Genomic DNA, 255,962 nt, shown 5'->3' on the forward strand with positions numbered 1-255,962 from the left:
GAACAGAGTCCTGCTCAGGCGTGTACAACATTCTTCTCACACACACACCTCCCCAATCTTCACATGCCATGAGAACTTCAAGTATGTTACTATTTCAGGGTTATCACTCCTCTGGTATCTGATTCTGGCACAATGCTGCTATCACCAGCTTCTGAAACAAGGGTGTCCAGGGGATGGCTAAGTCTGGCCTGGTATTAGTGTTGAAGAGTCTGTTGGCATCATAACAACCATTTTTAGAAGAAAACTCTTTTCTCCTTCTTTTTTACATCACCTCAGGCTGGCTCAAGACTTTGAAGGATACCTGTATCACTTGAAGGATACCAGTATCACTTCATCCTTGAAGAGCCAAAACTACTGTGTTACTGTAAGTTTTGTCATATTTTCTTCCCTTTTCTCAGCTCTTTGATGGGTATATTTAACACTGGGGGTTTGTTTGTTTGGTTGGTTGGTTGCTTGCTTGCTTTTTTTCTTAGGCCAAACCATAACAAACACTTCTTCTGCTACTATTTTTCCAGAGACCTTTGAAAGTCTACATGAGTATCAGCTGATTCTTCTTTATCCAGTACTGGTGAGTATTGCTTATGTGTGCAATGATCCCAACAGGTAAGATAGAATTTGCCAGAATTCAGTATAGCTCTTGGGATTTACTGAAACTACATGTAATATATTTTTTATCTCATTGTTTAATCAATGCAGGGCCATCTGTGTTTTTGTTCCATGCTTTACTTCAGCTTTGTTTTTAATGTCTTGTCTAATCATTCTGTTGTTTCATCTATGATGCTCAGATCTTGAGAGCAGATGAATGACACTTATGATGGTAAGATGAAACTGTTCCTCAAATATTAGATAACCAGATACTGAAGATCAAAATGATCCAGAGCACATCTGAGTTACTTTTAATACTAATAAGGGTCTATTCCACAGAGTGGCTCAGGTGAACTTTGTAATGTTGCAGGTCTTGCTCCCTTCTCTGTACATTATTAGCCCGTTTTATCCAAGATCATGGATCATCTCTCCTTCTATCCTGCTAATATAAGAGAAATGTGGCAGGTTCAAAAGGCTGTGTCTGGGACAAAGAGTTTAACCCTGCTCTTGCTGTCAGGGCAGTACCATACTCCTGGGGCAGTGCAGCTGTGTCTCCCCATCATGGAACTCCTTTGGGTTAAGGAGTGAAAAATGGCACCAGCACCACCAGTTAGACCAGTCAGAGCCACTAACTAAATGCTACAGACCCCTTATCTGCCCCAGGTAAAGCTGTACTTTCCTCAGCACTGTCCCAATCAATTGTCACTGGTCGGACAGTCCTATTTGGGCCAAGGGCTGTGCCTTCCTCCCCTGTGCCAATCCACAGGTACATCCACTAGACATTTTTGGTGGAGAAAGTAGAGAGGGAGGACAAGTCACAGCACCTTTTCCTTTTTTATCCTCCACCCTGGGCAGCCCACTCCTCACCTGCAAGGATGAGGCATAGACCTGCCTAGTTCCCAGATGAGAGGGGTTGTACTTTTCTAATCCTTTGAACTGCTACAGTTCCACAGTGTTCCTACTCTGTAACAGCATGGGTTACATCCTAGGTTTTAAACACTCTGCAACAAGAATGCTGCTTTGCTTGCTAAGTACCACTCACATGAGTAATTCTATGTAAACAATTCCCTCCCTTCCTTCAAAAGGAAAGAGAACTTGAGAATAACCACAAGCAGATACTCCTAGATACCCAATCCCAGTAGTGAATCTTGCTGAGCAGCTAATTCTGATCATAAGCAGACAGTTTAGACTGAAAATCTAGAGACTCCTAGAGATACTTCAGTATAAGTCTTTAAACAAGAGTCTTCTTCTCTTAGTTTATCCAGAACCAGGCCACCCACAGAAATATTTTAAATAATGTTGCTGCAGAAGATTGGAAGGATTAGTTTCAGGGTTTGGCATAATTGAGACAATATCTTGGCTTCTCCATCAAGTTGATCCCACAAATATCCTTCTGAACTGCCTGTTTCTGCAGTCCAAGACACAGTAAGGCCAGAGGCGCAACCGCTGCAGATTCAGGGCTCCAAACTCTGGAATCTGAGCATCAGATTTCCAGGATTCCTGCTGACTTTAAAAGCCACACTCCAGATTTCTCAAGTATACAAACCAAGGATGGCAATGTTTGCAATATTGACCTGTCTCAGAAAATACATATAAACAAATGCTTTATCTGCAGGACTGTGGTTTTAAAGGAAAGCTGATAATTCTTCACAATTTCTTCTTATAACTCTTGAACAGGGAAGCACATCAGTATTAAAAATATCTGAATTCTTGTCTAAAGCACTTCTTATTTTTTCCTAATTGTCTTGAACCACATCAGGATATTTCTCATCAATCACATTCATTCTATGAGAAATAGGCAAATGCTGGAGAACTGGAGTTAAGAACATACCAGTTATTTTTCTTAGTCATTTAGAAAGCATATAAACTGTTCAGTAGCAAATTTAGTAACAAAATGAAACACAAAAGAGAAAAGACAAGACTGTAGCTATCAATTATATATAATTCCAGAAGTTTATTCACAGTCAATTACATGAAGCACTGATAAAATAAAATTATTGAAGAAATTGGATAAATAAGGAAGTATTCAAATCTATTTTCAAAAGGTGGTGCTTAAACAAATACTTCCCAAGTCTGCAGGCCTCATTGAGATGTCTCAGTAGTGTCCTGCTCTATCTAAATATCATCACAGTGATAATACAGAAAAAAGTCTCTCCAAGCTTTCTCCTTCTCATCCCAGATCTCCTCAAATCTAAGCAACTCAACAGTACTTACACTGCATGCAGGGAGCTCATTAATTACCTAAATAATTTTCATCACTGCAACATTTTCTTTCCAGTAAAATCAATCTGCTAAAAGAAATTGTAAGTCACATATACACAGCCTAGCTCATTATTTATAAACCTATAGATTTCTCACATTGAATTTGATTTTCCTCTGTTTACTTTTTTAAATGCTTCATAATTACACTTCACTGTTCAAAGGATGCTCATCTTACCCGGAGAAAACTACTTTCAGAGAGTGCAGGTGACATACTGTAGGTGTGAATCACACTAGGTGTGAATCTTCCTGAATCATGAAATTCACTGTATTTTTCTTTCCTGGCCCATTTTCATGGCCATTGAAATCCTTGCAGCCCTCTGAACTGCATTGCTGTGTTCCTGCTTGATGTGACTGATTTGCTTCTGCTTATACATATAATAGAGAGACTGTTACTTTTGCATTTCTGAATCTTATTCCTGTGTTAGCTAGAAGCCATTGCATTCCTACTGCATGAAGAATCCTAGCCTGAGAGTAATCTCAAAGGTTTATTTTCTTCCTAAGTGCTTACAAATGTTATTTCCAACCCAATGAGGAAAAGGGAATTTCAGTCTCAATAGTGAATCTTGCTGAGCAGCTAATTCTGATCATAAGTAGACAGCTGAGGAGGAAAGTCTAGAGACAAATTACTCTCAATGTTAATAGCTTTTTATTTGGGTGGGAAAAAAGCCATTGCTGACACACTGTTTTTCATGAACAGCTGCTGTGCTAGATGTATGCATGACAGATCCTAGGTTTGGTTCCCTCCTGAAAAAGGGGATAAAAGTGTCCAATAACACTGCCGTGCGTACAAAATCTCTTCCATCTTAGGATGTGCAAATATTTACTCTGGACTAGCTGAGTAATTCTGTCTGCAAAAAACTGGAATAAAATCAGAAATAACCAGCAAATCACAGATTCAAAAACAATAGCATCTTGACATAATAGGAAAATTAAAGAGCATATATATCATCATTAGCATCAGAGGGTAACACCAACACAACAGCTAATCAGCCATCAAAGACCACTGTGCTATTAGACTTATTCATGAAGTGTACTTCCCTTAAGCTGACCCACTGGAAGTATTACAGGTATTAAATAACCAAAACAGTTCATACCAGAAAATGGCAGAATTCAGATCACTGAACCTAGAAATTTGAAACCCACTTAAATACTGAAAATAAAACTAACCTGCAACATAGATGTACTAGAACAGCACAAAAACTTCAGGGAATTAAGAGAACCTTGGCCCAGCCCATTTGGTCTGGCATAGATTCTCATCTTTTCGAGAAATAGAAGAAAATTTTCATTTTGTGCAATCGTACTGCAAATGCTGGCATTTTCATGCCTGTTTTCAGGAAGGAGTTTCATATTGGTTTTACTTTCGAATGTGCACAGTGCAACCTGCTGGGCCAGGAAAGCTCCTGGGTCCTCGCAGCCAGCGGAAACCCGACCAGGAGCAGCAGCAGTATTAACGTGTGCTCCCTCCTCCGGGCTATTTCCAGCTCTCTAACTCCCTCTGCATGACAGCAGCCCGAATAACAAGGACGTTAGCTTCTGGCACATGCAAATGGAGCGTACATTGAATAAAAAAAAAAAAAAAAAAAAAAAAAAAAAAAAAAAAAAAAAAAAAAAAAAAACTAAAAAATTTTCTAAAGTGGTAAATACAGAAAGAATTATTAGGCATTGAATTTAACTGGGAGTTGTGGCATAAATAAATGCTGCAGAACCAGGTCCACAGTACTACTCAGATGAAAGAAAGGTCATACTGTGTTACTACAGTAAAAACAGCATTATGACCCCTCCTATTCTCCCTTTACAGGCCCAGATTTCAAAAATCATACTACTTTCTCTGATTTTAATTTTCAGTAATTTCTTGGCAGATCTAAGAGGTTTTTTTGTAAACCACTGTGCATTTTATCTACCTGCCCATAAGCCTTTCTTCAGTATAACCTCCCTCTCTTTCTTTTCTGAAACAAGATGCATCCTTTGGAATTCCAACAGAACAATAGGGGGGAAAATGTTTAACAGGATGCTACACACAAGCTAGTATAATCCAAATATTTGACAGGCTCAACACAGCTCAGATAGTGAATTTATGAGTAAACAAGTTTAATTATATGAAAAGACTGTATTAAAACAGCAGAATGTATTTAATTAGAAGACTTTTTGGCAATTTCTTGTCTTCCACCTTTTTGTGAAAGCCTTTAAAAAGTCCATCTGGATACTTGTCAATCCTATAAATACATATTACAATGCACAGCTATGCAGTGGAGTTCCTTGACAAGCATCCTTCACAATTCTGCCACCTTCCTAGTATGCCTGTGTCACAGAAGAGGGAGCTGAGAAAACTTTTGGAGGAGAACTGGTTTTTAATTCTTATGTATCAACACAGGTCACTAGGAAAAGACTCTTCAGCCAGAGGGTGGTCTGTCATTGGACCGAGCTCCCAGGGAAATTATCATGGCACCAGATCTGCCTGAGTTCAAGGAGCATCTGGATGACATTCTTGGCCATTTGGTTTAGCTTTAGGTAGTCCTGCAAGGAGCAGGGAATTAGAATCTTTGGTTCTTATGGTTCACTTCCATCCTGAGATAGTCTAAGGTTCTATGATAAATATACTTACAAGAAGCATATACTACATATCTATTTGAGAAAAATTAATGCATGAAAATTAAAACCACAGGTGAAAAACTGGACCATTAAAAAGGGCGCCCTAGATCTCATCCAAAAGCAAAACATAGCAAACTGCTGGAACACTTCAGAACCCTAAAGAGGTAGGACCAAAATGGGTTTTACAATCCATCTACTACTTTCACCACTTGTGGGCAGGAAAAAGTAAATCTGTTCCCTAAAGGTATTTGTTTATCCTGTTTTTAAAAATGGATGGCCATTACAGATGGTCAACAACCTCCTAGCCTAGATGTCAGTGTTTAACTTACACTGTCTTTGGAAAGCTTGATTTTTAGCCTACTATTATATGTCCTATGCATAAGTGCAAACAGAACTTTATTCCCTTGACCTTTACAGCAATGTCCCATGTTTCTTAAGATTTATAACCTAGAGAAAATAGAGTGGAGGTGTAAATCCAGTTCCTTTCTTTTTTGTCTCAAGTGTCTCAGTCAAAAGTTCTTCACCTCTGTTTACCTCCACATATTCTCCAAGTAGTCTACAGCTTCCTTGAAGTGTAATGCCAAACTTGGACACATCAACTTAGCTTTCATCTCATCATTGCCAAGGAAAGTCTCCTATGTAACCACTCTGTTTATACATTGCAGCATTATGTTTGAAGCTGCTTCCTCTTCACTCTAAGAAGGGCACACTTGACTTGCCTGGGAGATCTAAAGTTTTGCTTACAACATACAACATGAAATGAATTCAGTTTATGTTTTGGCATTCCATTCAACTTCTATCATAATTCTGTGGTAAACACACAAGGAAAAAGCTGGTATTCCTGGCCCCCATGACTGTATTCAGGCTTCAAAATTGAACAGTTGTAACACAATTGACACAATTGTAACCCCAAAAAAAAAGCACTGGTGCAGCTAAAGTCAGGGCTGGGCAGTCCAAACTAAAGCAAGAAACACCAGCTAAATTAAAAGTTGCTAAGGAGAATAAAGAGCAGAAAGTTCTTCAGCTGTATATATAAGAAGGAACCAAGAGAAAAGAAATTATGCCACTATGTGGAGTTCAGATAAAAATAACACAGATAATGGCTGTAAAACTAGTGACCAGGCATTTGGGATAAGATTAATCTGACCTGTTTCAGCTGTTCCTTCAGAGTAACGCTTTCAGAAATGCTTGTTTCTCCCTTCTCCTCTCATCTAAGACAGACTTTGGCACTCACATGGAAGCCCATGGAGACTTTCAGGTAAGCACCAGAGCCACAACCCAAGCAACTTGCAGAAGCTTCAACAGGCCCCAGCAGGGGACACAGTAGAGTCACTTCAGGCAAGCAGAAAAGTGCTTCATCAAAAATAAGAGTGCTTGTTTTATTATCATCATTTCCTTGGCTTTTTTTCCTGCTATAAAATCATAATGTGTTTGTACAATATTCTTATTCTGGGAATGTATTTCAGTCCACATAAACATCTGCACTTAGTTACGTTAGCCAGTATCCAAATCCCAGCAAGATCCTGCCCTGATTATTTAGCTCTGAGTGTTTTTGCCAGCTTCTATTCCCAGAACACACTGGATTTATAGCTATGTCCAGGCTCCAGCTTTGCTAGTTAGAAGACTGTAACACACATGCTTAAAGTGAACATCTTTTGTTATTACGACAAAGTCTTTCCAGCAGGCTCAAGTAACTAGCCATTAAATTGTGCTAGCATACATTAGCAATAGGCAAGTGAGCTATTGTTGGATGCAGTTTGTTGGTCTGTATTATTAATCACAGTTTGACCTACAACTTTTGTTTGCTTTCCTTGATACCTAACCATAAAATACAACCCTTGATTCAAATGCCAATAAAACCTGTTGTCGCAATTTTGCATAACTCAGTGCAAAAGAACCCAGACCTCAAGTAAATAACTCATAAGTCTTTTTTTTTGGGATCACTGCGTGTTTTTGTCTGCTGCCTTGCAGAGCTAAATCCAAGCCATGAATAAAAAAGAGATATATACAGTTTCATCTGAGAAGACAAACAAAAACATGCAGGATATAAATCAAAACAAGGATTTGCAAAAGAATAGAGTAAGCACTTACTAAGCCAAAAACATACTGTTCTTGTGAAGAAGCCTGCTCTGACGACTGTGCTTTCTCCAAATGTATGTTTATGGAGTTCTAGGCCAGAACATTTTTGGAGCATAAAGACATGAAGCATTTGATCCCAGCAAAATTCACTGTGATCTGCCTAATTCTCATGGAGCTGAACTTCACCACAGTTGTGCACAAGCTTACCTTCCCAATGCAGCTTCTAGATAATCATTCTCTGACAGATATTTCTTTGAAGACTTATTTTACATGACTGACAACTGCCTCAAACTGTGAATATGCCAATAGATAAATACATAACTCCTACCCTACCCCTCCCTCCCAAGATACAATCTGAAAATAAATTTTATGCCTTTCTTCAGGCAAGAAAACTGGTTTGGGATACACTGTCTTTGTATCTGGTTTGGATCTCTCAGCTGATGCTGGAATGCATCTACTTTGCTTTGGTGTGTGAAAACACACACATTACAGAAATAAAAGCTTCAGAAAGAAAAAGCAGAAAAGAATTATTAAAATGCATTTAAATCTTTTGAGTTGAAATACAAGTGATGTAACCAGTCAGCCAATGTAAGCTCACATATTATCCATTTCCTTTTTTTTCCCCTCTCAAATCCCAGCTCCTGGGTCTGAGCAAGACAGTTTTTTCAGCTCCTGGTCCCTCTCTCAAGCAGGCAGAGATCAGAAATGCCCAGTTGTCAGCAGGACTAGGTTCAACTGTTTCCCTTTCCCTCCAGCCATTCACCTCACAGAAGGGCAAACACAAATTTTTTTCTGGGACTGGACAGCCCCTGCCAGCACACACATTTTGAAGACTGACTATTCAGTGCTGCTATCGTTTAAAGACTGCCCCATCCAGTACTTGGTTGACAGACCCAAAGTTGCAGCCCTCCACCACAGCTTCTGCCCAAGAGGGGAACCAGAGCCCTGCTTCTCCAGCTCCAAAATAACACCCTCTCCCTAGGATTCTGTAATCGACAAAAATACCAGGTCAAGGTACAGAGAGAGCCAGAGAGATTTATGTACCCTATCCCTACCAGGATCAGTGATTCCACTATCCAGAAATGCATAAAACTATCTCAGAAAATCTATCTGCACCATGAAAAAATACCATGCTTTGAATTTTGTCTAAGCAGCTTTAAGCATACAGAAGCACTAGCACAAGTCATTCTGGAAAAGCAAGCTCTAAATATCTCCTTGGCAGCCAGGGAAATAGGACACCAAAGATCGCATACTATTTTAAGTGTAAAAAAAGTATAAAATTTTATTTGACAAGTTACCAAATAATAACATTTCATTAGTCCATTAAAACACTTTATTACAAGGAAGAATAGTTGAGTTACAGCTACACTACATGAAAGTTAATTCTAAGGTGAACAAACTGACCTACTGGAGAGTAGGCAGTGTAGAATGTACAAGTCTACTGTATCCAGTTTATTTTTAAGAGGTATTTTGTACAACTAAAAATTTACTAGATGTCAGACAACTTCAAAAACTTCTAACATAACAAACTTCAGAACTATTCTTCTCAGATGACATAATCTTTTTTCAGACATAGCTGAAGTTTCCTCACAGCTTTTAGCAGCTGAAGAGAACTTCTGCTCTTCTGCCCAGGAAAAGGTTTAGACATACTTTCCTTTACAGTGACTGCAATCTCCTTTGCTTCCTTTTGTTCACCACACTTTAGTTTGGCATGAGTTGCCCCTTGCTTCAATTTCTGAGTTTTTCTCTTTAATTTCTGCACCTAGGGAAAAAAACCCAACTAATTAGCATGTTACATACTCCATACTGAACTCCAAACTACAGACTAAGAGAATAACTACATGACTAAGAGACTAATTTAAAAAAAAAGAGAAAAGTTTAAAGTTACTAACCCTGCACAGTTGTCTCACTGTAACAGAAAGCTGACCTTGCACATAAAGAAACCACCAGAGAAAACTGACCTCATCCACACTCAATTGGTTGTTGAATCCCATTGCCAACTAGCATAAAAATGCTTGCTTGAGACAGCTGGAATATCATCTCTTAATAATCTATACTTACAACAGTTTCTTTTAATTTCAGATTGTACTACCCTAACCAAACAACCAATAAACCTCTAAAATGTATACTGTTAATTATCAGTTACTGGATCTAAGCAGCTTATTTCGAAGCCTCCTTAACAAAAGTGGAAAACAGAATAAATAGGGTTAATTGCTAAAGAATGTTTTTTAAAATGTCAAATAATGAGTCTTGACTTGCACTTGGCATGAAAGGTCACTTCCCAAAGATAAAATAAGGCTGGAAGCATTCCAAATGCCAATTTAGGCTTTAAGTCCATTTCTAAAAATAATTAACTTTAATTGCATACTAGAACATATTATTAACTGTGAAACAGAGATTAGCATGGCACTTTTAGTATGTCAGGTTCTAGAAAAAGAAATATGCATTAGAAATATTAAGATTGGTCTATACAAAATACAAATGGAAATGTCTGTGTTCAAAAGCACTAGGAAAAAAAATACAGGCCAAGGAATTAGAGGAATGGTCTGTATTGATAACCAGGGCATGATGGACAGTAATCATAGAGACACTACTATTTACAGCAGGACCCCAAGGGGTGTGCTCTGACCAGGCTATACCAGAGCACAGAGGACCTGCCAGAAGATCTGCACACTGGTAAGAGGCAAAGATGACAACAAGGTTGCACCACATTGTATGTGCTACTCTTCATCATCCCAAAACAAAGGCAAACTGTGGGCATAAAGATATGCAAAAGAAAGAAACCAAGGTGCAGTTGTTGCTCAGTGTTTTACATTCCTGAGGATGAAGACAGCAAGATTTTGAGGCAAGGAGTAACACCGTAATTGTTGGGTCTTCAAGAATATAAGAGTTTTATAAAAAAAATCAGCTGACATTGCCAAGAGAGGCAGTGAGGACTCAGCAGTCAATGCCAAATGTCCCTACTGCTAACATGCAAGTCTGACACATCTGCTATGACATAAAGCACCTCTATGCTTGCAATTACATGGACAATAAAAAGTTTAAGTGAGAAAAACCCATCAAAAATGAATATGAATAAAACTGGTCAGATTCAAATCAACTGTATTCTCCTCTTTTCATAAGGGCTCATGCTGAGTTTTGTTTTGTTCCTGTATAAGCAAAGTTCTCAGGTGAGTATTTATCTTGAAACATAAGATGAAAAAAACACAAACAATCAGACAGAACTATGGATTGAATGTTTAATCATATGCCCAAACCAAATTGCTACAAAAGAGTTAGGCTGTTTAACTACAGAAGAGGGATTTTATATGGGCATGTATGAAAAGTTGCTATCTATGGCTCTAAACTAAAAAATGACTGAATGAAGGCAGTTTAAAGGTTAAACAAAACTGAAAGACTTGCCCAGCTATGATTTTGGAGAAGATCTGGTCAACAGACTAGTTAACAAGAAAGCTTCAATGTTTCAGTAATAGAAAAGACATTTAATCTAGTCTGTACAGGAATTACAGCTTCTATTTTCTCATTCCCCTGAGGGACAGGATATAAAGAAATGAAATTTCAACAGTTTGTCTCAACACAGTGAGCAGAAGTGACAGACAGTGCAACCCAGCTCTGTACTGCAGAACTGCCACAGTGCAGGAAGCTTTCCCACCAGCATACATTCCTAACTGCCAGTTGTAAGCACTTTTCTTGATCCAATGAAGAACTTGGAGGTTCAAAAATATGAGCCAGCAGTCTAATTATAATCACCCATACTGGAACATCTTGGCTTAAAACATTCCAGTGACATTCTAGCTGATGACAACAGGAGGCAGAGTTGTGGCAGCCTTTCAACAAAAATGTTAGTAGCCAGAGAGTTTACATTTCATTCTTACAGTAGCCTGATGCTTTTTCAGCTTGGATATTTGTCTTCCTTTCATCTCCATTTGTTTTATGAGGCAATCTAGCTCCTGTTCCAGGTCTTCACGAGCTTGGGAGTCTTGAGTCTCCTGTATCTGCTTCAGAAGTTCCTGATGCTCACTATTAAAGACAAGAATGGCAATCTAATGATACAGTCTCTAGGATTTCTTCCTGCAGGAGTTCCTAGCCATTTTGTGCAGAGTACAGAAATTTAGCATTATTTCCACTCTCACACAATACACATTAATCTGGAATATATTAACATGAGAAAGGGAAAAGGTTTCCTGTGAGTCTGATTTTCTCATTCCAAATTTTTAGCTGATGTCCATCTTACTTTTCCTTCTTCCCACAGGCATAACAACTACATGTGTAATAGTGTGCAAAATGAGATTTTTGAAAGTGAACAGCAGCTATGCAGTACAACATTTTCACTTCCTGCCAATTTGGTGCAGACTTTGAAGGCTTAGTGTAATACATGAAAGTACTTTTTAAACTAGTACACTCAAGTTACAATTTTTCTGACAAATTATTCAAATTAAAATATTATACTCAGAAAGATTTACAGCAAAGTGGGCTACTTAATTAAAATAACCAGATTAAGTAAAAGAAATTGTGTAGATCTTGATACCCAGATACCTGAACAGGTTGAAGCAAGAGACCCCCCTCTTAGATAAATAATCCCTTTACAAAGGTCAGAGCTTCTATTCTGACTTCTAACTGCTTCTCCTTGACAGTTTAATTGAAGCAACTGGTTGTTGCTATTTAAAAAAAAAGCCTGTCCTTAACTGCCATGAGTAAGCTAGACATTGCTTTTTGAACATTAGATTGCTTGCCAGTTAAAATTTTACCACATCAAGGATTTCAAATCAGCGTCAACATCCTAACTGGTTTAATCAGCACATCCTCCTCCCCTGTTCAAACCACAACTCATCATGTTGACATGTCTGCTATGACCAGCTACAGAGCTTTGGCCCACAGTCCCACAAGCCTGCATTAATGGGAAGATGCCTAAGAACACAACAGGCTGTAATCCACATTTACTTGCATGGCTAGAAAGATATATACACTCCCATTTGAAGTGTTAGCTTCTTCCACACCCTGCCCATTTTCTGGCAGGTGACCATTCCTCTTTCACAACCCCCTTACAGGACCAGCAAGTTCTCCTGCTATCAACAAGCAAAGGGCACGAGCACCAGACTGACTCAGCACAAGGACCCGGCAGGTACACGGGGAAGGAAAGAACACGCAGTGAGTACAAAGGAACAGGAGAGATGTTGTGACAGGACTGTTCATGCCAGAGCTGTACTAACCCATTCCACCACCCAGACTGACTGCATCCTGCAGGCCTACTATCAGCACCACCTTTGCAGCCTTATCCAGCAGAAAAATTTTGGTTTACTCTGTATATCCCAGAACATGTTTAAAATGTCTAAAAAGCACAGGTTTGAAAGGCTTTTCATTTGCTGCTTTTTTTAAATACAGGATGTGGAAGCAGAAAAACAAGACCAGTGAAACACACAGGACAGAAAGAATTTTTTGAATGAGAAAAATCCTACTAGTCAAGCCTGCTCAGGTCATTCTGTCAACAAGCAGTCCTATAGCTAAAACAGGCTAGGCTCAATTACAGCACCCTGTCGCTTCTCAGGGCTGCTGCTGAAGTCACGTTTACTCACAACACCAGAGACGGGTACTCACGAGCTCATTTGGCCCAGCTCGTCTTGAAAGGCCAACAGAAGGTCTGAAAAGCTCCTGGTGGCAGTGGGTGATGTGGAACAAGAGGATACAGATTTTGAAAGTGCACTGTGCCCTGAAATCCCAGCTGTGGCTCCTCCTTGTCCTTGTTGTGAGATACACGGATTGTGATGCTTCATAATGTGCAGCACGCTTTGTACATTTGCACTGACAGAATGGCTGGAGCTGGCAGACTAAAAGAAGAATGATCAGTGGCTTACAGAAGTAATTAACAACTACACAACCTTACTCAAACCAAAGATGTCACTTTAGTGACAGCAGTGGTTTTCACCTACCTTCCCAGCTACAAAAGGTAGTTCACCAGCCTTTACATGTAATTGTGAGAGCTGCATTTGCTTCATTGTAGGATTTCTCTGCCATAAGAAAATATAAGAGAAAAAATTCCAATCTGCTGACTCAAGAGTACAATCTTAAACTTTTTTTTTAGGAAGTAAAATTCAAGTAAATACGCAGTGAAATGCAGCACCTCAGTTTTCTTCTGGTTTAAAGAAATAAACTCTGTATGTGTAACAAATAAGACTTTCCAATAGCTGACACAAATAAATTTTATGCCATATGCATGTAGGAGATTGTTTAACAATTAGGCTAACATGAAAGTAATTGAACCTTGTTGACTTATGTTTTCAAAACCACAGTTGCAAAATTTTGACTGATCTGTAATGTGTTGCAAAATAAATTCTCTTGATTTCAGTAATCCCCCCAAAACACACCACTTTAAGATGCTGAGCTAAAACTCCTTTGGAAACTAATTTTGCCAGATAAACTGAAAGGAAGCTAAGACAGGACATGGGGGATGGCAGCAAGACTATAACAGAGGTAATTGTCAAGCTGATAAGGGAAGATTTGCAAGTGATGTCATATCACCCCAGTACCATTTTAATTAATGAAGGAAAGAAAAAAAGAGGGAAAAAAGAGTTATTTAGCACTGTTTGTCACTTTGGAAGTGGAGTAAAGTGCAGCAGATGAATCAAGTTCCTCTTACATCACCATTTTTCACAAATTCCAGTCTCTGTGCAAGTCAGATGCTATCAGCAACAGTACGTTAATAAAAATTTCCACGTTACCTTCCTAGGTTTTTTGTTCTTCCCATTTTCCTTTTCAGGTTCATGTTGAGATGTTACTGAAGACATCAAAATTCTGTTTATATCAAATCCTGTTTGAAGCTGTGGCAATAAGCAAAAAAAAAAAAAAGCAGCCATTTAATGTAATATTAGAAGTATGAAATAGAAAGGTTTAATTAATTCTCTCGTTCATGCATGGATAAGAACCAATTAAGGGCACTATTAACTGTCCTGCTTGGAAGGCATAAGCTACACTTAAAACCTGAACAGATTACTAGGAAGGCAGGGTATCGGGCAGATCTTGCAGCTCTATCTTAGTATTCCTCATTTTCATATTCAGCTGCAGCAGCAGCTGTATTTTTCCACTGTGACAACCAGCAACTGAGATAAGCTAATCCTGCCACATGCTGAGGATGTGATCATAAAATCCAAATTATATGAACATTTGGCTCCTACAATCTGGGGACAGAGAGAACTAAGCCTGTCTGTATTACATTGAGGTCAAACCTACTGGACAATCCTCATACTGCTTGGTGGTCCAAAGTTGCTATCAAGGCCCATGATAAACAGGATGATAATCATCCCCAATTAAAAACAGGACAAGGACTTTGCTTTGGCATGTGTTACAGCTGCAGCTAAACAATGCTGGAGGTCTGCCACTAAAGTGAGAATATTCTGGCTTTTCTGTCATCAAAAGGAAGTGAGGAAGTGAACCCTGTGCTTCCCAGCCCAGATCCAACAGACCTAAATCCATCCTGCAGTGTATGAAGATGGTACTAACATGACTTTAGGACTCAGTTTATGGCATCTAAGTAGTTTCTTGACCAAATGTTTAGACTATCTGCTCTGGGAGAGTCATTCTTACCATGTTTCTCAGAAAATAAAATCTCTGCATGCAGTCTAAGCAAGAAACCAAAAAACCTACAAGTTTTCAACCATGTCATTCTGTTCGATTCTGGAGGTGGTCAGACATCTGGGCTACAAATTTGCATGTTATTTAAAGCTTCCTGGGTTGATGAAAACCCATCATCCTTGGATGAGGTATAAGAGCTGACAGCAGTGATGAATTAAATTAAGGCATCCGCTTTGCTTGCATTATTCCAATAGTACTCTTCAGCACTGCAGCCCTCACCTCACCCCAAGGGAATTCCCCCACAACTGGTCTCTCTTTCAAGCTGGCTGGTACTAATGCACAAAGTGAGGTTTGGAAAATTACTACCTTGCCCCTTTAACAAAAGGTTTCATCATTTTGCTCTCTTTGGCAAATACTCCTCTCTCAGATGGATGCTGGCCCAACAAACTGATTATGGCTTCACAGAATAATGAATTATACAAGATCTCATTTGATGAACAACATATCACTGATTAGGGTTTTTCCAAGTACAGCTCTATGTATTAGATTTCTACAGATCTTAAGAAAGGGAGGAAAACAAACATAATAACCAGACTCACTTGGTATATATGGTTTCATATACGATCACTTTTGAGTTACTGAAAATTAAGTTAACCTGATTCAGTTACAGATTTTCTAGAAATTAATTTTCTACCTGGGTCACTTAGAGCAGTGTTGAGGCTGATGAACTGTATCACTAATACAAAGCCAAGTAGAATCTTTCTTCATTGAGATATACAACACACCTGGCAAGCTTTCTAATATATAGCTTATAACTGATCTAGGTAGTATTTCAGGAGTTCTGCCTGGGTAATAAACACAAGGAGTTAAAATGAAATAAAACAAGAAGGGCATTTTGAACAGAGGGAATAGATTTCTTCAGTACTAAAAAAGAAGATAAAATAAAATCTTTTCAGTCTACCTGAGCAGTTTTATCTTGTATTAGCTTATGCTGATGCTCTTCTTTACACAGCATTTCTTCTAAGTGTTTGATCTTGTCCTGAATTTGAAGGCAAGAATGATTAGTCCCACTTCAATTTGAATGTTGAGTCAGAAGTCTGGAGGAGCTCACAACTGTAATGTGGGGATAAAACTTTAGGAATTTTTAAAGCCCAGACTGAAAAAGACTCATGCACATGAAGCCGAGGTGGCACTCAGTCAGGTATGCTTTAACAGAGACAACTTTTGCAAAACTTAGTACTATTAATAGTTAGTCATTAATAATATTAATAGTATGCCATAAAATGATAACAAATAACTTTCAGACTGTCATTTTATGCATGCTTACTTCAATAATTCTCTGAGTAGCAGTAAGTTTAAGACACTCTTTATCTAGCATTTCAAGCTTTTCAAGTTTTGCATGCAGTTCCAACCGGTTCTGATCTTCCTCTTTCTGAAGCTGAGCCTGGAAAAAATAAGCAAGAATGGAGTTGGCAACTGATTGAAATTGTTTCAGACAGCAAAAAAAACCACCAAACCACCCCACACTAGAATAAAGGTGTTTAATTACTTTAAATTCCATATATTTTAAATTGCAAAGTTATGAAAAATACCAGGCAGACAAAGACAACTGAAGCTTCCAGCAGCTTTTTTGTCTACCAAGTGTGCAAGTATTAGCATGGCTTTGCTCATTAGGAGTTCCACCCAGGGAGCTTTTCATACACTCCACTGAATGGTTGCCATCAGCCATACACTAAATTGCTTCTGTTTGCTAGCAGCCTGAGCAGAGCTGAGGAAAAACAATGACCACAAAAAACTTTGCGTCTTGCACATTTCTATACTTTTGAACTCTGTCATTACTTTGTTATTATGCTAAAAGGCTTCACCTGTTGTTCTAAAATCATCTTCTTTTCCAGTTCTGCACTGGAAACCATCTTTCTCATGTAATCCAGCTGTTTCTCCAGCAGGGAGCAGCGGGATTGTACTGCATTTGAATCTACAGAGAGAAACAAGACATTCAGTAGAGCAGAGGGAGCTACACATTTAGCCAGACTGTAATATCATTGAGGAATTCTCTGTCTTCAAATCAGGCAAGAACAGTTTTGTTAGCCTGAACAAGTAATGAGGTTAAAATGTATTTTATATATAAGACATGAGAATCAAAATGTTTTTTCAAAGCTAGTCTCTAATTTGAATTCCAAAGGCATGAGCACTGCAGTTACTTTGATTTGTATCAGCAGATACCTAACCAGAATCTGAGAGAGGAGAATTTTCTCTTCTCCTATCTTTTCTCAAGTTAGCAGTGTTATGTAAGCAGCTGCTTGCTTATTGTAGGAGTTAAACATACCACCTGAAACATGCTAAGTATTTAAAATTGCTTCATGGCTTATGCAATACTCGGTTGATATATGTCAAAAATATCTCAACTTTATCCACAATTATCAAGCTCCCGTCCCTCCTCAGTTCTGAAGCAAAAAACTAAAGGAGGCTGCACTAATTAGCAGTTTTTCAAAACAAAACATTCCCTGGATTATACAGTTTTAGGGTTGCTGTGGCTACACCTTATCACTCCAAAGAAATACCTTTCCTCTGTTGCATCAGCTCTTGATATGCTGCATCCTTCTCATAGGATTTGTGCTCTAAGACCTTCTTGTACTGAGCAGCTGCTCTGGAGAGGCTGCACAGTTTATCTTCAGCCTGTGACTTCTCCAGCTCTAGGCGGTGGATCTTTTCTTGCAGAGCTCTCAGGGCTGCCACTACAGCTAGCAAACAACACAACAGCTACACCTTAAGTAACAGTTCCTATTTTGATGATGATTATCATTATTAGAAAACACTTCACATTTCAATATACTACCTAAATTTTCTTATTAGTATCACTCCCAAAATTAACGATATTCCCCTGCTGTACACTAACATATGCAGAACACATATGAGAGAAAATGGATGTGTTTCCTGCATAACTGAGGTATGAAGCTCTGGCCCTATAAGCAAAACTATTTTCACTCCAAATGGCAGCAAGCACAAAGAAACAATGGCAAATAGAACATAATAAACCCTGGACCTTCTCTTTAAATAGAAGCAGAGAACACAGGTATCCAAGTGAGGTCATAAGTTTTGGTGTAAGGCAACTGGTCTGGACAGATTAAAAAGAGAAAACATGCTCAGAACAGAGGGAGAAATTAGATACAAAGGACAATTTAGCAAAGGATACATTGTTAAATACTTTATTGTTTCAAAAGGTAATGTTTCAACATCCAGTATCTTGTATTTGATGATTCTTCAAACCATGGAAACAAGTCTGCAAACCATGGAAACAAGTCTGGAAGATTTTGCTTTCAGACTCAAATCAGTATGTGTCAAATTATACCAAAAATAAAAGCTGCAATTTCAGCTACAAGAAAAAGTCTGCTAGCTCTCCATAAAGCAAGCACACCTGTGGAAGTTTAAGACATGTCCTGCAACAAGTCAAGCTGATTTTCTGACATTTTATAATTGACAGTTTCTCTATTCCAAACTCTCTCATCAAAAGAATACCATCAAATATTGCTACCTCCGTAACAACTTTCACCATATTATCACAGATCTATTAAAAACAAACAAACAAACAAAAACCAAACCAAACCACAAAACAGCAAAAACCAAGCAAACATAAAAAAAAAAAAAAAAAACTCAAACCAAAAAGAAAAAACCAGAAAACAGAAGGATGAAGTGGGACCACCCTTTCCGTCTTTCTATTGTCATGCCAAACATTTCCTTAACCACTTAGCTACATAGCACTAAACTGATCACTGTAATCCAAAAAAGCCCAAACTCTGTATGAAATAAGATTACTACAGGAATCACAGATTTTTCAGGTGAAGAACAATGATCATATGCACACTCATGGGTTATGTCTGTGCAAGGTAGCAAAGTTGTCCATGATAGTAAGTCCAAGTGTGGGTATCCTTAATATTCCCCAGGCTCTCCAGATATGTTAAGCCACTGAGCATTTCCCTTGTGAGCTCCAGAGAGCAGTCACCCATTAAGGCACATGACAACCGTATTTCATAGGGACTAACTTTCATGCTGCTAACTTTTTTGGGATCTGAATTGTTCAAAAGTTCTCCCAAGGAAATATACCATGCAAAAAACCCACCCAAAACAAACAAACAAACAAACAAACACAAAACAAAACAAAAACCAAACCAAAACAATTAAAAAAACAACCAAAAAAGCCCCCTTAGAAGTGATTTTAAGCTGTAAGGAGTCAAATAGCACCATGCAAATTCAGGTTACTCAGGTCACTGTACCATACTAATGATCTTTTTTTTACTGTATTTGAAGTCATGAACTACTTCTACTGAGTTTGAAGCATTCTCCTTTGCTTTCAGAGGAAGTCTGACAATTTTAAGTTAAACAAATTTCAAAGCCAAAGTTTACAAGGATGTTAGAAGATTTGCAGAGGTTTCCATTCTAGACGTATGACTTCAGGGAGACTACTCCCTCAGGACACATATACATCCTGTCTTAATGTCAGACTGATAACTGCAGCAAGTCATTGAACTCAGTCAAATAGGATGGGGAGTTTGCTCAAGAGATTTCACATGGAACAATTAAAAAGACTGTTTTAAGGACATATTTTGGCTATACCTTGGTTATTTGGGAGAGAAGGCCTGTCAGCAGCAGCAGTTGCCAACTTCTTTGATTCCATATAAACAAAGGCTGCAGGAAGCCTCCAATCTGGTGGCTGAAGAAAGCTTCCTATGAAACTGTTCTTTGATTCAGAATCCATAGCCTGTAGAAAGAGAGACATTTAATGATATTATTTCTTTAAAAGACTCTTTTTCAGAAGTATGTCACTGGGCTGTTCCTGGCTCTGTTTATATCAAACCAGATCATGTACACCAAAATAATAATAGTGGTAATAACAACAACAACAACAACAATAATTATACCCACACCCCACCAGAAGAATCCTGTCTTTTAATGCAATTCCAAAACAATGTCTTTCATAACATTAAAAAAACAGCTTCCTTTGACCAACCAAAATTTTCCAAGATTCTTCTAGGTGCTTTCTAATAACTTATGCTGAGTTTTGTCTTTTAAAAACCGAAGTATCAAGAGCATTTTCTACTAACTGTTTTACAGACTTCAATGTTTTGACTCTAAGTGCTCCCTGCAGAGCAAACATTCCAGGTTTTACAGCCTATTTCCATTTGCAGCCTCCTTCGTGCTCCTCTTCCCATCTTTTTGGATGTAAAACCAAATTACATATGGTAAATAATGTACCATTATTCCATAATAAAGACATAGTTCTCCACATTTAGTGTTGAGATAACAGGAGGATATTTAATATGCAATATCCCCAGTATTATCTCCATTATCAGGCGCATGTATTAAGTCCTGTTTCTTCACTCCCTTTCTGTTCCACCCTTTCACATTCTTTGTTTTATGAGAAGCACATTTGGAGACAGTTCACACCCTGTCAAACAGAAATTTTTCTTGATACTCAAGACATGGGACAGTGAAATGTGCAGAAAGTGCCTTAGGCTAATACAACCTCTAGGAAGTTAAAGCAAGTTTGAAACCATCCTACAGTGACCTATCAAAGTAGTACCAAGCATTTCACTTGACACAGTGTAAGAAGCAAAGAGTCTATACAGCTTCAGCTAATAGAAAAACAGCTTATTTCAAGGTTCAGTGATATAACAATTATGATTGTTGGATCACTTGTGTTTAAAATACAAGGCATGCAACTGGAACAGTCTTCCTGCTTGGGTAAGGCTATTTACAGATGTTAGTCCCAAGAAAATCACCCAAAGGAGATAGAAAGAGGAAAAAAGAGACCAAGACTAAGGCCTGATGATGAAGCACACCCCAGAAGCCATTCATACTGGGTGGCAAACAAGGGAAAATTTTTCAATTACAAAAAAAGTTTCTAGGAGCATTTACAGCTCTTACAGCTAAGATGAAAAATAATCTTCCAGCCACACTGCCTTTTCAAGGTATGCACTAAACTGAAGGCAAGCAGAAATCCTTCTTTCTTCCTCCAAACTGTCATTACAGAGATGTCCACATGAGCACCTCTTCACCAGGGCTTGCTTGACCTGACCATCACCACTTTTGTGTGCTAACACCCCTGAGGTCACACCATTCAGAGCAGCCCCCCTGGTCCCAAAGAGGGAGTCTATCTAGGCTACCCTCATGCCACAGGTCTTTTCCAAAGACTTCTCCATGGGGTCTTGCTGCCATCCTACTCAAGGCCAGGCCACAAGCTCTTGGCACTGGGTAGGCAGCAGCAAACAGCCAGGTATCCTACCATCACTTGGGAGAGGCCCTATCTGGTGACCCAACCACATATATGGCCACAAAAGCTGTTTACAGGCCTCCCTACCTCTGTCCTGAAGGGCTGGAAAAGACCATCCTGGGATACCTGAACTTAACAGCTGGCCAGGTCTATCAACTATGTCCAACAGCACAAGGGGCAATGGCAGTAAAAGGCACAAAGTAGGGAGCAGCAGAAACCTCAAAACGTGGATGAGAAAGTCCTGTGGCCACAGAGGTGGTCAGGGCCAAGACAAGAGAGGAGATGGCCCTGGCATGGCACAGTGCATCAGCATGGAGTTCCAGAAAATAAGAGATCAGCAAGACCTAAAAATTTTCCTGCTGCTATTCAACTCCTTTATATTGGTGATGAAAAAGACTAGCAAAAAAAAAAAGTCCAGAAGAATGAGCATATGGACAGGCAAGAAGTTCCCTACCACCACTATGAATAAAAGGCAACTTTGGAAACAGTAGAGGAAGAGGGTGGTTTTTGCTTCCACCATCCAACCTTCTGGCAGTCAGCATAAGTGGAGACTCGCTTTTCCAACATCCTCCAGTGGAACATGGCTCCCCTGCATGCCTGCACAGACACACATCAATTACTTTCCTTATTACTCTCACATAAACAAGTTCTGCTGTTTCCAAGGAGAAAACATGGGTCTGTGGACACTTGTAAGGAGGGCAGTGTTCCGAAGGAAATAATGAAAAAAGGAGGGAATAAAGAAGGAGAATATTTGAGAGTTTGTGGACAAGCTCAGTAATACAAAGGTGGGGGGGCATGGGGGAAACCTTTTTAGCAGAAGGGGAAATAAAACCCTTTTAGTTCTGCAAGTGAAACCAAAGGGAAGTGAAAGAGAAGAGGTCAGCTCACCTGCCTGGTGGTGGTGATTCAGCTAATCCGGTGTGGGCTTCAGCACAAAAACCCCACAAGTTTAATGTGAAAATAAACACCCTCCAGCTGGAGGGGGGAGCTCCCCAAGCTGCTCATAAGAGCACAGGCTCAGCAAAGGGTGTGAAAGAAAACACCACAGGACCGAGACACCTGTGTTTGCAGAAACTCTGCTGCAGACACAGTTAGGGGCGCCTTGCTTTACCACAGCTTCCTCAGATACTGAGGCTGTGTGCAGCAGCTGAGGGCATGGTTGCTATAGTGCTCTGAGGCTGTGTCAGCATAATTACTGTGGTAGAGGTGCTCTGGTGTAGGCAAGCCCTAATATCTCAGCAGGTAAATAGAGTTTATAGCAACCAAACTGCACAGGAGGAACGTGTACAACACTGCAGATCTCAGGCAAGGAGATGCATGCCAGGAAAAGGACCAGGTCACTCTACACCAGCAAGGCATCACTAAACATCCTGGCCACTTCCAGCCCACTGCAACAAGAAACATATCAGGAAATAACCAAGTAGTTTGACGTATGCTTGAACGTCAACTGTCCTACCACAACTTTTCCCCCCAAGTATTTAAGCTTCTATAAAATCATCACAACCAGGTTTGCTTTTTAAAAAGTCTTATACAACAAGCTTAAACCACTCTCTTATTCCATGGTGCCGCTGCCATGGACACCTGGTACACAGCCCTAGAGAGGTGCTTTAAAGCAGATATTGCTTCCCAAACAGCAATGTTTGTACTAATGTAACTCCACAAGGCTTAGGGGGATTTAGCACTTGAACAACACTCGTTAAAGCAGCCAGAATATCGTTGTTTAGACAAGCCCTTGGTTGAGGAAAGCAGTGCACTCCTTTGAGTTTGGGCAAGAGCCAAGAGAGAAGTATGCATATTAAACAGAGGCTGACAAAATACCCCAGTTACATGCAGAGGGGAGGGGAAGAAGGAAGAAATGCCTCACTCCCACCCCAGCAGCCTACACTGCTGCAGTGAGAGGGCAAAGCACTTGGGTTGTGCAGGTCATATCTGGAGTCAACACTGGCCCTGTGGGCTTTTTAACGGGAAATAGCACAGCCTGTGTTGGTGGATGCAGTAGTGATGCTCAGACACCCAGTGTTATTTTACCCAGAAAAATACAGAGTAACTGGTCCCAACACTGGCTGCATCAAGCATGGGGTAACTGTGTTGTCCCAGGAGTTTACCATGGGTCCCTTCCAACTTGGAATATTCTGTGATTAACTATCAGCCTGGGCAAGCCAGCTATGTTTTTCTCCAGGTCTGAGCTAGGAGACTCACAGAGTTCTGTGCCACACAGTTGCAACCCTATGCATGGTGCATGATGCCAGGCACAGCACATTAGCTCTGTGACAGCACTGCATTAATGCAAATACTCTGCCCACCTCCTGCCTTCCTGCAGCTGGAGTGCTCGGGCCTGGGGTTGTGAGCATGAGAAGGGCTGGTCCCTCCAGTGGGACCACTTCAGCCTCTTGGCTCAGCACCACATGCAGGCTGAGAGCAAGCTTGCACAAAGTATGCTGGGGAGCAATCCCACCATCAGGCCCATCCCTGTACATGTGACATTCATGCCTCAGAAAAGAGCAAGCAAACTGGAGTTTGGTACCTTAAGACAAATAGAGAACTTCCCGTTTCATCAGAGTAATACAAGTACTAATACCATTTACCTTTATCCCGTTTCTATTTACTTTTGCTGAATATGGCCTGCAGTAAATGCCAGAGTACTGGACTGGGTTGCTGTAAAAATCAATTGACATTTTAGTTACTGCTGTCTGGCCCAAGCAAGTATACTGACAGTGGAGAATTACTGAACACAACTGAAATCCCAAGTGTTACAGAAAGACCACTGATGACTTCTTCATCATCCTCCTCCCCTCCTCTATGTGTTTCCCCTCCAGTGCAACGCACTGCATTACAAAGTTTCAAAAAAATGTCTCCTCAAGTGAAAAGTCCAGAAACATTTTGCCACACATACAATTACGTCTCATGTTGTAAAGCAGCATATGGTAAAGCTTTTTCCACATGTAAACAACAGCAGACTCAGGGAATAATGCTGGCTTAACAGTCTCCCAAAAGACACACTAAATGAATAATGTGATAATGTAAGGGATACTTCCACTAAATTCTCTGATGTTCGCTATCTCACAGGGACACTGGTTCATTCAAATTGCTGTGAGGGCAACCTTTTAGAACCAAAGAAAGAAATGCTGTCAGAACACCTTCAAAGAGGAAAAAGAAAAAGCAAATCAAAGCATTTTTCAGAAAGAAATACAAAGATGTCTACCTTCTGCCCTGACCTAACAGGCATACACAATTTATAGTGGTTTTTTTGATAACTGAAAACAAAGTCTTAGATGAACCAAAGACTGATTCGGTGTTTATCTGACATAAGAGAAGTTCTAAAGAACTGCCCCAACACAGGCAATAACAAAAAGCTCCCAAAATTCTGGCTGCTGCCTTTTCTACTTGAGCCAAGTCTTGCTGGCTAATGATTATGTGAGAAGCCATTTTTGTGACACAATCCAAACTGGTGTATTTTTCCCCTTTCACTTTCCTTTGAGAACTCGGAGAAAAGCTTGGTCAGCTGTACTAGCTAGGCTGCAACACTCAGCCTTATTCCCAGCAGACAAAGAACAGCCCTTCTACAGAGGAAAAAAAAAGAAATAAATAATGTTGTGGGCAAACTGCATTGTTGTTTTGGGAACACCCAGTCTCTAGCATCCTGACACAACCACTTTAATCAGCCTGAAACACATGGCAATGCTCAGGACATATCTAAGCAGCTGATACTCCCATGCCTCTTCTAATATAAGTGAGTTAGACACGAAATGGTGGCAGGTGCAAAACTAATAAGAAGTGAAACCTCACCAAATCAATAAAGCACCTCAACATTTTTTTTAAGTTTTGTCAAGTTCCACTTTAAGCAAGTTCAGAGCAAATGGTAAAAATTTATTAGAGAAATCAAGGAACCTGGGAGTGTTTTGAAAAACTGACACAGCCAAATCCATGGGAGGCAGTTTGTTGTACAAACTGCAAGATACACACTGGCAGTCTCAGAACTGGATACATAAAGGTTAAATTTCCAGTCTCTTCTTTGATACTACTGTAGCAAAGCCCATCTGTTCCTGAATACCAAATGTTATGTAGGACTTTCATACAATCCTTGTTTTTCATTCTTGCAAGAAAAGGAAAAGAAATGGCATTCTCTCTTTTCTCATGACACCCTATGTACTGTCAAGTAGGATAAAACCTGGCATTTTAACAAAAATAAAACCCCAAACCACAAACAACCCCACAAATGCCCAAAACTCCTAAGACTTTTCACTGTGTCAGCATTTCACTTCTAAGCATTCACACTGATATTTCTCTAGTTCCTGTTTGCTACAGAGAAAAGAGAGAACAAAAAAACAAACAAAAAAAGAAAAAAAGAGGAAGAAGGAAAGTAGAATGAGTTACACGAGTACTTTGTGAGCAAGGCAAAGAAACAACCTAGTGGAGAAAAAACCTGTGACTTTTTAACAATTTTTGGGGGAATAGATTCTAACTTGGCAGTGTATCAAGCATGCAAACTTGGGTCAAAATATTATTAGAGTTTTGCTGTTTTCTTCAATGAGCACAGCAGACCAAGTTCCACATCCAACTGGGCCTTCATCCAAAAGCACATGATACACTCACAATCAACCCTTGGTGGGGAAATCAAGTTGGTGTAAATTGCTTTAACCTCCATGTACAGATGATAACTGAACTGTAGAGGAGCAAGACTGCAAATTCCTACCTAGAAATAATTGCTATTTACCCTGTAATACAGTACTATCAAAATAACTACATTTATATATTTTTAATCAGTCCAAAGTAATTGAACATAATCTTTTTGTAATAAGCATCAAACAAAACCCAAATACCATAAGTGATCACTAATGCACTTCCTCACTTCACTCACAGTTCTGTTCTGTTCCTCTTCTTTCATTTACCTTCTGTTACATTTGGGGCTTGTCCCTCATCTCCTCTCTCTTTATTGTATTTACATGATCCTTTGTTTACATGATAGCTTTGTTCCTTGCCCTTTGCCATTTGGTATTCCTTTTATCTTACTCCCTCTTCTAGCACAAAAAGCTAGGATTTTTTCAAAGTAAAAATACCCATCCCCCCCCCCCCCCCCCCCCCCCCCCAAGATTAACAATCAGGTTTATTCATTTTATACTTAAAATTCAGAGATGCTGCTTGCCCTTAGTATACTGACTGATGTGGAAATTGAAGGTGTTCTCCTCATACTCTACATGAAGAATGCAAAAAGCTACTTTTTCTGTCCTCTGTTATTTCCAGCTGATTCCATCACAGTCTTCCATATGTAGTTTCTTTTGTTTGGTGTGTCCTGACAGATTGGAAGGCAGGAAGAAATTACTGGATTTGGCTATATACCCTTGGGGGAAAAAAAAAAAAAAAAAAAAAAAAAAAAGGAAGGTTTGCTGTTGTGTAAAGGGAAGGTTTTCAAGGGTAACTGACTCCAGTATAAAAGACTGTATCTGTGTACAGGCAGAATAATTAGATATTAGAAAGGCAAATGCAAAAAGGAAAAGGCACATTAGCGTAGGGCAGGGCAAATATAAGGGTGGGTTGAAATGACAATCATAATGAAGAAATGTAAGAAGGTAGAGGATGATTATTGCAGGTGTTGACTCATTCACAGTAAACACTTTTACTGCATGATAATTTTCACCTTTTATGTCTCAAATATTTAATGGTACCACTGAAAGATGGTTTTGAACGTTGCAACTTGCCCTCTAGGCAGATGAAACACACAGATTGTGTCCCCACTGTTGCCTTGGAATTTATTTTTAAAGTAAACTTCTGTTTTTACCAATACTTTCTCAGGAAAAGTGTCAGTCTCTTCATCCACTATCCTCTAACCTAGCCTGAAGATGGAGTAGGAGGTAGATTTTAGACAGATAACCACAAAAGCTTGACATGGATGAGCAGAGAAACACAAAGAAGGCAATTATTCATAGGATTTGTCTCTTTTTACCAACTACCCCACCTACATTTTTTCTCATATATTCCTGTGCTGCCAATAGCTAGGCACCTGGCAAGGAATAAAAACTCCATTCTGCATTTGTACATCAGGCAGCCTAAGAAACAGAATGAGGGGAGAAAAAAAAGTTAGCAAGGAAAAGGGAAAGATAAGTTTCACTCCAGGCAAGAAATTATTCCCAAAATCATATTTTGTCTGAAATAGTTGCCTTTTAATATGCAGAAAAAATGTAAGCAACTCCTCGAGTAACTCTTCGATCTTATTTTGGAGACCTGTTTTGTTGAAGAATGGTTTTTAAAAATATCACCTGTTTACATGACCCAGAATAATCATAGCAATTCTAACATTCATGTTGCACATCCTGAACAGACACAATATTCTAGGTAATAATGCCAAATAGTTTGTATATCATATGGTATAATGAGTATTCAAAAGTCTAGGAATGGTTTTATCACTACTTCTGCCCTGAGGTGCCTGGGGAAACTTAAAACTGTCAAAGGCATTACTTGTTTCATATAATCTGTATAGTTAAACTTGCATGGCTTTGGAGATACAGAAAAACTAACTCTGAGTAAGATGCTACAAAATCCTGTGCAATGTCTCAGGCAGAAAACTAACTTCAATTGATTATAAAGTTTTAATAAGCATTTCTTCCCTATTAATTATATGCAGTTTCTGAATGCAAGGAAATTTAGTGGATCTCTAGGTTCTTGACTTCAATTCTTGTCATTCTGTGTGACCTTAATAAATCAGAGGGTTGGGACTAATAAGGGACTGATGTTTCAGGATACATGAGCCTTTCAGCCTCAGGGCTGAGTGTGGTAATGACAGGCTTACATTCCCTGCATGAAAAAGAAATGCAGGTATAGATCCAAAACAAGCAGCACACTCAGTGAGGAGCTAACAAGAGCTTTGTTTCAGGGTGAGGAAACTCTATGAACAGAGACGTGGGTGAAGTCCCACCCATGCTTGGCACCTTTATCTTCTTTGGACTCAGAATTTGGAGTCCTCTTCTGGCAGTGAGTGCCAAAACCTGTTCTTTAAAACAATGAATAAAGAGTCCCTGTAGCTTTTCTGGTCTGTGACTTCAGTTCATGTGGCTGCTGGTCACAGCATTTTTCTTTGTGTTACTGCTGGAAAACACCAAGGTCGGTGTTAAGAGCCTGCCAAAGGCACTAAAAGGGCCTTTTGGGCTGTCAGCAGATATGAAATTCCCAATGAGCAATGTTCCTTTTCTTTTAAAGTGCAGCTGGAGGAAACGGTGTCCACCTTCTCTGTGCTGCTACCCAGTGGTGAGAGCATTGGCCAGGAAGTGGGAGTTCCTGGGGAGCATTCATGCCTCATCCCTGACCACCATGCTAGACTGGGAGGAGGAAGAGCAGGAAGGAAACAGGGAGTCACCACCTTTTCGTTTGAAGTTATGACCCTGCTCCAAAAAGCATGTGAGGCTCGAACAAGGACAAGGCAGCTGAGGCCAAAGAGTAAAACCAGGAGGTGTCTCTCTCATCTACTTCAATCAGCAAAACAGGGTCCTGGGGTTAATTTATGTATTTCTGTAGTAAATAGTTCCTGGATAAAAAACCAGCACTGGCCTGGGAAAAGTTATCAGAAACCAGGAATAAGTGCTTATAGATCCCTGTGTCTCCTTCCTTCTAGCTCACACTGGTGCCACTTATTTGCCATCCTTTCCAGTAGGGCACAAATTCACCAAGTGAGGGGATGAATGCTTCCCTTCCATTTTGCAATCCTCCTGAGTACCTGGGACACTCTCCTGGTAGTTAGCAGGTGTTGATGTAAATGCCTTTGAGCTAAAAGGCAATTCTTCAATCCCTGGGTTACAGTACTGAAGGTGAGCACTCTACCAAATTCTGCCAGGCTCTGAAGCCATCTGTGCCTACAACAAAAGACCCTGACTTGTTGGGCTTGGAGAGGTTCCACCCAGCAGGACCTCTCTTAGAGCTGCTCCACCTACTTTCCAGACCACAAGTGGGAACAAAGAGGAGACAGCTTGCAAAGTGCCCAGTTTGGGGCAATTCCAAACACTTCTGCCCAGAAACAGATTAACAAAAGTTCAGGTGGCTGCTCAGAGGAGTTTTTCAGAACAGCACTTTTAGTTTACCCATACTGTTTTCCTTGTCCTCAGTGTTTCAGGTGACATTTATAGTTAAGTGGAGTACAGTCAGAGAGTTGGCAACATCCAGCAGGACTTTAAGTAGTTCTGGCCTAGTTCTAGTTCATAGCCCAGCTCTGCTCAAAGCAACCCACTCCCCAGCATAAACTATTCCACAGATTTTCTGCATGGAAGATTTGGTCTCCTAAGAAGAAGGTGCTGTCTAATTTACCCATCCCTGCTGTATTTGTGACCTCTAAGGAGGCAGGGTGGCAGGGTTTGGTGCAAATGTATGCCTGCAACACAGAATAGGGCAGAACACATTAGTTGTACAAACACATGTTCAGAAGCAAAAAAAGGTCACATCTCCTCCAAACAGAATGGTTTGGACTTGACACCAAACTTGAGCCTGGGTTCAAAGGCATGAGAGGAGTAGCCTCTGGCTTTTTGGTGTCTCTTTGCAGAACAGGAGTCACAGAACTTTGTTTCCTCAGAAAGTAGCTGTGAAGAAAAATGCATTTTAATCTGGAGTGCCATTTATTGTGGCAACATGCCAAAACACAGATCTAAAAAGGGAGGGTGAACTTTTTGAAGAGTCATCCCATCCTAGGTATTTAGCAATTGGAATGAAGTAAGACTTAAGAAAACCAGGTGTAAAGGAAAACAGTTGAAGGAATTTAATTTAAAAAAGCAGTTCCTTCTAGACTGCACAAGTTTTACTGTGTTATTATTAGTTCTCCAGTATTTGACAAAATGCATTCTCGAGTAAAGTGTTCTTTTGTGACATACAGAAACTGGAATGAACTTTTAAAAGCAAAGATAATATATTTTAGATCTTATATCTTAGAAAGAACATGAATACAATTACTAGATATTGTATTTTCAAAAATAATTCTGCTGTTGGATGTCATCTGCATATGGCTATAGAAGTCCTTATCTAGTTAAAAAAAAAAGGAAGTTGATAAATCATGAAGGAAGGAAATACTGAGGTTTAAAACAGCCACAAATTTGTTTTTCTTCAGCTTATCATTTTGAAAACTCAACTGCTGTAATTCTGGATGAGTTGCCAGATTGTTTCCTTCATAATTCTGCCTCTCTCTTATCCATTCTGTAGGGATCAAAAACAAGCATATTAACTGCAGTCTGTGAACACGCAAATCAAACAAACACTTTCCCCTAACTTTGGGCTCTGATTAAATCCACTGGTAGCCTTTGACCTTGATTTCCACAATGTCTTACAGTGCATAAAGAAGCCTGACCTGGTATCAGAAAACTGCAGAGATTTGGTTTGGAAAAAAAATAAAGCCATCCTCATGGCTATTCCCTAAGTACTACATTAAAATCTATAAAACAAAGGGCTGAAATCTGAAGTTTAGGCCTTGGAGCCAGTTTCACAATCTGTTTCCTGTAGCCAGAGTTCATTTGGAGCCAGTGGAAAAAACAGCTTCTAAAAGATAAAAGGCAGTGCTGTGACTTTCAATCAATCTTGGCATTCAGTGTGCGAATATAGCTGTACCAAAGTCTAAAACACCAAAGCTCCAGCTCTGATTCTGGTTCACTCTTCTGATCTTGGATATATGTTGTCATTGTCAGGGACACCCAACAACTCATAATGGGAAAAATAAGATCTAGCCAACTTCTGGAGATCAAGATCTAGATAGAAATAAAGCAAACAGATGTGACATGCCCATTCACGGGAAAATGGGAGACCATAACGAGTGACAACAGAATGGGATTGGAAGCTGAAGTGGTAGCTAATGTAAAAAACAGAAAAAACAAACAAAAAACCCTCCAACAACATAAAATGTACTGGCAGAACTATTTTCTTTGAACCCATCAGTTATGGTGGGTGGAAGCCTGGAGTGCTTAGAGAAGTCAAGACTCATATTTATTACAGGTAGTGCTGATTTCAGCAGACACATTGTTCACCAGGGTGCCAAGGGCCTGGAGGAAGCAGCTGCGTGAAGCAGCCCAGGCTTGTCCACCCTCCTGAACAATGGCAATGCAGCCTCCTTGCAGAAGGGATTTTATGGGCAAAAACAGACTGGTCTTCCTTCAAAGGTACAGGTAAATGCAAGTTTTAAAGAAACTGTTCCAGAAAACAAAGGGATGGCAGATGAAGAAATCAGATTCTTTGCAAAGAAGAGGTCTGACAATGGATGATGTTGGTGAGCCAGCCCAGCCTCTGTTCCTGGACTCAGAAGTGGTTTCTGTGTCTTTCTGTGGCATAAAAGTAGCTTGTTCTGCATTTACCTTCAGTTTTGACATCTGAATTTTAGAGTGGGAAATGTGTATGCGAAAAGCAAAAAATAATTATGCAAGACCCTATGGAGGCTCCATGTCCTGTTTCTAATTTACTCCCAGTCTTAGTATTCTTTTGCCTTTCTGTGTACTCAAAATTTTAGTTTCATGATTGCTTCAACGTGACAGCTACAAACAGTTCTGCCCTTGTTTTCTTCTCCTCTTCCCTGCCAAGAGGTGAACTGGATCAAGGAACTGATTTGTCTGAAAATTAAAAGGGAAGCTCCTGCGTTTCAGTTTGAGTCCCTTGCCTCTGATACTGACACTGGGCACCACCGAGACCACCCTGGCTCCATCCTCATTGCACCTTCCCTCTGGGCACATACAAACGTCCGGATCTATACGCGGGTAAGATTCCCCGCGAGCCTTCTCTTCTCCGGGTTCATCAGCCCCTGCACAACTGGGATTTTAAACAATCCCCTGGGATTAATTTGGATAAAAACACCGCGGAACTGTTGCTCAATGTGAATATTCCGGGGATTTCCCCGCCCTCCCCCCCATCCCTCCTTTATCCCAAGTGACGACGGGACTGTGTTTCCTTAGCACCGACAGATCTTCCGCTGACGCGCTTACTTAGGATACATCCCAGGACTGCTTCACCCCCGGGTGCCACCCGCCATGGGCGCTCCATAACCCGCTGCGACGGATGGGAAAATCCCCCCAGACTCCCATCAAAGAGTCTGATGGGAATACCGGACGGGAATACCGTGCGCGCATCCCTGCGGGCGCTCCCCCTTCCCCGGCAGGATCCGGGCCGCGCGCCGCGCTGCCTGCCGGGACACGTAGTCTTCCCGCGCAAGGGCCGCAGGGCCGCCCTTTGTCCGGACTACATATCCCAGCAGCCCCTCCCGGAAGTGCCGCTCCCCGCCGCGATTGGGCCCCCTGGGTGGGAGCGCTGAAAGACGATTGGCTGAGCGGCGGTCTGTCACGCGGGCTCCCCGTGCTGGGCGGGGCTATTTCCCCCCAACCCCGCGTGAGGGGACTGCCGGGGGTCGGTGGCGGCCCCGGCGGGGAGGGCTGAGGGGCCGCCCCGGGAGAGGCAGGGCCGGGGCCGCCCTTTCCCTCCATGCCCGGGGCAGGGAGGAGGAGCCGCCGGCGCCGCGGGGTGGTGGCCGCCCCTCTCCCCGCCGGGAAAGGCGAAGCCGCAGCGGCGCCGCTCGTTCGGCTGCCCCGGCGCGGGAGGGCGGCGGCAGCTCTCGGGGGCACGGGCCCGCGCTGCCCCCCATGCGGCGCGGGCAGCGGGCTCTGCGCTCGCCGCGGCCGCGCTCGTCGTCGTCTGTGTGGGCGGGCTGGCGGCTGCCGGGAGCCCGCCATGGGGCGGCCGCGCCGGGGCTGCTGAGGAGGAGGAGGCGGTGGCTGCGGCGGGGGAGCAGCGGCCGGGCGGCCCCATGGAGGAGCGGGAGGGCGAGGTGCGCTGGGACGGGCTGTGCAGCCGGGACGCCGCCGCCCGCGCCGCCACCCTGGACACCATCGGGCAAGCCGTGCTCCGCCGCGCAGAGAGCGTCGCCTCCGGGGCGGCCGCCGACGGGCTGCCGGTGCCCGCCGCCCGGGACGGGCTGGGCGAGGCGCTGGCCCGCCTGCTCATGCTGTCCAAGCGGTGCCCCTTCCCCGACGTGAGGGAGAAGAGCGAGGCAATCCTCGGCGGGGTGCAGGTGAGCGCGGCACTCCACCCCTTCGGCTTTGGGACCGGCCCGCGGGATCTCCCATGCAGGCCGGCTTTGGGGCCGGCCCCGTCCCACGCAGGGCGCCCTCGGGTTTCATCTGTGCCCCGAGGTGGGCGTCTGATCCACCCTGTCAGATTTATTCCTGCAATTAATACGTGCTAAGTACTCCCCACCCCTATGGCTCTCTCCCCGAATAAACACCTGGAAAAGCGTTATTGAAAGGCAGCGGGGGGAGGGAGGGAGAGGGAATATCTCACTGAAGACACTCAAAAAACACCTGGATACGTTCCTGTGTCACCAGCTCTAGGTGATCCTGCCTTGGCAGTGAGGTTGGACTGGGTGATCTCCAGAGGTCCCTTCCAACCCTAACTATTCTGTGAAAAAGCACGAAGTCTTTCAGTGGAATCCACCAGACAGGATTTGGCAATGAATGGCTGGAAAGTTGGGGCATCCCCAAGGAAGCACTAAAATGACAACTTTAACGCTCTAGTTTCAGTCTGTATGATCAGTGCTGTGGTATTACCCAGTTAACTTTAACAGAAAAGCAGGAAGGATTTGGGTATTGATATTCGTGTTGCCAATTGAAAATATAAATGGGTAGTCTTGGAGGTTTTAAAAGCCATGTGAGCTTGTTGTTAAGGCAGAGCCTGTCAGAATGCCCTTCTTGTTGTTTATTGGTAAATAGTTTTTCCACTGGCATCGATAGGATCCAAACTTTTTTTTTTTTTTCAAAGGCATCATAGGCACGCTAGCCAATAGAGGATTACATTTACTGACCTAATGCTAACAAAAATAAATGTTACTTTGTACTCTTCCACTCTTGCAGTCTAATTATAGTTACTTGCATTGCGATTGTCTTGCTCACCTCAAGTTTTTGCACAGGTCTCGGAATTCTTGTGTCAACGGGTCCAGCAGCACTGCTAAAGCTGCTGCTTTTAGCTGCAGAGTAGGAAAAGGAAATTCGGGTATTTCTTTTAATCTCAAGTGAATACAGAGAGCTGTGCTTGGAGATAGCTGCCTGATTTTCACTACTGTGCTTTTTCTCCCTGAACTTTACCAGGTTGAATATAGGGAAATCCAGGGAAACATAATAATAATATATGAAAGTACTATAGATAAAATGTTTTTTTATGTTATACATATTTATGCATATCATGTATAAATTATTCTATGTTATCATATATATAGAAATACATTCCGGGTTTGAGTTATTGGAGCTGAAAGGGTCTCTGTTTATTTTGTTTAACTTCTTAGTAGTGTGCAGTGTGATCAATACAGTGTAACTTATTTTACCCAGTTTAGGCTGTGTGTGGAGTTTTTCTGAAAGCTGATAGTTCCACATGGTCTAAGTGAAAAGCTTGACAGCTTTTCTTTAAAAACTGAAGCCAGTGAAACAAGCAACCACCCCAAACTTGAATATTGAGTTGAAAACTTCATCTGGCATCTTCCCTGTTAAAGGTTCATATGAGAAGTGAGTCTGTTACCAGTGGGAGTGATGAGTTACTGCAACAGACTGCTAAGGGAAGACTTGTTTTTGTCAGGTTCAAAATATCAGTCTATTCAAAGGCCAAACAGATGGTGATCTCTCACCTAAATTTTGGGGTGAGGTCAGAATACAGGACCAGATGATTCCCTTTTATGTTTTTATGTATTTGAAGTTATTGGTCTGTTCAACTTTTAGTGTGGTTTAGAAACTTTGTTACTAGTTGTTTTTTTTTTTAACTAGGCCAAAAAGTTCTGGCGGAAAATGTCCATCTTCATACAGCAAAAGCAACTTCAAATGCTGTGGTCCTTGCTGGTTTGATTAATAAACATAGGTGTCAAAGGCTTAATAGCTGTGAAACCAACTGTACACACAAGGTGCAGTAAAAGTTTACCAATAAGTTAAGCAGAATAAAGTCAAATACAACATTATTTTAAGAAAATTTTTAAAAGCTGCTTTTGTAAATTTTCCTTTTCAGGAGCACAGATCTAAGAGAGAAGTATTCTGTATTTTATCAATTTAGAGTGGCAAATCTTAGTTCTTGTGTCTGTACTTATAAATGAAAATTTTCATTGTAATCTTTGGATCCACATTTGTTGGAGAAATAATTCAGTGCAGGTGTTCTGTTTTGAGTGCTGAGGACCCCTGTCAGGCATGAAATGGTTTTCTGTTGATGAATCATCAAGAATTATATTGTTCAGTTCTCTGCAGTGAAGATGGCAGATAGAGCAAACTATTAAATTAACTATTATCACCCCATAGAACTTGTGGCTTTCAGCAGTGCTTCCAAAGGTTAGTTACTTAAAAATGTGAAATCCCATTCAGATCAGCATCAGCACTTGTATTACTTTATCTCCCTCTTTTAGGCTCTGAAACAATACTGAAGTCCACAATATGGACTTCAAGCAGTATGTACAATTATGCTGTCCAAAGTTATTAAATGGCATGGAGCCCAGGGCACGAGAGGCAACTTTGAACCCAGAAGTTCCCCTGTGAACTACGGCCCCCCTCGTTCTCTCTCCTGTGGAATGGTCCATCCCAGACTAGAACTCTGAGCCTGGACTTAGGTATTTCTTTTTGTTCCTTCCCACCCCGGCTGCCTCAATACGGAGAACTGCAAAATGTGCTTTATTCATCTTTCAGATTTGCTTCCAGCGTAAATCAGTGAGGACATCAAAGATTAGAATTTTCCATGTGGTCTGATTGCTATTTCTTTCTTTGAGTTAGTGCCCTCTTGCCTGTTGGGGCAGTCAGCAAATATTTAGGCATGAGCAACTGGTGCTCCTGGTGATTTTGCAGCTTTGTGTCTGGAGCAGGTTGGTAAAATGCATTGTATGGCTGGTGTAAGCTGCAGGCTTGGCAGCAGCCTGTGTCAGCATGGCATCCCTCTAAGCCTGCCTTTGTTATGTTTTGGGGTTTCTTTCCCCTGGATAAAAATTCCTGTGATATATGGTGGGCTGCTAAGTATGCAGGTTTCTTCTTTGCTATTCATAAATAGCATTAATAATGATATTATTAATAAATAATATTGCTTGTATCAGAATCTGTAGAATTAATTATTGCTTAACATAAATTCCTGTTGATTTGACTTATGTTCAGGATAATGAGTTTTCTCATTGTAGGCTCTATGTCTTTATATGTATAATAACATATACTTTTTTACCTGAGAGAATACATAGGTTTTCTATTTAGAATAAATGAGTTGTTTTTGTAAGAGTTATTATAAAGACAATGTCAGCAAATGAATTCCCTTTTTTCTAATTTTTGCTTTTATTAATAAAAGCAAGTTCCTAAAGCCACTTTGTCCTCAATGGATAATTTTAAAAATGGTTTAAACATATTTCAATTGCAATGCTTTAACCAAGTGAAAGCAGTTTCAATGTTTGCATTTATAAATGTTTGATGAATGGTTTTTGAGGTAAAACCCCCAAGATGTATCCTAGGTTCTTGGTAAATTCTTGCTGATGGGGTGTTCTGCATGTATTTATAGCATAGTGCCTATGACCTTGCAGAGTAGTGCGTCATTCCTCCCAGTGTGCTGGGTGTCCGCACACCAACACAAATATATTGGGAAAGAACAGCCGTGGAATGTCTAAACACATGCTCATGAACAGTCTTCTGCCAGCCTCTGTTGGATCAATCAGTAATGTAGGAGTGGGACACAAATTCAAGGTGTCTGTCCATAGCTGGAGAAGAATCACTGAAAGGATGAGATTTGATAATTAAAATCTCTTGTAACCATTCAGTGGAGAAAACTCAGCAGGACATATTGCTTTCCATGGGTGTGTAAATTCATTCTCTTCATAAACAAAGAGAATACATAGATGGAGGGCAGGTTCTGCTGGTGCAACAAGATTCTAGTCTACATAGGATAAAAGATGACAACAGCATAAAAACCAGTAAATGTCAAAAAGCAGAGAATATGGCACACAGAGCTTGATTGGGGGCAAATATAAGGAAGAAAAAAACAATTTCTACCTCTTTGAGAAGTAGTCTAATGATACCAAACACTTTCATTGAAGGGGAAAATTAGTAATGAAAAAATAACTCTGCTCTCTGTTGATCTTTTCATTGATGTAAACAAAGGAAACATATAGAAAGTACACAAAGACATATGAATAAAGCTAGGATGGTCAAAATCATGAGGAGGCATGGCTAAAATGAATATTGGAAGAAAGCAAGAAATAAAAGATCCACAGATTAGTGGATTAACAGATAATGCTGAGGTGATTGAAATGTTTTCTGAAACGGTTAATCCGGCCTGTGTAGTCAATAGCCATAAAAGCATAAATAGTACCTTCCTAGGCTGGAGGGAAAACCTGTAGGTTGCTTGGATAAGCAACAGATTTTAAATCTGGTAGGGCCTGGTGAAATTAATTCCAGGGTGCTTAAAAAAGCAACTAGCTGAAGTGATCTCATGTAGTGGATTGTAATTTCAAGATAGTGGAGGGAAGTAGCAGACTCAGATTAATTGGTGCATGCCTCTTCAGTGTGGGCTAAATGGGATGGGATGAAGAGGAAGCTGATGGATTTTAACTGTAGCTCAAAGAAAAAATACTGGACCAGTGTTGAAACACATTTTTAGTGCCTAGGAAAAGAAATTGAGCAACAGCCAAAGCAGACTTAGCCAGGATAAATTCTTTTAAATCCAGCATTGCTACTGCTTCTGTGATGGAGTAACAGGCCTTGTGGTGCAGAGATATTCTATTATATTAATAGATTGATATACTGGAGTCCTCAATGTTCACATGATAGCCTTATTAACAAGCTGGGGAATTGTGGTCTATAAACTGCACTTTAGTGAGTAAAATTAGCTGGAAAACCATCCCCAGAGGGCAAGTGAGGTCAGGTAACCAGTACTTGGTACAGCCTCCACAAGGTCCAGTCCAGCAAAGGCTTGATTAACAAATTTTTATGGTTTGTTGAATGGATTATGAGCTGGGAGGGAGAGTAAGAAAACTGGAGAGCAATGATATAATTTAAAATTACTTTAATATTTAATGTGAGTTTGTATAATATTTTCTAGTCCTTTGGAGTTTTTTTGTGAAGAAGGTTTGAAGCACTTACTGGTGGTGTGGTCAGCTAAAAGGAGGCTTAAGATAATATATTCAAAAAGAAATGTGATGAAAAGGGATGAAAATCCTGCTGCAAAAACAAAGAAAACATGAGCTAGAATGAATGAACAATGGATCTAAATTCCAGGAAGACTTGGATTGGACATTTGGGGAAAATTTCAGTATTAGGATAGATTTATCCAGTCATGTTCATCTTTAGATCTAAACTCAAACATCAGGCAGGAGCGAGGTGCTTATTTGATCTCTCCCTGGGAAAGGGAGAGCATTGCTAGCTGGATGATTTTTCCTTCCAGCTTCTTTTTCTGTGTTTTGTATTGGTAACTGCTTGGAGGGACTTCAAGAACCATCTAAGTCCTTTCCCTTTGATCTTCAGGAGTGTATTTACCTGACAAACAGTGCTCAAACCTGTGGTCTGAAACCTGTCTCATACATAAAAGCATCAGGTGGCTTGAAGGGGTGGTTTTGATTATCTCTTTGTTTTCTCAGGCCTGCTGCTTTAGTGGATAAATGTATCAGAATTCCAGAGTTTGCCAAGGGCTGTTAGGGCACAGAAGAGAGGGGTCATGCGAGCAGCCAAATAAATTTTCCTGTCTTAAAACCTTGAGGGACTGATTGGGATCTGGGCTTGCTTGGCAGAGGACATGGAAGGGAATATCCTTCCTTTCCAAATCCTGGCAAAATACTTGTATCATTTAAATTAAATGGGCATCCAGAAAGGATGGGAAGATTTCTGGTCATAGCCAAAGCAGACCTTGTGTTCTCTGCCACTGTAGTAGGACAAATAAAGCCTCTGCCCGGAGAGGAGGTAGTAATTCCCCTGTGTGCATCCATAAAGGATGAAATAGGAGTTACTTTTCTGTTTCATTGCTGTATTTGTTCTAGCAATGTGAATTCACAAAATAATTCACTCTTTGCTTTGTGTTTGAGCTCTATGGTGCACACTTGTTAAGAGTAATAAGGGTGAAAATTATGCTCATTGCTCCCAAATGGTTTATCCTGATCAGCGGTGTTATGGAAGACTGCCTAACTTTCCAAATCTTTAATCTTCTTGGGGGTAATCTTTGAAAAATGACTTTATAACTTTGTCTAAAGTCTTTTTTAGCCTTCCTGTACAACACTAGTAGTTTTCTTTGGTGAACATTGAGATCTCTAGCTAGGCAGATCTGTTAGGTTTAGGATTTTTGTCCAAGTTAATTTGACTGTGTCCTGCTGCATGATAGGGATGTTCCCCTGTGATTCTTACTGTTGGTCAGCCACCCTAGAAAGGTGTTGAAATTTATAGTCTATTCAAGCTTAAGAATTTAAATATGATATCCTCACTGTATCTGGTGAATCTGATCTGTCTGGAAGCTGACTAGTCTCTCTGCACAATGCCAATACCCAAATCAATTCCTGTTTCCCATAGTACTCTTATATACAGTGAATTAAAACATCTTTTTTTGTAAGTTCGCTTCATAGCAAAAGCATGTTCTGTCTCTTCCAGATATTGGATGAAATGGATTTAATTATTCATTGTACGGTGCTCCCTTCAAAATTCACATGGTGCTTTACCAGATCACTAGTTTAGAAAACATCTGTCTGTTATGGGCTTTTTGGTGGTATTTAATACTCTTGCTTTCCTCAAATTGAGAATACTGAAGTAATGACATGACGCTTTAAAATGATCAGTCTTATTTATGGCATCTGCTGCCTCTGCAGTATTATTGTAAACATGTTCTGATGATGGGTCTGTATCACATGTGTGGGGTCAGGCTGATGTTAATGGAGAAGAATTTATCTTGACATGTCAGGGAATATTCTGAGCAGGCATGTGAAAATATTTCTTAAAGACTTAGATGCTCAATAAAACTCAGATGGCCTTATCTGACTCTTCCCTCCTTCAGCCTACTTGCCTTCTTTCTTAAGGCTTTAGTCTGTTTAGAGAGATGAAGGAAAATTTTCTCTTGCTGAGCTTGTCAACTCCAGAATTGCCTGACCTTGGGAATGTCTTTGGTTGGAATAAGGAGTTGCTTGAAAACAGTGGAGGTTCTCAAAGTGATGCCAAGTAGGGCATCTGGGGCACTTCTAATACTGTTTCTGTGTTTGAGCCTTTCCATAATTTTCCATGCTAATGGTATGTGGCTCTTCATGAATGGAAATGAGCTTTGCTTAGTCAGCTTTTCCTTATAATTGTTGGAAATTACTTTATCTGTAAATTTATGAATTTATGTGATTTTGCTGCATTGATTTTCAGGACATCATAACTACAAATTTTATTTGCATGAAGCACACTTCTGGTAATATCTTGGTTGATATTTATTTTTTTACTGCATTGAAGTACTTTAAAACTGAAGAAATCAAACAGAAATGTTTCCTTATCTATTGCTGTTTAGTAATGAGGTAAGCAATGATAGGATGTACATTGGTGGCTTAGTTAAAAAATATTTGTTCCCTGTCTTTTTCTGTTTTTTTAAATAGGAGTTGATACCTAGAGATCTGTAGGAACCAGAAATGCTTCAGCTTGAATGCATTTTGTAAATAGCAGCATCTGTTCTCCTGATCTAGCAGTCACTAAGTCACATGAATGCTTTTTTAGATTTTTTTAAAACTTTCTTTTGATTCTGCTTCTCTTTCTAGAGGTAATTTTAGAAGTTGGCTGTTCATTTCAACTCATAACTGGATATGATCCTTTCCAGTCTACACTCATGTTCTCGTGTCCACTTAGGTCTCTATCTGAAATTGTTCTTCTTGCTCTGATTCTAATAGTGTATGGGTAGCAGTGATCCTTCCCCTCTCTGCATTGATTTTCCTAGAAGTTCTGCTCTAAGTTTCCAAAAAGCCAATTTATTTATATTTTTGGGGGGATTTTATAATATAATTTGTTTGTCCTGTTTATTAGTAAATAACTGTCCTCATTTGGGCTCTTGGCTGATTTTTGCTCACAAATGGGGAAATTTTATGTATCTTGAGGAGATGTTCAAGCAAAGGGAAAAGATCTAAGATTTTGCAATCTTTTGTAAATTAGCATACAATATTAAGTAAAAAAAAAGTATGGATTTCTAGGTTATGTAAAATACTGTATCTTCTGTTAGCCTGACCAAAGCATATTACTTTAAAGAAAATTACATTGTCTTACTGTGACAAGTGTAAAGTGAGCACTGAAGAAATACTTGCTGTTGTGTCATCTTACTCTTGACTTTTTCTTCAGGTCAGGGTTTCTCCTTTTAAAATAAACATAGTGGAAAAGTACTGAATATACCATTGTGGGCCAGAAAAAAAGGTTTTGAAAGCTTGATTATATTTTCCTGTGGATACCGAGTGTTTAAATTTCCAAAAATATGGTTTGCTGTCAGTATGGTTTTCTATTCCAGTAAATTGTTTACAGTTTAACGGGGATTGGAGGGTGGGAAAAGCTTAGGTTTCTCCCCAGAAATCAATGGAAACATGGAAATCTTCACTTGAAGCTACATAAATTAATTAAGCCCAAAAAGTTAAGTGTGGGCATTTTTTCTTGTTTACTGCCTTTCTGATGCTTTCAGTGACTTTGACTTTTTTCTTTCCCTTTGTCTTTTTTTTTTTTTTTTTGGAAAGCTTAGGTTAAATTACTGCCAAAAGTTGGTTTGGGAAGGTGAACTGGTTTAGTTCTATTTAAACCTAGTAAACAATTTACCATTTCTCTTACTTCAGCTTTATGTAGAAACAAAGTTTGTTCTTTCATGTAATTTTGGGTTAAAAGTATCACCCAGTGCTGTGTTCTAGTGCAAGAATATTACCCAAAAATATACTGGGCTGGTATTTTAAAAATAGAGGTGATGCTGCTTATGTAATCTGATAATGTGTCCCTTCTGTGCAACTGCAAGAACTTTCAATTCAGGCACTGTACTGTAGAAAAGCACTGAAAACTGCTTCTGAAAACAGGTGGTTTTTATTTTTTTCCCTGTAAATTAGTTAAAAATTGTAACTTTTTTTCACTGTTCTATGCCTTCTGGAGTCAGTAATAAAGATTTCTTATTTGTAGGTCTTTCCTGGCAAGTCTTTGTCTGCCTAAATAGCTGACTGGCTTTGTGGGCCTGAGCTTTGAGACTCAAGATGTAATCACCTCTTTACCACATTTCTCTCCCTGGGATATTTTTGTTTGTTATTGAATTGTTTTTAAACGGTTTTCTTCTGAGACAAATATTTTTGTCAAGGATTTCTTAGCTCCTAGAGAGTAAACATGGAATAATAAGACCATTTATTCAAAGGAGGAATAAACCTGAAAATGCAAACTTATTTAAAGTTCTAAAGCCTTTCCTGTGTGCATTTTTTTTTCTTTTGTTTTCTTTTTTTGCGGGGGGAGAGGGGATGGTGTTTCTTTCTGGGAGGAGGAGAACCACCTCTTTTCTGAAAGATTTTTTTCCATTGCAGCTTGTTGCTGAGCCTGTTGCTGGTGTTCTGGTGCTACAAAACTTTTAGCTTTAAATGCAGCCTGTTTGCCAACAGCACATTCCACGCAGATTAAACTGTTTGTTTGGATTTTCCATTTATTTAAATTTTAGTTCTAAACTAGTTTCATACTGATACCCATGTAGAAGAAAGACCAAAGAAAGGAAAAAGTTTAAGAAAAACTTTCTGTGAATTTCAAGTCAGTGCTGAGTGCAAGCTTATGTCCCTTTAACTAAATATTAGTACTATTATATAGTAATAATAGTACTAATATATATAATAATTAGTAGTAAATATTTGGCAACTGCTGTGCACAAAACGTTTTCTGGAGCTCACCATATTACAAGATAAGGCCTTACCAGGATATGCTTTTGATATTTGCTGTAACTTCCTTTGTGTCCATGCTGTCCTTCCTACTTGTGTTACAGAAAAGGTTTTGGAAACCTTATAACTTCACCTAGGTTACATTTTGTTTTTAAGAATTATGTTTGTAATGGTTGCTTATATTTACCTAGAAATTGATGTATAAATAGTGTTCTGTAAGAGAAGCTTAAATCTGACATTTTTATTGCTACTGTTCTGTTCCACGAGGCAGGAAAATAAGCCAAATGGAAAAGAAATGCTTTTGTCTGGCTTTTAGAAGGCATAGTGGTATCTTGGCTTGTAGTGTTCTGCTTTTCTTGCTGTTCAGAATATGGCAACTCTGCTTGGCTGATATTGTCTATAATCTGTCAGAAGAGTATGTGTAAATTGGAAATGTCAAATGTTGCTTCTTTTTCTTTCATTATTCAGTGTCAGGCCTTTTTGTTAAAGGATTCAAGGTTTTGAGTAAGGTTTCACTAGGAATGAAAGCTGTTTTTTAATGCAGAAGATACCATTTGTAATGTGCAATGTAAAAATCTTAATTTTAGATTCTAAAGGTAGTAGTTAACTCTTTGTAGCTTATACATTAAATGAATACCTGAGATTGAAGCATAGACTGTTCTGTGGTTTTTTGTAGAGTTTTTGGTATGTTTTTGTATAGTGATAGAAGACTTGGGAAAAGTGCTGGTTTTATACACTCTGAATTTAGTGTGCAGATCATTACTCCTAAGGGCAGTGGAAAATATGGCTGCTTCATGACTCAGAAATTAATTTTGTACTGGTAAGCTGTCGTGTGCTTCCCATATATGTGGCTTCCACCTATGTTCCTCCTCTCAGAGCCCCAGGTCTGCGGTGCAGTGTGTCACACATCCGCATGTTTTGGGGGGAGGTACAGTTCTTGGCTATCAGATCTCTGGGGTAGGGTAGCCACGTGGCTCAAAAGTCATTTCCACTGGCAATAAATCTTCATGCATGTGCATAGAAACATGCTAAGGCAATTGCAAAGTTCTGATGGGAATCTCACATGGAAGCGAAATGACTTGCTGACTGTTCCTTCAAAAAAACAGTTGCAAAAAAATACTTGGGAAGATGTCCTGAGGTCAAAAAAAGAATGCATTTTACAGAGAATAAAATCAGATTTTAATACTATCTTCTAAATCTCTTCTTGATTGTGTTGGGAAACTGAAAATTTCTCTAGTTGCACACTCACTCAGACTCACAAATTCCCTGTTTAATGATAACTTCATGAATAAGCATTTGCCTTTTGAGGAATAAAATGTCTTCGACGATATAATCTCAGAGTTTGTGTCAGGGATGCTGGCGTGGGAGGGCCAAAGCTTGAAGTTTTGTTGAAAGTCTATGGTTTTAGTGCAAACGTATCCCAGGTTATCCTTTGCTAATATAACCTATCTGTCCTGTGTGATGGTCTGGTGTGAAATTTTTCTTTTTGTATCTAGCTGTTTTAGACAGTTGTAAGGAGACACCTTCTTGATTCTGTAACAGAAACAAACATACATGTCTATCATCATGTGTTTTCCAAACTTCAGCAGAAAAACGAATACTAATCTTCTGAACATTTGCTCTGTGTACTTGTTGAGGGTGGAGTGACAAGTCCTGCTGCTGAACCACAAGGTGCTGAAAGGACCCCCTTGCTTTCTAAACTCCTTCTCACAGAGAGGTCCGGGTATGGCTGGATCCAATCTTAGCCCCAATATTCTTTCCTGTACAGTATAAAAGCTAGAACTGCTAGCAGTGTATGTATAGGATAGAACAGAGCACCATTGCAAAGCAATTATATTAAAGCTCACAGGAAGGAATAATTAAGTAAAGTGGATGTAACTCACCCTACCAATGCTTGTGGGCAGGTCTCTCTCCTAACCTTGAGGAGTGTCAAGAGGGAATATGCTAGAGAAACCTTACCTTATGAAAGTGGACTGGGCTTTGATAGTATAAAGTGACCGACTGCCAGTCCCATGTCTGCCAGGTCAGCATAGCAGCTTCTCTGCCAAATCTTTGCCTCACTATCAGGATACTGAATTGGGGTTTAGTGTAGTTCAACACCAAAACCAGCACATAGCCTGAGCTCAGCCCACCACTGATAACTGTGCAAACAGGACATTGTCCAAGTTGCTTGACCACTTTAGGGCTAGAGTATCCTGCTACAGTGCTACTTGAATTAATTTGTTTAAAAACAAGGGTGGCCAATCCAACTAGACAGGACATGTAAAAAGCATTGAGCTCCTTCGTTGTCTAAAACTGCTAAGAAATATAAGTGGAAATCAAACTGGAAAGAGTATGTGCTGTAGGTTTTTATTATGGATATACAATATAAGAGGCAATCTAACAAAGAACTAACTCTAAATTCTGAAGCCAAGCATAAATAATTTTGAAATAGAATGAAGTGTTTTCCTAGGGATAGTATCATGTGAAATATCTTCTCCTTCTGTATGTAATAGAAGCCAGGGATAATATAATTTAATAGCCTAATTTGAGACTAGATTCCTTTATCTGGTACAACGGTAGATTCTGATGCTCGTTGAAATCAAGCTCTCCATCTCCAACAGACTAAGTCAGTCTTCACGTGGATAATAAAGTCTGTAAACTACTTTCTTTTCAAAATAGTGTGATACCACTTACATAGTTTCTATTTCTGAATGAGCTCTCTGAGAAGTCTTGAACCCTGAGACTTCGAAATGGCAAGGGGAAGCTTCTTTGAAGTTGAGTTCTTAACAATTCTGAATGTTATAGAATGATAAGGAATTGAAGCAGCATGCTGTATAATATTCTGTCGCAACAATATTCTGCTGCTATAAGAAAATACAGAAGAGAAGCTGCTATTATGTCCTTGTGGCAGTTGCTTTTCTTCATGTAACTAGATGGGATCATGACTCTTCACAGAGTCAATTTGGAAATCTGGCATCATCTGCAGGAGAGCATCGTAAAGAGAATGCTCTCATTATTGATGCAAATTCTAAATTTCTAGAAGGCTCTTACAGCAATCTTTTTTATTTCTCTCTTGTAGTGGAGATGAAGTCCAGGAAATGTGTGGGGCAGATTATTTAATAAAAAATGGATTTTATTTTTTTACCCCCTTGCCTCTGTATTTGTATTGGGTTTGCATGGCAAGATATTGGTTTCATAGCAGCTACAGGGGTGACTCCTGTGAGAAGTTGCTGAAAATTTCCCAGATGTCCATTTGGCTCCAGTTTGGGCCTGTCACTGGCCAAGGCCAAGCCCATCAGTGACAGTGGTGGTACCTCTGGGATAATGTCTTTTAGGAAAGGGGAAAAAGCCCTGGGTAATAGCAACTGGAGTGAGAGAAGGGAGGGATATGTGAGAGAAACAGCTCTGCAGACATGGGCAGTGAAGAAGGAGGGGGAAGTGGTGTTTTAGGGACTGGAGATGAGATTCCATTGCAGCCCATGGTCCTGACCATGATGAGGCAGGATGTCCCAGTGGAGGTCTGTGGTGGAGCAGATCTCCACCTACAGGGTGTGGAGGATCCCACACCAGAGCAGGTAGATGCCTGAGGAAGTCTGTGCTGTAGCAGGCTTCTGGAAGCACCTGTGGCCCTGTGGAGAATGGAGCTGTAGAGGTTTTGCTGGCAGGATTTGTGACTCTGAGGGGGATCCATGCTGGAGCACTCCGTTCCTGAACGGTTCCACCCCACTGGAAGGGACCCAAGCTGGAGCAGTTCATGAAGAACTGCAGCCCTGAGGAAGGATGTACTTTGCAGAACTTCATGGAGAACTGCCTCCTGTGGGGAGAGACCCCTGGAGCAAGGGAGGAAGGAACAGCAGAGACAATGTATCTGACCACAACCCCATTCCCTGTTCCCCTGCATTGCTAGAGAAGAGGAAGTAGAAAAAATTGTGAGGGAAGTTAAGCCCAGGAAGAAAGTGGGGTTCGGCGGGGATAAGATGATTGAAATTTTGGGTTTATTTCTCATTATCTTACTCTGGTTTATTAATAATTTAAATTAATTTCCCCAGATCAAGTATGTTTTGCCTGTGATGGTAACTGCTGAGTGAGTGATCTCTCTCTGTCCTTACCTTGGCCTACAAGCTTCTTTTATTACATTCTGTCTCCCTGTCTAGCTGAAGAAGGGAGGGATAGAGCAGCTTTGGTGGAGACTTGACATGCAGCCAGCATCAACCCACCACAATACTGGAACTAGTTCTTCAGTGTGTTTTTTTGAGAGTAAAATTTAGAATTTGCTAGAATATCAGTGTTTATTTGGTTGTTACAAAGTTGATTGATGTCTCAAAAAAACCCCTCCTTTTTGTGAAAATGTGCTGCTTTAGACAAAGTGCTTGCAGGAAAAGGCTTCCTCAGTAATAACTGGAAGTCCCATGAAGAACAGCAAGAAAAATACCCTTAGAATAGCCAAAACCTATGAACATTAAGGTCTCAGATTCCAGTCTTTGGTTTGCCTCTCACAGGTAAGTGACTTGTGAACGCAGTTGAACAGACAAAGTAGATCTTCTCAAGCATTAGGAGTTTCATGTTTTCATTTAAACTTGTAAAAATCTTAGAGCATTTGTCTTAGATCTATGAGTATCTCATTCAAGCATGAGTGGGATCTGTACTGAACTGGAGTTTGAAACTTGCTCTGCCTCATCTCAAAACTTAATTTGGCCCTAAAGGTCGTTTTTATTGACAAGATGTCACATTGGGAAATAATTACCTGAGGTCTTAAAATTCCATCAAGTTAGGAAAAAACCACATTTTGTCCAGATGCTGTGAAAATTATTTATCTCAGTCCAAAAGTGCTTTATATTAAAGCCAAAGTAGTGAGAAAGCTTTGAAGGTCCTGTAAGGTGGGTGAAGGATTTAACCTGAGTAGTGGTAATCCAGTTAGATTAATGAGGTGAGTTGAACAAGAATTTTGGTGGATTGAAGAATTTTGATTGAAGAATTTTGGAAGACTGAAATATGCTAAAATAATTTCTCCAATCAAAATGTTAAGTATTTATCTTCTCTTTCTTTTTAGAACACTTCTAAATATGTTGCCTTCAGAAAACTAGGATTAAATACATGTTTGCATGGCTTTTTTAAAGTTCAGCTTCTGGGATCTTTTTTTGAAGAGGGGAAAGAGTGTGTTGTGCTACAGAAATACGACACAATTTGGTTTTGTACCACAAGAGGAAAGCATTTTTCTTTATTCAGGTTAAACTTACTATTATATTAAACACATCTGTTTAATTAGATTGTTGTGGTAGGATTTGTTTGGGTTTTTTTCCTTGATTTTCTTCTGAAGTATTTATTGTCTTAGCAGTCGTATTTTGGGCACTTACTGTCACATTTGGAGGGAACTGCTTTACTGAGGGAACTTATATTAATACCATCACATGATCTAAAAACTATAGATTAAAAATAAACCAGCAGGTACTTCATTAAAAGTGTAGTGTACCACAGACATTATCCTGAAAAAAGTCCCATCTGCCTGTTATTCCTGGGAGCAGCCCTAAATTGCCAGAATGGCTGCTCCTGTGTGGTAGGGTGAAGCATGTATGTGCTTGCAGGGTTGAGGCTCCTGTGCTGGTTGGTCGGTCCAGAAGCATCTTGAAATGTTGCTGCAGGATTCTGTTTCAAAACTCTCTTAGTACTTCCATTTGTTATGAACAATCATGTGTCTCCTCTTACAGGTGTCAGGTTTCCTGGAGTTCCAGTGGCCATAAGTGTGATCACTGTGCTAAGCTGACACTCACACTTGTCTCTTAATCTGAGAAGTCACACTGTGAGTAGAGAGATGCAGGAAGCAAATTTTGGATGGGCCATATGGAGCTTGGAAGCACAGTGTCTCTATTTATTTGTGTGGTGTACCTTTCAGCAGGGCCAGGGAGGTTAAATCTAATGTCATATGAATGCAGCTGCAGTATTTTCAGGACTAAATTGGCTCAGTGTGGGCTACCAGGTGTGCTGGTTACCACAGCAGTAAATAGACATTCCTCACTTGTACGTGTTTCACAGAATTCCACATGGAATGAGCTTAAGCTGGTGCACCTGCTCCAGGAAGATGTAATGAATTTGAAGGAACACTTGGGGGAGACTTCATGTCTCATGTTTTGTTGCCAGTTTTTGATTTGTTTGAAGTGATACCAATATAAATGGAGATGTATTACTCTAAAACTCTTGAAAAATGAAACTAAAATGTCCCTTTTATCTCATGCTATTTCTGTTTGCAGAATAGTAATATGAAAACTTCTTGAGATGGAGCATATTTTTAGGTATTTTTTTTGTTGGTGATGATATCTTGCTAGTTTTCTTACATGTAATTGTAACTGACTTAAAACAGTGATGATTGACACAGTCATAGGAAAGGGAGAAGAAAATTATTAATAAGAAATTTATGATAGTAGGTAAATCAGCACCTTATATATTAATTATGAATAATCACCGCTATATTCAAGTTTCATGCCTACTTCTATTTTAATTCATGATTGTCACTATTTCAGTTTTGTAAGGCATTTATCTCCTACTGAAACTTCCCTAATATTACCTTTGTATTGTTAATAAAGCCTTTCAAACAATACATCTTTCAAAACAACAAAACTGAAAGAAGGAAAAAGGCACTCACTGCACTAAGTCACCTTGTCTGAACAATCTGTGGGAGGCATGCACTCCCACAGATTAAAAAAAACCCAAAGCCAAAACAACAACAGAAAAAAATCCCCTACCTAACTACAGTGACGTTTTAATAAGTGAATGAGTTGGGATCAAAAAGCTGAGGTTTGTGAAGGAAATCAGTCCTGAGTATGTATGATGGTGTCTTCTGTTGCTGGCTGTGGCATTGACTTTCCTCAGCCTAACCAGAAAATACTAGCAGAGGTACTAAGTGAAAATAATAGCCATAATCAGTCTTTCTTTTCCTGAAGGATCTAGCAACAGATCTATATGAAGGACTTTAAGGGAAATGAAACTATTAGAAGACTTTGGTGAATAACTCTTTAATTTTGAGCTTATCTGAGAAGAATTTTAAACTAGCACATGGTAACTAACCAGTTTTTCTAAGAACAGATTCAACAAATGAGTAGATTCTAGTTGGGAAGAGAGGGCTGACATTTAAGGTTTTAGGACTTTGAAGTTCCTTTAACAGGAACTTTTTAGTTCCTGTTAAACAAAATTACCAATAAACATGTTTAAGCTATAATTTTTTTCTGCTGAACTGTATTATCTTAAGTAAAATAATGTGTTGGGTGGTAGTGTTGATATTTGTTTTTTTTTTTCTTTATTCCAAGCAGAGTAAAACTCCTGCATTGTCAAGGCTAAAATCTGTTTAATACTGTTAATTGTCCACTATTATAAAGAGAGACAGTGGAAAATGGAATTTTTTGGTAGTCCTCACTAGCAAGAAGAAATATATTCTTTCTCTGTGACTGTGGTACACAGGAGTTGCTGGTGTGTGCTCAGAGGGACCCTGCATGGTGAAACTTCCTAGCTGTGTTTTCACTTTTATCCTGCTGTATGGCAAGGCCTCATCCAGTGGGAAAGGTGCTTTACTTAATTCAGCCCTGGCTGTAGCAATGACCCAACAGACTGCTTGTGTCCCCAGAGATTTCCTACTTACTACTGTCTAATGTGTCAGAACATAGGTGGTATTTTCATGAAAGAAGGGTGCTGGAGCTTGTGGCCTCTTAGATGCAAATACTCTTCAAATTCTTTAAACTCCCTTACTATATGTATGCAACTGAAAGAGTTAGCTTGTATCTTGGAGGTATTTTCAGGTGCTATGCTCTACTGTTTCTTACACTTTGTTACTTACTGTTTCCTACAGCCTCCTGCAGGGGAATGGTAGTTCACCCACTTGGGATACATTTAGGGCATGATTGTGACAAAGCTTACTATGCAGTATTTTCATTGACAAGTTTGTTGCTGCTTTATCATTGATATATCATTCACAATAACAATGAAAGAGGTGAGGTTCTGCAACAGATGGCACTATAGGAAAAAATAACCCTAACAGGAAAATGTTCTCCCTACAGTAAAACAAAAACTTAAAAATTGAAAGTTGAAATAATGTAGGTAGACTCAACTTCTGGTAGTTGCTAGCATCAGAATGCTTTGCTTTTCAAACCTAATGTTTTTATAGTACTGCTGGTGGGGGTTTTTTTGTTTTGGTTTTTGGTTTTTTGGTTTTTTTGTTGTTGGTTTTTTTGTTTTGTTTTTTGTTTTTTGCTTGGTTGGGTTTTGGGGGTTTGTTTGTTTGTTTGTTTTAAATGGAATAAGGTAACTTCAGATTTCTGCACTTAGAGCCACCAACATGGGGGATCCTCTGTCCTGTGTTATAATTATTTGTAAAGACACAGGTTCTGGTTTTCACTACGTCGCTGAAAGACAATGACGTAGTCTAAAGACAGGAGCTGAGTTCAGGAAGCTTGTGTTTATGACCCAACTCAGAGCTTCAAAACTCAGGATCCTTCTAACCCTTTAGCCAAAGTCAGTGAGAATCTAGGCAGAACTTCATCAGATACTCAGCCATGCTTAAGGCTGTTTCAGGTCTAGAAGTGGGCAGTAGTTCCACACCTGTGCTCAAGTAATCTCACTGTGGATCCAGAGGTTAAATGTTTCCTTCTATCTTCTCTCAGGGCTTGCAGAACTTGGTGTTCTTGGAGCATGTTTACTGAAGACCTATCAGATGGGCTTTGCACAAAACAAACCAGAGCTACCCCTCCCACTCCTGAGAAATAGCTTAGTGGTTAGAGTATTTCCAAAGAGTAGGACTCTGGGTTCAGCACCTTTTCTCCCTGAGGTGGTTCAAAGTCATGCCCTTTACATGCCTGGGCTCCCAAGATGAGAGAACTGAAGTAGCTTTTGCTCTCATTTCCAGGCCTGTGAACAAGTTAAGAATTGCATGTAAAGCAGGACTAATGCAGTTGGAAGTGCTGGCTGTGTCGCCATCATTAAACAGCTTAACTTTATTTAGAGAGGAGGTGCAGTCACCTTGGGCCCATTAATGACTGGGACTTGGCCTCTGTCTTGTTTAAGTGATCTCACTGCTGAGGTGAGAGCACCAGTCTCTTGGCTTGAGGTTGTGGTCGTGAATAGATGCAGTTGCCTTTCTGTGGTGGGCAGAAAGCTCTAGCACAGTGAGAGATAAGGCACTCCTGTCTTTGGTGCTTCCTGTTGGTTAGTTTAGGTGACTTCCAACTTGACCTACAGGTTTTGTGAATGCTAATTAAGGTGCATTACCCTCCTTAATTTCTGTGTAACTGTAGAAAAGATAACTTTTGTGTTCCTGGGTAATAGAGTGAAGTGTGATCTTTGCTCTTCCACTAAGGTGGTACTTCCTTGACATACTATCTAGTGGCTTCTACACTAGATAACTAAACTGCCTTTATTATGTTTCTGTGTTGAGAATGCACATGAAACTTTCAGCTCACAAGCATCTGAAAAGGCAGTTGAAAGTGGAGATCTTTTGTCATTTGTTTCTTGCACATGTTTATAGTACCCAGTCTGTCCTAATGCATGAGGGCAATTATCCCCACGTGCTGGAAAGCATTGTTTTCTTCAGTGAGGGTCTTTCCTGAAGGCTTGAGAACTTTTCTCTCCCTTCTAGATCTCCACACTTCTAATTCATATCCCCTCACACGTGAGGGCACTGTAGGTTCATTATTTCTTTATAACTGACTGCCACCTCTTGGTGGAGGTTCAAACCAAAACTGGGTGTCTCTTGGTATTTTTTATGAGTTTTCTATTTATCTTTAGTTTCAGAGAAAAATGTTTGCATACAGAAGTTCCCGTAAAGGGAAAAGAAGAACAGTTCTTTAAAATATCAATGGGTGTATAAGACTTGATAGAACAGTTTGGCACCTAGAAAGAAAATAATTGGTCTCTAGTGGATTTGCAACTTGGTTTCAAAATCCAAGTGCAGTGAGATTTGAGTAACCTGCACTACTGCAGCTAAGTGGCTGAAACAGGGTCACAGAAGCAGCAGGACAGTCTGGGGGAAGAGCAAAACGGTGTCAACAAGTATTGTACACTAGATTGAGTTTAATAGAAGCTGAAGTTGAAATTCTTCTTGAAGAGAACTGTGTATTCTTGTTGCTATTTAAGTTTTCACATGTCAAGCTTTTTCATTTGACTGTATTATGCAGGAACTAGATCATTAGCATTAAAAGAACCTGAAGTTCTTCCAAGTTTATATTCAGGCCAAATGAAGTAAGCCTCAAGCAAACATGCAACTAGATGACATAATAGCATATATTAAATGTTCAGAGGCCTTTTTATTTCCCCATCTCCTAATTATATCAAACAACAGGAGATGAAATACATGTCTCTTTAGTGACACTGTGCTTCTACTCTGTTTAATAGACCTTTTTTCAAACATAGAAATGTGTGCAGTTGAATCTTGCGCAGAGTGGATGGCCATGGGCATTGTGAAATGCCAGAGGTTTCATGAACAGTACCATGAAAATCTGCACCCTGAAGAACCCCTGAGTGTTTCTCTGTGGCTGGAGTTACAAGATACATGCTAACACTTCACACTCAAGCCTTCTGATTTTAGGGTAACTTCCCATGATTGCATGAGAACTAAATTACTGTTAACTTAGGAGCAGCTCATCTCTAAAAACTTACTTGTCTGACTTGCTGCGTAAAACACATCAAATGGGGAGCATGCTGTCAGTTGCAGTGACTGAAGTGACAAGATTTAACTCACAAAATGGTGGTAAATTGATTGTTTGAAGTTGTGTGAACTTACTATGATAGCAGCTCTTATTAATGTTTACTTTTCTTTCTGTGTTAAAGCATGCCTGCATGCTAAAACATATATTCCAGCATCTTCAAAACTTCTTCTTAAAGGATTTTGGACAGGAAGGAAATGTAGCAAATGCCAAACATCAAGTGGTGCTGTAGACAATTATTGGTTTAATCTATTGGCAGTAGATTAAAGAAGGTGGCTGATGATGGCTGGTTCTTCCCTGTTTTCCCACAAGACTGGGCTAATAGTTTTCTCCCTACCTTCCCCAAGTGACATGAATTAGTTATGCGATACCTGGGGTGACTGTTTAGTGACCTCCTAGTTGTAAAAGCTTTCATGAACATCAGAAGCCTAGAGTTATAAATATGGAACTTCAAAATAGTCTGGGGTTTTTTTTTTTGTTTGGTTCGTTGTTGTTTCTGGAATAGCTAGCATAAAACCAAAGGCTGGCCCATTGTCAGTTTAGCAGACTTCCTTTTTGGCGATTCCATCCCTTTCTGTGAAGTTTTAATCTTCAAAATATCAAATAGAGAAACAAGCAACAAACCAAAGGAAAACAAAACCCCCCTAGTTTTCCTTTCAACATTAAGTTGTCAATGTCCTTGAAAAGATGGAGTCAGCTCTTCTATTGTAGATCATTATACTTTGGGTGTAGAACCAGGGAAAATAGCAGTTTGTGTAAAATGGAAGCTGGTAAGGCTTTGCTTGTGTAGTGGTCTGCATGGTTTCTCCCTGCTGGAAATCTGAGAATATCCCCAGCCTAAATGGTGGACATTTATTAATTTAATCTATTCCACAGTGATTTGCTTCTTGTGGACCCCTTATGCATTACTAGACCCAGCTGGTTTGGAAAGGGATGATTTATAGAGGTGTTAGTGAGTGTAGTTAGATCTGTACTTGGACCAGAGTTCAGGAATAGCATTGAGCACCTACAATTTACATTGTCCAAGTGCTGGTTTGTGAGTTTTACTTTTTTACGTTTTGGAGGAATCGCTCCATAAGCTGAAGGGGAAAACAAGTGCTGAACTCTAGCATTAGGCTTTTATGGAATGAGGACACAGTCCAAGCTCAAATACAACCATTTCTTCTAGTGATTTCTTTTCATCCGTCTTGGAGTAGAAGAATTTGAGATGTGGGTTTCAGCAGATGCTAGTCTAGCAGGTTGCATCTCTGGCTCAAGATATCAGCCTGTTGGGGGACAGAGGCTTTTGGACTTACTGCTTCAGGTGATTTTAGAGCCAGGCAGAGCTCTGTGCAGCAGTGCTCAGGGTTGAGCAGGGGTTGTAATGGGTGCTGCTTGCTTGCTTGCTTCTCTGGAGACAGAGCTGAAACTAGAGAGGAAGTCTAGTTACCATTTCTGGAGTGGGGAAGAGAGAAGTACAGGTTGGTGAGGGAGAGCAACACAGTAGCTTGTGAAGTTAGGAAGAATTTTCTGGCACCCATTCAGTGTTATCTCGCCTTCACTACTCTGTGAAAGGAAAATTCTGTGATCTATGAAGGTTGTGAGAACATAAAGCTTTGAGAATATTTTCAAAGTGAGCAGTATTTTTCAGTAAGAGATTTGTGTGAGTGTTTACATGGGGCAGTAGAGAGAGGTAGTAGGAGAAAGCGTAGCTAATAGTAACACAATAAATATTGCTTTGGAATTTATGCACCTCTGGCTGATTATTTAGTGTTCTTGTCCTTGAAAAGTGCCCTGTGAAATATGAAGATTTCTGTAGAAAAAAAGTTTTAGAAACCTTTTTGCCTGTTTTAACCTTTTAATAGTCTGATTATCAAATGCTAGGGAGATAAAAGTTCATTCAGCATTAGATTGTTGAGACAACCAAGTACTGAATCATAACCCTAATGCCTGTTTTGTGCCAACTGCCAAATAAAATCATGTTATTGGAATGAAGTGCCTATATCCTGCTAAGGCACAAGAATACTTGGCAGTTAGCAGCCAGTCACTTCACTAAGCTTTACAGCCAGGGATTGTAAGGAAAGAACGGAACTTGCAAATATTAGACTGGCAGAATTTAAAAATGAAAGCAACATGAATGGTAAAATCCATTCGATAAATGTCTTTAGTCCCAGGCTAATAAAGATTTTTGTCTTGTGTCTTTGTGCAAATTCTCTATGTTCATGTTAATTAAATGTGCAGGCTATTATTGTTCTAGCTTTTTTTGCACTTTTTTCTTTGAGGTAGACCATCTCTGGTCTCTGAATTTCAGATTCCATTTTCTGTCTCAACTGTCTGGGCATAGATCATATTCATGTCTGATGACTTGATGACTACCTTAGTTAATGTATCCTAAACTGAAGTCCTTTCAGCTTTTCCCTTCCCTGTTCTGTCATCTCATTTCTCTTGCTTCCTACTTTGCCATCATCTTACTATTTTCCTACAGCGTCACATGATGCCAACTTTCATGTTGCGTCATGAAATCAAAAATTTGTTTTTAAAGATCTATTCACTTTCCCTAATGCTTACTACATAAAGATATTGATTTCTGTATTGACTGTAGGGATAGGATCTGCCCAACTTTGTGTGCCCATCAGGCACATACCTTGCTGGGACTGTATCAATAGCAGCCCTTCCAGATTGCACATTCTTGCATCATGCAGCACGCGGGGCTGCAGGGACGCATCCCACTGACGCACGGGAGCATAACAGAAGAAAGTACTGCAGAGGCAGGACAAGGGGGTGGAGAGGTGAGGAAATAAAGCAAACGAAGTTTGAAATCCCAAATGAAAGAAAAACTGTCAGCCTGAGGGAGCTCACAATTTAGTGTTCCAGCTCCTTGACAGAGTGTGACAATTTTGGATTATCTGCATTAATCTAAGATACTGCTGAAAGCAGGTAAGTGAAGTAGAATCTTTTTGCTTTGTTTGAGGTTTTGTTTTCTTAGTTTGACCTGTTTTTTTCATGCTGGTTGTGCAGAAGCTTTTTGCACAACTTTTCCAGTCCTTACTGGTTACCCAAAAGAAAGCACCTTGGTAGCATGGCTTAACCATATATTGTGCTACCATTAGAATAATATTCAAAATGTCTACTTTAGGTCTGTCTGAATACAGAAAATTATAATTCCTTTCCTGAAATTCTCCTTAAAGGTGCTAAGTGTCTCTAATAGCCTTAAAACTTTTTAAAATATTAAAATCTTCTTTAAAATGAAACTTATGAAATAATAGAAACGATACAGACAGTTCTCAAATAATTTTGAGAAACTATACAGACAGTTCTCAAATAATTTTGATTTCTTTCTAAGAGATTAACACTGGGATTGTGCTTATTTTGTTGTTTGGTCATTGTATTTGCAAAGTTATACATTGAATGTATAAACATGTCAGCTTTAAATTCTGCTAATCAAAAGATACTGTAGTTAGCCTTTAAGATCAAATCTTAACTGAAGTCTTTGCCAACTTGGTGTCACATTCACATTCATGTGTCCTGCTGTTGAAAGGCACTTTCAACAAGTTGTCTTATTGCAAGGAGGGGACAGAAATATAATCAAGACTTTGATCTCTCAAGAACTTGGCACGAGTGTTCTTTCTGACTCCTTACTAAGAAATCTTCCTCTGGCATTTCTCCCCAAAATGTACCTTCTCCTGCTTCAGCAATATTGAATGGGCTTAACAGTTCTAGGAATGGCCTGAGAGATGAGTGCTATTCCTGGCCTTGCCACTCTCTGATTTGCTGTGTGATCTTGGACGAGTTATAGCCCCATTTCAGTTTGCTTATCTGTAAAATGTAAATAATGCTCATGGAACTTCACAGCAGTTTTGAGTTATGTGAAAAGCTGATAGGATGTATTTATAGAAGTATATTTAGTTGAAGTTGAAATATTTTCTGCTAACTTTTATATACCATTGTACTTTAGAAAACTTCTATAGCATGACATATTAATGTGAAGAAAATTATCCATAGATAAAGTATGGTGGAAACTATCTAAGAGTTGTTGTAATTTCTTGTGAGACTTTGAAAAGGCAACCTATAGTACTGCCATCTGCAATTTCATTTTATTGCCATTTCACTTCACTTTTCATTTACTTTAATTCAGAAGCGGCTAAACATATTCAAACTTTCAAAGAAACTGAATTTAAGGTGGGGGAGAGAAACAGTAATAGAAAAACAACCATGTTATAGTCTAGCACATGTAGATATACGTGCTAGCATTCTCCTTCCTTAGACTCCTAAAGCATTTCAGTTTGGGGGCAGGGTAGATATTCTTATCAAGGCACTAAAGTTTGTTTTGCTGGCATTTGAAATGTAGCTAGCTTTGAGAAGTGAGGAAGCTGTTTAGCAGAACACAGCAGTGCTGCACAGTATGTCAGGAGACAAAGAACAACACAGTCAAAGTGAAAGCAGCATTTGGCCACACTGGAATCTGACCAGTCAAGAATTGGTGTTTATAACCAAAGGAAAAAAAAAACCACCCAAACCCATGGCTTGTCTCAGTATGTTTACCAGTCTTTTTGGCTTAAAATTAGTAATGGGCTTTATTGAAAGCGTTCTTTTAAAATTGTGACCTTTGGAGCCAGGCTGGATTGGCATACCTTACATTAGTACAACCTCAGCACAGTTACAAGATAAGTAAGACTTACAGGTTAGGCTTTTGTATATTTGAGTTGCATATTTTAATAAACATACTCTGTTTGCATATTACTTCTGCCATTTTACAAATTGTATTGCAAAGTGGAGCTAGGCAGGAGGACAGAAGGTGGAGAACATCATCTTGAAACCAGCTATGGCTGCAAAGCAGACCTTGTAAAAGCTGTAAAATTGAGCTATGATTATGCCATATCTTTTCTGAAAGGCAGATACAAAATTATAGTGAATTTCTGCAGCTGTTTGCAGAAGTTGCAGTGTTCAGTTTGAGAAAGGTTTGTCCTCCCTAGGATATGTTTTCACTTACAGAAATGTTTTCTCTTATGAAATACGCATGTACTTAATGTAGGGTGCCAGGGTGATCACTGCAGCTGTTTAAAATAGAAAAGCAAATGGAACAAATGCGAAGATTTACCGCACAGCTTGATCTCTTCCCCTGAAGCAGCCATTCATCAGCAGCACGGCCGAGCCAAACTGCAAAACGAGCTTCCCCCTTCATGGCTGTGATTGGGCTGTGAGAGGTGGCAGAGCTGCACGACAGCCTCGGGATTGGCTGGGCGGGAACACACCTCTGGAATCTGTTTATTTCCCAAAAATAAGATACAATCTTTTACATTTCGCCTAGAGATCTTTTATCTTGCATTTAATATCTAAATAAACCAGAACAAACACAGTTAACCTCTTTGGAACAAATGTAGTACTTTAGATGGATGGAATGAATTCAAGTTTTTGGGGTTTTATTTGGTGGTGGTTTTTTTGTTTTTTCCTCATTTCCTCCTGAGAAAATTGTGCCTGTGCAAGTTGTCTAGATCTGTTATTTGCATTTTTCGGGTGACTATATATCATATTCAAGAACTTCCTTGCATCTTAGCTAGAACTGCAAGGTGTTTTCACATTTTATAATGTATTGACCTCAGCTTATACTAAAGCCAGTTATTCTTCTAAAGCTGTTTTTATGTCTGCCCAGTAAAATGTTTACAATTGCAGTACTGTCTTTCATTATTTTTGTAAATATCAAGTTGCTATTTCTGATCATGTTTTAGTGAGTTTCTTTTTTTATTATGTTAATCAATTTAAATATATCTGCAATTTTCTTGGAATTTCTTTTTTTTTTTTAAGTTAAGGACTTAAACTATTTTGATGGCCTATGTAAAATAACTCCAGACTGCAACTGAATGAGTGATTTGATCATCTGCAATGAATGTTCCAGCTGAGTAAGTATCTGGCATAACTGAATACATCAGAACTCATTAACCTACTTCCTCTCTCTCTCAAAAAAAAAGGTAGAAAATTATATGGAAAACACATATGACTTTTGTTGTGGTTCATATGGGATGCATACAGAAGCAGAGGGTTGTGATAGGCTAGTTTGTGAAGCAGGAACTTGTGGTTGTTATCAAGTAGTAAGGATTTGGACCAGCACCAAACAGGAATATTGACTGTAGGAGTAATTGCCTTCAGAAGAAGGCAAAGATACTGAGGAGAATGAGAATGGAAATAGATGAGAGAGAAGATTAAAGGCAAGAGAGGCTGACTACCAGAAAGCTCTTAAAACCCAAATTCAGTTTTTCCCCTCCTCCCTGAATAATTGGAATTGCTTCTGTTATATTTAAATATGGATAAAAGCAGTCGTCAGTAATATTTAAATTGCCAATCAGCTTTTGAAAATGCATTTATTTTCATGATCTGTACAGAATTAACTGTTGAGATTTTTAAAAGACCAGCTGTGATACCTTATTGGTGTTGCTGAATTTAAATTAAACATTCCCTTCTTAAATCTTTGCAGCCTCAGAGATGGTTTTGTAAGCTTTCACATTATCCTATTAAAATTCCTTGCTCTTTGGAGCAAAGTGAGGAGGAAATAACAAATGCACTTATGGAGGAATTACCAGCAAAAGATACTTTCAATTCACTAATACACAAATCTTTTTAATTGTTTGTTTAAAATCTTAACCCAGAAAAGTGACAGAGAAAAGCCTTCCTCAGAAACTTTAAAAAAAATATGGAATTCCATAGCTGCAAATGGAGGAGTGGTATGGTAATGGTATATTGTTGATTTCTAGGTTTTTTTTGTTAGTTATCAGCTAGATAACACGCAAAAGTAACGTTTCCTCTAAGGAAAACTTTCTTCCTGTTGGATAAGAATGGGAGAGCTAGCAGCCTCATTCCTTTTATGCTCACTTTCTAGCTGTTAATTTGAATATTTTCAAATTAGGGTAATTAAGGGAGCTGTGTGAAGGAGGGAATCTTGTTCAGTGCTGCAGAGACTTCTGAGGACTTGCTTTGAGAAAAGCTTTCTCTGGCTGCTTCCCTTTTGTAAGCTGTAGGAAGTCCTGAAAATAACCTTTTATATCTGTGCCTTAGGGCTGATACAACAATTTAGGGTTTCTTTGGCTTACCAGCATTGTTTGCATATCCTGAGACTTAGTGAGACTGAAGGATGAACCTGTGCTTTCAGATCTAAATTTGAAAGGGAGTTTCATTATTATATTATTGTAGTCTTGTATATTGCTTATGAAAATGTTGAATTGTGCTCTCCCCTTTACTTAAATGTTGCTGCTCTTTAGTCACGTTTGTGGAAAAAAAAGATGCATCTTTTCCCTTTCTCCATAGGCATAAAAGAGCTAGTGAAGCAATTTTTAGACTTCTTGTTTTGTTATCTTAATTGACAGTCTCTTAACCTCCTTAAAATATTTGGTGATACTAAGTTGGTTTGTAAAATGGGAAGCTGGTAGCAGAGAGCTTCAAAATGTGTGACATTTCAGACTGACAACTGCAAGATATGCATGTAAGGGGAAGCAAATTCCCATTTTACAGGCTGTGCTCTATGTGCTTGCTATTCAGAAAACAATGAAATGACAATAGAGCTGTTCATTCATATTAGAAAATTCTAATTCCTATTAGAGAATGGGAACGGTGTTTTGCTCTTTCCACCTTATATGAAAGAATAAAAGGCTTTCAAAATTTTTGTTGGGTGGTAGTTTGCAAGCAAAATGAGATTACTTCTTTTTTTATTATTTTTCTCGAATAAGGCGCAGCTAACCTTTGAAACCTTGTTTCTGTAGGCCGGTATGTCTCCTAGAAGCCTATGCTGGTTCATACAACTGCACAGAAACTGGGAGAGGTTTTTGGAAGGGTGTTAAAATGTGCTGCCCAACTCTGGCTCTCTCTGAGTGGCAGGTTGCTGGAGGTAGGCAGGGAGTGCCTTAACAAGGCAAGTGGGCTGTGAGACATCTACCTTACCCTGTTTTCTGGGCCTCTGGTACTGGTTGCTGTTGTTGTTAGCACTAACCAAGGGGATGACTGTGCCTTTGTCCCAAAAATAAGAGTATCCCTCCCTCAAAAACACAGTGAGCCATGGTGTTGGGAGAGGATTGCACTTGCAAGTAGAAAGAAGAAGGCCAAGTGCCAAAGATGTAAATGAGGAGGCAGAGAGTGAAGCACCTGTTCCACAGGCTGAAGGTGTCCCAAGGAGGGTTGTTAGTGGCTGCATGCTTTTTCTTAGTCTTCTGCTTAACATACATGAAATGAGAAGTGGGGAACAATAAGCAAATCCCGGAGTGGCTGGGATAGCTGTGGCTGTTCAGGAGAACTGTTTCCCTCAATGTTTTGAGTCCTCCTCATGTGTGGAGGATTATAAATAAAAAGAGGAAGGGTGAAGTAAAAAATGCCAAAATTATATTTTAAGGAATTGCTAGGAGATTTGGCTTCTGTTTGCCTCTCAAACTCAAAAAGTCTGGACCAGTATTTATCTGCAGAGGTGATTATGTTACTCAAATAACACTTTACAATTCTTGGACAAATCAGTAAAGTAAGAAGTTACTTTTAGCAATTTAGAAACAGTGGGTGATAGATATCTAGAGATACTGAGAGGAAAGAGTTTAGTGTTGGTGTGTTTATTCTTTATTCAGAGAGGCTGTCACCTCACAGTGACCTAAACTGTGTCACATCTCTGGTTCTAACAACTAAACTTTGTAATTTTGTTCTTTTCAATTTGTAGAGTAGTCTTGGATTTTGTCAGATCACCAGTTCTTTCCAATACTTAAAAGAAGCACAAGGCTTAGCATTGTTAAAGGAGTCCTTAGATGGCAAAAGTCTCAAACCCCAAGACTGTGACTGAAAATGTAGCGGGGACTTTGGAAGCATAGAGTTATTTATTTTGAAGGTGAGTGTTCCTAGATTATGAATTAAATGCCCATGGGGAAACAAGTATGTTCAAGGACATTCCCAACTGTTCTTTTCCCCTGTAAGTGTAAAAAGACCACATTGAGCTTGCTGCTTCTAATTTTAAAAATAAATAAATCAAAAGTTAGAAGAAAATATTACATGTAGTATTCCTCTTCCTGAAAAAAGGGTTAGAGAGGAATATGGATTCCTATTAACTAAATTTCGTGATACTTGGCATACTGCTGTAAGGCACCGATGTGCTGGTAATGGCAAAAGAGGATCCTACAGAAAACATAACTAAAAATCTGTGTAGAAATGGTTTAACATCATTGTGTGAGTCAGGTCAATATGGAATTAACTGTTGGCATGAGATTTGCAGTTCCAGTTGCTCATACACCATTCCAATAATAACAAAAAATTCCCAAGAAATACACTTTGGAGTTTGCTCATGTATGTTAGTTGCCAGGATATCAGAAATTATTTAGATTTATTTTACTGTAGTTTAAGAGAATTCTTTTAGGTCTTTTATTTTAATGTAGATTAATATGAAAAAATGGTGGCGTGGTTTGGTTTTGAAGCTGCTGAATCTGCAGTTGGGAAAATTCAGTTCCTCAGTCTGATCTGCTGATCCATTTCTGGCTCCTAGCAACTCCCAAAATAGTGAGACTTACAGAAATAGTCTGTAGGTTTTGTTTACTGCCCTCGGGCTCTTCAGCCTATAGGATTCATTATTTGTTTTATTTTTCATTTAAGATTCTTGCATTTACAGTTTTGTATAACCTGGACAACGCATATGTGACTAAAATGTGTCATGAAATGACAACTTTGGCTATTGTAGCATCTCATCACACTTACTTTATTAAATACAATGGAGATGGCCTATTGGGTAACACTGCACACAGGCAAAACCAAGTAAATGTTTAACAATAGCTACAGTGGCTTGTAGGAATGTGTTTGTGTGGCTTGTAGGAATGTGTTTGTGTTGCTTTCAAATAGCCTTCTTCCTAGTCTGCTTTAAAACAAGTGTGTGTGTATATATATATATCTATATGAGGTCTTGCTCTTGGCTTGTCTTTGCATTTTTCTTACTGTTTTTGTGTATGTTAATCTTGGAAAAACTAGCATGGAGAATACTGAGAATAAAATGAAATAAATTTCTCTTTTAAAGCAAAGGAGACGAGCTTTTGCTAGTGGTGTGTCTTGTTAGCACCTCAGGTTAGTGAAGGGGAAAGATGGAATGATAGAAAAGACAGAAGGCAACCTCATTGAGGAGAGCACCAATCTATTGTTCAGTGAAACTGAAAAGGAAGTTGGGATTGAGGTGGTAAACTAACTCAACAACAAGAACAACAGATGGGGGAAGGCAAGTGCAGATGTTTGGCTTGGGAAATGGAAAAGCTTAGAGAAGAACTGATTAGTTCCTTGTGCTGAGAGGATGCAGGAGTTTACAAATAATAAAGATAAATTTAAGAGGAAAAATTTCAAAATCCCCTTGTGTGCAAGTTTCTTCTTCTAAATATTAAAGGAAAAGTGAAGTTTTTTGTAAAAAAAAAGGATTTCTTTCAGTTGATAAAGGTCGAAATTTTATTATTGAATGCTGGAAATATTTAACTTCAATTATGCTCACTTGTCCAGGATCTATCGTGCAGCTCAGGGAATAGGCAGAGCACAAACATTTAATGAATTCTGGAATTTACTTGTATGTTTCCTGGAGGAAGTAGGAACGTCTCTCTTGTCTTGGCAAATAAAAAAAAATCAAGTCTTTAGTGACTTCAGACTTACTGTGAACTTTGTACCAATTTCAAAACTCAACCAAAGTAATAGCTCCATCAACTGGTGCTAATTGTTCCTCACAATGAAGAATGTTAATCTAGAAATGAAGGTTAAAGTGTTCATTTGTTCAGACTAGTTTTTGGAACAGCATGTGCACACCTCTGAGAAAGTGAGACCTGACAAAAGAAATGTTGTGTTTTAATAGCATGGTGCAGAGTGTTTGTACATGTGTGCATAGGAATGGGTTTGTGTGCATATACAGCTGGTAGTAATCGCTGGTGTTACATGCCAATTGTTCATAATACAGTGGACAGTCTAACTGGGGGCAATGAGCAGGGGGCAGTAATTCCTGAATAAATCAGCAGTCTGTGCAATGCTCTGACTCAACAGGGATTAACAGTGCTTGCTTTGGTAGGACAATCTTCAGCATTAGAAACCTGTCTTGGTGGCTATTAGAAATGCATTCCCTTTACTGTGGGGCATTGCACTTCTGTGATATCCTTTTTATCTTGTGTTTCTTGTTAAAATAAATTATAAACCTGCTGTGATAAATGACTGAGCAGGAAACACCTTGGTACCCTCAGTGCTTTAAAATAAGAGGTGAAAGAATTCTTTGCCAAAAGGAAGCTGATAAATAATTGCCTTCCACACAGAGGGATTGGCCTGAGTTATACCATTCTGCTTCAAGTGGAAACTACGACAAAAATATATAAACAGTTTTTTTCAATCATTGTAAAAGCTCCAGATATTATAGCTTAAACCCCCTCCTCTCTGTCTTTACTTCTGCAGACAGGTGTATGTAACCTCTCTGTATTGAACAACTGAAGGAAAAGAATGAAATGCCACAAAGTAAATGTATGTAAGAGTGACTGATCTAATGCTTGAGCTACTAAATCAGAGCTTGATGAGACACTGAATACGGTTTGGTTTGGGAGGAAGAAGTGCATGGGTCAATAGTTTTGGTTTGTTGGTTTATAGATCAAATAGTTTATGGAAATCATCCTATATCAAGATGCGTTTCAGTATTTTTGCTTATTTGCAGAATTTCAATGTTTCATTTTTTCTGTCTCATAATGGTACTACTCAGAAATATTTCTGTCAGTCTAAAATTTCCACACTATAAACTATTCTCTATTTTATCCACAGCTATAAACTGTAGCAATAGAAGTGATTTTGTCTTGTCATTACTATGACTTAATTTTAGAGTTTTATAGCCATACCCTACCCATATATCTTTCTAAACTAATGTTGGTTTGCATTACGGAGACATTACCTTGTGCAAAACCTGCACAGATATGCCCTGACATTTCCTTGGAAAGAATTGTTATGACCTTTTCTTTGAGAGAGTCTAATTTTTTTTTGAAGCAGGTCTTTTGATATTTGACAGGAGCACTTGAACTGCACAAGAGGAATTTTATTTTTTCCCATGGCTACACTCAGATTTGTCAAGCCTATAAGTGTTAAAAAGAAGGATTTACTTTTGTGCAGTTACAAGCCTCTAAAAACTTTGCAGCAGTTGCAGGCATTGCTTAGGAGTTGGAGGAAGCTGTCAGATCAGTAGTGAGAGTGGAGGTGTAAGGGTAAAACTGGGCTCTATCTTCAAATCTGCAGTCTAGTCATGTAGACATGGTAGGTTTTCCTTTTCCTTGGAGTTGTGGGGCAGGGGGGAAATATTACAGTTAGCCCATGGAAATAACTGTTACAGTTCACTGAAATTTCTGGAGTCTAAAAGTCTGCTAAGTGTAAAGAAACTTCTGCTTGTGGGTACGGTTATCCCTGTACTCTGGGGCACCAGCAGCATTATGCCACAGTGCCAAAGTTTGCAGGCTTGAAGCTTAGTGGGAGTTTATGCACGTGCTGTTTGTGTTCAAAATCATTCTTGCAACCTGAATTCTTCCTCTGAGTGTTGACACTCTTTTTAATTGCATAGACAATGCAATCCTCACCACAGTCACTGTCCAGTTAAATTCTGAGAATATAAACTCAAATTTCAGTCAAAGACAAATTTACCCCTTTCCCATGTCCAACTTTATATCATCTGAACTTTTTGATACAGGATATTCTGTGAATCAGGGACTACCAAGAGTTGAAAAAGGGAAGTTCCTGTGTTTGCACACATTGTCTCAGATCCCTGGTGGAGCTCTGTTTCATTGTTGTAGTCTATTTATGCTTTCCTCCACGTTCTGGAAGTGCTGAAACTGCAGAAAGCAAGAGTGTGGTTCTGAACAACTGCACAGCAAGTTCTATTTTAATCACTTTCATCAACTTTATCCTACAGTGAAAGCTCTGTACTGTATCTCTTCATCATGGGGGGAGGGGGGGAAATTTAATCTGTAATTAAGCCCTATTCTAATTTCTGATTTACATATGGAAATCATAAAGATGTTAAATGTTTCCTAGGACTTTCAGAGCCTTATGAATCAATAAATGGTTGACTGAATAGTTTTGTACTAGCAATTAAAACACAAACCTATTAGTACTGTTTCTTTGCCCATGGATTCAGGGCATGGAAAAAAAGATAATGTTAGTTTGCTTCCCAGAATAACAGCATCACATCATGAATTTGATGTTAAGTAGAAAATTCAAACCTGATTCTGGAGGACTGAGTATTTAATCTCCCAGGAATTTTTCTACTGGCTGGTTAAGGTAGTTTCACTAAGAAACAATTATACACTGTTGGTATGGGTAAAAAATAAACCTATACGCTGTGTGTTTTGCCAAGTTTAGAGTTGTTTTTTCTAGGTGGGTGCACATGTTCTTAGCTTTCATGTAGAAATTAAAAAGTATTGACCAAAACAGACAACTCCTGATTTCCTTGTTCAGCTGACAGATGCTTTCCTTTAATATATGTACAGCCTAGCTCAGTAAGGAGGTACTGCTGCTGATGTGTCCCCTGGGTAATAAATAAGAAAGAATTTCAGGTTTCATTTCTGGCTTAAAACCAAATAAAAATGTTTAGAACATTTAATTGGAGCTCAATAAATATGAACTAATGTTAAATATCTACATTAAATGCAGTTCTCCAAAATAGAGAATGCTTCTGTTTTAATGTAATGGGCTGTACCGTCATTTAGGCTTTTGCTTTAGTGATGCTGTATTGTTCTTCTGCATAGGAAGTACTGTTTATAAGACATATGAAGTTTAATTCTAGTGTTATGAACATTTAAAATCATATTTTAGATGTTTTGATAATCTTAGAAATTTTAAAAGATCATAATATTAAGTGGCCAGGTGTTAAAACAACTGTAAAGTACCCAACATTGCAAAGAGGAGCCAAACCTACCTTACAATGCTGAAAAAAAAAATACCCCGTCTCCTAAACAAACACTTTGTCTCAGTACACTTTGTGGAGCATTTTATCTCTCAGAATGTTTCCCGTGTTTGTTAGATGGCTCGGCTCCAAAAGAGCTTTAACATAGCCTGCCCTTTTCTTGTATGCTTTGCTGATGATGTTTTCCTGCTCTTCATTATTCAAGTCTGTAATGAGTGCTATATTGTAATTGCTTCTTCCCTGCATATCCCTGATACATGTATATTTCTTCCTATATCTCAATTCTCGCATGTTCTGTTGTTTCCATATCATGTAGAACAAGGTTTTATCTTTCTATCCCAGGAAATTTTATTCAGGCAGAAGTAGGACTTCAGGACTGAGCTGCTCTAGGACTGTTTTTTAAAGGGCACCTTTCCATATCACCCTCTATTCCATGGGTGCTGGACGTACTGTTCAGTCAACCATTCATTGATTCATTATGATCTGAAAGTCCTAGGAAATGTTTAATGTACTTATTTATCTAATATACTGAGCTGAGGATATAGAGTATGAGTGTATTCTGTATTTCTTTTAACTTAACATATTCTGTCATGTTTTCCAAAACAGCAAAAATGTCTTAAGGTTCTCCTGTTCTGAGTAAATATCTAGTTTGGGCTCCTTTGGAATCCTGTATGTGTTGGTACATAATAAATCTTTCTCATTATTAAATTTTAAAGAATCTTTTTACATTAGTGTCTTAATTAAAAAAAAAAAAAACAAAACACAAACACCTAATTATATTTAACTTAGGTTCTGTTTTCCAACCACTTTACAATTTACTCTGACATACAAAATTTCATTATTACTATTTATTTGGGATAACATTGCGATTGAAATATTGAAACTTTAAGCCTGGGAGTTGAAAGTGATAAACATGTCAAATATGCTATTTTACTGTCATAGAAAAGATGCTGCCTGAACTGGCAGTATTAAATTTTCTTAGCAGACGGGTAGCATGAATTAGTTACGTTGCTGAAGTCTTCTGCTGAGCATCCAGTAGCAGCCTTGACAGTATTTTGGAGTGAGACTTGATGCATTGCTGGCCAAAGGGAGAATTTGTTCTAGCAATGGTTGTTAGGATGGACTGGAGGTTAAATTGTTATGACAATTACCACACTTGGAAACATAATGTATTACTGGAATTTTTTTTTTTTTCCTGGTTGTTACTGTAGGGAAGGGAAAGATTCATTTGGAACAACTTGTACAGTAATAAAATGTAAACAAAGACTGTATGTAATGTACAGGGTAGGTTTAGACATGGATTAATCAGTACAGCAATAACAATAAAATGCTTGCTTTTTGTAATGTCCCTGACTTTGGAACTGCTTTGTCAGGCAAGTCTGAGCCTATAGAGGGACAGCAGAAAGCCTGAGTTACTATTAACTTGAAATATATCAGGCAGCCCAGGCTATGGGAGCAGATGAGTTTTATTTCTCTCACACATATTTCAAGCCCAGAGCCTTTTCAAGAGGCAGCTGACCATTTCTTCCCTGATGGATAGCTATCATAGACGATGATAGTTGTCTTCCTTCTGATATGTTGATTTTTCTCCTTGCGTCTTTCCTTTCCATAGAGTTCTTTGAGTTTTCCACTTGCCAAGTCTTAAAGCTCCTTTCTTACTCTGTGGAATCTAAGAAGTTATTTTTATATGACTGTTGCCTTTGAGGTATCTTTTTTCAGGTACCTCAATATTCTTCCTGTCTTTTCATCAGGGCACTTTTGTCTTGAGTCCCTCCTGCTGCAAAATGCACAGACTAGAAAGCATCTCAGAGAAGCTGAGAGGCCAGGTTAGAGAATTGTGATGCTCTGATTCACTCTTGTGTGTGTAGCTCAGAGTTTTGTTTATCTCCCAGAAGCTGAATATAAGTTAAGTTTCTGAAAGGTATCTAAATTTACTTTAAAATTGAAGCAATGGTGTCCATTTCCTGTAGTAAGAGCTTTCAGAGTAATCTTCTTGCTGCTAGAAAGTGGTACCTCTGTAAGACAAATTTACAGAGTCTTGTAAGTTTATTTGGCAAGCCCTTTCCATAGGGTTCTTTGAATTTTCTCAATTTCTATTCATTGTGGTTTTCTGTGAGTTAATTTATGAATTTGGGAAAAAATCTTAATTTTTTTTCCCCAATATTTTTTCCTTCTTAGACATCTTAATGAGTCTTAAAGGTATGTATATATGTAAAAATATATATGTGTATATGCAAAAATATCAAGTCATCTCTCAGCTTCCATTAATTTGCCTATAGTGAGGTTTTTAAGGTGTGTACTGAGAGGTTCCCCTTTTTTTACCAAATCAACAGGAGCCTCAAAAATCTTTCTAGTATTTTCAAGTAAATTCTGACACTGGGAAAATCATCATAAACAATCAGATTGCCATAGTGTTTGCAGGAAAGAGGGTTGGTTTTTTTTTTACTTGATATTTCTACTTTTATATATTTTAGCTTAAATTATCCTTCTTGACAGCTGAACCACAGTAAGAAATACACAGTGGAGCCCAAGCTGCAGTTCCCAATGTTCCTTCTGGAGACAGTGCTTTCCAAATTACTTTCCCAAGTGTGCATGTTGATTATTTTCTTTTTCCTTATGTGTGGGATAGCTAAATTAAAATGTGTTTTCACAGAACCACAGAACAGGGAAGGTGCTGAAGAGAGCTGTTAGGTCTGTTGAGATGCCCCAGGGGAGAAACAATTACTGTATCTAGTCTGTGTATGAGAAGTTTATCTGACTGTTTTAAAGACTACCAGCAGCATAGGCCTTCCCTTGTTCCAACCTATTATCTGTTGAGGAAGGCAAGCTAGAAAAGTTTCAGAATCTGTCCTCAACATGTGTGTTAAACTGAATTTTGCCTTTTACCCTATCACATATTGCCTAGGCACTTAGAAACGGCTTTGCCAATTCCCCCCCCCCCCTTTTTTTTTTTTTTTTTTTAGGAATTGAAATTCAGCTGGCTGAACTGGTTCCTTTTTTGTTTCCTTCTTTAAATGAAAGCATTGTTTCTTGTTTCTCTAGTTTTTGGTACTTTGCCCATCCTCCATAAAGTCTTGAAAACAACACTAGCCATTTCAGTCAATTCTGTATATATTTAAGGTGAAATATAAGTATTTTTTTTAGTTGGCTAAGCTTCTTCTGTCTAGACTGATTTTCTGTCTTCTGTGTTGATGTTGAGCTTTGAGGGTTAAAAAAGGAAATTCAGATGGTTTTGTTATGTTGCCTTTTTGTTATTTTCCATTCACTTATTATCTCATCCCTGAATTTCAAAAGTTTTGGTTTTAATAGATGCTGAAATTCTGAAGTTTTGACAATTTTTTTTCTTTCAGTGCTGTGAAAGTCTCTGTTCCATGATACAGCCATATGACCTTGTTTGCCTGTGCTGCAACACCCTATTAGGTCTTAATTGCATATGCTAGTGGAAATAGAAGCTGTACCAAATAATTCAAGGTATTTTTGACCATTAACAATATAGACAAAACACAATAAGCAAGTAAGGATAATATTGCTTCTAAGTGGAATATGGACAGAAGATCCAGACAAGGATTTCTAAGATATTATCAGATAACCTTTACCTTCATAGTTAAACTCTTTAATTGGATGTTAGATGGGTTTTCCTGGAGAAGTAAAAATGTCCACCCTTTTTTTATTTGCCTTGAAATATTATTTAGGAAAGAGCAGGAAATCAGCCATGGCTTTTGTAGCCAGGTCCGGTTTCCTTGTCAGGAAAATCTTTTTATTTAAAAAATTACATGTTTTATTCACACATGCTCACAGATTTCATTATGGTTAACACAAAAACTTAAAAAACAGATTTCTGAAATGCAGCCTTTTAGACACTTTTATGGAAGAAAGTCTTGCCAATTTATGACTAGCATTTTAATAGTGTAGTAGTCCCTGTATTTATCAAATAGCTTTGAACTGTTTACTAAAGCAATTTTACAATCAGATGAATTGCAGAAATCTTTCAAGATAATTAATGATTTAGATTTTATTTTTGTTTATGCAGGCACATTTAAGAAGGTGAATCTTGAAATTTTAGGTTTTGAAAATCAGCTTTTCTTGGTAATATATTTTGACAATTTTTGTCTGATTAAGTTGAAAATGAAGAGGAATGTTCAAAGTGAGTATAAATGTTCCCTTATAAAGGAATGATTGCATCATGTTAATTTAAACTATCAATAACACTGTAAATATATTTAAGTTTTTGAGATATCACTCTGTATTTTGCCTCTAATCTTTGCAATGTATTTCTGTTTATTAAGTAAAAAAGAACGTATCTTTTCTTAACAAAAGATCAGGGAAGCCTACCAGTGGTTTCTTCCTCACTCATTTTCTGGAAATCCCCTTCTCATCCAGAATTACATCCTTTTATAGCCAGTCTTTATTGTAATTCTCTCCTTTTGCTTGCCCAGATGACTTTATTGTCTAGTAGTGAAGTCCTGTGGCCTAGCACTGGACTAGAGGACCAAAGAGTCTCGAGGAAAGCGCTCAACAACAAGGCTGACACGTAAAATGGGGACACTTGTACTCACATGCCTTTGACACAGCTGGGCACATCAGGTCTTGGGAGGTGGGATCTGAGCAAAAACAAAAGCCTGGAATTCTACTTATCATTAGGCAAGTGTGCAAAAAATATGATATTCCTGGAAGCAGGCTGATGTGCAGGGCCTTTTAGATGTTAAAGCACAGTTGCAAAAGGAATGAGTCATGCCTGCTGGGCTGTATCCACTGTAATTTATGGCCAGAGCTGAACTTGCTGAAAATTGCAGTGTAGCTGTGCTAGTTCTCTAGAGTCTCGGGTAAACAAACCTAAATTTCTAAGCTTGTCAAATAAAACTTCCTTTACCTCTCCCATTTTTTGAAGGGGGAAGAGCAGCACATCACACAGGCTTTCTTGGCTCCTTTAAAGACTACTGCAGATCTATTTAAACTTTTGTGCTAGAGCACAATTGAGCAATGTCTCCATTGGTTGTTTTGAATTTATTGTCTCCAGCTGATGTTTTGAAAAAGTATATGCATTAAAATATTTTTATTAGATAAATATTTCTCATAGGAGGTATGTCCAAAGATTAATTACAGAGTATACCAAAATTTACTGGTTTGAGCTCTTATCACACAGACTATACAACAAGCAGGTTTCTTTGTTTTTGAGATTTACGATTTGTCAGTTCTATAATCTCCTCTTTGTACCTGAAGATACCTGAAGCAGAGAGAGCCATTTCCCCTTCATGCTTTGATTACACATCTCTCTGAAACCATTACTACAGTTCAGGTAAAAATTCTGGTTTAGAAGGTGCACTAGCATATTTGAGAAATAAAGGAGGCTGTTTCTTCAATATATAGCCTTTTTGGATGTCCAGAAATGGCTGAGTGATTCTTGGGAGAGGACAGAAAAGAAACTCATTTATATTCATTGTTTGAAATTAGCATTTCAACAATAAATTGACATCAGTAATCCAGCAGAATCTTTAGAGTCCACTTATACAGAACTGTATGCTAATTTTGAATTACAAGGAAACAACATGCAGATATTTGGATTATGCATATTTAAATTTGCTATTTAGGAAGCTAAGCTTTTCATAAATTTCTTTTCTGAAGCAAGAAGGGACAGTTTGAAGTCTTACTTGGCTCAGCAAGTATTGATAGACATCATCAAGTGCAACTACTTAAGCTTCATACCTGTAGTTTTCATGTTTAAAGCCCAGAATTACTTGCACCCATGTCATATGGGGCCTTTGTTACCCTAGTGCCTTTATGAGGATGAAGAATTGGAACTGACATTCTGTCTTCATTATAATACACTCCTACTGTGTCTCTTATCAGATCCTGAGGTGCTTACACTTTCACAAGGAAACCACAGCACTAGCTGTTCCCAAGCTGACTTGACAGTACTGCAAGAGCAATGTTTGCATAGTTTTGTCAGTAGTCTGTTTTGCAAATGCTGTTCCATACATAACCATCATTAAAGTTTAAGCTGGTTTGAGTCTTGATGTAAATAAATGTACACTGGGTTATAAAAGCTTCTTTTTAATTTGGTTTTATCTCTCGCTTGTTTAAGCCATTTGTAAACAGTGTTTAAAATGTATGGACATAGCTTGTGGCAGTTTAACCAAACCCATTTTAATAATCAGTAGCAGTTTACCTACAAATACTGCATATAGCTAAGGCCATGGAAAGACTTCCTTCTTAACAGATCTTGTCTCCTCTCACAGCATCGCTATCTGCTGAGCATATCTGCAGGAATGCTCACTGCTTTTGAATCCTGTTAGGTCATTGAACTCCCCAGTAGAGTAAGAATGAATTGTCCAGGATTGAGCAGCATCAGCAAAGCCATTTTAGCTGCTTGAAATCTGATACCGTTTCTAGTTTTGTATGGTCGTTAATGACATGAACAGAGTGAAATTACAGGTAAGCATCTGGGATATAACTTGACCTTCATTATGGTTGAATGTCTTCCAGGAAGTATTAGACCTGTTTCTCATTCTAAGAGGCAGAGTTTATTAGCTCTGAAATGCTGAAAACAGTGTCAGAGTTATATGGTTTCTGCACTGAAGCTGGCTTGTGTTCAGACACCTTCTTGCACTGACAGTCTGTAGAGGTGCACTTTAGACTTTTGGACCTGGAGGAATTTGCAAGCTCAGCTGTACAACTGTAGAAAACTGGTTTTAAAAAAGCTTTGTGGACTTAAGTACATTTCCTATAGAATCATTCAGATATAGTGCAAGAGCAAACAAATAATGCAGATGGAGCCCAACTACATTTTTAAGCAGAAGAGAGCTCTTTGAGATGTCAACTGTAGGAAAAGAATTGCCTCTCTTGATGGTAAGGTAAGCTTTCAGTTTCAGAAAGTACAGTGCTTGAGTAAATAAGATCAATTATTTAAAGATTACAATAATAAGTAATAAGTATAAGATATTTGTAGAGAGGGATTTCACATTGAATTTGATCACATATGTAGCCTCTTTTTCCTTCATGGATTGTTATACTAATTCATATTATAATTCAATAAACAGTGGGGTTTAGTCTTTTTCCCAGGTATTAATTTATTGTTATTATGTTGTGACAGTTCCCAGACATCGTAATCATTGACTGTTTCCACTGTGGTAATTGCTCCAGCATGATGTTTTCTTTTTGCTGCTTTCCAATAAGATTGGTTCTTTTTAAGTAGGAAAAAGTGTCTAAGACTTTTCATAGGAAATTGTTCCATACAGACTGAAGTGCCTGATCATTGCCTCAATAGTGAATAAGAAGCCAGTTTAACATAGAAGAAAACCTAGCACTGATTGACAAATAAAGGTGGAAATACGGCTTGTGTGCATGACTACAGGCAAAATGTTTTTCTTTAAGGAGTTCTTGAAAGGAGACAGGGAGTCCTAGGTTAAATGTAGGATAAAAGAAAAGGGACATGGAGTGTTAAGACACCTACAGTTTTCCAGCCATCCTCTTTCCCTGTCTTTACAGTGCCATTCTATGCACACATGCGCAAATGTTCACAAATTAGGGTAGCCCAAGGCTCCAGTGGAGAGAAAGGTCCTCCTGTCAGCTACACCACTGTCTTCTACAGCTGCACAGCATTGTTTCCTCCTTTTTTTCCTGTAGGATTGATTTTTGTAGTCACATACATTTAAAATGTCCTTGAGCCCTTTTACCTTCTACCCTGAATCTCCTTTGTAGTAGCGTTAGAAATATCCTTTCACATTGACCACGTAAAACGCCTGTAAAGACCTATTGTTATCCAGCCATTACCTCCATCTTACACTGGCCGGGGTCTTGGACTTCCATACTTCTGCTTCACCTCTACCTGTGAAAACTTGAAAAAGAGTTTCCATGCATTCCTTCTTTTTATGACCTGTGACTCATTTTAAAAACCTGACCATCATGCATTTGGGAGAAGCCTTGCACGGAGGCTCATTGGTCCTGCTTTTGTGTGAATTTTTGTAAGCATACTGAGGGTCCTCAACAAGACTTATTAAACAGATGTGTGGTTTTGTTTGCCTTTGTGTGTGCTTTGAGAGGCTTGCTGATAATCATCACTGTTCTTTGATGTGATGACATCTGTTGTGTGAGGAAAAAAAAATATATGGGCCTTCCAGGATGTAGGACAGGCTTGTTTTCTGTTGGCAGAGTTCGTGTGAGCAGGGAATGGGGATATAATTGTAGTAAATTATCACTGAAAGAAACAATAGAGGAGAGTGCAGGTGGAAAGTTCCAGCTGAACTTAAGCCACTGCTAAGGAAGCTCAGAGAGGAACCTCTCCCTGGGCCAGCCAGGCCAGGCAGGGGATTGTCCCACTTTACTCTGCTCTCATGCGGCCTCACCTCGAGTCCTGTATGCAGTTTTGGGCACCACAATGCAAGGAGGATATGAAGCTATTAGAGACCATCCAGAGGAGGGCCATGAGGATGGTGAGGGGTCTGCTGAGGAAGCCTTATGAGGAGCTGAGATCACTTGGCTTGTTCAGTCTGGAGGAGACAGCAGTACATCATCCACTACTTGTTTTCTTCAGTAACAAGGGTTGCACAGAACAAGTAGAACATTTTGTCCCCATCTTCTGAGGCAAAGATGAAGTAACAAACTTGCTGTCCAAGGTCATTACTTATCTGTCTCTGAAGAAGTATCTCTCCCTGACAGAGTAACTAATAGTGAGGCTGCTGAAGAAGGACAAGAAATTCTCAAAAGTCAGCAAGAGCTGGTGCAAAAGTAGGGTTGAATAGAGATGAGATCTAAGCCTTTTGAACCACCCTTTGCTAATGGTGTACTGCAGCCAGTTTTACAATGGAGTAGGAATAGACCTCTCTTAATCCTCTGCCAAGCATTGTTCTAAGGTGCAGTAAGATTGTGTACTGCTGTTCTTCCTAGGAGCTTCATTCCCCTTCTCTGAAAAGTTTATCACAAAACAGTTGTTCCTTAGCAATTTTAAATCACCCTATTCTTTATCCTTGTCCCTCTATTTCTCAGTCACAAATCCACTGAAGCTATAAAAGAATTGAGAACAAAGAACAACAATGCTGTGAGCTACGCTTAAGTTGAAATACCTGTTGTCACTTGCATTCTGTCATGCATTATATTTGATGCTCTTAGCTTCTGGACTTGAGTTTGTTTTGCTTTATATCTGGATGAAAAGACAATTGAGCAGCTGAGTCACACTGCAGGAACATAATAAAAGTCTTTCTTAGCAATATGTTCTTTGAGAACTGGTGGTGTGTTAAATTATTCAGCAGTAATAGAAGATTTTTTTTTTTTTATAACTGAAAAGTCATTCTATGTTCACAGATTCATTCAGATAATGGTACCAGGTAAAATATAGTTCTTAATAATAAGACTACTTAAGCACTCCTTTACTTAAGGACTCATGGCACTTCTGTCATGTTAGGCAAACATCTGTCAGGATGACAAAGCTGCAGTTGATTCTGCTGAAACAGGAGGTTGGTCTCAAGTAGGCTTTCAGGGGTCCCATCTGTCCTTTTTCTGCAGCTGGGATACTTTTGTAATTTCCTTTGACTATTTCTGAAATATTCTGCATGGTCTGCTGTACAAATTTTCAAATTTCAAGGTGTTTTTCTCTTTGTGATTATGAAGATTAAAACATTGAGGAATATGTAATAATTTTCTGTCATTTGTCCATCAGATTTTGCACCCATCAGGTAAGCCGGGCAGAGTTCAATAACTGTATATTGAAAATAAATACCTGCTCATTTTACGAAGTTGCAGTAAAAAAAACTTTGGCTGTTTAGCCAAAGCTTTTGGCTAAATCTCCTTATCATACCATTTTTCTTTGAAATCCTACTTAATGCAGAGTATATATCTCTAAAATAAATTGTCTGACCACTATTTCTTCTCCTGCTCTGGCATTTGTAGCAGTGGCACCTTCAAGGAAAGAATTATTTTCTGGTTTGATGGGGAGGGAAAAAACCAACTAAAAACATTTAGCAAACATTCTAAACTTGGTCTTTCTTTTTGAATAAAAATAGTGTTGTAGCTGTTATAGCAGCAAATCAGACTTGTAGGGAGAGGTGCTTGCTTTTCTTAGATGAGCTCATACAATTGATAAAAGTAGATAAGCTTCTAAGCCTGATCTGAAGTAGAGCTTGCCCCCTGTAGTTTTCCAACTGCTTTAGTTGATATAATGAAATACCTTATATAAAAATAAACTTTCTTTTCTTACAGGATTCCTTGGTAAATATTTTGCAAACCAGAAATTTCATATAGAGTGAACTTCATATTTACTCTGATGGAAATTCTGTTCTTTAACAATGCTGCATATGAAATAGAATTCTGTTTTTAAGTATTAATAATGGAAGATGTAGTATAGGGGAGATTAAATGGTGGTAAATAGGATTTACCCTCTTCTAATCTGGACAGAACTAGGGTTTAGCTGTTTCTTCATGAGACCATGAGACAGTTGAATCTACCCATTCTTGGTTTTTAATGGTAGACCTTGTGAATAACCAGAGTATTTTCCTACCAATCTGCCAACACGTAAGTAATATCTATTGACTTAAGCAAGAAGGTAACAGATATTTATAGCTTCTTTGAAAGGGTTTGGACTTTTTTATCTTTCAGAATTTAAATTCAGTTTCACTGTCGTGTCCAGGGTGCTTTAAAAAGTACTTTTCCAAATGCATTCATGGGGAAAAGTAGTCTTAATTCCAGCAGTGTGCATTTGTTCAAATAGGCCACTGGAAGTGCCATCAGTTCTTGGCTATAACAGCAGAATACTTCCTAATGGAAATAGGTGTTCAGAAAGGAAGATTGATGGATTTGGAAATGCTGTTTAGAAAAGTTAACCTGCAGAATATGGTATGCTAAATTACTACAATAGGAATTACTACAATAGGAATTCTTGTTCTAAATTTTCTTCATGAAAAATTGGAGGGGAACCCCCAAAAGCCCTATTTATGTGTTTCCAGGCAACAGAATAAATACTCTTCATGGAATAACCTTAAGCATGCTCAGAAGCTTGTCATATTTCTGTGGCTGAGCTGTGTTTACACAAGCTGCCTAGGTGAGATCACTTGCTTTGCCATGTTATTAGCAGCTCATCTGCACGGAGATCTGGCTATTCATAAATGCCCAAATAACATCATGAGGTTACAGCAAAGGAGACAAACTGCACGTTTTTAGACCATAGTCCTCTTAGGTACGTGCATTGAGGCAGGGGAACTGTGACTGATATTCTTGGTGTTTCAATGAGACAGCTGCCTGGCTACTTTCAGATGCAAGGTGTTTTTTCAGTTTTTAAGGTTCACCTCATCTTTCACAGCTCTCACAGAACGGCAATCCGTCCTTTTTAATGTCATAGTAAGATGGTGGGAACTCTAGCAAATAGGGAGACCTGGCTATCTTACCTATGCTGTCTTTGCAGCCTAAACAGAAAAAAGTACCAAGAAACCTCCTTTTTTTTTCAGTAGGAACTACATAAAAGGGTGATGAGCTTTTAGGAAGGATTGGTTTGCTAAGTTTATTTCTATATCGTCAATGAGGACTACCTGGGTTTGTCATCCAGAGTAAGGACTGGACCATAAAAACATTGCTGCAAAATTAATAATCACACATGTGTTTTGAGAGACATTATACTTCTTACTCTATAAGAATATAAGGATATCTAAGGATATAATATCTAAGGACATAAAAGCATACTTATTGAATGAAAAAATGTATTTCCTACAGGACTTTTATACAGCTTTATACAAACACAGCTGATTGAATATAAGTTCATTGAATGTCCCTAGGGCAATTGTATATTGATGTTCTTCATTTCCACCCCAGATTTGCACGGAGGCAATGTACTCATAAGTATCTGTGGCTTGTTTGTTTGTTTCTTAAATATTACTTCCCAGTGGAATAGCTTTCCCCTTCTGCAAGTAATATTCTGGTTATGTTTATGTAATGGTTTCTGCAATGCCTTGGAAAAAAACATAGGCTGATAAATGTCACAGATAAGTAATTGGAATATGTTTACATCATGTTTGTGGTGCAGTGTTGGACACACCTGAACTAGCTCTGACAGGCTGGCACAATGAGGTGAAGGACTGCCAGGAGATAACCTGGGTTCCAGAAGCTCCCCAGCTGTGCTGCCAAGCACTGCAGTCCTGCAAAGAGCTCTGCACTGAAAGGGCACTGCTGCTTCCAGAGCCAGCGTGTGGAGCAGCTCTCTTTGGTGCTGTGTCATGGCTAAACAGCCCTTGTTCAAACCAATGGCCCAGATTCTTACAGAGCTTTTTCATAAAGCTCTTATTGTATCCTGGGCAAGAGCAAAGGAAGCAAATCAGATGTTAGGCTATGTTACAGGGAAGGGAAACCAAGACAAGATGTGGCATTGTACATTTTCACCTTAAATGCTCTTTGGCTTTGGCCGTTTTACAAAAGGCACGTCAGAAATAGGCAACTTATGTTACCAGAATAGGCTGGATTTTGGATGGGATGAGAAGATGAGAAAGGATAGGGGAGGGATTAAGGACTGAAAAGAACTAGTTTTGTGTTCCTTTCTGTTGTCTTATTCTAAGAAGTGATGCATAAATTAAGAGCCATAATAAGTCTTGGGTAAAACAGAATATTACAGGATATTCTGAAGGCAAGAGGAAAAAAAAACCCTTAAAAACAAGTTCTCATCTCCCTCCTCCTTCTTCCAGAAATCCCCACTTGCCAGTCTCCATTGTCAATATTTACACTGGTTTATACTGAAAGTGTACAGTTATAAAAGTCTAACAGAGAATAGCAAGATCATCAATTACATAAAGGAAGGAAAAACCTAATCATTATAGCATGCCTGGAAAGACTTGCAATTTATGCGTCTCTTTGGTATCTGCTAAATGTAACTGGTGGGATGGCAAAAGATGATTTTTAGTATACACTTTAGAAAAACAGAGAGGGGGAGAGTGAAGGGACAGTAGAGCTCAAAGCACTGTACAAGCATTAAATAACCCCAATGCAAAGCCCACCTCACCAGCATAAGGCAGCCTGTTTTACCCCTGCTGAGTGTCAGGAGACAGAGATAAGGTTAATCACTATGTACAGAATTCAAGGGCACAGTTTCTTTTTGCTTTCTTATCTGTACAGACTTTTCAATTGACTTTTAATCCTTCTTACACAGGCTGTTTAAATCCCATCAACACTGTTTATAAATGGAGATTTCTTTAATAACTCGGCCTTACCAAAGCAGACGGTTTTCAAGTTGCTGCTGAATGCTATTGTATTCATTAAATCTCTTGCCAGCTGGCCACTATTTCCTGTCATCTGAAAGGCTTTGAATCCCTCTTTGCTCTGGGACTTGACTGGTTTTGTTAAATTGTGTTAAGAGGTACTCCTGCATCATTTGTCACTGGCCTGTAGTGTTAATTGGAAAGTCGATGATAATTTGATGTCTATGAAAATCTCTGATAATTAGATGCTCTGTGGAACTCTGATTCATTTGTTCTGAAGATGAAAAATAAAAGCATCTCAATTTTCTTTTTCAGATGCTATAGATTTAATAACATACAAGGTTGTTGCTAATGCTGCAGATTTTAGAAGGGAATTGTAATAAAGTCCATAGAGTAATATGAAGGCTAGTTTTTGTCTGTAACTACTGCTGTATAAACTGCTGATGTAACCAGCTGGAATTGTCCCAAGTTTCGGTGAGTGTTTGTCCAAAGAGAGAAAACAAATACAGTAGCCACAGTGGAAGGAATAGATAGGCTACCACTTTATTTTCACATCAGATTTGTGTGTTTCTGTTTGCTAGCAGCTGTGCTTAATAATAAAACTTGCAAGTTCAATTCTACAAATTGAATCCATTTAAACAGATTATACAGCAAAGCTCTCAGACCATTGGGAAGGATTTGGTTGCTTTTTGGTCACAGACTCAGGTAAACCCATGTTTTCCATGAAGTCCCTGCCCTATCTTAAACTTCCATTGTTTGAAACTTCAAAGAAGTTGAATCACACCAAATCTCACCCCCTAAAAGCTGATTTAGTCTGAGAGAGATGGTTTCCACTAGTTCCTGACAGACTTACACAGCAATTTACAAGGCTTCTGTCCCAGGTGAGTCCCCATACTAAGGGGGGCTGGCTGTCCCTAAGCCCAACAAGTACAGGGATGCCATTACCCAGGAGTCCTCGGTTCTGGATGCTCATTCTTGCTGTCCCTGCCTAAGCCTCTGGTTTGCCATCCTTCATGTCCACACACTGCCTTTTCTGGCTTTGCTCTCTCCCCTGTCCTTAATCATCAGTGGACTCAGCTGTCAGGCCCTGGGGAGGAGTGCAGGCTGTTTTCTTCTACTTTTACATGTGTACATGGAGAGTTTTCAACTTCTACCTTCCTAGTTCTTCCAAGGCAGAAGCAAGTTGTGGTGTAATACAACCACAGATAGCTGAGACAAAGCCTGTATTTATTGAACTTGTGCAAGTTTCAGCTTCATAACAAGCTCAAATTTAGATAAATTCTCCTGGACTTTGTTTTTCCTGAGGCAGACCAGATATTTTCCATCTTCAAGTGGCTTTGATAAAGAGACATCATCAAAGTAATAATGAGCTCTTGCAGAGCTAGATTTTAATTTTTTTTTAATAGCAGCAATCTATAGCAGAACAGAGATGAGTCTCTTCCATAATGTGGAAGAAAGTCTTTGCAGGTGGAAGTTTAGAGGAGCACTGGGGGGCGGTTTTGGGGCGTTGTCCTGAAACCTTAGTACATTGCTTTAGCTCCTAGTTCTCATGTCATTGAAAAGCTGAGCTAGTTTGGGAAGCAATAGGGTCAGGAAAGATTGAAAACAATAAAACAGCAGAAAACTAACTTTTGTGTTCTGAATTTTGAGCCCCATTTTGTTGAAGGGGCCTCCTATCAGGGAAGAATGTGATGTACAAAACTTATTGGCACATAAGAGAGCCACATAGGTCGATATCATCTCAATGTGAAGAGTTCTTATATCTACATTAAAATCATATTTAAACATATTTCCATTACATAAAATAGGTCATGAACCCAGGGTTCTTCTGAAATGTCTTTCACTGTGCACTCTTCTGAGTTGCCTAGCTGTGCTTGGCTGTGCTAGTCAGTTTGGAAAAATACTGGGCAAAGGAAACAGTTGGAAAACTATTTCACAGTATGGAACAGGCATGCCGATTCTTGGAAATGCCACTTGGAAGTTAATTGAAAACCTTTGAAGCTTTTTTTTTTCTGGGTTGTTCTCCACTTACTTTTCAAATAATTGCAATGCTGCTTTAATAAGTTTTCAAATTGGTTCAAGGGCATCTAAGATGGAACACTTTGCTCAATGTAAACTGTTGTTTGTAAGCAGCAAACCGTGGAGGTCAAGCATCCTTCTACCACAGGGACTGTAGGCTTTCCAGGGTGATGTACAAATACACTTATGTAATGGCTGAGGTTGTTACCAGACTAAAAATATGTGCTGTCTCTTCAAGCCCTTTGCTTAAAATCTTCAAATCAAATTTGTTGACTCTAGTTCCCTTCATGTTCCTTTCACAATGTTCTGTTAGTTACAAGCTTTCTGAGCAACTGCCCACTCCCTTTGCCCCCTGAGACTACTGGGAACATGGGCTAAAGGTTGTAGACAGTCTGATGAGGAAGTTCATATTGGAGTCAAATGCAGCTGGGGAGCTTCTCCAACAGTTGGTGGAAGTTTTATATGGTGAGAGGAAGAAAACATTTAGGAAGACACTGGTATAAAACATATGGGAAAAATGGGTGCAGCTGTATTCCTTCAAATCTGATGGTGACCAAAATAGCAGGATAAATGCCAATAACATTTAGTTGATACTTTGCTAGTTAACAGAAAAAACATGAAATAAATTTGCCTTTAGAGGCTTTATTTACTATAATGTAAGTGCTGTTGCTCTAGTCTGTCAACAAACTTCATGACAAAAACAGTTACTATATTCTTGTATGTTATAAAAAGGTTTTAACCATACTTAGTTAAGAATTTAATAGGATACTCAAATGCAAAATTCAATTCCTTTAAAATGGACAACTTCCATCAAGGAAGTTTGTCTAAAAAGGAGTGGAAAAGGCATTTACTTGCCAAGTCCAGACTTCTGTTTCTACTGCAGCTTTTTGATGTTCCTGACTTTTAATAGATTGCAGTCTTTCCCATGCTCTAGGTGCCTGGGATTGAATGTTTTTAGCTACTGTTGACTGAGAATTGTTAGCCAGTAACTCTCAATGTGAGGCTGATTGCTTTAAGACTGGCTTGGATACCTCTGTGTCCAATGTTCCTTAACATTGTACTTTTAGAAAAAAAGTTTTGCATAGTGACTTGTTTGTGGTTGTTCTCTCGTTTTTCAATAGCCACATAAATGTCAACAAGCTGGCATGCAAGGCAGCATAGCAGGGTTGTAGGATAACTGTGTCCAGTGCTTTTCTGTCAGTCTTGTACCCAGATACCTTCTTAACTTAAACTCTCTCTTGGCCAGTATTCTTGTGATTCCTCTATACTCAGGCCTGGATTTGTGCCATCTATCCCATACGTGCTGGTTACTTATTACCGGGCAGGCCTGTCAGTACCTGAGGATGTCCCTCTCTTGGGAAACTTGTGGCTGGTAAGGCTTTTTCAAAACAAAGGATCATTTGTTGATAGGCAGAGCAACAATTCAGAGACAAGTATACTGAGCCAAAAATCTAAATGTGTGTTTTGTTTTATGTGAACGTCTGTCTTGTTATGAGGCAAAGCAGGCAGTTGTGGGTTGGTTTTTTTCATCAGTGAGTACCCATGCAGAGAGCTAGTCTGTTTTTAGGACTTCATAAATAGAGCTGCCATTACCCACACACATTCCTGTCCCTTCCACCCCTGCCATCCCCTCCCCTCCTGGAAGATGGCATAGACAAGAGAAAAAAGGAATTTGGTCATTTGGGGCTTCTGATAGCTGATTACAGTCTGTAAAATGATGGCTGCATGCATACACACAGGTGTCTGATGTTTTTGGAGCAGGTTCAGACCTGTTAAACAAACTATAGTTGGGAGGTCACTGGCAGTACTCAGTAAACTAAAATGGTCCTGGATGCACTGCAGTTACATTTCATGTTCTTTCAAAATTTGTTCATTTAGCATCATCTATGCTGCCCACCTGGGCTGTGTCCACATTGCCATACAGAAACATTCTAACCCTGCCCTGTCATTTCTTTTATGGAGTTTCTCCCTGCAAACCAGCTCCCCAGCTTGCCTCTAGCTAATTTCTTCTTCCCTCTGCTTTCAGAGCAGCCTGTGTTTGAGGTTCAGAGCCGTTAGGAGAATTTGTCCAGTTGCTGTATAATGTGAAACTGGGCAAAGTCCTTCACTCCTAACATACTTGCTGTACAAGCTTATATGGGGGTTATCTTTCTTTCCTGTTCAGGTCAGCTTAGGCGTGGTCAGATGATTAATTTTGGTTTCTTGTACACGACCATTTCCCTCAGCCAGGGCAATGTGTTGCCAGAAACAACCTGAATTCTCAAGTGACTCCCATTTAAAACACTCCCTTCCATCAACGTCTTGATTGTATTTCAACAAAATAATTAGAGCAGGACAGTTATTAAGAAAGTGCCTGCCTGTGTGTGTAATGCTGCATTATTGTTCTTTAGCCCTGAGAAAGAATTCATTGTAGAAAATGTGGCCCTTGCATGTAGAAGAAAAAATATTGATGATATTGCAGTGTGAATTCAGGTACACAGGGTTTTATTTATTTATTCTTTCAGAGCAAAGAATCTTGTTGTTACAAGAGGGGACTCAGGGAGCCCTCTCATTTGCCACATTTGAACCTCCCTTTCTGGTTAGTATGAGTTCTACACTTCAGCTGCTGGCTGTGGATGTGCAAACACCTTGCCTTAGCAAAATAACTCCCACTAGGCTTAAGTTTAAGTCTAGAGAGATGATGCTAAGGAGTTCTCTCTCATTCCTTAGCCCAAAGCCTGAATTCTGCCCTGCTAGTCAGTGGTGGTTCAAATCCTAATGCCAGTCCTGACTCTGGTTTCTCTGTGAACCCCTGGTCTAGGCTCACCAAAATGATTTCTCTGGAACTTGTCTCAGTCTTGTATGTTTTAGCCATTGTGCAGTGATCTTTGATATCTCCAGACCTATGCTTTGCCAAGTAATTCCTTATTTGCTGCAGCTCTAAAGAGTTGGCCTCTGGCCCTTGTTTGCTACAATCCAAATTTGGTTTAGTCTCACCCTACCAGCTTCAGAGGAGTGTGATGGGACAGATGACTTTATTTCAAGTCATACTTCACATTAAGTTATAATTTGTTACTTGAACGAAATTTACATTTACAAAACTAATAGAATGATTTTTGTGGTAGTCTCTCTCAAGAGAAGGACAACTCAGGAAGATAACAAACACACCCTGATAAAGAGAAGTCATCATCTCTGCTGTTGTTAGTAATATAGGCAAATTAGCAAATGAACCAGAATTTTTTGCTAACATTTAGTTTACAGGCTTCAGTGATCATTCATCAGTAGTGAAAATGTGGTCCAGTTTTGCCTGAGTTTTCTGCTCTGTTTTGCTGGTTTGGAATCCCTGCTGAGTGTCCAGAGTACAGTTGTCATGCTGGTGAGGAGCAGAGGGTCAGGTATGGATTTATAGCTTCACTGACAAAATGAGAAGGTGTTTAAATGTTTATAGCTTCACATCCAGATTTATCAGATCTTATTTTAATCCTATCTTAGTAAAATTGTATATGTTTAGTATGGTATGTGTGCATTTCCATTTACTTACTTGTACTTTATTTACTTACTTTATATTTGAAAACTGCTATTAATCAGGCTTCAATGGTAGCTTGATTACAAGATACTTGATTACAAGATTCTTCTTTTGGTAAGGAAATCTGAGAACATTGTGTCTCCTACAGCACATCTGCTGTATGTATTTTGTGTGTGGTTTCAGCATGTGGGAATCTGAGGGGCTACATAATCAGTGCTGGCCTTTCCTAAGACTTTGACAGAATCTATCATGAGTTTAAAATGCTGTATAGAAAGTAGGCAAGTAGGCAGTGGTAGATGGCCTTTCATCTCTCACAACAGCAAGTAGTTGATTTAAAATTATGATTGTAACAAACAGTGGATTTAAGACTAAGTTCCAGTACTGTGGTTAACTTTAAAAAAACACCAAAAACCAAACAAACTTAACAGTATTTGAACAGAAAGTGTTAGAATTGCTTTCAAGCCTGTTTTGACTTAGTTGCTCTACAAAATATGCTCTTGAGAAGGTAGATGGGGGAAGGTATTAGCAGTTGCATGGTTTAGATGACAGTATTGCAGACAGCAATGTTACAAAGTCCAGAAGAGTATGTGGGTTTATTCAGATCCTGAGCAGCTCAGTTGCAGAAATCTCCTGTGACTTTAGAGTTGTCCTGCAGGGACCCAAGGCCTTTGTGGCCAGTGGAAAAGTGCCAAGGTGGCAGTGGCAGTAGGAGGCCCACAGGAGCTTGGTGCCAGGCCAGTTTGTCCCAGGGGCCTTGAGGGAGCTCTCCAAGCTCTGAAGCTCTCCAGGATTTAGGAGGATGCAGAAGTTGTGCTGTTAAACAGAGGCACGTGTACTGTGTCCTTGAAGCACGTGTTGGCAGAGGCACTGCAGTTTGCTGGGGCTCAGCAGAGCGGGTGTTGGCCGGCGCTGGTCACAGGGCAGGGGTTGCTCCTGATGGGCTGGGAGGCTTCTGCTCCCTGCTGTGCACCCCCAGCGAGTGTCAGTGACCTCTTCTTAACTCGCTGTGAGATAAAGGAATGACATATTGCTGCAAGTGGCAACATAGTAAGACCCACTGTGGGGAAATGGTAGGAAATGGTATCGATTCCTGAGTAGGAGACAGGCCAGATCTTTTAGGGTTTGTATCAGCAGGAAAGCAGTGCTTTTGTCAGTTCTTCTGATTTAGAAAGCAAAGGCCAAAAACTGATTTGTTTCAAAAATCTTAGCCATGTCCTCTGATAATGGGAATAATGAAGATCACGATCACAGTCCTGTCTGAATTTAAACAAAACACCAATAAAAATTGCCAAAAATGACAAAAAATATATTATTCATCTGGGTATTTTTATGATTCTCCTCATGCAGAGGTCTTAATGGGTTTGTCTCTGAGTGCAAAAGCAAAAAGAAACAGATCTGATATTATCTCCTTAACTTATAACAATCAGTTGTTGAGTAGTACCTAGAGAATGATCTGTTTTCTTAATGGCTATCATTAAATCAGTGATGTGGGTTTTGCTGTTCTATGATGATGCTGTTTACTTTTGTACTTAACTTTTTGCCAAGATACTGTTCTAAAGGAGTTGATAAATCTTATATGATAGTATTGTACTTGGCTCCACATATTAGGTAAATAAGGAGAGAGATTCAGTAAAGGAACTTGCAACCCTCCTGACAAGATAGGTCATTACAGACAGTGCAAAGGGAATATATGGTTATTTGGAATTTTTTTCCTAATAAAAAACTGTGATGTTTTTCCAGAATTCCCAGACTCAAAAAAAAGAGACATTATTTATTATTATAGACTGTGAAAACTGAAAATAAAAAAACTGATTTTTCTTTTTTTCTTCCTGGCTACTGCTCTTAGGCAGTCTGAGCATGGGCCTGAAAGTGGCAAGTGCCACAAGAAGCCACAGAACGGTTCCTCAAAGTACAGTTACTGACAGAAGGGTTCCTGAATCTCTAGCAGTAATTGACATTATTAGTTTAGTACTATTTCACTTCATTTATCTCATTGTAAAATCAAGCTACAGATAAATAGCTGAGTCTTGAGGTACACTAAATGGCATGGCATTTTGTCATATTCCATTCTTGTTACTTGTGGTTTTGTGGGGAAAACACTGAATTTATTAAAAAAAAAAACAAACCAAAACAACAAACACACAAAAAGGAAAACACACAAAAATATCTTTGTTTTTGAATGCAGTGTGAATATATATGAGATTAAGGGTTGAATTGGTTTCTTAACAAAGCATGTTATAAATTTCTAGTTTGTTTCTTAGTGAAGGCCCTGCAAAAGTAAGGTTTTTGTATGTTGTACCTGCAGAATCAAATCAGGCCTGAGCCTCAGGTTACAGTATGAAGCAATTTTCTAGAAACACACTCGAGCCCCTAGGAGTAAAGATGGCAAAAAGCTTCTAGTAGGGTGCACTTCTCGGTTGCATGTCTGTATGCTCCAGAATATGAGAGCAGGTTTTAGATGCAACTTCTTTACAGGACATTTGCACAGCATTTCCTGCACACTCACTGTCACCTCACAGCAGTGCAGCTCTGGGTCACTTGCTGTCATGGTCTCAGCCAATTCCAGTAAGCCAAGTGTAACACTCCAGTACTCCTAAATGCCTTTTCCTTCTCCCCATGTGCTTGCTGTTGTGTCTTATTTCTATCTGAAATGAGATGCATTTCACTGTTTTTTTCTTATATTTTCATATAAAGACTATTTCTGAGGTTAAATGCAGTTAAAAATAAAAACAACAAACAGAAGCCTTAAACTCATAGAGATGATTCAGCTGGCCTTCCCTTGCTTTGAAGACATATGTTTGCATTGTGTAGAAGGTTGGTTGGCAGTTGATTGCTCAGTGAGTGATAGGGACACTTCCATCCCTGCAGGACAGGCCTTCCAGGAGCATTTTCACATGACAGTGGTGAGGCAGGGTCACACACCATTCCAGGCAGCATAGCAAGTAAGGTACTGAATTGTCTCAATCAAATCATGAGGATTAGGAGTTGCAGGAAGTTCCTAAGGGTGAACTTTCACTGGACACATCATATTCATCACTTTTCAGTATTCATCCTGGGCAGAAGGGACATCAGTATAAGATGGTAGAATGTGTCCCAACTCCAAGGAGCTGTGAAATATGTCTGGCATTGGTGTGACCCAGCAATCTGCTACTAAAGGAAAGAGAGGTGACCTATTTAGGCCAAACCAGTTCTAGAGAGCTGTGAGCTAAGTTTTATTTTTCTTGTCTGAACTCCAAATACACTCTTTTATTAAGGTTAAACTAGTTTTGTTTAACCTTAATGCTTATTTAGTACTGAGAGACTGCAGAGTGACTGGCAGCCTACAGATGTTCCATTCCCTAGGGAGCGGTGACAATCTGCAGCTGGACAGCCAATCCCCTCTCTATACAGCCTCTAGCCATCAAAAGTTCTGAAGTTACCTCTGAGATACCAAGGTCAGCTTTGAAACTAGCTGACACAGACTTAGATTTTGGGAGAGTTGGATCTGAAAGGAATTGTTGACCTGAGTATTCTTACGTGGTGTGTCAGTCTGGGGCCACCTCAGAACAGCAGCAGCAGAACCCACAGCCAGCCAGACAAACAACTTCAATAGGTCAGCTGCTCCCTATTGGCCTAGGAAGGGCTGTGTACCCTCATAAAAAAGGGGAAGGATAATCTAGTAAAACACTCTTTCAGTCTTCTCAGCTTTAGATATGCATCTTTAATCTACCTATTTACAGTAGTCTTAGAAACCATACTTCTGTTTTTGTGTCCTTGCCAAAGCATGAATAATCTCAAGATCTAAACTTCTTATAGCTCCCTAAATTAAACTTTGTACTTCTGCTACCTAATAACTGCAGAACAGAATGTTAAATTTGGATAAGCCGTGCTGACATTAAAAACAAAACAACTTGTGGTTTAGAGGTGGGAGTGAGCTGTAGATATCTTAAAGGTAGAAATTACCAGAAGAAGGACTCTTTGGGGGCAGTAAGAGTCCTAAGGGATGAACCACATAGTTCAGGAAACAAATAAAACCACTGAAGTTCTTGCAGCTTGGTGAGTTCAAGTCAGTCAATTGTGATAACAGCTCAGGTGAAACAAAAGAGTCTCACAGCTTCTTGCAGCTCTGAGAGAAAAGATGGTCTCTTTGCTGGGAAATACAGTGGGCTAGGAATGAATGACCTGATTTATAATTGCTCACAAACGAGCATGATCACTTGCAAGTTGTTTGCCCATTAATGCTTAAGATGAGGCCATTAAGAAAACAGCATTTAAGCAGGGTCTAGAAATAGAAAAACAGCATTTTGAGGACTGATAAGGTTTGGAGAAAAGACAATACATCTAATGTATGGATAGAGTAAGATGTTAAGTCTTAGCCAACCTTACAATCCTAAAGACTACAAAAGGAAAGCTTCTGTATATTGATCTAAACTTATCTCCTGATGTGGCCAATTGCCAGCCCTCCATTCTAATAAACAACTTGTTTTTGTTATTGTTGTAAAAGCATCAGGTGTAGTGACATTCCTAAAGGGTTGATCCTTTTTGACACATACAGCAAGAATTTAGATTGTACAAAGAATACAGTTTAGTCTCCTTCCTAAAACTGTGTAACAATTCTAATAATAGAATGATTTTTTTTTTAATCAGACAAGGTTAAATCAAGAGGAATGCTTTCAAATACTGGCCATATTTTTTTTTACTTGCATGCTACAATGGTACGTTCTTCTATTTAATTTAAATTCTTTCATCACTGTAATGAATGGTTTGATTCCTGTGCCATATTGTTATCATGATAAAGATTTTTGATGTTTGAGAAATAACAATATATAATCAAGGGATAGAAGAGATTAATAGACACATATAAAATTAGTTATGAAAAGTGGCTGTGGACAGCAAGGAATGAGAGGAATCTACAGAGAAATGTTCATAGTGGCCAGTGTGGGGCTGCTTAGTCATTGCTGAAACACCTGGTGACTTCATTAAGGCACCATATTAGGTGGAGTTAAAACTAATACAAATCAGCTCAGAGCCCCAAAGCATTACCTGGTTTTACTTGTAAATGTTCCAGGGAAAGAATCATCTGATCATCCTCCAAGATACTAATTTGCTGTCCAGGGCATTGCAATAACAGGCATTTCAAGTGTTCCTGCCTGGATGGCTTTTCTGTGGAAAGAATTTAAGATCTGGGTTTGCCAGTTCTTTGGTGTCATATGTTTGTGCTGAACTTGACTCAAAAAGTTGCCCTATTGGGCTGAAACAGAACTGTTTCAACTTAAAGCAGCAAAGTGCAGACATTTTTGTTTGCAGTATTAGGCTTTTCACACTGTAGCTGGTTGGTCTCCTTTTAGCTTGCCCAGGGCTTTTCTTTAAATGTAGCAATAAGGAAAAATTGCATTTCTGATAACTTAGAGTGCATAGATGTTAAATGCCAATGTCTATGGATATGCTTGCTCTGAAGGAGTGTGCTTCCATGCTGTAGGTGGTGTTTGCTTTGAGTATATCTCATGCACACTTTCTGGGTGAAAGGAACTCGATATCTATCGATATTTTCATGTTAAACATCTGTTGTGTTTTCCCGTAGGAGCATTTCACTGGATCTGTTTACTTGCACTGATCCATGGTCAAACACACTGTTGTGTTTCCCCAGGGGAACACTCCAGTTATGCAAACCAAACCATGGATCTGTCCCCTTGTTCTCCAGCTGCGCTGTGGTTTGCACTCCTCAGTACCCAAGTGAGCTCTGTGCCATATTCTCTTATGAAATAGCTCATGTAGTTGGTCATACTAGCTCACAAACACAAATAATTTCAGTCTGCAATTGTGTACTGATTTATAGATGAGCAGGGGACTCAGGTTTGTGTGGGCTCTTCAGTTTGGAGGAGTTGCACTTTGGAAACACTTGTGTGAAGGGTGGGGTGGAGAAAGGGCTTGCAGCAAGCTGGGTGATGGGATTCTGCTAAGGCAGAGGCATACCTGGGGCCTGAGCAGGGCTTGTGTACTCTGGCCATATGGGAGAGCTTTTAAGTCCATTATTACTTGTTTGCTGTGGCTGTGCAACTTCTTCTTCCCCTTTGTACACAGTTTTTCTGACATGCTGTCACTGCCTCCATCTCTCCTGACAGAGAAAGCGGAGAACACGATACAATTTCCTACCTTCTGTTGTTGAGTTGGTTGTTTAAAGAGAGAGAATTTCCCTTGGACAATGCCAGAAAAGAATCTGTATCTGCCAAGGTTCTTTGTATAGGAACAACTGTTAATATAAACAGGCTTCCTCACAAATACCCAGGCAGTGGGACAAAACCACTTTGGAAGTGAGGGAGTTCTGCCCCTCCTCCCCCACCTCTTCTTCCAAGGGTATTAACAAATTCACTGAAGGAGATGACCATTTGTCTATCATCCAGGGAGGCTTCTTATGGTGAGGCATCTTCTCACATTTCAGCTTTCAGGTAATTTCTCTCCCTTTCAATCGTTTTTCTGAGTGCAAGCCAGTTTTCTGCCTGTGTTGGAAGAGGAGCCCATGCCACCTTTTTGTTATACTTTGGCCTGAAGTAAGGAAGTAAGCAGTAGGAATTAAACACTGTTCTTCATTAGTTTATTTTATTAGCTCACAAAGTGTAATCTTCTCTGCCAGTATTGCATTATTCTTTCTCCATGCTTCTCTTGAGCATTTTATAAAGTGCAAGTAGGTGAGGACACTCAGTTTCTTCTGGAGAAAATTAGCAGCTTCAAGCCAAGGCTCCAAATAAGGATGGAACTGTGGTAGCTTGGCATCTCTAGGTAATTTAACCTTATAACTGCTACTAAGTCTTCAGCAGTAGAATATCCTTTGGTTCTCCAGCATTGCACGACCCAGAGGTTTGGTGGTATTTGGAAACTGGAGAGGAAAGAAAGCCTTTAAGGCTCCAGAATTAGAGATGTGCAGAAATGCTGCCTTGCGTCATGTTGCCATGTTCCCCTGACAGCACTGTCCTCAGTGTTTTCTGCATTTAGCTGCTAGGTTTGATAACAGGAACAGCTTGTGTGCAATTTTGCAGTGTTCAGTTTTACATTTAACAGAAGTGTAAAGTTCAGTGTCATGGAATTTCCCTGCTTGGTTGTTAAGATAACTTGGTACAGCTCAAAACCACACAGCTTGAACTGTAGGCAGAAGCCTTCCTTCCCCCAGGTGGGTATGTTTAGGGGTTCAGAGCTGTCCTGGCGCTTCTCCCATGAAAACTGCAACAGAAGATCTCCTCTTGGGGTCTACCATATTTTATTTTAATTGGAATTATTTGAAGTAAAACCAACTAACAGCATGTAGCTTTATGGATCTTTTAATGTTGTGAAAGAAAAAAGAAATAAAAATCACATGGGCCAGCTCAGGGACTTGTTTCTTTTGAAATAACTGATGACATAAAATCCCAGACCAAAAGAGGTGGGAGATGCAAGGCATCTGGCAGAGTTTACAGTCCTGGGGGGTCGGCAGGCACAGCACAGCCTGCTGCAAACAAAGGCTGAGTGTTTTGCTGATACGATTGCAAAACATATGTTTGCCCAGGACTGTTATGATCTTGGGAATAGGCAGGAGGCCAGATTTCTGCAGCAGCAGCAGCGCACTTAGTCACACAAATATCTGCAAAATGTGAACCTCCTGCGATTTCTCGGTTTAAAAACCGTAATTATTTTGTTTCTTAAAGACAAGGCAGAAACACTTGTATCAGGAACAGGAGAGGGGGGCGGAAAGCATCGTCCGAGGAGCGTCTCTGGGCCGGGGAGGAGAGCGGAACGGAGCCGAGGGGGTCGGGGACGGGGCTGGACTGGACGGGGGCTGTCCTGCCGGGCCGGGGTGGACTGGCCGGGGGCTGCCGCCTCTTGTGCCCCCGCCCGGGGCATTTGGTGCCACTCCCGGGCACAGGGAGCAGCGGCGGGGTCGCGGCGAGCGCCGATCCCCGGCGGGCAGTGCCGCGGCCGCCGCTCCGCCCCTACGCCGGGCGGGCGGGCCGGGGCTGGCACCGCCCCGGCGGCGCTGGGGCAGAGCCCAGTAGGGCTGCGAGAGCGGCGAGCCCGGGCTAGCCCCGCAGCACCGGCCGGATGGTGGCCAGGCCGGGCCGGCAGCACCAGGTACTCGCGACTGGCCGGGGGGTCTCTCTGCCCGGGCGCATCCCCAGAGAAATCCCTGCTGGAAGGGGGGGCGGGGTCCGGGCAGCCCCCTGCGGATCAGCCGCGGGGCTGAGGAGGCAGCAGCGGCGTTTGCCTGCGGGCTCCTCGCTCGGAGGGTGTCGTTCGGGGGTCCGTAGGTCCTGTTCAGCCGAGGGATGAGCAGCTGCTGCCCGCGGTGACAGCGCAGATGCTGTCGCCACCCTCCGCGACGCCCCTGCTCCCAGGAGGAGCTGGGTTCCGCTGGGGTGTGCGGCAGCCGGGTACCTCTGAAGGGTTCTCGGGCTCGTCCAGGTGGCTTTTGCCTCGGAATTGCCCGGCGTTTACGTCGTTCTTGCATAGATTTGGATTATCCTTTTGAAACAGTAAGGCTGGTCTTGTATTTCTCATGGAGAAGAGCGGGCTGTAATTATAAACAAATGCAAGTCAAGAGCATTATTTAGAAAGGAATAAATCTGCTGATTTGGATCTCTCTTGTAAATTTCTTAGTCTCATCACGTTAAGATTCTTCTTTTAAAGGAAAATTTTAAATCCTCAGAAGTGGTGTAGGTTGCGGCAGAGCCTGTTTTGTATTTTTCTGATTTAGAGTAACCCAGTACTTCATGGATACATATGGATACATATATATGGAATATGCTTTGCTTTGGCATAATCCAGCAGTACAGTCTATGTAATGCAAAGGGTTACTGTCACATTTAGACTGTTTCCTTCTGTGCCACCAATTTATTGGTATTTAAATAGTATTTACAGCAGGGAAATTGCAAGCATTCATTCAAAATCCTTTGCCCTTTAATGCTTTCTGTTTCACCACAGAAGTGCCATATTAAAAAAGTAGGCACTAATCATTGAAACTCAGCGTCAGTTTCAGTGAGCTCATATCAAAAGTAAATTGGGTCGTGGACTCTAGGCAGTTGTGTCACAAAACCACTGCAGGAAGAGCTGCTAATGCTGAGTAAGAGTAGGTAGCACATAGGCAGGCACCTTGAGACTGCTGCAGCTGGACCTGCTTGTACCTCTCAGTCCTAGAAAATGACCAGAGAAGAGGTGCTAGAGATGGAGATAGTGGAGTCTGGGCTTTGCTTTCATTCCTGCCATTGTGAACAAGGTGTGTGATCTTGGACACACTCTCCCTTGCCTTGATTTCTCTCTTGAATCAAGTCACATAAACTAGATGGGGGTGTTTTTAAAATCAGGTATTTCAAAGGACTTTGAGACATTCAGAGAAATTATAATGAAATTAAATTAATGTAAGAATAACATACTCCATATGAAAGAGGAACAGTTCAGCATTTGCCATGCTCTAATTCCAGTGAAGAGTGGTAGGTCTGTGTAACAAAGTGCTTTGTAACAGAGGGGGAGTACTTGTTCCCAGTTCTTTAAATCCGTACAAGTGGAGACATGTCTGTTGCTTCAGCTGAATGACAGTCTGAAATACCCAGCAAATGGAACCAGTGTGAAAATTTAAAGTACATGAGCATTTCTAGGATAATTTTTTTTCTGTCATTTTAATGTGAATCATGGTTTGTTTGGGAAAGCCACAACAATTGCAGCTACTTCAGGATTAAGTAAAAAAGTAAAATAGGAAAAATGGCCAGCTCTGCATAGCCCCACATTTAGAAAAGGTGTAGGATTCCTCTCTGTGTAGGAAAAGAAATATATTTAATCACCACTCTTTGTTCTTAATTCTCCCCTTCCTAAAAGTTTTCTGACCAGTATGGAAACTACAGTAGCTACTGCATTTAGCAGAACTGAAAATACAGTTTTTAAGCTGAGTATGTATCAGCTTGGGGACAGCTTGTCCTGTGGGGCCAGTTGTGCCAGTCCTTGTTGTTAAGGTCCTAAACAAGGAAACTCTACTTGTAGCCTCAGTGTCACCAGCAGTGAGGCTTTGGTGTCAGTGGCCTTTAAAGGGGAAGTAGGAACCAGACAGTTCATGGTGAGCGCAGCAGCAGGAGCAGCATGAAGCCTCTTAGACTGGTAAGTGCCAAGTCTCCCTTGGAAATGCTGCACAACCTTCTTGGACACTTATATGCTTAGAGGCATTTCATCCTATAAGCTTATAAAGACCTAAATGGGTATTTTTAATGCCCATGCTTCAAATGCTCATCATATTATACTGAGCTGAATTTTCAGCACAGGCATGCTGGAGGAGTTAATTCCACCAGGAAATTGTGTTGAAGAGTTTTTAACTCACAGCTCATTGTGCCTTTCTTAACCCTAAGCTTGGGTAGGAAAGCACTTAGATTATGTAAAATGATGACTGGTTATCTAGAAAAAATGTTACCTCAAAAAATTCACCTCAATCTCATTTTCCTTCTCTGGTTCATTACATGAGATTGTTTTATATTGTATTATGGGTGTGATTTTCATATAATTTTGTTTGAATCTAGCAGCACTTAGTGTTTAATCAAGACATAGATGATTCAGATAAAGATGTTAATTCAAATGTAGTTTAGTGAAGTAAATTAATAATTGCAATTTTACTTCACCTGTGGCTTATCTATGATAAAATGTTCCCTGTTTCGAGGGAGAAGGCCTAAGTAAGTATGTAAATAATTCTTTCTGGTAGATATAAATCTGGTAGACTTGATAGTGGTACTGACTGTACTTGAGGGGAGCAAAATGACTCACTGTGCTAGCACCAGGGAAGCAGTCTCAGTGAGCATTGTGGATCATAGCTCATCAGTCCTGAATGACTGAAAATTAGCAGTTTGGTAACAGTCCCAGATTCATTGGATAAAACTACCATGGAGTTCTGGGAGAGGTTTTGTGATAAGGGGCAGAGCTCTAGCTGCAAGGAGCCAGTAGCGAGGGACCAACAAGGATCTGAAAAAGCATTTTAGGCATACAATGGAGGAAGAACTGTAGCTTAGGTTAGATAGCTGTTCCTGTTCCAGAGGCTCTGTGACCTGGCTTGTAGCTTAGTTCTGTTTTCAGTGTTTCTAGGTGAAATTTCTGATACTGTGTGTCTGCTTAGACTGTGACTTTTTTTTTACTTTTTTTTTCTTTTTTTTTTTTTTTTGTTTTAAGAGATTCAGAACCAAAGCAGATGATGTTCTCTTGCTAGCAGAGGTAATGTGTGTTATACTGTTAGTGTTTACAAACCTCTTCTACATTATTGCAGTTCAATTTTTTATCTCAGGATTTTACATAAATTTGACAGGAATGATGTTCCTGTCAAGAGGCTTAAAAAAGCTACCTAAAAACTGGGCTGGATCAACAGCTGTAAGATACAGAAGAGCTCTACATTGTGTGAATTTACACATTTGTGCTTTAGAGTGGACTTCCTTGAGCATGTATGTGCAGGCAGTATGGACTTCTTGGTCCAGTCGTCCTTGAGGAGTTGGATGTGCTAATTGAGCCAGACTGGTGAGAGTAAGTGGTGACTGGGAAGTATATAATTAAGCTTGCAGAGTTGTCTCATTAACTTTTCTGTCTCAGCTCTGCAGTGCTGTTTCTTGGTGTAAATTTGCATAAAGCATTTCCTGGCCGAGAATCTCTGAACAGGCACACAGTCTGATAGCTAGGCCATTAGCCTGTGACTTCAGAGATCTCAGCTCAAGCCACCAGTCTTCTGTAGCAGATTCTCTAAGATGTGTAGCTTTTCCATTTCTGAGGGATTTTTTTCTCCTAGATTTGAGATAATGTATTTGTCATACCTCACAGGAATCTTGCATTATCTAAATGAATGAGTTGTGATGCTGAGCTGATATGGCAATGGTGAGGGATGTGTAGATTGAGAAATGATGGGTACCTGGTGAGCTAAGTTCCCATGGAAATAATAATAGTGGCTGTACAGAAATACAAGTTACATTACATAAGGGGAAAGAGGAGGCTTTTCTGTGTTTTTCGTGGTTGTCTCTGTCCATGCAGCAATGCAGCACTTACATGGCTAAAGTCTTGTTTTTCTGTCAAGGTATGTCTGGAAGGTGAGCAGTGGAGTGGATTGCCATCCTGCAAGGCCCACCTCCTTCCATTACCTTGAGCTTCTGGGTGTTCCACCCTTGGTGCTCAGCTTTGCAGCCACCTGAGTTTTATGTTCTGGCTTTGAAGATGGAGTGCGTCTGATGCATCACCATCATCATTATTGTTATTATTGTTATTGTTATTATTTATTTGCACCTAAAGCCTCAGTTGTGGTTGGCTTTCTGCTGAGCTTTGAGCTGTATTCAGCTGCAGAGTTTCTAGACTGAATGAAAGTGGTGTGGTGTGGTGAGGTTGGCAAACAGGAGGAAAGGAGCCAGGAGAAGTTTGATGCAGAGAATGTGTCACTAAGTAGGGTTACTTTGGTGTGCAATTCCGTGGTCTGGAATCGCATGAAAGTTGTTTATACTTTTGGAATAACCAAAAGAAATGCAGGCTTTCTTCCAGCTGCTGCTTCTCCAAGACACAACTGCTTCACCAAGTGCTTGTTGGTGCTCCAGGTGAGATGGTGCTTTAAGAGAAATGTGCAGGAGAGAGATGTAGTGGTGTGTCTGCTCAGGATGCAGGTCTTGTCTTTGAGAGGGAGTGTTGCTCCCTGGCTTGAGTGTATTTGGAAGATGGAGGTTTAGTGAAGGGTATTGTGAAGCATAGAAACATGTTCAGGACAAAGGAGAAATTCACTAGGACTGTTTGGAGAATTATTTACTGTGTTATCAAGTATTTGAAATGCTGGGATGCTGGAAGCACACAGCTATTTCTGAAGTACTAGGAGAATTTGATTAAATGTTGCTTCCTAAAAAGAGAGGAAAATAGCTTTTGAAAGGTCTGCCATAGCTTGTAACTGAAGAACAAGTTTTCAAAAAGCTTCTAATGGGTCAGATTTTACACAGCTCTCGTGACTGTGCTAAGCGTGCACCTCATGGCAAGTTGCTTCTGTTCTCAGCACCCTCTGGAAGAAACCCCCGTTTTGCAGGTGGGAAACAGGTTCATCTTCACAGATCCTTTGTTACATCTCTGTCACAGCAGGGCCTTGACCCCAAGCTTCTCAAGTACTAGGCTGGTGCCATGATACCAGGGGGACGATGCCTCTCCTGATGGAAAACAAAGCAACTCATTTTATCATTAAAAAAAAAGCCTCTTAAGTCACTTTGCAGCCAGGGTTTGGATGGTTGAGTAATATAACCTGTTACTGCTGTGTAATTGTAAGCCTGACCTCTGTATGCTTTAATAAACAGAAATGTATTGATTGTGATGTATTTTAGATTGTGAAGCAAAAAACACTAGCAGTCTGCTGATCTCAGGTTCTTAAATCTGGGTTTGGGTTTTTTTTCCTTCCTCTAACTGTTCTGGGAAAAGGAAAAACTGAAAAACAGTTGTTCAAGAATTAAACTTCAAGGTATTTGTCTTGGAGGGCTTCTTGATCTGGCAAACTGCAGACATCTGCTAAATTTTTAAATCCTGTTTACAATTTAAATGATCTCTCTTTTTGCTTGCTGTTGTTTGGCTATGTTTCTTGAGTGTAGTTGTAGCCAAAATAAGAAGCTCTGCTGAAGTTTTAAAGAGAGATGTTGATAAATTCCATCCTACAAGTGGCATTGCTTGGCTGACAGGCAAAATTTCCTTGTGTGTGTTGGGACCCATAGCAGGAAAAAGTGGCACTGAGGGGAAAAAGTGAAAAGACTATTTGTAAGAGATGCCCTTTGATCTTATTTTATCCAAGTAAGACTTGAGAAATGAAGGTATCTGACTTTGGGATTTAAGGAGACTGTCAGAGTCTAAAGAGTTTGGCAGTTGCCACTTGTGCCTGCACTCATTGTTTCCAGCTCTCTGAGGTTGTTTTTTAATCTTAGGGGAAAGTTCAGGAAACAGTAACTGATTAATAAAATTGCTTCTTGTACAGTGAAACTCATGCAAATAGAAACCTCAGCTAAAGAGGAAAAAAGTGCAGCCAGTATTGCACATTTTAACAGCCTTTACCTATGTGGGGAAAATGTGTCAAAGTTAACAACTGCATTTGGCTGGCAGCTCTTGGGGCATCATCTGCTCAGAGGCCTGGACCAGCTGAAGGTGCCCCTCTGCTCTGTGTGGCCTGAACTGGCTCAGTGCTTGGTATTTATTCATCTAAACCTGCCTGAGAAGTTGGTATGGTCACAAAATGGGTGGGTTTGGCTATGGAACAGAGGCAATGCATGTGTTCTAAAAGATGATTGGGAAAGAGGGCACAGATAAGGAGCCCAAACCATTAGTTTATATAATGCCTGGTGTTTAGCACTGAGCTCCATCCTCAGCTTTAATCCCAGGTCTCCGTCTGTAAGAGTGCCATGCCATCAGCTGGCAGGGCTCCCATCTTTCCTGGGGAAGCCAAGCTGCTCAGTGGGGAGTAATCCCCTCAGGAGAGCTGGTTTGCAGAGTGCCACGCACATGGCAGAGGAGCCTCTGCAGAGATGGCATGGGAGGCATCTGTGGAAGTGTGAGGTGAGGCCATGTCCTGCTCTGGTACCTGGAACCTGCTGTGCCTTCTCAGGGGGCTGCTCTGTGCCACAGAGACTGCCCTGGAACACATGGCTCCCTCCCTTCCAAAGGGAACGGTGTTAATGGGCAGGACACAAATGCACCCAAGTCTTCCATGCGTTTGCTCCTTGGCTGCAGCAAAGGACCAGGGGGCCATAGGCCTGTAGAAAGCTGCATCTGGCTGAAGGAGAGGACAAGTAGTGAACTGCCAGGGTTATCCAGCCTCCACCTTCCCTGCAAGGCAACACATCCACACAAGCAGGTGGAAGGATGTGGTTGCTGCTGTTCTGATGGAGCAAATTCCCCTCCCTCCCTCCTTCCCTGCAAATGTGAATAGCTTTTTATCCTATCTTGAAAAGAAAGCAGATGCAAATGTAGATCAGGTACTTTGAGCAGTTTAAGTGCTCTTTGAGGTTGGGAAGAAGAAATCTGATTAGGGTTACAGCTGTTTCATTTCCTGACAGATGCACAGGGTGTTGTGTGCTGGCGAGCTGCGGATGTACACACACACAGCAGCCTCGTTTTGTATCAGTGGCATAACCACACAGCAGCCGGCATGTTCGGAACTCCTTGTCCTGGACACCCTGCCAAAATATGCTTTATGCAGAATTTTCTGTGAACCAGCCTGTAGTGTGTTTGTGTGTGTGTGTGTGTGCATGCATATAAATTTGTGTGTGTTTTCTTTGGTTGACAGGGCCTTTGTTGCTGAACTTTTTTTGCTGGAGTGGGGCAGTGTGCTGTAAACAAGCACAGCTAATTATAAAGCACTTGTATAAAAAATGATTTGCATTTGTACAAACAGTACTAGTAAAAGTGCCCGTGCAAGAGTACCACAAGTACCCAAATAAGCCCAGCTCTGAATGGAGAACTCTTTTCTTTCCTGCAACCACAGCTGAAAAGCTGTTTATAACTAAATGCTGAGGTGGTGTAATTTTCTTTTCTAGGAACTTGGAATAAGAATTCCTAGACCACTGGGACACGGACCAAGCAGATTCATCCCTGAGAAGGAGGTGTGGTAGTGTTTTCAAGTACATAGTGAACTTTATGCTTTTAAGGAACATCATTTTATAGTAGTAGCCCACAGTGGTTTCAGGACAGCTGCTGATCTGCAAAACATTTTCAGGAGTGGTATCACATTCAGTCCTGAGACTTTGGCCACAGTTCTAGTGTACAGAACAGTGAGAGCCTTGGGGAGCTTTGGAATAGTTATGACCCCTCCCATGCTGCTATCTAGTATGAGAGAAACCCAATACTGTTTCCTTGTGAACATCCGGATGTAATTTCCTACTGGTCCACAAGGTACCTGCCCCTCTGCTCTGGGATTGCTTTTTCTTGAGCTGCCTCTACCACTCTGAAGAATCTGAGAAGGTTCAGAGTGCTTTGGATGAGCATTTCTGCTGCTTATCTCCTGATTGTCTGGTAAGAGAATTTGGAGTAGAGGAAAAGTTAGTAATATGCCTGTGGTTTTCTAGGAGTTTTAGTCTTTTTCAATTTCCTGGTTTTTTCTCTCTTAGCCAGCTTTTCGCTTCTTTCCCTTTTTCCCATAGTAAAAGTGATGATTCGATTAGCTTTTAGTTATAATTAACTAAGATCAACCTGAGGTTTTCAAGAAAGTGAAGGTGAGACAGTTAAAAATGAGAAGTCAGCATTGTATTAGAGAGAGACTAAAGCCAAAAATCTCCTTTTGCTGGTATAACCACTTGTGATCTCCTAAATGAGAGGTATTAAAGGGATTTAATGTGCCTTATGTGCACTGATTTAATGTCATTAATAGATTTATAGTATAATTCCTTTCACTTGGGGCCTCTGGGTGCTGTGGTAATGTATTTATTTGCTATTTTATTGGTGGAACTTGGACAATATTGCTCACTGCTCCTTCTCTCCGATCAGACAATTCAGGTGGGGAAGGAGGACGCCACGATGCACACGCTGTTTGCAGAGTCTTTTGCCACGCTGGGCCGGCTGGACAACGTCACCTTGGTGATGGTTTTCCACCCACAGTATCTGGAAAGCTTTCTCAAAACTCAGCACTATCTGCTGCAGATGGATGGCCCGCTCCCGCTCCACTACCGGCACTACATCGGGATCATGGTACGCACCCAGCCCCAGCCCTGCCCCAGAGCAGCTGCTGCTGTGTTTTGCAGTTTCTAGCTGGAAAGCAGAGTAGGTTTGTTGGTGTCTGCTTTACAGATGGTTTCAGAAGATCGGCACTTTATGTTCATAGATTTGGTAGGACTCTGAGAAAAAGGGGAAAAGCATGCTGTAGAAATGAGATAATTGTTTGTTTTTGGCATCCTTAGTATCTCAGAAACCGTTTCTCAAGAAAGCTTGTTTTTGTATCTGTGTCCTGTCACATACACTTCTCCTAACTCAATTGTTGGTCCCATTGTGCATTTCTGAATATGTAAATTCTGAGTGAGTTTTCTGCAAAAAGTGGTTTTCTAATTTTTAATCTGCCAGTTCAATGACCTTTGCTTGCTGAAGTTGAATTAAGGTTCTGGGCTGTGTCTTTATCTGATATAGAAATTGTTGGAGTAAATGGTACTGGGCTTTTCTTTACTGAGAAGCTGCCTGTAGTTTCTCTTGCCATTTGCAATCTGAAACCTTTGATTGTTGCTGGTAAAGATGCAGCTAGAGACAGCTTCTTCCCCCTGGGGTGTAGGATGCAGTATGGATTACTTGCTTCAGGACATGCAATAAATCCATGCCTGTATTTCTCCCTGGGTATAGGCATGTTGCACCTGTAGCCAGCATAATGATGGTGTGTATAAACAAGGGATATTTCTGTTGTGAGAACAATCATCAAAACAAGCTGATGTGTTAATTTCAGAAAACTTCTTTTACTTGAGTCTTTGATCAGTGCAAGGCTTATTCTTGGATGTTTTGAGGAAATGATGCCTTATGGTATTTGTCGTAAAGTACGAACTTTCTCCAATTGTTTTCTGTATCACACTGTTTTCCTTTTTAGGCTGCAGCACGACATCAGTGCTCTTACCTTGTTAACCTCCATGTGAATGACTTCCTTCATGTTGGTGGAGACCCGAAATGGTTGAATGGTCTGGAAAATGCACCTCAAAAATTGCAAAATTTAGGAGAACTGAACAAAATGTTGGCTCACCGACCCTGGCTTATCACCAAGGAACATATCGAGGTAGGTCTTTCACAGAGTAATGTGAATGTCCCCTTTGTTCCGTAAAGCAATCCTAGATTCTTGGATTCAGAGCCAGACAGGGTGAAAGATGTTCTGTGGTAATGACTTTGATTTCAGTGCTACATCACTGCATGATCTAGTATCACTTGTGCCTTGTTATGTAAAACTAACAGGATCATAACTGCTCTTAAATGAGTAACAAATTTCATTTACAACACCCTGAAATTTCTCTGTCATGCTGGAATTCTGTTGGTGCAATGACAGTGTGCTCAGGTGTGCACCTCCCTCCTCAAGCTGTGTGCTTTCAGTAGCCAGAACCCCTGGGTGTTTCTGAGTTGCTGCCAGAGGTTAGACAGAACACCAGCCACCACATTTTGTCTGGCTTGCTGCTGCTGTGTTTTCAAGTGGGATGGAGAGAGCAGGCTGGCAGAGCTGCCCAGGGGGGTGGTGGTAGTACAGGACAGCCAGGACTGCAGCACCAACAAACCACCAAGGGGCTGCTTCTTCCACCCCTTCTGCTCTCCTCTGTGCCCTAAGCAAGGAGCATGTGGGTGCTGGGACTTCCTCTGTGCTGCCTGGCCTGGTGAGAGGTGGTGGCAGGTCCAGCTGGGGCAGGACGGGGAGGGCGCACGCTCTGCCAGAAGGCCCCAAACCTCCCACACTTTCCTGCCTGAAGGGGAAGTTGGGGTTTGAAGCTTCTTGTCAAATCTAGAGCATTCCACCCACAGGGACAAAATGGAGGGAGCCTGTGCCAGGTTTTTACACAGCCGATCTGCAAGGGGTTGCCTGGGTTTTCTGATGCTGTAAAGACCATTTGAACAAACATGCAACAGTTGTGGTTGCATCTTCATCAGAAGTGTGAAATTTCAGTGCAAGTCAGTATGGCCTCGACAGAAACCACTTGGTGCAAAAAAAGAAACCCCAACTTATTCAATTGCCCAGGGACAGAGGGGAGAGAAGTTGTGTCCTTTGTGGCATAACCATGCAGGTCTGTGTCTGGCAGGTCACTGAGCACACTAATGGCAGCAGAGTGAGGAAGCATGTTTGGATGTCACAAAAGTAATTTTACCTGACTAAGAAATGTGTTGATAAACTGCATTAAGGTGGGGTCAAATGAATGACTTTAATATTTTTGTCTTGCATTATTTTTAAAGCAACTTCTGAAGACAGAAGAGAACAGCTGGTCCCTGGCAGAGCTGATCCATGCAGTCGTTCTCCTTACACACTACCACTCCCTTGCTTCCTTCACGTTTGGCTGTGGGATCAGCCCAGAGATCGACTGTGAAGGGGGTCACACCTTCCGGCCCCCCTCTGTCAGTAACTATTGCATCTGTGATATAACAAATGGTTACCACGGGGTGGATGAAATCCATGCCAGCCCAGCTGCAAGTATTCCAGTAAGTGTCTGTCTGAACAAACAGTCTCTTCCAACAATAGTTATGTCTTTGTAAACTTAATACGTGGAGGGTGCCTGTCTCTTTTTATTCTTTTGAGAGTGGGATTGATGAGCCTAATCCAGATGTGGGTATTGAAAAAATGCATTTAGGAGGAGCTGAAATGATACTGGGAAGCTGGGGAAAGCTACCAAAGGGAAACAGACACAATCTCTGTTGTTTTCTTTTTCTGCCTGTCATTCATAAAGGTGAACTGAGATGAGTCCCAGCCTCAGCTAGTTCATGACACGTGTCCTGAGCAGCAGTGGCCGGGAATGCATTTTTCATCTGTGCAGTGGAAACTTGGCTCTTCCTTTGAGTCCAGGCTCTCAGACTTTTTTGCCTTGAGGTGTTTGTCATGCATCACACAAAGGATCATTTTTAACAGATCATTCACAACTTTGTGACTCTCTTTAAAACACTCTCTCCTGCCTGCAGCTGTTATGCTGATCTGGACTTGTTTTCCCTTGGTGAAAAGAATGATGTGAACTAAGTGTTGGTTTAAGAACAGCCATGAGGGTGTTCTCACTGCAAGATCCTTGCCTGTGATATTTTACTGCAGTGGTGTGGGTGGCATTTAAATTTGTTTGATGAAGCTTGCTGGCTCTCTGAAGGACCAAACTGCAAAAGGCAGGGAGGAAAGGGGCAGAACTGTATAAATTAAAGATAATTTTACTCTGGTGATGATGAATGTTTACAAGATCAATTACCGAATTCTTGAGGTGTTATAACAGCTGTTGTAAAAGACAATTATCTTGCCCTGGCTTTCTTTTGAGGCTTCGTTAAATCTGCATTTATACTCACCCTTCCTTTTTCCTTCAATGTTTCTTCTCTGTGAGCAGAGGAGGAGAAAAATACTGTTGGGTGGTAAATTGTGGCTACTTCCTCTATCAAAATTTCTGTTACAGCTCCTTGTTTTTCAGTTACTGAACATTTAGACTAAGAGAAACTAATTTTAGCATGAGAACAACTAGTTCCAAAATGCTGTGATTTTTAAATCATGCTAAAAATACCAGGGGTCTAATTGAGAAAAGATGATGACTAAATGTAAACCATTGTGTCAGTACAGGTTTCTTTCAAAAACTGTGTTCCTTGAAAAATCTTTATTTAAAGATGTAAAGGACTTCAGTTGTGTTTAAACTTTCTGGCTTGGCAATTACTGCCATCATTGTCAGTTCCTGTTGCATGAAAATGAAATGTCTTTCTCTTCTTTTTAGTCCACAGAGTCTGTCTGTGAAGTTGAAGCTCTTATGGAGAAGATGAAGCAGCTGCAGGAGTGCAGAGATGAAGAAGAAGCCAGCCAAGAAGAGATGGCCACACGTTTTGAAAGAGAGAAGAGAGAAAGCATGTTTGTGTGCTCTTCAGGTAGTGCAGATGTAGTCTGTATTTATTGTATGTATTTATTAAGACTTTTCCCAATTATTTGAAGAAATACTCCTGCAAAAAGGGAAAGAAATGCTATTAGATGTCACACAAACATTACCATTTCTTTGAAGGAATCAGTATTAGAGATGCCTTGTTTTCTTCCAGGAACACTTAAAAGCAAAGTAGTGCCAAGATTTGTGTCTGCTTGCAGACACACCATAACACTCTGACCAAAATTGTGTTTAATAGAAACCTCCAGAAGAAATGGAATCTCTCTCTTGAAAGTTTTAGAAATTGCACAGGAGATTTAAGCATCTTGCAAGATGTTCTAAAAACTAGACATTTGACATGCTTTGCTATTTAAGTGTATGTAATGCTACTTTTCAGATGACCGAGAGACAATACTTAATCTTTTACAAATTTAGGCTTGTAATGGGCTCTTCAATACAATTTCCTCTAAGACACACTTGACATGGGAGTCTCTCTTTTAATAAGCTCTCTGTTTCAAACCAGTTTTTCTGCTGATATTTTTACAGACTTTTGAGTTAGGGGGAAAACATCCCCTAGATTCAGGGGATAGGGTGAAGACTGCAGTACAAGAGAAGGGAGAAAAAATGTTTGTCTGTAAGAAAAAACCTGAGTGTTTTTCATGGAGTTACCTCTGAACACCATAGCTGCAGTCACAGAACTGTACCAGAGAATCTTAAAACCGCTAATCCAGTGAAAATGTGTTTGATTAAAAAGCACAGAGACCCATTCTTCTGCAGGAGTTTTGCTCATACACTTCCAATTTGTTCTATCCAAATTGTGTGCAATTCTGTTTGACATTAACAGAAGATGAAGAATCTGCAGCAACAAGAGATGTGTCTCGGCACTTTGAGGACACCAGCTATGGTTACAAAGACTTCTCCCGACACGGAATGCACGTGCCCACCTTTCGTGTTCAGGTAAGAGGCTGGGGGCTGCCATCAGGGGGCTCAGGGAACAACCTGTGCCAGATACCAAACCTGGAAATGGCTGTGTTCTCACTGCCCCGTGGGTGAGGCTTAAATCAAGCCAGCAAATGAATGACCCCTACCCCCAGTGGATTATCTGCCCTGGGATCTTTACTATACTAAAACTCTGGTTCTTCACAAGTTTATTTCTGAAATGCTTCATTCTGCATTTTTACTTATTCTAAGGATTATTCCTGGGAAGACCATGGTTATTCCTTGGTTAATCGTCTTTATCCAGATGTGGGACAACTACTTGATGAGAAGTTTCATATTGCTTATAATCTGACTTACAACACAATGGCCATGCACAAAGATGTGGATACCTCAATGCTAAGACGAGCTATTTGGAACTATATTCATTGTATGTTTGGAATAAGGTCAGTTTTACTCTTTTTATTCTAAACACATTGGCATTTCTTTCTCAGGTTGAACCAGAACTATTTATTAAGCAAACATGCATGTACTTCTAAACATATTTTTGCTTATGGGGGAGGGCCACTAGTGCTACATTTACCCAATAATTTGTTTTGCCATAGGAACTTAGAAACAATGCAAGTGAAATAACTGCTGCTTGAAAATGAAAGTGTTTTTCTTTCAATTCCAAACAGATACGATGATTATGACTATGGTGAAATTAATCAGTTGTTGGACCGCAGCTTTAAAGTTTATATCAAGACTGTGGTTTGCACTCCTGAAAAGACCACAAAAAGAATGTATGATAGCTTCTGGAGACAGTTTGAACACTCTGAGAAGGTACAGTTGGTGTGTGTGCTGAGGGACAGCCCCACATCAGTGTCTCCCTGACAGCCACAGCTTAAGCTTTAGCTGGTGCTCCTGGGGTTCTGCTCACAGTCAAGTCATTGGGAAGTGTTGTGTTCCTGGGCTGAAATAATCTCCCCTTTCCTCATGCCTGTGTGCTGGGTAACAGCTGACATAGACTGGGCAAGTTCTGAGCAGTACAGGGGGTTAGACATGACAATGGTACAGCTTCACCTCAACTGCAGTCAGTACTGCCTGTATCCCAGAGAGGCAGCAAAGTGGTACACAGTCCATTCATCCCTTGGCAGCAGACTTGGAACAGCTCTCTGGCTGGCCCAGGCTCTTTCCAGTCCCCTGGTCCTTCTGGCATGGATAGCTCCAAAAGAGTTTTTTTATCAAAGCCTAAAAGCTCTGCTGCTGGGTTACAGCCTGAATTACACCTCCCATTTCCTGTTATTAACTCCCAGATATTGAATCCATTAAGTTTATGTCCTTCAGTTTTTCTTTGAAAAGGTATTTCTTGGCCTCACTTAAAGTCAATGCTGAAACATAAAGATGCAGAAATCATTAATGCTCATATCATTAAAGGCTCTAATTCTTGATAAAACCCCTTAAAGAAGGGTCCTGTAACTACAATGATTTAATGTTCAAGCAAAACACTGCCTATGTTTTGGTTAGACTGACTGTGATAGATGAGCTTTCCAAGCACACAAATCCTTCTTTAAAGCCCAAAATTTTGCATCTCCATAGCCATCAAAAGCCAAGACTCATTCACATATGTGTCACTGAATGCAATAACCACACATTCTCACAGAGATCATGCAAATGAAACCACACACAGCCCTTACATGCCAGAGCAAACTCACAGCAACCTGCTGTCAGTGAAAAAATACTTTCACACCCTTCCCCCCACAAGTTTCTGATTTCATCCTCAAAGAAATGCAGTAAAGGCATTGAGGAGATGATGTGGGGAACTAAAATTCTTAGCTCCAGTAGCTAGCTGAACACCTGTGTGTCAGGAGAGATAGAGGGTTTATCACACTTGAGAGTTTTTCTGGTGCTTCACCTTTGCCAACCACTCTGTGTTGTTCAGGTGGAAGCTGCCTGTGTGTTTCTCTCTCAGTCCCCAGGGACAAATGTCCTTATCACCTCTGCCTTTGCTATCACCCCTTCTGCTCCACAGGTACTCACTGCCCTTCTGCCTTTAGTCATTAGCCTCACTGAAACTGAACAAGCTGTGCATATTGTGCTGCCAGAGAAGGAAGGGCTTGTGTGCTTGAAAGCTTGTCTGTTATTTCCAGCTAAACCAGCTGGTCTGCTAAAGGATGATTTCCTCTTCCTATGGCCCTGGCCCTACATAAGTGTGCCCATGGGCCAGTGCCAGACTGTGCCACAGTGCCACAGGGTGTGGCATTGGTTCCTCTGCCCCCCTCAGTGAGCTCCACAGCGAGGTCTGGCTGTGACACGGGCAGTGCTCCCCTGCTGCTGCTGCACAGCACAGTGCCCACAGCCCCCAGGCTTCCTGTGGCTGCAGGTGTGGCGGTGAGCTCGGTGCTAAAGCAGAACTTCTTCTCTCTCTGCAGGTCCATGTAAATTTGCTTCTGGTAGAAGCTCGGATGCAAGCCGAACTACTTTATGCTCTGAGAGCTATTACTCGCTATATGACCTGATGTCTCTGGCTGCCTGTCGACGTTGGAATGTTCTGCAGCTGCAGTATGGCAGAGGAAGATACGAAGCCTCAGGACCAACAGTAGCTATAAGTTAAGATGCCCATTGTGCCATAACTCCTTTAGTTTCAGCTATTTCCATGTTTGGAATATCATTGCTGCCGCTGGGCAGCGAACGCTTGGCAGTTGACAGACAGGGTTGTGCAGAAGTGCTGCCTGCTCATGGTATTTTGGCTTTAGACAGCCCGGGACATTCTCTGAACTTGTGGCAATATAGCAAACCATAGATACATAGATCTTGTGTTAAGGCAAATACTGCGGGAGTCAGAGTGTGAAAAGAACTGGGACTTGATGGCATTTGCTTTCCCTACGAGAATAATTCTAGAAAATCTTGATGCTGCTATTTGTGCAGGTGGAGTGAACAGACCCAGGCTGTTCCAGTTGAGCTAGAAGTGAAAGTGAGCACTGCTATTGTCTGAGCCTTCATTGTGTGTGGTTTCAAAAAAGCCTTGTTATTTAGATTCCCCGTTTAATCAGAACTAAACCTCTTCTGTCCACACTGATATTTGAAAGATAGCAGTCAATTTTCTCAACTAGTTTAGCCTTAAAAACAGGATGTTTGTTCAGCATTATTTCGTGAGCTCCAAAGTGCAATGGTCTTCCTATGGAAAGAAGGGGACTGGAGTCCTCAAAGCTTCTTAGAGATCTACCTACACAAAGTAGCTTCTTGTCCTCCTTTTCATGGATGAACCAAGAAGGAGCTAGGAAAAGGTGTGGGAATGTTGTTCTAGACTGCCAAACAGTCCTACTGTATTACATGCCCAACGCTGGTCTTAATGATTTTTGCAGTTGCTTAAATAACTAGGCTAAAAAACATCTATTTTTAGTAAATCAAAACGTGATTAAAATGCTGACGTTTAATATACAGTGGTTTTGGAGAACACATGAATACTTTTGTATGAGTGTGAATTGCTTTTTAAATCTGTCAGTATTACTGGTATTTTTGAAATAAAGGTAACAACTTTTTCTCTTGGCGTTTTTGTGTGGTTTAACTTTAAGCTTCTGTTCTTACTGGGTGTGAGACCATTTAAAATGTTTGAAACAGTAACTGAGCAAACAGTTAAAATCATGAGCCATGAATTTTTTAACTGAGTCTGAAATGGTGGGAGGAAAAGTTTAAAAACAGAGCTAGAGGTTCACTAAGTGTAGTGGGAACACCTCTTCTGTACTGCTGGTATTTTCACCTATTTGGACAAAGCTATCTCAGGCACAAGGTGTGAGTCCTGGGGTGTCTGGTGCAGGGCCAGGAGTGGGACTCGATTATGCTGATGGGTCCTTTCCAACTCAGCTGATTCTATGATTTTCTGTGATTCTGTGAAATGGATTTTCCCAAGCCCATAAGCAGTCTAGTTTCTGTCCTCTGGCCTGGATTTCAGCTCAGACTGGTTTCTTTTTCTACAGGACCTTCTGAGAACAGTTTTAAGTTTACAGTCCAAGAAGCTAAAATATCTAAAAAGATCTAGGGGAGAAAGATTAATAAACTGTCAAAAATTGTGACTAACAGGAAGCATCTGGTGCTTCCTCTTAACTGAAAATACAGGATTTTTGATGTTCCAAAAGCAGAGCAAAACTTTCCTGTCTTAAGGGCATTGTACAGCTGAGCTGGGCCTTTCCAGTCTGTGAACAGTTCCTGCAGCACTTGAGTCTCCAGGTGCTTTCTGAGGTCAAAGGTAGACATGAATTTTTCCAAGAAACCTAAACTGGCCATTTCCATCCTATCTCTCCAGCCACATCCAAGTGCCCTCTCACTTTTCAAGCGGTAAACACTGCAGTGGATCTGTGTGTGAGTGGCTTCATGTGGTCACAGCTGCCATCAGAGCAGAAGCCACAACCTGCAGGCAATCCCAACTCCCTGCCCAGTACTCCTGGGCAGCTCCAAGAGAGCCCCAGCCTGTGGCTGTGGAGTGCAGCAGCCTCTCAGCTGTGGTGCTGGCAGCTCTCCCCAAGGGAGAACAGGAATGGGCTCCTGGACACCAGAGAGCTGCTGCACTGAGGTCTGTGGCAGAGATACCTACCCAAATGGTATAAGAACAGACCTGAAATCCAGCATTCTGGGGCTGCTTCTTACTACTCACAGGTTTTTCTGCAGAGAAAGACAGAGGCTGGTATAGCTAGACAGGAGGGGTGCTCAAGAGTCCTGTGCCACCCTCTCTTCTCAATCCAGCTCCTGTGAATGTGCCTCTTTCTGTCCAAAGGCCAGAGCTCACACATGGTGGCTGCCCCAGGATCCCCAGCTCTGCCCAGCTGCAGACACAGTACTTGAGGCTCCTGGTTACAGTTTGATTAGCAGTAGCTGACGGAATTAGTGTTGTATTTGAACAAATCTTAATTGCCCAAACACCACCTTGACTTGAGCCAGCCATCAGTATCAGCTGCCTTCTGACTGAGATTCAGCCCTTGTCAATTCTGATTAGTCCTCCTAACAGGGCTTAGCCACAGGGGCCTTTTCCAGTGCCCCCACCCTGCCCTGCACAGCCGGATGTTTGCCTGCCTTGCTGTGACACAAATGCCAGGAACAAATGCCTCCAGCTTCTTCCCCACAGGGACTACTTACCCAGCATCCTTTCTTTAATACTCTCTCAAAGCAAATCCATTCTTTTCTCCCAGAAACAAATGGGACATTGAAACCATTTATCTTCCCTTCAACTTCAGCTAAAATTAAAATGGCAAAAGAAGGGATGATAATTGAGATATTTTTGAGCTGAGCAGAGCTGTTGTTGGAGCCAAACCACACGGAATGCCGAGCACTTCTCTCCTGTGGATCGGCCTCCATGACAGAGGCCGCCACCACACAAGCTCCCAAAGCAGGGCTGAGCCTTGCTGGGCACAAGTAACACCTGAACAGCTGAGACACAAAGAATGGAGCAAATTTTATCACTTTCACTGAAGTTTTCTCACCACTCCCAAAACCTGGACCATGAAATCTCCCTTTCCCTGCCCCATAAAAGCAGGGATCTAAACTAGGAAAGAAGTCTTGCTGCCCTTCTACCATGGTGCTACTTCCCAGCCTCTCTCTCCTCCCCTGGAAGCAGAGGTCTGGGCACTACCAAAGGCAGAGAGAGCAGTGCCACTGAGGGAGGAGCTATGAATCCCTGCCTCCCAACAAATTTCTCCAGCCTCTCCCAGCACCGCCAGGCTGGAGCTGCTCCTGCTGCAGGGCCCAGTGTGATGCTGCTGGCCCACGGGAGCAGGAGCCTGGCAGCCCCTGCCCAGCTGTTCATTCCCAGTAATCTGAGGTCAGCAAAGAGAGAAATGGGTCAGGGCTGTGCAGCTCCCTGTGGCCAACTGGTCTGTGAACGCTGGAGGCCGGCGATGCACCTGCTGCACTAATCCATGGCCTACAGGAACTTTTACATGCTGGAAGGATGAAACTGAGCAATAAACAAGGCAGCAGCAGGAAGGAGGAACAGGGAGAAAGAGGCTGTTATGGCCCCACAGATGGAGACACAGGTTCAGGGGAGACAGCTGGCCAAGAAGTCTGAGAAGTAGAGGCACACAGGCAGCTCCTGGGAGTGTGGGACCAATTGAAAGAAGGTAAAATCTTCTCTGACATCAGGGATATGGGTGTTTTGCCTAAAGATGGGAAGTCCCAATTCAAGAAAGACCAGCACAGCTGGGCCTACATCCCACCAGCATCAAGGCAGGAGCTGGGTTAGCTGGGATACCCTAGACCCTACCCCCCAGTGTCAGAAGGAAAAGGGGGTGACTTTCCCTGACCACCAACAGTGTTCGATCTGAAGAGTGAAGCTCATGAAGGAGCACAGGACAATGCCCCAACAGCACCAGGTTACTCTGTCACAGAAGCTCCTTAAGGTAAAAGTGTGTCAAGGTCTGTAGGTGAGATGTGGCTCCTGTCACATAACATTCGTTTGCACAACATTTTTGGTACCACAGAGGTCCAAGTACTCACTCATAACTTACTTTTTAAAAATTAGAAGTTCAGCAAGTATTTTTCCAGTGAAGAAACAATGCAATTACTAGACAAGTCACAGTGAACAGCTGCTGCATCAGCTCAGGTATATTGTAAAAAATAATTACACATGCAAAGATTTCATACAAGCTCTTCAGAAGATAGCATCCAGTATATAAATGCCAGTCTTTTCTGACTTTTTTTAGAATAGTCATGCTCTCCAACAAGCTTACCACTGGCAATGTACAGGTATATTAGAAATATACAGAGTTTACCTGATAAAAACACCCCAACTGATTAACATGGAGTGATAGACTCAGCTGGAAGAGTGATGGCTTTGAATTCTGTCAAGAAGCTTTGCTGCCACGGGTTTGAACTCTCTTTCCCAATATACTCTTTGGCAGTCCTTTATATCTTTGTCAAGGCTGCACTCCAACTCTACCTCTTCATCTGTAATCAAGGAAATACTGTCATCAGTTTCAAATAAAAATACATTCAACTACATATTTTGTGACACATGCAGCTTACCAGCTGTGTATGCTGATGGCTTAAAAACAACTGCACTTGAGATAAGTTAAGCATCACTGTCTGAGGTCTTAGATTTAATTGAAAATAAAGGATGGTAAGGTCAGTAGAAGAGTGAAAATGGTACTGCAAGTTCTTTTATTCTCACAGCTCACAGGTGTCTCTGAGACAAAAACTGTCTCTGAGACTGATCATTTATTGTGACTGTCAGTCTGGAAAGTACCCAGGGTTTAATACTGCCCACAGCAATTTTCCTGAGGTAAGCAATCCATTCATCTACCTACAACTATGTTTTTCCTGTCCCAAATTGCTCTGCTAATCTGGAGACTCTTTCAAACTCTACCTACTCTCACACTGAAGGAACTTGAACCACACTGGTTACTGGATTTACTGATGCCCTCCCTTCCTCACAGATTTCAAAAATAAAACAACAGGACAGTCTTTATTAAAGACAATGTTAGGAATGAAAGGAAGTCATCAGTCATTTTTCCCCTTCCATTTTGCTTAGCACTGGATGTGGCAAAGAGACAAACTCTAAGAGAAAATACAAATCAGTCTGCAACCAGAAGCATTCTCCTGAATCAGGAATCCACAAACACAACTGATAATGCTGAATGTTTTCACACAGTTTAACAGAAGGATATTTGACAGGATTTAGGCCTCAAACAAACCTAATATGAAGGTAGAATCCTGCTCCAAATGGGCAATACTTAATCCTTGGCCTACACTATGAAAAAGCACCAGATTCACAATGTGTTAAATAAATAACTCTTTAAGGGAGCTAAGTGCACAGTCACAGCAGGTAAAAGCAACTTGGGGCTAAAGAGAAACTTCAGTTACCCACATTTTGAATCAAACTTTATGTAGAAAAGAGATGCTCCAAGAGCAGTTACTCCCATCCAAAAGCATGCCAAGGTGCCTGTGCAGATCAGATGGCCTGAGCTGAGACAGGTATGAAGGAGAAAATGACATTCCTGTGTGTCGTTTCCAGCTCACACAAAGCTACCAGCAACTGCAAACAAGTGGATCCTCTGCCACTACACTGCAACTACCAAAATTAAACAGAGGCTGATGGTGAGAAAGATTCCAAAAGGGGTTCTATGTAAGGAGATGACATTTAGAGTCTATCCATAATAAAATAAAGAGGAAAAGAACACCCATTCTTTCAAGAAAGATGTCATATCTCTGCAGGAAGAAAGCTTGTAATCAGAGATAAAATCCAGCCTCTGACATCAAATCTGTATTTGATGATGTCATGGGATAATTTAGGTTGGAAAAAACCTCTGGAGCAGAGTCACCATGTACCAGCTTGCTCTAGTCTGTGTTGAGTACTGAACACCTTCTAGGGCAGCAGCCTGTTCCAGTGCTTAACTCCTGCTACAATGGAAATCTCTTTTCCTAATGCTTAATTGGAATTTTGTCTTATTGCAACCTGTGCCCATTAGCTCTTGTCCTGTCAATGGCACAGTAACCCAACATACCTAAAATCAATCTCAGCAGCAGAGAAGCCAGAGACCCTGAAGTGGAAAATAAGGGATTATGGGATTTGTTTTCAAGGAGAATTGCCTTGCCTACTCCTGCTTTTTTCTACCCAAATTAACTCTGTTCAAACACAGACTGAGAGGCATTTCTCCCTTTTATTAGACAGCTGTGCTCCCCAGAAGTTGACTGAATATTTATGGAATCACTGAGGTCGAGAATTCCAGCCTACAAGAACAAGGGTCAGAAGCAGTTCAAAGCTGAAGTGTTGGACTGAAGCAGTAAATTTCCCAAAGCAGAACGTGAGTAACGCTGTGGATCAGTGAGGATCAGTGTTCCGCATGCAAGCTGTGCATCCTCAGATAATTTAATTTTCCCACGACTCTCCTCAAAAACCAGCAATATTGGGTCCTGGCCAAAGAGCATATGTGCTGGCTGCAAGCCCAGGAACAAGACAAACACAGTGGGCCTGCACACTGTGGGGGAAACTGGAGCCTGGAGTGCTGACTCCTGCAGTCTGCAAGGGCTGCCCATCCTTGAAACACCAGCAAGACAGGGGCTGGCAGCCCTGGAAGCTCTGTCATGTCAGGTAAGAGTTCACATGGACTGAGATTCCAAAATAACCTCCTGGAATTGAGAGTGGAGGTAAAAGTCAGCATAAGAAAAAGTCTGGAGGGAGAGGGAGAAACTTTATTTTCAGTGAATGACCAAAGAGAAGAATGTTCCCAAGACAGAAGCTCATCTCCATCGCTGCCTGTGAGGGCCTGGGCCAAGGCAAAGCTGCTGCCAGGGGCCTGGGAACAGCAGCCTCCAGGAGCTCTGAGCCAGCGGAGTGACATGAAAGTCAAGCAGCTGAAAGAAGGTGAATGACAAGTGCCATTGGAAAGCAGGGCCACTGCATCCCAGGCTGCTGGGATCAGGCAGGGAGAAAGAAAAACAAATAGTGCCCTTTGTCCAGCCTTTCTCTTGGGCACAACATCTTTCCAGGCCACTTCCATTCCCTTTTGCTTCCCTGTATCTTTTGTCGTCCTGTGCCAGATGGGGAAGGGAAAAATAAAGGGGAGGAGGCCAAGCACAGCAGGTGAAGAGAGGTGTCTGCTGTGCCATGCTCCACTTTTTCCGCTTCCTGAGGGTGTGCTGACGCTCAAGTACAGTTCACTGGCTGTCAGCAGTTGCCTCCTGCTTCCTGAATGATAGAATCAGAGCAATGACGGTTCAAGGCTGTTACTGGACACAATGGGAGGAGGAAGATGCAACACAATATCAACCAGCTGCTATTACTAAGATTTGCTGGCTCTCTGCACACAGAGGAACCAGATCCAATGAATAAGATGTGCTTTTTCTACAGCTCCTCTTCATACTACAGTGTGAAGAATGACTGGCCTTCTGATTTAATTCTAACCTGTTCCTAATTAATTACCATTACAGCAGCATTGCAATCACAACTGTAACTGCAATTGCAATTGTACACAAACTTCCAGTTGATGAAAGTTATACTGTTCACTGAGAGTTACAACTGCTATCCAGCCTGGACTTTGCAGTCAAATCAATTGCTTCAATAAGGAGTGTTAAATGCAGAGGAAAACATAAGCATGTACTCTCTAAAACAAAGATATATATACCTCTCCATGTGTGCCAGAAAATTCAAGCATGATTGTGGCTGTAAAGTTTGCAGATCTCTTGCAGAATGTTGAAAAGTGCAGCAATAACCTTGAAACACTGCTATTTTCAGATAAATAGATGGAATTACTGCACGCATTAAGATAAAGTCCATCATAGCAAGGAATGTAATACAAGGAACTATTACAGCAGTGAATATCAGTAATTCTGCTGTAACTGGAAAAAAATCCTCACAAATCCACCCACTTTTCTGATTGTCTACAATGAAAGAGACTGTGAGATCTCACGTTCTGTCTGGGTCTGACAGTAAGTATACATCTTTAATCAATTTCCAATTAAAATCATATCACATATAGTTAGTTTCCTTCAATTTGATTTATATTTTAAAGATTTTTTGAAGATAATTGCAAGTGATCTACCCAAAATAAAATCATAAGCAAAGCAGTGCTCAAAAACTAAAGGAGGAAAATTACATATACTGACTGCAGGACTATTACACAGCCACTGAACTATGTAAAATTTGAAGCAAAAGTAAATGCCCAGATGAAAAGATGCCACTGGGTAAGCATCTTTTCATCTTTAAAGCATCATCTTCATCATTAAGTAAATCAAGGTCTTTACATTAACCTTTCAGCCTTGTGAAGCAATGAGCACACCTTTCCTGGCCTTAGGGAACAGATGAGAAATTGTCAGGATGTTGTCCTTGCCCACAAGGAGACCATGGAAAGACAAGAAAGGTGGCCAGGCAGGAAAGTCAGCCCGCTGCACCCCAGAAATGGCACAATGCCCAGGGAGCCCAGCGTGTGCTGCACAGGGACCACTGTGCTGCTGCACAGCCCACACTGGCCAGCCACTGAAAGCTGCAGCACAGACTTCCCACCCAAACTCATCCTGCATTGATTTTGCTCCTTCTGTGTCTTTTATTGAGGAAAAGAGCCCAAGGCTGGGATTCTCACCCAGAAGTGCTGTGAGCAGCATCAGCAGGGTGTTGGTGTTCCCTCCAAAGCAGGAGGCCGCGCTCGCCGTGTTCTCGCTGTAGTTCCACAGGGTTTTGCAGATCAAACATGAGAGCTGCCAGTCTGCTGGCCCAAAGTCTTGTAAGCAGTCAATCAACCTGTGGGTACCAAACAAAACCAGTGCTTTGTTCCATGGAATTTACTCCTGAGCTCTTGAAAATCTGGCAGTCTAGAAATGTAAGCAAGCTCCGTGGAAGTTTGCAGGAAAATTCTACGCTAATAAACATCAGATGCTACTTTCTTCCTCAGTAACTTCCCCCTTTTTATTAAGTGTAGTTCCCCAAGCATGTGGACATGTCTTTTGTCTACACATGTGTCTGCCTGCCTGCAGGCTGCCCACCCTCTGTAACTTTCTAACCCAAATGACCAATTTCACTCACATACTTTGCAAATGTAACCATTTCAAGGACACTAAAATTCCATCAAATTTCATTACAGTATGTGACTGTCCCAAATCCGTGACTACCACTAGAGCAGAGATTGCAAACCAAGCCAAACTTTATCAGACACCAACGATTCATCTGGAAAAGGTGGTGAGGAATGCAGAAAAAGCTTCAGTCAGAATATCCATCTTACTACACATCAGATCATCTCACCAAAAAAACAAATCCAAAGGAATCTGCTATTTCTATGATCAAAGAATTACCTTTCACAGTCAGTGAAGCCTCACAATTTTGTCGATCTCACCCATTCTTGCATTTCCTCTCAGAAATGCCTGTTTTACTAAGGTGTCCCTTAAGTGAGAGTAATCTTTCACTGCTGTTCTCTTCTTCAGCCTTAGGAACCCCTCCTTCCCTCACTTCTACAGTTCACAGAGAGATTTATAATCTGCTGAATAGTAAAGGATAACTACTATATTCAAGTATGGCTGGAAATATCAGTCATTGAAGACCACCCAAAAAGAGGTTTGCTTTTTTCCTCCTCTCTGAAGGCAGTCATTGTGGAAAAACAGGAGGCATCTAATGAATAGCCAAAAAAACTTGCCCTAATTTTTTTAAAATGTAACTCTCTGAAAAGACTAATTCCCTATTTTCTTTGGGCAACTATATAGTGGTACAATAACCTCAGTTCCAAAAAATTAGAGCTGCTTTGGCACTGTCAGGATGATCTCCTTAACAATCACTTCCAAATTCTCTAGATTCATTCCAGGCTGTTTTTTGTTCCTTCCCTCACAAATTTTCAGACACAGTATAGAAAATTCTGAATTTATATGGCTCTATAGGCTACAGAATATTCTATATTATAGAAATTTCTCACATTTATTATTCAATTTGCCAGCAACTTCTTTTTATTCTCCTTTTCCAGCTTTATATTGTAAGTTAACTAGAACGTGGGAAGGAAGGATGAGAAGACTATGCATTGTTTACAGTGTATAAAAAAGTAATTATATGATGTATGAACAGGAAAGCATTTCAAAGTCAGGCATATTGTTTCATAACTGTGGGCTGTACCAACTGCTTTACAAGCACAGGAACATGATCTTTCATGTTGCTCCAATTAAGCTGGATCCGCTATTATCTGAACATCAAAGCCACAAGTGTTGCATCCACGGTGCTTTTTCAAGGTCTAATATCCCTTACAATGTTACAGTGCCCTTAACTTGAAAGTCCCAGAGAGAGGAGACCCAGGAGTTGTTCCCTGCAGAGCTTGGCTACATCAGGAAGTTTTCCCTACAGAACCAAGTGGTTACAAAAATTGCAAGGGACCATCTGGTTTGTAATTTCCTGAAGTACCTTCACACCTGCCTCAGATGCACACTGACCCTGCTGTTCACTGTAGCCCACCTAGGACCCAGTTAAGCCAAGCTCAAGCAGCTGCTGCAAAGCCAGGCTTTAGTTGCTTTCTTCTATGGTACCCTCTGCTGTGTAGATCACAGAGGGTGTTTGGGAGACTTTTCTGTAGGGTTTGGCTCTTATGAAAGGCTGGTTCTCAAAGAACTTTAGATACTAAGTATCTACTATGCTGGCATCTTTATTACAAGCTACTGGCCCCAGAAAAAAAAAAATCAAATTAAAACTTTTTGGGCAAACTACTCAAAATTACTTTTCTCAAGCACAATCAGGAACTTACTTTCCAATTCCTCCTTCTTCCATGAGAAAAGCTCGTTTGTTCTCATCTACTGTGATATTGAGCAGAACTCCACAGGCAGGAAAACAGACCTCTCGGTCCTTGGAATCCAGCAAAGCAATCACAAACTTGTATACTGGATTGTAAAAAGGAAACAATATTACCAGGAAGATGGATTTACCATACAAGTAGGATTACAACACACTTATTAGAATGCAGTCAAATGCAGGCTACCCTATCCAAAAATTCACCCTTGTAGCATATTACTGTGACATTTGTAGAGGAGGCACATGACAGAGCAACATTATGCTGAACACCAGTTCCTTCAAAACAACAAACCAGAAATTCTAGTAATAAAAATACACCAAAGAAATGTGGAAATCCCATCAGAAGTTGACCAAACTGAATTGAAGCTTATTTCTTAAAAGTATCACCTCCCTTTCCATCCCAGAGTCAGCAGAAACTGCAAGGATTTGGCATCTGGCACTCAGAGGGGGAAGTTCTTTCCCCTGTGAGTGCAGGGTTGTCCCAGACTGCACCAAGTCCAGCCCGGGGCTCCAGTGGGAGCAGCATCCACAGCACCTGCTGGCACTGACTGTGGAGCTGTGCAGCCAGCCCAGCCAGGGAGTGGGAGCTGGGCTGGCCTCTCTGAGAGGAAGCCTCTCTGCAATGCCTGAGCTTGGCACACCAACACCATTGTCTCTCCAGCTGGAAAACTTAGTCCTTTGACTGAGACTGTTCACCAGGAACCAGCTCCTAAGAGTCACTTCTCCCTTCATTTATGGTGATGTGCCACCCTTGGAATAAAGAGTTGCATATTGTGACATGATCACCTCACTTTCAGCATGAAGAGGCAGAGAAAAAAAATTTACAATGAAGTGGTGTCTAAGCTGATGACACACCTTCTGTGGATAGCAAGGAGTTGCCATTTTCCCCAAAGCTCTTCAGATACACAAAGCAAAAGAACTTGAGAAGACTTGTACCCTACTTCACCCCGAGGCAAACAGGAGGTCTTTGCTGAGGCAGTCAAATCCAAGCCACATGTTACAAAGTGCTAACAAGCTGTCAACTGTGGGAATCAAAAATCTGAGATTATGAACCTAAATGAGATTTTAATTGGATTTTAATTTTGTATCATATCACTACTAACCTGCAGGATCTGAAAAGCTATTTGAGTAAAGGGAAATTTCAAATTTGAAACTTCAGAAAAAACAGAGTTTTTGTAATATGTACCTTTGTGAAAGTATATTTTTCCTAGTCCAATATTTCCATTTTAATGAAACTGAAATGAAATGGTATTTATAATGACTATTATTGGATTCTAATGTTTGCCTAATTTGCAAAACATCAGGGAAGATTGATTCTACCCTTTAACTGAGACAGCTTATTAACAACTTTTTCTTTTTAGAACCATGGACATTCAAAAATAGAACTCCTACAAATGCAAAAGTAACTCACTCTTTTTCTGCATGATGAAGTCACGGATCTCATGATGCTGGGAAAGATTGCCAAAGACTCTGACAGCCTCCACAACTGCATCCATATTGTCACTCATTAACAGCTTTAAAAGCACTGTTGGTTTGCAGAGAAATTAAATAAAAATGATAAATCACAAATATATGGCTCTTTTTTATCAATGAATATCAGAATGCAAACAGCAACAGCTATAAATGTAAAAAATGGGAGCAGTTGTCTGTCTGGTGGCAGCAAAGGGGTTGAGCTGATGGTAGAACAAGAACAAAATCGCGTATGGCTTCAAAGATAAAACAAAGAGCTCCAATATGGGACTAAGTGCAAAGGAACAAGTGAGGAGTTATAGAGACAGTCTAAGCACAGTTGTAATAAGGGGAGCCAGTTTTGCTATGCAGTTTCGAGTGGGCTCATGAAAATCCAGGAAGACATAATTTAAAAAATAATATAATATAATAATGTAATATATAATTGATTTAGATCCTGAACAGATGGTCTTATGGTGGGATGAAATTATTTTCTGACATTAGCTCTGTTTTCTCTCAGTGCTGCTATAACAAGCAAGTGTTCTCTCAACAGCTACTTAATATTGTCCCAATCTGATGCATTCACTTCCTTGCTGCTTTTCTGCTTAGCAGTTTCACATATGATCAGTGTGTGCTTCAGCAGCAGGAATGAGACCTTCAGCACTTCCTAGGAAGAGCTACAATCATGGAAGATTTCTGTGCATGGCAGAGAGTGATGTTACCAAAGTTACATTTATCAGTCTTCTGTGAATACAAAGCAAAACACTAAAATCAGTCCATCACACCAAGGACTCAAATAAGTCAACCCTTAGCCCTTCATATGACAGAAGAGAGAAAGAAATATAGAAGGGAGGTTGGCTTTGTCCTCATTACTTCTGCCTCTGGATGTTGCAATACTGAACACATCTTGAATTTGTCTTAAAAAGACATCTGAAGGGATTTTGTCCACCACTCATATCAAACAGGAAGCATTCTCAAAATGCCTGCAGGAGCAGAAAGCCTGCTGGTCTTGCATCAAAAGGTTTCCTCTTTCCTCAGTTCAGGAAGGTGATGGGACTGGCTCCACATGCCAACACACAGGACAGAAGTAATTTGTTTTCAACCAGCAACAAGAGGCAGCTGGCTTACAGGTGATAAAATGAGTTGTGACAGAACAGCAGAAATGTCACCTACAGAGAATATTATGTCTACCAGTCCAGGCACTGGGCTGACAGCCAGGATATTTTTTCCTATTCCTCATTCTACCTATTGTGTGAACTTCAGGTTCCGTCTCTCTCCAATGTTTGGTCCATTGAGACAGAGAGATGTGCAAGACACAACCTCTCTACCTTTTGTACAACATTAACACAATAGTCTCAGAAGTCAGTGCAGTTCCTACACATAACTGATTATTGACCACCATGTCAAGAGGGGAGAGAATCACTCAATATAATATTGCCAATGGATTTACAAGCCAGAAACAGACACAAATCTGATTTTACAGGTATAGAAAGTAAGTTTTTATCAAGAAGAAAAAACCCTCTTGCCATACTGTGATTAGAAGGAAAAAGCAACGTGATTATTTTGGTTCAGGTATATGGATTTTGAACAAATCTGGCAAAAACTGCTGAACAGAAAACAATACAGCAAATTCCTTTATGGAGGAAAAGAAGGGGTTTTGTGAACAACCCAACTATTTTCATATAAGTCATAGTGTTTTCAAGAAAAATGGGAAATCATTACTGAAAGACTTTAGCCCTATGAACTTTATACTCCTGCAAGATAATACCACAAAATGTTATGCGTCTTTCTGTTGTGTCAAAATGTTTCTGCTTTCAAAAAGCTGTACAAAAAGTACTCGTTTAAAAGTCCTTACTTTCAGCAATGTGTAGCTGCTTCTCCTGAACTGCAGAATTCTCCACTTGGTAGTAGGACAAATTGTTGATTGCTCTTGCAGCATTGATGACCAACTCTTCACAATCATCGACTGACTTGTATTCTGAGAGTAAAAAAGCCCCAAAACATATGCATATGTAGATAAACACACACATGTGTCTAAATTTGCAGTGCATTAGATCCCAGAAGCAGAGTGAATAATAGTTTATGTGGCCACTACTACAGTCAAACCTTCTGTTGTTGAGTAACATGGCAAAAGGTAACAGGAACACCTGATCCAAAAATGGCAATACAAAACCATTCTTCCCCATTATTAATTTAGAGAAATCATTGTGACTCAGGCAAAATAGTTTAAAATTTAGTTAGTTAAGATATTCTACAAATCCTCTTTGCTGTTTTAAGATGGCACTGAGGAGAGTCCACATGTAGAAACAGGGCTGTGTGATAGACATGGAGAAAAATTGGTTAAAAACCCCTTCAACAATATTTGACAGACTTTTCTCTCAGATTTCCTGACAGAATGCTAACATGTAAAAAAGTCTGAAAGACTTTTTTGTCCAAGGTCTCTGGCCTCAGAAGCCAAGAGTGAAGGAAATAAAAGAGGGGTAAGTTCATAGGGAGACAGAACATTTTGTAGTAAACTGACTGATAAAGTGCTCAAGAAGAGGAGAGGGTAGCAGAGAGAAGCTCTGAAGGTCAAAAGCACTTACAAAATCATTAAGACAGTTTCAACCCATGAGACAGAACCAAGTTGTGCATCTGACTTGTCTCATCCCTCATGACTGCTAAGACAGTGTACAATCAGGTTGATTACCTTAACATAATATTTAATGTTCTCATTACACAGTAAAATACACCGAGCTGTTTAACATGTATCTTGTCACAGTTAAACTCTGTTATGGGCCAAACAGACCAGCCCTAGTCTGTAATTAGATTTACAAGGGGATCAGTAAGTGGTAAAGGAACTGCAGTCCTAATCCTCCATTTAGAGGGAGACACTCTTCCATCTGAAAGAGATAAAAGGTTGGAAGACTGAAAAAGAAGGAAAAAAGTAAGAGAAAATTCTTTAAAGAAGCTGAAAGTTATGGGTGCAGAGAACAGGAACAATCCAAAACAGTCACAAAAAATACAAACCTTTAAAAAAAAACAAACCACCACCAAACACATATATAGCACTTGATAACAACAAACTTTCCTTATATATTAACTCTCAGTGAGATGTGTTTAAAATAAAATTTGTTTTCTTATCATTAATGATCCTATCTGCAAATCTGATCACTGAATTAAAGACTTCTACAACATCTTTCCCCAGATACTGAAAAGTCAGTACCAAAGTAGCAATGCTTCTCAAACAGGCCTCCTACATAAAACAGTTTATGAATGTCAGCCAATTGACTTTGGGGTTTCTTTGCAATGGAAAGTCTTAAACTCTCCTTACAGGCTGAACAAACATAACAAGCACAACATAAATGTTATTACCTAGTATTGTAACAAGTAATTCTACAAGAGGATGGGCAGCTGCCAGAGCTGCACCTACTCTAGGGTGAATGGAGAGGTTGGCCAGCACTCTGATCAGTTTTATCAGAACATCTTCTGCTTCTGAAGGATACTTTGGTTGGTTTTTTCCTTTTCTATCATGGTGCCATGTCAGTGCATTCAAATCAAGTTCATAGTAGGTTTGGAATAATGATGTCAAGGTGTTAACACTTTCTTTTTCTTTAAAAAATTGCTCCCGGGACTGGTCATTCCTTGCTGTTAAATTCCCAAGAATGAAGATGATACGGATAACCAAATCCTGTAACAAAATAAATAAATCATGTTACATGGACAACATCAGAAGGTGGCACCTACTTAAAAAGAACATAATACTTGATTTGCTTCCCAATTCAGATAACAGCACATCCAGAACAACTGTAGGAATGCCAAACACACTAGCTAGAAATAATTTTTTATGCTACCAATTTTCAAAATTTGATTTACAGAAGAAATCAAAAACATCTGACAGAACTAGATACCACTGGAGTAATTACTAATGCAATATACTTAGTAAAGGTCATCTATTTTTACCAAGCCCACAGTAATCTTAAAACATCTTAAAACCACACTTTATATAACCAGACTAATCAGAAAAATCAGCAGAATTTACTAATCTTTCAAGAAAGTGTCAGCTGTGACAGGAAGAGACCACAACCTTTCCTTTTCTAGGCCTGGTAACCATTTTAGAACCCTTGATTTGCTACTGTTAAATCCAAATTAGATTTTATTCATTTTGTTGTTCATTCTAACTGCTTACAGATAGCTGACTTATTTGTTCCTAATTTTTACCAGAAATACAATTTAAGTTCACTGGTCTGTCATTCCTCAATTCCTTCTTTCTCCTTTTAAAAACATGCACCCTACAACCTTGCAATTCTTCATAACTTTTCAAGAATCCCAGAGACTTGGATCCCCTTTTAAACACCAAAAGGAAAATTGCATCAGCTGGTTTGATGACATTTAATATGCTTCAGTTTGTTTTTTAGTGACAAAAGACTCCAGGCTAAAGTAGAGATTATTCATTTGGTCATACATAACCATTTCAGAAAAAGAAGCAAAAAAAAAAAAAAAAAAAAAAAAAAAAGGCATTTCACACTTAACTATCCACAGTACCTGCCAGTAATGCTCACCTTCTTCTGAACACCAGAGAAATTATTTCCTTGCTGTCGTCTCAATTTACTATAAAAAGTTTTGTTTCTTTTTATGTCCCTCTGTAGTTGCACCTCACATTGTGCTCTGCTGGGGTTTTTTTTCTGATTTTATATGCTCTTCCTACCCTTTTACTTTTATCATTGCTGAATGAGACCTACTTTCTATTTTTGTAAGGTATCTTGAGATCTCATGATTTAAGCAAGTTGCTCTCCTCCTAAAGCACTTTCTAGCCTGACCTTCATTTTGTACATACTGAGATACAACCTTTTAGTGGCAAGACTAGAGGATCCTAACTGAATGGCAATTCAACGACATCCCTGCCTGTTTATTACCCACCAATATGTGACAAGAAAAAAAATTCTGAAAATCTAAAGTAACTCAAGTTTAAACTACTTCAAACATTTCCCTCTGTCACTTGCATCAAAATCTACTCATTTAAAAAGAGTCTGTAGCTTTAGCTTAATGGTGCAGGTAAAGTAACAGCATTTCTTCAAGTACAAGAGAAACATCTGCTTTTAGCTGCTAACCTGCTGTACTTGCACTAACCTAGAATTTTACTGAACAATTATTCCACTGGTTTTGTTCAAATATCATAATTATATTTACACATATTCTAACCCTCCCTGGTATTAGCAACATAAGTTAACCAGGCTCAGTCTAACTTGTTAAACAAGCTAATACTGAAGTACAAAAGATGTTTAGGCAGCAACTCTTCATTTGATACCTGCCTTCATCAGTAAGTTTCAGGTCCTAAGCCTCTGCCACAAGACACTGGCAGTAACATCCTCTCAGGAAGATGAGTGCTATGCCTGAACATGAGAAGCAGCAGTCTCCTATGTAAGGAAATGGTTTTCACATTCATGTATTTAATAAATCACTCTGTAGGACCCACTTCCACTTTTTTTTTTTTTTTTAACTAGGCATCATATTTTTTGTTAGGCTCTAAATGTCATCACAACAATTTTTTATTAATATTCTTAATGACTAACCACTAAGAGCTTTCACCTTTGCTGGCACAACACCCAACTCACAAAGGCTGTAAAAATTTGAAGCAAACAACTGATGAATCAGAAGAGAGAACTGAAAAAAGCAGGCAATCTAGTTTGACTCGTTTATATTGACTTTCTAATTTTGGTCAAAATGGTATCAGCCCAGCAACAGCTCTGCCCAATCAGGAAAGAGACAAACAGGTACCACACAGCAATCAACTGATATTTTGAGAAGTGTGATCTCAGCTGTGCTTTCCACCTACAGCCCAGCAAAACAAACTTATAAAATACTTCTTTTTTAGCTAAGCACATCCGGCTTTAATAGAATAGTACCAAAGTTGCATTATCTTTCAGTGAAAACTTAACAAGCAAGGACAAAAAGGAAAGCAGTACAACTTCTCCTGAGTAGTACAATGCTCAAGGATTTGTATTATTTTTGGCTATATTTCTTTAAATGCTCATGGATAAGGACTGCAAGAGTAAGAAGCACCATCTTAGAATGGCTGTGTAAAAAGATACATGCAGAACTCATGGTATTTTGAAACTGCTTGCAAGACTAAACCTGTACAAGGCCCATGGGCCTTTCTGTAGCAAAAAATCAATATAATAAATGAGATTAGTGTTCATTTCCACATGTTTGGAGTATTAACTACATACGGAATTTCAGACATTTTTTCACACTTACAGAAAAATTACATTTATCAGATCAATTTCTATCATATGGAAGTTTAAACATTTATTGCACTAAAGACAAACTAGATTAAAGATAGGAATTACACTCAGTTATTTCATCTTTTTACAGTGAGGCATTCATGTGAGACATGATGAACACAGAGTGTACTCAAACCTGAGTGGAAGGCTATATATGAGAGCACACAGCTTCACCTACATAAATAAATTTGAACAAACAAATCAAGAAAAGCTTGAGAAGATCTTTTTATTTGCTTCATATCTGTGAAGAAACTGTGATATTTTGGGTTTTGAGGTGGTAATGGCACTACATACTCCTTCAACATTTAACTCTTATTCTTCTGGCAACTGACACATAAACACTAGATCATGATGGATATGAAAGGTTTTTTTGCTTATCTACTTCTAAAACTCTCTTCCTTGCCCTGCCCTAGCAGCAAAGGTACCCCCTGGACCTGCTGAGTCACAGAACCTGACATCAGTTTATCCTGGCAATAAAGTACACCTGCCTTCAGTGTAAACATGATGAGCACAGGTACAGACTGTACAGGCATCTTATCAGGAAGGAAGGAAAGCAAATCAGGTCAGTAGTTGCTAACTAAAACAAGATCAACAAGGAAGGACAGTCTAATCTAGAACCTGTGAATGCTGGCCAAGTACCTGCTGTTACTTTATCTGGGCCTTCAGAATGAGGGGGACAGTACAAAACAAAAGGTCAGATGCCAGCAGCTGAGTTCCTATTGAATCATCAGCTACAAATGAAATCTGCTTTCCATGTTACCCAAATTTCAGTGGAGTTAGTCAAAATTCTACCACCTGCCCTGATTCTCATTCAAATCTAATTTACACTTCACTTCCAAATTTGTATTTCTGCTTTATTATGCACCTTGGAAAGAAAACTTGGGAGTTTAATAGTCTACTTATAGGCAAAATTACTGTAGTTATACTAACCCAGAGCTAATCTCTTCCAAATACAGTAAATATTCATCTTGAAGTGACATTCTAGCTGGAAAAATTTCTGTTCAACCACAGAAAAAACAGCTGTCACAATATGAAATTCAATTTAAAGAATAAAAAAAAGGGGTAGAGGGCAGTGGTGTAGAACACACTGGAAGTATCAAAAACAAATAGAGAACCTCCTGACTAAGTAATGTGAAATAAGGAGCAGAGAGAAGTTTTGCAACAGGGACAGCAGGGAGTACCTTGTCAGTAAAGAGACCCTCCTTCCCCCCCAAATATTAATGCATTTGAGGAGAAGGAGAGACCATTAGTAAAATGCAATTATACTGTATCCACACCATAGGACCCTACTCAGTAATTTCTACATCCCAAAATCTGATCTGTTCAGCTAAACTTTTCAGAAAAGGGTTCATCTGCACTTAGTGAATTTCAGCTATCAAGAACTTGTGCTTAGAACTTGTCCATTTTGTTTGTGGACGCCTGGGAAAGGAAAAGAAGAAAAGCAAGCACACTGTTACCAGAACAATCTTTGATGAAAAGCTGTGTAGGTTCTCTAAAAAAAACCAGTATTTCAGAAATTAACTTAATAAAAAAAAGTTGAAAACCATATCCTCCATGGTATTGCTCCAATGACTGCTGATCTCTCTTGTTAAAACGTTTATTCTTATTACTACTTTAAATTCGTTTATTCTTATTACTACTTTAAATTTGAACAACTTTAGCCCCTATTTCTTATCAGCTCTTTCGTTTTCCTAGATTAAAGACTGGTCTTCTAACAGAAATGTTTTCCTTGTGCAGATTCTATTAATAGGCAGCTTGCTAATGGTCTGACCTTTGTCATGGATAATTTCCTTGGGGCATTTTAACTCTAGTAATTCTTGTAGCTTTTTTTTAGAGGTGTTCCCAAGCTTTTAGCATCGTTTAGAGAAGTTAAATCAAAAACTACAATAACATATTTTCATAGCAGTGTGTCTCACCAAGCAGTACTATTATTATTATTGTTATTATTGATATTTTATTGTTTATTTATCTAGTAATTACATACACTCACTTGTATCTTTTGATACACCAGAACAGCAGGTTTCTACATGATGCATGCCAACTGGTTCATTACAAACTTTGAACACTGCATTTCTGACAATTTTACATTCAGTGTACAGATCAAATATTCTGCACTTTTCTTAACATTTTTGCTTTTTCTTTCAGCCAAAACCCCAAAAAACAAAACAAAACAAAAAAACAAAAACAAAACAAAAACAAACAAAAAACCCAAAAACCAAAAAAAACCCCAAAAACCCCCAAAACCCCCAAAAAACTAAAGCTTTAGGAAGATGCACATACACTTTTCAGCTCAGCACACTGTCAGAAATCATACTGTAGGGAAAGAGTGACCTTCTGTTATTCACCTTTATCAGCAGGGAAATTCCTTCAGAGTTGTCAGAATATTTATCCTAGAATTGCTACTTCCTTCTTGGAAATAGAAGCAAATTCAGAGAGAATGACTGATCAGTTACGAATATGCAAGTACACATACAAAATACTGGAGAAGAATCTTGTATTTTTTTGTTCTTTAATGATCAATTACATTACTGATCAATTTCCTTTTTAAAATTGTCCTAGGCACTATTACAATGTTGGGCTACACTGAGGAGGAATCCAACTGAAAATATGTACTAGTACATGTAGGAGAAAAGAACCACATTATCAATGCAAGTTCTTTGTAGGGTTACCTTGACAAGCATTTCAGGACAAGCAGTGGCATAAACAGAACTCAATCTCCTTTCCATACAGAGTTTCTTTCTTCTCCCACACTGCTGCCTCAATATTTGGGATCAAGGAAGCATTTGTATGGCTGTTCAACAAACTAGACAGGAAAGCAATGCAGATAATAACCAGGAAAGGACTGGGGTTCTTTTTTTAAGCTTCATGGTTATTGGAAGCTGGGTCAGTTCTCTGACACGATGTATGGTGCTGTCACACAAACAGCTGTCCTCAGCCCAAATGAGGGATGACACAGAGAAAAAGTGAGTAACCAAAACACAAAGAACACTTGGGACAGCACTGGATAACCATTTATTCAGAAGCAAGCAGTAGACACAGGAACACACCACTGCCCCCAGTACAACATTAATAAAAAAGCCCTTTGGAATCTCAGAAGAGTGCGATGGCACTGAACAGAGCATCAATAACACTCTCAAAGTATTTAAAAGGCAAATGTGTACCTGACTAAACACAGGTGCAGCACTACACTATGTAAGGAAGAGCCTGAGGTTGCTTTTGGGCACTACATGACTTATGTTCTATGACTGACTGAAACAGACAGATGGTGGGTTCCTGGAGCTCATCACAGAGTTATCCATAAAGCAGCCAAAACACCAGCCAGGAAGAGCAGGCATCACCACATGCAGATAAGCCTTTGCCTAATCAATAAAGCCAGAAACACAGTAGGAAAATTCCCTGCAGTTAAAGGCCTCACCTGTGACAACCTTCCCCACAGCAGCACTCCCAAGAGCAAAAAGGACATTCAACAGCCCTGAAACAAGGTTTTTTCTTTGGGGGAGACAAGAGCAAGTCTCACATGCAAAAGCCTGCTGGCTCACAGAAGACAATAAGCTGATTTGGGAGCTGCTAACTGGTAGATGCATTTGGTAAGGAAGCTGGGCACCCAGACATTTATCAGTGAACCTGATAAATGTGGACAAGTCCTTACAGAGGATGACAAGGCAACATCTCTTAATTCAATAAATTGTTTCTGACAAACTGATTGCTAAATCAACCAGGTAAAAAGCAGTGTGCAAATTATAATTGAAAATAAGTGCAGTTCTTCTAGCTGATGCAAGAGATGCAAAAATAATAACAAATCTTTTCAAATGTATCAGGACTGGGAAGTTTGCCAGAATCTGAAGAACTAATTGATGATCAGGATAAAATAGGAGCACTGAGAGAAGAAAATGTAATTGCAGAGAAGCTAAATGAGTTCTTTGCATTGATTCATGCCCACTCTAGAAGCAACTGGGAGATCTCAATGAGACAGCATTCTCCAGGGAAGGCTCATCAGAGCCATCTGTCCAAAACTGAAGCAATCACAAACAACTTTAAGGAACAAACTGACAAAACAAAGAGTAACCAATCACTAGGACTTGATAATTATCCAACAGTTCTAAAAGAACTAATTAATTAAATAGCTTAATTACTAACAGCACTATAGCACTATGCAACCTCCTACAACTGTAACAAACATGAAAAGATTCCAAGTGAGAATAAAGTCTGGTGTCTGGACCAGATAAATTAGAAGAGACCACAAAAAAAAAAAAAAAAAAGAACAAAAAAATGAGTGGACACAATCAGCTTTAAGACTTCTAATTTCTTACTTATGCATTTACTGGGTTCTTTGAAGGGATTAACAAACATGCATAAAAAAGACCCATCTGATATCACCCATGTGACTTTCCAGGAGACTTTTAACAAAGTCACTCACCAAAATCCTAGTGAAACTAAGGAGTCATGCTGTAAGGGAGAATGTCCTGGTATAGATAAATGACTAGAGGATGTAAGAGTAAATTGGCAGTTTCTGCAGTGGTGGAAGATGACCAGTGGAATTCCCAAGGTCTTGTGCTGGGATCTGTTGTATTCAATTTGTCCATAAACACAGAAAATGGGCAGCAGCAGTGATATGGAAGAATGTACTGATTTCACCATGATATTCAAAGTACATAAGATGAAGGTTGACTGAAAAGCTGAAAAAGAATTGTAGTCAGTTGGTAATAAAATGGCAGATGAAATTTAAATGCATTAATTTACACATTAAAGGATCTATGGGAAAGAACAAGGCAAACATATCTTCCTGTAAAAAATTACAGCCTTTAAACCAACCATATCCACCTACAGAGCAATCTCAGAGTTAATGACAGAGTTTAATGACCACAGACCAAGAAAGCAAATAAAGTATTGGGAATTATTGGGAAATAAATTTATGCAGGCACATATATCTATGATACAGCCACATCTTAAGTGCTGTGTTCTGGTTTCCTCCTTTCAAAAAAAGAGACAGGAATCAGGATTGGAAAAATGTTATGAGAAAAGCAACGTGGATACACCATGGCATGGAACAGTCTCTCTATCAGAAAGGGCTATGTAAGCAAGGATTCCTCAGCATGGAAAAGAGGTAACTTGAAGAGAGTAGGTTAAACACTTAGAAAATCGAGGGAGGTGTGAAATGAACAGTGGGCTTCACCACATTTGCAATACAAGAACCAGAAGGCATCAAATAAAGACAGTAAAGGCAAAATTCAAAATAGGCAAAAGGAATTGTTTGCTATGCAACTCCTTGTCAATGGATCTATAACACATTAAAAGTTTATATGGGGTAGGAGAGAGACTGTAGAATTTCATAGAAAAGAACTCAGCTGAGGTTTATTTCATACACAGCTGGCTGAGGGTGTTTCCAAACTGGAAAGAGTTGGGGGTTTGGTAAGTACACACAGGAAGTATCATAAAAGCCTGCTCCATTTTTACTGTTCTCCAGACATCTGAATCTCACCATTGCTGAGTATCAAGAGCAGACTGGATGAACTGCTCATGTGATCCAATGTAATTATCATTTTGCTGAATAGGCAATTACTACATCCAGTGATGTCAGATTCTTAAAAAAATGCTTCCCAATTTCAAAATTAGGAACACTAAAGTGTAAGGGGATCTTTCTATACAACAGGCATAAGATTGCTCCTATACAAATTTTAGTATCACACCCTGTGTTTGTGCTCTTAGGATTGAAAACAGACTCCTAACTGATAAAACATTACACAGAAGCTGGCAGGGCCCCAAAATGTCACCTAAGCTCAGGTAGTGCCTGACTTATTGACAGAAGCTACTGTCCTATTTAGGCAATGTCTCTGTTCCAAAAGCACAGCCTGCTTGTGACTTGTGACATTAACCACAGCTTGAGAAAGTCACTCTTGATGCAGTTTATCTGGAAAGCTTAGAGATGATAATGATGTGGGGAAGTGGAACAGAACCCTGCTAGAAGATCTCTTGAGATGGGCAAAAGTCTACAATGCTGACTAGAAGCAGAATCATTCAAAGCTTATCCTGTAAGACAGAGGAATTACACAAACATTTCTGACAGTTTTGACAGCATGTGGCAACCACCAAGGATTTTTTTTGTTACTCCACACAAGTAAGCTCCAAAGCCAACCATGAATGCATACTTCAGATGTGTGTAAAAGCCCAATTGACTTCCCCAGTCCTGCCCTGAAGATTCAGCTTTTCCAGCCTTCTGTATTCCCCACCTAAGACTATGACAAGTCTTTATTATCAAGACTTGTCTTGACCAACTGAATTTCCCCAAAAGTCTGCCTCCTTCACCCAAGAGAGAAAATGAGCTGACACAAAAAAGGGAAAAGAGTTATAACTGCAGTGTGGAGCAAAGAACAGAGACTATTTGGGTTGCAACTGTGGAATTCAGTGTGTGGTGTGGGTGCAAGTCATTGAGCCTATTTCCAATGCTCCCATTTTTACTTTCACAGTACTTAATAATTATCTTTAAAGTCACAATTATGACAGCCCTTGATAAAGTCTGAATGCCAGTCTTCCTCTATTTCTTCCCCTGTGTTTCTTGCTGCTATGACTGCCAGTAAAAAGCCTGATCCCACTAAATCTGCAACCCGAGAACAGAAAAACACACACACACACACTTCCTTTCTTCACATATCACTTTTTAGTCTTGAAGATTCTTAATGCTTTTATAATGATGATTTTTCCTTCTCTTTGATTCTTCCCACAGCAGACAATTTTACTCACACTGCTGTTACTTCATTTATTTTCAACACATACCAGCTCATACTGTAACTCATTAGCTGTCAGCATTTAAAAAAAAAAGATTAGCAGTGCCAACTACACCTCAGGAAAAACATTTGCACTCCACACAGCTCAAGTGTTTATTACATACTACAGAAAAAGTGATGCATTACATTATCTATGTTCTTTTTGTTTCTGCAGGGCTTCACTAAGCTGACAACTGACAATTGCATGCTTGTTTCAAAACTGCAGTAAGACATAATTATTCTGAAGACACTGCATATATAATCAACACAATGTAATAGTGGTTTTTTCTATACAAAACACAAGCTACTTCTTTACTCATTTGTATTTTGATGAAACAACTGACAATTTAACACAAAATGCAATGCTAACCTTGTGAAGAAAGATGTATTTTAGGACCACTTAATAGCCAAAAGAGAAGCTAAATTATGAATACTAAATAATAATAATTTGAGGTAGATATGAACCTACAATTCATTATGACACAAAGCTATTATCTCAGGAACCTAGAAAAGCTACCCTTAAAATGACAGATTAAGTTTAGGAGAAAGGCGTTACTTAATTAAAGATCCTTAATCTCGGTTCCATAATTTCTTGAGTTTTTAATTCAATGGTCATAAGGAAGAACAACTATAAATCTAGGAAAATATAATGCCTTTGACATTTTTCATGTTATTTACATAGCATTTACATAGTATTTTACTAAAGTGTCTCTGAACATTAAGCTATGCAAGAGCAGTCTGAACCTAGAAATACTCAGATATGCTACAGCAGATATTTAGAAGAGAAACAACTTAATCTTTGTTCCTCTTCCATGTGCATTATCATAGAAAACAGGGATGCTGGTAAACAGGAAAGGAACAAATTATTTTTGTATTTGGCAGGAGAAAGAATATTGTTCAGTATAGCAAATCCAGCAACCTTCATTAACTCCCTTCAATGATAGCAACCCAAAAGACCTCCTTCCAACAAATCCCCAAGAATTACTAACCCTGGGATAAACTGAATAGGATAACTAAATTATCTCAAACTAGTTTAGATGCTGACCAGCCAAGAAAGTTCCTTACTTTTAAGACGGATCTTAATGTAATTTAATATTCTCTGTTTTGAAACCTTGTTCCACATTTGAACATCTATGCTTCAGATAAAAATTATTTTCTTCTTAAAACTTACCTGGCAATAGGGCTGAGTAATTTGCCCTACATAGGGCACTCCAATCTTACCAATGCATCAATCCATAAGACTGGGATCCTGCACCGAGCTCTGAGTTTTATCTTCAGTAAATGTAAGAAAGATCACTGTGATACAGCAGGACAAGAGAGCAACACCCTTGGAGTTCTAATAAAGTTGGCAGCAACTATACTCAGAATTTTACTTCATGATACAAGACATTTTGACAAAGTCAAAACATTTATTTCTACATGAACATCCCAAATGCAGTACTGCAGGTATGTGGTTTTCTCTGGTAAAGGAGAGATACATTTTGTTATTTTATGCAGTTAGAGAGTATGGGAAGATGACTAAGGTTAAGAAGATAATGGTATGGAAGTCACAGGGAAAAAAACAGTTGTACTCCCTGGATGAAACATGGTCAGCATATCTGACCTCCCACACACTAAGGGGGACCCAACGGAGGGTGGAGCAGAGTGGAGACACCATGGCCAGCCACTGTGTTGAAACCCTTGCAGAGGAGGGAACTCAGTGGTACCTTCTAGTTGAAGGTAGCCCCATAGCAGCTGAAAACCAAGGGAGATAAAGGAAAATGTCCTGCTCTTGAATCAGCAACTGTTGTGAAATCATTCTACTTGGACTAATGCATGTCCCCATCCCAAGGTTATCTCGGGTACTAACCTGAGATATCCACCCCCCAGTACAACCACCTCTCACTGACTAAGAGGTATGACCAAAGCCACTCAAGTTCCACCTAAACATAAAGAAATAGTATAAAAATGAGTTAAGAATAGGGAGAAATGGGTTTACAGTTACTCCACTGTAACTTCTGGGATTAGTCGACAAGCTGAATCTGTCTTCTCCCTCGTAGGGACGCCTACTGTGTAAGAAACGTGATCTCTACATGCTGAATGATTGTCTCAGACCAGCTATTATTATTATTATTATCATTAATATTATTATTATATTATAGAGCTTGTTAGTACATTGCTTTAAATTAGTATATTGATTTGAGTATGTTTTTTGCAGTCTGTTACTACCACTGGCAAGTCTCAAACCTTAACCTTTCACAATTCTATTAATGGAGAGTGTCAGTCTGCAAACTGTTAATGCGAGTCCTCCAAGGGCACTGCCCTCTGCCCACAGCGGGTAAAGGAGGAGGAGGTTCCTCTGCCAGGTATGTGACACTGAATAAATCAGTGGAACAGATCCAGTGGGACTGCCTAGTGAAGGGTCTCATAATGGGATACTGATAGATTGGTTGGGCACAAGGGTCACAGCTTTCCTGGGGCTCTGACAGACTAATTAAACACAAAGGGGTTGAGCAAATTTCCCCATTTTACATGACAGCAAGGAGCATATTTTCCTCTGCTTTCACATTGCTTAGCTCTAAAAAAGTCACACTTCTTTTGCAGCTGAGGAGGACAGGAGGAAGCCCAGCAATTTCCAACAATTAAATAGTCAAATAGATTTTTGCTTTGAAAAATATTTCTTAAAACTAGGAAAAAAATAGGTACTCAAAGGACTGATTCTACACATGGATAGACAAGTTAATCAACTGTCCACTGTATTGCTTTGAATTTCTAATCTAAATTATTTCATCACAATTATTTACTATTTAGAAATGCTGTCAACCATTTAAAATTTTTATTTGGTAAATGCATAAAAGTAGGACACTGAAAACAAGCTGATACACAATAATACACAGACACATCAGAGGATTAATATATAAAAATCAAGAGATGAAAAACTGACCTGCTGCTTCTGGTATTTGTTTAGCAGGGCTAAAAATACAATGTAACATCTGGAGCAGTCTGCTAAAGCTGCACAGAAGTCATTGTAGGTAGAAAGTTTGCTATAAAGAAAAAAAAAATAGAAATTAAAAAAAGAACTTTTTTCCACAAAACATTTTTTAGAAAGTCACTTTTGATTCTCAGAGCTGTATTTTCCAACAAATGAAGTGAATGCCAATACTCTGACTTCTAGCAGAGGCATGTGCAGTTATATAAGAGCACAACAGAAGCCCAGCTATCCTTGGCACAGTGCATTACTGGAAGAAGCAAACATAAGGAGCTTTCCAACCTGCTTGCCATATGGGCACAGTATGCTAACACCAGCGCTTCTCAGTGCTAAAGGGGAGAACTGGAATTTCAAGATGATGTGTGAAGTCAGACGAGAGGAAACGAGGGGTCCCTTCCTAGTGCACATCTAGTAGAGCCCAGCAACAGCACTAAGAGACACATCTCTCACCAGCAAATACAGAGACTGTGCCTCTTTGCAGGCAGGATTTATCTCTGCACATTTCCAAACAGCTGCTCCTACACTGCTCACTCTGCCCATTGCCATGCTTTGGTCACACCATAAAAATGCAGTAACAGAACAAGCTAGGATAACATCTTCTCATGTAGTCAAAACCACAAAAGATCTGTGTTGATGCTCAATTACAACTTCTTACAGGAAGATTTACAGTCTTATTGAATGAATAATCTGAATAGATTGAACACATTCTCTATGAAGAAGCTGCCTAAAGTTGATTGAGAGATTAATCATTCTGTATTACTAGAAGACAAAACAAAATTAAAATCTGAGCTCTTTCCTGCATAGTGTGTGTATATATATATATATGTATATATATTTTTATATTTTTTTTTGCTACTGCAATTTCCAGGAAGCTAATTAAATTGATTTCTATGGCTAATTTGTATTCTTGGATCATGTAGTTCTAATCTTGAGGAAAAAAATTGAAGCAGCAGGAAACTTTAAGTAAGGTATTTTTTCTCCATATTGAATTCTATAACAAGTAAATGTCCTTATCAGAATTACAGTATAAGTATCAATTACACTTAATTACAAACTCATTATCCCACTTTTCATGGCATTTTCCAAGTAAAAGAAATGCTCCCTCCTCAGAAGAAGTAAATATGCTCAAAGTGCTATAATCATTGCAAGAGCTCATTTTTAGGAACAAAACTATAGAGACAGATGTGAACAAGGTAGCATGGAATTGAGGAAGCCATTCACATGCCTTAGGGATAGCACAAAGAGCAAAGGAGCACATTTGCCTGCTTTCAGCTGTGGGGAGGAAGGAGTACCAGCCTCTTATGTTGCCACTGTTCAAAGCACAACTCAGCCTCATCCAGAGAGGAGAACATGAGGGATAATTTGGAGCACCTGAACAGCAGAAGCCCATAACAAAATCTCATTGAATATGGAGCCACAGGCAACATGACTCAGTGCAGTAACAAAGCAGCAATGGCAAATACTTCATCCAGCACATAATTCATAAATTGCATTTATAATCCCATTATTCCTGAAATTACCAACAGCCGATTTCACAACTTCTTCCAAATCCTTACATTGTTTGCAAGGCAATGCTTGGTAACTGGAAGACTTTTGACTGAGCAACTATTCAGACTACCAAATGATCTTTGTGCTGACTAATTCACACTGATCTCCCTCTAAAAAGCACTACTTGGGAAGCAGCCGTCGGCTGCTCATAAAACTGAGATTCTTTCAGCACTTCCATCTGCATACTCAAGCCCTGATCCCTGGGATTAATCTCCTCAAACACTCTGTAATTGCTCAAAACAATGAACACTGGTCACATTTTCCCTCTTGTGTATTTTATTTCACAATACACAGTTCCTTGTGTAATTTCTCTCATTAATTTTTTTTTCAAACATGGCCTAAACCAGGATTAATAAATACCTAATAATTGGTGCAGCTTTAAAACACAAGAAACGGCACTTTAAAAAAACTCAATCAGGATCGGTGGGATCAAAGAATGACACAATACAACAAAATATTTTTCATGGGGATGATGAATCCAAGTCTGTATGGCTACAATTACACAATTCCGTAAGCAATAATAGAGACACAATTAACATACAATATCATTAAAAGATATCGTCATTAAAAGAGCTTTTTAAAAAAGAGTTCAGTAAGTAAATCTTCCAATTTCAGCGCTTGGTCCTGCCTCCGTCGAGGGAGGGGGACGTGGCAGCACACAGCACTGCGTTCTCACGTACCTGAGGACGCTGACAATCCAGATGCTCACGTCCTTGTCGCTGCTGCGCTGCTCCAGCGCCACGCAGAGCTGGGGGATGGCAGCGCTGGGGCTGAGCTGGCGGCGCGCCGGGGCGCAGTTGGCCAGGATCCGCAGGGTGGCCGTCAGCTGCACACGGGGGTGGGACACTCATTAACCACCGCTGGCACAGCACGGCTCAGGTCTCAGTGACAGCACCTAGAGCAGCCTGCGTGCCTGTTAACATTCTGCAGCTAGGTATAAACCAATAAATAACACAGGAAACGTGCAGGCGGCAAGATGGTGGGTTTGGGATAACCGAAAATGCAAGATTGACACTGGTCCTTGCCTGCATGTAACCTCCTTCTATGAGGACACATGATCTTTCATGCTTTAAAATCCTGCATGTATACAGCCATGTACCAAGTGAAATGCTGTGGATGTTTAAAGTAATTTTTTGCGTAATTCTTCAATAAATCTTTATATTTAAATCTTGAAAATATAATATATACTTTGATGATAACTGCAAACGGCAAACTAAAATGAATTGCTTTTAAAACACAATCAGATTTATTCCAATTAAAAAATTAAAAGTTAATCATGATAAAAGAAATCCACTGTATGAACAAAATAAAAATGAAAAGCTTAAGTGCTCAGGTCTATTTGAAGAAACCAAAATATTTTCAGATGATACTGTTCTATTTCAAGGAACTTAAAGCATAATCTAACTCTGGCAGATGAACAAATGTATCACCTATTGCATATTTTGAAATATTCTGATTCTCTTCCAAGGCAAGAGCATTCAAATGACAAGGTCAGACAGGCCATGACATTTAAGTTAATTTTGATCTAATCCAGAATTTACTACAAAATGAATATGAAGTCATTCAATCTTATGTGGATATGGGAATTCTTCAAAGTTTTCTTATTCAGAGTGAAGTTATTAACTTCAATTTGGTTTTGAATGGAGTTTGATAAGGCACAAAAACTATCTGTTCAAATTGTTTCTTATCACAAAAAACTCTGGAAATTAAGCAATTTATCACTAAATTGGATTGCTTATCCAATGATATGTAATTGCTAATTTTAAAGAAAAACTCTTGACAAAGAGCAGGTTAAGATGTTGTGTTCCAGCTTTTGCACATAGGACTCTATGCATATTCTGTCCATTCTCCAGCAGCTTCCAGATCTGCTGTCCTACTTCAACAAATTTGACAGCAGACAACAAATCTTCAGCAAACCCATGATGCTCTGTAATGGAGCAACTGGAGGTGCAACATGTCAAAATGAAGAAGCAAGGCATAGAGGGAAAAAATATGTGGTCATGTAGTATGTGAATGGATTTAACTTCAGCACTAAAAATGCAATTTTTACTATATTCATAATACAGAGAATCTGAACCTACAGAAACCATTTGCTTCATATCACTCATATTTTAAGAAGACATCTCGGACTTTTTATTATTTTAACTGAACAACTGCAAAAAAAATTTCCAGATGCATATTCCTTCTCAAGTCATGATGCTTCAAAAATCAACACAATACTGGTGATACATTTTAATAAATATATTCTGATCAAATAGTTTGCTTTTCAAAAGTTGTGTTAGAAAAATTCTTGTCACATGGAATAGAGACAGGTGACTCCATTTAGTGCTTACATACAAGATGTTCACAGTCAGCCTAGGATGATATGTTTTGAATTCTAGCTAAGCTTCAATTGACACAATAAAGAAAATTAAGGATAAGCCACATATTAGAAGTGTTGTTCAAACGCAGACAAGAGCTTTCACTGCAGCAAAGAGACTTACATATTGGATAATGGGGAAAAAAAAATCAATAGATGATGGTACAGAGGTCTCCAAAAAGAGAGTAAGATTTTCCAATGCTTGATACAGTTAGATGGTTCAAAATCCTCAAGCAGTAAATTCTATCAAGAGCAACCTTCAGACAAAGACAGATTGGAAAAGAAAAGCAATGCAAAATAATATATACACTTAAATGTGCAAGAAAACAGCATTTGGCACTTCACAGAAGTATATATCCATAAAACACAGTTAATGTGCAACTGAAACTTGAAGAGTTTGAAAAATAATAGAAGCTAGCCAGACAGCAGCTCAATTCTAGAAATATTGTGATTGCTTCAAGCAGACTCCATGTTTCAGGGAGAAATACATAACAATTATCTTTAGCAACCCCCACCAGTCCTAATCCTTACGTTGCCATATGAAAGATCAAATTCACCCAAACAGAAAATTTAACTGCTGACAAATGCTATTTTTAAAGGAGAAGACATTTAAGTACTTTTCAATTAAGGAACAGGGAATACTTATCAAGTCTTGACAGTGACACTTTAAAAATCTTGGGTTTTGAGTAAGCATTACTGTACTTTGTATAAATATTAACAGACTGTTAGGTTAAGCAACATAAAATTAATCAAAGTTGACCCTGATTTCATGCCCTCTATTAAGGGAAAAAAATAATACTAACATTTTTATTCTGGTATTCTATGACTTCTGCAAAAAAAGCATTGTGGAAGAATGAAGAAACCAGATAGGGACTTTATTCCCAGAAAAAGGATCTAGCAAGATTATGTATAACACTGCCATCTGGTGATTGTGCAATTATACAGTTAAAGAATGAAAAGCTGGTCCCAACTAAATGGGATACTTCAGTTACCAAGGTTAAGAGATAGCAGAGCATCCTTCAGAGACCACTGTGACTATTTAAAGTGTTTTTCTGTTCCAATATAGTTTGCTTTCTATAACTGAAGGCATTCTTTCTGTACATCACTGGCTATTTGATCTGTTGCTACAAGATGCAGTATGTTATGAAAACTTTATTCTGAAGACATGGATCACAGAAGAAACTTTCTTCAACCATCCCTAAAACAGAACTGCCCGTTTATCTGTCTGTGATGACTGATCAATTAACTCACATGAAGGAAGTAGTGCACATGGATTTGTTGAAGGAATCAATATGAGAAAGTCACACAGGAATTCCATAGAAGTAGGAATCACTATTTTTCTCACAAGAGGAAGAAAACTGAAGTATCTGTACTATTATAGAAGAGAACACAAACAAGTGAAAGAGCAATCTCACTAAGAGACAGCTGTCAGTACTGACTTCTTCACAAAACACTCAAGAAATTCTTAGAAACAGACAGTCTATTCAAACAGTACAAAAGCAGTTTTGCTATACTTCCATTTGTACTGGAAAAAGCAGAGATACGAGGGATATTTTAAAGAAAGCATAAAATACAACATTTTCCTTCTAGGTATTTGCAAACTAAAGCCTTGATTTAAAAAAACCTAAATTTATCCCAGGCAAACAATGGAAGAAAAACATTCCTGCAAAGTTGTGAGGAACATCAGACAGATAGTCAAAATCCTGGAAATAAACTGATTTATTAGTTTTATTACTAAGATTTAAAAAATCAGACAAAGATCACCAATAGTAATGTGATGATGTAGGCTATCTGTTTTCTCATATAATTTCAAGAATTATAAAATCCTGTGCTTATAAATTAGTAGAGAATTAAAGAAATCTGGCATAATTAGCTGACAAACCCAGTGCAAAAGCTACCTCAGAAAATTGTCCAATGTATTTTCCTATGAAGTACCTGAAAGTTTACAATTCAACCACTCGCTAAACTTTACATCAGTAACTTCCAAACAAATTCCAGGAATCTACCTGGCAAATCCTTGGTAAACACAATATCCATCCCACTGTGTTTCTAAAATACATGGGTTTAAAAAGTTTTAGGGACAAGGATTGGTTTTCATAGCCACTGTTTATCAAGGTGCTTTGTATGTGAAAACAGTTTTGAGCCTGCTGCCTTCAAAAGATTCAAGAAGTGTTTGCTTTTGCAACTACTTTTTCCTTATATCACAGTTCTTCAAAAACATTTTGTCAAAAAAACACAGCTGTATTTCCCTACACATTTTTAAAATACATTATTCTTATAATAAAAAAAAAATTTTGTAATCTCCTAGAGTATTGCAGAACCAGTTTGTATTTATTATTTCAGTTTCAAGAATTTAGATAGAGAACACATTTTTATCTGTTTACTACAGTATCCAGAATATTGTCAGCACAATAAAGTAGTAATGAGAAACTGGTTAATTAGGTATAAAAATATTTCTATTAACTTCAGAATTTCTAAAGCCTTTAAAACTGACTACACACAAACATCTGTGGTAATTACATTAGGTCCTGAACAACTTCATTTAACTTCTTAAAAATAAATCTATTGAAATATAGGTACAACTCTGTCAGTAGCACACAGGGTTAGCTTATCTCCTCTAATTAAATTTTTAATTTGCCCTTGAAGTACATACTTTTAGAAATAAAAGTAAATGCTAACCTGGACTAATAAGAGGCCCAGCTTGGAGAAATATGTGTCATGTTCTTTTATGTCATTAATCTGCTTCATCAATTCCAGAAAAATTTCAATAGCTCCTTTGCTGACCATTTTTAAACGGAGTACTTCCTTTTCAGACATGACTTTTATAGCTGCCATGCAATAGACAAGAGCTTCATGGTTTGTTTGTAGGTCTTCATTCCACAGAACCTGCAACAAATAATCTAAAAGGAAAATTATCATTTAGAAAGTTTAATATCAAAATTTATATTTTGTACAATCCAGTCATTAAAGAGATTAGCAACTGAAAAACACCCTCAGATTGAACTCTTACATTTCTAATAAGTGGGCTAGAAAAATTGGATATTTGGACTGAAACCAAGAAACAATTATTGATGAATGAGAGAATGGGCCCGACTTTTGTTCTCCTAGACTTCAAGAACCAATGTAAGCTGTAAACACATAGCAGGAATCATTGAAATTCTCAGTCAAGATTTGCAAAAGTTATTGTGTGTGCCTGGAATTTTGTGTACTTCCCACTACTTCATTAAAAATCAAATGTCTTAAAGCATCTCAAACGGAGCACTAAAAGGCACAGGGGCCTAATTCAGCTCTCACATTTGAAACCTGTTCATAGTCTTTTTAGGTTTCCTTTTCATGTAGGTGAAGTTGACATAGAAGTTTTGTTTTGTGCAACCACTGTCAGACATCTGAAATGTTAAAATTTACAGTTAACACATGGCCAAGGTATCTTTTGCAGTCAAATTGAGACATTCTAAATTTAGTGGGGTATCTTAAACAAATGAGTAATCCTAACCAACATTATACTTTTAAACTTCTAATAACTGATTCAAAGAGATATTTATTTCTCTTTATTTATTTCTCTTCATTTCCTATTCAGTTCCAGTTGAATAAAAACATCTTCCTATATCATTAAACTGAAGAGATTTAAAATTTTTTTTCTGTCTCAACTGAAGCTGTGGGAAATGGTGTGTGTGTGTATAGATATATATGAATGAAGTACACACTCTAGGTTCTTGTCCAAACTCCCACCCTCACCAATTAAATCACTTGGGTTGTGGCAATGTGAGAACTCAGTTTCAGGTTCCTGCTCTGCACAGTATCAAACAGGGTCTTGAACAGTAGTTGTCAATTCTGGGATGAAGGATTAACTTATTTCTTCTACTGGAGCTGCTGCACTGCACACAAACAGTTCACAAGGACAGAAGAGGAAAAATAAAATAAAAAAATTTAATCTATAACCCAGTGACTGTAACAGGGATCTGGGCAGTTGTGATGATAGGCCTGGGTCATGTCTACTTCTGGGACAAGGTGGGTCCAAAACACAAAGAGTGAATAAACAAATAACACCTACCAATGCTCTTTCCTTCACTAGTTTTTAAAATACAGGGAAAGAAGAGCAAGTGAAAGAAAAGTGAATGAGAATGGAAATGAGAGAAAAATGCAACTTGCTCAAATGCTGTGTATGATGCTGATCTCTACAAAACTGTACTTTTCTGTATCCAAAGTCAATCCTGTTCTGTTTCCTGTGAGTCCTTTCCTTGCCACCTGAAAGGCATGTCTTCATTTCTGACAACAACTGTGTGCTAAACTTTAAGACCATGAACACTCTCAACTATTCAAGCAAATATACACATATGCCTTAACCAATACAGATGCAATAACTGCTTGCAAGATCAAGACCTACATTAATAAAACATACTAAGGTTTTAATGAAAGGAACGACTTTCCATCAATATTGAGTATCATTTGCACACTTTCATTTTCTTAATATTTCTCATATTTTCAAGGGGTGGGTGGGTGTGCATGACACAAACACTGCTAAAAACACAAAAGATCTTAAGCCGTTACTGACAGTTCTGTAAAACCTTTGGCTCAATGTGAAGCAGCAGCTATAAGAAAATATAAAAAAAACAATGACTATTCTCAAGATCCTCGCTGATGATGGCCAATACCACAGTCAGCATTATCTCATTTCTATAAATTTGGTGCAGACACAGTTTGAATTCTATAGATAGTTTTGATAGTAAAAGGTTTTAAAATCGTAAGATTCAGGGAATTAGAAAGAAGCTAAACTTAGTGGGGCCCTGGAAAAATGTTAAAAATACACTCTGAAAATGTTAGACTTTGTGTTTGCCAGATCATGTGAAATTGCACCTGCGTAAGCAGTATATGATAAATGATATAATTGTTAGATGTGATGATTGTTTAGTAATTAAATATAATTATTGTTTAATCATAGGAAGAATCATGAGAAACTATGTTAGAAGTTTGAGGGGGACCACGAGGAGCCCATGCTTGGATGAAATCTATGTACACAATAGAACAATATAAGTTTAATAATTAACATGAAAGTTATATAACGATAGAATAGAAAAACATGTCCATCCCGAACCCATGTCAGGAGTCAGATTTGGGTTTGTACCCCTGACACCCAGAGCTCTTCAATAAAAGCACCTGCATATAATCATTCTCGTGATTATGTGTTTCTGAACGCTAACATTTTTGTTCCACAAATCTCAAGAAGGATCCACTGGAGTTTGAGAAGGTACAGAGAAGGACTTAAAGAACAACTGAATGACACAATATCTGCTCAAAGAGCTAAGAGGCTCAGATGCCCCAGTCTGGAAAAGGAGAAGACAGAGATATGTCATAAGACCGCCTTTTAAAAAATCCTGAAGGTGAAAGGTAAACTGACTGTACAAACTCTTATAAATCCTGCAAAACTACAAGCATGGGGATAAAGAAAAATGTATAGATTTAAAATAGCACACAGAGAATTTCTGGAAATTGTTCTATGACATCATAGAGGGAGACAGAATCAGAAAATCCAAAAAGGCAAACGAATGAACAAAAGACATAGAAACTAAAAAGGGATTAGGCAGGGATGCACCATCCAATGTCCCTAATAGAACAGAAAAGTTCTGGATGCTGGAGTAGTGCTGGGTAAACAGATCACAAAAACCACACAGGCTCCTGTGCTGCCCCTAAACAGCATTCCTCATCCTCATCACTGCTTAGACACAGAATACTGGACTAGACCAACCATCAGTTTGACCTAGGCAGGCAATTTTTAGTCTTTCTTCAGAATTTTTAATTCTCAAAATGTTTTTTCAAAGATAAGCAACTTTAATTGTTGAATTTCAACATCTAACTTACAGATAAGAAAGTATACATACCCAATAATGTATCATTTTGAATGATGAAATAATTGTTTTCATTCCTACAAATTTTAAATGCTAGCTTGCAAACACTAACAAGATTTTTTCCATCTACTTTCATCTGCAAAGAAATTAAAAGACATAAAATCACAACTAAGATCTGCATGCAAAAACACATCTAACATTCTACAAGTTCAGATACCATGGCATACTTGTATTCTCGCAGAGCTATTAAATTACAGCTTAAATCCTAACAACACACTAAAACAAACTGAAGATACATGCAGAATTAAAGGAAACTGAAATAACCTGAAACTCAGGTATTTTAAACTCTATTTAGAGAACTGTGCTGGCTTTAAAATAACAGTTTTAAACTTTTAATGTATTAATATAAACAGGTAGTATATCAATAACTTGCAGGATTGTTTTCTACAATTCCCTTACAAAGTAATTCTGTATGGAAATCAGTGGTTTGGCATCTATGGCCCTACCAACAAAGACCTCCAGTACAACAGTACATGTCATACTGAAATTTACTCTCAGCTATCAGAAAATATGATCTTATGATGAGAGATTGTGAAAGGGAAGGAAGGGTGGCAAAAATACAAGGACATCTCTCTTCCTTTTCTCTGCACTTCAAGGGCAATTTCTTCTAAGTTCATGCTTTTTGGAAGATTATACAGAAAAATGTCTGTAAAGGAACCTTTCCTTTTAATAAGCACCACTTAACATCTCTGTGGTATCTGAGTATGTAAGTGTGTCTTCTCAGTAACATAACTTACACTACCTTATAGGAGAACACAACTCCCTCAACACACACACACATTACCCAGATGCCTACAACACAATGTTAGTGGGCATCCTTTCACCAGTGACTGTCCATACATGCTTTGCAGAACAAAGAAGTTCTGAAGCACAACATTTAATTGAGAGTTTTAACCAGAAATATTAATGCAAAAGATTATTTACATTCACTCACCTTCAAAAAAAACCCCTCTACTTTGGTATTTTCAGAACAAGATCAAGATATTATTCAAAAACAAACCTTCATTTCCATGTGTACATTTTATAATCATTGGGTTTTTTAAATCCCTGCACGTGTACCCCGGTTTAGAACACTGTGCCTTTTCCATGCCTATACAATATTCCTGCCACCATACACCAACTATTCTATTTTGTGCTCCTCCTTCCTCCCCCAGATGTAACTTCTCTACAGAAAATAAGCTACAAGTGCTGATGTAGATGGACAGCAGACTAGTATCCCTGAGGTAGCAAACTGTACTTAGGGAAGAGTTAGTTTAGACACAGTTTACAAGTATGAAATGAAAAATTAAATGTAAGTTGTAATTCATGATTTTGAGCTTCACATTTTACCAAAGAGCATTTCAAAACACTTACAGCCAGAATAATCTTTGCCAGCTTCAGGGAAAGTGGATCTGAATCAATGTCTACGAGTTTATATAATGTCTTCAGAAGGATGTTTCTTCTTTTAAATCTTTTTCCAAGCATATTTCCATCACCCAATGCTTGATGGAGCTTGGTACAAGCTAGACAAAGGTGTTCTATATTGTCTTCTCCTTGAAGGGTGTAGGAAAGGAGAGAAAAAAAACTAATTATCAGTGCCACTGTATCCAGAGGATCTCAATACATGAAGACACAGAAGAACAAAATAAATAACAGGTTGCACAACAACAAAAATGAGACACCAAATAAATGTCTTCACATGCTAATGTGATACCCAGAAATAATTTTATTCTGCTTTGTCAAAAAAAGGAGACTCAAGCTGAGAAATCATTTAGCCAAAATAATACCTACAGCTAAAATTAAACTCACCTTTGATGCTTAATAATCAGATTGACCAAATGTCTACCAGGAAACTGTGTCTCTGAGAACATTCTTTAAAGCACTCCACTCAACATTAGCTGTGAAAAAGGGATCATTATGGAGCATTTTTCTCCCCATATACCTAACTTTATATATCAAACCTTGCTGGGATTAAAAAAAGTGCAAGTAAAGACTTGCTAGAACTCTTCAATGTAGAGGTGCAAGACATATTTGAGTGGAATGTTGTCCTACTGACAAAAAAAGTGATCTGCTTCCTCACTCAAGTCCCTGAGACTCTGTTTAAAATATACAAAAATAAAACCAAATCACAAAAACTGCATCTCAACACAATGGAATCATGTACATGTCTACAGAGAAAAGGAGAAGTCTTGTCTATTTTTAAAATTGAACAGTGAGATTTTTTAAAGATTTTCTTACATTTGCCTTTTTCCATAAGGTGACACTTACAAAGCCTCATGTAAATCTACATGAACTGGCAGTATAAACTGCATTTACTCAGGGTGTATTTCACAGCTGAAATAAAGTCATATTCAAGGAGGCAAAGCACTTTTGATGAAACATGTCTGAGGCCCCTACCATGTAGGCAGATTCAAGGACTGATCTCTCAGGATGAGAAGTGCCTGGAAGCTCTCAATTTGCAATCATCACACTCAAGGAACAGCAATGACTATTCCATTTCTACTCCCATCGTGACAGAAAATTTAACAAAATTTAGCATGATTCTAAATGCTCTGCTCCAGTAAGCTGTTAAACAGGAGTGGCAAGGAACCAAAACTGAAAGGTCTTACACTCCATTTCATCAAAATTAACAACAAAAATTATTCATCACTCATCCCATGGGGAATTTTAAAGCTTAACCTCCTGAGTATTGGAAGGTAACAAAATTAATTATTTGCTCCTCTAGAAAAAGAGACTTTAGGGTTGGTTTTTTTTGTCACATTATAACACAACTCAAGTACATCATACTCAGAAGAATTTAGGCAATAAATAAGTTCCAGGTTAACTCCAGATTTGTTTTTGCATGGAAAGGCTTCTGCAAATACTTTTGCATCAGGAAGATGAAGAAAAAGGCTTCTCTATTAATATATGAAAAACTAAATGTGACCTAGGTTCATGTGCAGGGAATTAGCTAAAAGGTACAAAGCAAATGACTGCACACAAAATTAAAAAACATTAAATTACCAAGAGACCCACTCAAAGCATCTCAATTATGGAATTCTAACATTCATAAGAATTATGCAGTAAACAGTCCAAAGAAAGCAATATATCACACAGTTGCAGGAGGCAATGATGCAATTCAGTTACAGTTTGTGTTAACATTCAAGAAGTAGCAAACCTCAGGTCTTAAGGTATATGTAGTACTACATTCAATCAGCTGGTGAGAAGGCATCATTAGATAATGTCATCTATTATTAGAAAAGCTAGGCCATAATCAGGTTTTGATAAAAGCTAGAAAAACCCCAATACACTAAGCAAATCAAGTGAAGACTGAGGAAAAGGTGCATGAAAACTGATTTTCCTTAGCTACATTCATGACAAGGGAAAGACATGATTAGATTTTACCTCTAAATTTTATTTTGCTTACAAATAAAGAACAGCTCACCATGCAAAACTGTAACCAATGGCTGATATTTGACAATCTTGGCATTAAGCAAGGAAAATGTGAAGTTACATAGCTGTTTTCAAATTTCCTGATCACTGTTGTCTATACATCAGTGACAGACGTGGGAATGAGAATCCTGTCGTTTTTAAACAATAACAAATATTGGGAATCACTTAGCAGTGTACAGCTGTTTCATACTCATGAACATCTGCAAAACTATGCAAAAAAAGTTCTAAGCTGTACCATGCTACCACAAACATTGCTAAAGATCCTGTAAAACAGAATTACTTGTAAAAACAAATCTACTTTCTATATTCTCATCATTCAAATAAATACAGTATCTACAGAAGGCAACTGAACAACTTTTCCAATGCAAAATGGATTCCAGAGTTTAACCTTTCAAACTATACTTAATTTACTCAATTTTGCTTCAGTATTCTGAGTCATTACATACTTTTCTGGCACATCTAACACTTTAACCACAAGTGGAAATTTTCATTAAGATTTCCTTGGTTTTTTAAAATGGATTGAGACCTTCAATACAGTCTATGGTTAAAGCAGTGAATCTGTGCAGTACTTATTCTTAAAATTATTAGCTCAACATTGACCGCTAAGCTTGCAGAGCTATGTTGTCTAAAATAAGGTAATTTAATCAGACAAGGTAAACACTAAACCAGTTCTGGGGTTTTTTACAGGATCACAGAATGGGTGAAGTTGGAAATGACCTCTGAAAGTCATCTGGTACAACCCCTGTGCTCAAGCAGGGCCACCTAGACTGCCCAGGCCAGTTTTACACGGTGAAGTCACTGAACATATGGAAGCATAAAAGGCCACATACTCCAATTACTGTTGTTATTTTGTAGTAAACAAAAATGAGTCCCATGCTTCCTGCAAGAAACAGTACAGAAAACAGACCCTTTCAGAGCAGTGCTACCCACTTCTTTCCAGTTCACGCAGAATTGGTAGAATCCTTGTATGCCAGAAGTAATCTTCCTCTTCCCATTCATTTATTCTTGTTTCATCCTTTACGCCTTCAAAATACATTCAAAACAAAAGCACACATTCAGTGAAGGTTTCACTTTCTACAATAATAAATAACTACAAATACTTTATTCATTAGTCAGAAAAAAAAATCTAAAAATGTCACATTTTGCTATATTCTGGGTTATTCTATGAATTAAAGATTTTCTTTCTATTTACATGTTCTCAAAAACGAACATTTCAAACAAAACTAGATGGATAAGTGGTTTGATACGTAAAGCTGTGTTATAAAGTTTTGTTTGCTGACATTAATGGTTCATTTGATCACTGAATTGGAAGGTAATGACTACTTAAACATCAAAGTGTCCTACTATTTCTCAGCTCTGTGTTCACGTGACAGCTTATTATTTGTTCCAAAAAAATGCATACTACAGATAATCCTCTAGGATTGCAGTATTTTATCTAGTACATATGCATGATACAACACTAAGCTTGATTAACTGACTGGTCAGTTAGGGAAAAGTCCTGTTAGTTATTACATCCTGTTAGCAATTCTAACTACTTCATGCAATTAGTTTTGCAAACTTCATGACTAAACTTTTATAAAATGTATGTTTATTCCTATTCCTCATTGCATTCAGCAGTTTGTCACACGGCAACCTCTGAAATGAGTAGTAAACTATAGATATGTGAAAGATATTTTGCCTCCAAAAAAACACGTCAGAAATCTTGAAGACAACTAACTCCCACTGTTCTTGGCCACCCTCAGCCAAATACCCGTGTGACTCAGAAAAAGCTACTTTCCATTATCAGAAACCTTGTCCACTTCACAAAGGAAGTTTTTAAAAATATTTAAGTTTTTTTTTACTTGGCTTCAAAAGAAAATACAAAAAAAAATTGTATCACAGACATCAAGGCAAAAGTTGGCAGACCTGAAAACCAGTGGACTAGAATTTTTCTGGGAACAAGACTGGGAGCATGGATCTGTTTTCAGATTGGACAAGGAAGATGGTGAAAACACAGTTAATTAAAAAATGGAATCAAGGATTCACTTTCATATGGATGCAGTATCACTGGGAATTATTCTGACATGCTGAACATCCTTTACACCTCCACCTAGTATTTTGTGAAGTGACAAAATTCTGGCCTTGACCATTGGGCCACTACAGATGGAGAGCCAGAGCTTCTGCGAAACTCAAGATGTAAAGGATCTAACAGTTGCTTACAAGGTGCATGTAGGCATGTGTTTGGAGTTCAAGATTGGGTTAAGCTCTTTATCTTGCAGGCAAGCAAAGTTGTTATAAAGACAGGGTCTGGTCTGTTGATTTGTTTTTGCATTGAGGTTTTTTTTAATAGGGAAATAAAAGCCACACAACTCTACTAAATAAGAAAGCCATTAAGACTGGATTATACATATTTCTTTAAGTCATGGATTTGTCTGAAAATGTCTCCTGTTGTTCATTACTAGCTCTTGCACTTAAAGGACAATGTGAATTCCTAAGAGAAATATGAAGGAACACAAAAACTACTATACTGCCTGAAAACACCAATAATAAGAGGTTTGCATCACAAGAACAGTATCTCAGACCTTAAAACAGTGACTGCATACTGCCATTACTTGGAACAGTAAAACAATTTAAAACTTCATATTTTAAAAACTTGCTCTTTAGAAAATAGCCTAAAGACTAGTTTTTTGGTCTATATTAACTGTCTACATTTTACACACAATTAATCTATCAAATATACCTATTTCAAAAGATTATAAAAAATGCTGCTATTTCATAAGTAATACACTATATTTGATGCATACATATTTGCATGTTATTAGCAAATATTGTTATTATTTTGCATGGCATTTTTATTTTCTAGATCAAATGAGCTGACCATCTTATTTAAATTGATGAGTGGCCTAATTAATAAAACACTATGCAGTGTTTGCAATGAAGTGAAAATTCTGCTCTGGATAATGTAAAAGTACAGCTGAAATAAGAACACTACAGTAGTGTGCACACTTCCTTCCTGCCACACAACCCACATATTGACTCAATTATTTCTTTTATTTTCTATCTGTAGCTACCTCTCCTAAACTGAAAGATGGAACTGACTTTTTAACTACACATATACTTAACTTCATTAGTCAAGAAATAGAAAACTTTGGGCATGCATTTGCAGATAGAGACAAACTTCTCACTTTTAAAAAAAATTACCAAATCCATTTAATTTTCAGTTCAGAATGAAAAGAACAGATGCTTTTTTGTACTGCTCTGCTTCACTTGTCTCATATTCATCAGAAGAATACAGCAAACTGAATGTCATAATGGTATAATTTAAAAAAAGTAATTATGCCTTATATCTAAATAAGGTATACCTTATATCTAAATATAATTATCCCTTATACCTAAATAAAAAAGAAGATAATCAGCTTTTACTAAACAAGTGAGAATGACCAGACAATACACGACTCTAAAGTAAAGCAACATTACTAAATTGTGTCTCAGTCCTGGGAGATTTTTTAAGCTGCTGATGAAAAGTTAGGGTACTAGTTGTATTTAAAATATTGCAGAAGCTGTCCAGAACTTTCTAATAGAGCAAACCACAATTCAACAGAAAAAATACTCAAGTCAAAAAAATGCAGCAAGTTCAAGTTGGTTGTCTCCGTTTTTCATAGGTCTTAACTGCTGCTTTGCATTCTGGTCAAAAAAAATCACTAATCAGTCTACATTTATTGGTTGCTGTTTTTAGCATGTAAATACAAGAGCCTTAGCAACACTGAGCTTTGAAAAGCTGAGTACTGCCTGACTTATAATGTTTAGCCTTTTCACTGAATACTGAGTGGCCACGAATAGATCAATATTAAAACAGTCTAACTACTCTCTAAAATGTCAAAGCATAAACACAATTCATATCAGAAAATAGAAATAATTTGTAAATGAACACTCCACCCAGAATCCCATTGTAGAGAAGAAATGATGGAGAATTCCTGGTGCCATCCCCTTCTTTACTGTGGGATAAAAGATGAAGCATGCACAAACTGAGGAAGCTACATAATGTTAAAAAAGTAGACTTAGAAAGAAACAATCCTAAAAACACACTGTATATTTTCAGTAACATCAATAAAATAGCACAAACAAATTAAAAGGCTTCTAAGTGTACTAACTTGCATGACATGGTAAATACTCTCTGCTCCTCAGAAAGAAATAAGAGCAGAGCACAATACAGCTTTTGCCAGAATGATCTAGAATAACAGAATTTCTCATTTCTAGAATAATAGTAATAAAGCACAATAATTGCACAGTAGAAAGTTCAGGTTTCTATACCAGACTCTCAAATACGCACTTGTGATGTATGAAATGTGCCAGCTATGAGGAAATATTATTAAAGTCTGTTATGTAAAATTAGCAAAATGCATCCCTACAGAGCAATCCAAAATCTGCTTCTTCAGATAATACAGGCTGGCATAATTTTATTAGTTTCTGTGCAACTGTGACAGATTACAAAAAGTGATGGGCAAATAAGGTATTAATGGATTGGCAGATTCTTAAGCCTAGATATGGGAAAAGCAAATAGAAAATACCAAGAGATATTTAAAGTGAAGATCCCTGGAATATTGTTTCTTTCACTAAGAACAGTAAAACCCAATATATCTAGAAAACCAAAAAATATTGTTCAGTGAAAAATAAAGAACAATACTGGCAAATCCCAAGAACTACATTATTTCTATTTGACTGCATTTCACATTTTTTGAATGGAGATGAAATCCCTTGTACCTGTTACTCTTCTCTTCTGGCCTGAAGTCCTCAGCTGTGATGACTTTTTGCCAGGCTCTTCCATCTGGTCACTACAAGATGCAGTATGAACACACAAAAGCATTATCAGAAAACTGTCTCAAAATGCTTGCTCTTCCACATGCATTGAGTTGTGCATATTAATAGCTAATTGGAAAAGATTATGTTATTTTACTAAGTTAGTAAGTTAGCTGTTCATTAAAAGTTACATGTAAATACAACCTCCTCCCCTATGTATTACAGAAAGCTCCTTCAGAAATACTGACATATTCACACCACAAGAGGTCACCATTATGGAACACAAAAACTAGGCATTTCTGCTTGCTCAATAAAATGAAAGATGAACCAAACTAAATTCAAAAAGAGACAATTTCTATTTTACCATCAGCTTCATTAAATGAATATAAAACTCAACTAGCTTAAAAATGTAAGTTCATCCATTCACAGGACAGTTTCTTTTTCTGACAGGATTAACACTTATATAATATTTAATGAGAAGATCTTTCAAAGAAACAAACACCTGAGTAACCTTAAAAGTATATATTAGAATTTCTGTGTGTGCCAGTGAATTATTGCTAACTGTGTAGTGATCACTAGTTCTGCCAGTACAATAACAGGTATGTTGCCATTTTATTGTTTTACAAAGCAATGCCATAATTCCTGCTGATTTTATGGTCAGTCCTTCTTTGGACAGAGGAAACTACTACATCTATAATAAATTTATTTATTTATTCTAAATAAATAGTTTGCCTAGCCACATACTCAAGCAGCACTGATCTAAAAGAAATATACAAGATGTAGACTCCCTGCTATCAAACCGGAATCTTTTCTCCTGTACTAAAGACGAAAGCCTTAATCTATGTTTTCTATTCTCAATGTATGTTTAATTTAACACTTCTTATTCCATTTAAAGTCCATGTACCAATACAACCTAATCTCCTGAACTCCATTCTAAAGATGACAGTAGTGTGCTAGCAATGTTATTTCATTTTTTTAACCAGGTAATTTAGTTATTCTAAGGCTTAAAACTAAACTGTTGTTTAAGTAGTTTGCTGGATTGGTGCCTAAATTCTGTCTGTCAGTCCAGACAGAAGATATAAGTTAACCTATAAACAGATGGAGACAAAATAAAAGACAAAGCTCTTGCAAGATCAGTTCCCTGCAAAAAGGACTGGATAGCTCACTGTGGTCAGTGAGAAATTTCCCAAGCAATCACATCACAGAGGACCAGTTGCTTCATTACGGCTAAGAATGAACAGTGCTTTATTTTTACAGCATGAGGACTTAAGTGCTCCAAAATCCAAATGCTTACACAAACTACCTTGAAATTAGTTCAGCTCACATATAGCAATTTCTACTCCTCTGGGGAAGCAATACTTTAAAAAGTAAAAAAAGACAAGTGTTTACCTCCCTAAAATTGTCTGACATCTCTATGAAAGAAGGGGCTTAGAGCACGCATTACAGACAGTTCAATCTATTGGTAGAAACAAAAATTTGATTCCATTTCTGTGAATGCCTTGTCCTACAAACTTTAAAAGTTTCAGAAACGTTTCTACAAGTTTCAGCCATCTCTGAAATCAAGACTACAACTTGAAAACATACTAGATAAGCAAGAGAACAACTTCAGTCACCGTACACTAAACATAGCTATATTCAGAAATCAGTACCTTCAAAATTGTGTGTGTAGGCATGATGACAATACATGCCTATATGAATACAGATGTTAGAATTCGCTTTCCTCAGAGAAAGTGTTTTGTAACTATATTCTCTCGGTGCCTCTTCCCTGAAAATGTAAATCCAGGATGAATCCAAGAAACTCAACAAAGACAATCCTATGAGTTTTGTTGGAAGCAAAAGCAAATTAATATAAAAAGCCACTGAAGCAAAGGATGAGTTAACTTACCAGAGAGAAACACCACATGTGTGAGATGTAGAGTAAGACCATGTCAAGAATAAGACCATGTGCATGAGAAGAAGTTGGGCTGGAATCTGTTGTTTTTTAAACACCAGTATCAACACCAGTATCACCAGTTTATAGACTTAAATTAGTAGGAAAGCAAATTGTTCTGTGAATACCAGCAGTAGAAACCTCTATGCTCTTGGGAAACATCCTTGTAAGTCACCCAAACTTCCATTATTTTCAGAAAATGAATACACTGAATACCTATATAATTGGGAATGGTTCATGAGCAGGCTTATCTTTAGGGAATATGTACAATTTAGGAATTCTGTGAGAGATTATAAAATCCCTTTACATGTCTTTACCACTCTGTCAACTTCATTTTAGTTACACAGACTTTTGGTTTGTTATCTTTACATTTTCATTTAGGATTGAAATTTAAATAGAAGTACCTTATTAAGAACAATGCAGTTAAAATATAATCAACCTGTTACAAAAAATAAGTCACCTACTATTGAAGGGAACTGGCTTGTCAAGAGAGTGGTTGTCTTGGAAACAAAGTCAATTGGCAGAAATCTGATCGTCTGATAAGGGCCTCATCAAGAAATCAACTGACAGAGGCTCTGATGATTTACAGAAGAAAAGGAACTTGGCAACTGGATCATTTTTGTCCTTCTCATATAAAAGAAATCATAGTAGCCTCAATGAAGAACACTGCTCTCATGAATGTACACAGAGTGTGAGGACTTCCAAAAAGAAAGTGAGCCAGTACTGGAGCAGTGTGGTGAGGTGGGTTGACCTTGGACAGATGTTAGGTGCCCAATCACACCACTCTTTTCACTCCCTGCCTCAGCAGGACCAAGGGTAGAAACAAGACGGAGAAAAACCCACGGGCCAAGACAAAAACAGCTTAATAAAACAAAAGCAAAGGCCACTTGCGGAAGCAAAGAAAAACAAAAGAGTTATGCTCAACTTCCCACCAAAAGCAATGTCCAGCCATTTTCAAGGAAGTAGGGCTTGAGCATGCAGTGATTGCTCTGGAGGACAAACCTCATAATAATAAATGCCCCCTCACTTCCTTTGTCTTAACTTTCATTGCTGAGCAGACATCATACATTATGGAATCCCTTTTGCCTAGCTGTCCTGGTTATGTCCCCTCAAAACATCTTGCTCACCCCAAGCCTACTTGTGCCAGGCTGAAGTTGGAGAGGCAGGGCTGATGCTGTGGAGCGCTGTTCAGCAGCAGCCAATTGCTGGTGTGTTACCAACAACCCCCTGCAATGCAAAGCACAGCACTGTGAGGGCTGCTCCAGGAAAAATCAACTCCGTCTCAGCCAGACCCAACACGTGTTCAGTATTTTCCCCTGGTGAAAGAATGGATAATTAAGTGAAAGCTGCATTTATTAAGCAATTCTGCATGTTTAGAAATTTACTTGCTTGTTCTTGCCATGAGCCTCTTGTGAATAGCAAACCTGCAAACTCTCACCCTTCCATGGTATTCCAGGGAAAACTACATTTCTATGAACTATATCCAGAGGCAAAGAATTGAACTAGTAATCTCCAAAGAAGCCGCACACAACAGCAAGGTTTGAATCACAAATGTGAAAGTAAGGTCCCAATGAAGGAACAGTGCTTGGGCTCCTTCCTCAATCTGCACCTTAAACATCTGAGAATCTGACTACCTCCCTGCCCAAAATTCAGGCATTGGGTCTGAATTTTGTCTCACACTATCCCACAGATTTAGACACTTACCATCACCCCTGCTACAGTTTTGACCCAGGAAAAGTGATATTTTTCTTGACAGATGCCCGAGCACGGCGCAGATAAGCAGACTACCTTACGTGTATTAAAAATAGGGAGGTAATTAAAAATAGTGTCATTGTATTGATATAACCTATGACACTGCTGATAGCCACCAAGTCAGAGACTTACTGCTTTGTTTAATTTTTATTAATTATTGGTAGAGATGTATGGCTGGTACCCCTGATTATTTAGTTACCAGTTAAGAGGGACTTATGGTCTAATACTAACAAGTTAATGCTTCTCTTACAGAATTGTACCTATCAAGCACCTGTGGTCAGCAAGGTAGCAAAGCTCAACTAGAACAAAAAGAGAACATGACCATCTTTTCTGAACTGTCCAGCTTCAAGGCATTCCCTCTGACATTACCCTCTCCTCACAGTATCCTCTATCCTCCTCAAAGTATCCTGTAACATCTTATATATCCTAACAGCTTTGTGAGGCAAAACTAGATAACAAAGTGGGAGAAGAAGACAGAAGCATAGTAACTGACATAGTGTAACAAAGAATGAAAAATATACAGGTTACTTTTCAAAGGGAAGAGCAGGAATAAAGGTGAATGAGAAAAAGATGAGGGCAGTGGGGATGGAAAACACCATAAGAGCCAGTATCTCCTTCTACAAGCACCAAGGCCTCACAGAACTTTCTCATCCAGATGCTATGAGCCTCTCCTTTTGTACCCATGCAAACTGGATCTATGGACTCTCTCCTAAAGTAGAGACAAAACTGGGACTATCCCATGTAAACCAGAACCTGAACAGATTCTTAGAAAGGCAGAGAGCTACTAACACACAGACTGTGCACAGCATGCCCTGAGTAAATGCTGTAAGGAAACCCTAGACTGTAGACACAATCTGATGTCTGGAAACAGACTTCTTTTCCATTTTTAAACATGTCCTTTTTATTAAGCCAAAGAACTATAATTATGGGCACACGATTTCTACACATCTATAACTGCAGAGGCCTTTCTATATCTGTAGAACCACCATTCTTACCTTTAAGTTACTTCCTCAGAAGGAAATCTAAGCACCAGATAGTTTGTTTAACCTTAGAGCCCTTTTATATTTGGTCTTTATTTTGATAAGGTAAACAAATCTTTTTTCTTCCATTTTCCCCTCATAGTCATTCAGTTTCTCCCCACTGTATTTTCCTTCATTACATCCCCTTCAGCTCCCACAAAATTCCTTTTTCTAGTTTATTTAAAACCCAAAAATGTGGCTGAAATTTTTACAAATTTTATTTTGGATCCATGATATATCAATGTTTTCAGGTCTGCAAAAGTCTAGGAGAGCAATTTCTAACTTTTCACAAAGCTCTAAAAACAGTGCAGGCACTGCAGTAGATGCAGACTGTTTATACATAAATACAAGCACTGAACATCTGATTTTACCAACATAAAATGGTTGCGTGCACTGGAAAGCCAGACATGGTGAATCTACACCCAAAAATCAAGACATTTTACTAAGTGTAAGGAAGAACAGATTTCAATCAATGCTAAGCAGATTTTGGGGGCCCGTTCAGGCAAGCCAGATGTATCAAAATGACTACTAGGCACAAAGGTGTTCTTCCAGACTCATTCAGAGCTTGGCTCCCATCACTGTGGATAATCCATAAACAGACAGGCCATTTAGAAAGAATGTTGAGATTTTACTCACCTGTATATTCAGAGTGTGACTACACATTTACACTGTAATCTGGGTTTATTTTTATTGCTAGCACTGTCCAGGATGGCATGCCTTGTATTGATAAAGATCATTTGGCTATTTAAGCAGCTGAGTGCTTTTCTTTCAACCGAAGTCTCACAATTCTATATGGACTACAAAGGGAAAAGCTGGAAGGAGGTGTTGTGGAAGTATATACAACCAATAAATCCTTAAAAAGAACCATCACAGGTAAATAGTTTTTCCTGTTTTGAGTGCTTGCCATGGGGGAGAAGAGCTCTTGTCCCACAGTCAATGATGGTGCTACAATGCACCCTAACCCTCCCTCCAGGTATTGAATGATCTTGATAAAAACTCCTGCCAAGCCTTCTCTTCTCCACGCTAAACAGTTCCAGATCTCTCAGCCTTTCCTTATACAAAGGATTCCTTCACATTTTAGCAGCTGGATTCCCTTCAGTCATTTCAACATCTCTATTGCACTGGGGAGCCTGGAGCTGGTCCCAGCAGCCCAGGTGTAGTGGAGATTTTCAAGACACAAATGAACAGCATGCTAGATTATCTCATCTACTCTCTTTTCCACAAAAGATCAGGCCAGATGATCTTCTGAGGTCTCTCCCTGAGCTTTTATGAACCTGTGTACATCAGGACCTCCAGGTCTTATTCTGCAAAGTTGCCCCCCAGCTGGATTGCTCCCAGTATATAATAGCGCCTGGGGCTGTTCCAGCCCAGATGCAGGACTTTGCACTTGTCTTTGTTAAACTGCATCACGTTCCTGTCAAACCATTTCTGGTTTGACCTGCTGAGGCTCCTCTGGACAACCCTCTGGTGTATCAGCCAATGTGTTCTTTATCTACTGACTGTCAGCACTTTAAAAAAAATTATTCAGAACTGTGGTCTCATGAACAGCCCGTGAGATCTCTTGGCAGGAGCACTGTGTAGCACCATGCAAAGATACCTAGGGCTCTAGAGCAAGTTTATCAGGGCACAGCCTAACCCAGCAGCTGTCTCCAAAAGAACAATAGCAGCTCTAGGGAAAGTTAAAGGAGCTAATGGTGATCCTGGGAATTAGGGCACTAAGGACAACGGAGCAAACCCTGAGTCAGCAGCAAGGGACAAAGTGGTGCAAGGGGCCCAAGGCGAAGAAGGGGCAGAGTCAGATGTGGAGCTGCAGCAAGTGAAACTGCAATGGATCTTCTCAGAGCAGGTTCATTTACACAATGCTTTTAGGAGCCACTGCTTCAGAACACAATCCCCTGCTACCATGATTCCTCTGCTGTAAGTGTTTAGTGATCAAGAAACAAGAGTTCTAACTCTAAACCAAAATTACTGATGTTAACAACAAGACATTGCCCTGTAGACTTTGAAAGGAAGTATAAACAACATTCCAGTATTTTTGCCAAAGCAACTAGTAGGAAGTGTTTTTAGCTTTTGGCAAAATGAGAAAAATTAGTATTTAGTTTTGTCATTTACTCTCACAGAAATTAATTTTTCCACATACCAATTAACATTTGCATTTCTCATTAATCCTTTTATTCCAATTTCATTATACTATCCAGATATTTCATGTTGCCAGAAGGACATCAGAATTAGTTTCTGGTATTGCCTTTCATTATTTGAATAGTATGGAATATGTTTTTTATTGCAAACCAACTGATTCCTTCCTGACCATAACTCAGCACTTGAAAAGCACTCTATCCTTTTAGACAAAGAATTGACCTTCACTGAGCCACTTTAGAGAATCTGTCCCTATTTTACTCAGTTACCACAGAATCTTCCATTCTGTGATGTCATCTGAGGGACAAACAAGACAGATAAACACAATCTGGAAATAAGCCTCAAAGAAAAAAACAAAACCCAGTATAATAGCTCAATTTTTAAAGACTATTTTCTTTTTCAAAAAAACAATGGAGACGAAATTACTGGCAGACTGCTAAAAGAGATATAAAATAAAGTATTAAGCCAATTACACACAATTTGAGTCAGTTTGACTTCTCATCCACAAAACTCCTCAAAAGCATGAAAATAATTTAAAACCTGCTAATATAGATGTCCTGAAATTATTTCAGGAACCGCAGAGGATTACAAGGAACATAATAAGAAGAGGAAAAAAACAAAGGGAGTGAAAACTATAATCAAGTGCATAACTGATACCACTGATATGAGAAAATATAACTAGTAGAAAGACAACATAATTTGTAAAAATATATTGACAAATAGACTAACTCTCTGAGTCATCCTAAAGATGAGTAAATAACAATCCTGTAAACACAATCATGGGAATAGCTCACTCATTTTTTATGACAACTCCAGCGATAAGAAAATACAGCATTTCTTATTTACACAGGCTGTTGATGGAGAACCTCATGCACATGTTAAACAGTATGACTTAAAATAATAATCAAGGTTGATGAAAAACTTCTATCCTTATCCTTTTTATTCTTCACAGTCTTTGCATATTCTGTCTAATATTGAAAATATTAACAGTATCTATTTGTGGCAGTGTATCTTTAGGCAACCAGACAACTGACAGTCTAATTCCAACTATAAAAAATATCTAAAACATTAGCCTAAATATATTTGAGTCTGAAAACCACACCCTCATCATCTTCCTAACTTGAATCTTGAATAAACATGGCATTTCTAAACAGAAAATAAATTTAAATCCATTGTTACCAGAAGTCTACCTAGACTGAACTGACATTTCTTCTCTACCCTTTGCATGGCACACTTTCCCATTCCAGAATTGCAATTCAATTGGTATTAAGGACTTTCAAGACCTAGATCTCCCAGATTTGGAGACCAATTATATTGACCTGAAACTAAGTGCTAGAGTGGAAAGACTCTTTAGAGTACAGGGTAAAAACGAGCCTAAACGCCACTGTCTCTTTCATGAGCTAAGAGACCAGAGATAAAAGTTACCTCTTACCCTTTTCTTTAGAAGTCTGTAACAAGTTCTGAAAAAAAGAATTCTTCTTCCCCAGTGTTCTCTCAGTATCCCTTAACCCTATATCAAACCAGGCACCTTCTTGAAAGGGTAGGTGTCACAATCTGGAAAACACTGTAGAAAGCTCCACCTGTGAAGGATTTCCCACCACTCAAAATCAGTGATCCAAATAGCCAGTGGAACTGAGGCAGAAATAGATAAAGATTAGTTGGGAGCAGGTTAATTTCCTGTTTCCCTGTCTTTATGAGAATTCCAAAACTTGTCAATATACATAATTAAAAAAAAAATAATAAAAATACTGAAAAATGTCTGGAGAGTCAGCTACACCATACTTCAAACCAATAGCCACACCATATCACTCATTTCAAAAACATCATCCAGAACAAAACAGAATGGGTGTTCCCCTGAGGAAAAAAATCTCTCTCCTCTGTGGGAATCCTTTTCTTCGAAGAGAAAAAGAATGTATATTTTGAGCACAGATGTGAAGGTAGTTCAAGCAACCAGAGAGAAGTAATTTCCAGTGGTCCTCTCCAACCCACCCTATTCTTTATCATTTAATTTTTTGCTTTTATCATTTTCTATTGAAATACTACAAAACTCTAAAAAAGCACAAGCAAGAGAAACTATTCTCATGGAAGAAGAATATATTTCAAGGATACTGCAAAACAGGCATTTAATAAAGAGAACAATGGTGAGAGAAAACAGGGCAGAGTATATCTTCTTTATAGTACCTGCTAATCCTTTTGTAGCTCTTTATAAAACTCACTTATTAAAAAAGAACAAGCCACTTGGGAATGAACTGTTTGCCTCCAAACTCTTCCTCACTCAAGGCACCTCTGCTTTGAAGAAGTCCTGGAATGACATCTAAGCTTTCAGAATATTGAGAAATTAGAGTAGGAAAAAAAAAAATCATCATTCTTTCACACCCGGGAAACTGTTGCTCTTCATCAGCAAATCTGCCATCACTGTTGACACTTCTCTTGAAATATATGAATGCAGAAAACATTTTAGAAGTTTCACTTCTATAGCAATCACAATAGATGGCAAGGCACAATGGTTAGAGGATGGTGTAAACAAAACTGAGCTTCCTTATGATTGCCAGAAATTGTTCCTAGCTTTCCTGAGGCAACATGTCAATAAATTCAATCCGCTTCAATTAATATACCTATTCTATTACATCTAGAATGTTATTTGCAAAACAGAATTGCAAACAAAATGGCAAATGGCTTTTTCCCTCAAAAGGTCATCTTCTCTTTTTCCCCCAGTACCTTTACAAGGCAGTTGTGATTTCATTAGCACTGTTCATTCTTTTCTTCAGTCTTTGGAACAACAAAAGAATGTGAGACAGAAAGTGATCAAGTCTCTTGTTGGAATAGAATACCTCCCCCTTCTGTTGTCTTTAAAATAAATATAATAGCACTAATGGCAGGAATCTGCCATGCTATTTTGTCATGCTCTACTGTTTCCTCATTAGCAGAAAAAGGGTTTAATTAGGAAAGTTATTTCAGTACCTGTATAGGAACGGTAGGGAAAGGGGAGTAGGAAGTCCCCTGCCTCCCCCTGTATGAAGTATACTACATCTACAATCCCCTTGCTTAATTCCTGTAAGGGTTTTAAGTCACTGCAGTACAGAATTGAGGTTGACACCTGCTTCATGTAGAAAATGACAGGACACTAGATAATAAAAGATTTGACATTCCTTTAAGCTTTCATCCTATTATGCCTGAATGCGATGTACTTTAAATAGAAAATATCTAGTAACCCTATACAAGATACCTCAAGTATTTATTATACAGAACCAGATGCAATCTAACCTTACAATCATCTAGTAAACATGTTCTACTGAGAAAGAATGCCAAATCTCTCACTGCAATGGCCCCTCTATGGTTCTGGAGCCTTTTACATACAACTATCATGAAGACCAAACTCAACAAACTGTATAGAAGGCGAGGTTTGTGGTACCTTTCAACTGCCGTGTCAGAAGAAGAATGACATCTCTGAACTCACCCAAGCACACAGAACAAGGTCTGCCTGACTTGTGGAGTATCATACACAAACACTGGACCAATGTGCTCTTTGGTCTTAGCAAGAAGATACAACATATGAGAGCAGCTGAGATTATCCACACCCATCCCATCACATGGTGGCCTGAACTGCTTGGGCTGATACAGATGAGGGACCTTTATCTGTGGCTAAAGGGAAAGCATTTTGTATTACTCTTGTGCATCTTGCAGCACTGCAGATATACATGGTGCTCTAAGCTTAATGAGCACCTAAATGGTGTCAGGAAGCTTTGCTTCCTAAGCATTGGCAAAAACCAGCTCTGACTCGAGTACACAGAAGAGGACTCACAGGAGAGGTAAAAATGGACTATTTAAAAATACTCATCTTGCATCCAACACAGAAAGATGGAGGAATGTTATATTTTTCTACCATTTTGGAGAGAACTAGTCAGAACAATATTCGAGAGCAATTTTTGGTATTATGTTAAGGGCAGTAATTTGAGATCTAATTTAACTGATGTATGAGACTCATGGTTGCAAAAAGCATCAGTAACAAAAATGCAAAACCAAAAATTTGCAGAGCTCTTGTTCTTAGAAGGAGAAGTGTACAATTTTGAACAGACAGGAAGCATGCCTAATGGGTTAGCTGTAAAATTATGACTGAGAAAGAAGGTGATTCTTTTGAAGTAGCAAAAGTATCAACTGACCCTTTCTGTCAGAGGCATTTGGACACCATCAACCAAAACAGCAACCCAAACAGAAAGCAGAACTGAACACAGCAGGATGCATATTCCACAAAAGGAACTATCCATCTCCACTACAACACTGAAGTACTTCACGCCACACCTTTATTAAATAAATAAAATTCAAACTACAGTAAATTATGTAGTATGATAATCCAACTAGTCTTTATCTAAGAAGTTATTAGATCACTGATTTTAAAGAGAGAAAATTATATTGCAGTAAAGTATTCTCTTTGGTGCTTAACCTTTTTTTTTCACCTACTTTTTTTATCTCTGCTCTTATTTTCTCATTCTTCCTCCACACTCATGGAGTTTTTTCTTTGCTACAACAAATCTTCGTTCTTTTAGAATCTGTCTTTTTTTGAAATCCTGCTTACAGTTTAATTTAAAAGAGTCTTTTGATAGCTCTGTTATGTATCATTTACTGTAAGAGCCTCAATGGACAACATTCTCTTACACTATTAAGTGCTATCATCAAGTTAGTAAATGAAAGGCCTTTCATTTTATAAAATTAAGAACATAGTCTTTAATATCAAAGGTGCTTAAGAATATCCAGGGAAATAGCTTTTCCCTAAGCATACAAACATGCTAGAAAGAAGATACTTACTGGCAAATATGTCTTTTTAATAGTGAAGAAGTTTTACAAGGATGTGTTTTGAAAATAAAGTGTTCTTCATTCTTTGTTGCTGAGACTGCCAGATCTGTCAATGTTATTAGCACAAAACAGTTGTTCATCTGACTGCTAATGCAGCAACTGACACACCAACTACCCATAGTGCCACAGGGCTATTGCTCCCTGTGCAAGAATTCACATCTAAATCAAAAGAAAAACAAACTAGTTGATTATGAACTAAAGAATGGATATGATATTCCAGGTCCAGTAAAAACAGACTGCAGGCATGTGAGTCTCATTACTCTCTAACACCTCTACTTGGTCATAAAAAAAAAAAAAAAAAAAAGAACTAAAAATTAAAAGTCACAAAAAAATTCTGCTTCTATTGCTAAAGAGTTTTAGCCTGGTTTTGGTGTATGATCACATACCTGAACTGAAAGCATGGCTCTACTCATCTGTCAAGCTAAGTGAAGAATGGCATAGCACCTTAAAACAACAGGACTAAACTACAAAAGCAAGCACATTAAATTTAAACTTGAGGATTTTACACACAGTGACTAGAAGACTTGGTTTTGAAATGTTAATGATCAAACAATCACATCAAATAAATTTCTATCACCAATATTTTACAAATTAGTCTTTTGAATGTAGAAACTTTCTAAAAGAAGAAATGTAAATTTTTCTAATAATCTAAACACAGTTTCATTTTGAAGCACATGTAATGTTATCTTCAGATACCATTAATTTTAAGCATTTTGATATTGCACAATTGAGTAACCAGGAAGAGGGCTGTATGAAAGATGCACATTACCATACTTGACCAATGCTGACCTTTCTCCTTGCAGCTGAAGTGAAAAGTTTCCTGGTGTCCCTTCCATGGAGTCTTCATTTCCTGATCTGCTGGTATGTTCATTACAAATTAATTGTCTACTCTCATCATTAAATGATGTGTACAACTTTTGTTCTGTTAAGCAGTTATTATTACTTCTGTCAAGACTATTCATCATCATAGCTGGCTCTTCAAAATCAGGTTTCATTTCATCTGAAACAGTCAAAGAGAACACATTTTGTTCAAGTGTTATTAATTACTGCTTGTCGTGTTACATTATCAAAATTTGCTTGTATCAATTTAAAAGCTGAGAAAGTTTAAGACTATTAAGAGTAAGGTAGTCAGTGTCTTCTTATGAACAGCATTTCTTAAAGTCTTTTGGGGTTGTGTTTAAAGTTTTAATATTTCATCTCCATGATTTCCCTTTTACAAATAGGTGGATTGTACCTGGTGAAAAAAATTGATTGTATTTCAGGACCTGAATATTATGAAGGAACTCAGGAAAAAGGTAGCTGTTAATCCTGTAGCTTCTATGTACATACAAGAAGAACCTCCACAAATAAAACCCCTCACATAACATTTGCATGATCCCAAAAGGGAAGAGACCAAGGCAGGTTACAAATACACCAGCTTCTCAACTTCTTCAATTAGTAACATCAGCTTATTAAGGCTATATGAAGTGACACATTATATAAAGATATATTTATAGAATAAATACATAAAAATGAAGTAATGTTTAGTAAGTAAAAATGAGATATTCAGTTTATAATGTAAAGTAACAATCCCGGACAGTGTAAGAACTATCATTATAAATGAGTCTTCTGAAATAAAGACAGTCCCAGCACACTTTATTATGAGCCAGCATGCAGGAAGCCAAGATGCCATTTCCCATCTTCAAGAAAATTACTTTTAAATCCCACATTTGGTGACCTTTATTAAACCTCCACTAATAAAACTCTTAACAACAAATACGATGTAGTTGGAGGCCTGTCAAGACATATCATTCCTTTTTATTCCTCCTTTTAGGCTCAGGGAATCCATCAGGGAATCTCCTTAGATGATGGCATCTCATTATCTCTTCAAGCATGACAGCATTTAATGTTAATTTTACTGATGACAACTTTCAGTAAAATTCCATTACTTGGAAACCTATAGAAAGAAGAGGCACCTGAGTAGTTTTCAGCTCATTTTCAGTAGTGCAAGCCAGCATCATTTTGGGAAACCAGAGTTTCAAAACTGCCATAAACCCATTTAAATACTTCCAGAATTCATACTGAAAGGACACACAAGTCCTTTAATGTATTAATAATTCATGTAATTACCAATATAAAAACCCATCATGCAGTAATCTTTATAGCAAATATGTATCAAAACATTCTTACTCTGATTCAGAGGAACCACCTTAGCAGAAAATAAATCTTTCAGAGAAGTTGCTCTAAATAAGCCTTTGCAAGCTTTGCTGACTTTTCTAAGCTCTGCAGCATCAGCAGGAGGTGTTGGATGGAAAACAGAAGAAGCTTCATCTTTTTTTTCAGAAATTATTACTACTGGTTTCTGTGACAAAAATAAAGAAGACTTTTAAACAAAAGCACAGATAATTTAATTTTCATTTAAGTAAAAAATTAAAAAAACCAAACCTACATAACTTCTAACAAAGGGCTAAGTTCAAAATAGAACAGGAGTTACACTGGCTTGCTCATTAAGAAATTTTCATATTCTGAATCTAATGATATCATTCCACCAAACAAACCAGATGTCTATACCATTATCACCACAGCCAACATTCAGAGGCGCAGAAAACAAAACCTAGCTTGAGTAGAACTCAGAATTATTTATTCCTCATAAGTACTCATTTAACTACATCTGCAGCAAGCTTATTTATCAAAGAAAATATTGTGCCAATGACTATTGTCAACAATTCTAGAGATACATCTATTCTTTGATTTGCTTTTGAGCACTAAAACAGTATTTCCAAAGCACTCCAAATATATTCACATCATATGTACTACTTTCTGTCACACTGAGACAAATCATGCAGATCCAGAAACATGAAAGTCCTAGTTTTATGTCAGTGTCTTGCATCTTAGGGGAGGTGAACAAGTCCCTGAATCTCTAGTATCAAGTACTTGTTGTGCCCTTGACCTACATAAAGTACTGACCTCTAATACCAATACCAATTTCCTTAAAATAAAGAATCCACTAAAAAGTCTCCAGCCAATACTTCAGAGCTCTCCATAGTATTAAGGAGCCAGCAGGTGAGACTGACTACTTACAACCACCACAATTAATATGAACTCTTAATTTACAGTGTATTAACTTATACCCATTGATAAAGAAAAAAAAATCAGGTTTTGCATTCGTCAGTAGTTTTCTCTAATTTTTTTCCACTCTCACAAAATACATGAAAATTTAACACCAGTTCTTAAATCCAAATGTAGATATACATAATCTAAATAGAAGTATGCCCAGAATTTTTTTAACTTGATTCATGTAAATACATTCCCTTATCCAAATTACTAAAGTATAAAATTTCTTAGATATTTCCCCTTATTTCCTAAAGAATTTCCTAAAGGTTCCTGTCTGGAAAAATGTATACAGCAAGTACATTTAATTGCTATAGCATGCTCTGTTATCTTTGGTACTAAACAAACAGTCATGACTTAATCTTATATTTAAAGACCAAATATAAAAAAAAACTGTGAAAGAGCAGATACACTTATAAATTGAAAACAATTCACAGCTTTCACAGAGGGAGAAAAATGGTTCTTAAAGGACCTCTATCTGTTTTGAAATAAAACTACAATCATGACATTTTATAGAAATGTAAGCCAAATAGAAAGCAACCTAGTTACTTTCACAGAACCACAAAACAGATGAGGTTGGAAAGGACCTCTGGAGGTCCAAGCCCTGTATTCAACTACAGCCACCTAACCTCAGTTGCCCAGGACCATGCCCAAGAAGCTTTTGAAGATCTCTGGGCAACCTGTGCCAAGGCCTCATCACCTCACAGTGGGAAAACTGTTTCCTGAGGTTCAGAGGAAACCTCCTGTGTCCCAGTTTGTGCCCTCTGCCTCTGGTCCAGTCACTGAAAAGAGGCTGATCCCGTCCTCTTTGCACCCACCTTTCAGGTATTTACATCCATGGATAAGGTCCTCCCTTGGTCTTCTCCAGGCTGAACATTCTCATGTCTCCCTGTCCCTTCATCACCTTTGGGGCTATTCATCAGATTCTCTCCAGTAGCTCCATGTCTTTCTCATACTGTGGAGCCCAGAACTGCATACCAGCACTCCAGGTGCTGAGTAGAGGGGAAGGATCACTTTCCCTCAACCTGCTGCCAACACTCCTCCTAATGCAGCCCCAGATACCATCAGCCACCTTCTTAACAGCCAGGGCATGCTGTTGGCACATGTCCATGCTCATGAACTTCACCTATTTTAGTAAACTTACACTGAAAGAAAGCTGACTCAGTTATCAGCCTTCTGATTCTTGTTAATGTCACTTTGAATCATAAAGCAATACAGCAATATTTAAGTAGTTTAAATTATTTTCCAGTTTATAAAACTGACTTTATAAGTCTCAGACTAATGTTACAACAAGCCTCCACTCTTCCCAAATGTCTTTAAACCATTTATTTTCCTAACACTACCAAGACACATATTTTATATCAGTACTGCATGAGTTATTTCCAGAGTACTTACATGAGTCAGTGGACTTAGACGAACACCAGAATTCGGTCTTGATTCAGATGAATCAGAACTGGAAGTATCAAGACTAATGAAGAAATGAAACATGGTTAGAATAAAGCAGACCCAGAGTTGTGTGATCAGATGGTTTTTTAAAGTGCATGCTTCTTCCCTTTGCCAGTGAATATGGGGAAAGGGAAGAAAGGAAAAGTGACAAGAGCACATCAGCACATCAAGGTAACAAAACTCCACCTAGAAATAATTTTGAGGTAGTAAAAACTCTGTTTGAAAATGAGCATTTCAAACTGCAGGACCTAAAATTTCACATTTAAAAGATCTCAGAAGGCTCTGAAAAAAGATCTAGCACATAGGTTATAGGAAACAAGCAAGCTTTCACATGTTCTAGGAAAAAAGCTGAAGACTATCTCAATTAAAAGCATTCAATTGTCTCAAGAAAAGGTAAGTAACAGACTATTTTCTTATACTATTCTACACATAAAAACTAGTGTATAGTGACTGCCTCTGGTAGCTCTAAGCCAGAGAAACTTGCTGGACATGTAGATTAACACCAACAGTAAAGATCATTAGAAGAAGGCAAAGGATGTGATTAGGAATACAGATTAACACAGGGAAAATAACCACCAGAAGCATAACTAGAGAATCAAATCTCTTGCTGCTAAAGGATATTTGAAAACATCTTAAAGCCACAGTACCTAAAAAGTACACGGTGTCTATTTTGAGGACATCGTGAGGATTGAGACTCAGAAAGTTTCCTTTGTTCATCTGTAGGTGTGAATGGTCTTTGAGTTTTCACTGTTCGTAGAGCATCTCTGGCTTCATTTACAATCTCAGAACTGGTCCTAGGCTTTGCCACTGACAGCCAGTAGAATGGTTCTGCTTTTCTTCTGTTTTCAGTCTTTGAAGCTTGCATTCCTCTGCAAAGTACTGCACAGGAAGAACACTGGAAAATATATGTGAATGGCACAAAGTATTATGCTAGTTTTAAATTACAAACTATTAATTCATCACTGGTTATGCTACCACAGTAAATCCTAGACAGTGCTGAAATAGAGGGAAATAACGTACACTGATAATGCATTTCCTCTTTTCTTCACTTCTGTAGGATAATACTCAAAAACAGAAAGCATCTGACATGGAGGATCTACCATCAGTTTGTTTATAGGATACTGAAATATGTCACTGTGCTTCATGGGCCAAATGTGGTCCTCTACAAATCCATAGAAAATCTGTTTCTTGACACTTGGTTACTTGTGAAACACCACAGCCAAAACAGGAATTCAATAATATGCTGCGAAGAGACAGGTTTTACCAACTTAGGAAAAACCCAATATATATTATCGACCTTACCAAGGGCAGCTTCCTAATATGTCAGAGGCATTATTATCAGTAACTGAAGCACAGTTATCAGCAATTGATGAGCAGAGACAAGGAAGAACAGGCAATCCATTTTTTTCCTCTGAAAGAAACGACTCCCCAACCCAACCCCAAGCACAGGCAAAGAAAGACAACACTAATGTAAGTGATAAACCCAAGCTTCCAATCAGCATTCTGTCCTGCTGTAGCCTCTGGGAAATGCAATGGGCAGTGACAGACTTGCTCCATCACCCCCTGGACCCACAACCCATCACTATCATGGTGCAGTTCTCTGTAGGTATCATCCTTGTCATTTTACAGCAAACTCATCATGAGTCTTACACCATGCAAAATTCCTCTTCTGCTTTCAGACTTACCTAAAAACAAAAATATGTTTCTGCACTGTGACTCAGACCATCTGGTAACTTCTATTCTCTTACACAGTTTATGACAATGAACTGCCAGTAGATCAGAACATCATCTGGGTTATTTCTAAACTATGGAGTAAAAAAAAATCTTATATCCTTAGTTTCTTAGTTCAATTCTTCCTGTTCTGCAGTCTAACTTTTTCAGCTGCTTCTTCTTTCTTTGAGAGCCTGCACATTCTGGTAGTGTCTGTCATTGTTGCATATCCAATATAAAACTGGACAAGGAGAACTGCACCACATCTTTCACTAAATGATGCATAATTAAAAAAAACTCAGGAACAGATCAGGAGCCTGAGACTAACAGTGTTTTTAATATTTCCAACTACAATTAATATATTACTTGTCTTCACTGTGACTGAATTTTGTTCTCTATACTCAATACTCTTCCCTCTATTACAATGTAGTTAAAAAAACAGTAAGGAGTTCCACTGCAGCTGTCTGTTTAGAAAAAAATTAACCAGTTCTCACTGGAAAAAGGAAGGTAGGCTATCATTCCCTATTCCTCCAGCTACTGGAAACCAGAATTTTGACCTTAAGTGGAAGGTCTTCTCTGTAGGCCTTACGTGTCTGATACAGTTGGCAATGGTCCTGTACAGGGCCAGGAGCTGGACTCCATGACCCTTGAGAGTCCCTTCCAACTCAGCATATTCTGTGATTCTGTAATTTTGCTCCCCGGCTCCCCAGAGGGAAGACTGCAGCATCAATGGGGACAGCATAACTGGTACACACAGATCTTGTCCCTCACTACTGTCACCATTTCCAAGAAGCCTTTAACTTGCACAAGTGAAGAGCTCCTCTCTGATTCTGCTGGGAGGTCGAAGAGTCTCACAGCAGTGTCTGAAAAGCCATACTTGGGCTCTTGTCCTTATTCCCCAATTGTTTACTCCAGAAGTCTGGCCTTTGCTGTATAGGAAGATTTTTAAGCAGTAGAGAGCAGTACAGGATCCACACATTACTCCCAGCAATGTCCAGAAGTGAGACAGCTGTACTCTCACAGCTCCTATCTCAGTTCAATCAAGATGAGAGAAGCATGGCTGGCTACATCAGATATGGCACCACATTAGCTCTGCCATCTCACACTGCCTCTGCCATCCTCTTTTCCATCTCAAGACCAGTGTCATTTAATTGTTAGGGTGCAGAGTGGGTGTATTTGCAATCACTAAGTACAGTGAGGAGAAGCCCTGTATTCAGGCTATGAACATTCTGCTCTCTGACATCCAAACCATGTTCTGTATGCCCTAGCAAATCTCTAGAACAGTTAGCACACAGATACAGGTTTAGTAAGAATCCCAGAATCTCTGAGGTTGGAAGAGACCTTTAAGATCATCAAGTCCAAAGCCAACCCTGCACTGCCCCTGTAACCCCTAAACCACATCAATCACTGCCCAATCCAGATGCCTCCTAAACACACCCAAGGCTGGTGACTCCATCACCTTCCTGGCCAACCTATTCCAGTGCATGGCCATCATTACAGTGAATTTTCTTTTTCTAATATCTAATCTGCATCTCCCCGTCTCAGCTTAAGGCCATTTCCTCCTGTCCTTTCACTGCAGGCACGGTAGAAGAGCTGGGCCCCCACCTCACTACATCCTCCTTTCAGATGTAAACAACAGCTATTATTAGACATAGTTCTGATTCACAGAAACTTACCAATCACAATTGATGCACTTTCACCCCGGTGAAATTTTGACGCAGAGAAATCGCTATCAAAGAGAAAATAGAATGAAGTTACGAGAGCCGAGTTCTCAGCGGAGTGAGGTTTCCAGCGCAGCCGTGGGTCAACACGTCCCAGAGGAACCCCTCAAACAAGCAGCACCTGTGGAGTAAACGCTGTCCCAACCCACACCCGGCAATCGCGCCTCCCTCCCGAGCACGGGAAAGCTGCCGGGAAGCGCCACAGGGATTATCAGTCTCCGGCCGCTTTCCAAAGCCTCCCGCCCGATTTACCGCACAGTCCGGCCCTTCGCCCCCGCCCGGCCAGGCGGCACCCCCAGGGACGAGCGCTACGGCCGGCGGGGGCACCGGGCGCTGCCCGGGGGACTCGGTCGGGACCCGCCAGCGCCTCCGCAGGGCCCCAGCCTCGCTCGGCCGCCCGCCGTTCCCATAGCAACCGTCCGCGCCGCGCCGCCGCCGGGCCCGAGCCCGAGCGGGGCCGCGCCCCCCGCGCCGCCTCCGCCGCGCCCGCGGGGCCGCCCGGGCACCCCGGGGCGCACGCGCCAGCACCTGCGGGCGCGTGCGCGGCGCGGCCGCTGCCGGGCCGGGATGGCGAGCCCAGATCGCGGGGATGGTGTGCCCAGATCCAGGGATTGCGAGCCCAGATCGCGGGGATGGCGTGCCCAGATCCAGGGATTGCGAGCCCAGATCGCGGGGATGGCGTGCCCAGATCCAGGGATTGCGAGCCCAGATCGCGGGGATGGCGTGCCCAGATCCCGGGGATGGCGTGCCCAGATCCAGGGATGGCGTGCCCAGATCCCGGGGATGGCGAGCCCAGATCCCGGGGATGGCGAGCCCAGATCGCGGGGATGGCGTGCCCAGATCCAGGGATTGCGAGCCCAGATCGCGGGGATGGCGTGCCCAGATCCCGGGGGCAGTGCCCATGCGGGCTCCTGCCGCGGCGCTGTCCCGCAGCACTCTGCACTCCTGGTGGAGAGCTGTCCCCCGTGGCCAGTGCTGGCCCGCGTTCATGGACAGCGTGGTGGCGGCTGGCACAAGCCAGGGCACGGCTGGCAGAAGTTACTGGGGTGACCTGCTGTTGTTGCCAATTTAGGGACGCTAAACACAGATACGGGGCCTGGTTTAGACAGGAGGTGTTTTTTGTTCTGTGCAGGGTGCAAGGTGGAAGTGTTACACAAATCAACTCAGATTCCCAAAAATTTACAGAATCACAGAATCGGTTGACTTGGAAAAGACTTCTGAGATCATCGAGTCCAACCTATGACTGAACATCACCATGCCAACTAGACCATGGCACTAAGTGTCATGTCCTGTCTTTCCTTAAACTCCTCCAAGGGTCAGTGACTCCACCACCGCCATGGGCAGTCCATTTCAATTACACTAAATATACATTTTAGCAAACAAATCACAGTTCACTGGAAAATTCTCCTGTTGGTATTTAACCTTTATTGGTTTAACGATTTTCTTGCTTCTTATGCTAATTAGTCCTCATGCTCAATCTTTCTCCTCTTTTGAGTTGGTGGGATTCTTGAGTTGGTGGCCAGTGGTGGTTGAGTCTCCACGGTGGCTGGAATCAAGAGGCTGTGAGCTGGCAGTGATTCCTTGCATTATAAAGGGCAGGGGACCTGTGGCCAGACAGGTGACAAGAGACACAGCAAGTGACAATAGACAGACAGGTGACACAGCAGGAGCTGAACACTCACAGGATAACCCCAGACTGTTGGATAAAAGCCCCGGTGATCCTCTGTTCCTTTAAAGCTATGATGCCTGTTTGACTGATGAGGCAAGATTCTGTTTCCCAACCCCCTTCTCATTCTCTGTAACTCTCTGGGTGAATTGCTGGCCATTTCTGACTCTTTGGGTGTCAGCATCATTGTAATACCTTCTCTCTGAGCTCAGATTTGCAGGTCCAAAATGGAGACATTGAAAGTTTTCCAAAGTAAAAAAACAGGGTCTCAGACATGGTGTAGCAGCAGCCACAAACTCCTCTCCTGTGCCTGTGTCTCTCTCTGGTCAGGCAGTGAAGGTTGGTTTGCTCACATTAGTGGTTCCCTGGCAGGGCAGAAGTGCTGTCACATCTCCCGCTTGCCTCCTGCTCTCTGGAAGGCCAAAAGATGGACATTTTCACATTGGCTGTAGCAGAGCTTCACACACATAGGTCCCACAGGCCAGATGGCTTTGTTGGAGTGGCACAAAGGGGTCACTTGCAGTGACTTCCCCAGGCTGCCTCCTGGCAAGGTCTCACCAAAAATGCATCCACCTCCACGTTTGGGTCCCGTTGGGCAGGTGAACCAGACGCTCCCTGAACAGGTCCCTCGCGTGCCTCCTGCTATTGCAATGAGGAATGTGATCACAGCCTGTATCAGAAAATCTCCAGACATGTAATAACAACAAAGACAGGCCTTTTGTGGCAAGTGGGTTGCTTGTGACTGACTTTGTTCGCTATCTCTGAATGAATTTTGAAATTTATCTATAAACTGCTGTAGGAGGGTAGTTGTTACCTCTGTGAACAATAGAAAAACACAACAAATACAGCTCTATGTGACCAAGCTTCTTCCTTTGTTCCTTTATTATATACTTCAGATCTATCTGAAAGCACTCCCTGAATAAATTCATCCTCTATATATATTTATATGTAATTATCTATAAATCTCTTACTAGCTTGAAGTTCCTATTACTAATTGCTTGCTAACATAACTTTTACTTTTTCATGTTTGCTACATAAGAACCTTGTGGATATTTTAAATTTAATTTGTCTTTCTGATTTTTATGATAAGCTTTGTTATGCCACTCTCTTCTAGAAAAATACCCTCTTCCAGTTCCCTTTTTGATTCTGACAGGCATTATGATAGCAGTAAAAAGATCTCCGTGTGTAACGCTACCTGGTTTACATAACACATGCCATTATCTCTGCTAGCTTCTACTTTATCTCTAATTATTAGGCATCTAGTCCTCTTTCTTTGGCAGCCAAGTTCAATACCTCAGAAGTAATGAAAACCTTGTTATTATGGTACCCGCTTTTCTCTGTATATTCTTCTTTAAAAGCCAAAAGAATGTGTGTGTGCATGTATGTATGCTATTTTCAGATCATTCACAGCTCATTTTCTGTTACTTTCTTCTGAACCTTTCTTTTATTGAAATAATACAAGGGAAGTTTCACAGAAAATTGTGTAGATCTGTTTCCTGGTAAAGCCAGTTTGAATTTCTTTTTACCATTATCATTCTTTAAACAATTTTTAAATCCACCCAGTTAAACCCACTAAGCCTCCTTTCTTGGCTTCTTCTTTAATCCTTTTCATATGCACATTATTTCTCCTCTCTATTTTCTAGGTCATCAAATTGAAGAGTTAAATTTTATTCATTTTCTGAGTTTTGGCAATTATAGCAAATATTTCTTTTGTGATCTCTCTGCTATGTATCAATTGTTATAATTTTCTCACTTAAATCCTTTCCATCCTGTGCTTTTTATTGAAGGAACTCTCTCAGCACCTCTTTTAAATGCAGGTACATAATCAAATCTTGTTTGCAGTAACAGTGCTTTAGGATGGAAATATCATCAAAACCTATAAATTGACTTGGTCTAGGTAAGCTAGTATTTGCTGAAGCGATTGCTAAGGTAAAAGCAGTGTGTTCTGAACATTTCTGCCTCACTAATGAAAAATATCCAATGAAAAAGTATTCAATTATGTCATATTCATTCAAATAGCTGTTTTAAAAAATTTTTTTTGATTTGAAAATCATGGAAGGGATTTTTTGCTGGTATCCAGTCTCAGGTTTTGGTCTGGCTAACTTAAATCTGTCTAGAGATGAAACTTACCTGAATGTCCAAGCATACCAAGCCTATATTTCAGTGCAATTCAGAATTAGTTAACAGTGTTAAGCACTTTGCCTGCCGAGTGTTCATTGACCACATTTGCTGCTTCTAGCTGCTGACCTGTAAAAGCAGCCTCAAGTGCAATTTGAGCAACACAAGAGACAATGTAACCCCCATTTTTCAGTATTTCTTTCCTCTTTTTCAAAATAAAATGACAGCCCCGCCCCCAATCTGGACAAAAATCTTCCTGTTATATTCAACCTTGTATAAACCATCTGGTATGTGCTGTTAAATAAGCTCAATGTTTTGTATCACTTGTAGATCATTACAAAGGCAGGTGGAGCTGTTCATTTTATAGCAGTTAGAAGCAACTCCTATATCAAGGGGCCTAATAAGTCTTAATAAAGCAAGTTTATGAAGATCTCCATTATATGCAGCAGGGAAATCTGTCACAGGAAAGAGTTCTGGGTGTATGATGGGATGATTAGTTGGTGGGTAAAGGGAGAGCAGTGTACGCTGTTTATCTTAAGTAAGGCTTTTGATTGTCTCCCATTACACCCTGACAGACAAACTGATGAAGCATGGGCTATTAAGATGGATATGGAGCTGAACTTAAATTTGGCAGAACTGCAGAGCTCAAAGGGTTGAGATTGGCCACACAAAATGCAGCTGGGGACCACTCATCCTTAGGGTGCGCCCTCAGCAAGTTTACAGATGATGTAAAACTGGCTGGAGTGACTGGTACATCAGATGGTTGTGCTGCTGTTCAGAGGGACCCAAACAGGCTGGAGAACTGGGCCAAGGGGGATCTCAAGAAGCACAACAAAGGGAAATGTGAGGTTCTGCACGTCGAGAGGAATAACCCCATGCACCAGTACATGCTGGGGACCAGCTGGCTGGAAAGGAGCTTGGCAGAAAAGGACCTGGGGATGCCAGCTGACATAAGTTGAACCAGCAATGTGCCACTTGCTGTAGAGGTAGAGGTGGCCAACAGCCTCTTGGGCTGCATTAGGAAAAGCACTGCCAGGAGATAGACAAAAGTGATCCTTTCTTTCTGTGCAGCACCAGGGAGGCCACAGCTGCAGCGCTGGGTCCAGTCATGGTGTCCCCAGTACAAGAGAGACATACTGGAGTCTAGAGAAGGGCCACTAAGGTGACTAAGGGAATGAAGCATTTTTACCATGAGGAAAGGCTGAGAGAGCTGGAACTGTTCAGCCTGGAGAAGAGGAGGCTCTGGTGGGAACTTATCTGTGTGTATCTGAAGGAATGGTGCAAAGAAGATAGAGACAGACTTCTTGGTGGTGCACGGTGAAAAAACAAGAGAAAGAAGGCACAAATTGAAATACATGGAACCCCATTTAATCATAAAACCAAACTTCTGCGATGAGAATGGTTATCTCTAAATATCTCAAGCACAAAAAGAGGTTGTTCATAGAGGTTGTATGGTCTCCATCTTTGGTGATACTAAAAATTTGATTGAAAAAGTCCCTGAAGAACCTTCTTTAGTTAACTGCTTTAAGCGAGGGGGTTGGACTAGGTGATCTCCAGAGATTTTTTTCAAACCTTAAATATTCTGTGATAGATGTAAATTTTTAAAAATTTCTTAAAATCTTATTCAGATTTGGCTGAAATTTTAGATTTTGGAAATTGCCACGATCAATGTCTAGCTTGCATTGCTTAGTGTGGTTTAACCACTGCATCCTGCAAACTCTGCCCCTTTCCCTCTCTCTGACCAGCAATTGATTCCCTCCATGCTCAGTGCTCAACCCTCCAGCCAAAAGCTGAGATTTCCCAGAGAAGTTAACACCAGCTTCCTAAGTGAAATACACTTCAGTTGTACCCATGAGCAGCTGTCTGGCCAGAGAGATGTGTCCCAGCTAGCTCACCAGCACAGCTAGCTGCACAGGGGGGCACTTAACCCAGTAGCCGCGCTTCGGGTCAGCGCCTCAGGCAATCGCCCTGCGTTATAGCAGGGGACGTTGCCAGGTTCAGGACGAGGCCAAAAAGTGGCTGCGGACAACAGGAAAAGAAGAGGGTGCTCTCTGGTCGGGGCAAATCCAGGTTTATTGAGGGTCCTAGAGAGGCCAGCAACCAAAGAGAGCGAGAGGAGGGAATTACACAAACTTATAAAGGGTGTGGGTGGTAGGGGCGGAACCAGTACAGGAGCAAATGGGAATCTAGAGGGGCGTGGGTACACAAGACTGACATACAGAAAACACCAATGAAAACAACTTAAAGGAGGGGCCCCAGCCCCTGAACCAATCACTCCGAGCCCTCAGCAGAAGTTTCTGGAGAGAAAGGTGGTAGCGGGGAGTGACTGGCAGGGCACCGGGGCAAAGGATACATCCAGTCACTAGGGAAACCAGGGCAGAGTATAAAGAGATACAAGGGTCGACATGGCAACTGGGGTCACAGGTGGTAACTGGGAGGGGAGGGAGAGCCAGGGCAGAACCATTTTAACATAGAGGGGGAATGGAACAAACCAACACAATACAACAGCCATGTTTGTGCTGACACACAGCATGCAAAGACTTCTTGTACCAGCTAACTAAGCATTGCGAGCAATCTACCAGCTGCACACCCACTATGCAATTGTCCCTACATCTATGATTGCTTTCATGGATTTCCTGATATTTCTGCTGCCTCTGCCAGTGACTGGAAATCCCTGGCATGTTAGTGAAATGCTTGATTTTCCTCTACTCTACCTTTCGAAACAGAACTCGCCATGACTTTGGTGCTCCTTGTCAATTTAAGACCCAAATTTCTTTGGGCCAGGTGGGACTAGACATTGGAGAAACAGCCTTTCTTGAAGAATAAATAAATTTGGAAGGAAAATGTGAAAGTCTTTGAAGGCTGCAATCCAACATAGAGCCTAAAGAGCAAGTTAAGAACCACTGAAAGTGAAAAAGAAAGGGCTTTTTTTTTCCCCTCAGAAGACACAACCTTCAGTTTAGTGTTTCTTTTATGAGCATTTTATTGTGCACAACTTCCAATGGCTGTACATTCATTATGGGGCATTCTTAGCTCACACACTGCACTTAAAATTCACAGAAGCCCAAGAACTTACTAAATTGGAAGGGATTTTTTGGCACAGAGATGTGGATAAAGTCAAAACTGCTGAAACACAGAACCCATTAAGGAGCTAAATGAGTCAGAGGATTCACTGAATAGAGCTGGTGCATTAACATGGTGATCTTACTTGCTTTCTCAAGGTTCCTACAGTGGCATTCCTTGCCTTTCCTCCAAACAGATTCTCCTGTCAAATTGTATCTGCTGGGAAGGCATGTTAAGATTGCTAAAATATTAGTTTTCATCAAAAGTTAAAAAAGTCATAGGATCATAGAATGGTTTGGATTGGAAAGGACCTTAAACATCATCTAGTTCCAACTCCCTACAGTGGGCAGGGGCACTTTCCACTAGACCAGGTTGCTCCAAGCCCCGTCCAACCTGGCCTTGAACACTCCCAGGGATGGGGCATCCACAACTTCTCTGAGCAACCTGTGTCTCACCACCCTCACAGCAAAGAATTTCTTCCTGATAACTAATCTAAATCTGTCCTCTTCCAGTTTCAAGTCATTCCCCCTTATCCTGTCACTATATACCCTTGTAAAAAGACCCTCTCCAGATTTCTTGTTGCCCTCTTTAGGTACTGGAAAGTGCTATAAGGTCTCCCCAGAGCCTTCTCTTCTACTGGCTGAACGACCCCAACTCTCTCAGCCTGTTTCCATGTATACAGAGGCTGCCTGCAGACCACAGGTGCTGCAGGTCCATAACATGTCAGACTCATTGTTTGGAACTTGCCTTACACGTGTGGTTATGCACATACCCAGCATATGGTCTCTAAGCTCGATGTGTTTTCCATCCATCTGTATATTCTACATGTATGATAGCTATTCTAAGGAATCCACTTGTCTCTAATATCTGGAAATGTTATGGAAAAATACAAAGGACTGTCACTGCCTCTGTGTTGAATTCAGGAAACAGGATGAAACTCCATTGAAATTGAGGGACCCTATGAGACCCTTCATGTGTTTTGCAGGAGACTGCTAAATTAAAGGTTTGTGGGTTGGTGTTATTTTTGTCCAGTTACAGTGGTTTTGTTTCCACAAACACCTCACCAAGCAGATCTGCCTTGTCTTTGCTGCCAGGGTTGGCTTTGTAGCTCTATTACTGACAACAGCATAGATGGGAAGGAAAGCGTGGGCTTTCTCACAAACAACATTGATATAAAATACTCTCCAGAGAGATCACCACTGAGAAGCCCTGCTTTCATTTATGTATTCAAAACCGAACTGGACATGAACCTTATTTACTGTTCCACCACAATCAGCAAAGCTCATTGTATCAAGTTCATCTCTGATTTCCAGTACATTACCCAGCATGAAAAGACTGTGCAGCAGGAAATAGTTAATTTTGTGTATCTTACTGGAGTGTGAGCACCTCAAATAATGACAAAATGCCCAGACTGGCCCAGCTTTCCAGAATGCTGGCACCACCTATTTCTCCACTGTCTTTGCTTTAAGCATCTCTTAACTCAGAGTGAAAGTGCTGTGAGGATAACACAAACTTTACATCCAACCCTGAAATTTTCCCTCATCCAGTGTTTACAGTATGTCTCAAAACTACACTTTGTTCTTCTAGTTTAGCAAATACTTACAGCAAATAGTTAGCTAACATTCATTGTCCCTATGTCCCTGTCCCTACTTGCCCACAGTACCCAATATTTTAAGCTCCTCTCTGGATATAAAAGAATTCTTTCATCTGTCCTAAATGAGCAAGAGAGCTCTGCTGTTGGATACAGTCTGGGGTTCTGGCACTGAGAAATCTGCAATATGAAGAAACAACACATATAAAATAGGTTATCGTACAAGATAGAAAAGCATTTTTAAATCTGACCCAATATTTACTCAGATTTAGGATAGGACATTGCACCTCACAGTATACAGTGCAGCTCCACAACATGCTGCAAAGAATTACCAGAAAGCAATCTCCAAAATGTGGCACAAAGTACTCTGAGTTAACCTCCCACAGCACCAGATTTCTCTTGCTGCTGATGATGATCTGAGGACATAGTGCATCTTTAAAAAACAGCCAGATGTGAACACATCCTGTCAAAACAGCCATGTCAGTGGCATATGCCAGCAGAACTTCTGCCACGAGAACTTTCTAGTTCAAACAAGGCCGGCAGCAGCAGCAGCAGTGGTGTGCACAGCCTTGGGATGCCTCCACAGCACAAGTGTAGGGTTAGACACCTGAGATAGCCAACTGAGCTTCAGTTTGGCTGCTCTAAGTAGGAATTTCCTCCAAAATTTTTGACAAAAGGTCATGTACTTCAGTGACAATCCCTTTGCAAATAAATACCAGCAGGGACAAAAGAAATATCACTGATAATTATCGAAAGATTTTCATTGATTTTGCTGACACCGAACTCCCCAGCTGGGAGAAAAAAAAAAAAAAAAAAAAAAAAAAAAAAAAAAAAAAAGAAAAAAAGAAAAAAGAAAAAAGTAGAGAAGGGCTAAGAAGATCATGAATCTAGGTCCAGCATTTCCTGAAATAAGAATGATAAGAATGGTATGGCTGCTGAAAATGTAAACATGAGGAAATTTGAAATTTCAGAACCACAGAGAAAAGGAATTAATGGAGAATGCCATCTCAAGTCTGGAGATCATCTTCTGCAGAAAGTTATGACTTGCAGGAATAGTACGAAGGTGATAAAAAATTAAATATAAGGCTGGATAAATGGTAAAATTGGCTGCTAAGGCAATAATAACTTTAAAACCATTGTTTTATCTACCAGAATCAAATGCTTAGAAACAACCAAAGGGACCACTACATCATGAGTACAATTCTTATAATCTAAATTTTGTATCTGTAAAGAGGCAGGTAGATATATTTATGAAAATCCTTATTCTATTATTTTAATTAGGTGTTATTAAATTTTTGGTAATTGCAGATATGAAATAGTTTCAGATTTTTGAAGATAACCATTTGGAAAGTTTGGATCCACTAGGACCCAAAACTTAACTTTCATTGAGCTGAATTGTATTTCCTGTAAATGTGAAATTGGAGAATTCAGTTCCTACTGTTGTGATACCTGACTTTGAGTGGTATTTTACCAAGAGTTCCTCAAGGATACCTCTTCAGTCATATTTTTATTCATTACCTTAGAATAGGAAGATGGAGTTTGTTAATAAAATTTGCTGATGACACGGAAGTGGGAGACATAGTTAATAAGGAAAGGGATGGCAATATGATACAGGAAGACCTGAATAACCTTGAGAACTAGAGTAATAAAAATGGACTGAAATTTAATAGTGCAAATTGCAAGCTTGTGCCCTTCTGTACTAATACAAATTTCTGTCATAAGCTGCAAGGTCATCAGTTCAGAAGCAGAAATAAGCGAGTTGTGCCTGGAAGTGCAAGTTAACCACTTGCTTCAAATGTTAAGGGGATGTGGAAAAGGCAAATTTGATCCTTGGGTCTGCTGGGTGAGATATTTCCAGTAGATGTAGTGAGTGTGTGTCAGGAGGAGGCAGTGTTGGGAGCCCCCCTGCAGCTCAGTGCCATCCAGAGCATTCAGGAGAGAGAGACTGAGACTGGGATGAGTGTACAGGAGGGTGGTGAGACTGATCCAGGGACAAGCCTATCATGCCATAAAGCTACAGCGGCACAGCTTGTTTATTCTGCCCAAGGGAAGGGTGAGAGACTCTGTTCATATCATCTCTTTAAAGAAGATAAAAAGCAATTTATACTTTATTTATGCTCAGGAACAAATGAGCATTATCTGACCTGGAAAAATCAGAATGCCATTTTTTAAAAAAGTTTAAAGCTAGTAGAGAGATAAGATTCTGAAACAGCCTCCCAGGAAGACTGGGGAAGTCAAAACCAAACTATATTAAGAGCTGTACTAAAGTTGCATTAAAAGAATGAGGTGGGGTAGTTGCTGAAAATAACTGGAGCTGAAAGCCAGTAGTTTTATTCACTGCTACTCTGAAAAAATCTGAAGTGATTTAGTAGCCATTCATAAAAATACCTCACGAAAGTAAATAGCCTTCATTTCTAAAAGAGCACTGCATTTGCATGAAGTAGATGATTTTTTGACTGGTAAGCTAATTTTTTGTTTTTCTCAGTAATAAGTAACAGTACTGCTACCAAGAACGAGATGAATACCTATGGAATTTTGTATTTCTACCTAAAGAACTAAAAGAATAAATATTACTTCTCCTTTAGATAACACTGAAGTTCTTAGAGCATTACCTTTCCCAGTAGATTGTTTGCTGTAAGGCCAGTTGCCTGCCTTTGTTAGAGAGAAAAACTCAGGGAAAAGGCAGCATAGCACTCCAAGCCTTGAAAAGAAAACGACTGTTTGTTTGTGTGTGTCTGTGTGTGTGTGTTTGTGTGTTTTCTGTTATGGTTTGTTGTGCAACAGCAATAATCTCTATTGCTTTTGTAGTATACTCACAATAAATGGCTTTTTAGATTGATTACATGCCTCAACTTTGCTTTGGCTATTAATCAATCTCAGCAGCTGTTTATTGCTTTGTACATTACAAAGCAATAAAAATTATCCCTAAAAGAGCTGTTAATGCCTTGTGGAAAAGTTTGGAAACCATTATTTTTAGAAATAGTACTGCTGATATATAATTTTCTGGCTACCATCTTTGTTGCTTCTTTGGGTTCCTTTCTGATGGCATCACATTTCTCTCCTAAATTGCTAATCACAGTGCTTCATTGCTGACAGTGCTTTGTGTGATGGTCCAGATTTGCCCAAAGAGGAACAATGGATTCTGCACACAAGGGTACCATCTCCAGAACACAGCAATATCAATATTGTTCCTGTTTTTCCTCAAAGGCTGGGGGGTTTTCCATCAAGTAATAGTTTAAGACTTGACTCACTGAAAAAATGAACCACTAAAAATCTTACAATATAATTATGAATGTAAAGCTGCCTGTGTGGACACTTCTATTCCATGATAAATAAACTAAGGGAAAGGCAATCTTTGTAATTTTGGAACACATACTTTCCTGTGGGGATTGATCCTCTATACAAAAATATATTTTTACCTGTAGAATTACACTGAAAGAAAAACTACTTTAATTTCTGGCAGCAGTTGCAGTTCAAATATTCATGGATAGTTGAGTGGTATTTGCATGACCTTGTGACTGTTGCAGATGTACTCTTTTCATACTTGTTCTAAACCCACCTCAGTTTGCATCCTTGCTAACCTGCTCAGCACTGCCTCTGAAGAAAGGCTGGTCTGCCCAGTATTTTTGCAGCTGCTGTTTTTCATAATTTCTTGCATTCTACAACCTGCCTCTGAGCACAGAAAGACTGGGTGAAAGACTTAATTTTTCCTTCTGTCCTTGTTCCTATGCCCAGCAAATCACAATTTGTCCCATTCTTTCTGTCTTAGTGCAGAGGACATTTATTGTCAATGTTAAACCAGGCTTAAATGTTAAGCCAATGTTAAACCTAAAGCTTAGGTTTTGCAAGTTTTTCTGTGGTCTCCTGTCAGTGCAGTTTTCAGTCATGGTGTAAAGGAAACCATTCTAGTGGTGAAAAGCTGTTCAATTCAGCCATCTACTTTCTCTACTTAAAGTATCAACAAAAGCTCAAAATGTGTGCAAAATGTTATATCAGAAATACTAAGACCACTAATCAGCCATTGGTTGATGCTGAACTTGGTTCCAATCTCATTGTCATTAATAATAAAAAAACAGAGAATGCCTGGAAATAAATAGAAATATTTTCTCACATAATAGTAGTGTAACCTAGAACATTGCCCTGGTTTCAGCTGGGATAAAGTTGATTTTCTTCCTAGCAACTGTCACAGTGCAGTGGCTTGGATTTAGGATGAAAATGGCGTTGATAACATGGGGATGTTTTGGTTGTTGCTACATGAAGTCAAGGAAGGCCTTTTCTGTTTCTCACACCACACTACCAGCAAGCAGGCCAGAGGGCACAAGAGGTTGGGAGGAGACACAACTGCTCAAGGTGACCTGAACAGGCAAAGGGAACATTCTACACCACAGAGTGTCATGCTCAGTGCATAAACTAGGGGCAGAGGTGGCCAGGGGCTGCTACTCAGGAACTGGCTGGGCATCAGTCAGCAAGTAGAGAGCAATTGCATTGTGCAACATTTGTTTTGCATATTATTTTTAATTTTTTTTTTCTTTTTCTGTCCTATGAAACTGTCTTTATCTCAGACCATGAATTTTATTTTTCTTATGCAACTTCCTCCACATTCCCACTGAGGTAGGGAAGAAGAGTGAGTGAGTGAGTGTGTGAGTGAGTGGCTGTGAGATGTTATCTGCCTGCCAGATTAAACCACAACAAAGATGCAAAAGTCAAGAAGATAAAAGAAAAGATATACAAAATGGCAAAATTGATTGGGTGACAGAAAGCTTATCTGAGGACAGATAAAATAAAAGGGAAACAACAGTGAAGAAGAGGAAATAAGCATGAAAGGGTGTATGGAATCCTTCCTCTTCCTTTTTCCTTTTAATTGACATGTATCCTAAGAAATTTTTAAATCATCAAAATATTCCTGGAGGATACAGTTTCCCATTTAGCCCATTCATCTTATGACTCTTCAGTTTTGTAAAATTAGCTACAGAATTAGATCCTGCAGACTGACACATGTGAGAGGGCAAGACTCACTCATCTAAGAACAGCTATTTTTAGTAGGTGTATCAAGTGGAATGGATAAATAAAGTAGGTAACATGCCATGATGAATTTTCCTGGTGAACCTCATGTACAACATCTAGAGAACTCACTGTAGACAGAGGGTATGTAGTGGAAGATTACTTATCTTTTGAGACATCACCTGTCATCATCCCTATTTCTGAGGAAGCAATATAGAATATAGGCAGTGCCATGAATTGCTCTTAAATGATACAAACATTCCCATTCAGCAAGGCTCAATAGAATCAGAATGGCCAGTTGTGACATGCTGTGAAATGTTAGCAGCCAATGGAGCATAAAAGAAACCCCTGAAAATAGCCCCACTGAAGATTTAGTGGGATTTTTCAGGTATGTTTAAGTCTAAATATGCTGGAAGCAGAGTAAGTAAAAGTTGCTAAAACCAACACTACAACATGATCTAATTTACTTTCATTTCCACAATATGAATACTTAAAGAAGTATGTCCCTTATTTTGAAAGCTGAGGTTATGCTTCTGATGATAAGCCATGGACACAGATAATGTGTTTTCATCACATGTGGTAGCATGGCTGTAGTTCTGCTGAGCATCACTCAACATTGTCCAGGCAGGATGTTCTGAGGAATCAGATTAGGCTATCAACAAAGATCTGCACAGATACATTTTCTTTTGCTCTTTCCATAGTGGTTATGAATTTCTGTTCCTTTACTGCAAAAATCAAGCAGGCATCTTGGCATCAAATTTAGTCTTGTTTGTACTACATCACTAGTTTAAAAATGATCAAGTCCTTCACATATTAAAAGGATTTGGCACAGATTCAAGCAATGAAAATCTGCCCAAGATGTTTAATCTCTGTCAGGTACAGTAGGTCAGTTGGTAACAAGACTATCATTAAGTGTACTCCAGAGTCACACTAGAAAAATGACCTTTACAGTTTAGCATATGTTTAAACATAATCAACAGGAGACAGATAATCACACCTGTGGGGTCTTGCAGCTGCTGCTACCTCCAGTCCAAAGCTGGGGGAATTCTGAAAGGTAGGCATATTTGGTAGGATAGGTAGTCTGTGAGAAGCAGATGAAACTGAAGGTGCAAGAAACAGCATTGCTAAGTGGGAGGGGTTTAAAAGCTCCAGTATTTCTCTTAGCTGTCCTCTTTTATCACACAACTTTTTCAGAGAGTTCTTTTCTACCTTTCAGGTCTCTACTTACTGCCCCTGGATCAAGCCCACACAAGAGGAAAGCAGAAGGAGTTTTGTTCAGTAGGCTCCCAAATACTTTCTAACATTCTCCAGCTGTGATGCAAGTAGAACAACATAATATTATTAAATGTAAGAAGCAAATAGGGATCTTTTATCGTACAGCTGCAACCCTAAGGCTGCAAATATGTGACAAAAGGTAACTTTCTGCCAAGCTAAAGACAGTCTGTTGTGTTTTATGGTAGTGTATTGAACCATAATCCTCTTCCTTTCTCAGGTTTACAGTTGTCTATAGGATTGTTTTCAACAATTGTCTCTGGGATAGAACATAATTTTGCAAAGTGTGTTTATACATCATTTCACATTATTAAGACCCAGCTGGCCATGACTGGACACCAGCGTGTTATCAGTCTGCAAGTGATAGATGAACCAAAAAAAATAAGCTGAACCACAGAGAAGTAGTTCAAAGTGAAAAATACGGATACATGGTCACTAAAAGAAAATTTTCTAATTTTGTGATTTTTAGTAAACAACTTTTGGAAACTTCTGAGATATTGAGGTTTCGCCTGACATCAAAGGATGTGAAATGGAAGGCATTTATGAAGAACCACTAAACTTCACTTTTGAAACAGCTGTGCCCTTCCCTTCAAAATCTAACCACTGGCTGATCAAAAGGGAATTTTGGAGTCATCAAGTTTGATAGAGAAGTTCTCTCTTCATACTCGGCCAGCAATGTCAAGTGCTAATACGAAAACACTTCACTGTGCAAGATACCATGATTTGTACCCCATGCTTCCATCATCAAGCCTGTGGGAAGCTCTTGACAGGATACTCAGAAATGGAGCAGGAATGCTTACAGCAACAGACTAGTTAGAGATGTGCCAAGACACTCGGCACTTGCAAAAAGCTGGAGTTGGGGCAAGTGTGAAAATTTTACCCAAAGAGTTCTCACACAGTTGAGTTCCTCAGTCTCTTTTCTTTCTACTAGATCTTCTTTGTAGTAGTTGAAAGCTCACTAAACTACCTCACCTTTTGTTCCAGCATTTCACTACAGAACAAACTCTAACCAAAACATTACTTCAGGCCTGACCATTGATGGTTGTCTCACAGCAAACTGTATCACACAGCTCTCCCTTATTTCACGTAAAATCTGGGTTCATTTTTAAAATAAAAATAAGTGTATTTAATTGATTGGTGAGAGGCACTAGGTCTGAAGCAGGTCTTGAGGCCCTTGTGGAAGAGCAATTCTGTGCTGCGTGGACAGATGTGGCTTTTGTGGATCTACTTTGCAACAACAAATGCCAAGTGATTGGTCAGTAAAATTCCAACTGACTGAAGTGACATAACAGCCAGAAGGATCGTAGTCTACAGCAGCAGACAGTAAAATATTATCTCAAGTTTTAAACACGTGGGAATAGCTCTTTAAATAATGCATATTTTGGAAGATTGCTCTACTCCTTTTTCTATTGTCCGTCCTAATCTTTTCTATCCCTGACTCAAAAGTCATGAATTCATCCCCCAGATCATAACATCAGATCAAAACCTCTTCATGTTTAGTGTGTCTTTTAATGATTTTTTAAGTATCATTCTACTTATTAAGCCTTTGCACATTTGCATTTTTATCTTTTCTCCATAAGCACAAGGCTGGGGACACATTTTTCTTCAAATGAAAAGTGAGATTCTCATGTGAGTCACTTGACCTTTTGAGCTGGTACATTAATAACTGTGATAAATGGAGGAGTCAAATCCCTGATAATGGACTCAGCCACATTCTCCTAGGCCAGGCACAGTCCCTAACACAGAATTTCAGTGACACTCCCCACTTGATCTTTCACATTGCTCCACCATGAAGCAACGCAAGAAACTCCTGCTGAAAAGCCACAAGCAAGTGACAGAACTGGAACCTGGACTCACAATGCTGCTACCATGCTCACAGTAACTTCCCTAATGCATGTTAATGTGAACCATTGAACAATGATCCAAAGTCCAATTTTCAATGCAGCTTATGTTTATTTTTCATATAGAACTTCTGACTTCTATTTTTCCTCTGTGGAAATTAGAAATCCACACTTACAGACAGGGATTTAATTTATATCAAAATGCAAATTGTTCCACAGTGGTAATTAGGGGTATTTGAAAAGTCATCTAACCTGGAACAATCCCAAATCAAAACTGCAGAACTGACATGCCTGTCCTTCAGGGTCCTTAGACTATGTCACTTTGTAAGGTAAAGATAAAACAAACATCACCAGACAGGTTTTCTCTTTAAATAGAAGGAGTGAAGATCATTACTTTGTCTCATGTAACAGCATAAAGTTACAAACTTTACAGTGGTACTTGTATTGCCGTTCATCAGAAGGAGGAGATGAAGATATACAAACAAGACATAGTGTCTGCCTAAATTTTGCTCCGCATTTAGGAAGGCAAGCAATATTGTAATTTAAGGGTTGCTGTTATCTCTGAGATAGTATTGATGTGAGCAGTAATATGGAAAGCCTTGTATAAAGGAGACTTCTCATGTAATTAAAGAAATTGCCTGTTTTTTCAAAAGTTCTGGGTTTTTAAAATTATCAGTGGACAACATACTGAAAATTGAGGTTTTTATTGTGTCCCATACTTTCTCTTTTTTTTTTTTTTTTTCTTTTCTTTCCTGTGTTTGAAGTATAGAAGTCTTCTGCAAACACTTTTTTGTTAAAATTTCTTATGATTTCACCTGGTATTGAATAGCCTAAGGATTGTTATTAAAGGGGTGTGCTTAAAACTGGCTGGTGACCAGTCACCAGCAGTGTTCATCCAGGTTCAATTCCAGGGCTAGTCCTGTTGATTGTATTTATAATATGATAAATATTTTCTTATCCCAAGATGTTGCTGCCCCAAAGTGGACAAGCAAATTCAGCCTTTTCAGAAACGGTACAGTTTCACAGACACAAAATCCCCCATAACCCAGATTTGTTACTTCTGCCATTGTTCTGCATTTGGCCAGGTTCTTTTTCACCAGCTGGCCAGTTCTGTGAAATTCTGTAAAATTTTACAGTATCTGAAAATGCTAAATCTGCCTGTTCACTTTAGGACAGCAACACCTGTTAGCTCTGTGGGACAGTTTCTATACAGGTAAATTACTCATAGATGGCATTTAGTTTGGGTTCTGGCTTGCCACTATTCATTTTGTTAAACTCTTCGACTGATACCTGCCACGACTTGGCTCAGACCCCAGCACTAATCCAGAAGGATTCCCACTGGCACCTTGGCAAGTTCTTACTCTAAGAAGCAGTAAGAAAATGCAGAACAAAATGCAGCCATGCATCACAGTTACAGGGACATCCATGGGCAGAGATTACGAAGCTAATTTTTTGTGGAATTTTTTTTTGGTGAGTTTTACTTCCTTTTACCCCAAAGTCCTTGGGGTAAAATTGTGACTTCACTCAGCTGAAAGACTTGTCAGGGATTTTGGTGAGATCAGGATTCAGCTGATGGACCTGGAGACATTTCAACCCATGGTTGCAACATACTCTGTGCTTCCCTTCTCTGCATCTCAGACACAACAAAAAATGTTCCTTCCATTCCTTTAACCTTTCTGCATTTCAAAGGAAGTTCTGATATTTTTCATTTCCTATCCCCAGAGGAATATGGCCTGCTGAGCAATAATTCCACTTTGGTAGCTCATCCTAGCAATTTCCAGTAGCAGCATTTCTTGTGTAGTCATATTTATAGCAAAGTAAAGAATTATCTAAATGCAACATATTTTAAATAATTTCAATTATGATGCTGTCACTTTTTATAATGGATGGTAGCACAGGAAAACAATAGTCCATCAGTGTAGCAATGTAAAACATTAGTTGTGATAGGGTGAAAAATTGAGCATTTTTCCCTATGATTTAAGACTTTGGAGACAAGGTTTTTTCATATAAAAAGTAAAATTTCACCCATAAATCAGTAAAAGTAGCTTTTAGACATGTGCTCTATACTTTCATCAGTACGCTTTTTTAGATTGGTTGAGTCTCTTTCTGTTTTGTAATTAACTTATCAAGGAGTAATGGTCTAATTTAAAAAATCCAACTGGATGACAGAAATACTATTTGTTTTAAATTGAAAATATTTCAGCATCTGCCAAGATAGATTTCTTTAAATTACCCTTTAAAAACATTGATTTCTAATACTGTATTTCCTTTTCTCAATAAAATAGAAATATGTGTTCGGAGGAAGCTGTTTTTAAGATGGTATTGCTGAGAAACAAAGCTATTCCAGTAATATTAATCCCTCTACGATGAGCTGCCAAAAACACAGCCTCAATTTAATGCTCCAAGTTTGGTGGGTAGTCATTTTTTATTATCCACCAGACTGAAAATCTGAAATTAAATGTTTAGCAACATTTGTACAAATGAAGAAGCCCCCAGCTCTATACTTTGACATAACTAGGACACTCTAATGTAATAACTTTATAAAGATTAATTCTCCCCCAAATTAGTGCCTGATAAAAACATATGGCATGGTGTTTACCAGGAGAAAGTGCTCTGGTCTCATACAGAGGTTTGTTGCATCCATGGCATAAGACCAGTTCCACTTGAATGGTGCTGAATATTTCATAGCTGTTAATCAAGGCAATATGGAGTTAGATGTAATATCTAAAATATTGCCTCCCTGTGCTGACCTCACATTATGTGGCTGATATTAGAAGCCTCATTAAAGTAATTTACTGTGTTTGGAAAGTAGAGGTTAAAATGTCTGTACTGGGACAGACCAGAGGTCTTTGTAGCTCAGTTCATTCTTCCCCACAGTGGCCAATTGTGGGCACTTATGAAAAGCTCATTAGACATACAAATCAATTCTTTCCAGGGTATATCCTGTAGCTCCCAACAATTCCAAGCTGGAGATTTCTTTCTAGACCACTGCATAATAGTCTTCAATAGGTTTGTCTCCAAGAGGGCTCTGATTCTTTTTTTAACCCGTTCTCATTTTTATTACCATAACAACAAGTTTATTCTACATTCAATTCTATTTTATGGAAAAAAAAATTACTTCCTTGTGTTTTGAACCTGCCAAATGACAATTTTATAGACTTCCATTCAATTCTATTATTGTGAGAAGTTGTATGTGATTGCTCTCTATCTGCCCTAATATCAGTCACCATTTCATAGATTTCCTTCATAGTATCCCCTCAATTACCCTTTCTTCAAATAGAAACATCTTGGTCTGTTTACTTTTCATTTACTATCTCCTCAGATGGAAATGTTCCACCTTTGATCATTCCTCTTGATCTTCTGTAACCTAGAAAAATACGAGACAGAAAAAAGTAGAGTGCTTTAACAATGTTTTGCTGCTTAATCTCAGTTTATTTCCTTATGGTTTACCTTTGAACTGTGACTATTTTAATCAAACTGGTCAAAATGATTATATAGCCTCTTTCTTGAATGTTAGTGATGTTTAGAAACCATTGGTCTGTATTAAAAAGTTAAGATTCGCATACGTTTACCTAATTTTGTTAGCTCTTTTCTTATTCGTGGTGTCCTCCTGCAACACCTTATAACTGGCTTTTGATTTTTAATATCCTAAAGAACTTAGTATAGTCAGTAAAGCTTATCACTATATAGAATTCTTTACCTTTTCACTGGGTAATGAAAGCCAATAACAGTGAACAGTAACAAATCTTTATTGTGAAAACCCTTGTATTTTTATCCATTGCTGCACAGCTTTTAAACAGCTACTAACGAACAGATTTTGTTTCTTGCTTCATCAAACTTATTTTTTATGAGCTTTTACTGAGGGACCTGGTCAACAGTATTTTGAAAGCCTGACTGAATCCCTTCTCAGCTCCTTGTTTACTTTCATACACTCAGCATAAAGGACTCTAATAGATTTTTGAAGTACAACTTCCCTGTGATAAAGCCATATTGACTCTTCATATTCTATCCACCCCCTGTATACACTAGTTCTAGTTTTGGATACAATTTTAGTTTATTTTCTTGGTGCAGAAATCAGACATGCTGGCTTATGCTTACCAAAAATATCTCAAACCCTTCACCTTCAATTCCTGCACCCAATTCAAGTGGTACACCACAAAAAGCAATAGAGCAGTTTCATATTTTAACCATGCTGAAATTGAAGAATAGATACTGTCAAGTCCTGGCAATTTCTAAATTCATTTTTACCAGTCTGTTCTAGTGCCTTTTCTAATGGGAGATTTTACCAACTTAAGTCATCTGCATTGCTGCTAAAGATATGGACAACCTTATGCCCTTATGTCCTGCTCCTGCCCCCTTGTTGTGTGTTACTGCTGACTCTCACAGGGCTGTGTAGGGGGCAAGAGACCTGCCTAAGCAGAAAACAGACTCTCCCCTCTCCAAAATCAGCTGGCTCTGCCAAATAGGGTGGCTGATCAGTCTGTGTGTAATTGTAGGACCACTTTTGCTGCTGGCAGGTATGGGGCACAGGGGAAGGAGATGGCAAAATGGACTGAGAGCAGTGTAGGTGAATTGTGAAACTGCATCCTGATACTTCAGCTTGAGGCACTTTTCTGTCATTATCATTCTACTCATTTATGTGCATGAGGGATTTCCACAGAAAGCCATGCCAGCACACAATTTAATGATGCTGCTGAGACAGAAGATGGAGTGATGGTGTCAGAGAGGATAGGAAGCCTCTCTGACCAGGAACACAACATTCAGAGAATGGCTCCTCTGCTGTCATGGGTAGAAACAAACAGAGTAGGACTTGGTCAGTTGTAAATATTTAACTTTTGTTTCCTGCCCCCCTTATTCCCACAGTACATTGAGAGATCTGTATTATGATTTTTGTCCGTAGTACAGGAAGAATGGTGTTCCTGAGGTGGCGGAACAAAGGAGGACAAACATTGTTCAAATTCTATGTTCCCATCAGGTCTAGGGAGGAAAGTCCCACAATCTGATTTCTCAGTTTTGTTGGTGCTCTTTCATCTTCAAAAACATTGTTAAATTTCTTGAATTGTGAAAATAGATTCAACAGATATGATTAAAAAACATCTTGCATTTTTTGGGAGGGGGAGGGCACACTTGGACTTTTGTGATGGTACAGACAGATGGTGTCCTTTAAGAATATGGTGAGATTATACAGCTTAGAAAATTTATTACTTTAAGTATCTAAAAGAATACACAGTTGCTGAGCTTTTGAAACTGCTCTGTCCTAATATCACTGCATTCCCACAGTGAAGGTTGATCCAGTTTATGGTCTTGTGGTGAGAGTCCAGATAAACACTAAAAGTGTTTGATATTGGCTTTACAAACAAGGTAAAATTTGCCACTCCATGGTAATTGGAGTGATGGAGAAACCATGTGATGGATAGAATCCCGAATCACTGACATTTTGTATTTTCAGGAATATTCCACTCAAATATCCTAAAATATTCCCTTAAAACACATGGTGTTTTTGAAGGAATACATAATTACTTTTTTTTTTAATTTTTATTTCACTACCACCTAAGAATTCCAGTCATGAATGATGAGCCAATTGTAATAGACATCTAAATAGAGAGCAACGTGACAACATTCTCAGTCACAAAGATTTTGCAATTTAATTATTAGGAAAAGGAGAGGTAGATGCAGAGGTAGAAAGAGATGGTATCTATGAAGTAGCTACTATGATGTCTTGGTTTGAAAAGACAGGTGTCTGCTAAGGAAGGCAGGAGCCTCTCTTGAAATAGAAAATGTAAATCCCCTCCCTCTGAATTATTATAATTTTGAAATTAAGGGGCTCTCAGGCAAAGATATGGGAGTAGGAATAACAGTTCTGTATTAGGAAAAATAAAAAAAAAAGCAGAAATACAAAACAACACTGACAGAATATGACTTGATACCTTGTTGGTCAGGGTGTTGGTAGCAGTCTGATTAAATGGTGGCTGCAATCCTCCTGGAGTGCTGCATGTGGTTCTGTTGAAGCAGTGATTCTGTAGAAGGGTGTAATTTTCCTCTACAGTGCTGGTGTAGATGGGCCTGGTCTTCCTCTGGAAATCCAATAGAAAAAAGGGCTGCTCCTCTGGGAATCCAGTGGAAAACGATTCTCAGAGGAAATCCTTTGGATTTCCAAAGGAAATTCCAAAAAGTATTCCAAATCTCTGATTATATCCAGGTAGGAATGTTTGGCTCCTCCCCCTGGACAGAGCATCTCACAATGGGATGATGTAATTTTATCAGTCATGCAGTGACTCTCAAATGGCCCATTAACAGAAGACATATTCCCTGAGGGAGGATGGGCTGTGGAAGAGATAAAGAAAACCACCCCACCTGGTTCTGACAGATGGCAATAGAATACACACCCCTGGCCACATCTTGCATTTGCAACCTAAGACATTTGATGAGTGTAAATCCTGGAATGTCTGCAACTGAATTCCAGCCACGATGGGCCTATCATGACAGATAGCTCTGGAGAGTGACTGGAAGGATAATATTTAAAATGTCCTACATTACCAGTTTGTAAAGGACTATTCAGACTTCTGACTAGTGAGGAAGAAAGCATTTTGAAGCATGAGTTGAAACTCAAATAGACAAGCCACTATGGAAGCATTCTGAGCAAAGATAGGAACCAGCTTCATTGAAAACCAACCAGGAAAGAGAACAAAGAGCTTCTCCCAACACTGAAACTCATAATTCATTAATAAAGTCCAGGTAACTTTCTGTTGTTGAAGAAGACTGAACTATTTTTGGGATAACTTAGTGGGATAATCATCCAGTTTTACACTCTGCATGGTTATGAGGACCCTGAGAAGACCAAAGGCAATACATGAATGAAGAGATGATTAGTCATTTAAGTCAGTTTAACTAGCAGGAAACACATACAGCTGTGGTTTATTTTTGCTGAGAGACAGTGGACATTATCCATGAGGTAGATACATCAACTGGACAAGATTTTAGTTTGGCTAGAAAACAGATCTGGAATGAAGAGGAAAATGCTTTATTCCATCCATACACATCCAGTTAGCAAGTGGATGTTGCACATTTAGATTTAGGATGTTGCACATTTTAGATGCAAAGCTATATAAACCTAACCTCTACTTACACACAAAGGTGTAGAGACAAAAGAGGCTAGTGTGTCCATCAGGGCTCTTTCCACTGAGCTATGGTCCTGATGAATCCAAGAGCCACCACTGCCTGACCACCACTGCACTGGAAGACAGACCTCAAAGGCAAAGGGCAGGAACTGAGGCAGGAGTTTGCAGAGAGCATGCAGAAAATACCTACCATTAATTGATCCTGGTTTAGAAACCTGCAAGACAGTCTTAAGCTGACTCAAGAGACTTCAGCATCTTGTGGTTTAGGTCAGGATGGGCTGAATTGCACATTAATTATTGTGCAATAATTGGATATGTGGGAAGGAGTGTGACAATTCATTGTCTCTATGAAAGAGTGATTAATAATGCAAAGGACACTACAAAGTTACAGAAGAGTGGCTATCTCTACTTCCCCTCTCCTTGCTGACAGGACCAGAGATTGTCAATAAATGGGAGGAGCAGCATTATTGTGCTGGTTCCAGCTACACAGGCTTGGTCCCAGAGATCCCTGAAGGTAGGGCTTTGTTACTGCCCTTCAGGTTGAGGTAGATGAGTTTCATGAGGTGGAGAGCACCATTCAGGTTGGATGATTTTTACTGGTTGTAGGTTCATTCTTCATTCTAGTGTTGCTTGATTGCCCATTGAGTCACTGGGCAAGTGTTTTCATATTAGGTCAGTTCTGCTACTGCTACCAGTCATGTTTTCTTAATAAGAAGTGCCTGATCATGCTTTACCCAACAAAAGTTAATTCCTGACAACTACATAGCAATATAATGAAGATTGAACTGTGAGCCTCTGACATCAGTTGTACTACTTGAGTGTGGTCAGCCCAGCAGGGGCAGCTGAAGACTGTAAGGGACTGTGCCTTAGGATACAGAACCTGCTGTTCTGGCCTAAATAATCCCCACTCAGCCTTTGCCTCCTCTTTGCTCTGTAACAGGAGCCACACCAGCATCCTCTTCTTTTCAGCAGAGAAGAATTAGAGGCTACAGCAAAGCCACAAAGAAGGCTTTTTCAAGGTACAATCGACTTGATAGAGGAAGACAGCTATAAGGTGGGAAGTAGACAGATGTGGGCTTCAGAAACTCAAATCTCCCAAGAAAATGAGGAGCCAACCCTGAGGAGGAAAAGATGAGAACATATTGAGAAAAGGGAAAGAAACTGAGTAAAGCCTACCCTTCTTTGCAGGTCTACCACAGGCCCATGACATCCTGCTGGCTTCTCACAGATCTCCTCCCTCTCCTTACAGGTATCTCCCAGGTGTCTCCCAAATACCTTCTGAGATTTCCCTTACCATTCCCAAGAACCTGCTCCACTGCCACAAAAGCTGAAAAATGCCAACTGCTGCCAAGGAGATTTAAGCTGTGAATTCCTAACATCATTGTAGCCTAGAGGCTTGCCCCAGGCAAGTAGGCCTGAAGAGTTTTAACCCAACCTAACTCCAAAACAAGAAGCACTATTGTTTGACAGCTGTAGCTGTTTGAACCATGGAACCAAATGCATTATGACTCTTCTTTGCTACGCTTCCTCCTCTCCTGCTGGGCACATACCAGATTATGAGGGACCTCAGGTATCAGCATCTGCAGATCCAGACAATCAATTGCCTTTATTGCTTATCTCCACATTGCAGTACAGCTTGCACATGACTTGTATTCTAGAAATACCACAGATAAAATAATTAGACAAGCAGGTCTGCCATGCTAAGCAAAGAGCACTCTTCAGCTTCCCACAGGTCCAAGCAGCCCTAGGTAACATCTTAAACTACACCATAATGGTAAATAATGGTACTTCTGTGTTCATTCTTTGCATTCCATGCTTGTTCACTTTGGCTTCTCTCCGTTGCCCTCTACACTTCTCCCCTGTGAATCCTCTTGCATCTTCCAGTAGTTTCTGGGTCCATTCCAATGCCATATGCCATTCAGGCTCCCTTCTCCAGAGTCCTTCAAATAACCTCAAAATTGCCATGAAACAGCACCATGTAATCATTACAAGCAGAAACTAGAGGTTAAGATGCTACCAAGTGTTCCACGCTGGAGTTTTTTGGCAATCACACAAAGCCAGAGACTGCCACAGCTCAGACTTTTCAGTGTTTGAATTCTGCCTGATCATCAGCATGTGACACAAGTTTATATATGATACTTCAGCTAGATGAAGCATCTCACAGGATGGTCCAGCAACACACTTCTCCACATACCCAACCAGCTTGTTTTGCTGGGCTTATTATTCCCACCCACACCTATAACCTGGTTATCCCTCTCCAGCATCTTATGATAGCTGATTTACTGATAAATTAAATTTACCTAAATTAATTTGAAGAGTAACACACACCCTCAGCTGTCTGCAGCAGATCACAACTTCTTGGCTCTCATTTTTTAATGATGCCATATAGAGTTGCACCCCTTTCTTTGAGCAGCAGCTCACTTGCCACTTGTTTAACAGTCATTATTTTTCTTGGCCTGGAAAAAGTCATGTAAGATTCAGACAAATGATTAAGTGGAAACAGGTTTTTTCTTTCTGCCTCCTGCAGCCTAGACTGTCACATTCTTTAATGACATCTTTATAAATGCTGTGTGCTTTGGTGCTGTATGCTGTACAATGAGATATTGAATGCAACACAAGAGCAAGATACCAAAGCACTTGTGGTACCGATGTGCCCATAATGACCTGCTTTCTCTTTGTTTTCCTTTTTTGATGTGGGTATTTGGATAACTTAGAAATTAAAATTATATCCTGCTCTGAGTGATCATTCTTATCAGGCAGAATGAAAAGGGTACTTCTTTCCCTTTCTACTACTGCATGCTTTGCTGTCTCCTGAGCACATCTCATTTAATTTATCTGTTATAAATCCTGGTATGTGTATTCATTATGGACGAGGGATTGTTTGTGCAAATGAGTTATGATTCCTGTGGAAAAACAAAACCAAAACAACACACTAATCAAACACATAGACACAGCTCATAGTTAAGTAATGCTGGATTCACTCCAGGGGCTTCTGCTCTATGTTGGGTGGGACAAGTTAACCCAGTAGCTTCTCAGTGTTCTGTATTGCCCAGGACAAGAAGCTGTAAATGCTTTCTTGCCTTGTGAATGACTGATGATTCCATTTGGGTCCTTAAATTTGATGCATGCTTCTCCCTCATGCTGAATTGAATGAATTGAAAAGCACTGTGTGCTTTAAAACTCCTAACAGAGCAGTTATTTAAAGGATGCAAGAGAACCTGGTAGCAGAGAATAGATATATATTTTTTATCTTACAAATTAAAGAGCTATGGTAATAGCACTAGAGATATTCTTCTCTATCTACTCAAGAATCAGACACAATTTCAGTTCTTGTGTTGAAATTATCCCTTTCCTTACTACAAACCTCGAATTCCACAGAAACTAGAGGAGAATGGCATTTTGAGTGGTTATAGAAAGGAAAACAGTCCCATGCAAGCATGGTAGAGACTATAAATCAACTCTGAAAACCATGGAAAAGGATGTGTCATGATTCCACTCATGCCACTAGGGTGAAATCTGTCATGAAGTAAGTGGGAATTGTTGTCTGATGGTGCTGAAAGTCTGATTTCCTCACCAAGTCCTCTATCCTCTAAATATACATCCATTAGGAAAGAAGTGGACAATAACCATCTCTGCTGTTTTGCATTCTTGACTGGAAATAGCTCTGTGCTGAGCTCGGTAATCTTCCATGTATGCTAAAAATGCAGCTGCCTTCATGAAGACATTCCACATAGGATTAAAACTGTGTCACAAAAATGGTAGGTGTCTGCATATGCTCAGATGATGAAGAGGTGATGAGTAGTTTACATGGCTTTGCTTTTTTGGAACATGGTGCTCAACCCCCAACTACATCATCCTCTAGTACCAATACATACATATGCATACCTATAGGAACTAAGATTTATTGCAGATATTTTTAGGCAAGAATTTATATTAAATGTCACACTGGTATTTACTGTAAGAGTCATCCATGGACTTAAAATTTTATGCTAGTGATTGAATATTCTATTTTTCAGGATTGTGAGGAGAAGAAAGACCACAGTGAAATGTGACAGCTAACTCTGAAAAACAAAAATAATCCACATACTGGGCAAATCAGCTGACAAGCTTCCTCCTTCATTATAGGGGATTGTAAAAGGACATTTCTCTAAAGTTTCATACCCTTTATGGAAAATTATGCAGAGTATAATACTGCCCACTGACATGATATCACATCACATTATACTTCATCCCAAATCTAAAAGTAGTTGCTCAAGCAAGCCAATACTTAAAAATAGACTTTATTGTATACATAGAGGTAAGTTTTGTGAAAGAATGAAGTAAAATTTTTCACTTCTTTAGGAACATTGTACCTAGGAAATACTACATAGAATTCCCCCTTATGTTATTTTGAACACATTCTTACAGCCTTCTTTGGTGTCCCATGCCTTTTGATATGTGGAGCCAACCTACTAACAAAGCATCAAGATTGTAGTCATTCAGTTTTATCACAATAGGAGTTCAAGACCATTTTGGAAATGCTGATCAATAACATTAAAACAATTCTCTAAATCTCAGAGCTGGTAAATAACTTCTGCAGTCTTCATAAACAGATTGGTCCATTCTGTTCTGCTCCCTGCTTTTCAGCACACAAGAGTTCACCATACTTGAATTGCAAATGAGCAGCATAAATGTTAAAAATGTTTCTGCCTGTTATTTTCATTGGCATCAGTCTCAGCAGTGTTTTGGAGATAGAAGAGAATGCACAAGCTGCAGCAGGGCTGCAAGGAAACACTCATTTCCCCAGTCTGATGGCCAGAATGGAGGATTAGTTTTATCCAAGCCCTTGATTCTTCCCTGCAATCCTCATTGGCCTGACTCAGAACCTGGTCCTTAACAGACCACTGAGTACCATTGCAAACATCCCCTTTATACTCCATGATGGTCAACAGCATCCTGTGTGTTCTAGCAAGCTGGAAGAGACTTTTCTAAAGACTTCACAGGATGCTTGCTGCAAGTGCTAACCAGGCAACACTGTGGGAGAAACTGATGTGGGCAACATCCAGGACCGAGCCCCAGCGAGTGCAGAGACAGCACACACAGGTGATCACTTTCTGTGTAACACAGCTTACCAACCAAACTGGAGCAGCCACCCATGCAGTGCCTGTCAAATTAAGCAGAGGTCTGCTTAGAGACTTGAGTTATTGGTGCTACACCAGGGGAGGAGACTAGGAAGTTAGCTTATACTCTTAGAGAACTTCTGTGTGTTGTAGGCACATTGGGTTAATCAACATTCATCTGTGTTCTGTAATCCACACCAATTCCTTCAGGCTGAGGAACCCACACCTGCATCTTCTGGCAGACTACAGGCTCCCACAGACTGCCAGGAGGGCTGTTAGGTCCAACACACATGAAAATTGAAGCACTTTTTCCTTCAGGAATGGTGATGCCCATTGCAGTGCTAGGGATATAAAATTATCTCAGAATTCAAAGTTTGTCTTGAGGATGGAACAAAACAACTTTCTAGGAAAAGAGATGTGACAGTTACCACTCTGTCACACCAAGGCCTGCTGGTGTAGCCTGACAGCAGCAAGATGTACAGAAATGCCCACAGCAGAGCCAGGGCCACACTTCTAACACAACCTCCCATTCAAAGAGCCTCAGAACACAGATCTGATAATCAAAATTACTTGAAAGGTGATCTTATCCTTCATTCCATTAAGAGAATAATTTGTAATATCACTTCTGAGAGGAAAAGGTTAAATCTGAACAGCTTTTTATGCTGAATTCTTCCTTTTAAACACAATTAGTGTCCATTGGTACTTCAGACTAATTAATGCAACAGCAAAGATTTTTTTTTCTGCCTGAGGAAAGTTTACACTAAAATGTGGAATAAGGCTATGTAAAAGGTAAAATAAACAAGCCATCCTAGCCAATGCCTGCCAAGAAAATAAGATCTAGCACTGGGATTCTTTGTACTGCTGAACCACTCAGTCTCTGTTTTTCACATTTACTGCTTGTGCAGATATTTTTTTTGTGAACTCAAATGTCCACTGGGACTGGGAATAGAAGAAAAGGTATGGCTAAACCCTTCTTCTGTCCAGCTCCATTCCTTGAGTAATTGGATGCAAAAGAAATAAGAAGAAATAAGAAGTCTCTCTCTTCCAGCAGCCAGAGTATTACAAAATAAATTGCAGTTAATCTATAGCAACAGAACTGTCCATTTCTTCCAGGCAGATGAAATATAAAATATGCAGTAATGCTCAGAGCACTTGCTAATTATTTAACAGAGGGATTTTCCACACAAAACACATTTAAAAATTGAAAAGCTTCACTAGTCCTGACCAGAACATTTAAAATAAGATTTTTATTGGTGATGTTTTAAAGCAGAGGACTTCAGTGACCCCATCTTGTAGCCTGAATTCAGCTGAATCCTACACCGTGTTATAGACCCTTCTGCAGAATGTGTTCTTAACAGGAAAAACTACAGCACTGTGTATCACTAGTCTGGAGCAGGAATGATTTCTAAAGACTGGCCAGGAAGAAGCAGTGTCGAGACTGGGAAAGGATTTCCAGATGAGTTCTGCCTCATCTGAGCTTCAGCTACTCACTTGCCTCCTAGTTTCTCCATGTCTGTGTTTACCCAGCTCTAGCAGTGATCTTTGTACACCCTTCAAAACTCTGAAGCTGAGGTACTGCTACACACTGTAATACCTGGTGAGTATCATTTACAATAGCATTTTACTGCTCATCATTCAGCATCCCTCTCCTCAAGCATGCTTAAATTTGCAGGTTGGTTTTTGAGAGGTTTTTTCCCCCTTTTTTCAGTAAAGCTGCACTCAGCTGTCCCTACCTTTCGCTTTAGAGCTGATGTCATCACTTCATCACCATCCATCCATCTTCCCCTGCAGTGTGTGCTACTTTCCCAGGGCTGCAAATTTCACCTGCCATTAATTCTGTTAATTCACCATGCTTGCTTAGGAAGAAAAAAAATAAAACCGTGAGGAAATGTTGACATAACTACTGGCCTTTTTCTCCAGACCTTTCTTAAGCAGATGTGTGGACCTAAGTGAGGAAGAGTCAGGGACTGCAGTCTTTCAGGGTCATAAAAAAGAGAACTAGACTGTCCTAAGCTAAGGAAAGCAGAGCACTCAAAGAAATGCGTGGGGAGGTTATCAAGTTTCATCCCTAAAGATATTTGCATAATTTGGGTATTTACCAGGAAAGAGATGGGGAGATTGGATCCTGCTTTATGGTAGTAAAATCATGGGATAGATGAGATGAACTCTTCACATTCCTTTCTGCCCCTGTAAGTTTATGCCATAGCTGTGAAGTCCAGGAATATACATTTGTCTTTCACTACATATATTAACCTCTTCCACCCACTCCCCTGCCAACACATTGAAGGTTTATACTGCTCTAGGGTGAGGGCTCTGTCCAAAAGTTCTTGTCCCCAAAATACTCAAGTTTCACTTACAAAATTAACCACATTCCATCTTGCTGAGTGGGGTGAATGCTTCCCCCTTACCCTTTTATTATTTTTTTTAACCTCAAATGCAACAGGCCACGTTAGAGAAAAATTTCTTCTCAAGTCAGATCTCATCACTAGTCCTGAGCATTTGAGCAAGATGCATGTGTCAGGAGCAAGGCCACCATGAACACCTCTGCCCAGCTTTTCATCTCTTACTAACGCCAATTTGATATTTTAGAGGAAGGTAACACTTCCCCAAGTCACCCTGGAAGTAACAGAGCTGGGAACCAGGGGGCAAAAGTGCAGTCAAAACAACAAAAAAATATTATTCCTGAACCTTGATGGTAACTCACACAAAATCTGGAGTATGGTGGCATTGATGGACAAATACAATACATAAACAACACAGTGAGTGGAGTGAGTTAATCTTTATTCCAAGCAATTTCCCAAATAGGGAAAACAAGGAAATGCCAATGGGACTGAAAAGGCACATGAAGTCAGTTCCTGAAAGAGGCTCTTGCATTCTTCAATCTGACTCTCAGTGGAAGAATGTCCTTAAAAGAAGATCAGATTCATCTTGAGGACCCCAAATTATGATATGCCATCCCTAACCTCACAGAAGCCACCTCCACGATCAGCCTTCTTCTGCTGTCCCCTACCTCTGTTGCCATACCCTTCCATGGCAAAGAAACAAACACGCTTTCAGTGACAGCCTCCTTCCTCCTGGCTTTTGGTCCTAATGTCCTCATGATAAATATTTGGCATCAACTATATTCAGTGACCTCCTCTGTGTTTACTTTAACCATACCACAGAATTGCTTTTAGGGAACCACTTCAACATGTCACCTCACCGTAACTCCTTCTGCAGCCACATAGCTTAACACACCTTTTTGGGCAACCAAAATGCCTGTAGTTATATGGGCCAAGAAGCTATGGTCACAGCATACATCCATCTGCAAACTGAGAAAATCCTGCAGCTGTGTGTTCCCATCATGGGTGACACACCTTTGTGAAAAGTAAGATGCCTGCATTTCAGTCACATCGTGGTTAAGTTTCCATCACAATTCCAGAGGCAGTGATTCCACCATGTGCCGTGGCAGTCCATTTCAAAGTCTAATCACCATTTCTGTGAAGAAATTCATCATTCTGTCTGAACCTCCCCTGGCACAGCTCGAGGCTGTGTCCTCTTGTCTTGCCACCGGTTGCCTGGGGGAAGAGACCGACCCTATCTGCCCACACTCTCCTGAAAGGTGGCTGTAGAGAGCTATAAGGCCTCCCTGAGCCTCCCGTTCTCCAGGCTAAACACCCCCAGCTCCCTTAGCTGCTCCTCACAGGACTTGTGCTCCAGACCCTTCACCAGCTTCACTTCCCTTCTCTGGACTCATTCCATTCCCTCAATGTCGTTCCTGAGCTGAGGGGCTCGGTGTCACTGAGGCCACAGAGTGCGAATGCAGTATAGTGAGGGTACCTCCCCCCGAACAGCTGGCAGAAGTGTTTTCAGCGCCAAGAGTTGCCCTTCTGCTTTCTCCGCGAGCGAGGGCTTAGCGCAACACCCGCGCAACCAGAGAGCGCACCCAGCACCCCGGGATTAACCCGCACCCTTCAGGAGCGACACCGCGGCACTTCAGCGGGGAGGGCGGCGGGGCGCTGCGCGTCCCGTGAAGCGGGGCCGGCGGTGCAGGTGCGCCGGGCCCTCCCGCCCCACTACCCGCGGAGGGAGGGGGCGGCGGCCGCGCTACTCCTAACGCGGCCTGACAGGCGCGGGCGCCGCCGCTCCCCCCGCGCGGCCCGCGCTGACATCACCGGGCAGGATTTAAATAGCTCCGCAGCCGCTGCCGCCCGGATACAGCGCGCCCCATTGGCCGCCGTCGCAGCCAATGGCCGCGCCGCGCCGCTGCGCTCCGCCAATGGCGGGGCCGCGGCCGGCGCGCGCCTCCCCTGTCGCTAAGGGAGGGAAATACAGCGCGCGCGGCGGGCTGTCAGGTGCGCCGGGTTGTGCCGGGAACGGGGAGCAGCCGGGGGGCTCCGGGCTGGGTGGGTGGGTTCTGCTGCCTTCGCCCCCCCTTAGTTTTCATCCCTGCTAGGCGAGCTCCCCCAGCCACCCGCGTTACTCGGCGCGGGGAGGGAAGGGAACAGTGTGGAAAGTGACTGTTCTCCGCTTTGTTTTGAGCGCTCCGGCGGCGGCGGCGGCTCCCGGGCGGTGAAATGCAGGACGAGCGGCCCCGCCGTGCTGTTTCCTCCTCGGGGAGAGCTTGAAACGAGAGGGAAAGAGAGAGAGAGAGAGAAAGCGAGAGCGAGAGGGGAGAGAGATCGGTGGTGACTCGGGGGCCGGCCGGGCTGCCGCTGGCGCTCGGCGGCCGCAGACGGTGGATTTGTGGGAAGAGGACGGGATGAGAAATAAACACACCTGGCCAGCGGTATTTAGGGGAGCGGGGGCTGGTTCCCCGCTGGCTGCCGGAGCCCCTGGACTCCGGACGCGGACCCGCCGAGCTGCAATGGACGCTGCCCGCCGCTGGCCGCAGAGCGGAGCACACCCGCCGCCGCCGCCGAGGAGGGAGAGCTGCCCGCCCGGAGCCGGCCCGCAGCGCGCCCCTCGCCCGGAGAGGGAGCGGGAGTTTCCTCTTCGGCATCGCTCCGGTGACCGCGGGCTGTGCCAGCCGGCCGCCCAGATAGGCTGCGTGGCAGCCACGGCGCGAGCGAGTAGGTAAACGCCACTGTGTAGATGTGCTGTTTGGAGAGGAGAAAAAAAAAAATTAAAAAATGAAAACATGCGAGGATGCGGTCATTGGGCCTGGCATAGGGGATGGGGCTGCACGGGGAGATGGAATAGCCTCCTCTGCCGTGCCCTGCGCGGCGGCGAGATGCAGGCGGACGAAAATGAAGTCCTTACGTAAGGCGGGCTGGCAGGATGGCTGGGTACCTGCTGCGCCCTGCATCGCCAGCCCCTGCCCCGCCAGAATTACCTGGGCTTCTTCTCCCCTGCCGTGCCGCAGCCTGGCTCTGCGGGGCCTGTCCTAAAAGCAGACTTTCATCCGCAGGAGCTCGTACATTTAAGAGCTGCGTAGCACTGTGGAACAAACATAAATCAGTTGCATTCCAAACTCAGAAAATTTAACCCATTTCACTTGTTACCAAGCTTACTAGCTTGAAAACATGGTATAAATCTACTCTGCTGTCAAGCCATGATAGCGTTACGTAAAACATTTCTTCTTGGTTACTGTTTACTGCTTCACACTCTACAAATATTTCTAACTTATTTCTTTCCCATATCTACGGTGTGTTAATGCGTTGCTTGAATATCCTAAAGATGTCGACCTGCATACTTAAAAGGCAAATGCATGTATAAGAATTGTAGGAAAAACACGGAACTAGGCTGAGACCTTTCTGGGTTTTTTTAAATTTGATTTTGGTTTCTGGTTTTCCCTACATTTTAGTGTCGGATGATAAACTTTCTGCCTTGCTGCTTTTCTTCCCCATCCATCATCAAATTAAGAACACAGCTTAAGTTACAGTTTTGTTGGAGAGGGTTTTTTTTTTTTTATGTAATCAGAAATTCCTATGCAACATGAAACATTAATTGTTGCAGGAGAAGCTGCAAATCTTGCTGTAGAGGCCCCGGTAAATGTAAAACTAAAAATCAAATGAATGCTTAATCTTTCCCTGAAACAAACCCACCGAGTTATCAGAAATCTGAGGTGCCTACCTGTCTACATCTCTGTGATGTAATGAAGTTTGTGTCAAGGTTCCTTTCCCTTTGGAAAAGGGGAGCCTCTAAGATGAAATCGTTACCCCCGTCCTCCCCCCATGTTTCTGTTTCCTCCTTCTCCTTACCTGTTATTCCTGTCAGTGAAAGATGAGGACTGTGAAGCCTTGTTTCCCCTTCTGTTGTTGCAGAACTCCTTGGATGCGTCGGAAGTAAGCGCCGGGAGCATTTTGTGATCTTTGTGGGAGGAAGGCACAAGCCACCCAGGCCCTGTTCCCTCCATCTTGAGCCTTCCATGGTGATTTTGCAGCAGCACAGGGAAGTATGAAGCACTGAGGGACAGAAGTCAGTGTTTAAACCTGACTTCACTTCAGCATTAACGACCACGCAAGTTTCAGATAACAGAGGACCAGGGGTAGAATAGCAGAAGCCTCTTTTAAAAGTTCTGTTTTGCATATCTAAAGATTAGGGAGCTGTTCAGAAAAGATGATTATACAAGTGTTTTTATTTACTGTCCTAACAGAAGATGATGATCTGCAATACCTTACATGCATCTTGGATGCATCTGTATCACCATATAGATTTCAGGGCACCGGTATTGATTTAAGTTAGTAAAGAAACCCAGTGAAGTTTTAAATAATCGGAATAATATTCTCTCTCTCTTTCAGTCAGATTTGCCCTTCATGTTCCTTCTGTTTCATAATCCTCCTAGCTCTCCATTTCGTCATTACAAGACCAGCATCTCTACTGTAAAAGAAAAAAAAAAAAAACAGAAAGAGAGAGGACCCCCCCCCTCCAGAAAAAAAAAAGTCTTTTTACAATCTGCTATTTAGATCAATGTTTAAATAAATTTAGGGCACAAAGTGATCCTGGTTTTTAATAGGCCTATTTAGTTTCATTTACTTACACAGGTATTTTTTTGGAACCAGAAGCTCTCAGGAAGAGAATGTGTTCGATGCACCAATACCCTTTAGGATTTTGATAAAAGACAGGATATCATGAGTCTCATCACCACTTCTGTTATTCTTCTTACATAGTAGCGACAAGATTGAATCACCATTTTTAGCTATTCTTCGGCAGAACTCGCAATCTATCAATGTGTCAGCTCAACAGCAGTTTTCTCTTCACACTAATGTGAACCAGAAGGTCCAGCTATCACTGATTTTGACATTTTTATCTGAGATTGCATGTATTGCAGAAGTTTGAAGCAGATGAATTATAGGGCCTATTACATTTTCTTAAAGACGTACAAAACATAGAATACGTCACCTAAAACATTTCAAACTATTTTATACCGGATAACATTCCTGTGCTGGGTGTTTCATAAGCCTTCTGCTAGAAGCACTATTAAATGTTTGTCTGATAAATAACAAGGATGAGATCAAGTGTGGGTCCTGCAGTTTTTTAATGCCTCACATTGCCCTCTCTGTTGTTACATAATGCATCATAAAGAAATACGTGCCTTCATTCTCTTTAAATCACTCCGGCATGGATGGTACTAAGCCTTCCTTCAAGTCCTTGTTATGCAAGTCCTTGCTGCTGCTAATAGCTGTCAGCTCTGCATGGTTACTTAAAAAACAAGGTAACTGCAGACTTTTTGTGAAGTTCCTTGCATTTCTGGAATTTTCAGTGAGGTGATTCCAGGTGTGTTGCTCTCTTTTTCAGCTACAAACTAAGTTATTACAAACAAACAGGTTCTCCCCCATTAGAATAAAGTCCCGTTCATTCCAGAACATCAGAAGGTAACCTGTTTTTTTGTTTAGTTGCCTCTATAAACACATTATGAGTATCTTAATGCACTTCAGTATCAAAACCGTGGAATAGGTCAGAATGCAGTAATATTTTGAACGTCTGTTGGAGAATGCAGGCATATAACTAAGTACTAAAAAAATACATAGCACAGTAAAAAATCCATGACCAATCTAGCAAAGCTGTTAGGTAACAAAAAATCTATATAGGCATTAAGTACTATTCTTTAAAGTAAAATCTGTGTTATACAGTATAAGCAGCATTCAAGTGAAATTGATGAGACATCTATATAGAACAGAAAGTATAATTTTTTTAAAGCTATGATACGACATTCTGTATTTCTTTACTTTGAAAGTGGAATTTTACTTGTCATTCTGTAAAGGTATAAAATTAACAGCAAGCACTTCAGGGAATTAAGAATGCTGCCTGATTTGCGGAAATTTTTTTTCCCTCTGTAAAACACAGAGATCATTGGCGGCAAAAAAATCAAGAAAAACCTGTCTGGGTTTTCCAATATCATGTAGATCTTGTCGAGTACCCTATCTTTTAAGATGGCCTTGGTTTTAAAGAGACTGAAATAGGAATATCTCAAAATTCGTCATACTGACTATACTTAAAAATATTTTCTTTTCTTTTTACTTGTATGATATGCAGGTAGTAACTCAGCGATGTGTCACCAGGAAAGGAGGGTTTGTTTCATATTCCATTAGCAGATCGATTAGTTTAACAATCCTTTATTGCATTTCTACAATTCTTTACCTTTTTGTTGCTTTTGTAAATTTGAGGTACTAGGTTATTTGTTTATTTCCATTTTCCTACTTCTAATTATTTTGAAAGGTTTAAGTATAATTTGTTCAGATTTTGGTATGACACATGGAAAATATTTTTTTTAATTCCTTTTGCAAGCAGTAGGTTGGTGGGAGGAGGTCTGCACTGTAAAACAGTGTACCTATGAAATTGTACTCCAGTGGGAGATTAAATAAGAAGGAGCAGGATGACTGAGACAAGTCATTTGTCACAGATGTTCATGCAGTTCTGGTGTTTTATTTTAAGCTGGATTCATCAAACGTGCTAAGGAGTAATGTCTGTCTGATATGAAGTTCCCATCAAAGGAGACTGAGTGGTTTAAGTTTAAACTGTGGTTTGAAAATACAGGGAAATGTTACTGGACCGGTGACAGTTTCATTCGGTAGCCAAAGTGGACACAAGGAAGTAAATTGAAGAATGCTATTTTTGGCCTAAAATACGTCAGGAAAATACATCACTAATATGTTACTGTGGAGCAGTGACTTTACCTAGAAGATGGTTTTTATCTATGAAGCACAAAGATTTTACTGCAGATGTCTGAATTATGTAGATTATAAAGGGTACCGACGCCATTGGAGCCCAAGCATGAAATGGTGATCTGTGAGCCTCAGATATTTGAGCAACATTTACTGACCACCTTTACAGTATTTTACAAGTTTATAATATAGGTTTAGTATTAGTTTTATTTTGTGAAAATGGAGGAGGTAAGCACTAGTGTAATACTGATTTTGGGTTTTTTAGATAGGCCAATTATCATATTTAGTAAAGTACAATACAAATGAGAAGGCCCAGGACTAAGATTACTTTAAAAGACAGATTTTTAAAAAAATCAGTATTGCACTTAGTTTGTATTAGTTGCTCTCTCTTTTAATATAATTTTCTCTATTGTTAAGTTCGACTCTCTTCCTTCAGAAATACTGTGTCCCAGCCCCGAAAGGGAGAAATATAATGACTACAATTAGCTTCTGTTTACCAGAGCAAAATGATTTTTTCCCCAAACTGAAATACATGCATTAATTTGCTAGACTTTCAGCAATTTTTATGTATGGTATTTCTGAGAAAGAGGTTGTAATGTCCATTTTAATGCAGCTTACCACAGTATAGCAGCCGTAATTGAGCGCTTTTCTCTTTGGTAGTCAGATATACAGAATTGTCAGGCTGTTTGCTTTTAAATACCTGAAAACTGAATCGGAAAAAAGTATTTTTGATATGATAAATTTGGCTTTCCAGTCTGTACTTTCTTTTGAGTTTTCTAGGTAAATGCTGCGCAGATTGATTATCAGAAAAATTGAGGCTTACGTAATCGGGACATACATTTTTCTACTGCCTCCCTTCCCCCACTTATCTTTCATTTTACTATGAAAAATGAAAAATTTTGAAAAGAAAATTACTATGACGTACTGATTATACACACATTTTCATGGAACTGCACAGCCAAGCTAGTTGTATGTATTTAGTAAAAGAAACAGCAAGCATAATATAAAAACCTTGAGACGGCTAAACTTTAAAATTATAGTCGTCGTTCAATACAGCTTTATCTAATGTGCTGTACCTAGCTGCATAGCAATAATTCTTTTTTCTTTGCATAGGGAATTAGAGCACTTCTATGTAGCCTTTATTCAGAAAAAGAAAAATAAGAATGTTGTACCCTTTTTTTTTACTCGTCGTAAAGCTGATGCTCCTTTGTAAGGGAGGGGGTTTAACACCTAACTTTGAGAGGATGATTTTCAGTGATTGTTGTTGACAAAATATAAGCAAATGAATCAGAACTCTGTTCTGGTAGATAATTACAAACTGAATTAAGTAAAAAGAATAATATTAAAATTTTATCTAAATATGTTAACATGAGCTCTTACCCATAGGTGGCAGTCATCTTTCACTGTAGCAGGGATGCCAAACTTTTGGTTCGTGGTATTCGCGCTTATGCTGAAATAATTTTGATGAGGTATGCGTATGTACATAAGAATATACATGTCTGCATTTTGGGAGAGGGGGAAGGAGGCGAAATTAACCATAAAATTAGGTAGTAATTAGGAGGAATCTAAATTGCTGTGTAGAAGCAGTAAGATAAGAAATTATTGTATTCTGGAGAAAAGGTAGAGGTATTTTTAAAACCACAGAAACACATTTTTTTTATCAATCCATTGCTGACGCTCCTCAAAACAAAGTAATGATAATTCAGAAACCAGTTAGCCCTCCAAATTGAGCAGAAAGGCAGATATCTTGCCAGCCTTAGTGAACACAACCCTATATCGTGCCCAGTCCTCCAAACCACATTTCTGTCACCCTTTATCTGTAAATTACAGAAGCACCACAATGATGATGTTGCCCTGGAAATCCCAGCAAAGAGGTGTCTTAAAATTGAGCAGATACAGACAAAGTGCTCTGGGTGAGGGTGTCCTTTCAGTCCTGGAGAGCAAGCAGAACCTGCGGGCTGCTGTGCCGTCCTGTGTCTCTTTGCAGGGCTGCGATCGACACCCGTGGCAGCGCTGCGCAAGGGGAGGACGCTGCCTGCCCGAACAGAGATCTGCTCCGTTCTGCCATCAGCTTTTTTTAGGGATTTATGTGGTTTATGGGGATTTCCTTTTGCAATACCACTAAGGAGGCACTCGGGACCCCACCAAAACTGGAGGGGATAGAAGGAACTAATAAGGTCATCTCAGGCTAAAACAAACAGAACTCACGAAACTACAAATGTGTCATAATGAAACGATAACATTCTTCTGAGAATAGAAGACCGAAACCCAAAATTCCTGGGTAGGTGAAGTCATATTCTTTTTTCTATTACAGCTGCACTGAAACACTTTTTAGTTAAGATTAATCTAATATTGTGTCAAGGTAGGCCACTGTACACATTCAGCAGAGTCAGGAACTAGCATTTTACAAAATAGAAAATTGGAAAAATAGACAATTATGTGTTGCTGTTACAGTGTTTCACTGTGATGCAAGATTAAGGGCTCAGAATTGAGCAGAATGGTGCAGTATTATTAAAACAGAAGGACTAATTCTCCTTATGCAAGAGTCGCAGCAACACACATCATTGTATAAGCCAAAGCAGGCAGTATGATTTCATAGTCACACAGGGTATTTCCACAGACAGACAACCACAATGTCACTAATTAGATATTTGCATATGCATGGCCCCATTTGCTCCCCAACTGTAATAATTAGGAGTATTGCACTTCACATTAATTTACACTCTTGTGTAACACTATTGAATATACGATAGAGGGTGGTGATAAACTGGCCGGTGACAAATGGGTAAATTTGATACGTGTTTTGAAATCAGAGCTTTCACAGCCAGCTTTGTCCTTGACAAAGTGGGCAGGGCTGGAGAAGACCTCCTCTACTGTGGGGCTTGATCCTCTCTATCGCAGGCAGCTGTGTTGCACTCTCCAACTTAACATGCAGAGACACTGGACTCCATCTTGAAGCTACCCCTGCCATCAGCTTGCCTCTGTTTTTCTGTTCCTCTGTATGGTTAAAGATTTCAGGTCGTGTATCATGACCAGCTGAACCTCTCACATTCTGCAGGGTCTTCAACTTCAGTTTAAAGAGCATTTCTCTCACCCAGTATAAAGTCCATTCCCGTCTGTCCTCCCTTGAGTTTTTCAGTTTACTGCCAAAACCTGCTCGGCCTGAGTTCAGCCAAACCAGCTGTGCCGTGCCTGTCACAGACAAGGGTGCTTTTCACTGATGGTTCTTCTAACCCTCCTTTTTACCTCCACTTCCAGGAAATCTCTTTTAATCTGCAGGGTTAGAGGTAAGCACAGTGACCCAGATGAGATGTTGCCACTGCCTCTTATGGTGGCATTAATATCTTCCCATGCCTCCTGGATACAAAGCAACTAATAGTTTGATTTTTAATATATTTAATTTAACATTGAAGCTACCTGCTCTCAGTATCTCAAAAGCTGTAAGGATTGACCGAAACACCCAACTTATACTTTTTTTATGAATAGTGACAGCAAACATTCTTCATTCCTAGCTTGTGACCTTGACCTTTGCACTATCATACTACTATTGCATGACAAGGGTGTCAAAAGGCTTTTTTATGAAAGGGTGTCATCACTTTCATACAAGCCACGGGCTTCCCCTGAATTCCAGCATGTCCAGATTTGTTTGGGAATCTCTGCACTTTGCACGACTATGGATGTGAGCTGGCACAGGCACACGATGCAGCTCAGGGCACTGCAGGGGAGCCAGCTTGGCTCATGGAACAGAGCTGTCTCTAGAATTAGGTTACCTCCAGCACATCATAGTGTGTTAGCTCAGGTAAGCCTTCCAGAGTTTGTACAGCACTTCTCACTTCCTGTTCTGCGCTGGCTTCATTTGACAGCTCTGGGAGCAAGAGACCAAATTCTGAAATATTTTTACAGGAACAACAGAGGGATGGCCTTAGTGTCTCATTATATTGTTTCTATTGATCTTGTCTGTTAATCTCCAGTTTACAGGTGATGCCTGTGAAGTTGAAGGAGGAATGGATTGTGTGGCACTCTTGAATAACATCTAAAAATAAGAATTTTCTTTTTTGCCTTTTTTAATTGAAGAATCTGGAGGATTTTTGTTGTGTTTGTGGAAGTTAGCTAACATCATGACTGTCTCTAATTAAACAAGCAAAAATCTGTTTTCTTTTTTTTTCTTTTTTTTTTTTGCCTTCCCTTGGAACTGGTTACATGACCTTTGTATTGTGGCATTTTTATATAGCAATTTTATTTTATATATTTTACCTCTGTGCCTGCAAAACAACTAAGAAACTTGACCACTTGATTTGCCTTTATAGTGAAAATATCATAGTGAAGAACTTTTTCTAAGTTTGGCATAGGCAGAGTTCCAGGGTACTGAGTCAAGCTTATCATGTACAATAACTCTCATGCCCGTTGTTATACAATATTCCAGCCCCACTTTGTGCAGGCAGTACCCCAGCTTTGAATCCTCAGTTGATCATTCCTAATTTAAAGTAGTTAGTGAAAATAACTAATACGATCTGTCTGAGATCATTCTTTAAGGAAGTTCACTATAAACTTTCTGCTAGCTTGAGACTTTCCCTACCAAACTACTTTGCAAGCTTTTATTCATATTAAGAGTTAATTTAGCAACTGCTATCTTCCTCAGTTTATTTTTTTTTTCAAGTAGCATACTAACAAATGTTTTCCTGAAATCCAGTCAGATTAGGTCAGCTCACTTCCTTGATGTAGAAAATAGGGTTTGGTGCATTTTTTGTAAATGTCTGGCTAGTGTGCCATGATCTATTATTAGGAAAGCTTTGTAGTGTTTATCTTTTTTTCTATTTTATCCCATGCATCCTTCCATCCAAGTTTTTGATGGGCAGTCCCAATTTTTCCTCCTGTTAAACTTTCATTACTTCTAAAATCTTAGTTGAGGTGACTGCTCTTGGGCTTGGATTCAAGGACCAAGGTTGCTCACCCAGAAATAAAGAAACCCAGAACAAAACTTTTTTTTGCCATTTCACCTCTATCTAAAGGATTCCCAAAGAAGCTCACTCATAGAGACAGTAGTAAAACATGGATTTTCTTGGAGTCTTCAGCATATAGCTGAGAAGACCATAGATATAAGAGCCTCTAAATCCTGCAGTTTACTCCTCCAAGAATTTCACACTTCATTTCTAGTCCAGCCCAGGGCTGATCATATCTTGGAGGTTTTATGAAGTTTTAAAAAGAATGTGAACATACCTAACCAACTTGGTCAGAGTTGCTACAAGTTAAAAAACCTGAAGTTATGCCCAAATAGAGAAATCAGAAAATAACATCTAGCTGGCCAGTTATATATATATATATATATATAAAACCATATTAACTGTATCAAAAAAGTATTTTGAAGAAAACCAGCATGACCCAGGGGAAGAAACAGGCAGCTTTTGCAGAGGGAGGAGATGCCTCACAAATCCCTCCATGTGGAGGGGAGATCTGGTCAACACGCTTAAAAGGAATTAAAGAAAGACATTTGACATCTTTTACCAGAGGCTCTCAAAAACCTTAAGCTGCACAGACAAAGAGGCACCCTCTCATGTGGAGAAACATCACAGGAAAGAGAGGAAGCAAAGGTCAGAAACAAATGGTCACTTCTTGTGGTGATGGGAGTCCAGTAGCAGAGTCCCTTCACCAGCATGCTCAGAAATGTTCTGTGAAGGGGCAAGAATACAAGTGCAGAGATTACTGTGAGGATGAGGAGAGGATGAGGGACGAGGCCACAAAGCAGAGTGACTGAGCAAGAAAACAGCAGATGAGCCTTGCTGTGGATAAATGCCCTGTGATACACAGAGGGATCTTGGCTGGCTCGTACCCCTCCAGAGCAGCCTCGTGGGGCTCCAATAAATGCTGCCACAAAAACATCAATGCACAGCTTGGCAGTGGTTCAAAAAGCATGCAAAACATTAGGAATTGCAAAGAAAGGGACAGGGAACAAAATCTAAAAAAAAAAAATCTCATGGTGCTGCGTGAAACTCTTCTACCACTTTCTAAGTGCTGCACATGTTTCTTTGGTCTGTCTGCCTTTAGCAAAAAGGCATGGCAACGCCTGTGTTTAAAAAACATTGCAAAATCAAAGCTAGAAAGCCAGTATCAGACAGACAAACAAAACCCACTGCACTAAAGGAAAACAACAGTTTGCTTCACAGGCTTCTCCCCCACCTTCAGAAAAGCCAAAAGGAAGAAATTTCAATATAAGAGGAGACAGCTATGGCACTACTGGTAACATGATAAGGGTTGATGACAGTGAGTATGTAGAATAGTCTGATCATAGTTTGACCCTCATTTGCACCTCTCTTCCCCTCTTTTATCCTCGTAGATCAAACCTACTAATAAAGGTAAAGCAGTTGTTCAATGTCATGCTAGAAATCATTGATAAGCAAGAGAGACCATTGGATCCGTTAACCTGCAGATGGACAGGAAAGGCATCATTTTTTGGGGGGCTTTTGTTCTCAGACTTCAGTAGTACTGAAGTACTGTCACAGCTGCTCAGGGACACATGGAAAACTGGAGGTGAGGAGAAGCAGAGTTGGATGCACTTGGCAGCTCCTCCACAAGGTGTGGAGGGTGATTGAAGGAACTGGTGTTAAGCCAAGGGTTCTGCCATATGCATGATGAATAGTAACATTTTTCACTGCTGTAAGGCAGCAGCAAACATTTTTAAGTGTGGTGATCAATTTTGTTCTCTAGCATCTAATTGAGCACCAGTAAATATGTTATTAAGATGCTTGACAGTGCTCTTTTGCAATCAAGGCAAAGATGTAGCCAGATACTCATCTTAATCTTTTGAGACTCATTTCTAATGAATTTTTACAGTGCCTAGAGGAAAGGTCCCTGGTCTGAAGTGGGACACCTGGATGCTAAAAGCAAATTTTAATTAATAATATATTGTGTTTGTGATGTCAGTGTCATCTAAAGACAGTGGTAAAACCTTGTATAGGCTACTGACGGAATCCTATTAATAAAATTGCTTACTTTAAATCACTCCCAGGGCATAAGATACGATGTTCCTTGGTTGACAGTACTTTCTCCTGAATATTTATATTCATGGTTCTCAAGGAACCACCCAATACTGAGAGAAGCAGTATTTTGAAATAACTCCATTGTATTGCAATCTCTTTGCTATCGTTCTGTCCTATGAAGATATGGATAAACTTCCATTCTGCTTATCAGAAATATGGAAGAAGGTTGAGGCTCTATACCCACTGCAAAATGCAAATAGGGAGGTAAGATATACCTACTTAAGATAGGTATATATTGTCTCCTTAATTACTCAGTCCACTGTGAGTAATCAGTCCTCACTTCTACAGTGGCAACTTTTTGATCTTCTTTTTTCTGCTGTGCCGAAGGAACTTTTTAACTCCAATTTTTTTGGAATAAAGCTTACAAATTTTACTCAAAAACTCTGCAAAATTCTACCATATACAAAAGCCCATCACTGCAGTGATTGCTACAGAAATAGATTCTGGTTCTGATTTAAATCCACATTTCTAGTCAACATAATTTAACTGCAAAAGGATTTTGTTTTACTTTCACCCCTAGGTTTTCTTAGTATTTTTGAACCATTGAGAGAAGAAGGATGGAATCCTAGACCCATTGCAGTGCTGGGAAATGTGCAGAGAGCTACACTGAAATGAGAGCTCAAGATGTCCTGAGCTCAAACAAAAGCAATTTGGCTAGTGTAGTTGGTTTTGAGCAGTCTTCTCAACATTTTAGTTCCAAAACCTACAGAACCAATCAAAAAAAAAAAAAAAAGAAAATCCATTTATCACCTTGTGCAGTCATCACAAATGGTTTAAGTTATAGTGATAATAAAGACTGAGCCATGAATTTTAGTGGCCTGCCTTTATTTTTTTCAATTATATACTTTTTACATTGTTAGTTGACTCCTACACGTGTGAAAGCATATACATGTTTTAGTTTGGGGTGTGCTGTGATACTACTTCTGGACAAACAAATCGATCCAACAGTTTTGCAGGCAATTATCTAGTGTTTCATAGTCTCCAAGCTGCTCCTGGACCACAGACCTGAATTAGAAAACATAAAAATTGTTTTCATTAAGGTATTGATCAGAAAACCTGAAGTGACATATGTTGGAGTAATTCGTAGCAAATCATTATTACAAGATACAAAGTAAATTTTCCATTAATTAATGAATTAGTACAGTCTTTGGACATTCATCCTTGATCTATAGATTATTTCACCTTTTTTTAGCAGACAGCACAATGTGAAAACTTTATTATTGTGATAACATGTCAAAAAACAAAAGGCAGTAACATGGCAAAAACCCACCAGAGCTGTAATCAAGGGGGTAAGAGGACAAGTCTGTCTGAGCTGGGAGCAGCAGCTAGAAGAGCACATCTTCTGTGCCATAAATGCAGACAGAGTTCAAATGCATAAAAGCAGCTGTTGAACTAAAGCACACACGCCTCCTAAAAAAATGGGATTGCTGGGATGATCATGTATCATAGAATTGTAGAATGGGTCAGGTTGAAGAGCACCTTAAAGAGTACCTGGTTCCAGCTTCCCTATCTTCCAGGCTACACCACCATCCTTCCCAGAGGGCTCTCTCAGAAGCTGTGCACTGTCTCCAAGCAAGCCAGCAGAGAGCAGGACTTGTGTCCCCTCAGCCCTGTCCTACCAGTCAGGAGCAGATTGAGTGCCTGGCCCTTTTGCCCAGGTGAAGGTGGGTGAGCACAATACAACTTAACTAGGCTGCAAGAAGAACACATGTGATGTCCCTGTTCTGTCAGCCTAATGAAATTCCCACTTCCACCTGCAAAATCTGGAGGCCTGGAGGATTTGAACCTTTTTAACCCTGGGGCATGGCCATAGAGATAAAAGCACAGAGTGGCAGAATATAGTAATCTTCAGGATGTGTGGCATCATTATATTCAGACACTGTGTAAGCCTGATACAATAGCTCATACTACATCTTATTTGAAATTGAACTATACCTTATTTAGGGCAGAGAAACATTTTCAAAATTGCCTAGACATCATAGAATTTTTTAGAGGTATAATTTTCAGCTTTTCCATTGATCAAATTTTTTTTTCGAGTCACTAGTTCACTTTCCCATCATCTATTTGACTTTATCATAGGGATGGCTGTATTTGCTTGCTAGCATGAAATGCTGGAGGGTCCTACATACTTTGTAGTTTCAGATTTTGGTTTATCTTGCCAAAAAATCCGGGTATGGGGATGAATACAGATGTATCTTGTTCATCATATTTGCCTTCTACATAGGGATACAAGGAAGCTTTCACTGGATAAAGAACATACTGTAATAATTTTGTAGATTTGGTTTTGCATGTGGTACAAGTATTTGTTTTGCTGGATTCTCAAAACTTCTGGAGAAAAGAAAAGGATTGTTGCCACGTAAATGTCTTTCCAGAAAACAGCAAACAAGCTGAAGAGCCAAGATCTCCATCGTGGCGCCGCTCAGCTGACCTCAGCCACTTTGCACGAGGAGGGAGCATTGCCTGTATCTGCTGTAGTTGTTTAAATGCAGATGAAAAGCAAAGGCAAGGTTTCCTCCTACCAGGGTTTTGTCAGAAAGGGAAATCTGCTTTCTGTACACACATTAGCAGTGCCTGAGGGATGGGGCAAGTTTTGCTTCCTGGTGGCACGTATGAAACACCCTTTAGTTGTGAGAAAATCTCGTAAGTTTTGAAGAAAGAAGACTAAGAGCAAAGCAGGGAGTATTAACTACAAATGAAGGGGACAGTCCTTAAGAGGATAATTTTCTGCTTTTAAATCTGGTGCCCGTATTAAAATTTCTCCCAGCAGCATGTGCATGACTGATACTTATTCAGCTGATAGCGCAAAGCAGCAGTGACCCTGGCACCAATGCCGAGGCAATATTTACAAAAGGATGAACTATTTTCGAACAATGTCTTCAATGTACTAAGCACAAACAAGCTTTTCTTCAGCATCAGGCATGCATGTTGACTCGTTCCAACGATTTTGTTCATGTACAAATGTATTCATTGTGGACAATGCAAGGAAAATGTCATTCTCTATTTATATCCCAGTTTCCTTTTGTCCTCTTTACAGTATCTTGGGGCAGTGATGCAGAGCAGAATCTTGTTCTAAACTCCTGCTATTTTCCTCCCCATCTTCTTGCGAAGCGCTCACAGCAGCAGAGCCACAGCGAGTTAAAAGGCTCCCTACAGCAGATTTTTTTTTTCTTTTGAGACACAAAGATCGGTCTCTCTGCCTCCGCTTCCCAGCAGAGAAGATCTAAGTCCTGCCTCTTGCTCCATCACTCGGAGCACATAATGGTTTTGGCAGCAGAGGAAGTGGTGGTAGCAGCATTTTGAGCCATGTAAGTGGATGCACCTGGCACAGCAGTGTGAATAAGCAATGTTAAGGCAATTCTCTCCCAGCAATATATGAAACCATCCACTTCATGAACAGCCTCTCTGTGATAAAGGCTGCCTTTCTGTTGACTTGGATAAGTTCCCCAGTATGGTGAAAACAGAATAATGGAGGACTTTGAAAGAAGGGCCCTTGTACAGAAAATAATTAATCTTGCAGCAGAGGGGCAGGGAGAAAGATTTAGTGACACTTGAAAACAAAAAACAAATCCCCAAGTCCTAGGACTAAACTAAAAAGCACAAGTGCAGGCTCACACTGTGTTTTCTTTGTAGAACAAATTGTCTGTCCTGAAAGCATCATTCTTGGGCAGGTTGGCCACCATTTCAGGTAGGAATTAGGAACATTATTTTAAAGGACATTTCAGGGAAATTCCATTTTGCCTTTCAAGCATCATCTGATTTTCTTCAAGGTGGAAATGTCGCTTCTCTCAACTGTGGCATTCCATTCTGATAAGCTTCACTTTATTGGTAAAATGATATGCATTGTCTTAGTGGTATAATCATATCCTTACGAAAAATCAAGTGATAAAACTCCTTACTTCTACAATGAAAATAATGTAAATTGAAAGCTCAACATTAAATAGAATTTGCTTTTAATAGATTGCTGCACTCTTTCCAGCTATGTGTATACAAAGAAAATAGTCACGCATGCCTCAGATGCAACAGTGAAAGGAATATAACACATTCCACATGTTCTAAGAAATTGAAACACTCACATTTCTGAAGGAAGACTATGTGGCTGTTTTCCAGTGGGAGACTCCTGAGGCCTGTGCACCCACTTGAATGGATCTCCCAGTAAAGAACATCCCTTATACACAGGATTCACATCCAATGCAAGCATCAAAACATTTACTGAAGATAATGGATTTTGTATGAAAGTAAGTCTTTTCTTTCCCCAGATAAAATATCTCAATCAGGTTGAAGCAATTTTGTTCTCTGAAAGAAGAGTTTGAGACTTAATGAATATTACCAAATGAAAAAATTCTAACCACATAGTGCCTTTTAGATAAAGGGTATATAGAACACCAAATAAATGAACTCTTCTTGTAATTCATACTTCTAATAATGCATGATTTCATATGCTTTAGCACATAAAAGATTAGATAGCTTGAAAATTAGAGCAGTCAAACTTTTAGCACAGTGTGAGATGAAGATAAGGAGTATTCAGTCACCGAAAACGTCTTTCCTTCATCACCATCTAACTCATCCTTAAGGAATTTTTAAAATTACAATTGAGCAATTCTTAACTACTGTACAAAAATAACTTCTATTAGCTGGAAAACATTTTAAGATCTTTCAACTTTAGGGTATAGAGATAAACTGTCATGTGAAGGCTTGCCTTATCACTCCCATAAATTGAAGTTTGACAAAGGTTGGTAATTCTGACATTTGGAGAGATGATTAAACCCCCTAAATGATTGAAAGCTAAGCATAACCTTCAAGATTAAATGAAGATTAAATGATCATCTCTTATGGATGTATGCAATATATATGATTTCAACAGTTAGCTGGCAGCAATCATTCATTCTCATTTTTCATTAAATTTTTAGAAAGTGGCATCCCCCAGAGTTAAATCTGGCATCTGCAACTAAGGATAATATTGAAATACAAATAATTTGGTTGTAATCTAGGTTTTTGGGGTTTTTTTTCAAAAAATTTCTATCACTGCTGCATCACCATATTGAAATGGCTCAGACAATTAACTGATCAGTCCCTGTTCAAATAATGAAAAACCTTTGCAAGTGTTTTAATATGATGTGAGTCTTTAGTGAGCAGCAGGAAAAATATGCTCTCTTCAGTAAAGTTTTTAAAAACGTTGTCTCAGTATGCAATATGTGTCAATACAGAAGACCTTTTCTGCCAAAACATAATTTTATCTAAGGGCAAGCCTTGGAAAATGCTACTTATCAGTTTCTTTTAATCAGATAATGTATAATGAATAACTGCAGCTAACAGTATTTTTTGCTTTTGTTGGTACTGAAGCAACTGATATTACTGCTTTTTGTAATTTCACATTACTTAGCAACAAAAAAGTTTAACTTCTGTTGTTGGAAGCTATGCTAGGATTATTTTCACAGTCTGCTCAATTTGCCTGCTCTTACATCTGACAATCCACCATAAGCAATTGAGAAATATTTTCTGCACAAGCTACGTTAAGCCTCATAACAATTATTGCTATCTTGGCTGATCCACTCAAAACTGTTTCTCCACTTAATCCAAAAACCTAAAGCTCTTTCTTTTCAGGCAGCATATCCTTCCTCATGGAAGGCATGTTACCACTATAGTCATGGTCAGAATCTGGGTACAGATGCAATGGGAGTTATTAAAGTTATGTAGGCTCAATATTAGATAATTAATCCTCTGATTATTCCCCTTCAGTGCTGGGTCCCACCCCTGGACTCAGTGCTTGACCTACAGACAGTACTGAGCCTACAATAAAAGCTTGTGGTCACCATTTTTAGAGACAAATTATTTGCATATGAGATGACTGTAGCAGCAGTTCTGGTGTGACCACATCTAGTCTGGGCACATACTGAAAATGGATCTTTTTACATTCAGTGATAGTTCAGTTTAGCAAAGAAACTTAGGATTCCTTGGGTTTAAAGGTGCAATATGAACATAAAGCCTGAAATGAGATGAGGGTTTGGGAAATAAGACTTCAGCAGAGGCATGTGAGGTTCAACATCTGAGAAATCTTTTTGAGAGGATGAGTAGTCAGCACTTCTCATAGTAGTTGTGAGATCTTTGTTTTGCTCTGAACGTATTCAGTAATTTTCAGGCCGTGGTGTCACATTCTGAGCCAGTGCCTTGAACCTGGAGCCATCCCTGTTATTTCTCATTGGAGCAGGGTGCATCTCCAGGTAACACAAACACCCAGCCCCTGGGAGACTCATTTGACACATCCACCCTTGCACTGCCTGTGGGCTGCAGGGACCCTTCCAGAGCTGTCAGGGCAGAGGAGCCCTCCTGACCCAGGTGGAAGCACAGCAAACCCAGCCCTGCATTCAGCCACCATATGCCCATGCTGTCCCTGCCCAGTGCAGTTAAATAAATGGATGTTCTTTATTTCCTGGCCTTCACTGAATTGGACACACATCCTGCATTTGGCTGTGATTTGTATTTCCTTCAGCACCTGTAGTCTGTGGTATGCACTTGGCCACTGTGATGTGTGAGTGTTTTATAACAACTGGACTGGGTGGGAAACTCGAGCTCTGGACAGGTGACATTTTTGATGCTGTGGAACAGATGCAAACTTCTGTAATACAAACTAAGTGGTTGTTTCTACTGAGGTCATGAAGTGCAAACATTTTTTTTATTTATTTCATAATCCAACTTGTATTTTATACTTCAAAGTCTGATAACCACAATAATTTTGCCAGAAAGAAACCTTTCTGAGCTGGCTGGTTCTACAGATGAATGCCACATTTAAAGATGAATGCCACATTCATAAACCAAAGGTTTTCTTTTGCAACTCTAAGTACCAGAAGTGTTTGGGATCTGTGGGAGAGGCTACATGACCCCAAGCAGGGTCCATAGCTCAGAAGCCAAGGAGCTGGGAAGCTCCTGAGCAGGCTGGCTCTGCACACCTCAGTCCCACCACTCAACAAGCACTACATCTGCTTGGGTTTATGTCACCCTGACACACATTCACAGTCCTGGGCCAAATGTTTCTTACACACAGAGGGATTGAGAGATGGGGCCAGACAGACCTCAGTCCTTCAACCATTTGGGAGCATGTTCACGGGGCTGAACAGAAATATCACACCATACTTCTCGTCTGGCAGAAGCTGAACAGCATCACTGACTTTCTGCTCAAGTCCTCAGGTGAGCACTCCCACTCTCTCCAGGAAAAATGTTATAAGTGATGGATGAATTTAAAGTGTTAATTACACCAGAGAAGGTAATAAAAAGGAGTGGAGTTGAGTTTTCATTTCAATTTTAAGTGAAATTTCAAAGACTGTATAACATTTAAGTTGTAATAAACAAATGGCTAGAAGGGACAATAAAATGCTGGTACAAACTTTGGAAGCTGGTAGTTTTCAGAAATTTGACAACCATCTCCAATATTACCATATAGTATGGGTCAAATGTCTTCATGCTGATCTTTTTTTTTTTTTCCCCTGTAGCAAGATGATTTGTTCATTAAATTGCTATTTATTTCAATGTATTCCTGGGAAACAAAGCCTCCAGTCTGTAACAGTGACAGGTCACTGAAAGGTGGCTTTCATGTACTCAAGCACTTCACACGTTCTAGGTCAGGCACCCTTGATGTGTGTCCTTGTGCAAAAGCTCCTGTAGGATGTTTTACTTCACTCCTTAGACAGAGGCATTAAATTTGACAGCAAAATTGCTTCCACCCTCTTTATATCAGTAACTACATAAAGGTAAGTTAGAGCACATGGTTTTAATTTAGCCTTTAGTGGTTTTATTTGGCAGGGGAAAAAAACTGTTGAGCACTAACCTTGAATTAGAAGCTGACCTCCGAATTAGTCAGCCTTTTTCTTGTAAATGCATTTTGTAGAGTATAAACATGAACCATCTATTTACATAACGTTAGTGACAGCCAAATGATTTCTTAGGAGCATTAATGCTGGAAATCCCAAACACTCCTTCCTTGATGGAGAATGGTTTATAACTCCTGAGAATAATCTCTCCAGCAAGTAACTGCAAACAGAAAAGGCTGATCTTTTTCCAACCAAATTTAGGATTTCTCTGGTATTTCACTAAGAAACCCCAGATAATAATTATAAGCTGCTGTTAAATGAAATGCAGGTCACCTCCCAAAGTGCATGTGGAAAGCTCTGACAGTGCTGGTGGTGGTGCAGCCTGCTCCTCTACTACAGTGGCTTTATAGGAGATGCTGTGAAAAAGCAAAGAACAGCCTGAATGCAGCTTGGCACTGGGGAGCCCTGGTGCAGAGTGCCAGTGGTGGCCCTGAGGGCTGCCAAGGACAGGAACCCCGTGGTATCCCTGAGTTTCTCCACCTGTGCTGTTGCTGGTTTGCTGGGAGCCAAGGGCAGTGAGGGAGCAAGGAATTTTAGGCTGCCTGAAGTTGAGATCCTACTTGAACCCAACAGCAGATCTTCAGCCCCCCTCTGCTTTCCCAGCTGGAGCAGCACAAGAAGCCAGCCTAGTAAACTGAGGGGTCCTGCACATGTGCTGCTGCCTCTGACAAGTGTGCAGCCCTGCATCCTACCTGAGCTCACAGCAAGGTCTTAGAGTTTTTAGATTTTTTTCTCAAATCCAGGTAAAATGAAAGCCATGAAATGCCACCAGGGTTTGAAGTTCCTGTGTTTCTTTGAGTGTGAGCTTTACTGGGTTTAAGAATCAAATTTTACAAAATGGATATATTAACAATAATGAAAAACAAATCTAAAAAAGATCAGAATAATTTGTGTGAATTTTTTTTCAGGCCAAGGGAGCATTTAACAGGCTTTCGGAAGCAGAAAAGTTACTTGGCTCATTTTAGTTAATTTTTGCCCACTTTAAAGAGAGAGTATTTTGTGGACGTCATAGTTTTCCTCTTTATTGTTGAATAAACAGCAGAATGTCCTTTCCTTTTTTTTGTTAAACTTATTTTCAGCAGGTATTTTTATTACTATCATTATTATTATTATTATTGCAATAAGAGTACATACCACAGCATAGTACTTCTAGCTTGCTCCACATTTGTTGGCATGCCATGCCCTGCCATAATATTCCATAATAAGTCTCTAAATTAAGATGGTATTTTTCATGCTTTCAGCAACAGCAGCAAGGTACTCTGCTCTTTGCTGTGTGTTGTTATTATTAGCTCTCCCAGGATCGAATTCCAGCCTCGGGCACTGCTTGTGTGATGGGGCCGAGCTCTGATGGCAGGTTTCAGCCCGTGTTTTGTCTGGCTGTGCTTGCCCTACCTAATTCATGATAGGGAGCACAAAGACTGGGCTGAACAGAAGGGAAGTGCCCATCATTTTAGATATCCTCAAATTACTGCTTACCACTTGTCTCCAAACTAGAGTAAAGTGGGTTCTGTTTAACATAAAAGGTGGGCAGGGTTTCACTCCAGGCAGAGGTTTATCAGTCCCAGCAGCCTCTCTAGTAAGTGGGAATAAGAAAGGAAGCATCTGAAGGCTTCTCAGATAACCAGCAGCAGGCCCAGCTCTGTTTTGCTCACTGGCATCCTCCATGGGGGTACCACCAGGCCACTTGTGCTTGGCTTGGGGGCCAGGTTGCAAGAGGCACAGACAGAGTTTCTTTGTTTGCCAGTGTTGTGAAACACTCCATTCAGCAACCCTGCTGCCCTCTTGTGCAGCATAGAGCCTTTCCCAAAGATTTGGCACAAATACTGTCACTCACTGCCAGTGAAACAGGGCAAACACCTTCCCCTCCCACTGAGAGCAGGAACATTGACTCCTGCAGGTGTAGCTTGTCCTTTCTCAGGCCTCCTTCCTCTGCTGGCCTGCAGTGTGCAGCAGAAAGAGTGTCCTTGAATAGGCCAGCTCTCTCCAGGACTGAGGGGTGACATGCATTCATTATGCTCATTCAATAGAATCACAAATCCACAGAATGGTTTGGGTTGGAAGGGACCTTGAAGGTCAATTAATTCCAACCCCCCAGCTGTGTGCAGGGGCACCTTCCACTAGACCAAATTGCTTCTATCTCCCTCCAGCCTGTCCTTGAACACTTTGAGGAATGGGGCATGCACAGCTTCTCTGGGAGATCTATTCCAGTGTCTCACCACCCTCACAGTCAAGAATTTCTTCCTAATACCTAACATAAATTTATTCTCTTCAGTTAAAAGCCAATCCCCCTTATCCTGTCACTACATTCTCTAGTAAATAGTCTCTCTCCATCTTTCCTGCAGGCTCCTTTTAGGTGATGGAAGGTCACAACTGGGTAATCCCAAAGCCTTCTCTTCCAGGCCAAAAAATCCCAATTCTTCTAGCCTTTCCTCACAGAAGAGGTGCTCCATCCCTCTAATTATCTTGGTGGCACTCCTCTGGATGCTCTCCAACAGGTTGATATCCTTCCATTTGATACTCATTTTGTTCATTTTACTTGCTGTGTTCAGACATTACAGCAGTGTCCCTTCAAAAGTGGAAAAAGCAATTTTTCACATTTTAGGATTACGTTAGGGAATATAGCACTGTGTGGCTGAGGTATGTGTCTTGCTGAGGCAGGGGGATATTTCTTACCTTCACTAAAGCCTGTACAAGTTCCCTGTCTCCCTTCTGAACTGCCTGGTCCTGAGCTGGGACACACCTGGGAAATGCAATTTTTCTGCCTTTTTCTCTTTAGCAGGTCAGTCTTGAGCTATACAGGGAGTCTTGCTGGCTGCATGCTCCTCTGCTGCTGAAAGAGCTCCTTGTCCAAACAAAAAAGGATTGAATGAAAATTTTAGTGTGATTAAAACACATTTCTCACAGGAAAAGCCTTTGCCTAGTCAATCAAGGACATTTCTGCTCCAGAATAAGTTAGAGATGATAGCAAAAAAAGCCCCAAACTTTTCTAGGTAGTTACTGATATAAATAAAGAGCAGGAAGAATTCTTGTCCTTTGCCTGGCTTACTTTGTGTCCAAAATTGAAGCGTTCTGCTTGCTCTGCTTTTCAGTAAAATCTCTAGTGCTAGCAATTTTCCCATGTAGGAGGGAAAAAAGAAGTGTTGGCAAGAATCTCCCAATCTGTCTCATCAGCACCATCATTAATTGAGCAATTTTGGTAGTGGATCAGTTCTTCTGAGCTAAGGAAGTGAGGTATCTTTATTGTGGCCCACAAGACGAGCAGGAGCATGGCACAGTGGGGCTGAGGTGAGCTGGAATTTCTGCTGCTGTGTTTCTCTCTGTGGCTTTGGAGGGCAGCAGTTCCTCCCAAGGATCCCAGAGCCAGGCCACAGCTGCCACCAGGCTGTCCTTTCCTTTTCTTTTGCTCCTTCAGGTTACAAAGCTTAGAATTTTCTTCCAGCTCTGTGGTGGGCGACATGGATGGCAACTTATTTATGCTCCTGTTGTCTCTAGAAACCTCCAATTGGGTTCCTCGTGGCATAGTTTAACACGCCCACTGCCTGCCAAATATTTTTTTAAATCCTAAAAGCCTTTCTGTTGCTAGGTTGAAATTTTTTCTGCCTTTCAGATATAAAGTGACTAATGGGATACATTTCATAATACATCAGCAAGCATAATACTTGTTATTATCATATTTTAGTGCCCTTTAAAATTACTGTACTGGGAGGATGGGGCAGTATGTAAATTGTACATCATAAAGACAGTAGGGCAAATTCTTTGTTCTTTGATAATCACATTTTATAATTAGGGATTAGGGAGATGAAGTTAAAACGTATTGGTGTGGGGTTTTTTAACCAATGTTTTTCAGGAGATGAACACATGTCCAACAGTAGACATTAGGTGTTAGGACTTGTGTGGAATTTTGATGCTGTAAACCTCATCCTGGTCTGGTACAAATCTCCCTCAGGTTTCCATGTTCACAGGCTGGGAACACAACTTCTCCTATCCTGTCTGGATAGCTGCTGTTTTTTCTCTTCCTGCTGATTCCTCCTCTGGTTCTGTACTTGTCGACAAGACAGAACCTCAGCCCATAGGAGAGCAAATGAATGGAGAAGTCATGTGGACCAGAAGGAGTAGTGGACACTGACACTGGGTGACATCTTGGGATAGTGTTGAATTCAAAAGAAAAATGATGAGGCCATTTAATCAATAAATGTTATTGCAGTTTTTGTCTTTTCATCTTCTGATAAGAACTCTCTGTGCCTGAGACACAGAAACAGTCACTCTAAGTCCCTCTCAGTCACAGGTGGGATAGTTCTAGCTCCTGAAAGCCCACAGGAGCCATGCTAAAAGAAACAGGCTTGGAAGATTGATCTATGGCTTAACAAAACAAACAATTTCCACTTATGCAGGTTCATGGATTCTAGAATAAATAAGATTTTCCTCCTGCTTGACTCCTCTGGGGACTGTATACGTGGAATGGTGCGTTCCCTAAGTGTTGGCAAAAGGAGAGCCCAGCTCTGTACTGGGGAGCCCACCTCAACCTGCTCTGCCACACTTCTCCTCTTTTTGTACTCTTAAATGTTCCATCAATTGATAATATCCAGTGAGAAACTCATATTACAGAGATTTCTCCATGCAAACATTTAAACATTTAAAACACCAGGCAGTTTCAGTTAGCTGCAGTGCAATGGTTTTGGGCAATAAAGATGTAAGGTTTTTGTTGGTTCATTGAAGCTGTTACAGAATAAAGCTTGGTTATAATATGATCCAGGATGTCTTGCTGGTTCTGTTATGCCTTCTTATACAGTAAGTGAATTAGCAAAACAGCTTGTGAAGATTCCTCTTGAGCATTTGTTCACTCTTCTTAAAGTGATACCAAGAGGTCTTGTTGAAATTTTAAATTATTTTCTATCCCTCTAATTGAAGGTAATAGATTTATTTATTTTAACTGATAATCATGAAAAGATAAATGAACTCTGAGCCTAGTTTGTATTTAAAAAAAAAAATCTTCAAATCTGGAAGTCTAAATTCATGCAAATCTAGAAAAAATAGAAATTGTGATGTTAAAATATTTTATTTTAGCAACATAAAATAATTTGGGTTGGAAGGGACTTCTGGAGCCTTCCTATGGTACAACCCCCTGCTCGTAATTGGACCAGCTTTTACACTAGTTCAGGCTCCATGGTGCCTTGTTCAACTGAGTTGGAATATAACTGAGTTGGGGTTTTTATGCTTCCTCTTACTTGAATAATTTGCAAAATAAAAATTCAGTCTTAATGTCTGAAACAAGTGTTGCCTGACAGTGTAAGAAATTTGCTTTCAATGGCAAAATTTTGTTTGCCTTTGAAATTCCTTGACATATCTCAATAGCAAAGAGAAATAAAAAATCACTGTTTATAATCCTGAAGAAATAAAAGCATAGAAAAAGTCAAATCTCATCATTATTTTTAAGGCAAAATTGAAGTGATGATGACATTCTTAGCTTTGAAAAATACATTTCTAAGTATGATTTTAGTTACATGGAAAAACTTCTATGCAAAGTCATTGGGAAAAAAAACTGAAACAAAAATCTTTAAAATATATTAAATGCACTGTGTACTTTCACAGGTTTTTAATTTTCAATCTCATGTGTGCATGCAAAACTGAGTGCCATTCAGTGGACTCATGATGACTCAAATCTGCATTAGGAAGAGGACCACACAGAAGAAATGTTTCTTTTCTTTGTGTTTTTAACAATTTTGCCAAACTTATATTAAAAAAAAGTGTTGTTGAAATTTTAAGGGTTTTTATAAGACACCAACCGTGTCAGACCTCTCTTCAATGCTGTTTAAAACAAAAGGATCTGAATTAGATTTTCCAGGTCTTTTATTTGTTTTCATTCAAGTCCTGCAACTGCTAATATAAACATTTTTCCTCTTTTAAGTAAAATATTTTCATTTTAGCTGAATGTCCTACTTCATCTCCAACACCGACACCATATGAATGAAAGGATATTTATCAGCCAGCTTCCACATTCTGGTAGAGGACACAGAAGCCTTATCCAATGCTCTGATCGTACAACTATCACTCATGTAATTCCTTATACTTTCCTTCCTACCCTTGTCTGTTATTTCTCCCATCTTTCATGACACAGAAAATGTAAATACTGCAAGGGAGAGTCTACATTTTTTTCTGTACCATGTTGTCTTGCCCACACACATTTGGAAGGATGAATAAGTAAAAAATGTTTCAACTGTCCAGGCTTCCCATCACATACACATTTATAGCATTGCCAAAAAGACACCGAACTTGTGTTTAACCTCTGAAAACCAGAATGTTGCAGCTTAAACCATCTTTCACAACATTTCTATACAGTTCACTTCTTACAAACACATCCTACCCACAAAACATTGAGGAATAAGTAGGTCTTGAACTGAAAACCCATCTGAAATGTTTTCAGGGCTAGAAAGTGAGAAGCAAGGCATGGGACCAGGGCCATCCCATATGAGAGCTGAGGCTCGGTGTTGGACCAAATCCATGACTGCTACAAGCACAGCAGTTTCCACAGAGTGAGAGTGCCAGTCCCCAGCACTCTGGTTTGGGGTCTGCTAACCAAAATGCAGGCTCTGGACTGGATAATTTCAACAAACTCAGATGCACAGCTCACTGTACAGTTGGAAAGGTCCACATGCCCACCTCCTGTTGTTTCTGCCACCTGTTTTGGCAGAAACAACAAAATAGGTTTTGTGTGTGTGCCTGTGTGTATTGCATAATTCACCATCCAAACTGAATCCAAAATATTTGGATGGCAGCCTGCCCCACATTTGCTTGGTGGAGCTGGAGAGGCATGCCAAGAGCAGCACCAACAGCTGGCAGCCCAGGATGCTCTGACCCCCAGGCTGGAGACACAATCCAGAGACTGTGCAAGTATAAAGGGTCCTGTTCTTTTAAATCAGCTCTCTAGGCAGCCAAGGTTTGTGGTGGTGAAAGCAAAGCAAGGGATCACTTTCCGCCCAGATACAGACCACCTCTTCTACCAAAGCTCTGCAGCTCATTCATTCCTTGCAGCATTTTATTTTGGTGGTGACCGGGAATAATTTCAGAAAGCGCTGCTGTTGTACAGGTGGAAGCTCAGCTCAAGCACGCCTGAGAGCAGCAAGGTAAGGACTTGTAGTGTTTTATGCACAACTGTAAATGTTCTTTTGCCTTTCAGTGTTGCTTGCAACCCAAGATTTCATTTGAGCTGGTATAATACGCACTTGCATCATTAACAATTACCAGTCATTGTTCCAATTTGGATTTCTCTTGCTAATTAGATTCACTCTGACAATCTGTATGTCCCATAAACCCCAAAAGGAGTATCTTCCCACAGTGAACAGAATGGAATATGAATAATCAGTTTAATAATTGTATTTGATTTAGCTTCTCAACACCAACGTGTGACTCAAGAGCCTGCCAGGGCTCCCTGGTGGGAGAGTCCCGCTCTGCTCCCGACTGTTCTCACGAGAGGAGCCGGAGCTTGCCCGACCGCTTTGCCAAGGCTGCAAATGCCGTGTGGCTCTTACACAAGCATTGGCAGCCACCACTTTTAATTCTTGCAGGTTTGCATGAGCACCCAGCTCTTCTCTGTCTGACTTATTCTTCCCTCACCTTCTTGCCTTTCTCTTTAGAAAGGCAGCAGTGATGGAGACAATATTAATTCCTAGAGGAGCTGAAGGAATTCTGGAATGTGACTTTGCAGTCCCTCTGTGAAAGGCCCTGCAGCCCCGAGCACTTCTGCTCCCCTTGCTGACCTGAGTATTGGGGCAACAAACCTGGGCTGGAAACCATCTCTTGGCCACTTGCTGGGCCGTGTCTGGCAGCTCACTACAAGAGCCCCTCTCCCAGTGCATCTCCAGCAAAGGCAGCAAGGTAGCTTCCAGACCCAGGTTGCTCCATATCTGACAGGCCTGAGGCATGGCCAGAGAGTCAGGTTCTGCTCCTACCTGTTTGGTTAGGCTTTACCTGGGGCCCTACTGCAAATTCCCTTCTCCACAACACATGTATGAAAACTCTGGTAATTGCTAGGCAGAGCAAGATATAGTTGGTTGCTTTGGCTATGAATCATGCAGACAGGCAGTTGTTTTTATTCATTTTTTCATTGCTTTTCCAAGCTTTAAGGAAAAACATTCAAACAAATGCAATTGCACGCCACTGCAACTGCTCCTCACAGAATGCCAGTGTTGGAGTCAGACCCCTGATGCTACAGCTCAGCTGCCAGGGACTGGGGGTGGAAGAGCTGGCAGCTCCGGGACAGGGAGCGGAATGTGGCTCCCAGGTTCATTTGGTACCAAAGCACTGGGAGGCACCACTGAGCTTTTCTCTATCCCCCACCCTACCCCCACTTAATGCTTCTTGTTCCAGGGGCTGCTTTTGACCCTAATCCAAAGAAAATAGATGTGGATATGCTAGTGGCTGGCAACAATTGGGGGCTGGCCTTAGGCTGGAGCGGGGAGCATTTGGATACTTGTGACAGCAGGAGGGTGCCTGTTTCATCAAACTCCATCCCCATCACCACATGCATGTGCTCCAGTAACTCCCCATGGAAGTGGAAAAGAGGATCTCTGGTCTCCTGGTCTCCCTTGCAGATCTTCTCTGCTGCTCTGCTGTTAATACATCTTTCCCAAAAAGAGGGGTAGGAAGGGAGGAGAGTTGATCTGGGCACTAATACTTTCTCTTCTTAGTTGGAAATAGGTGCAACATCAGAATCAAGGTGGCAGCACACAACTCCCCTGTGAGTATCTAATGCTGATTTTTCTTTTTCCTCAGTTCTTTTCCCAACCGATTCACTCTCTGTTAATAGCAAAAGCCACCTCTGACATCAGTTTTCACCTGTATGACTCTTTGTCTTTTACTTGAATGTCACCCACCTTTTATTGCAGCCATTCTCCAGGTGCCCTGCTCATCCTGCCTGACCTGCAGACCACCTCCATGCCAGCAGTGCCTCATGGCTTTGTGCAGCATATTTCATCAGCACAGTGCTCACATGGGCCAGGAGCATGCCATTAAGGCAAACAGTGAAACAAAATTGGTCCCAAAACTCCTGTTTGAAGAACTCTCACAGACAACTTCTCCTAACCCGAGATCTCCAGCCTCAGCACTCGTTGTCTCCTCCTCTTACCAACAACACAATTTTTTTAATAATCTATTTTGTCTCCAGCAACATCAGTGGTTTCTCACTTGACATCATAGCAAATACATTAAAGTAGTCTAGATAAAGTAAATCTGGCAGATATCACCTGTCTGGAAAAATAATTGTTTTATCAAAGAGAACCTTCGGGTTAGTCTGGCAGGATGTGCCTTTAGTTGCATTTCATCCCATTTTTGATGTGCCTTTGCATTTTTAATTAACCTTCAAGGCACGTTCCAAGGCCCCGCATACCAGTGAGGTCAGAGGTACAAGGGCGCCGATGTTGGCTGGATTATGTTTTAACCCTGCACCACTGAACACGTTGTAATGGATATGCTGAAGTCACGGGGTCCCTCTCTGACTTGGCAGATCTATAAAAACAGTTGCTAGTAGACGTGCCACCTCTCATGCTGGTCTTTCCAGAACTCCTGGACAGGCATGACCTGCCTTCCCAAGAGGAACGCCGCCTGCTCTTGGAGCACAGTAACAATTCTATTTCCATATCCCTGTTCCCATTAACCAGCCTTCTTTTACCCCTAGGATTTGTCTTCCTTAAACCAGAGCAGAGGTAAAATACTCCTTTGATTGCAGGCCATGCCTAAATTATCTTAATCTCTTTTACTGCACAACAGTCTGACTTTGTTTTTCTTCCTTTCTTACATTGAAGAAGTTTTTTCCCATTTTTTTCTGGAATGCTTTACAAGTTTCAGTTCAGGTTTGCTTCTGATGCTTACAGTTACTATTTTTCTACATGAAAATATTTTCTGTATTTTTCTATGGCCTCTAAATGATAAATTCCTCTTTCTGCAAGGCTCTCCAGAATTAACCAGAGAACTGAGCATCCCAATGGAGCGAGCAGGCAGGGTGCAGGGTGCCTCACCTCCACATACCTGTCTGTGCCTTCCCTGCACAGAAGCCTCCACTTTTCTCCACTCAAGTCAGCTTTGCTGAGGAACATTGCCCCACTTGTCAGCCTGCCCGCTGGCAAACTGAGCCTCAGACTCACACATATTTGTGTTTATTCTCCCCATTTGCTTCAAACAGCAAGAGCTACGTAGTTCAAAGCTCTGCTCTGTGACTAGATCTCTAGTAACTTAATTGCACATCAAAACATCTCCTTGTATGACTTCACTGATGAAGATGTTTGTTGGTTGTCAAATCCAAGGGTATCTGGGCCCTACCATTCCTAGTTTGAAGCATCATTGAGTAGTGGAGGCTCCTCAGATTGCCAAAGCACTGAACAAAGATATGAATAATTACCAAAAGAGTTTTTATCTCAGCCAAAAACATGAACAGCATCAAGAGAAAGTGTACTTGTGACCCTGCAGCTTTGCTCCTGCTGAGTTCAGAGGTCATGGGACCATCAGAAGTGCAAAAGCTACTCAGCAAAACATTGCCACAAACTTCTTTGCTAGTAAATTTTTGCTTATCATCATGAGGTGTTCTAACATGTCAGAAAATGCTCTTCACTACCTGAGGAACAGCAGCAGGCCAAGTCCAAAGGGTACTGGAGAAGGTTTTGCTTGACTGTTCTCTCCAGTGCACACACATGTGTGTGTGTTTGCACCCTCTGCACAAAGGACTGTCTGGCCTTGCCTGCATGAGGTTGGGATAAGTGTCAACAGTGATTCTTTCAAAATCTGCTCCTAATTTCATCTGTCCTCATCAAATTCTGCTGTCCTCCAAATCCTGCTGGATGTGTCAGCCTAGCAGTAAAAGAAAACATCTTCTCCTCACAAGAGCAGGCACACCACAAGTGCTGTCATGTAGAATTTCATAGAATCTTAGAATGGTTTGGGCTGGAAGGGATCTTAGACATCATCTGGTTCCAACCCTCTGCCATGGCCAGGGACACCTTCCACTAGACCAGATTGCTCACAGCCCCATCCAGCCGTGGTCTTGAACACTTCCAGGGATGGGGTTTCCACAACTTCTCTGGGCAACCTGTTCCAGTGTCTCACCACCCTCATAGTGAAGAATTCCTTCCTGATATCTAATCTAAACCTGTCTTCTTTCAGTTCAAAGCCATTCTCCCTTGTCCTTTCACTTCATGTCCTTGAAAAAGATCTCTTGTTACCCCTTTTAGGCACTGGAAGGTCCTGTAAGGTCTCCCCAGAGCTTTTGCTTCTCCATACTGAGCAACCCCAACTCTCTCAACCTGTCTGCACAGGAGAGGTGCTCCAACCCTCTGCTCATCAAACTGCACAAGGACTGAAGAAATGAAGCCAGTCTGTGCATCTTACAGCACACCCCATAGGGTGCTGTTGGACACCAGTCACATAAAACATCTGAGCTGTTCCCATGTGAATCCAAGGCTTAGCAGAGACACCCTGGCGTGGCCAGCTCCACATCTCTCCCTCCGCACTCAGCGGCCGGATGCGAAACAGCAATTACATTGTGAAATGTCATGGCTCTACTGGGAAGCAAAAACACATCAATATTGTCTCCTGGTTGCATCGAGCCATGATGATTTTGCTTGACTGCATGCCTGGATGAAACAACAGGGAACACAAACAGAGATGGGGCCAGAGCTTGCATGTGCACCAGTTTATCTTCCTGCCTTTCCAGTGCGCCCATCGCAGCAGCAGCGTCTGGGTGATAAGTCTGTCTCTTTGCAAAACAGGAAGACCGTGGGCTGGCTGGCTTCTCTGATGAGCTATAAATTGCAGGGGTTTTACCTGGCTGCCAGCCCCGCTGTGCCCTGGGTAAGGCAGGCGCTAATGCAGGGCGCTGCGCTGGCCGGCGATAGGATAATTACTGTTATTGCATTAGGAGAGAATAGCCGGCACTTAAGAGCCGGAGGGAAAAAGAGTCCCAGGAATTGGAGCACTGAAGGCATTGCTAGCTCCGTGCACACAAAGGCGACCGACCTATAAATAATCTGACCTCTTTGTTCCAGTAAAATGGCACAAGAATTAAGACCCCGGTTCAGGAAGAAACTTAAAATGCATGACTAAACTCGGCATAGCTGAGCAGACCTATTGACATGCCGGGGGCCCGGAGGCATTTCTGCTCTGTGAGCCTTTGTGCTCACCTGTGAGAGTGGCTGCCGGAGGTGTCCCGCTGGCAGAGCTGCTTTCCAGAGGCTGTGGGGGGCCAGCTTCATTACTGCAGGTAAAGGAGCAACAGCACCCTGCCAAATTTCCAGTGGGACTTCTCAATAGTCTCTGCTCTTCCTCTGCTTCCTAAGTTACAGCTAAAGAAAGAGACCTCTGTTAACCTCAGTTACCTGATAGTAGCTGGCAATTTGAAAATTAAAAGCTGACATGTAGAGCAAAAATATGAAGTGTTAGAACATGAGCCTAACAAATGTAGCCCTGAAAATTTCCAGTAAAACAAACCCAAAACAAATCAGAGACCAAAAAAAAAAAAAAAATAGAGATTAGCCAGCAGCAGGGCAGGTCATCTCTAGGTTAGCTTCACCCTGCATGTATATAATCTCTCAACTTCTGGGAGGAAACCCACCCAAAGATGTGCTTGTTCAAATTAAAAGGCTTGTTGTTAGACTCAGAAAGCCCTTGGAATCCTTGATAAAGTAAAACTAGAAGTACTTGTGAAAAGAAAGCTTTGATGGTTGCCTGAGGTTCAGGGTAGCACCATTTACAAATATTTTTCTCCTAGCTCTTCATCACAGAGACTTAGAAAAAGTATACCTGAAAATTACTAGCGAATATAAATATATTATAAATCCTTCCCTGCTCTTGCTTTTTATCTTTGCTGTAGAGAGACAGTAAATAACTATTTTCCTCATGCTGGAGTTGGGGAGTAAGCATGAAGAAGGTGCAAGACTGACTCAGCATCACCCAACACCAGCCCCTGGCCTGGCCCCCCAAGTGTGGGATCCACGACAAATCCATGTGTCCCAGGGAACACACATGCAGGGTGACTGTAAGAGCCATTCTGTGCCTTGGCAGGTGAGTATCAGGGTTTGGGGAACAAACTTGGGTCAAGTGGGGTGTCAGACTTGACTGTGTGCTGCTGGTTCAGCAACTTAGCAGCTGGCTGGCAAAGCAGTGACCCAGCAGCCTTCTTCCCAGGTGAGGGGGAAACAATAGTGATCTGTCAGATCCCAAAAAGTGATCTGCCAGAAAGTTTGCAGTGGACATTTGGGCAAATGCAGGAAGTCCAGCCACGCTCGTTCATGCTGTGAAAACCTGGACAAGAGGGAGCTCTCAGGTGCACACCGGTCCCTTTTGCCTGCACTGTGTTTTGTTGCATCCAGGGACAGTAAGGGTGAGGAAAGAGCCACATTCTTCTCTTATGGCTGCTTATCCCAATCCAGAGCACTTCTCCACCAGCCTTCCCTGTGCCCCACACGTATCCACAGCCCCTAAAGCAAGCACTTTAAAACTGGAAGTGTAATCCAAGTTTGCACTGAAATTCTTCCTAGGTAGCTCAGCCATTGGTTACTGTGCAGCAATTTAGGAGCTAACAGGTCCAGCAGAGAGCCATGGTGTTTTCTGGGGGCTTTTCCCAAGCTCCCAGGACAATTTGGGCTGTTGTCCTGGATGGCACACAGCCCCACCACGGTGTTATCTGTCAGAAGCTCAGTGACCCAAAGCTGTGCAGCACAGGCTGTGTGTGCCCTGTGTTGGCACAGTTTCCACAGTGTCCTCCTGTTTCTCATGTTCCTCCCGTGTGCCTGGCCCCGGTGTCCCAAAGAGCCTCAGGCTGCCGACAAAGCCAAGAGGCAAAGTTCATCTTTTTGTTCTGAGGCAGCACAGAGCCTGGCACAACTATTCCTGGTCCCTGAGTCAGAGCACAACCATCTTTGAAATAAATAAAACGAAGAAGGAGAACATCTCTGGGACTATATTTGACACTTGTATTCCCACACCACTTGGCTTTATATAAACATACCAATTGGTATGGTGGTTATTTTGACTCATCTGCTTAGCAATCATTTTATTTTAATCAATATTTATTTAACTCACCAGCTAGACAAAAGCTCCCTAATTTCTTCATCTGATTTAATTGATGTTCCCTGACAGAATGAAGCTAGACTGGATAAGACAGTACAAGCTGTGCCAGTCTTCTTTGGTTTGCATCTCTTTTAGCAAGTCCTGTGACTGTGGCAGAGCCAAGTTACATCTTACACCTCACAGAGGAATTGGGACCATACATGGCTGTACACCCCGGGACAAAGAGCCAAGAAACACGCCAAAACAATCAGAAATAATTAGCATATTGATTCTCCATGCAAATTACCTCTGCATACATTGTGAAACACTTTGCATTGTCAGAGGACTTCAGAGGAGCCTGGAGTTTCTTACAGACACCACAATAATTAAATATGTGTCTTCAGTTGTAACATTAAAATACAGTTCTGGGTGAAGGATCATAGAAAGAAACATGCATGTTGTGCAGATTAAAATGTATGGAATACGTCTACCTTGACACCCCTACCCCAAAACAGGCACCATGAATTATATTCCTGAAGGAGCTTTCAGACCAGGGATATTTCAGGCCTTCTTAGAAGAACATTTTGCTTTTCATTTGAAGGAAATGATATGTACCTTGTGTCACCTCGACCTCATGCCAAGGGTGAGGAGTGGCTGCAAGTTGTAGGATTGAATCACAAAGCTCAATCTTAGCCCAGTACTCCACTTGCCTGGACAGAAAGGTTCACTTTAGCAAATGCTAAAACACACTGGCTTTCAGAGGAACTAATTTTTCAAGCTCAGTCACAAGTGTGGGGGAAAAATGAACTCTCCCATTTACATCAGTGGAGTCACACAGTAACTATGATCCTGAAGTCAACACGTGGAAAGCTTAAGTGAAGCAACCTGTAACTTGCTGCCCAGATTAGTTCATGCCCAGCTCTCTCTGCCAGCTTTTGAAGTCTTTGTGAAATGCTAAAGTGTAAAGGGTAGCACCGTCTCTCAAGGCCAAAGTCAACTGATATTAGGAATGGGTACAGTGATTTTACAACCATTAACAGCATTAATGACCCTGTGAGCCAAGACAGAAAGCTGCCAGAAAGACCCAGAACTGCCTCTGCAAGGAGGAAAAATTGCCTTGCCTCTACAAGCACACTGCACTGTTGTAAATATCATGTAAATACCCCGACTGCAGGCTGAGAGGGCAGAGCTGTCTGCAGTGACAGAGACAGATCCCATCCAGAGACAAATGTGACACCATGAAGCACCCACCAGGACAGCTAGATTTGAATGTAGGTCGAGATACATCAGAGCAGGGTGGTGAGTCCTACAAAGGGAGCTGCTTCACCACTGCAAAGTTTTAGGAGCAGGTCACCACCCTCTAATGGAGGGTCCTGGGGTTCATTGAGAAGACCAGAGCTCAGAGATGGTGCCCTTCCCTTTCCCTCTGGCAATGCCCTTTGTGTGCTCCTCACCTGTGCTGCCACATGCCTACATTACCACAGCCTCTGGATGGAAAAATTCCAGCTGCCAGCACATTCAAGTGCTTCAGGTGAGGCTTTGAAGGGGGGCTTGGAAAAGGTCGTGGAAAGACCCAGACCCCACTCCTGAGGGCTCAGGCAACAGGAGACAAATGAATACATCTCATCTTCTCCAAAGGCACTCAGGCCAGCTCAAGATTTGTTCAAGCTTGGTTTTCTACACAAGCAAGTGGTACAAGGTCAATCACTCCTACAGCAGGTCTTGCAACCATTGCCTCTTCTTGGTCAAGCATGGCAGGACTGAGGATCTCTGCAATCACCCAGTTCCTGAGAGTTTTCCTGCAAATGCTGCCCTTTCGTGGTCTGCACAGGAAGGCATGACCAGAGCAGTTAGGGACGCTGGCAGAGGACATGGAAGTGCACATGGATTCACTGGTGTCTGCTCCCCACAGCAGAGGAGCAACTGAATGCAGCTGGAATCAAGGGACATGCCTGCTCCAAGGCCAAATCCTGGATCCCAAGCCCAGATCCCGGCTTCCAAGCCCAGATCCTGGCTTCCAAGCTTCCAAGCCTGCACCCCCCAGCCCTGGGGGTTGAGTGGCACCATTTGAAATAGCTTTCATTCTGGTCCAAGTTCAGTCCAGCCCCTCCACTCTGTGCCCCAACAAGTCCTGGCTGTCAGCAAAAGCTGCCATCCTTGAAAACAGCCTGTAATTGCAGGCTTTCTGGGCTCAGAGGGAAAGGGGAGGGACTGGATAAAAAACCACCTTGGGTCTCTGAAACACAGACGCCATGTCAGAGTCAGTTCAATAGCCTGTCATGGACTCAATAAAAGATTAACCAAATCATCCACAATGAAAGCAAATTTGGCATCCTTGTCCCTGGGCTGGTGGCAATGCAGAATACTCACATGCAGCTTCTTGCAATTGATGCTATTATTTGGGAAAGGCTTCAAGTACTGTCCTGTGGGGGGTGATAAAAAACCACCCCAAACCCAAAAGGATGCATTGGCAGAATAGTGATAGAAATTTGCACTTTTCCTGCCTATGAACAATAATTCATGCAGTTAGTGCTTTATCAGAAATAATTTAACCCAGTTTTTCATTTAAACTACAGGAAAGCAAGTTCAAATAGGTTTCTCTAACATGAAGGACATCTTTTAACCCAACTTTTGCTCCTGTTCACCCCACCCCCACCCAATGCTATTAAATGGCTTGAAACATAACACAAAAATACGTGTCTTATCATATCAGTTGGCTTCTCTTACTATAGCAGCCCTTATCAACATTCAGCAGCCCTATTAATGCAGTCCCCTTCAATCAGCATGAAAAAGTAGGGCTCCACAGATCTCTGATCCACCCCTCCCAGTATCATAGGCCCTTCCTGGATGCCAATTAAAGAGCAGGAGCTCTTTTAATGCCAGCAGTTTGCTCCTTTACATCTGGCCTGCATGCCCATGGTCCCCTGCTTGCTCCACAGCAGCTCCCTGAGCTGCCAGTCTCACATGAAGCTGTCCTTCCCTGGATGCAGCTGCTGGAGCCCTGTCCCTGTGTCTGTCCCACTGGGCTCCTTCCAGTGGCAAGGCTGGGAGAGCCCTGTGCTTCTGCCCTTTGTCCAGCACACACCTTTAGGGGAAGGTTTACCTGTGTATTACATGTATTGTGCTGCTAAATGCAAACTTCTCTGAAAATATATCATAGATTTGCCTTAATCCTACACTACATTCTTGAGAGATGTGATGGAATAAAATGCTAGAAAACCATTCCTCCATGAACTGCCAGGATTTTTGTAGATAAGAACTGTGGAGACCCAAACCTACAGAGACTACTGCAAGAAGCAGAGCATCAGAAGTCAAACTGTTCAGGAACTGGGAAGTGGACAGCCTCAATGGGCACTAAATTTGAGTTTGAGTAAATTTGAGTGGAATTAAATCCTACTTACAAACCAGAGAAACCCAGACTTTGGCATCTATACCTCTGTTCCTTTTAGTAGCAGCATGTTTACCATGTTGTAGTCCTCATGGGATATATTGGCAAGCCCTTTACTAACATTTTCCCTTGGGTTATTTTCATTTCATGGGCGGTTGAATTTAATTTAAGATGCCCAAAAAACTACAAAATAATGTAAAAAAGTGTTTTCAAAATTGTTTGCATCTCTCCTCCCCCATGGAACTGGGGTGTCCTTGAGATATTATCCTGGACCTTAGCCAACGGACTGAGAAATAGGATTGGCAAAAACAGAGGAAGGATGTTGCAACACACCAGCTGAATCTTTTCCCTTGTGGTTTTGAGTTTGGTCTGTCCAGAGAGGTTGGCAGGAGGTGAAGGGGACAACCTCTCCATTTTTGCTCCACGTGAAGGCAGGTTTGCCAGGAGGAAGCCTGTTTTCTGCAAATGCCTCTTGGGCAGAGTTTGCACCAGGCTTGAGAGGTTACTTAGGGTCCACAGGACACCCCAGGGCTGTGTTTTTCCCCTGAGGCTTCATGGCCCTCTTTCAGGGCATGCAGGTCAGGTAGGGAGACACAATCTCTGCAGACAGCTTGTGTTGCAAGACAGAAACTGCAATGCATGGTTGCTAGCTATGAAAAACTATCCAGGGAGAAGGTTTCTCTCTTACGAAATGCCCCTCCTGATCACCCTGCAGAAATCATCCTTGCCCTTGCTGGTGCTGCCATCCCTCAGCTTTTCAGTTCTACCTTTGACTTCCTTACAAGCTTTTAAGAATGTCTCCACACGAGGCTGCTGAGCAGTGCCAGCTTTGCTGCCTTTCCTAAAATGTGCACTTTCAGTAAGAGGAAAAGAAACCCCAACACCCATCTCAGCTTCATAGGACTGGTGCAAATGGTTTAAGTTTACTGACGCATATCAGATAGAAGTCTAGCAAATCTAAGGTCAAATTCTATAGCTAGAGTGTTAGTTTATTATTCTAGTACACTGTTTGGTGGTGTTATTGACACATAAAATAATGAAATGAATGGTGGAATGATTTTCCCTTCAAGTATTTAGTCAGGTGCACAAAAGCAGAGAAGTTTGTACTTACCTGACCATTTTGTGTCTCTATTTCCAACATCATTCTCCAGTGTCTGGAGAATTATTACACACAGAAAAGAATCATTCCACAGTCAAATAAAAGTACATGTGCTTTTTGTAGGAAAGGAGAAAAAAGCAGGTATTTTTATATTGCCTTTAAGAACTGTTACCCTTGTAGGAATGGACTAAATTTGAACCAGTCACCTAAAACCCAAACACAAGTATTGCCAAATCTATGCCCTTTTTCTAGACTTCTAGTTTGCATTAGGTTGAACAAGAAAACAATTTCTTAATGTTCTTAACATTAACCTTCACCCCCCCTTTGTACAACTGCAATTCAAAAGGTGTAAATTGCTAACATTTATGGAGAGACACTTATTTAGCTGCTAATCTAGGTAATCATAGGTAATCTCAGTGCCCTCTATGTGAAACTCTTCTGTTTCTTACCATCTGCACACATCGTCATCATCAGAGCAATAAGTGGTGATAAAGAAAACTGTAAGAGAAAAGTTCTTTCAGGACTTTTGGCTTTGATGTTTACGAGGCACTGTATCTGTCACATGAGCATTCAGTCCACAGAACTTCGTATTTATGTGAGGTGAACAGCATTTTCTTGAGGAAAAGGAACAAACCCCTCTTGCCAGTCAATTTATTAGGGTTGTTTTTTGTCATTGTTTTGATGGAGTGATTTAGGCATGACTGGGGAGCAGGCTCTTCAGGAGCCGTGGATTGCACAACACACAAACAGCTTGATAGTGTCATTACCACACCTCTGTTTTTTTAAATACACTTCCTCCTGCTTTTAGGTTGGGTCCAGTTATTCATAGGGAACACCTGGCTCTGCACAAGGAAGCACTAAATCCTTTGCCTTCAAAGCACACAGACAGCAAGGAAGGTCAAGTATTACTCAGGGATTTCTCACCAGATCTTCTGATCAGATCTCTTATTTTCTCAGTAAAATGCAGCACATCATTTTTGCACGTTCAGCTCTGGAGCTCTTGATTAAACCAGTGAAGCTAAACCACCTCCCTGAATGTCACTAAAACAGGGAAACACAAAAATCAGCATTTAAATGTACCATTGAGCAACTAATCCCACTTAATCCCAGCAGCCCCTGAAAGTCCCTTAGGGCACAGGACGGGCAGGGACCAGCCATGTCCCACTGCCATGGATCATGCCAACAGCTTCAAGGCCAGGAATGGCACCTCCTCACCTGGGGACACAGGGTCTGCAGTTCCAGAGCATAGCAGGAGTCCTCAGCAGCCCACCATGGGACCAGGAGAGTCCATGGGACCAGGAGAGTCAGCCAGAGGGAAGTTCACGTTTGCTTGTTTGCTCATTCTCCCCAGAGACCCTGAGTCACCCACCCCCAAAGCACCAACACCAGCACAAGGGAGCAAGAGACTAATTTATCATTATTTGGGAAGAACTGCTCTAGTTTTACTCATAGGTAAGGGCAGTTGTAGAGGAAAGAGCAGCAAGGACAAGGCCAGAGCCCTGGCAGGTTTCTCCCCCAGGTCTGTGCCCTGGGCAGGGCGGGCAGATAGGATCTGCAGCACCATAAATCACCTCCCAGCAAAGGGAGAGGAGAAACGGATTGTGAAATGAACTGTAAAATAAACTTCTAATGTAAACATCACACAGGCAGGGGGTTGTTTTCTCTGTCTGGGAGCCCAAGTCTGGTACAGTTTACTGGCTGGCTGTGCTGGGCCCTTGTTTGGTGAGGTTACTGCTGGGCATGGAGGCAGCCATCACTCGTGTTTGCCAGCAGGACAGGAGGCTGCTGCTGCCATGAGCATCTTCTTCTCCTTTGGCATAATTTGCTTGCTCAGACACCGGAACATGGCCCAGTTTTGCCATTATGGACTGTCTGGATCCTCCTGTCCCAGAAAGACACCCTCCCAGACACCTGCCTTGGTGGCCTGGCAACAGTGACCCGGGACACCCCAAAAGGTTTCAGGCTGCATCTTTCACCAGGGCCTGGGTTTTCTGATAAGCTGGTGCTCACCCAAAGCTGCCTCTCCCTGACATGTCCCTGCCCACTCAGTCCTGCTGCTCACAGTCAGTGGGGCTTTGCTGCTTGCACCTTTTCCTGGTCTGGCCCATTGTCCCTGCCAGGAGGGCCAACCCGTGCCCTCAGCAGGGAAAGCAGGCCACCTCTGAAACAAACCTGACCCACTGCAGGAATATCTATATTTTCACCTGTATTTATACTTCTGGTCCAGAAGGAGTCAGACTCCATGATGCTGAAGGGTGCCTCCCAGCTCAGCAGGTTCTGTGATTCCATGACTGTGCTACATCAACACCTCCCTGGGGTCGGGGGCACACCCTGCCTCGTGTCAGCACAGTGGGACAACATGGCTCAGTGCCTGCTACAGTCAAACCAGCAGAAAAGATAACAGTTTGCTACTGTACATAGAGACCTGTGCCTCAGGTAGGAAAGGACAGAAGCCTCTGTGCATTTTAAAATTTTTTTGTCTTGCTTTAAAGCCGCTTTAAGGCAAGTCATAGGAGCGTGAGGTTAGAAGCGACCTCAGGAGATCGTCCTCCTGCTCTGAGGCAGGGCCTTGGAAAATCCAGGCAAACATTTTGTTCCCAAAAAACACCCTTAATGAAGAAAAGTCCACACCTCTAGGAAATGTGTTAATTATCTTCATAGCTAAGAGAACATAACCTAAATTTCCTGTAGATGAAACATGGCTGTGTCCTCTCCTTAGTGGGTATGAAGGGTGGGGGGTTTTAAGTAATTTTCTTCATGAAGTAATGAAGAAAATTACTTAAAAAATAAAAAGGTATTTTGTGTCCCCTCTCAACTTGTTCTAACACATAACATCAGCCTTCTCCCATTGGTCCCCATTCCCACTGCCCCTGCTCATTCTTGGTCCTCTTCAGCCTGGCTTAAACATCTGAGGAGGCCCCAGTGCCACAATTCTAGAGCAGGTGCTCAGACAGCTTCTACTTCCTTACTGCCCACAACACCTTTTTTCCAGGGCTGCTGCTTGTGCCCCTCTTGGCATTTGGTAGCTGGTCTCTTTCCTCTTTTGTCTGCTGAACCTCACCTGGCTGATTTTCCCTCCCAGTTCCTCATGCTGGCCCGTGGTGGCCGTCCCCATTCTGCACCTGGGCATTGCTGGGTGCTGGGCAGTCTCCTCCAGCTGCTGGGCTGCCTGACCTGCACCAGCACTCGGAGCCTGCTGCCACCTTTTGGGTTTCCAGAGCTCCACGGCCATGGCATCCAGCCAAGGCTGGGTGGGGCAGGTGGCAGGAGGACCAGGGGGACAAGTGTGGAACAAGATTAGGCTCATAGGAGGAGGATAGAAGGGACAGTTGGGAGGAGAGACAGCACACAAGTCCTGCTTTTAGAAATGCACACAAGCAAGCCAGTAGTTACTGAAATGTCTTGGTGAAAGAGCAGTTGCTATCTCCAAATTCCTCTTCTCTGGTCAAGAACCTGTGGTTTTTCTGCCAGGTGGAAGGTAGAGGGGCTGAAAACTGTCAATTGGCCAAAAAGTTTGTGGGACACGGTGAAGAAATCCTCAGAATGTAGGGACTGGTCATTGTTTCCCAGCATGAGAGTCTGCATCCCATAATGGCCAACCCAAAATTTGGGAGTAACTGCTTAAACACGAAGTACTTCAGCAGTTTGTCATAATTCAGGTTTCAGATAAGAGGGGTCAGAACAATGTGATTCTGCTCCATCTCTTTCTTCAAACATTTCTTTTGTCAGGCTCTTATTAGTATCTCATGTTTCAGGTGCCAGATTCAGCCCACATCTTACATCTCTAGTACAGATTTATCCTGATACTCTGGCACATGGGTCATGTCTGAGACAAGGCTAGAACAAAAAGAAATGTGTGTGTGTGTGTGTGTGTGTGTGTGTGTGTGTGTGTGTGTGCAGATCTTAGACAAGTCACCTTTCAGTGGTCTTTCCTCAACCATGAGCTCACCTGATATGCCCAGATGGTAAATTTGACCTTTAAGTTAGTCTTGAAATGCTGAACATGTGCCTAGAGAGGGCTGTCAGTTATTGAGGAAAAGAAACAGGTAAGCCTTTTGTTAGCTTATGGATGAGGTGATCAGCATGAAATTCTGATAACCTTCAGCTGGAAAAGTTTGCAGGTTCTTGACTCACTGAAATAGAGAGAATCTAAGTTTTTCAATCTTATTTTGCAGATTATGGCCCAGGGAAGCATTGCAGGTCACACGTGCCAGCACTGCCGGAGAGCAGACACCACTGACAACTCTGCAGCTGGTTGTTCAGGGCTGCACCTGAACTGTACAAAGTTTTTCACAATATTCATTTCTCACAGAAAAACTTGGCAGAGCATGAACAAAGAGAGACACTTCCTAAAAGAACAAGGCATTCATTTCTTTGCCATTTATTTGTCTGTAGGAGTTTGCTCTGAAGTGTTGGGCTGGTGTCCCTTTGAGCTGCCATGCCTGGTAAGAGGCCCACAGACCATTTGTACTCTCAGCTCTACCTCTCCTTACCTTAGCAGACCTGTGAATACAGCCACCAGACCACACTGGCTGCAAACTTTACTATTCCAAGTGAAGCAATGTTCAGGGTTTAGCCTGAGTTAGGAAAGGGTGGCTTATGCAGATAGAGCAGCAAACTTTGTCTTCAGACTCAGGTGTAACTTGAAGCAGCAAAACAAGGAATGTCTCTTCCTAGTGTAGCAGGAATGGTGTAACTTGTGCTGGCAATGAGTTCTTACCAGGTAACTGTGATACCTGGGCTAGGTATCACAGCTTTGCTTAAATCAAAGCCTCAAAAAAAAAAAAAAAATCATGTCCACAACATACATAATTGACCCAACAAACATTTTAACAATGGGCCTTAGAAAAACAGAGAATGTAAAAAAGTCATAGAATGAAAAAAGGAGAAAAAAAGAAAAAAAAAATATTTCCAAAAAAGATTCATGAGGATTGAAAGATAGGAAGATCATTGCTGACAGCAACGAAAATCACTGGTGACTTTAGATATGGATTGAAGAATGACTAAAGGGAATGAAAAAGTGGCTCAGATGCCCCCATGGCATTGTATAATTTAAAGAGTAGCATTTTATGAAACCCTTTCCACTTGCCACTTTGTTTTTCACTCCCATGTGCTCACATCTCTTGACATTTTCTCTGCACCCAAGGAGAAGCCCCCTTGGATGCATGGTCCATGAGATCTGTAATGTGGGAGCTGCCCACCCCTCTGCTCCTTAAACATCCCTTTGTGGGGGAAAACCAAACCTTGAGAGTCTCCTGCTAACAGCAACATCATCTTGTCATCCCAGAGGCCCTTTCTTAATAAGGGAACAAAGCTTTGGCAAGGGAAGGTGAAGAGATTGTGGAAAAGCAGAGATGTTCTGGTAGGAGATTTAAGAGGCTGGAAATGCAGCCATGTCCCCCAGGACCCAGCAATTCAGGGCACCTTCTGCAGGCAACTTCTCACCTTGACATCCTCTGGTGAAAAACTGAGTGAAATGGGCTCACCCTGAAGTGCTTGTTATGGGTGAGGAGAAGGGAAGAGAGGCTTTGCATTTGTGTTACTCCAGGGGAACTTCCCCCATGACCTCTCCTGTCTGTGTAACTTGTTTGGTGCTGGCCCTGTGGTGACAGCCACCGTAGCCAGACTGCAGAGCAAACACACTCCACTGCACATCCCCTCCACATCCACATCCATGCCTGACCGCCCCTCTGATACCTTCTCCAGAAGCTTCAGAGAAGACACCCAAAGGTAGCTGCCTTCCTCAGGAAGAGACTGGGATCCAGCTCTGAAAGCCACTATAATTTTATAACTGCTATGGCAGAGCAGAATTTTAACTTCAGTTGTGGCTTTTCCATGGGAGTCTGCTAGGCTGAGTGACAGTGCATGGCAAGAACTTCTGTATAAATGAGGCAGCCTTGCCATAAATTCTGACTAACAGATGCACACTGAGGTTGATAACACAATTTGATATTGCAAATATGACTCTCCAGAGAAGTGTGAATGACAATGGGTTTAATTTAATGAGTAAAAGGACTTTGTTTTTTTATTGTATGTCTTTTATGAATTGCTTTATTGCTTGCTAAGCAGTAACTTTTCTCCAGGACACTCATCCATGAATTAGTTAATGGTGTACAAGCCTGGTTAACCTTAAGTAAGAGTAGCCTGAGAGATTTAAGATAAAATGCTGGTGAAGTACCAATTTTCTTCTGGAACAACAAATCCAAGACAAACACTAGGCTAGTCATTCACAGCAGAGGCTTGGAATAGCTGGACCTCTCCCTCCTGGAGGGGAAGGTGTCAGGAGCAGCTTCCTCTGCTGCTCTCCAGGGTCACCTCTGAGGTGACTCTGCCAATGCACACATTTTTTCCACCTTTTGCATTGGAGGTCAGAGGTAGAGTACACCTGTATTTCTCAACTAGCACTTTCTAACCAATGCCATCCTTTTCCAAGGTGGCTGGGAACAGCAGAAGGAACCATGCAGCAGGTGAATCTTAGAGAGGTTATCACACACCAGAGCAAGGTGCTGGCACCTGCTGTGTTTGCTCCCAGTGATGTCCTTCCCATCCTCCTGCACTGAACCTTGCTGCACCAGCCATGGGATAATTCAGGGTTTACAGTGGCCCTCAGAGCATGAGGTAGAGCCAAAGTCTGACATTCTGTGGTGCCAGGGTCCACAGGTGCCAGCAGCAGCCTCAATGCCCATTGCAGAGAGTGCTGCTGGATGGCAGATCCCAAGGAAAGGCAACATGTGGGAATTGCTCTGTGCTTTAAATTTCAGCAAAAACAAAGTTTTGGGGTATTGCCTCAAAAAAATGAAAATTGAGGGAAAAGACTCCTGATCAGCATTATATTTGTCTTGGAAGTTGGAAATATTTTTATGAGATGTCGTATTTCTACAGTTTTCCCCCCATTTCACCATGTCACTCATAGGACAAAGGCATCTTTAAACCTGCATGGCATAATGTAACATTAAAAGAATGTTACAACAGTTAACCTCATTTATGCCAGCTGCTCCTACTGAATTGGGACATTTTATCTCATTTTCTAGATTAAATCAGGTCCTTGGTATGTCATCAAACCATCAAAAAATAAAAGCAGGAGATGCTTTGTTCTAGCAAGTAAATGTTTTGACATATGCAAAACTGCTCATGTCATGAGTATGCAAAGAAAATTCAGGTTCAAAAATAAAAATTCCCATCTGGAGATTCTGAATTTTGTCAGACAATTCCAAAGTTTCTCAAAGATTTAAATCACAGTAAAAAAAAAAATTAAAAGCTTACTTGTTTTTTGGTTTGTTTTCTATGCTTTGTACTTATGGGATAAATACATTTTCATTTTAAAAAAATCCACAGGCAGACCCAGTGGGAAAAAAAGCTCTGTGGGCTGGGTTGGGCAAAGAGAGATGCCATGAAACAGCCCAGAAGCTGCTGGCAGTGGGATGAGTGTGTGTACCAGCAAGAGCAGTATCTACTCCATCTGGCTTGGGCTCCACTTCACCCAGGAAGACTTCCTTTTGAAGGGGGAGATTCCAGCCATGATGGCTCCAGCCAGTAAAAGAGGTAGCCTCCCAGATTTACTTATCTCAGCCTTCTTGAAAGCACCCCAAACTTCCTTGGCAGCAGTAACCAAACAAGAGCTGTAAAATACTGTTTTCCCTGGTCTGGCTGAACCCACGACTCAGCAAATGTGGTGGGGAGCTCCTAAAATAGCTCTCTGTTGCCTCATCAGCCTCAGCAGCAACTTGAAAAGTCTTTTGCCTTCTGGGACAACTTGGAGAAGTTTTAAAATGTTTGGACTTATTTTGAAAGTACTGTGAAAGATAAGAATGATCTATTCCAAGGCCGTGTGAACTGAAGGTCACAGCTGAGGCATTGCTCAATAGACCCAAGTAGGTTCAGCACTAAACTTGCTCAGGAGCTGATCAGCTCATCTTCATTGCTGTGGCCACCCCTGCCTAAATTCAGGTTAAAGCTGAGTCCCTTTGACTTGGCACCTCACTAGGCCAAACAATCACAATATCAGTGTCCCAAATATCAGTGGGGCGATGCCAAGGCAGAGGGCCCGGTCCTTCCCTGGCAGAGCCTTGTTGGAGAAGCCTTGTGAAAAAAAGCAAAACAGCTCTGTTTGTGAGGGGAAGCTGTAGTTGCTGCAGGACAAGTGCACTCTCACTCTGGCAAGTTTAATGCACACTTTCTCCTGGTCAAAGGCTATTTACTCCCTGTCTGGATCTTGTGATGTTCCAGGCTGTCTCTAGGTAGAGCAAAACCTGAACAGTTCTTGCTGTGTTTAACAAGGGATATCCCCAAGCTGCTCTTTATTGCTGCAGTACTTCAGTGTAGTGTTCCTGTGGGCTCTGCACGGACAACATCACGGTTTGTGCCCCTGGAGTAATGAAAACCCCCTCCTTCCTGTGAAGAAAGGCTCCTCTTTCTTGAAAATATCATTTCCTCCTGGAAAACGACTCAAGAAGACCATATGCATCTCAGCTTCCCATCAGGGTGGGAGAAGAGTTTTTTTGTTGACATGTCTCTCATTTCTGAGCACGCTCTCCATGGCCTCAGCCAGAGCCCTCAGTATAACTTTCTGCTG

The 255,962-nt window shown here is 40.3% G+C and overlaps 4 protein-coding genes and 1 long non-coding RNA gene across 21 annotated transcripts; 2 read left to right on the plus strand and 3 right to left on the minus strand.

Annotated features, from left to right (window-relative positions):
* Positions 1 to 8,770: 8,770 nt before the first annotated feature.
* On the minus strand, positions 8,771 to 32,600 carry CEP57L1 (centrosomal protein 57 like 1). 3 transcript variants are annotated; one of them, XM_071438833.1, is made up of 11 exons: positions 32,281 to 32,590; positions 19,693 to 19,837; positions 17,643 to 17,822; positions 16,947 to 17,056; positions 16,409 to 16,525; positions 16,043 to 16,120; positions 14,232 to 14,330; positions 13,443 to 13,520; positions 13,111 to 13,340; positions 11,391 to 11,535; positions 8,771 to 9,277 (listed from the first exon to the last, which is right to left on the minus strand). In XM_071438833.1, exons 2-11 carry the CDS (start codon positions 19,832 to 19,834, stop codon positions 9,062 to 9,064), a joined length of 1,395 nt encoding a protein of 464 aa, XP_071294934.1. In that variant the 5' UTR covers positions 19,835 to 19,837; positions 32,281 to 32,590; the 3' UTR covers positions 8,771 to 9,061. The 3 variants fall into 3 exon arrangements, with proteins under 3 accessions (XP_071294934.1, XP_071294943.1, XP_071294952.1); XM_071438842.1 differs by having other exon boundaries at positions 9,071 to 9,277; positions 11,378 to 11,535; positions 32,281 to 32,598; XM_071438851.1 differs by lacking the exon at positions 11,391 to 11,535 and having other exon boundaries at positions 9,143 to 9,277; positions 32,281 to 32,600.
* A 64-nt stretch (positions 32,601 to 32,664) lies between these two features.
* On the plus strand, positions 32,665 to 111,330 carry SESN1 (sestrin 1). 4 transcript variants are annotated; one of them, XM_071438787.1, is made up of 10 exons: positions 32,665 to 33,359; positions 101,879 to 101,944; positions 102,825 to 103,025; positions 103,903 to 104,085; positions 105,240 to 105,482; positions 106,736 to 106,883; positions 107,718 to 107,830; positions 108,065 to 108,255; positions 108,487 to 108,631; positions 110,221 to 111,330. In XM_071438787.1, exons 1-10 carry the CDS (start codon positions 33,096 to 33,098, stop codon positions 110,305 to 110,307), a joined length of 1,641 nt encoding a protein of 546 aa, XP_071294888.1. In that variant the 5' UTR covers positions 32,665 to 33,095; the 3' UTR covers positions 110,308 to 111,330. The 4 variants fall into 4 exon arrangements, with proteins under 4 accessions (XP_071294888.1, XP_071294897.1, XP_071294917.1 ...); XM_071438796.1 differs by lacking the exon at positions 32,665 to 33,359 and adding an exon at positions 94,305 to 94,463; XM_071438816.1 differs by lacking the exon at positions 32,665 to 33,359 and adding an exon at positions 94,749 to 94,864.
* Positions 106,175 to 176,634, minus strand: ARMC2 (armadillo repeat containing 2). 10 transcript variants are annotated; one of them, XR_011681050.1, is made up of 20 exons: positions 176,374 to 176,634; positions 176,077 to 176,129; positions 173,338 to 173,585; positions 172,640 to 172,712; positions 170,324 to 170,495; positions 168,944 to 169,154; positions 156,431 to 156,501; positions 152,621 to 152,713; positions 149,633 to 149,811; positions 148,253 to 148,355; positions 145,056 to 145,276; positions 140,698 to 140,843; positions 138,425 to 138,524; positions 125,832 to 126,147; positions 124,333 to 124,455; positions 122,440 to 122,553; positions 120,985 to 121,117; positions 118,855 to 119,012; positions 112,919 to 114,724; positions 106,175 to 106,955 (listed from the first exon to the last, which is right to left on the minus strand). XR_011681050.1 is itself a non-coding variant. In XM_071438739.1 (20 exons), the coding sequence occupies exons 3-19, from the start codon at positions 173,553 to 173,555 to the stop codon at positions 114,591 to 114,593; spliced, it is 2,565 nt and encodes an 854-aa protein (XP_071294840.1). In that variant the 5' UTR covers positions 173,556 to 173,585; positions 176,077 to 176,129; positions 176,374 to 176,634; the 3' UTR covers positions 106,175 to 106,955; positions 114,550 to 114,590. The 10 variants fall into 10 exon arrangements, 7 of the variants coding, with proteins under 7 accessions (XP_071294840.1, XP_071294817.1, XP_071294830.1 ...); XR_011681039.1 differs by having other exon boundaries at positions 108,872 to 114,724; XR_011681036.1 differs by having other exon boundaries at positions 108,393 to 114,724.
* A 29,484-nt stretch (positions 176,635 to 206,118) lies between these two features.
* Positions 206,119 to 211,227, minus strand: LOC139595592 (uncharacterized). 2 transcript variants are annotated; one of them, XM_071439073.1, is made up of 4 exons: positions 211,073 to 211,227; positions 210,205 to 210,308; positions 209,649 to 209,968; positions 206,119 to 209,492 (listed from the first exon to the last, which is right to left on the minus strand). In XM_071439073.1, exons 1-4 carry the CDS (start codon positions 211,225 to 211,227, stop codon positions 209,349 to 209,351), a joined length of 723 nt encoding a protein of 240 aa, XP_071295174.1. In that variant the 3' UTR covers positions 206,119 to 209,348. The 2 variants fall into 2 exon arrangements, with proteins under 2 accessions (XP_071295174.1, XP_071295166.1); XM_071439065.1 differs by having other exon boundaries at positions 206,119 to 209,968.
* LOC139595603 (uncharacterized) lies at positions 209,802 to 246,253 on the plus strand. 2 transcript variants are annotated; one of them, XR_011681068.1, is made up of 4 exons: positions 209,802 to 209,941; positions 211,136 to 222,674; positions 223,383 to 241,916; positions 242,994 to 246,253. It is a non-coding gene; the product is annotated as an uncharacterized lncRNA (long non-coding RNA). The 2 variants fall into 2 exon arrangements; XR_011681067.1 differs by having other exon boundaries at positions 211,136 to 237,606; positions 241,726 to 241,916; positions 242,994 to 246,245.
* The last annotated feature ends 9,709 nt before the right edge of the window (positions 246,254 to 255,962 follow it).

This window comes from Agelaius tricolor, unplaced genomic scaffold, assembly GCF_023055355.1.
Source record: "Agelaius tricolor isolate 1412-34295 unplaced genomic scaffold, bAgeTri1.0.p SCAF_1, whole genome shotgun sequence".
NCBI classification, from domain to species: domain Eukaryota; kingdom Metazoa; phylum Chordata; class Aves; order Passeriformes; family Icteridae; genus Agelaius; species Agelaius tricolor.

Bases quoted from the DNA above. Each gene is read 5' to 3' on its own strand.
- LOC139595592 (XM_071439065.1), bottom strand. From the start codon at position 211,227: ATGGAGGGAACAGGGCCTGGGTGGCTTGTGCCTTCCTCCCACAAAGAT. The intron at 210,309-211,072 runs GTAAGGAGAAGG...TTTGTTCCACAG, and splicing joins TTCACTGACAGGAATAACAG to TGCTACGCAGCTCTTAAATG. The intron at 209,969-210,204 runs GTAATTCTGGCG...CTCTCCAAACAG, and splicing joins GCAGGGGAGAAGAAGCCCAG to CACATCTACACAGTGGCGTT.
- ARMC2 (XM_071438765.1), bottom strand. From the start codon at position 173,555: ATGCAAGCTTCAAAGACTGAAAACAGAAGAAAAGCAGAACCATTCTAC. The intron at 148,356-149,632 runs GTAAGTGTTTTG...ATTTCTTTGCAG, and splicing joins TGGCAAAGATTATTCTGGCT to ATGAAAGTAGATGGAAAAAA. The intron at 126,148-138,424 runs GTCAGTTTTTCA...ATTTTGTTACAG, and splicing joins ACAAATACCAGAAGCAGCAG to GATTTGGTTATCCGTATCAT.
- SESN1 (XM_071438787.1), top strand. From the start codon at position 33,096: ATGGAGGAGCGGGAGGGCGAGGTGCGCTGGGACGGGCTGTGCAGCCGG. The intron at 104,086-105,239 runs GTAGGTCTTTCA...TTATTTTTAAAG, and splicing joins TCACCAAGGAACATATCGAG to CAACTTCTGAAGACAGAAGA. The intron at 106,884-107,717 runs GTAGTGCAGATG...TGACATTAACAG, and splicing joins CATGTTTGTGTGCTCTTCAG to AAGATGAAGAATCTGCAGCA.
- CEP57L1 (XM_071438833.1), bottom strand. From the start codon at position 19,834: ATGGATTCTGAATCAAAGAACAGTTTCATAGGAAGCTTTCTTCAGCCA. The intron at 17,057-17,642 runs GTATTTCTTTGG...TTCTCTCTGTAG, and splicing joins GCTGATGCAACAGAGGAAAG to ATTCAAATGCAGTACAATCC. The intron at 11,536-13,110 runs GTGAGTACCCGT...TGTCTTTAATAG, and splicing joins GAGCTGGGCCAAATGAGCTC to TGAGCATCAGGAACTTCTGA.